Genomic DNA, 285980 nt, shown 5'->3' with positions numbered 1-285980 from the left:
TTTATATATATTAGTTAGAAATAGAGAGTGAGAAGGCATGAAAAAGTAGAAAGGTAGAAAGAGAGATGTACAAATAATGAGAGACACATGAACAAAGCAAAAGGGAGAGGGAGAGGGAGAGAGAGAGAGAGAGAGAGAGAGAGAGAAAGAGAGAGAGAAAATTGAAAGGGTAGAGTTGCAGAGAGGTAGATAATCAAAATACAGAAAAAGAACCAGAAAAAAGATATATCGAGGAAAGTGGTTTATTGAGAAAAAAAGCAAAACAAGGGGGAAAGACAGAACGAGAGACGAGGGAAAGACAGAACGAGAGACGAGGGAAAGATAGATAGAAGATAGTAGATAAATAGAGAGGTAGATAAATAGAGAGAAAGAGAGATAGAGAGAAAGGTGTTTGTTAACAAGTTAACGACTAAAATCACTAAGTTAGTTATCTGTATTTATTATACATTCAATGTTAGAAATTCAACACCATGTTCTACTTACAGAACTTTAAAATATAACTCAACCATGAAAGCGGTACGGTGCTTTGTGGTTTAGTGAACTGAGGCGAACTCAACTTGTGTGTACGTTATTTAACATTTATGTATAATGGATTTATAGGAGAGTCCATTAACATTAATTTTCCGTTAAAATTTTATGTTCAATTTTAAGAGATATTTTTTCGAAGGATTTAGTACATCCACCACAACCTTAATCCACGAGGCTGTTGTGCAATAAAGTCTGGTCAATCGCATAGAAGATACTAATATATTACTTACATGTTTACTGTCATATTTGATGCCTTGTCTAACCCGCGTTGTGTAGGATAGTTGAGTGATTAACAATGTCTAATTTTATAGTCGAACAGCACGCCGCCCACGTTCTACAAATATATTTTTGAAGTTTGTTTAACGGAAGCGAAACACGGGTTTCTGTTTAAAGGGGAGCACCTGTCGGACACTGCACCTGGGCCCCCATGCCCGGATGGATTCTCGGTTAAAAAATCCGGATTGCAATACAAGTAGAAAAGCCTTGTTGCGCACCTTTCAATCCTGGATTAATGCCGGAAGCGATTATCTATAGACGGAAATCCAAGCCGGCTCGGATATCCATTTGGAGGAGATCCCAAGAGGGTCGGGGAATCCGATTTCGGAAGATCCAACCCGTTCCAAAGAACCTTTCGGAATCCTTCCGCAAATAGAAATCCAGAGTAACATATATATANTATATATTTATTTATTTATTTATCTGGGCTGAAAATTTATAAACCAGCCGTGCAATAAATTCTATAAAATTTATCTTTGCAAAAGCATAAAATATTAAATTTAGATAATTTCCCTCACAAATTTAGATAATTTCCCTCACAATAATGTTCCGGACTATGTAACAATCATGGGTCAGTTGTTTTGTAATTAAAAAAATAACATGAAGAAGGGACACAAAAGGAAAAATAAAATAACTTTAGGACGAAAAAGTTGCTTGTCCGATTCATAAAGCCCTTTGTACAAGAGATATGCTAATACTGAAAAAAAATTCTACGAAAAAGTCAATCAAGCCCAAGGGAGTTTGAGAAACGACTTTGAAAATTCTCCCCCCTCCCTTTATAAATTAATTAGAACAAAGTTGGTTTCTTCACGGGGCTTAATTAAAATGGCATCAACTCGCGGCTTTGTTTCGTCACAATTTATCAGACAAAAAATACAATTAACAAAGATTCTTGCGCAATGGTGAAATGACAAAAAAGCTTCTTTTTAATCAATTATTTTAAAAAATTACTCGACATTTAAATGAAGCTTGCTATCCAGGAAATATCGCCGATGAATTACGTGTACTTTATTTAATTGACCAGAAACAGTAATGGCCCATTTGGATCTAGAAAATATATATTTTTACATAACTTTTGTTAATTCTTAACGTTCAAAGCTTTTGAAATTTTAACTGAAGAATTTTATTTTCTTAGTTAAATGATAAAAACTACATTGAGAATTTTAATTGACAAATTTTACACTATGTTTAATCGAGGAATAATTACGAACCGTGGGCGACGAGGGGAGTTGCTTTTGCGGGATTTCACATGGCACCTCATAATGGGTAGATTTTCTGTTCCTGTCAACCTTTTCGAACCAGTTTAATTACGGAGAGTTCGATTTTTGAAGCCGGATAATTTGAATTCCGAGTTGATATTGACTTTAGCCCCCTGCTGAGGCGATTTCCTTTGGCCTGTGATCAAAGACCGATATGCAAATTTCCGTCAATACCGACATTACCTATACATTTTTAATTAATGAAATTTACATTGAAAAATAATACTGCGTCTACAATTATCGTGCAGTTCGAGAAAAAAAAAGAAAGATTGAACAAGACATGTAAATAAAGAGTGAGAGAGAATTTGTGTGTGTGTGTGTGTGTGTGTGTGTGTGTGTGTGTGTGTGTGTGTGTGTGTGTGAGAGAGAGAGAGAGAGAGAGAGAGAGAGAGAGAGAGAGAGAGAGAGAGAGGATAAGACAACGGAAGCAGGCATCACCAATAGAGAAGTAGAGAAGAGATATAATAAAGAGAAGAGAAAAAGTGAGAGAGGAGAGAGAGACAAATGGAGATAGACGATGAGAGATAAATACCAAGTAACTAGAGATAGAAATTTGGATAGATAGACAGAGGGAGAAAGAAAGAAAGAGAGAATGATAGAGAGAGAGACAGAAATACCTAGGGAACGTGAAGAGAAAGACATATGAATATACTGATAGTTACATAAATAGATAGATAGATACGTGGGTAGGAACGTTAGAAGAATGGAAAACGAAAATGTGATAGAGACGGGGCGAAAGAAAGAAATTAATAAAAATGAATGGTAGTTGAGCATATCAAGTGAAGACCCAAAGTAAGCATTGAGTTAGAAAGAGAAGTGAATGAAATCAGAAAAAGTAAAGGAAATGAGACGGGGCGAAAGAAAGAAATTAATAAAAATGAATGGTAGTTGAGCATATCAAGTGAAGACCCAAAGTAAGCATTGAGTTAGAAAGAGAAGTGAATGAAATCAGAAAAAGTAAAGGAAATTGAGACGGGGCGAAAGAAAGAAATTAATAAAAATGAATGGTAGTTGAGCATATCAAGTGAAGACCCAAAGTAAACATTGAGTTAGAAAGGGAAGTGACTGAAATCAAAAAAAAGCGATAGAGAAAAGATGAAGGAAATTAATATAGCGATAAAAAGAGAGAGAGAGAGAGAGAGAGAGAGATAGAGGGTGAGAGATAAATACAAAGTGACGTAACGAGAGATAGAGACATAAATATAGATAGATAGACAGAAGGAAAAAGAAAGAAAGAAAGAGAGAGAGAGAGAGAAATAACAAGTAGATGTAAACAGAAATGGTTGTAGGAATATATTGATACACACACACACACACACATATATATAGAGAGAGAGAGAGAGAGAGAGTGATAAATAGATAAATAGAGAGCTGGATAAGAACGTTAGAAAATCGGGAAATGTGTTAGAGGAGGGGCGAAAGAAAGAAATTAATAAAAATGAATGGTATGGAAGTGGAGACCCAATGTAAACTTAGAGTTAGAAAGAGAAAGGAACGGAATCAGAAAAACCGATAGAGAAAGGACGAAGAAAAATTAAAATAGTGATAAAAAGAGAAAGAGAGAGAAGAGAAGTGAATCATTGTCCTATTTCCTCCTTTAAAAAAGGATCGAGTCAGTCGAACTGAACTAGGGAAATAGGAAAACAAGTCCACAAGGCGGATCTGCTTGGGGAATACCTAATACTCGCTTCTTAGTATCTTTCACATCATTATCACCAACTCAACATTCAAAGTTGTAGCAAACTTCCTTGATTTTCTGTACCCATTAGTTCCAGGAAAATAGACCACTGCTTAGTTTGTTTGTATTTTGACAATAATAAATAATAAAAGCATATAATAACTGAAAAAGACAAAACTGAGTTTATTTTTAATAGATTTATTATTTTTTATTAGAAGTGAGTTTAGTATCGACAGAAATAAAGGCTGTATATTACGAATTGTTAATAGGTTTTACGATGTATGGCATTAAACAATTTATTTTCTCAAAAACCCGTTGGACTAGTACAAATCCATCAATAATTTCAAAAATTTAAAGATAGGTCTGGGAGTTCGATAATTTTCTTCTCAATGCCTAGCGCTTGCTAGCCAGTCACCGTCCAACTAGAATGCTTCAGAACGAGTACAAACAGTGAAATTCAACGGGCCCAGGATCGACTTAAAAAAAATCAATTTGAGTTTTGGTTGTGCTTTTGTTATAACGGTAAACGGAATAATCTGGTCGTTTAGCTAACTACTAATGGTGCAGGATCCAAAGGGTCTAGAGCTAGAACTAATTCCAAGGAGGTCTTTCGTTACAGTTTTTATAAAAGGTCGGCCTAGTTTTTTTTTTCTATTTCTCTCTCTTACGCCTCGGCCAAGGGCGTTTGTTTGCCCAATTTTGGTATAGAAACGTCGACAATGCGTCGTTATCCCGTGTTTCTGACAAGGGCGATTGCATAAAAGGTTCACCTGTTCTGGAAAAAAAGCGATTTCCAGATTATAAGGCGATCCTCGACTATTGCCTTCCGGCTCAGGAAGCCGCAGATGTTCAGAAGTCTCATCCGGCTGAAAGAAGATTAGACCGAAAGCTGGCATGGCAACAAACAATTATAAGTGAACTTTCCTGTTTTCCGTTTTTATCCGATGTTCAAAACGGTACACGTACAATGTCAGACGCTAACGGAGAAATAAAACGGACCGTCATCAAGAAAGTTGGACAGGGTTGAAATCATCGTTAGTGAAATGAAGTTTACATAATTAAACTAGGGAAAATTTTATGATTTTTTTTTACGAAGCGTTAGGTTTTATAACCGGGATTGTTTTGAATAAGTCTGATGCACTGACACTTAAGGAACTTAAGGATAGTAGTGTTATGTATATTGATGGAACCGCACTGTTACATGTTGAAATGTTAATATGGGCCTAGCATGGGAATACGTCGATATCACGGCCGCACCGACTTTCGGTTTAAATGGACTGGAAACTTTCCAATATCACAAATGTCCGCCTGGCATCGCTTGTTAACGAAGTTCCTCTTTATAAGGTTTCTTTTAATAAACAAAGTTGCGCACGGTTTCAAGTTGTTCATTGAATACATCAATGTTAATTGCTTTCTTAGGTTGTACATGAATCGTCCAGATGTGGTTACTTTTGCAAACGGAAAAGGAAAATAGCAAGCGATAACACAATGGCTCATATTTCTTTGGTGACATGGAAAAATCGCTGTACTTCTTCTGGGCTACTTCACTCGCAATATCCGGGCATTGTGCAGCACTTCTACTATAGTATCAAAGAAGCAAAATATAAAAGTAACAACGGAAATCGACCAAAAAGCCGACAGAACATACTCGAAATATGGCATGGTTAAATTGACTGATCTCAACAGTTTATTCATTTAAACGGATTATATGCTTATATTCCGTGTATTTTTGGTCTTTCTTATTCACTCAAAAATCGATAATGTTTGTCACAATGAAATATAATTATTCAACTCGCAAAAGAAAGTTCAGGACACAACGTATATTCTTCAGATTGAAAAAAAATTATTGAAAACTTAAAACTGGGTCGATTCAAGAAGGAACTTAGACTTTTTTAGTATCGATCTCACTACTTCAAATTACCACTTAATCCACACCCATGCTTATTTTTTGTCGGCCTGAGCTTTCAAGTCCGAAAGGTAAAAGCTGGTTGTTCCAAACAGACGACTTTGGCATAGGATTTGAACTTCTTGGACAAACATGCTTTCTGATTTTTTCGAATAATTGATAGAATTATTTTATATTTATTGCCATTAATTTGAGTTAGCAATTTTATGTAGAATATAAAATATCTATACAATAATTGTCTATAAAATAACTATACCTCGCTACTTCCTTTCACCACTTAATCTCAATGGTTAAGTTTAAAACTTTATCAATTTGGCAAATGGTTTGAACTTCTGGAACAAACATACTTTCTGCTTTTTTCAAAGAATTGATTCATTTATTTTATGTCTCTTTTATTAAAAAAGAAATAGTAAAGTGAAACTGATGTTATCTTATATACATACTTTTAGAAAAACAATTAGACTGAAAGAAATTTTTATCACTTTATTTTTTGTAAATTAAATAAATAAAGGCACTCAACCACTTTGATTATTTTCTTGATTTTAATTCCAACGGTACAGACTGAATGATAAACCGGAGACAGACGGAAACCACGGAACCGCGGGAACCACCGCTCGTCCTCCAGAGGACTGAATTGTTTTTCTGTTTTCTTCTCTTTTTCATTAATTACTTTTATGGCCTTCCGAGTGATGTGCAAACGTTTTGCTGCTCTATCGGTCAAAGAACATTGTAATAATTAATATTTTGAAACCGCAGTGCTTCGTTGTTTAAGACTAAATTCAATTTTGAGATTTTTTGAACTGCTATAATTGTAGTAGGAGAAACAGCGAAATTTTTTGTCCAAAAATTTCAGTCCCTTGACAATTCCAAACAATAATTTCGATCTGAACAAAAATCGATATAAAAACAATATGGATATTTACGATTACCAAATATGCCGGAAGAGGGCACGAAAGTCATTCCTCCCTAATAATCCCCCATCTACGCAATCACCTCCGTGTCGGTGTCCTAATCGCCCGATTATTCCATTGTATTAAGAAGAAATCGAGGTGAGAATAATCTTATCTCCGACGTGACTGTACATGGAGATAAGAGAGCCGATTACATCCATCTGTCATATCCACAACCATTAAATCCGTGATGAAGCCTCCAGGTCTGAAATACTATCAAACCGCTTATATTTTCCTTGTAATAATTTTAAAAAATGAGCTTTTATGGAGGTAATCAAACCTGATAAAGAAGGGGGTACTAATGAGTTTTACTTAGATAATCTCCATAAAACATTTCCCCTGTTTTGACCTAACGAGAAAAAGGCTACAAACATTTCTTAATTTGACATTCTGATTTAATTAAAGAAAAGGATTTGGCGTTATATTCTCTGCGATTTGTTTTTAAAAAAATTTAAACGAAGGCAACATTGCACGGTGTTTTAACCTTGGAACGAGGGAATTAATCATATTCAATCTGCTAATTGCTTCATCACCTATTCTCAGATGCGACACGGCCGTAAAACTAATTTTCGACTTTGCTAATTGGGTTTGTATTAATTAATTAAATATCAGAAACAGTCATCTAGAAAGCAGTCGTGTTTTACAACGAAAAACATAAACAGATCGACCCAGATGAAGGGGGATTTTATGGCTAATCCTATCATAAAACAGTTCATTGCAGGCTATCTTTTAAAAATAAATTCTGTTGAAACTGTATTTGATTTGTGTTCCCTTTCTTAGAACAGCTGTGGAGTTTTAACAGAACAAAAACTTTATAAAGCGTTGAAATAAAAGTTAGTTCTTCGACTATAAACCAGCGTTGAAAAAAAATGTATTTTGATTGAATTAGGAAATATAAATTTATAAGAGATCGGCTCGTTTTTTCCATTGATCGAGTTACAAAAAATGGCTAAGAAATTGAGTTATTTCATCAAAAGAATCACAACTTTTTTAAACCAATGAACGATGTTGAAACATTGAAATTCCAATCGGCGAAATCGGAAATTCTAAGACAATATGATCGATGTCAAAGCCGGGAACAATATCGCATCGAGGATTTATTCAATTCCGTGACTCGGATTTCGTGACTCGAGACTCGAGGGCTTGGGAAACAAATTGTGTGACTGATAACTCAAATTAACCAGGAAGCTTTCTTCCTTTCATAACACTTTTTTCCCCACAAAAGGGGGATTTTTAGTTTTATTCGTTCCTTTTTAACCGAAGCCAACACGTTGCCGATTAAGTTGTAAAATATTTTTCTCAAAACTTAAATAAAGGAACTATTTAAAATTTTATTCACTAAGTTAAAATCTCTTTATTATGCAAATTATATAAACGATGACGCTTTGATTATCTTTTCTTTATAAAAACCACTATCTCAGCTGACAGACAGATATTACTTAAATAATCAACCAGTAATAAAAATTAAAAAATCGATAAGAAATGGTTCTATAGTAATTAATATTTTTTTACTACCAACGTGATATTGCTGACACTTCATCGTTACCTAGATTTGTGACCCACCTTTGTCATAAATGACAGTCATTCCGCGTGGACAGATCTGAATGAAACCAACGGAGATACAACTCGCCTCAGATAAAAGCTGCATCAGTTTTCTGATTTATATCAGGATTTGGGTTAAATTTATTAAAAGTCGTCATTTCTACAAGGGGGGACACGTTAAATTGACAGTAGGTTATATCAATTTGATCTAAATCTAGATCACTAAGTGCACAATAAATTAATTAAAGATCTAATTCCTTATGCTTGAAAAAAATTTAATGTGATAAATATTTAAAAAAATATTGTCGAACTTTTGTTTCACTGATCAATTTGGTCCGCCCAATTTTATTTTGTGACCCACTTTTGTCATAAATGACGGTCATTTATGACAAAAGTGATCCGTGATGATATACGGATCACTAAGTGCACGATAAATTAACTAGAGATCTAATTCTTTATGCTTGTAAAAATATTTAATATTGTAAATGTTAAAAAAAATATTGTGTCGAACTTTTGTGTCTCTCTTCAATTTGGTCCGCCCAGTTTTATTTTGAGACCCATTTTTGTCATAAATGACAGTCAATTATGACAAAACTGATCCGTGATGATATACGGATCACTAAGTGTACAATAAATTAACTAGAGATCTAATTCTTATGCTTGTAAAAATATTTAATATTGTAAATGTTAAAAAAATATTGTGTCGAACTTTTGTGTCTCTCATCAATTTGGTCCGCCCAATTTTATTTTGAGACCCATTTTTGTCATAAATGACAGTCATTTATGGCAAAACTGATCCGTGATGATATACGGATCACTAAGTGTACAATAAATTAACTAGAGATCTAATTCTTATGCTTGTAAAAATATTTAATGTTATAAATATTTGGTGATTAGTGACCGTTAATCGATAATTATTCAGAAATCATGAGATGCGGTCTGGCGTGATGTAGGTTTCAGAAAAACATTTTCTCTATCGTGCCAACGTTTCGATCTTTATTGAGATCATCTTCAGGGCTCAAAGTCTTTGTCTTCTGTGTAATTGTGCCAGTCTTGCAAGTCGTGGGCACACTCAATACGACATGCAAGAATGGCACAATTACACAGAAGACAAACACTTTGAGCCTGAAGATGATCTCAATAAAGCTCGAAACGTTGGCTCGATAGAGCAAATGTTTTTCTGAGACCTACATCATACCAGACCGCATCTCACGATTTCTGAATAGTTATAAATATTTACAAAAAATATTGTGTCGAACTTTTGTGTCTCTGATCAATTTGGTCCGCCCAATTTTTCGTGTCTTTTATCAGACGCGTTTCATATCGTCATATTCAGAAACGTACTACACGTCAAATAAAAAAAAAACTAGTATAATTTAAAAAATTAATAATGTATGAGAGATTATCCACGCGTTCACCTTCATATTATGCAACCGAGGAACGTACCTGGAAAAGAAAAGGTACAAAATAGAAAGGATCACCAATTTATTTATTAGCGGAAATACAAGGCATGATTGATGGATGTACTGATGAAACATCACTTTTTTCATTTCTTAACTGATAGAAAGGGGGAATGGAAATTGAAATTAATCGCTCAATCACGGGCGTCGTCGGGTTTTTCATTGGGAGGGCAAAACATGTTTTTATTTTATTAATTTTTATTTTCTGATGGAATGTTACGGCCGTAATTAAGTCATAGCGAGGGGGCAAATTCGAGATCATGAGAAAGGATTATAAAACATTCCGACAAAGGGTATCAATTTTCGCCTGAGCCCAGGGAAAATTGAGCCCCCCCCCCCAGGGTTATATGGAGATTTCTCATTACGGAATAATATGATTTAATAATAAGAAAAAAAAACAATCTTTGAACTGCTATAGAATTGAACAATAAACAATAACAAAAAAAAGACAATATACAACTTCCAGATTGTATAAACTAAATTTTTACCCGCGGAATAAACCAATAAAAATATCCATTGCTATGCGGATATATATTATATTTGACATGTCACAAAATGTGATTTGTTCGTTTCCTCAGACGAATTGAAATGTCGAAAGGGAAGCAATTTCCCCCGGTTACAAACCGCATTCCGTCAAGGAAGATGCCATAAGGCTTAAGAGCGTGAAATCGAAAAACCAACGATGCAAGGCGATCTTGTGAGATCGATATTTATTGAAGACGGTACAAATTTTAAACCAAATTATCGTCTTTAACGTCTGATGTCGGTTCGTTGTTTCACTTGCAGAAGAAACTGGAGAAAACTGAGGGAAAACACGTTTAAATAACATACGTTGGGAAAACCTAAAACTTACAAACTAAACTAATTTATTCGGGTAATCTACGCTAAAATGTGTTTTTAATAGATTCTGCAGTCTTTATATTACAATAATAATGTTAAAATAATAATAATTGGCTACAATATGCAGAAAAAAGTCAGCTTTTTCATTGAGATCACCTATAATAAATAATCGCAAAGTTTTACAAAAAAATTATGTTTGGAAAGGATAGAAAAAACATTCCATAATGAAATAAAACAAATTTTTTAAAATATCAAATATTACATTTAACATATTCCAGAAAAAGTACAAAAAACGTATTCTCAGGCCTCTGTAAAAATATTCAAAAATCATGGGTTTGTTGGAAACATAAACGTTCAATTTTTAATCAGATTGAAATACAACATTGAAAACATTATAATTAAAAAATAAAAAACATTATTATTTATTTTGGAAATTTCCGAGTTGGTTTCTGTTTGTCAGGTGAGTTTCGCTCCGTCTTCATTTATCGGCCTCTCCCTGCTTATAACCCTGACCGACCTTTGAAAATAGCCAAAGACTGAAACGCATCCGACAGAACATAACGGTGAATATATTCCTGATGATCGTAAACGATCACAGTATAAGGGCGATTTTAAACAACTTAAATTATCATCCAAGGGCCAATGATTTTTAAATGAGTTTAAATGCCAGTTGAGAGCAAAACATGCGGACCTGGGATGTTTGAATGTCAATAAAATGTAGACATTTTATTTAAATGAACATGTGTTAAACATTTCTGTTCTCTAAGTACTGTAAATGCTTTAAGCTGTAAATAATATATAGTTTGAAAATTTTCCATTATTTGTTCATTTTAAGTATTACCTGTATCGGTATATCAGGCGCGATTTAGCATCTTCAGTTGTGGGCTTGTGCCTCTCCCTTCTTATATCCCTGACCGACTAGTAACGATAGCTAAAGACAGGAACGCGTCTGACAAATCATAACAGCGGCCTATCAGGATGATCGAAATCGACGAAAATACAAGTGCAAATTCTGTCAATTTGAACTTTCATGTATTTTTTGACACATATATTTTGACGCTAAACAGAATTTAAATGCGACCTACCAGCGCGAGACTACGCGGACCTGAGAAGTCTGAATTCCTATTATCTCTACAATTTTACTTACATGAACTTTGGATTAAAATTTAAGTTCTTTGAGTCTTGTACAACATTTAAGCAACAAATAAAATGTAATTTTACTGTTGCACATCATTTCTATGCAATACAATTTTTTTTAATATAATAATTTTTATTACGATTACCTTTAGTTAATTTCTACGTTTCTGGTTAGGTTGGTCTATCCGGCGCGTTTTAGCATCTTCGGTTGTGGGCTTGTGCTTTTCCCTGCTTTTAACCCTGAGCCCTCAGCGCGTCTGACAAACCATATGACGAAAGTATAGGTACATAACTACACAGAACCAAAGAGGAAATCTCACAAATTTTATTATTATTGTATGTTTTGCTATCAATGGGACAAAAAAATCCAGAGCGAACCATAAGTTTTAAATTCAATACTGGCACACTATCCTGTCAAATTTTATGAACTCAATTGTTCGGTATAAAGTTTCGATATATTTTTAATTGATCAAACAACCTGACTGTAATAAAAATTGACGACCCGTGACAGAGTTGACAAATAATGAACAAATTCGACGGTAACAGGAACGACACAAGGCAAAGATAAATTGGTTCGTAACGAGTTGACGAGTCCATTTTTAAAGGGGTTTTCTACGTTATTGTTATTTTATCTGGTTAAAAAATCGTCAGATTTGATAAATATATAGCTTATATAAAAAATATATATCTGATTTAAGAACAATGCAGAAATTTAATACAAATTCAATATTTTTTTCTTAGACGATTGATGATAATTAAAAATTTGTTTATGATGGCAAGGTAAAACGAAATGGTCAATTTTTATATTTGTAAGTTGACATAATGTTTTGTTAAAATAAATTTAGTTTTATTTCACATAATCTCATGATAAAATTTATATAAATGTTGCTGTGTTTTTTGGATGAGTTGTATATTAGCAAATGCTTCTATGTCGAACTGTAAATTTTGATATATAGAACGTGAAAATTTATATTAACTCTTTTCTTCCCATGCAGAAAAAAAAGTTCTGTTTACAAAACCTGTGTGCCTTTGTTTACATTCGTATTTACAAAACCCTAATAGTTTGTAAATACCCAGAAAACGGGGTAGCGGCCGACCCGTGTTAATGGAAACATAAAAGGCTTACAATTTATGGATAATTAAACCGATCGATTTTTCGTTAGGTCATGCAGAGTTCGCAAAGGTCGACTTACTTTTCTGAGATGCGGCCCGGCCGACAGGAGCGACAGGACTGAGTCTGAGTCTTCTACCCGCAGAGTTGACCCAGTTCGAGCGTTAGAATGGTGGGGATGATCAGCTGACTAGGACGCAAAGGATTTCACTAGGTAACAATCAATACCCAGGGGGATCGTACGAAGGATCTTTTCCAGTGCTGAAGAGTCGGAAGTTTTGAGGAAAATCTCGCCTAAATGCTGGAAGTCGCGACCCCCGCGGGAAAAAAGGCGGTCTTCCATTGATCCGGCGATGCCGATCAACGATACAAATCGACTTTTAACAATGCGTGGCCCCGTTCTGAATTTTTCACGCCCTATTTGTTTATTTTACGAGCTTGGGCTGAAATTGTTATTATCTTCTTTTAACAAAGCTATAACTGCCTTCACAATCCTTCGGTTTATTTCCTCAATAAAAACGGGCCGTCGGTAAAAATTGATTCAGAAATGTTGTGAAATACCATCTCCGGGTCAAAGAACTGATGCATACGCTCTGTGAACTGCAGAAATTTTATAGAAAAAACAACAAGAACTTACATATAACTTAGCAGACCTATCAGAAAATGTAAAATAAGGGAAATTTCTTATTAAACCAAACATCCAATCATTTACTATGTCCCTTCCGAGGGGTATCAGTTTCATAATATTAGGGTCATACAGGCAACAATCAAAAATATATATATATATATATATATATATATATATATACATACCATATATACATATGGCATCCCGACAGCTAGGTTGTTATTTCAGCCCCGAGCGGAAGTAAAATACTGCAATACACACTCAATACACAGTCACACTAATAAATACATTTACACATGTATACATTGATCGCACTCATTCTATTTGGTAGATAGAGTACTCGATATTCCTCCACCTATTCACTATAATAAACTATTCTAAATTGGGGTCGATGGGATACTTGTACAAAATTTCCGCCATCATACCAAGACATACACACAACCTGAGGGGCGGTGGAGAACCTACTTCGTCATCAGCCCCTCTCCATTCACACCAGTAAATACATTCACTCATGCAAGACCCGAAAATTCAAAACACATAATTTAACTTCTATACGCAATAAAAAAATTCTCATTTCCCTTAAAAGGTGGAACAGGGGACCCTGAAACTCGCTGTTGTGTCCGAGAGCCCCTTTTAAATCTGGCGGCTTGCCTACTCGTGTCCTGTAGGGAGCCAAGGCATACACGCTTCGATTATGTGGGACACATCGAGCAACCTTTCCCTGCATGAGGGACACAGAATCCAGAAGTACAAGATGAGAGCGATACGGCTTAAAATTGTAAGTCCGGAGCAAATCTCAAATTTTATTTTCTGCAAAACCTAAAACCCTTCCAATATTTCGGAGAAAGGAATTCAGATTTTCGCGAATAAACAAAACAAAACGAACAACAAAGTAAAATATTCAACTCCTCATCGAAATTACGCTGCCAGTTTCTTTTTGCCATAAGTTTGTCATTTTTTGACCAATTTAAAATCCGATTATAACATGTCTTCAACGTAAAAGAACCTTTAAAATGATGTGTCATGATATTTAGGATTGTATTTAAAATGTTGAAGTTGAACTGGACCTGAGGTACCCTGTATAATTTTTCTCCAAAAAGTCAAAATTTGAAAATAAACTAAAAAATATCAAACACATTTTTTTTTATAGGTCATTGGTTCAATAAAAATTCAGGGTCATCTAAAAAAGACACCCTGTATATATCCAGCAGATTGGATTTCAATTTAGGATTGTGACATTACGTTATAGAGAAAACTACCCATTGGTAGCCGCTCTGGATTAATAAAATTATATTAATCATTTAAGAGGTCTCTTTTGTCAGTCGCTTCCGTGGAAATTGTAATTGTAATTGGTAATTAATGGATAAATAATGTTATTTAGTCAAATACATGAGAAGTAATGGTCTTATATGAAAAATGCAATAAAGGTTTCATTTTATCATTTTCCAAATGAAAAGCTTTCCATTGCCTTTTCCGCTGTCTTCTCATTATCAAATCATCCTGAGACCATATAGTTTAAACCGAGACGGCGTAACGTAAGCAAACATACTTGAGCCTGTGTGTACTTTTATTATATGTTTTTTGTTTTAACCTTTGGGAACATTATGTAATAATCAGGAGATAAACGAGTTTCTACAAATTGGTGTGCTTGGCTTCAGGGAAACTGATCGGAGCTGAGACGTTTGTACGTCGTGGTTGAAATGAAGAAGTTTGTGTCACGAGCGGGATTCGAACCTACGACCTTCGGCTAAATACGCCGCTGCGTAATCATTTCCCCCAATAAAGATTAATTTGTGTAGAACGAAGTTATTTAGTCAATCGGACCACGAAATATAATGGATTTATTATGTTTTTTGTTTTGTTTTTAATTTTAAAAGCGGGATTGACTTAAAACATTATGAGGTAAATTTTACAGAAATTGAACCAGGTTTGACCGTGTGCCACACAGCGAAACGCGGTTGACTTGAGATACTTGAGATTCAAAAGATTTTTCTTATTTTGTGTACATATACATAATTATGATTTAGCTGATGCATTTAAATAACTTTTCTTATGTAATTATTTATTTACATGTTTGGGAACAGGATTGACACAAATCATCCTGATGTAAGGAAGTGCACTGGGTTTGTGTGCCAACAAGCGAAACTGGGCGGACCTCATATGAATGCCAATAGATATTGCGTACATATACATATGTTAGAGCTTGTCAATTCTTTATTATGTACTTTTTATTTAGATTTTTAGACACAGGATTGACACGAATCATTCTGATGTAAGACTGAAATTGCACTGGGTTTGATTGTCTGCCAACACAGCAAAACTGGGCGGACCTCATCAGATACGTGATCGCCAATCACACATATTGATTTAGAGTTTGTAATATGCATAATTTAAATAGTTTTATCTTCATATTCACATCCTCATAATATTTCTCATGTCAAATATAGCGAGTATTGACGGACCAGAAATAACGATTTTAAAACTAAAATACTTACGCCTGACCATGAAAAATTACCATGTAAAAAACTTATATTTATTTCAATTTATAGTACTCCGAAGGTGTTTATATCTGAGTATTATATGATTACATTTTGAGTTTTTTAACGATTTGAACATAAATATATTTGGTCAACAAATCATATATTTAAAAAAATCAAGATTTATTGTTTTTATTGTTTTGTAGAATTTTATTACCATTTTATCGTTCAAGGAATTATGAGACTTTTACTGTAACCATATATTTTTCTTATTTACTACCTCTCACCAATAATGGGATAATTAAATTACATCAACATTTTTATATATAGTACAATAAATATAAAAACTGTTTCACACATCTATGAGAAAAAGTAATTAACTTTTAGTTGTAATTTGTGGTATTTAGTGGTATGGTCTTGAGGGCATTCGTTGGTGAACTTGCAGGTATTACAGAGCTCTTCGAATGCTAGACGCTTATGTTGTAGAGCTATTTTTAGTTTAAAAAACAATTAAAAGTTTATGCACAGCTATACTCACAAAAATAAATACACAGTGCCAAGTCATTTGCAGTTTCTTGAAAATCATAAAAATAAATTACAGCCGGAGACAGAGTGAAAATAAAACTACAGTGTTTTGAGTAATAAAAGGAAGAAAGCCTCTCTAATCGGACTTAACAGGCAGTCTTTTATTTAAAAAAGTTGAATTTTAAACATTCACTGACGTATTTAGACCTTCAGGAATTTCGACGACCTTTAAAAGGTATTCTCACGAATCTCAAGTAGATTCTCACATCGAGTGGCATTCATATTCTCTCTTTATATGTGCAACGGGGTATTTAATATTCCGTCATCGGTTCTCTCACACAACACACTCACTCTTATAAACACACTCTCAATATACTCTTGGCATTAGTAATCGCCACTGTTCAATTAAGTGGAACACATCGAGCAACCTTTCTCTACATACTGGACACATACACATAATGCTCGTTGTCGACCTAGTATGGCCTATTCTTAGTTGGGTGAGTATGATACATCTTCTTCGATGTCTCCGAAGGCCACCTATTGACAAAGTTGTTGATACGCAACAGCTTCTCTTTTAATCTGCTTTCGTTTTAATCATGTCGTTTACTATCATTCTGCCAACTCTCGCCGACCTTAGAACCAACCGTGAAGTTAAGGCCATAAAGAAGAAAATAACAACTTTAAATCAATGTAATGTCCATTGTACATCACCAACAAAAAGATACCATCCATTCAAGTCAAATACTTAGGACTGTACCTAGACAGCAGACTGAAGAGGAATCTCCTCTCCACACAAGGCTTAAGAAACAACAACTTAACAGAAGAGTTGTACTACGAAGAAAGCTACTAATTGTAAGACCGAAACCTGCCTATTCAAAACTAAACTAACCTTTATAAAATTTTACTGCAACCGCTTTGGACATACAGAGTGAAAATATGGGTTTCTACCAAACCATCCAGCATCCAACGCATTCAATCCTCTTATTCAAAAGTCCTCAGACAAACTGTCAAGGCTCCTTACTGCTTCATTAAACTCACTATCCATAACGTCCTCAACATTCCTTTTGATCCATTCCCGATTACAAAAGTTTCACACCAACGAATCGATCCATCCTAACCCTACTGCTCCAGCCCATACATCGACGATGGCCTCTTTCCTCCTTGTTCCTTAATAATCCCTCAGAGTGGCAGCATTGGATGGTATTTGTCCTCCGGTTGCAGCACTGGCCTTAGTGTTAGTGATGTGCCGTGTGATAAACATATTGTGTAATATATGCTGTAAGTATAACCTACAAATAAAATAAAAAATATATCTTTCAATCCTCCTAATCGAAAGTCCTCAGACAAATTTTCAATGCTATTACTGCGCCACTAAACTCACTATCCATAACGACCTCAACATTCCTTTTGCCATCGAATTGGCCCATTGCCGATTCCAAATGTTTCACATCAACGTCTCGATCCATCCCTACTGCTCCAGCCTATACATCGACGATGGCCTCGATCCTCCTTGTTCCTTAATAATCCCTCAGAATGACAGCATTGGCTGGTGCTGTGACGCGTGAAAAACATATTATGTAATATGTGCTAATATGTATAGCCTACAAATAAAATAAAAAATATATCTTTCAATGGTCAAAAATGGTTGGTTTATATGGTCTTGATCAAGGCAATAAACGAATTACAATTAATTAAGGTTTTTAGTCGAGATGAAAAAAAGTTAATGGCACGAGCGGGATTCGAACCCACGACCTTCGGCTAGATACGCCGCTGCTCTACCACTTGAGCTATCCTGACCTCGATCCACTCGGACATCAACTTCCTATCTCAACCTCACCTTATGAGTTTCCCTCCTTTTTGCCATTTTTCAACTTTTTTTCATCTCGACTAAAAACCTTAATTAATTGTAATGATTTAATTGGTCAAGCGGACCTCGAAATTAGTGAATTTAAAGAATTAATATGAAATACACTTCACTAAAGCTCTCCGTGCCATTTCAATTGTCGTCGAGAATCCAAACCGATTACACGACATTTGAAAAATGGCAAAAGGAGGGAAAACTCATAAGGTGGGGTTGAGATGGGGAGTTGATGTCCGAGTGGATCGAGGTCACGATAGCTCAAGTGGTAGAGCAGCGGCGTATCTAGCCGAAGGTCGTGGGTTCGAATCCCGCTCCTGCCATTAACTTTTTTTCATCTCGACTAAAAACCTTAATTAATTGTAATGATTTAATTGGTCAAGCGGACCACGAAATTAGTGAATTTAAAGCAATAAACAAAATTCAAATAAATAAAAATTCAAAGCGATAAGCAAAAATTAAAAATCTTCAGGGCATTTTTTAACTCCTCGAAAATTAAACACCAATTAGCTCTATGTTTAGATCATTTTATATTTACAATATATAAATATACATAAAATATTCAGTTCTGTTTGTTGGTTCACAAGTTAAGGGTTCGTAATTATACACAAAATAATGTTAACAATAAGTGATAAAGGTATAGGTGCGTGTTAGTGCCTCGTTTGTTATTATTTATGACCAGTTCGTTATTATTTATGACTACCTTACCTGTCACGAAATGGACGGTATCTAATCAGTGGTGTCAAATTTAAAAAAATAAATAAAATATCACCCTTGAGTTGATTCGAATCGTCTATTTAACGCTTCGTTGGCACAAACGACCCAATCAGCATTTCTTGCAATAAACCAGTTTGTGCGAACTGAATTATGTCATAATCTTGTTTTTTAATTTGAGCTGGGAATTTACTATGTAAACAGGCAGTACGAGATGAAATTTTATTTGGAATTAAATCCGATACTTTAATAAAACTGCAATCGGTCGGGAGCGAAATCGGAATTTTGGCCTGTCCATGCCTCCTGGCGAATCGATAGAATAGGAAATTTGCACTTTAACACAGTTGATTGCTTGAGCGTAAAATTATTCACGTCCCGCGTTTTTCCCGATTTTCCGTTTTTCCGCTTTTACCGCCTCCTCTAGGCAAACGAGCCCTACATAAAACTAATTCGGGTAGGAACGTTCGACATAAAAAAAAAATCTCGCGTTTCCTTCTTTTACAGCCACCTGTTGTGCGATATAACAATCCCTTGGATAATAATATCTTAAGGAATGAGCTCACGTTTAATAACACAACTGGATTAAGTTAAATTACCTATCGCCTATCACTTGAGGAAGAAGGGTAAAATTTATCGAGAAGGAAATTAAGGGAAAAAACAAAGAAAGTAGGCTAATCTAATAATAGCTAAAGCCCTTTGGGTATTACGATGGCGTAAATCCGTAAATAAAGTACAACATGAATGAAAATCGAAGTTCTGGGCTACGACGAGTATTGATTGGCCTACACCTCGCTCGGCTAAGGACGTTCAACTCTTGCTAATAAACAAGGCCTCTCTTTATTTCCCACATTATTGCAGTTTTATTACTTTCATTAATTAGTTTTAATTGCTTACGCATAAAATTGTGGAATTTTAACCTTCTTGATTTTCACTCCTGAGTGAGAATACATTTATTTCAATTTCTGATAACCTTACTATATTTTTAAGTATATTTTAACTGCTTAAAAAAAATAAACATCAGAAGTCTACTTTTTGCATAAAAAAACTTTCTTAATATAAAATCACACATATTAGATAATTATTAGATAATAATAATTTTCTCACAATAGTTCATAGTTTGGGAAGATTGGGTAATCTGTATTATAATTTCTATACTAAATAGGCAGAAGTAATTTAGCGTTACATTAGTCACTAACGCGAGTCATTAACGCATAACTTAAGTCACGTAATTACACAGATAAATCAGACTTAAGTGATAGGAAGTAAATAATTCGAGCGTTAACAAAGGTTATCCAGTTTGATTTAATAGTGGTTAAATTATCGCGGAAAGGTCTCATGCCGTGTCACAACGTGATCTAAAAAGGGACGTGGTAATAAAGAAGAATGAATTTATTGCCTACTCCCTTTCTATCTTATTAGAAGGACCGAGTTACTCAGAAAGCCCCCTGGTTCCTTCTAGGGCAAAACCACACTCACATTGCTGAGAGAGGAGGAATTTTTGTGTTTTTTTTTTCAAGGGTTGGAGGCTGTGCTACGTGGCCGGAATGGGATTCACCCCTTAAGGTCCACCGCATCTGGGGTGTCCCATCTCCCAAGTAATAATCCAATGATCGGGAAACCAAAGGCCATCTATGATAACAGGAAAAGTACAACGTTCAAATTCAATGAAGATTGAATTTTTTTATTAAGTGAATTTTTATTTCGTAGATAAGCTGAAATGTTTGTTATATCCTAAATATAGATATGACACAAACAGCTCAAAAATTAACAGGGATATTGTCCATTTTGTAGTATTTACTTATCGTACATACTTACCCGTGCATATTTTTTTCATTTTTATTATAAATTGCTTTAAATTTATCAGAAATTTATGTTTTTTACTGAAGGAAAATATAATTAAGGAATTTTGAAAAGTAACAAAAAAAAAGGTTTTAATTTTTAAATTTTGTTTATTAAACACAATCTTTTTTTTTAACAATTAAGACGGTTAGCTAAAACCTCTGTGCACCTCTTAGGCATATTGTTAATACGGTTGTCACTAATTTCATAAAAAATTTCACTGCACAGTTGTTGCAGGCAACTGGCTGCGGATGGTGATCAAAAGGCATCCTCTGCAACGCATCTCACAAGCGCTCAAAGAGATTGAGATCTGGAGACAATGTGGGGAGGGGGCACATGGGAAATTCCCAGGTTTTCTAAACATTGATGAACTATGAGGTCTGGCATGATCATCCAGAAATCGAAAATCCCTCCCAATGAGATGCCCGGTTTGAGGGTTGTATTCCTCGATACATGGACATAACGGTGAGGACACGGTCTGCGGTGATGTTGCTTTCAACGATATGGAGTCCACTTCGTCGTCCAGTGTAAGACCCAGCCCACACCACCGTCTCCTCCAAATTGCACTGAAGGGAGTACGACTTGGGTGATGGTACGCATCCCCGTTCTTGGCAGACACTTCGGTGCCTGCTATCACTACACACACAGAAACGTGACGCATCAATAAACAAAACAGCATTCCAATTGGTGTTCTCTTAGGCGCTCGCTTCACCACATTCTCGCCTTGCCAAAACACTTTCACTTCATTTAGGATCTGGCAAGCACTATGGAAAGGGTTCCGTCTTGCAGCAATGACAATATTTCTGTCCTTCCTTAGCGTCGCAATGCGCTGAGATCCACTACTAGGTCTCCTAATGGCACTTCCAGTCTCTCGGAATCGGGCTAAAGCCTGGGAGACCATGCTCTGATATACGCCAACTGCCTCTGCGACGTCCACTTGCCGGGGACCTCGATGACTCATTCTCAGAATAATATTGCGAACTGCTGGTTCCAGATAATGTCTTTCCATGGTTAAAGAGAATACAACTGGATTAAAATGAGAAAAGAATAGAAAAGGTGTTTGTTTACAAAATAAGTAATCTTCATATTTACTATTCTTAAATTATTTTAATCTAATTGGATCGAATTCTAAGTAAATCCGTTAATAAAAATGAGGATTAAAATTTGTTTGTTATCTCTCACTCACTCTCTCTCTCTCTTCTCTCTTCTTTCTTTCTCTCTCTCTCCCTCTCTCTCTCTTCTCTCTTCTTTCTCTCTCTCTCACTCTCTCTCTCTCTCTCTCTCTCTCTCTCTCTCTCTCTCTCTCTCTCTCTCTCTCTTCCTTATTTGCTATCTCTACTATAAGAAATACTTTCTTTTCATACGATCAAAATATACTGACAAATGAAGACATTTTTTACATGTTATTTCCATTTATTTATGGGGGGTGTTCTTTCGCACAGTTCTACTTCCACTTTGCTCCTTTTATATTTTTTTTTCTTTCTTTATTTTACACTCTGTCGCCTGATATTTTTTCCTCGTTTTCTCTTTCTGTCGATCTCCTTCTCTCACTCTCATTCTCTCACTCACTCCCTCTGTTTTTCTGGATTACTATTTTTCTCTTTCTTTTGTTTCTTTATCACTCCATCTATTTTTTCTTTCTCTCCCCTTCACTCAGACACTCCCACACTTTTTTTTGGTTTACTATTTTTCTCTTTCTTTGTTTCTTTATCTCTCAACCTTCTCTCCATCTCTTTCTCTGTCTCTCTCTATCTAACTCTCCTCTCTCTTTTTTCAGTATTTTGTCTTTTCTCTATATATCGTCTGCTATCTGTTCAAGTTCGTACCTTTGTGCATCTTTTATTCAAAGGGGGGCCGAGTTGTTTGTGTACGTCGATGTATTGTTATCATATAAGCGCTGACGAGGTAAATTTTTTACAGGGTGGCTTTATTTTCTCCTGGTTTCTCTAGTCTCTACCTTCTTTGTAAAAGTTCAATTTTTGTGGGCACTTAGGTACCTTTCAAATGCTTCTTTTTAATTATCGACTCAATTTGTTTGAATTTCTGCTTTATTCGGTTAATTTTTGAATTATTCTATTAATTGATAGGCGGTTAGGATTTTAAAGTTTTATGATTAGTCTTTAATGCAACCGGAACGAATGCATTTGCATCAGAAAATCATCTTCGAAGCAAGACTATCAGAATCAACAATTCTCGCCCAAGTGCCTTCTAGTTATTAAATAGAACAAACATTAACAGTAAACTACAATGTTTCAAATCTCGTTCTAAAAGGCGAAATTTGAAACAGATTTTCATCCCTGATCTTCCCATGGTCAATGGAAAGACCATGGACGGAAATCCAACGGTATTCACGCATCTAATCGATTCCAGCCCATGAAGGAAATCGAATGCCAAGATCCATCCGAAGGATTCGTGTCTATGTTACCCGACGTGTAGGAAAGTAAGCCTGAAACCTTACTGAGGCCATTACGTTTTAATGGAAGTCCAACCCTTAACGTCTTAACCCTAATGTTCACCGAATTAGCATAATGTTGCTAGACTCAGCATCAGGGCGGTCATATTTATACCCTCCCTAAAATACCTTACACTGAATATCTTCGTGCTACTAAACTGTTATTCATAAATAAAGATAAAATTATATAAACTTTATGGATTGTTTAAATACAAATCAAAAAGTTAACCTCCGAACATCCTAGTCACAGTTGTTTAGTCAATTCTTCAAAGGTTGGACCATGTTTACTAATATTTCATGAAAGATGCCTCAAATACAAGAATACATCAAGGGTACAATATTGATAAAATAATACAGTCCATCCAGTAAAGTCGACGAAAGGCAGAAATGTTGTTTCGTATAAACAAGCGAACCTGAACGGTCGGTAATTAATTATGGCAAAACGTGCATTACATTTGGCTAAATCCTTGAGAATATTTAAGAAATTTGTATCAGCCGTATGATTTATTTATTTTTATGTATTATTTTGTCATTAAACACAAGCCAGGACGTATTATTAAAGCTACTGAAAATTGTTATCACAGTATGGTAAATTTGGTAACTATGCAGTGACAACAGTGAATTATCATATCCTATATCCAAGATGGACACTTTCAATATCATTATAATTTTTTTCTTTTCACTAAAAATAATTCACATACAAAAATTTCTGAAAATGTCAATTCACACTCTCCATCTGTTTTTCTCTCATTCACTCTCTCTTTCTCTCCCTCTCCCTCTCTAAATTTTCTCTCAATCTCAATCTCCCTCCCATCATCTCGCTTTCTTCCTCATCATCTCCTTCTTCCCTTGCTCTTATTTTATACTTTTCTTTCAATATCCTATACTCTTTCGTCTGCTACCTTTTTTACCTTGTTTAATTTATCTTTTCTTTGTGGATTTATGTTTTATGTATCTACCTATTTTTCTATCTAATTAAATATCTCCATCCTTTACTCTGTCTCTCTCACTCTTTCTCTCTCTCTCTCTCTCTCTCTCTCTCTCTCTCTCTCTCTCTCTCTCTCAATCTCAATCTCCCTTTCAATATCTCGCTTTCTCTCTCTCACTTGCTCTTATTCTATTTTTTCCAACATCCTACACTCTTTCGTCGACTACCTTTTTTACCTTCTTTCATTTATATTTTCCTTTGTGGATTTATGTTCTATGTATCTATCTATTTTCTTATTTTATGTAACTAAATCCCTCCCTTATTCTCCGTCTCTCTCTCTCTCTCTCTCTCTCTCTCTCTCTCTTTCTCTCCCTCCCTCTCTCAATCTATCTCTTATTATCTCGCTTTATCCCTCTTGCTTGCTCTTATTCTATATTTTTTTTCTTCCAACATCCTACACTCTTTCTTCTGCTAACTTTTTTACCTTCTTTCATTTATCTTTTCCTCTGTGGATTTATGTTTTATGTGTCTATCTATTTTTCTATCTATCTACCTAAATATAACCATCATTATTCTCTCTCCCACTCACTCTCTCTCTCTCTTTTTCTCTTTCTTTCTCTTTCTTTGACTTTCTCTCTCATTTTTGAGCTGTCTCTATCTATATCGCTTGTAATATTTCTTTCATTCGCACTTACTCTCTCACTCTCTCTCTCTCTCTCTCTCTCTCTCTCTCTCTCTCTCTTTAGATGTAAGAGTGGTCCTCGAGACCAAATCTTGAAAGATTATGTAAATAAAGCGATATCAATCAATCACTCAATCTTCTTTATTTGCTATCTCTGCTATAAGAAATACTTTCTTTTCATAAGATAAAAATATTCCGACAAATTAAGACATTTGTTGTCATTATGTTGTTTCCATTTATTTAACGGAGGGGCGCAACGGTTTTGCGGCTCGTTGCCCTCTACAATGGTTGATCTATATATTTTTGAGGCGATGTGTCATTTTTGTGAAAGATAAGCTCGAAGAAATCGTAGTGTACTGTTTGCCGTTTTTTCCTTTCTTTCAGTTGAAACACATCTAAAAACAAACAAGGCATTCTGTCCACGATTAGGGGTCGTGCAAACATCCTCAACAATCAACTCAACAAAATATCTTAAAAGTTTTATGTTTGTTGTTAATATATGATTTGATAAGATATCCTTGGTTATTCACTACATTTCTTATAAATACATTTAGTTTTTATTACACAATGTTATGGACGTATGCTGTAGCTTATCATATCAATTGTTACACCCGGACATAGAAATGGACTTTTGTCAGTCCACTACATAAAACGCCAGCGGTAGATCTATTGTTTCCAATTACAACTAATATCTATTCAATCCATGTTCTCCAAGATATTTGATTCCATTATTTGTAATAAACATAAAAACGACATTAAATCTTTTATTATATCTCGTCAACATGGTTTCTGCTCCAATAGATAAACTGTTACTAATCTGCTCACATTTCAAAATTATATCTTAGAATTAATTAAGGTTTTTAGTTGAGATTAAAAAAAGTTAATGGCACGAGAGGGATTCGAACCCACGACCTTCGGCTAGATACGCCGCTGCTCTACCACCTGAGCTATCGTGACCTCGATCCGCTCGGACATCAACTCCCCATCACAACCCCACCTTATGAGATTTCCCTCCTTTTGCCATTTTTCAAACGTCGTGTAATCGGTTTGGATTCTCGACGACAATTGAAATGGCGACGGAGAGCTTTAGTGAAGTGTACTTCATTTTAATTCATTATATTCACTAATTTCGAGGCCCGCTTGACCAATTAAATCATTACAATTATTGATTACAAGAATTGATGTCCGAGCGGATCGAGGTCACGATAGCTCAGGTGGTAGAGCAGCGGCGTATCTAGCCGAAGGTCGTGGGTTCGAATCCCGCTCGTGCCATTGACTTTTTATCTCAACTAAAAACCTTAATTAATTGTAATGATTTAATTGGTCATGCGGGCCACGAAATTAGTGAATATAATGAATTAAAATGAAGTACACTTCACTAAAGCTCGGCTCTCAGAAAAGGAGGTAAAGACTCAGTGTACACTGATTTCTGTAAAGCTTTTGATAAAGTAAATCACACAGTACTGTTAAGGAAACTAATGGATTATGGTTTCACCGGAACTATCTTGAATTGGTTATCCAGCTTACAGAAAACAAAGAGTCAAAGAAAAATCATTTAAATCGTGTCCCTTTGCGGCTTCCTTGGGAGTCCCGCAAGGGTCTCATCTTGGACCAGTTTTGTTTCTCTTATTTATTAATGATATCCATCTTGCTCTCCCTTCTGCTCAATTTTTATTATTTGCTGACGATCTGAAAATCTATTCCAAAATTACTTTTCCTTCTGATTGCTTTCAATTACAAAATTCTATCAATAATGTGCTAACCTGGTGCTCTATTAACAAACTTGCTCTCAATGTCTCCAAATGCATTCTCTCATAAGATACAACCTTTTCTTTATCACTATACTTTCCATGATTCTTTTTTTACGCGAGTTGAGGTCGTAAAGGATCTTGGTGTACTTTTTGATGAAAAGCTCAAGTTTAAAGAACATTTTTCTTCAATAAAAAATAGATCTATGTAGATGCTAGGTTTCATCATCCGGAACACCTATTTACAAATCCTCTATGTTTTGTTCATCTTTATAAAGCTTTTGTACAACCCAACTAGAATACGCAACACCTGTTTGGAACCCATTCTATCTAAATTATCAAAAAATTCTTCAATCTGTACAAAACATATTTGTAAAAAACCTTTCTTACAAAATCTTCCTCCGAACTCTGCCTACCCTGGAATCCGCTCTGAATTTAAACTTTTCGAACTGGCACTAAGAAGAACTTTGATTTTGTTTTTGTATTTCAATTATTAAACAATCTCACTGATAGTCCTTGTCTCCTCTTTTATCTCTCTAGCAACAGCTACACGTCCCTTCGCACTCTCTTAAAACCCACATACTATTTTATGTGTGATTAGTGACCGTTAATCGATATTTATTTAGAAATCGTGAGATGCGGTCTGGTGTGATGTAGGCTTCAGAAAAACATTTTCTTTATCGTGCCAACGTTTCGATCGAGTTGTAAATCCTAGGCCCTGAAGATGATCTCAATAAAGATCGAAACGTTGGCACGATAAAGAAAATGTTTTTCTAAAACATCACACCAGACCGCATCTCACGATTTCTAAATAAATACTATTTTATGTTGAATTCCAAAGCTCTAGCTACATGCTCTCTTCTCCTCTACACAGAATGATAATCAAGAGTAACGACATCTGCAATAGCATTGACTTCTTCAATAGTTCTGTGCAATCTGTGAAAAACCATATCCTACAACCCCTAATTTTCTTACCAATTTATGTTTTCTTAAATGCTTTTATATTTTCATACTGTTAAAAATTTATTACGATTTATTTCATTTACTGGTTCACCTAAATCTTACTCTCTTGTCTTATTATATATAAACAATGAGCATTATTTTCATTAAATATGTGCCTAAATATTGTAGTTTCAATTCCTTTGGCTTAATTTGGTTAGTAATTATGTCTTTCACTTTTGTTGTTGTTCAGTTTTTACTCTTTAATTGTATTTTTATATTTATCATTTATATTTACCATTTATAATGTTACATTGTATTTATGTCCTTATTCTTTTTACATGTATTATTTGTATTTTTGCATATATTATTTTGTATATTATATTTATTTTTTGTTATTGTAAAATGTCTTTTCATAGTGGATTTCGATCCGTAAAACAACAAATAAATAAATAGATCATGGAATTTGTTTGAACACGATTCACTTGTTAGTTCCTAACCAAACACAATTCAACCGGAATGAATTACTTCGTTTACGGTGCCTCCTCGAGTTTCGTCGCAGTCCGGAGGTCAGTCGTCCACAATGGAAACCTTCGTCGAAATTCAGTCTCGACGTTTACGCCCTTGTAAAGATTAACCGGCTGGATTGTATCCGATAAAAAAAAAAAAGTTAAGCAGACTTCTTAATACAATTTTACCCTTCGGAGGGAGCAGAAACGAACTCGTTGCCTCACTCTCCGAGGAGTGTAACTCAATTAAAATATCTTTGGTAAGAGCTGAGAGGAAAACTGTTTAAAAGGCAGTCATTGCAAGGAGTTTAACTTTTGCTGAAGAAGAAGAAATTCTTTTTTTCTCCCCTTCGGAGACTGTCTGCTATTAACGAAACTTCGCCCAAGTTGTTTCAAAACTGGAATAAATTAAATCCACCAGTGTATACTATCTCCCCGTTTGATCCATCAACTCCATCGCTGGGGAAATTCGTCAAAATAAGATGGAAAACGGACGCATCCGAACGAATATGATCTCGTCATATTGAAACGGGAGGATTTTAGAAGCAGCAACTGTTTTATCAGCATGAATCCCCAGGGAATCGTCGTTATAGCAACAGTCCCTTGGAAACGCGTTGAATTCAGATAACTGGCCATTTAAATTTATGAGTAATTAATTCGACCACCGCTTTAACCCTACGTCAAATCATTAATCGTCGCAACAAAAATCATTTTTATTGATAATTATACAAATCCTCTTACCTAAAAACATTTACTTACTGAAATATTAATCCCCATGTTAAATTTTTTATTACTATTAACATCAATTAACTCTTCTAGAGTTCATGATCATTGGATTTTCCATTAACAGATTTATATTCAATAGTTGAGCAGGATATTTATTTATTTATTTACAAAATATATATAGTATTTACAAAGAAATTAAAAGACTGGTCAAGTGGACCACGAAATCTAATAAAATTTAATAAGCAGAATTAAGTATACTTCACTAAAGCTCTCCGAGGCCATTTTTTGTCAACGAGAATCAAATAGATTACACATTTGAAAAATGGCAAAAAGGGGGAAAAATTCAAAACCTGGGGTTGAGATGGGAAATTAGTGTCCGAGTGGATCGAAGTCACGATAGCTCAAGTGGTAGAGCAGCGGCGTATTTAGCCGAAGGTCGTGGGTTCGAATCCCGCTCGTGACACTGACTTTTTATCTCAACCAAAACACTAATTAATTGAAAAGAATTTATTTGGTCAAGCGGACCACGAAACCTAATAAAATTAAAAGACTGGCTTCAGGCTTCCTTCCTATATATCTGACATATCATAATATATAAAAAATGCCTATATAAAACATATCTATATAACATATACAGAGGAAAAAAACCTTTACGTTATATAGTTAATTTACAGCAAAATATGCTTCAACTATTTTGTATTTATATTTTTTTTTAAGTTACTGCGAGGAGGTAGCGTCGTAATTAACAATATTTCTAATATTAGTGTGTTCACTAAGTTCACAAGCTTTACAAAATCTTGTTGTTATATTGTGGACTTGTGTAGAGACACTAGCCACCTCCAATACTGAATGCATGTCTATCGGCGTCCAGCTGTAAAAGAAACCAATCAACCTCAAGTGTTCTGCAACTTGCAACTTCCTGTAGTTGGTGATACATGCATCAGACCAGACAGGAGCCGTATACAACAGCATGGGACGAATATACGAATAAATAAGTATACTCAGATCAGAGTATCTATTTAACAACGGGAATAAATTGTAGATCAGAGCCGTTCCTATGCCGCATACTGTGTTGTGCTTGGTGAACGTGAGCTTTGAGTCCAGCATCAAACCGAGATAATTCACTTCTTTTTCCATGGAATACACCTTCCATTTATTATCACAGAGCAATCAACCTTTAGGCCTTCTGCGAGTAAACAAAATCACCTCTGTTTTTGACTCATTAGGTCTGATCCGCCACCTGTGAAAGTAATTAAATGTTTTCACAAAGGTTTCTGAGATATGCCTAACGATTGTATCTACCCTGAAAGACGAGATCATAAAAGCGGTGTCATCAGCATATAGGGAACATTTTGGCTTAACTTCTAGTTGAGTTATACCATTAATAAATAAACTGAACAATGTGGGACCAAGGATGAGCAGGATAGATAAAAGTTTGAAAGAAAGAAAACGAACTGGTACTATCTCAACCTATAATCCTGGCCTTGCTCCTTCAGCCTACATTCTCTTTCGAACCAGAACGTACCTGCTTAAAACAACAACGTTAGGAGGCATTTCCAACTTTGGTTAACAGAAAAGCGTTTTGTATCAGCACAAACTAGATCAAAACGTGCTGGTATATCCATTGTCCTTACCTATTTGCTTCTGCCTAAAGCTTCTTCCGAATTACGGAATACATGTTACAAGGTAATACGTCGGAAAAAATTAACCAACATAAGTTAGAAGAAGTATGATCCGGTTCTGTAAAACAATATTCAAGCACGAACTAGATCGAAACGAGATGGTCTCACCCTGTATTCCGAACCTCACTCCTACGGTTTCGGTCCTAATACGGTTTCAAGCAACAACGTCAGGAGAGAATCTACGAATTTGGCTAAAAGAAACATATTTAGGTTAAATAAGGTTTTTATATAAACTGCGCTAGAACAATTCACAAACTATGTTATGAATGTGAATTTATCGACGCCCGACGTCATTGGTCCGTTGTAAGAATCAAGTCTTTGAAAAATGTGTTTTACGTTGTTCATATTCGTTTTCATCACCTCGTAAAAATAGAAGTCGAATCAAGGCCTTGATGAACTTTGACGGAGCCCAATTCATCACGTTACATCACCAGACTAACGACACTATATTCCGTTTCATTTTTTCAAATCCACACCTTGTATGTTTTTCCTGCGCTTTTCTTCACCAGTTCAAAGTTCAATGAACCGAATGGCGATATTTAAAGTTGAATAAACTCCGTGTATATACAGAAAAAATATTACTTTTAATGTTCTACCGGGCCGCAGACCGTGACGCATCAACGATTAGAAATTAGCATTTTTCAATATTAATTGAAGGCGGCATTTTGCAAAGTGGCGAAGAAGGAATTCGGTGTTCTCCCGTGGCTTGGAAATATGAAAAACGACTTCTTGTTCCGGGTAGGACGTGACCTCGTTTACCCCTTTTATTTACTTTCCCCGTTGTACTCTGGTAAAAGATTTCCATATAAATTGCCCGGGTCTTTCATACCGTGTATTCGTAGCCGGCTAGGGCATTTATTAATTCTTCTTTAGAACAAATGCTAGTAGGAAAACTCAACACAAAATTTGTTTTTGAAATAAAAGCTGCCTGGGGCAGATTGTTATTCTTAATTTGGCTAGATTACCATTAATCTGTGTTGTATCAACAAATGGTTTTGAATTCGACTGGTGACCTGGCGTTTATCTGCAAAGTCCCCATTCCCTCAGGACTTGCCGCAGCAAACAAGTAGGACTAGACGACAGTAGAAACTTTAACGATTTACGATTCCGACCTCTAGGGAAATTACGACAATGTTGCGGCGACAATGACTTTTGGAATCCCGCGGTCAAATTCCCTAAGCTTTTCGTTTAAATAATCTCGGCCCTCTAATGTAAAAAACAATGGAAAAAACCTAAAAGATGTTACTGACAAATATTTTCCATTAAAAAATGGCTCGAATTTTGTTTGGGGAAAATGCGTATAAAACTTCCTGAGATTTTTTTAGCTTAATGTAAATACTGATAAAGGCTGGCGTGAAAAAAAATGTACGCATCAGCAAGCCGCATGTTAAGTCCAAAAGTGGGCGGGGTGCCATAATTTTAACGTAAAAGGGGTTGCAACCCCTCCCCTGGCTGTAATTAACAGCAATCTCTCCTTGTCTCATGATGAGGTGTGGTTATGGAACGCTCGACGAAACTGGGTCGGATTAGAAGGAGGCATTGTGTTATTTCAGCAGGGGTCGTTAAACTTTTTATGCCCGTTTTATTCTCGGTGGTGTTTTCACTTACGACTTAACGGCTTTAAATTCCTCGATAAAAGACAGGTCGTAGTCTTTGATAATCAAAAATGATTGCATTTGAAATTAAAATTTGTTTTAAACGCATCATACTTCTTGAAATAGCTTAGAACATACACTTTTCCACGGGATGAAAATTTCACCCAAAACAATCAGTTTACTACAACTGGCTGTACGGATACCGATAAACCGTGCATACATGCTTGGAATCTAGATGTAGATGTAGATGTAATATTCGGGGTGTAATATACAGCGCCCTTTAAGAGCTATTGTATCGGTGAGTTCTATTTCGTCAAGAAACTTGATTAATAGGCCCGGTTTCAGTGGTTGAAGCACTTCTATGGTCACATTATACATCCCAAAACATTTCCTCCTGCGGGCTAATGTAGCTCCGCAGTTTGTTAATAAACGTGTTGATGTCTCTTCTGCCTCCTTGCTGAATATGCATGTGCCATCTTGGATTATTCCAATTTTCTCTAAGTGTACATTTAATCTGCAGTGTCCTGTTAGGATTCGCAGTCTGTTCCTGCTTCTGTGATTTCTTTCCTACCAAAATTGGTTAGAAGATTCTTGGATTGTCTATGTCCACTGAGTGAATTCCATTGTTCCTTCAATTTCTTTTTGTCCTTCTGTCTGAGATATTCGTTAATAGTGTGGATTCCTATGCCACAGAAGGGTTCGGGTCCTATCAGCGGTGTGGCAGCCCCTTTCCTTGCAAGGGTGTCCGCTTTCTCGTTGCCTTCTACTCCCATGTTTCCTGGGACCCAGCAGAGGCTAAAAATTAACTAACCCACTGGACTAGTTGGCTCAGGAACGGATGAAACGAAACTTATTTACTTTATTGTTTTTATATTTTAAATAAACTATTTATTAAAGAAAATAAGCAAATAAATACAAGTGTCCGGTTTAGTCGTCTTTGTGTAACTAAAATTGTCCATTTTTTTAGGCTGTAATACCCTGTGTTAGTATTTAATCTACACTACAGTTTCTAGAACTGCAATAATAACAATTAAGCCAATTATTAGGGTCTGTAATCCCCTTCCCGAATCCGGTAATGGCTCCCATTATTTCGATTGAAATTCAGTTTTAGACATTGTCATTATTGTACGGTGTACTTTAGTGCACTAATTGGTTCGAAACTTACAAAACTGACACAACAATTGAAATTCAATTGACAATATTATGAACATAGTTTTATACAGGGTGTATCAACTTCTAGAGTCCACCCATTTAATTCGAATACGATTAACTTAAGCAAAAATTGGCCTTATACAAACCCCAAGTTCATTTTGGCTAGGAATCGCCTGGTGGTAACAGATTTAATCTACCTTTCACATGTAGCTAGAAAATGACACTTACTTTGCTATTTTTTATTGCATAATTGCCACTTGTACTGAGAGAAAATTTTTGACTTATGCCAGACGGAAGACGCGTGAGGGGGTATGATTTTTTAACATCAAGATGGTCCACCCCTTTATTTCCAAAACGATTAATTTTATCTTAAAATTGTCTTATACAAACCCCAAGTTTATTTTGGTTAGGAATCGCCAGGTGTTAACAGATTTAACATAACTACCTCATCTAGCTGGGAAATGACACTAGCTTTGTTATTTTAAATAAGAATCCCATATTTTTATTGTACAATTCGATTCTAGAGCTTATTTTATGCTACTTTTACTGAAAGGAAAATTTTGGCAGGATCGACTATTTCTGATTTATGCCAGAAGGAAGATGCGTGAGGGGGTATGCTTTATGTAACAGCAAGATGCCCCCCCCCCTTTATTTCCAAAACGATTAACTTTATTATAAAATTGTCTTATACAAATCCCAAGTTCATTTTGGTTAGGAATCGCCAGGTGGTAACAGATTTAACATAACTTTCTCATCTAGCTGGGAAATGACACTAGCTTTGTTACTTTAAATAAGAATCCCATATTTTTATTGTACAATTCGATTCTAGAGCTTATTTTATGCCACTTTCACTGAAAGGAAAATTTTGAGTGGATCGACTATTCCTGAGTTATGTTCGACGGAAGACGTGTGAGGTAGTATGCTTTTTATAACAACAAGATGGCCACCTCCTTTATTTCCAAAACGATTAACTTTAGGAAAAAATGGTCTTATACAAACCCCAGGTTAATTTTAGTTAGAAATTGCGTGGTGATTTCTATGCTTATGGGTATGCTTTTTCTAACAAGATGGCTCTGCCCGTTTTAGACTTAAAATGCAGGGGTAGCTTTTTCACAGGGAGCGTTTTTGAGCATTTATTATAAGCACAAATTTTAATAAATAGTCTAATCTGCGACAATACATAATAACAGATGAGAGTCATTTAAAACTAATGTGGGCTGGATGATAAAAAAAATCCTTTCTTTGTAAAAAAAAGTTCATTTGTTTTAAATTAATGTAAACTAAGTGTAAAAGCAACTCCATGATCCCTACCTTATTCTGAGACGATTCCTACCCTGAATTAACTGGCTAATGCTAATCATTTTCGAACTAAACGGGAAATGGTCGATCCTATCAAAATTTCCCTTTCGGTACAACAGGCATAAAATACGCTGTAGAATCGAATTTTACAATAAAAATATGAGATTTTTATTTAAAATAACAAAGTTAGTGTCATTTACCAGGTAGATGAGACAGTTATGTTTAATCTGTTACCACCTCGCGATTCCTAGCCAAAATTAACTTGAGGTTTGGGTAAGACCATATTTTGATCAACTTAATCGTTTTGGAAATAAAAGGGTGTGGGCCATCTTATTGCAAAAAACCTACCCCCTCACGCGTCTTCCGTCTGGCATAAGTCAGAAATGGTCGATCTTGTCAAAAAAAATTTCTCAGTACAAGCGGCAATTATGCAATAAAATTAGGATAGTAAGTGTCATTTTCAAGCTAAATGTGAAACTTATGTTAAATCTGATACGGCCACGCGATTCCTAGCCAAAATGAACTTGGGGGATAAGACCATTTTTTGCTTAAGTTAATCGTTTGAAAAATAAAGGGGGGGGCATCTTGTTACAAAAAGCATACCAACCTCACGGGTCTTCCCTGGGCATAACTCAAAAATGGTCGATCCTTCCAAAATTTTCCTTTCAGTAAAAGTGGCATAAAATAAGCTCTAGAACCGAATTATACAATGAAAATATGGGATTCTTATTTAAAATAACAAAGTTAGTGTCATTTACCAGGTAGATGAGAAAGTTATGTTAAATCTGTTACCACCACGCGATTCCTAGCCAAAATTAACTTGGAGCTTGTATAAAACCATTTTTTGCCAAAGTTAATCGTTTGGAAATAAAGGGACGTGGGCCACCTTGTTGTTACAAAAAGCATACCAACCTCACGGGTCTTCCGCGGACATAACTCAGAAATGGTCGAACTTGTCAAAATTTTCCTTTCAGTAAAAGTGGCATGGAATAAGCTCTAGAATCCAATTGTACAATAAAAATAGTAAAGTAAGTGTCATTTTTTTTTTTTTTTTACACTCCCCAGGATAAAATGGTCCACAATTTGTGAATAGGTCCAATAGGTTTATGCAGGACTCGTGAGCCGACCAGGTCCCGGACCTTTTAGGGATGGGGTACGGGCCTACTCAGGCTTTTAACCCCTCGGGTCCTGGTCGCCCGCCCTGTGTAATATATACAGGGTGAATTGCTACTCGTGCTACAAACTTCTCCAGTAGATTCTTCACCCTAAAATGAACAAAAAAGTTCATATTGACCATGGTCCGATTCTCAACCATTTCAGAGTAATTTCGCTTTTTATCGATTTTGAAAGATATCACGTCCTGGCGTCGGAAAATCGTGATATCTTTTAATCTAAACATTTCTCTTAAAATCTATAAGCACCGTTGAAATCCCCGTTAATTTTTAGAGAGAATCAAAATCATAATTCCATTGAAATTTTTTAATTTAATTTAATGCCCATTTAGTATGTAATGCTTAAGAAGTTTACAAACAGCTAGAAGGTCAAGGAAGAAAGACCCAAACGTTTTGCCACCTTCATCTTCTTATTGAAAAATTAACGGGGATTTCAACGGTGCTTATAGATTTTAAGAGAAATGTTTAGATTAAAAGATATCACGATTTTCCGACGCCAGGACGTGATATCTTTCAAAATCGATAAAAAGCGAAATTACTCTGAAATGGTTGAGAATCGGACCATGGTCAATATGAACTTTTTTGTTCATTTTAGGGTCAAGAATCTACTGGTGAAGTTTGTAGCACGAGTAGCAAGTCACTCTCAAACATTAGCAATCCTTGAACCACCATTTTTTCTCTTTTTGTCATCAACATCTTGGTCTCACAACCACTAAATAAGAAAATGACGAGTGCGTTGGAAGCGTTATTAAATCAGGTAGTTTTCCTCAAATTTGCTGCCTTCTGAGACTAAAATTAGAAACTCTGGATTACTTTATACACTTTCCGATTTACACAATTTTCCACTCTTTTTGTAGTTCTGGCTGAAATAAAACACAAAAAATTAGCCCAAACATTTTGCCACCGTCATCTTCTTATTGAAAAATTAACGGGAATTTCAACGGTGCTATTAGATTTTCAGAGAAATGTTTAGATTAAAAGATATCACGATTTTCCGACGCCAGGACGTGATATCTTTCAAAATCGATAAAAAGCGAAATTACTCTGAAATGGTTGAGAATCGGACCATGGACAATATGAACTTTTTTGTTCATTTTAGGGTGAAGAATCTACTGGAGAAGTTTGTAGCACGAGTAGCAATTCACCCTGTATAAGTGTCATTTTTCGTCTAGATGAGAAAGAAGAAAATCTATTACCACCACGCGATTTCTAGCCAAAATTAACTTAGGGTTTGTATAAGACCATTTTTTGCTAAATTTAATCGTTTCCGAATTAAATTATTAAATTGGTAGATTATAAAAGTTGAAACCTATGTTATGAAAAGATTATTGATTTTTTTTTTTATTGTTATAATCAAATTAAATCGTTTTTTGTAGCGAGGTTAAGCAAAACATCAATTTATCACCTGCAATATAAGCTCAGAGAAGAAAGTGATCTTGTTCTGTTTGCAAACGATTGAACGCTCACTCTGCAGATTGGGTAGGATTTTATCATTCAGTTAGCGTTCTGTGTGTTTACTTTTTCCCCGGACGCCCCATCTTCAAATTGTATCCAACGACAACCATACTTCGGCTCGTAGTAACCATCATAACAGAAGGTCAATAAAGTAAATCCTAGTGGAAAACAAATAAAGAGAAATGTGTTTGTTTTGTACTCAACACTCGTAATAACGGCGTGTAATTTCTTCTTTTCAAGGGTCCGTTTGGCATTTAAAACACCAAGCCGAATGATTTTAAAGTTGATGATATTTACAAATGGACGGGTAAAAGCGGCCGACACCACTTAATTTCGGCGTATCTCATGTAGATCAGGGACGAGGGTCGCTCGGTAAGCACTTGGCCTTTAAGGGTCTCATTTAGATCGAGGGTGGGACGGATAAAGATTTATAAAAAGAGTGCTTTAATGTTGTTAAACAATTAGTTAAATTTATTGTTTAACTCGCAATATGCCAAATTGAGTGATCATCAAAATACGCAAAAAAGCCTATGTCGAAAGTATGCCTGTATCTTTAGGCAAACAAGTAAATTTAATAGTGTAAAATTTAAAATTTGACAATAAACAATGAAATCTTGCTGATTGAATTGATTCTAATTTAAATAAAACATCGATTTAACATGTTGTTGTATCTCATTGGTATGTTTTTAGAGTGCTTTCTATTGTAATGTATAATTCTAGAATTGCACGAGATAATTTTACAATTCTGGTATTCATATTTTATTTAGATCCCCGAGGGAGAGTTTTGAATTATTTAGAAGGCTCAGGAACAAGGAAGCAAATACAGTTTTCAAAACTTATGTGGTATAAGATATTGAAAAAAACAATTTCAATAATATGGCGGCTGGAAATCAAACATATAGTAAATAACAATTAAATAATTAATAAACGGTAATAAGAGAAAAGTTTAAAATAAGTAAATTTAAAAACTTACACGAACCCACTTGAAAAATTGAATTATTTTTTACTTTTTTAGCTCTAGTCTTTCTATCTTGCTTTACATCCTCCAGTTCTTCATTTCCTAGCCCTCCCTTGATCTTTCTCTACTTCTTTCTATCTTTTCAATTTGTTAATATCTCTTTTTCAAAGTCTCCTTTTATTTACCACTTTATGTCTCTGTTTCCTTTACTCTATCTGTCTTGTTCTACTTCGTTCTTTTGTCTATCTGTTTTGATATTTCTGTTTTCTAACTCCCTCTGTCTCTGTTTCTTTTTTCTATTACTTTTCACAAACCCTCTAACTTTCTCGATCTCTTCCCTCAGGTCGTCTTTTTTTAGGTTTATTTCTGCACTTCTCTCTCTCTCTCTCTTTCTCTCTCTCTCATTTTATAACATTCTTTCTTCATTTACTTTCTTTCTCTTTCTCTCACTCACTTTCCCACACTCTTTCATTATTTCTTTTCTTTTTCTTTCATTTTCTCTCTCTCTCTCTCTCTCACTTTCTCCCACGCTTTCTTTCTTTCCTCACTTTCTCCTACTCTTTCACTCTTTCTCTCTTTCTTTATCCCTTTCTCTATCTATCGATCTTATATCGATCTATGTTTATCTACCTCTTTCTATATTTTCAATTTTCCAATATTTCTTTTTATTTCTATTTTTTTATCTACCGCTCTTGGTCTCTCTTTCTCTTACTCTTTATTTTCTCTCACTCTTTATCTTTTTCTATCCCGTATCCTCATTCAAACGTTTGTCTATCTCACTCTTTATATTTCTATTATTTTTTAAAACTCTCTTTCTATACATCTTTCTTTCCTTCAGGCGTCTTTTCTTCAAGATACAAAGATGATTTTTTCTACAGTTTATTATCACCAAATTCTTCAATACACCTGATTATCCTGGACACCAGGATGTGAAATTCTTTATTTTCGAACATGATGTAACAATTCTGTATCAGTTCTGCGGTTAAACAATAGAGTTTTGGCATCTAGACCTGTATTGAGAAGTTTTTCACTCTCGTGAATGGACATAAAATTTAAGTTCATTTCTGGTTCTATATTTCAAAGATTTTTATTTTTTTTATTCAAAGTTTTATTATCTTAAGTAAACTAAATACATGTTTTGTCATTACATTCGCTAAGAATAGTACAAATTAATTCATTTTTATCCCACTATTAATACATGAAAAAACTCCTCAAAGTCATAAAAGGTTAAAAAAGTGAGGAATGTTGTTATTTTAAGTTTAATTTTTTCCAGATAACAGTTTGACATCAACTGAAAGATTATTAAAAAAATCTATAGCCCAATATTTAAAAGAGTTTCTTTTAAGGTTCAGCCGCCCAGCATCTTTTATTACAGTTTCTCGTATAGTGTTTATGAACGGAATTAAATTTTTTTTAAAGTCTCACTTTGTTTCTAACAATACATTACATATTGTAAGATCTATAAGCTGGGCAAAGTCATAATGTTTAATTTATTAAATGTTTCTCTGCACCATTCCCTAAACTTTAAATTCCCTAAAATTCTTATAGCTTTACGTTGTTTTTGAAGATTAGTTCGGCTTGACTAGAGTGACCACAGGCCAATAAAGCATAATCAATATACGATTGGAAACAAGAAAAATAAACATTAATTAAAACTTTGAGATACATTACATTTGAGTCTTCTCAGTAAAAATAATTGTTTGCTATGTTTAGATGCAACAAATTGACAATGTGCATCCGAAGAGAGATGTGAATCTATAACTAGCATTTTTTTTTTTTTGGTTGATTGTCTAGACTATTTCCTGAATTAGAAGTTTTCAGAATCATAAACCTTCTTTTTGTTTAGCAATAGACAATTCTCAATGAACCACTTGCCCCCATTAAGTATTTGTTAATTACACAGTTTGAAATAAAATTATTATTCGGAGATCGTGAGATGCGGTTTGGTGTGACGTTGGTTTTAGAAAAACATTTTCTTTATCGCGCCAACGTTTCGATCTTTATTGAGATCATCTTCAGGGCTCAAAGTGTTTATTTTCCAAGTAGATGGGTCATTCTTGTCTATCGTGTTGAGAGTGCCCATGGGCAAAAATCTGCGTAAAGTACGAATTCACTTAAAAAAGGTGGACGAGAGTTGAAACACATGTCAATGTTAGTAGCCCTCATCTGAAATATTGAAGATATTTGCAAGAAGTGAACTGATCCAACATCGTTCTCCTAGCTCCCCATGAAGGCATGGACTGTAAATAAATTTTGCCCAGGAAAGGATATATTTATGGGACACCAATAATTGGAAAATTCATATTTGCCACCCTAGCGGTTTTGGATTTGAATCACTGCACAGCCCATGGCTATTTAATTGAGAATGAAATGAAAAAAGTATTCTAAAGTGGTTGAATCCCTTGTCCTTAACATACAACATGTGCCCTCCTGTAAGAAAGGAATTACTTTAATTGAAAGAAAATAATTGTGAAATATCATGGCAAGGACTGTGAGGTTTCTTTCGCTCTCTCTCTCTCNTCGCTTTCTCCCTCTTGCTTGCTCTTATTCTATATTTTTTTTCTTCCAACATCCTACACTCTTTCTTCTGCTAACTTTTTTACCTTCTTTCATTTATCTTTTCCTCTGTGGATTTATGTTTTATGTGTCTATCTATTTTTCTATCTATCTAACTAAATATAACCATCATTATTCTCTCTCCCACTCACTCTCTCTCTCTCTTTTTCTCTTTCTTTCTCTTTCTTTGACTTTCTCTCTCATTTTTGAGCTGTCTCTATCTATATCGCTTGTAATATTTCTTTCATTCGCACTTACTCTCTCACTCTCTCTCTCTCTCTCTCTCACTCTCTCTCTCTCTCTCTCTCAAGAGATGAGACAAATGTCCAAAAACGAAAACAAACACTTTAAGCCCTGAAGATGATCTCAACAAAGATCGAAACGTTGGACGATAAAGAAAAGTTTTTCTAAAACCTACGTCACACCAGACCTCATCTCACGATCTCCGGATAATCATTGACTAACGGTCACTAAACACCACACAAAATAAAATTATTCTTATTTCTGTGTACATACAAAATACAGTAATAAATATATATCCACAGTGAGCCTACTTAAATTGATAATATATCTACAATTTTCCCGGTATTTGAGTTTATAATAATAATAATAATAATAATAAGTTTATTGCACACAAGAAGAAAATAAAAAAAATTACATATAATTCACGCAAGAAAATAAACTTAATACGGCAAGGTAACAGTCTGCCGGAGCTTGGATTAATTATTGTCTAATCCTGTAAAATAAACGTACATTAAACTAAATCTATGCTAAGTGTAATATCTATAACAAAAAACTAAATCAAAAGGATACAAAACTGAGAAGTAAAAATCAATGAGCGGAGCTGAGACTGGAGAAACAGAAACACCAAATATAAGGGAAAGAGCGGGGGCAAAGAGATGGGCAGTAAAATGGGAAAAGAAAAGAGAATTACTAATTAAATTCGTTTACTATTAGCCTTCGATAGGCCCAGGCCGCTTTAGCATAATTTACCAAGTTTGTCCAATCTGGTCCGTTGAGCATCTGATGCATCTGTCCATTGATACGGTTCTTTCGCCGAACGCAGACAAACGATAAGGGGACAGAATGGGGCATTCCGCGACAAAATGGTATATGTCTTCCTTTACCCGGTAATTGCATAACTCAAACTCCTCTTGGGTGAGATCATACGGCTTATGCCGTAGGTTCACCAATTCTCCCCTCAGTTTCAGGTTCCAACGTAAGTCTGTAATTTTCTTATTTGGCTTTTGGTCCCCAACCAAACTGGCACATCTGACTCCGTGATCCAGCATCCTATATGTACGGTATCGACGGGAAGCCTGCACTCTCTCTATGTTGCTCACCATAAAACTATCTTTCAGTCGACTAATAATTGACTGGAGTTGAAGAGAGAGAGCCTTACTCTCGGGTTGCAAAAAGGACAAACCCACTCCCACCCTGTCCGCCAGTCTACCCCAGTCAGCAGCCCAAGATATCCCCAGCCTGATGATCTCTTCAGCTACCATACGGGGGAATCTGGAGTGGTCCATTCGGAGCACCTTAACCAAATAACGACCATTCAAAGTCAACGTGAATAGAAAGACTGGGTGAAGGCCGGTTTCAATGTGCAGTATGTAAACTGGAGTGTAGTTTGGGAGACTGAACAGTTTTCGTATGAAGAACCACAGCACCCTCTCCGCCTCCACGATTTCCTCTGATCCCCATACTTGTGCAGCATAACACAGAATTGAGCATGAGACCGCGTTAAAGATATGCAGCTTAGCCTTTAGCGGGATCTGGGGCTGCAACATTGCTCCTCTCCAAACAGAATTAAGGGCAAACTTGGCCGAACACGATTTCTCCGAGAAGTGGGGTTTCCAAGAAAGTTGAGAAGTCAGTTGTACTCCTAGGTATGTATAACGATTTACCACTTCTATATCCTGACCTTTGTATTTCCAACGCTCTTTCGAGCCAAGCCCCCTGCGGAAAACAACCGTCTTCGACTTTTCTAGATTCACCCTAAGATTCCACGTATCACAGTATTCTTCTAGTTTGGTAATATTCTTTTGTAAGCCACGTGGATTGTCAGCAAGAATTACGATGTCGTCAGCGTACATAAGTGCTTTTATGTCCTTACCTCCCACTGGCACTCACGTCACCAATATATCCTCAAAATCGTTCAAGAACAACGCGAATAGGAGGAGGCTTAATAGTCAGCCTTGTCTTACACTACTGCCAAATTTAAAGGCTTCTGTTCTTCCAGACGGTGTCCACACTGACGAGATTGATTCAGAATACAAATTTCGTATGATCGCTATGAAACGAGAAGATATACCTATATTAAACAGTTTTAGGAACAACGCATCCCTATCTACCGTATCAAAAGCAGCTTTTAAGTCAACAAAAAGCGCGTAAAGTTTTCTTACTTTTCTGTAAAATCGCATTTTGATGATATTAACCAAAACAAATATCGTCGTAACAAACCGTCGAATATCCCTTTCTAAAGCCGGCTTGGCACTCTTTGAGGATTTTATTCGATTCGACGAACGACTCCAATCTGTTTAAAAGAAGTCCACAGAACAGTTTGCCTATACAGTTCAAAAAGGATAATCCACGGTAGTTTCTGGCCTCATATGTCGATCCCTTTTTAAATAGGGGGAAAATTATTGATTCCTTGAAACTAGTAGGAACATTTCCTGAAAAATATATTTCATTGTGGTATTTGAGTTTGTCAATTGCTTTTCCCCTCATAAATAATTTCTTCGTCCAATATACATAATTTTTCGATAGGGATTATTTTATTTTACTACTGATAAACAATATATTTAGTCCTTTTCTATTTTTTGTTATTTTTGAAGGCTGATTATTAACAGTGGGTAGTGAAATTGGAAAGTAAATTGAAATAAATTTGATAGCCGTTATCAGTTTAACGAGTTAATCTGTGGAAATATTCGTCGACCGTAACAACTTCACTATCGATTCGGCAATTTTGAACGGAGGGGTAAATTTCGCCCCTTTAATTTGAATCCTCACAAAGCCCATCCTCTCATTACACAAGGAGTTCACCTGTAATTCATAGATCCAATCTGTAATCCGCCTAATGGAATTCCTGATTCGACTCAATTACGAAACTTGCGTAATTCAATCCTCAATTTAATCTTATTCGATCTCTTAGAGCCCCACCTCATATATCTCCGTCTCGGAGTGAAGGTAGTATTGATCCTTCCAAGTGCCAGATTGGTATAACGCCGTCCTGTAAAAGAAAACATTTAAAGGCCAACTTTATGAAGAGGACAAGTATGACAACATAAAACTGATTTGATTTATGCTAAAGCGGACTTGTGTAAGAATGATGCATGGTGGGATGTTGTAATAACATTTAATATCATCTCCAAAATGTATTAATTTTCATTGAAATAAAAATGATACATGCTGTGATGACAATTAAAATTATCTGATTTAAACGGTAAAAAGCTTAAAAGCCAATAGAGATTTAAGACATAAATAAATATAAATGTGCTCTATTTTGACAATTTAGTATATCTTACAGTTGGTAAAATTGAATAAAAGTTTATCTTTTTCTGCTGAGTGCTGTGTTATCAGAAAAGGAAAATTGCTGTCCAAGCGCTATGAAAAGTTTTGTTCTGTATGTGTTGAATCGGGTTTGCCAAATTTAGACTACGATTTTCTCTGGAAAACAAAGAGTCGCTTAGTAAAGCTTTAATCAAAAATAACCCACTGTGTTTGCAGATGCACCCGGATTAAGTTTGCCGATGCCTTACTGGCCAGTCGTTTTTAAAGAAATATTTTTTTATTAAACCGGTGGCATTTCTGATTTAGATTTGCTTTTAAAGTGTTAACGGTTGGTTTCTTAAAGATTAATGATGCTGGATTGAATGCGGATTCCAATCCTAGCTGGGATGCCAAGCGAAACCCCATTAGCCATTTCTAATGGTTGACTTCACCCCTAATCCAGCCTTTAGCAATTTGTGGAAGGGGAATCGTGGTTCAATCAAAACTACTGCTCTATTTCTCCGGCCACGTCAAATGCACATAGATCAATTAAATTCACAGAAAGGGGTTGAAATTAACATGGTCGATCATGCAATTTCTTGTAACATTTTATTTGTAAACTTTTTGACAGGTAAAATTTTAATGTTCGGACTTCCAAATGTTTGTATAAGTTCGGTATGGGTACGTTCTGGGTCCACCCTTTTGATTACACCTTCCCTCGCCACGAGGAAGAAAGGGATGTAAGCCATAATATTTCTGCTTTTAAGACAATCTGATTTAACCAGGAGGTGCGCTGCCTGAACCCGAATAACGTGCGTATTCTTCCGGGCCCGCTTTATCTATGATCCTAACTTCATGACGAATTTTCGTATGATTTTCGTGAATTAATTTTCCGAATGACATAGCGTGCAATTTGGCTAATCCTCCCGTAAGACCATCGGCTTGAATACTAAGTACACGTGAAAAGGACCTTCATTATGAACCGAAAAAGATTTTCTTGAGCTAATACACTATTTATTTATTTATTATAACTCCAGCAGAAAGAATCTACAAGAGGAGTAGTCAAAAAAAGGCACATAATAACAAAAAGAACAAATGAACAATTAAGCAATAATAATAAAAACACAAGGCTTAATGATTCAAGGCAAGTAAACATTTTAATTTAATACAATTAATTAAGGTTTTTAGTTGAGATAAAAAGTCAATGGCACGAGCGGGATTCGAACCCACGATCGTCGGCTTGATACGCAGCTGCTCTGCCACTTGAGCTATCGTGACCTCGATCCACTCGGACACCAACTTCCTATCTCAACCGCACCTTTTGAATTTTCCCTCCTTTTTGCCATTTTTCAAATGTCGTGGATTGGATTCTCGACGACAAATGAAGGCGTATCAAGCCGAAGATCGTGGGTTCGAATCCCGGTCGTGCCATTGACTTTTTTATCTCAACTAAAAACCTTAATTAATTGTAATATATTAATTGGTCAAGCGGACCACGAAATTAGTGAATTTTAATTTAACTTTAACTGAATTCAAGGAATCGCGAAATACATCTATTTCATTAGAATAATAATTCAGCAATCTCATTATCCTCGGTAGGGGTGAATTTAGTCCATATTCTGTTTTGTTGAGGAACAAAGAACAAATTGCCGTTCCTAACTGGTCGCTGAGGCACACATAGCGATAAATGTAAGTTTAGGATATCAATGGCCCCATTCCACAATTTTCAAACCCCAAATGATATCGGCAAAAATACGGCGGGAGCTAAGCGACTCAAGACCAAGTTCAGTCTTTCCAAGTAATTCAGGTGTGCAAGACCAAATCTGAAAACCATTATCCTGGTTGCTTTCTTTTGTACTTTTTCCAAGTCGCTAATCTCACCAACGTAGTAAGGGGTCCACACGACACTTGCATATTCCAGATGGCTACGAACGATTGATATAATATTTTAACTGCTAAGATGTTTTTAAAATCTCTAGAAAACCCAACCTACCTTGGTAATAAAACCAAGATTGCGTAGAGCCTTACCTCGAATCTGTTTGATATGGTCACTGAAATCACCCTTTCTGCTGAAAACGACACCAAGGTCGGAGATAGTGTCAACCTCTTCCAATCTCTGCCCATCTACGAAATAATCAAAACAATCAAAGTCATGAGATCGGATATTTTTTAGAAAATTTAATTACCTTGCATTTGTTAATATTCAAAGGAAGAAGATTCTGCTCACACCAATTATTGAAGCAGTCCAGTTCCCTCTGTAAACCAACACAGTCACACACTACTACTACTAGGGTTGAGATAAAGACTAAGACTTTATTGGCATTTTTTTCAATTAATTAATCTTTAAGTAAGGTATTGGCTGAGATAAAAAAGTCAGTGCAAAGAACGGGTTTCGAACCCAAGACCTTCGGCTAAATACTCCGCTGCTCTACCACTTGAGCTATCGTGACCTTACTTAAAGATTAATTAATTAAAAAAATTTATTTGGTCAATCGGACCACGAAATAGTTGATTTATGGTCATTAAATAATTCTAATTTAGAATTTTCATCAACTGGAGTAAGATTTGCGGTCGTGTTTATTGTACATCCTCCCTGAAAGAATCGGATAGGACCCACCATTTGAGAGGACTTCCTTCGAGCGACCAAAGGAGAAGAATTGAAAGGTGAAATTTAAAAAAACTTTACCTTTCTGAAAATAAAAATATTGTATTTTCTAATTCGTTGAAGGTCAAGAATGAGGTAGTTTAGGAAAACGCCTTTTCATTTGTTTTGCCGACGTTTCGACCTTTATTCGGGTCATCTTCAGCGACTGGGTAAATTATAAAACATACGTTGGTTGGAAAAAATACAATTTAAGGTGTAAATATAAATTTTGAACCAAGTATTTCATACTCACATAAAATGTGGTGCTATTCTTGTGGTGTCATATTGGTTTTGTGAGAAAGTGTTGTGAAACGTGAATTCGTATTCTGCTGTTTTTATACGATTGTGATAGGATCGGGGACGCAGTAAATCTGGGAAAATTTCTTTGATCTTAGGCGGTTTTATTTAACTCAAAGGAAATCGAGAATGGGGATATTCTGGATTGGATTTGTGCTTCGGCATTCAATATTGAAAAGGAGGTGAATTATTAAGGACGATAAACGAAGGAAAGGGAAAAATAAAATTAAGTTTTAATAGTTTATGATGTTGGCGTAGCTACGGCTAAGTTCTGAAATTGATGCTGTGTGTGTCTCTGTTAATGTAAACCATTTCTAGAAAGTTGCGTTTTTATTTTTTTATTTTTTCGTGTTTAGTATTTGTATTTTGTCGAAATCAAAGTTGTGTGTGACCAATGCTGTGGGATTGGTTTTTGGTGTTTTGCAGCCATAGTTGCATTGTTTTTGTCAGTTTTTCTAGATATTGCGATATAATTCTAATGTATGTTGCTGGACAATTCATACAATTAATTTTATAAAACAATTAATTAAGGTTTTTAGTTGAGTTAAAAAAGTCAATGGCACGAGCGGGATTCGAACCCACGATCTTCGGCTAGATACGCCGCTGCTCTACCACTTGAGCTATCGTGACCTCGATCCACTCGGACACCAACTTCCTATCTCAACCCCACCTTTTGAGTTTTTCCTCCTTTTTGCCATTTTTCAATAGGCGTATCTAGCCGAAGATCGTGGGTTCGAATCCCGCTCGTGCCATTGACTTTTTTTCATCTCAACTAAAAACCTCGATTAATTGTAATATATTAATTGGTCAAGCGGACCACGAAATTAGTGAATTTAATGAATTAAAATGAAGTTTACTTCACTAAAGCTCTCCGTGGCCATTTCAATTGTCGTCGAGAATCCAATCCGATTACACGACATTTTAAAAATGGAAAAAAGGAGGGAAAACTCAAAACCTGGGGTTGAGATAGGAAGTTGGTATCCGAGTGGATCGAGGTGGTAGAGCAGCGGCGTATCTACCCGAAGATCGTGGGTTCGAATCCCGCTCGTGCCATTGACTTTTTTTATCTCAACTAAAAACCTTAACCTAGGCATTCTCGACACGACACGCAAGAATGGCACAATTACACAGAAGACAAACACTTTGAGCCCTGAAGATGATCTCAATAAAGATCGAAACGTTGGCACGATAAAGAAAATGTTTTTCTGAAACCTACATCACACCAGACCGCATCTCACAATTTCTAAATAAATAAAAACCTTAATTATTTGTAATATATTAATTGAATTTTATAAATTACATCCATTAGATTTCGTAGTCCGGGCAAGTATAGTGCTTTGTCTTTGTACGATTGTGTTGATGATGTGTTGTATACTGTGGAGAAAGTTGCATTATGCAGTGCTGTGTTATAATTGCTTATGATTCTGTTCATTATGTTTTTAGGGTAGTTATTGTTATGTAAGATTTGTCTGTATGTTTGAATATTTTTTAGGTGAAAGGATCCATGACTTAGAGATATGATTTTGTGTAATAATCCTTTAACCGTATTTTTTTTACGAGGGTTTGCAACAGCAGAGGTCATATCAACCCTCAGAGTGCCGGTGTTTAAAAAAAAAACATTTGTAAGTATGCAGGGCCGCTGGATTCGAACCCGGGACCTTAACCTTACAGAGATGAGCGCCGGGTCAACGCCTAAACCATTGCGGCCACCGACGCCCCTAAATTTGTTTAATATTGTGTGTAGGGGTTGGAGTGATGTATAATTGAGGTGGCGATCAGTGTTCATCGGTTTTTCGTACCAATCTGTTTTTCTAAACTACCTCATTCAACAAATTATGAAACAACAGGTCACTAAGAAACACGCATTGTATTTTAGAACAGAAAATTGGAAATTGTACTTGTATGTTTGTGCGGCGAAGGATTAACGTGTGTATTCTGTAGAAGCCAATATTTAAACCTCCCTTAATTCCGGAATTATTAAGCGGAAGGAGGGCGGCGATGAATTTCCAAAGCCGAACAAGAGCCGTTTGTTTTCCCTTTTATTGTTTCTGTTCTATCGAGCCTGCTAAAGCAGATTCAAGCCCTAATGGAATGTCTGGAAAGCACAAACAGCTCGTTTACTGTCGTTTAAATATTCGCCTTTAAGAAGAAAAGAAAAACTTATAACGACTTCATAACAACTTGACAATTTTGTCGTCAAGCCATTAAATAACAGGTGGAACTATCGATTTGAAAAAGTTGATTAAGTACCAACTTCTTAGGAGTAAAGTTTCTTTCCTTTCGCGTATGTGCATCAAGTGAAAAAAAATTTTTAATTGAGATTGTTGAATCGAGATTTGAAAACCTTGAAGACCGTCGATAAGGTAAGATAAAGAAAAGGCACGCGCAACCGTTGACTATCAACACCATCAGGGCCAATCCTAATCAACAGTGACGAAATAATGATGAACAAGCCAGTACTTTCTCAGATAATCACAACCTCGGATTGAAAACACTGAAATATCACAAAAACAGATCTCATTTCTTATCTCATCGCTCAGGAAAAAGCTTGTAAACCGGTTAATAAAATACGGACGTCCATGATCCGAAGGGAAGAACTGTTTAAAAAATCATCTACCTCGAAGTAGGAAAACCTCAGGGGGAAACTGAAAAAGAAGATCAACTGTTCAACACAGTTGGATAAATCATGTGTTGTCTTTTGAAATAATGCTCCTTGATTCGTCACCTAAAACCCTCTGGGAAATCTTCAACAGGATAACAAGACCATTTTTTACCCTTTTACACTCCACCATGGGAGAAAAGCAGCCTCTTACAGAAATTACTTTATAAGTTTGTCCGTATTTGATTAAATTATAATTGAATAAGTATCTAATTAATCTTAATTAATTAAAACTTTTTTTTAGATTTTGTCCTTACACTTCTGCTGATAAGTATAATCCGCTTAATAATCCTCCACCGTCTCCATTTATAAAAATCTTTACAGAAAACCCCAGAATAGATGTCCATTTACATTTTTTTCCAGCTACAGCGCAATAAATACGCTGCGACGTACTGGCAGATGTTTGTTATTGCACCGAGGAAGCGGAAACCCCTCATTTCCAAGATAGTAACAGCCAGAAGTTAAATATTAGCATAGTGTAGGCTGAAAATAAAAAGATCTTTTCACGGATGAAACCTTAAGCCAAAGATCAAAGGGGGTAGTTAAAGCTTTGTGTTACATGCTTTGAATTCTGCATTATTTATTTTGTTTCATTGTTGTTCCCTGCTTGAACGATCCCAAACTAATAATCAATCTTTTCAATATACAAATAAGGCAAACTTCATTCTCCATCTGACTCTTCATGTTTAAATCAAATTTAATAACAATTTCAATTAATCTTTATGTGAGGTATTGGTTGAGATAAAAAAGTCAGTGTCACGAGCGGGATTCGAACCCACGACCTTCGGTTAAATACGTCATTTGAAAAATGGTAAAAAGGAGGGAAAATTCAAAAGGTTGGATTGAGATGGGAAGTTGGTGTCCGAGTGGATCGAAGTCACCATAGCTCAAGTGGTAGAGCAGGGGCGAAAATCGTGGGTTCGAATCGCGCTCGTGACACTGACTTTTTTTATCTCAATCAATATCTTACATAAAGATTAATTAATTGAAAGATGTTATTTGGTCAATCGGACATAACAATTTTTCCAATATACAAATAAGACACTCTCAACACGACACAGAAGAATGACACATCTACACGGAAATCAAACATTTTGAGCCCTGAAGATGATCTCAATAAAGATGGAAACGTTGGCATGATAAAGAAAATGTTTTCTAAAACATAAGTCACACCTGACCGCACCTCATGATCTCCAAATTATTGGCTAACGGTCACTAAACACCACATATTTATACAAATAAGGCAAACTTCATTCTCCATCTGACTCTTCAGTTATGTTTAAATTAAATTTAATAACAATATTTCCAGCTCAGAAATGATCATACATGGTTGGCACACGGGCAACTTACTTTTCGGCCAAAGCCCACGTATGTGGCAGGCATGGAGAGAAAGGTCGCTCAATGTGTCACACATAATTGAAAGGTGTCATTCTTTGGCTACACATAGAGAGCGAGTAGGCCGCCCAATATAAGGATTGTGCTCGAGCACAGCAGCGAATCTTTTCGGGTCCAAGGTGAAGTTGAAGTTACCGACCTGCAGCAATTAATGTTGCGAGTTGGATCTTCGGGAGGTCAAATGACGGATGAAATAAAAAGAAAAAAGCAGCTTCCGGGTTCAACCTAGTTTTCGGCGACTTATATCGTCATCCAGCGTAAGTAGTTGGACCGGTCGTTTCTTTTTGGATTTTTTGCTGGATGCCTCAACATGTGCAATCATAATCTATTTGGTGTATGCAAATTCATCTTTCTTGGGGATGTAGGTAATGAATAATTTATCTTATTTTTTGTTCCTTGTTAATTGTAATTTTGGATATTTATTTTAACGATGTTTTCTTATACTCGACCTCAACAGTTAATCTTATGATTTTTCCTTCTTGAAGGTGGGATAATAGGTCATCTCAAAAAAACCACAACCAGTTTTTATCCACCAACGTTTCGGATTTATTTTAATCCTTCCTCAGGTGAGTTAACGCCTGTACACAGAACAAATATTTTTTACATTTTTAGATCAACATGGTTATCATTGTTTCTTCACTACTTACAATGGTTAAAAAAGTGGTCGTCAGTCATTAATATTTTATAACAGTTTATTTTAAAAAAGGGCCAGTGTGGTACTTAGTGGATAAAAACTGGTTGTGGTTTTTTTTTTAATTACCTATTATCCCACCTTCAAGAAGGAAAAATCATAAGAAAAATATTTATTTCACACAATTGTATTATCTTGTCAAAAAAACGTATATGTATTATTTTAATAATACTAGGCCCTGAGGATGGCGATATAAAAGCTCGGTTGAACCCGGAAGCGTTCTTTTTCTTTTTATTTCATCCGTCATTTGACTTCCCGAAGATCCAACTCGTAACACTTCTTGGATCCCTTATTCCGATTTCTGGAAGGAAATGAGGTAATTTTGTATAATAATCTTTTGTTTATTGTAAAATCCTATTGTTGTATATATACTAAATTTAGTGATGGATGTTTTTCTTGTTTCGAAAGAATGTATTTATATGCGTGAATGTGCACAGTATAAGAGTACCAATGGCGGATTATCAAGTACCTCATCTATCCTCAATCATACTAGGTCTTGTGAGTATAGCTGTCTATATGCGTGATAAAAGGTGATTAGGAATATCTAGTACTTGAGTGAAAGGTTTGTTTTTAAGAATGAGTGATAGATTACGGGTTCGAATCCCGCTCGTGACACTGAATTTTTTATCTCAACCAATACCTTTCATAAAGATTAATTAATTGTATTGTCAATTAATTGTTCAGGGGACCGCGGTAACCGAGTGGTTGGCGTGAGAGACTCTCGGCTCATAGACGCCGGCGGATGTGGGTTCGATTCCCACCGTCGCCTCTGGCACTTTTTTCACGAACCCCCCCCCCACCAAATATGAACACACATACAAGAATTCGTCACCATGGTTAATATGCATAGATCATAAGGCAAAAAAAATTAATTGTAATGCAGAAAGTTCATGTAGAGAAACACGAACGTACTGAACATACATAATCTTCAGACAGACATATCATACCTACCTCCTTTTTAATTTATTATTTATTAGTTACATTGTTTATATTGGCTATGTAAAATGCGGATTTCGTTTCGATTTACAGATTCGTCGTGGATATTTCGGATATCCTGTTGACTTCCGGTTAATCTCAGACCGTCATGTACAGGAGAACAGATCGACCTAGTCGCGTCGAATTTATTTTTCCCTTGTAGCTTTTCCGTGTCCTGAATATTTATGTAAAACGGAAAGGATCGGGCCTGACCTAGAAGGGCGGAAAGGTCGTTCAACCTAAAGGCGCTCACAGCCCTTCAAACGTTTCTATTTTAACCTAACCTAAAGGCGTTAGGCCTTGAGAGAACGGGGGCGGAGAGACGAGGAAAGAGAAAAAGATCTGTGAAGAGGAAGACACCTTCAAGCCCCCTTCACACCCTTAATTTTACCCCTCAAGTGACAAACTAATGACAACACTAAAGGACCTAAAAGCTTGTCGCCTCGTTCGTTCCTTTATTGAAATCAAAAATTACATAATATATTGTGCGCGCGCTAATTAAAAAAAGTGTGTGTCATATCATTATATATATTATAATAAGGCAAAAAAGTACGTCGAAGTAATCGAAGCTACCCATAACACGTCTAATATAAATGTAATAAAATCAATCCGCCATAATACAAAGACATAAGGACTTACGAAGTTCAGTAGTATAAAATATTGTATTGATGAAGTTTATTAGGATGAAAAATAATTACTAAAGGATTATTATTGTGGAAAGAAACCATTAATTTTAGGCATATCTTATGATAACAGTTGACAAACCGAAGTTGACAAATTGTATCACTCCGTAAACAATGATGAATTCGTGAACGGCCTAAAAACGGTAACGAGGAGCTAGAACGTTTTGTTTACAGTCGTCCCTTTTCGGGGAAAAAGACCGTCCGGGTCGATAAGCTGCGCTGGGGGACTGCTCAAAAGCTGCACTGCCCTCGGCTGCTGGCTTCGTGGCCAAGTCCCCGAAGCCCCCAAACAAAGTCGCTCCCCTTTGTTAATTGGGTCACCGTCAGATTTTATCGACCTACTTCCGCGTCGAATGTGGCACTGCGATATTGTACGCACAATAAATCTTTTGATCAATATGTTCCTTTAAAGATAGACGAGAATTAAAAGTAATAATTTAGCCCGTTCAATAATCTGAAATGTACCCAAATCCGGTTATTTTTGCTTTGTACAATTATTAATTTTCACATTCGCAAACAAAATCCAAATGGCATGTATTTATCTGCACTCTCCGACAAAATTATAAGCCCCTAATTTTTTTTAACATAAATTAATTCTAGTGAACACAATTTTGCAAAATATAGTTTGTTATTGCATATTTTAACCTTCCATTTTTTTTAAAACTTCGTTTAGGTAGATAAAAAGTATTTCTTTATGCACTTTTGTCTAATATTGCCTTACTTTTTTTAAGATGCAATTTTTGAGTGCATCTATAGGATTGAACTGCTTCCTTTGTGTTTGAATTGCTCAAGAACCTCTTCCCAACAGTTACAATACCCATTTATGTATTTAGTAGTCATTACTGACCATATTAATTATTTTAATTAATTATACTTTTCGTCTGTGCATTTCATATGTCCATGAGTGGAATAGCACTAGTTTTAGCAATAGCTCCCGTGACTTAGTATAGTCGATAAAAAGTATAGTTACATTAATTTTGAGATCAGGTGACCCATTTGGTCAGGGTAAAACTGAAGAAATTTTGCAAGTTTTCTTGTTTTAAGATGACCTCGCTTTTTTCAACTCTTAAAAATCTCTGTTCGTTTTGGCTGAACAAATTTTCAGTAGTACCCTATTGCATCACCACTTCCACATATTTGAATTTTTGCTTTAAAATATTTTTTCTTTGCATAAGTCATTCAAAAATTAAAAATCATCACACCCAAGTGAGGTTCCCTGAGGAAGCCATATTCATGTTGTAGAATAAGTAATTTTATGAAAATCATTTATGCTTCCGGTAAATGAGAAAAAATCAATAAGATTTGCTTAATATATGTGTCAAATTGTGTTTACATAAAAAAATAACTGTCATGTTTTTAAGATAAATATCAGTCTTGCATTCTCTGTTTGAACATTCAACATAATAGATGAGGTTTTCAATGTGTTGCAATGTCAACAGACACAAACTTATAAATTATGCCATTACTAGAGCTGAAATTTGTCGAAGACCGTACATATAAATATTTGATTGGCCCAAGTATGAACCCCCTGAGCTACTCCGTGTGACATTGCTACACATGCTGTGTGACATTGTACAGGTGCTATCATTGATTCTTACTTAAATCAACAAGATATGCTCAATGTTGTGTCATATGTAAAAATTACATTTAATATGAAAACAATTTTTGATAAAGCTTTATCAAAAGCTGGGTGAAGATCAATGAATATATTCATGTACCATAACCTCAAAAGCTTTAACTGTATGCAATGTGATCAGATCAAAATCCACATTAAAGATTTATTCTTATTTTCTCTTTCCATTTATATTTCTGATGAAGCAAACAGTACCCTGGTTGGGGAAAAACCTGGTCAGTTCATTTTTGTCATTTTCGCTCAAAATGATGAGCAAACGCATCATTGGCTCTTCTTTTATCGGTAGTGAATATAGATGCCAATTTATAATGTGGTCATTACCAATCATTTTTGTCTGCCTGTGCTCACTAAGCTGATCTTTCAGATGCGTTTCGACATATTTCCTCACCAGAAGAACCAACCCAGCAACAACAGGCAGATCAAAATGATCAACAACAGCTAAATTACTAGTTCATCACTGTGCAGACAACATGGAGGAAATGATCACAGTCACATTCACAATCACAATCAATTGATAGATATAACTATAGTTATAATGATACTGCAATTTGTATCAGATAATAATATTGGGAACAAAGAAACAATGATTCTATTCTTTCATAGTAGTAACCCAATATTCAAAACCATCATTTATTTGTTTTTTAATAATAAATGAACATAACGCATAACAAAAAAATTATTTTTCCTTCACCACTGTGTGATCATTAATAACCATCAGATTGATGCAAGGGAGAGAATAGCTTACTCATGGAATGAACCAAATGCTGACAACACAATCAATTCTGAGTTTGTCCAGATGTTGCTTACAAGAATATCCAAATACCTATTTTTCCAGGACATTATCCCTTGGATTTTTAATAATTGAAGAATATATTCTTTTGTAATGTACTTCCATTTCAGGTTAAAAAGATATGTTTTTGACTTGACTAGAACTTTTATTGTTTATAGATGTTGGATAAAATGTATGTTTACAAAAAAACTTAATCGTTCATTGAACAGCTGCAAGTGACATCTAAGTTCTTAAACTTACTTGATCTGTATCATGTCACTTTCTGCAAACATTAACAATTCTAAAGTCCCTAAAACAAACTTTTTTTGAATCTCTTCATAATTTGCTTTACCACAAATATTTCTATTTGTTATATCTTTGTTCCTATTTCATATTATTTAGGCTGTATAGATATTATTAGGCTCCTCTTTATCATTTTTGTTACTTTACGCAGTTTTAAAACTCCTATTTCCCTGATGTTATTTCTTTATTAGGTACATTTTTACATATTTGACATACATATTTTCGTTGGATAACACAAATCACTTTAGTAACAGGTTAACAAATTGTAATTGTAAAATATTTTTCCCAATGATTCAAGCTATAAAAAGTTATAAATGTAAGATTATTAACATTCATTAACCTCAAAGAAATTAAAAGGTTAAAAAAATTAGTGAAATGTTCTGGCATTAAATTTCTGCAGAGTTCATGGCTTTTTAATTTATTATAGTATGAAAAATGTATTGCAAATGTAGTTGGACTTTAAGCATTCCTATATGACTCCCTTAAGTTAGGTACATTTGTGTATAGTTTCAACTTTTTCGCACTGACTAACCACCTAAGAGAGGTGAAGCTGAAAATCATTGAGATTAAGATCAGGATAAACAGAGATAATCACCTATCAATAAACCTCAAAACAGTTGGTAAATTTATGTCATGCGCTTGAAGGTATTTTTCCATAAGTGTTTGGTCTGAGATCAGCATGATTGAAGTTGATCAAACTCTTTGAACTCATTGTCTTCAAAACAGTACCCCAACACTCTTTACCACTGAACCACCAATGTTTTACCATTGTGTAATAATCCTTTAGCTTGAACATCTGTTGGTCCTCCTTTTTTCTAATTTAATTCTTAATATGGAGGCGAATGCGACACAGAACGATCGAATAGGCTATTAAAATCTGTCTGATGTTCAAACATTATTTGAGCTGCAGTGATTCTTCTCAATCATCCTGACCTGATTCTCAGATATTCTGTGTCACACAAGCTTCAGCATTTCATGTGGTCTATCTGTATGAAGATGGAGAAATGCCTGAACCATATGACAAACAAAGCCAATGATAATTGGTGCTAAGCCCATTTGACATAGGTTATTTAATAAGTAAATATTATTAATATATTTAATTGAAAAAGGGTTAAAACATTGTGAAGTCTGCAATTGTTTGAACTTTTAGCTTAAACATTTCTCTATCTCGACTTTCCCTTTCAGATGCATCTTCAGTGATGTCTGTCAAATGTTTTAAGCATTTACCAACTTCAAACGGCTACAATCAATAAATGATCAATAAGAGATATTAACTGGTCATCCAATCAAGCTATTGGATCACCACTCTGCAAATCTCATGAAGGTCGAACTGTCAGATATAGCTCACTATCTTCAGCGATTAGTTGAATAATTGAACATAGAGAAATATATCTGACAAACCAAATCAGCAAGAATAAGCAGACAAAGCTGACTGGATACAGCTCATTCATCACTTTGCAGACCTCAAAACAATCAAACCTACACCTGGTAGACCTGTAACCAAGCTACAAATTATACGGTGAGTCATAAAAAATTACCATTCTTCTTGCTAATTTAAAAATAATTTTATTTTCGCACAATTTTTTTTTTTTTTTCATTCAAAGTATATACTGCTGTGTTCTATGGTTTGTTGCCATCTCAAAGCCAGCATTGGATTCCTTCACAATACCATTCTTTGGGTTTTGAATAAAAGAATTCTGCAACAATATTTTGAACCTCATCCAGAGAATTGTTTTCTCTTGGAGATAATGAGCCATAGACTGGAACAGGTGGTAGTCAGAAGGTGCTAAGTTTGGGCTGTAAGCAGGGTGAGAAGCACAATTCCATTCAATTCTGAAATTTTTTGTTTCGTGTAATATGAAGTGTGTTATTTTGTTGAAACAAAACCCGATTTCTATTTACTGATCCTGTGTAATGTTGGGTCATAGCATTACACATTTTTGTAACTTCCCATAATAAAGTTCTGAATCAATGGTTCGACCTTGTGGAATGAACTCATGTCTTCGTAATTCCAAAATAGGACGATGTACTTAAGGTCATTTGGGGTTTTCAAAGGATGTTACAGATTTCTGTTGTCGGAGTTCTGCTCAATGGTCAACTCATATCGAACCACTCTGAATTAGTGATTCAATTTCCACAAGTTATGCAGCAACGATTTACGTTGGAATGGAAAACTCCAACTCTTGTTAATTCCTGAGTACTTTTCATTGGGTCTCCCTCAACATAGTCCTGCAGAGCTTCGTCATAGATTTTCCAGTCTGGAACCCTCTTTCTTCTCAGGGCTGATGCCACCGGGTTTAAAATTTTTGGAACCATCTGCTGATTTCTGAGGGAGCATCCTCTTCCTAAAATTGCAACGGGTAACTTACATTTCTAATGGCATAATATTTCAAAATAATTAAATATAAAAGTGGTATCAAACCTAACTGGATTTGAAAAAGAAATAATGCCTATGGGGGATTACAATTTCCAAGAAATTAAAATCAAGTCATGTTTTGTGGCTTATCTGATTAATCTCCCGATGCATTGATATGTAGCGTGTATTAAAAGAAGAATGTTATTAATTTTTTTATTAATAAAAATAAAAGTACAAGGTAATTTACAAAACTGTACCAGTAATAAAGAAATGTTTATACTGACATAATCTTGGTTTTGTCTAATTGCCAAACTTGGTTTTACATAATTGTCACACGAGAAATATATATAAAAAAAAAAATAGTCAATTCAATAGATCAATTGGATCAAACGTCGTATTTCCCTTTGAGACCTAGGTGGTGGTGGATCTTGCCTTCCATTCCTTTTTTTGTCGTCCTTCTGTGTGACTTCTGGGGTCCGTTGACGAAGCACCAGTCAACGCTGACTACCTGGCCTAGGATCTCCATACCATCGAGAGCTTCCTTCGCGGCCAAAGCTTCACCGTACTTGCTGTACTCGACAAGGGCATAGCCTTTGAGGAAACCCGTCCTTCTGTCCAGGTTCAGGTGGATGTTCTTGATCTCGCCGTACTCAGAGAGCTTCTCGTGCATGTCCTCTTCCTGGATCTCCTCGTGAAGGGATGTTATGAAGAGGATCCAGCCTTCGACCGACCTCTGGGGCCCGGGTTGGTCGTCGTCCCGTTCCAAGGATTCGAACACGCCGACGTCCTCGAGGTTCCTCGAGTCTTCGGTGAAACCCCGGCCTTTCCGTTTGTTCGCCTTTTCCTTCAGCATCGCAATGTTGAGCGCTCCTTCGTCAACCGTCTCCTCTTCCATTTCAACTTCAACACCGAACTCCTCCGGAGTGTCGATGTCGAGCACGTCTGCCATCTCTTTTGAACTGCTTTTTTCACTTTACAAGGAACAAGAAACAAGAGAAACGAGTTTTCCTTACCGAATGCGCAGAAGGCGGCGATAACACAACTCACAAACCTAACCTTGTCTCAATGATCGATAGTCAACGATCAAAAGTATCAACTACAACTACAGCAACATCAAAAGCATCGATTCATACAACATCTTTCTTTGTGTTCACAAATGTAACTTTTAAACAATAAAATATCACGAAAATAATTAATAAAACTATAAAATATTGAAAATCTATTAGATTAAATTATACCATCGTATAATATGCTAAAAGATGTTTAAATTAATTAACTAAATCGATTAACTAAATGAATCGAATAAGGGATAAAGGAAAAACAAAAACAGGGAATAAAACACCGAAACCAAAACAGTATAATTTGTTAATTAATAATCAGAGATGAGGCCAATACTCAATAATACAAATTATATAGATATGAATGTAAATACTTTGACAAATAATTATTGGTTTAAAACAAAACTCTGATTTGAAAAAAAAAAATGGTTGGGAGTATGATTTCGTTTAATTATTTATTTTAAAGGTAACAAATAGGGTTTTATACCCCATTACATGTACTTATGTAAGAAATAAATTAAGTTTTATAAACATAATAAAATATGATCAGCAATAATAAAAATAAAACATATAATAGAATATACTTTCCTACAAACTCAATCTTCCTCCGAATTCTGCCTACCCTGGAATCCGCTCTGAATTTAAACTTTTCGATCTGGCTCTAAGAAGGGATTACTTTGATATTGTTTTTGTATTTAAATTATTAAACAATCTCATTGATAGTCCTTATCTCCTCTCTCAACAACAGCTACATGTCCCTTCGCACTCTCTTAAAACCTATAAATTATTTTATTTTGAATTCCAAAGCTCTAACTACATGCTCTCTTCTCCTCTACACAGAATGATGATCAAGAGTAACAACATCTGCAATAGCATTGACTTCTTCAATAGTTCTGTGCAATCTGTGAAAAACCTTATCCTACAACCTTAGTTGAATGCTTTTATATTTCATACTGTACAAAATTATTACAATTTATTTCATTTACTGGTTCAACTAATTCTCGCACTCTAGTCTTATTATATATTTACAAAGAGCATTATTTTCATTAAATATGTACCTAATTATTGTAGTTTCAATTGTCTTTCAGCTTTATTTTGTTTCCTCTGCCTTATTTGGTTAGTAATTATGTCTTTCATTTTTGTTGTTCAGTTTTTACTCTTTAATTGTATTTTTATATTTATCATTTATATTTACCATTTATATTATTACCATGTATATACATCCTTATTCTTTTTATATATATTATTTGTATTTTTACATATATTATTTATATTTTTTGTTATTGTAAAATGTCTTTTTTTATAGTGTATTTCGATCCGTAAATAAATACATACATAATATATACAATAATTTCAGTAATATATTCTTTAAATTTTTAATTATTTATAATCGAATGATGAAACCACATTATGGAAAAAAGTAGAAAAAGAAAAAAAGGAAACGGGAAAAAGAAAAGGAGATGATTCATATCGTTTTTAAAAACAAACATGCCATGTAATTAATTATTAAATCATATTATATATAACAGTAAAAATATATAATTATTAAATTGCGATTTTGGGCATTGTACTTTATTACCCCGCAATTTATATTTTTGTCCATTTTATTTTTACGCTCCAGCAGCCTCAAACATTGCTGAAAAAAGAAAGAAATCTTGCACGCACAACTCTCATTCAAAAACACAAACAGACAAACATTCAATGGTAAAATAATCTGGGAAAAGGCCTAAATCTCATTATAAAATCCAATAAATTTGAGAATATATATAATATAATATTATNCCTATTTATTTATTTATTTTACGGTTTCCCAATTACAAATTTGTACAATAAAAGTATAAAGGTTATACTTATAACTGTAAATAAATTTAGAAATGTTTATAATTTAACACAAATTTTTGAGATTAATTGAAACATTTTGAAATATGAATTAAAACTATGTAATTATCAATTATTACTTCTAACCAAAATCAATATTAATTAAATATATTAATTATACAACATTTAATCTTTGAATGTTTGACTGCTAGTGTTTAAATGAGAGTTGTGCGTGCACGATTTCATTCTTTTTTCAGGAATTTTTGAGGCTGCCAGAGCAGGAAAATGAAATAAAAGAAAATACAAATTGCGGGGTATAAACTACAATGTCAAAAAGCGCCATTTAAATAAGGAAAGATAGCTTCCTCCAAAAAAAAGCATTATTATGTTTTTGGTTTATGCTGAGACTGTTGCTAGTCTGACTCCATTATTATTATTAGTATTATTATTATTACTGCCCATGCAAGCCTATGGGTAATGTTTAAATTATGGAACAAAAATTCGAAATTCTAATTAAATTTTATAATTTAAAATGGGTTTTTGGCTTTACAAATTAAGTATTTTAAAACGATAAATTAAAGCTTTCGATGGCAATAGGATAGATTAGTTTATGGGTGAATTTTTGGATTCGGAGCTTTATAGCACTCAGAAGGGATGTAGGTAACCTAAGAGGTTGAGGCATGAGACAACCAAAACAACCAAATGGGGAAACAAGGAAATCATTCCACAAAAAAACAACTTAAAAGATCTAACAGGTATATTTAAGAGACATGATCCAGTAAAATACTGCTTTGAAAATGAGACTATTAGGATGACCAATGTCTAAAAAAGACAGAGCATCCTATGCAACTGTCCTACGGCTAGGAAAAGGCTATAGTACCTAGGATAGAGCTGTGCAATATAGATCTAGATACCATACCCCTGAGAAGAATTGTATGCTTCTTTAAAGAAATGAAAATCTTCCAGGAAAACCATTAGCAGAGATTGGCACATAGACAAAAGTATAAGTGCTAAAGGGTGAAATTCCTACAACTCCAAATGGGAGGAAAAATTGTGATATTTCCTCTTTGGGCCTGCAGAGTACATGTAGTTTGGTTGTTTCAAATCATTTTTAGTCTTCCTATCCTGGCTGTCAGATGCGTTTTGCCTTTTTGCAATCTTTAGAGGTGGGTTTTCTACATGAAAGATTCAATTCGTAGTTATTAAAGGCTGGTTCCAGCACTGAAGATGGCAGGAAGAATATTTATGATAACACACAAAAAAAAGTAACAAAATAAATAAAATTAATTTTTGCTTATGTTAGATAATTTTTTAAGCAAAACAATAAGCCTATATGTAATATTTTGAAGGCACTGTTAAAAGGCAAAAAGCTAGAAATAATATAATTTGAAAAGAAATGCTAAAACAAAATGGTTTAACAAGTTTCATATATTTGCTGATCATACCAAAAGATAATTATCCGTTAATTATCTCAGATTCGCTGTAATCTTTATCTGAAGTCATTCGAATTATTTAATTGTGCCATTTTGTTCGACGATCTTGGAATTGTCGGTCTTTTAATAATTTGATCAGTCCTGATTATTGTCATCGATTCTCACTGTCATATTGTTCTAAAGGGTTGAAACATCTTCAGTTAAAAACAAAGAAGAATAAGGATGTAGTCTTGCATACAAATACACAATCAAGTCATTCTTGTTTAAAAAAATTGAGTAAATAGTAGTAAAAGAAAATATGTGAAAATATGAAAAATTGACCATCTTCAGCACACAAAATCACAGTGGCATACATGTAATGTTAGCTCATAGGAACATTAGAAAATTTTTTATCCACATGATATTTTACAATCACAAGCCATTTTTTCCACTTTTCCAAAATAACATAGTAATTGAAATGCATAAATATTTAAACAATGATTGTATGACTATGGCACAAAAGTTGCAAATAGAAAGATGTTCCTTCCCGTTGTATTAAATTAAAAATAACTTACAACATAACTGTCAAAAAGGGAAGGAAAAGAAAATGAAAAAGAATATTTACAAAAAAATCTACGTAGTAAAGGTCGTAGATATCAGAACCCTTGTACTGTATATATTTGTTATCTTCCATTCACCGTTAATGGCAGCTTATCTCATCCTTCACATTTATACTCTTGCCTTTAATATTCATATTTAATTTATTGTGCCTGCACTGTTTCAACGTATGAGCCTGAGAATTTATATTTCTGGTAAGTTAAGAAAGAATTTATTTTAAACTGTAAATATAACCCACAATTTCATGGCCATACTTATTTTATATTTATCTAATATATTATATCTACAATGATTATTATATTACATACAAGTATTGATGAATTTGCTAATTATACTTTGTATAAATGAATTACGAAACTTTTTTTTTAATTTTTCTTATAAATGTTATAGTTGAGCACTTATATTTACAATTTTTTTTAAAATACCTGATGCCATTATGTAATTATTGCAAAATCTTTTAACAATAATTACTAATTATTGCTTGCCATATGGTCATAATTATACCCTAAGAAATGAATGAAATATTTCCAATATTTTGGTGGCCTATCCTTGCTGTTTTAAACTGTCAGACATGCCTAAGCTTTTAATAGAAGATAATTATATGCTTTGCAGAGAAAACCCACCAATTAAGATGGCAAAAAGCCAAAACAATGAATATGGGAAGACCAAAAATGATTGGAAACGGGCAAACTACATTTTCATTACCTTGCGAGCCCAAAGAGGAAATATCACATTTTTTCCTCTCATTTGGAGTCATAGGAATTTTTCATTTAGCACTTGAAATTTTGTCTATTGTGTTAGATCTCTGCTAATAGTTTTACCGTAAGATTTTCGCTTTCATATTAAAGTACAGAATTCTCTTGGTATGGAATCTAGGTCTATATTGCATATGGTTTTCCTAGGTACCTTAATTTTTTCCTGTTAACACAGGGCAGTTGCTAACATGTTGCATGTCTCTGTTTCTACTAAACATTCCTAGACTGAATTAGTCATCTGTTGATATTCCCAGTTTTTTAAATTCGTATTTTACTGGAGCATGTCTTGTAAATATACCATTTATAGTTTTTAATTCGTTTCTGCAGAAAATGATTTCCTCTTTCTCTTTTTTGGCTGTTTTTTGCAGGTTATCTTTTCGCCTACTTCGTACGACCTGGCATACGTTCCCACTTCCCAGTTTGTTGTGTTCTTTAGTTGCCAAATATTCCAGTTCTTTCTTAAAACGGCTATAATTGTATGCCACAAAATAATTTAGCCTGCTTGGCTTGTTCATTGCTGTCTCATTGTCATTCCCTCACGACTTGAAAACAAACGATGTTATTTGTAGATCCCAGTTTTTTTAAGGGTATTTAGGCCATTTCACACAAGAGTTAGGTTAATCTGTTAGAATTGAAGAGCCTTTAGAGCTGTATGGCTATCTTATAGTATTATTATTAGTGCACTCATATGATATATGATATTTATTTCAGTGCACATGTTTATATGCTCAGCAATTCGGCCTGAACGATTGGTTGTGGTGGGGCCAATAATGATGTGATTTTTTTCCGGATGTCTTGGTCTTCCTTGAAGATTTGCATTTCTTTAATGATGTACACTATACAGATTCTCATCAGGACTAGGTCTACACTACATAAGTGTGGTTTTACTAGGGGGCCACAGTAGCCGAGTGGTTAAGGCATCAGACTCTCAGCTAGAAGAGCCTGCGGTCGTGGGTTCGATCCCCACCGTCGCTTCTAGACTTTTCTGGCGCCTAAGGGGACCGGTGGCTGCAGTTGAAAGAAATTGACACGGCACTCATCAATGGAAGGAGCGGGATCAGATCTTAGTGATCCTGAATTTGGTCCTAACCCCCTTCAAAAATGAGTTTCTTCGATGGAAGAACACCGACATACCGGGGCTCAAATTCACACTTGTGTTGAAAGCCCCCAAAAATATGGAGCCAGGGATAAAGTACAATAAGCTGTTCAGCTGCAGTGCTCAGGAGGGAACTCCTCCAGTTCTTGGTATCCATTGTTTTACTAGTTACCATAACCTTTCTTTTCCTGGCTATTGCAAGGTAGTTGCATAAGATTAAGACATAGACCTATTAATTATTACCCTCTTGTAGATCCCAGTAGTTTTAGGGTATTTAGGTAGACATAGACTAGTTTTCAGTTGATCTTGTACGTTCCGAGAGCTTTTAGAGCAGCTTGGCTATATGATAGTAAATTTCACAATTATAATATATTAGTAAATACTATAAAAATAGTATAAACTATAAAAAATGTTTTCCAAAATAATTAATTCAATTTATAAAGAGACTTTTTTATAAAGCGAGTCATAACAAACCAATATTAGTGTTAAATAATAATATAAAAAATGACAATATTGTTAATTTTATATTAAAAATCAGGGATGAGGCCAATTTGAAAGAAAATATTAATTTATTTTCACTGAGCCTTCGAAGAATATATCCTCTCCATCAGGTCTTTAAAATTTATTATTAGTAATTAATTATCAACGTCAACAAATGAGGTCACAAAGTATAAATATTAATTATTGACGTGCCAAGCAGGTGGCGCCCCAAAGCAAAAGTTGTTTGTATTTTAAATTTTAATTTAAATCGTTGAAAATCCTGTCAGAGGTCCAAAATTTTTCAATATATATCTGGAAGACTTATAAGATATCCGAGATAAACCAATTTTGCAGTCGAAAATTGTTTTATGTCATTCAATGAGACAATCTTGGAGGATGACATTTACAACCTGATGCAAGGATCATACCTTGAGCTAGGTAGTCGCTTCCAGGTTACCACGTGCTTTGGCGTCGCCTTGCCTGTCAATCAAACCAAAGTTGTTGTTTTTTGTTGTTGTTGACTGTCAACAAGTTTAGGATTTTAAGGGAAAATATTTCAGCACTATGACGTCTGAAGAGGTGAGTTCTGACACTTGATTCGAGAATTATGTACTAATTATTGTTTAAAATATTAAAATGGTACAGTGTTATCTCTCTAGGGTTTATTGTTAGATATTATATTTATATGATTGCTATGTATTGACAAATTGTTACATGTTTACTGTAATATCTAATAAAAAAGGCAATATTTAGCTTTTGAGTTAGGTTTTACGTGTGTTCCTTAGGAAAAAAAAAGTTTTGATTTATGAAAGGAGTATAATTAGTGTAATTTATACCAGAGTAATTTTTTATTTTAATGGTTTTCTTGAAGATTCTCCTTTCTTTAATGAAGCTCAGAATTCTTTTTTATCATTCATCGTTTCCCTAATTTATACAGTAATAATTTTTTATTTTAGTGGTTTTCTGGAAAATTTTAGTTTCATTATTGAAATACAGAATTCTTTTTTTATCATTCTTCTTTTTCCTAATTTATACAGAAGTAATGTTTTATTTTAATGGATTTCCTGGATGATTTTCATTTCATTTAGTTCAAAAAGTACAGAATTCTTTTTTTTTTATCATTCATCTTTTCCTTAATTTATACAGTAGTAATGTTTTATTTTAATGGATTTCCTGGATGATTTTCATTTCATTAAGTTCAAAAAGTACAGAATTATTTTTTTTTATCATTCATCTTTTTCCCTAATTTATACAGTAGTATTTTTTTATTTTAATGGATTTCCTGGATGTTTTTCATTTCATTAAGTTCAAAAAGTACAGAATTTTTTTCTATCATTCATCTTTTCCCTAATTTATACAGTAATAATTTTTTATTTTAATGGTTTTCCTGGAAGATTTTTGTTTCATTATCAAAGTACAGAATTCTTTTTAGTCATTTTTGTTTTCCCTAATTTATACAGTAGTAATTTTTGTTTATGTATTTTTTCAAGAAAAAACTCAAGGAAATAGATTTTACATTCATTAAATATTAATAATTGATTGAGTTAAGAAGGAAGCAAATTTGCCTTTTGCTTTTTCTCAAAATAAACATACTCAAACAGTCTACAATATTAGTGATATATTATGATTATTACATTATGTGCATGCTCGAATAAATGAACATAAACTTTTCTTTGTTTACATTGAGTTTTTTTTATAAGGTGTTTTTTAGAACATGGAGATTTTTGAGACTAATTTGATTTTTTTTTGTTAAAAAGCAATTTCATGTTTTGTTTTTTTTTATTTAAAAAAAAGTTTCATTATTTATTGAAACATTTATTTGATGTTTTGGGTATTTACACACAACATCAGAATCTATATTTTTTAAAAGATGTAAGTATAACAAGGGAAATTGTTATAAAATTGTACCCTATATTTTTTTTTCATTATATGTAGCCTATTAATATTTTGATATTTAAATATATAGATAATATATATTGTATTGATATTCTGATATATTTTTTTTGTAAATGCAATTGTATATTCGGTAATAACTTTTGAATGATTCCAAGACAAAACTAAAAGAGAAAACATATTTGATCGGTTCTGCATGAAGGTTTGTTGGATTTAATAAAAATCAGGTTTTATCTACATTAAATATTAAATTCTGTTAAAATAAAAAATACAGTTCTCTTCATGCCCTGATGATGTTAATACATTAGACATGTTTTTTACTTTCGAGTCACTTCCTCCAAATTTACACTCCAATTCCTGCTCATCTAGATCACCGAAAATTGTCCTTTAGTTTTTCAAATATTATCCATGAAAAAGTTTTAGAAGCTATCCTATTAAGCCGTCCTACAACAGAAATTATTTTATATAAGTAGCTATTAGATTGTACCTATTATTTTATTTATAAATCTTAGTTTTGTTGTAATGATTTTCAGCATATTTTATTTGTTTATGACAATTGTTTTGTTGCCTATAAATAAAACATCACTTTTAGTCCTCTGCTGTCTAAGCCAAGGTCTTGCATTTGTAATATATGTCAAATTCCAGCTTTACAGTTTAATTTATGTTCGGGTATTCTTGTAATATTATTATTGTTTTTTTCAGGGTGGTACAATGAACGCTTTTAAAGAAGGCTGGTTCACTGAGATTGACAAGCTGTGGCCAAGTATAGCTCTATCACTGGAAGTCGATTCTGTGTTGTATAAAGGGAAGTCAAAATTCCAGAGCATCCAAGTCCTTCAAACGTAAGCATGTTGTCTCCGGCGTTGAACCGTGGATTGACATTTCTTGTTTTATAGGAAATCTCTCGGGAAGGCATTGATCCTCGATGGCATCATTCAATGCACGGAATTTGACGAATTTTCCTATCAGGAAATGATCTCATACCTGCCGCTTCATAGCCACCCAAATCCACAAAAGGTAATTTTGCGATTTGATTTGTGAGCTAAAATCTAAACCTTGTAGTAATTATTAATCGTGTAATTGACAACCTTATATTTGCCATTACTGTTTTATTTAAAAATATTTTTGTTTAATAAACGATGCAAAAATTTGCATTTGAAAATTATTGTTACATGCTTTCAGATTGCTTTGAAAAATTCTCAAATTTAGCCATGTTTTGACATTGTTGTAAAATCTTTAGTTTATTAATAACTTGCTCATCATTATGAGAAGTACAGTCTGGAAATAAGTTTCAGATTCCATGTTTAATTTTTTTTCTTTTATTAAAATGTTCTTATTTGAAAAATTCAGCTAAGTTAAAACTTGTCAGGTGAAAAATTACGCACAAGCAGGGACCCGATAGCGACAGGCTCCAATGATCCATTGACTCTCACAAGCTATTGTCAATAGTATCCAGAATAAATGTGTGACGATATAACTATATAAATGAACGTGGGGTGATGCAGTTGGCAATAGATATTGCGACGTCAAGGGGCGAAGAAGTCGGTTTTTCTTTCTCGCCAAAGAGCGAAACATCAATCTTCTCCACTTTTGTAACTTAGGAGGGCTCACTAACCCCCAATTCTGTCTGGGTGGAGCGCCGATTGACACAAGGACTCATTCTTTTGGAGCAAACACCACACAGGTTCCCGCTTGAAGAGAAAGGTCACTCGGTCGAGGAGTGCCACGGTTTGTCCCCTTACAGGGAGCGAGTAGGCATGGCACCTCATAAAACATCCTTGGGCAGTAGGGCTTGAGAAGCACTGTTTAAGGGAAACAGGATATTTCCTCATATTTAATCTATACATATTGAATGTATAAATTATTTATTGTATATATTTTTGTGGTACTATTTGTATGAATGTATGAATGAGTGAGAATATTACATATTCCACCATCGGCCCTCATGGTGCAGTGGAGGCTGATATGACTCCATTATCAGTGCCCTCCATTAAAAAAATAATAATAATAAAAATTAATGGAAATGTAAGAAAATACAAATTGCGGGGTAATAAACTGCAATGGTCAAAATTGCAATTTAAATAAGAAAGATAGCTCCCTCAAAAAAAAAAAAAAAAAAAAAAAAAAAAAAAAAAAAAAAAAAAAAGTGTTTCTTATTATTGTTATGTAGAATTAATTTATTTATCATATTTCAGTGGAAGAATAAAATGATAAGGATGAGCCTATACTCATACTGAGACTGTTGCTAGTCCATTATTATTATTATTATTATTAGCCATACAAGCCTATGGGAAATGTTTAAATTTTGGAACAAAAATTCAGAATTCTAATTTAAAAAAAAAAATAAATAAATAAATAAATAAAAAAATAAATTTTATATGTAATTTAAAATGTGTGGTGATTAGTGGCCGTTAATCGATAATTATTCAGAAATCGTGAGATGCGGTCTGGTGTGATGTAGGTTTCAGAAAAACATTTTCTTTATCGTGCCAACGTTTCGATCTTTATTGAGATCATCTTCTGGGCCTGGGATTTACAGACATTGTTTACATTTAACAAATACATTTAGGATGTGGAAAAGTGAATTTATACAATGCAAAATATATTTTTTATTAATTCACTACTTTCGTGGTCCGCTTGACCAATTAATACATGACAATTAATTAAGGCTTTTAGTTGAGATAAAAAAAGTTAATGGCACGAGCGGGATTCGAACCCACGATCTCCGGCTTGATACGCCGCTGCTCTACCACTTGAGCTATCGTGACCTCGATCCACTCGGACATCAACTCCCCATCTCAACCCCACCTTATGAGTTTTCCCTCCTTTTGCCATTTTTCAAATGTCATGTAATCGGTTTTGATTCTCGACGGCAATTGAAATGGCGACGGCGAGCTTTAGTGAAGTATACTTCGATTTTAATCATTAAATTCACTAATTTTGTGGTCTGCTTGACCAATTAATATATTACAATTAATTAAGGTTTTTAGTTGAGATAAAAAAAGATAAATCCAATCCGATTACACGACATTTGAAAAATGGCAAAAAGGAGGGAAAACTCAAAAGGTGGGGTTGAGATGGGAAGTTGGTGTCCGAGTGGATCGAGGTCACGATAGCTCGAGTGGTAGAGCAGCGGAGTATCAAGCCGAAGATCGTGGGTTCGAATCCCGCTCGTGCCATTGACTTTTTTATCTCAACTAAAAACCTTAATTAATTGTAATAAAAATATATTTTGCATTGTATAAATTCACTTTTCCACATCCTAAATGTATTTGTTAAATGTAAACAATGTTTGTAAATCCCAGGCCCTGAAGATGATCTCAATAAAGATTGAAACGTTGGCACGATAAAGAAAATGTTTTTCTAAAATCTACATCACACCAGACCGCTTCTCACGATTTCTGAACAATTAGTAATTTAAAATGTGATTTTTGCATACATTTGGCCTTCCAAATTAAGAATTTTAAGAGGATAAATTAAAGCTTGGATGGCAATAGGATAAATTAGTCTATGAGTGAATGTTTGGAGTCAGAGCTTTATAGCACTCAGAAGGGTATAGCTAAACTAAGATAGAAGGTTTGGGATGTTAGGGCGTGAAATGACCTTAGCCGTTAAAACATCCTTAAAAATTAATTGATTAATACTGAGCCAGGAAATACTGTGCTCATACTGCAATTTTTTAGATGCTCTAAAAACGCAGTTATATGCTTTCATGTTGACTTCTGATTGTAGTGTGCACGTACACGTTTCCAAATTGTACAACTTGTGATTGTACAAATATAATGACCAATTCTCAAGTGTGACATTGTTGCAAAGAAGGAAGTCTTCTTTCTCGAAATGGGTTTTTCTGAATCTTTCTGAATGATAAGAAGGCCCACTGCAATCACATCGTATAAATTTTGTTACCTTGTCTTTCCTTTTCAAATCGTTTATGAAATCGCCCCGTTTTCCCAATTTCTCCTGGGACTCCTCTAATTTTTGCCTACTTGGCTAATTCATCAACTCTTTCATTGTATATACCGCGTGACCTTTGACCCATCTTGTTCACTTAATTAAAATTTAATTTAAAAGTCTATTATTTAAAAGATTCTCTGTACTTCAATGTTAGTGGCTTGTGGTGCAAGTAAGTTCTATTCTATCATAATTAAATTGCTTTTTTAAATGTTGAACGCTATCTGTATGCCATTTTTGGTTTTATTCTGTTTAACTCTTTTTTTATGTTCAGTACTTATACTTAATTCACTTTTTTTTCATTACTATCATCATAAAGAAATTGATCTTTTTAAAGGTTTTAATCGTTGGAGGAGGCGATGGTGGTGTTGCAAGGGAAGTGGCGAAACATCCTTCCGTAAAAGCAATAGATCAAGTTGAAATCGACGACCTCGTCATGGAAGTCTCCAGAAAGTATTTACCGAGCTTGTCGCAAGGTTTAGACCATCCTAAACTGACTTTACACGTCGAGGATGGTTTCGTCTTCCTCAAAAATAGAAAGAACGAATACGACGTGATCATTACAGACTCCTCAGATCCCGTTGGTAAATCGTTTTGACCGCTTTGACTAATTATACTCTATAAATGGCGTCCTTTTAGGTCCAGCTGTGCCTCTGTTTCAACAGCCGTATTTCGAACTGATGAAATCGGCTTTAAAGCCGAACGGTATCGTCTGTTCCCAAGCCGGAACACCTTGGACAAATTTAGATATTGTAGTCAATACGTTTAAAAACTGTAAGCAAGCCTTTCCGGTAGTCTCTTACGGCTACACGTCCGTTCCGACATACCCGAACGGACAGATCGGATTCGTTTTAGGCAGTTTGAACCTGGTAAGTGATATCATGAATTGATTTTGTTTCTATATTTCATGTTCTATTATGTTTTAGGAGACGAATTTTAAAGAACCTCTTAAGACAATGACTGACGAAGATTTAGAACAAATGAAATTTCGCTATTATACTTCTGAAGTCCACCGAGCGGCTTTTGCATTGCCGAAATTTTTAAGAGACGCCCTTCAAAAAGTTTGATTTCTTAAACTTTTAAAAATTCAGCAGAAGGATATTAAAACATTCCAGAAGATGTATGTTTGTTATTAACTTTTCATTTTGAGTTATTTTATATAATACATGTTATTAGATAATGGCATAATGTTTTTTTTTCTCCTTAAGTTATTTGAATTACAATATTCGGTTAAAAACTAGACAGATCTAAGTACATGGAAGACGATTTTTTAACCCTCATGAAAAGGAATGTTTGTGAGATATAAAACTCTCAATTAAGATTTTGTTTTATTACCGTTTTTTTTAATATATGATAGGCAAAGCATGTAGCACTATCTCACAGTGCTAAAAACATGGAGACATTTATAAACTAAAAAATGAATAACTATAATGAAGTGACTCATTTATTTTGTGTTTTAGGTATTTTTTTAGCCAATACTTAACAGTTATAAGTAAATATACATTAACTATTTCCTGTGTAACTTAATATAAATATTAATTATAGATACCTATTGAATATGATTTTATTTTCTTACAAATCTCTTTATTTTTTTTTCCGCTAAACATTATATGTTATCATAGGTTGGTACTTATTAACACAAATGTGAAATATAAAATAACTAAAACGAGATTCCGCATATCAATACTGAAAAAAAGCTGTGCCTCAAAATGAAGAAAAAACATAAATAAGTGGTAACATTTTCTAAACCATGGTTAACATCAGCTACGGAATCCATTCTGAACCTGGCCTTTCTTTCCCTAATTAAAAAATACTGTTCGTAATACTGGCTTCCAAACTTTCGTTAATTTTATTCACCTGTATCACAGTACGTCCCCATGAATAAGAATGTTTTATTAAGTAGTATTTTTATTTTTTCATGTAGGGATATACGATATCTCTGAGTGGGACGAAAGTTTCTTTAATCGATTGCGGTGTCGTCCAACGAAGGATGTAATGCGGCCCACCTGCTTTGTCGTTTGTTCCTGAAATATACCAGTAGATAATTTTTCTCAGGTATGGGAAAAATAAATTTAAACCGTTAAGAAATCATTACCTGACATTCTTCCACCTCCGAAAGGTTGTTGTGCGACAACAGATCCAGTGGATTTGTCATTAATATAATAATTACCGGATACCATCCTGAGTTTTTCCAAAGCATACGATTGAAATTTCCTAAGCACATAATACAACATTTAAATATAGGTTTGCTTAATAATAAAAAAAAAAAAATAAAAATAAATTACAAGTCTTGGGCAAAGACAGCACCCGTCAGGGCATATGGTGTCGAGTCAGCAACAAGGTCAAGTGTCTGTTCGATATCACTATCATCGTAAACAAAGATGGTAAGAACAGGTCCGAAAATTTCTTCTGTCATTATCTTATTCAAAGGATCTTTGGACTCAACAATCGTAGGCTCGACGAAGTAACCACACCTGAAAGAAACATTTTAACATTTTTAATTGATTTAGCTGAGACTCAAATTTATGTAAAATCTTGGGCTTACTTATCGACACAGTTTCCACCTCCCAGGACTTCTAAACAGTCCGATTTTTTCGCCATTTCAATGTATCCTTTTATCCTTTTGTAAGCCTTATCGTCAATAACAGCGGACATAAATGTATCGAAATCTCTGACGTCTCCTACTTTCAGCTTCTTCCTTGTTTCCAAAAGTCCTTCTTTAATCTAAAACAAACGTTAAACAATTCGTAAAACATTTTAAAGAAATTATTGGTTTCTGAAGAACAAATTTTACGATGCTAACAAGTTAAAAAAATTTCATGGTTGTGTTATAAATAAGTTTTGAATTTTCTTTAAAAAAAACAACAATACCTTTGGCCAGAGAGATTCAGGGACATACATCCTTGAGCAAGCTGAACACTTCTGACCGCAGAATTCAAACGCAGACCTAATCGTGCCGGAAATAACAGATTCAACATCGGCACTCGGGTGTACAAAGTGATAGTTTTTGCCTCCACACTCGCCGATTAGCCTTGGGTAGTTCTTATACTTGTCAACGTTTTTACCTACTTGAGTCCATAGCCTGTTGAACGTCCTGAAACAAATACACAAGTATAATAAAATTTAGTGTCGAAACAGTTTCACCCTTTTTTTTTGTTCACTAGTGTTTATTTTTGTGTGCGTATCTGTAAGGAAATTGATTAATTTGTTTTTTCTTCATATTCTGTTGTTTCATTGGGCTTTCAATTTATCAGCAATCTTTTTTTTTTTTTTCTAAGTAACCTAACCGTCCATTTATTCTTTTATTACATCCCCCCCCCCCAAGTAATGAAGGTTTTTTTTTCAGTAGTTCGAAAAGTTCAATAAAAATAATTTCATCGATTAAAGCCCATTTTGCACACACATTAATTTTGTGTCTTCATTTATATCTTCTGAATTTCTTCTGTGATGTCTTCTTTTCCATCAAATTAGAGTATGGATAATCATCAGCTGAGGGTCTCGGGTGTGGTCTGATCTGAGATCTCAATCTGAAAAAGCAATATTTTTTCCAACGGTAAGACGAGGCCTTTTTCTTTCGATTTTTTTTTTATTTGTTTAAATTAAATAATTCATATGAAAAGAAATACAGAGGGGGGAAGTGTGCAGTAAACATACGTCTTGAATTATTTGTGTTAAAATAATAATTACCGTAGTTTAAGACAAGCTGGTAGAAAGATAAGGGGTTTGGAAAGACCTAGAAATGATGGGTTATGAATTCCTCTACTCTACAAACGTCGTTTCAGTGTCCTTTGTATAAATCTTCTGCTCCTGCGATCCTCTTCTTCTTTTGCCTTCTCTCTTCCATTTCATTTTCATTTAACATTTCTAAATCTTTCCAAAAACAAAAATAAGGAGATTCGGAGAAACAAAAAAAAAGATTCGTGCAAAGAAAATAAGGTCATCAATTTTTTTTTTAAGGATTAAAAAACAAAAACAAAAAACATATCGACTTACGGCACTGAACCCGTGAAGTTGATTCCGGCAAGGGTGGGTGAAGATGTGATTGCATCACCGAAAACCGGGCCGTCTGCGGGAACGAAGTTGACAACGCCTGGTGGAACGCCTGCTTCTGTCATTACCTGGTAGATCAGGTAGTTAGAGAGTAATGCTGTATCCGATGGTTTCCATAGCGTTGAACAACCCTAGAAGCGAAGAAAACTGTGATTTCATCTTTAAAAATTGGCAAATTTTTCTTTTTAAATTCATTAAAACCTTTCTGATGTTTGAACATAAGTTTGAAAGATCTATATTAAATTTGGACCATTACTGTTCATCGTTGATCAACCTGATCTGTTCATTCTCACGTTATTGTCACTATTTTTAGTCTTTATTCTGTGCATTTTTCTTGTGTCCTTATTGTCGGGTTTTATTGAAGGCAAATTAGGAGTCAGTTCTCTTGGTTGACTGTCAAAGTAATACAGTATGATCAGAGATGATCATGGTGTTACATTTTTGACTGGATTTAATCCTAGATCACCTTTAGCTATAAAAATATATATTTTTATGCAAAGAGGCTGAGATAAAAAATTATTGTCACAAGCCGGACTCGAAGTCAAGACATCAGGATTGACCCCCCCCCCACGGTGCTTTATTAATTGAGCTATTGTGACATTCAGTCACCTGAGAACTCCTCATCTCACTTGCAACTATTTCAATTTCCCTCTAATTCTGTCAATGATTGAAAATCACATTTAAAAAAAAAATTTAAAAAAATAAAATTATATATACCTAGTCCTGCCATAAGTTCTGTTACAAACATTCACCTTGAAAATAATCCCAAACGCCTGGCAAACCCTGCTCTCTTGCCTATTGTTTACCTCTGATATAATGCTAAATTCTTTTACTCAGTTGTTATTGAGAATTAATAATGTCAAGATGGAACGCACCCTTGAACAAAATCGTCATGCCATCATCGCACTGCACAAGGCGGGTAAATCAAAATCAGAGATTTTCAAGACGCTGAAATCGTTAGGAATAAATCGAATGTTTGTGTGGCGCACCATAAATCGCTTCAAAGATACTCTATCTATTAAAGACAAACCAAGGTCCGGCCGTCCTCGCTCTGTGAGGGTGAAAAATGCCATCAAAGCGGTTGAAAACCGAATTCGAAGAAATCCACTACGAAAACAAAAAATATTGTCCAGAGAAATGGGGATTTCTTCCTGATCAATGTCGCGCGTCATAAAAGACGATCTTTCAATAAGTGCTTACTGTAGAATGACAGGACAAAGGCTTACAGTATCTTTAAAAAAAATTAGAGTCGAAAGAGCCAAGGCATTGTTGATGCCGATGGAGTTCATCGAAACATCTTGTTTACCGATGAAAAAAATTTTACTATCGAGGAAAAATTTAATCATCAAAATGACAAGGTTTATGCTAGAAGTTCTCTAAAAGCTCAGGAAAAAATCGGAAGGGTAGAAAGAGGCCATCATCCTGCTTCCGTAATGGTGTGGTGGGGGAGTTTGCTACGATGGCACCACAAAACTCCATTTTTGTGAGCAAGGAGTCAAAACAAGGGCGAAAAATTACCAAGAAGACATCCTTGAGAAATTAGTAAAGCCCTTAAGTACTACTCTTTTTTCTGGAACACATTGGGTCTTCCAACAGGACTCAGCTCCTGCGCACAAGGCCCGAACAACTCAGCAGTGGCTGGAGGAGAATGTTCCGGAATTCATTAAGGCTTCAGATTAACAAACTTTTCGATTGCCTGTGTCTGGGGGATAAATTCCACGCCCTAAGGAATTGTTTCATGCCCCAGTTATTAATACTCTTGCCTGGTTATGGTACAGCCACTCCAGTAGGATATTTTTCACATCAAAAGAGATGCCCAAAGAGGCACCGAGTAAAGTGAAAATTTTTAGTCTTAAAGGAAAAAGTGCATATACCAAGGTAGGGTTGTAATTTAGGGGGTTTCACAATAGATTTATAAGGTCACATCAGAGGAAAGGATTTTTAAAAACTGTATAAAAATTAATATAAATTGATAACTGATAATGAATAACTCAAAATGTTATTAAAAATATAAAAAGATTTGTATAGACAAAACATTTTAAAATATTTTATTAGGTTAATACCCCCCGTATGATTTCTTTATTTGATATTCTTTAAAATGGAAGATAACATTTTGAATCTGATCTTGCAGGAATTTTGTCAAAGGGCCAAACTTTCTCAGTTGGCTCTACACTACGAATAATCTATATTAAGAACTGTCATTTCTTACCAGTTTGTTTAAAGAGAAAAATCTGGATACAATTAAGTCAAAATAAGTAAGGACAATGAGGTTGCAAATTTACCATAAGAGCCGGCGTGTAAGCCAAGTTTCCACCAATGGCCGTGAAGTTAAACGGTGAGACGGAGGCGACGAACCCTTCCAAGCCTCTGTATCTCATCGAGTTCAATGTCACCTTCGGGTCTGGACTTACAGGCGCATACTTGACAATTTGAGACGCGTAATATGCATTGAATCTGCAAACAATTCATGTTACGACTGGTATGGTTTATTCTGGTGGTAAATAAATCGAGAAAAAATACCTGATGAAGTCGATCAATTCGGCTGCTGAGTCAATCTCAGCCTGTACAACGGTTTTGGCCTGGCCGAGCATCGTTGCAGCGTTCAACTCCATCCTATACTTGGTGGCCATCAAGTCGGCCGCTTTCCTCCAAATGGCTATCCTCTCCTTGAGAGGCACTAAATCCCAGCTCTTCTGAGCTTCATTTGCCTTTTTTATTGCTTTTAAAACTATGTCCTGGAGAATAAATAGAAACATTTCAATAAAATTAACTAATTATAGTTTAAACGAAAACTTATTATTAAAAGAGATCTATTTATGCTAGATGTTTAATTATCAGATATCAAATCAAATTTACATTAACAATAAGTAAATAGAACAACAATAAATTATTTTTGAATAAATAAATTAAAAAAACAAAAAATGTATATTTGGATTATTACAGATCAACTCTCAAAAGAAATACTTGGGTTGAGGGTCATTAAATAAACATTCTGATTGTACACAAATTTGTTTTTAAATAAATATGAAAATAAATATTTATTTTTAATTATTATTTTTAAATAAATAATATGATATAAATTCGATGGTAAACTTTTTTTTTTTAATGCAAAGAAATGATTTATTCAAGATTGCGTTACATAATTGTAGAATTTCCAAGGTTTGCGAAACACAAATAGATAAATAGCCCATTTAACCTACTTTTTTTTTCTTTTTTTTTTTTTTAACAACAGTAAAAAAAACCTTGGAATCTGATATTACAAAGTATAAAAAATCTCACATTAAACCCTTTTTAAAAATGTTTCTAAAATTAAAACCGGCCGTTCATCAGCTTCCAACCAGATTCCAAGTTACAAATTAAAAAGTTTTATGTGTTAAAAAAATTGAATCATACTTACTGTTGAAGCATAGTAAAACTTGGCAAGCTTTTTTTGATGGTTGTGAGGCTGAAAAATGAATAATAAATTAGTCGATTGTAAATAGAAAATTAACTAGTTTTTCCTATAATTAACAATTTAACTAAGACGAATATTCATGTTTTATACATTTTTTAAAAATTAGGATTTTATTGTTATATATATAGGTTTGTGCTTGTGTTCCAAATTAGAAAAAAAATCAATTTAAATGCAAAAAAAAAGTGAATTTTTGAAAAGAAATTCAGTAATGAACATCATAATTGACATTAGGAATGTTCGGAAGGGTTGAAAAACGATTCCAATTAAAAAAAAAATCAATGTAAAATAAATTTCCTTATTTCAAGAGCACCCCACTCGATCAATAATTAGTTTTTAAAGATTTCACATTGTATTTCTTATCGAACTAGTTTTTTTATTTTCTTACAAGATCTGTGTAAATAAAACATGAGCACACTCAATGAACCTCTTGAATTAATTATTTGAATTATTTTTGAAACATCAAGATCCAGTTGAAGATAATGGGACACGGTTGTGACCTTGCTTCTAAATGAGATACAGCACCCATTAAATTACAACACAATGACTTTTTGACTTTAATTCAAAAATTTATACAATTTAAAATTGTTATTACCATCGCAAATTGTATTTATTATAAAGCTATTTTTATTTGAGTTAACTTTATTCCATTTAAGTGAAAATCTATATTAAGACTGTACTTATTTTTTATTCAACATATTGATCAGTTTTTAAAGCAAACATTTTTTTCTGAACACTTGTGGTTGAAAAAGATTGATTATCAGACCATCAGATATGTTTTGCCAATCTCTTATATTGTCAATTTCTTTAAACTCTTTTAATAAATTCAATCGAATTAAATTTAAGACTCATTCTTCTAATATTAGTTAACAATTAAATAAAATTAATTACTGGTGGGAGTTTATTTATTTTTAATAAAGGAGAGGTATACCATTTTTTTTTTTTTTAAATTGACTTTTCAATGTTGAATCAACTTTATAATCGTATGCACTTCCTTGTTTTAAAATTAATCAATTTGTAGATTAAATAAAAAAATGACATTTCTAAATACTTCCAGGGTTGTTGAAATTTTATATTATCTGCAGGAATTTTTTTATTTTTGTGTAGTTTGATCTGATCATCCTGGTCTGCCTAATTTCACCGGTTTTGCCCCTAGATGCATTTCATGATTTCCCCATCTTCTTTGAAAAGCCTAAGCGTTATTTTGAAGTCTCTTTTTCCTTTGTAAAATGTGAAATAGGCACAAGAAATCACACAGATGGACTAATGAAAATAAAGGAATGGTGAAACGTTGTCTGATAGACAAAGTCAGAGAGAATATGGCAGACCAGGATGATTGATGGCCATTCAACTAAAGATTCATCACATCGCCGACATCACTTTACGACAATAATAAAGCACAATTGGTCACAATGAGATGGTGGATAATTGCATTAAAGATTTGTGTGTGACTATGTTGAATCATGAACAAGTTTTATTGTTGATAAACTTAATTTTGTGTATTATCTTCAGGAATTTCATTTTATAGCAGAAATGGCTCATTTATTCGATTTGGCACTTTTTAAATTTATCACCCTCAAAAATTATATAGAAAACTGGTAGTATTATAATTAATAAAATGGAATCTGAAGTATAAGTTCAAAAATAATGTGAAATAAATAATTTCATTATAGATTTTTGTTTTACATCGGTTAATGTATCATTAAAAACTTCATGTCGGATACATTATCATACAATAAAATTCCTGATGATAACGCGCTCTTATAAATTTTATTTTGTATTGACTTTGCAATCAATGGTGAATTCAACACAAACTTTATCGTAACTTAATCATAGGTATTTTATCCACAGGAATTTCACTTTGTGATGGCATTAAAGTACAATTGTTTGAAATAACAATACCATCTTTAATAAAAAGACAATTTGAAACAGGGTCGGTTTTCTTTTTATCTTTTCTTGTATCTATCTTCCTAAAATAATAAAAACAGAATACTGTTTGTTATTAATTATATTTCATTATAATTATACTGATCTTGAAAACGAGATAAAAAAGAGAGACGAAATAGTGGAGATGAAATGAAATTGTTTGACTCATCTAGCTACAACATTAAAATAGTGTTGTTTTCAAAACAAATTTTAAAATTTCTCCCCTAAATGTATTCAACAATAATGAAGACAGTAATTTGAAAAAAAATAAAGACTTTGTAAACTGATATTACAGACTTCACAATGTTGGTTATTTAAAACTTAACGCACTTAAGTTAAAGTGAACGCTTCATATTCTTGGCTTGTAGACCCTAGTCATTGATTCGATTCCAACCATCGCCCTGGTAATTTCACACCCTGTCCCCTCCTCCAAAAATATTCTGATTATAGTTCGCACTCCAGTCCAGATAACATGTAAAAACATACAGCCATTTATTTGAATTTCATTTTATGACAATAACTTGGCAGAGTTGGCAATCAACTTGAAAATTTACAACATTCTCTGTACTCTTTTCATTTTTGTTCTTTTCCCCCCTTTATAGATAGTTTAATTCTTTATTATTTATATAGGACTTCTTGAAGGCGGACGGGATGGATTTAGGAACTGCATGGGCTGAAAAGACCTAGCTGTTGACAGCTCCTGGAGCCCAAGCTCAGTGGCAGGTCGGATAGCCCGAGATCTGACCCCATATTTCCAACACCTGGAGTGGGTGATTTTCATCAAGGCTTGAATTTCGATTTTTGTAAATTACAAAAGCTGGAATCGCTGATGGATTGCGAAAGCTGGCTCAATTCTGTATATGTGTGTTTATATGTACATACATGGTCAGATTTGAGCTTATATAAATCTATCAATTAAATCCTTTTTTTTTATTAAATTCAGGAATATTATTTTATCATAATAATATTTCATAGCTAGCATAAAATATTGAAAATACTGTCTTTTTCTTTTTCTCTGAAATACTATCTATTTCATTATGACTGTGATTATCCTCAGCTAGAAAATATTTCAATTTAATAACAACGAAGAGGATATTTAAAAAAATTAACTTCATAAATTTGATTTTGCAACAATAAGTTAGTTAAGAATATCAATAATTTTTAAAATAATTTTCTGTATTACTTTGCAAAAGACTAGAGAATATTTTGTTTTATAGTGGTAATAATGGAGTTGTAGGAGAGAAATCTTTGGTGTAATCAATTTTTTTCCCTTGTTGGCAACACAAATATTGTTTTCTATTTAATAATAATGAAGATAAAATTCTATTAAAATAAAAATCATGGACTATTTGCTAGAGTTCACAATGTTGATACTTCAAAAAATACTTCTGGGGATTTTAAACTTGTTTAATGGCAAATATATTCATAAATTCATTTTTATTATCATAATAATGTCACATAGCTGGTGAAAAAAACTGTCTTTTAAAAACAAATTTTTCCACATTATCTATTTTATTTTGACTAATTTATTATCCTTAGTCATGAAAATATTTAAATTTAACAACAGCGAAGATGCTATTTAAATAAAAGGTAACTTCATTACTTTAATTTTGTAACAATAATAAAGCAGAATTGGTTGAGAATGTACATAGTTGTTTTAAATACAATTGTAGGGAATATTATAATATACAATTGTACAATTTAAATATAATTGTAGGGAATATTGTATTTTAAAGTGATAATAATGTTGTAAAAGAAAAATAGATAGACGAGAAATGTGTTGTGTAATGGAAAAATTTTCTCGTTGGCAACATAAACTATCTGTTTAATATTAATGAAGATAACATTTTATTAAAATAAAGACTTCATGGACTATTTGCTATACACTTCACAATGTTGATACGTAAAAAAAAAATACTTCCAGGATTTTAAAGTTTCATAATGGGAAATATCTTCAAAAAATTTAATTTTTTCTCTCTTAAAAAAAAAATTAACATCATTTATGCTGTATTATCTTTAGGAATATTATTGTATTATAATGTCACATAGCTGGCAAAAATATAGAAAAAACTGTCTTTTAAAAACAAATCTTTCCTCAATACCTATTTATTTTTATGCGTTTTTTATCAGCCTTCTAATATCAGGTATGTACAAGTATCAAAGAGAAGGCCAAAAAAGAAAACTGAAAAAATTGTACTCAAGCTTTCAGCCCATTTAATGTCTTCATCAAAACTACAATATATAACTTAAATAAAAACAGACTTAAATAAAAAAAAGGTGGGGTTGAGATGGAAAGTTAGTGTCCGAGTGGATCCAAGTCACGATAGCTCAAGTGGTAGAGCAGTGGTGTATTTACCCGAAGGCCGTGGGTTCGAATCCCGCTCGTGACACTGACTTTTTTATCTCAACTAAAAACCTTAATTAATTGAAAGATATTAATTGGTCAAGTGGACCACGAAAACTAGTGAATTTAAATAAAAACAAATAAATAGCATCAAAAAAATTGAAGGCATGAAATAGGCCAAAAGCTTGACTATGATTTTTTGGGTTTTCTTTGGCCTCCTCCCCACTGGTACAACGTATTACCTATTTCATTTTGACATTCCCCTAATTTATTATCCTTCCTAGGCCTTGAAAATTCTTAAACTGAATAATATGAAGGTGACATTTAGACAAAAAAAAAGTATCTTTATGAATGCGAATTTGTTACAATATTGGTTGCACAATTGCACAACTGGTTGAGAATATATATATATTTTTTTTTAAACAAATCTAGGAAATAATGTGTTTTAAAGTGACAGCAATTGTTATAAAAGAAGAAAAGATATACAAAAAATCTTAATGGATTGTTTTCTCTCACGATGGCAACACAAATGCCATCTATTTAATAATAATATAGATAATATTTTATTAAAACTTAAGACCATGGACTAATGCTAGACTTCACAATGCTCTTACTTGAAAATTATTTTGATGATTTTAAACTTATTTCAGAGGAAATAAGTTCAAAAATTTAATTTGTATTCTCTTTAAAAACTTAATATTCTTTATTTTTTATTATCTTCAGGAATTTTATTTTATCACAATAATGTCACATGGTTGCAAAAAATATTGAAAATAGTGTCTTTTTAAAAACAAATCTTTCCACATTATCTATTTCATTTTGACTTGCCCCCCCCCAAACTTGAGAAAATATGTGTTTTAAAATGATAATAATGATGTCAAAGAAGAAAAGATAGGCAAGAAATCTGTTGTGTAATGGAAATTTTTTTCCTTCGCGTTGACAACACAAATGTTGAATCATTGTAGACAAAAGCATGAAGATGAACATATGTTTTGTAAAATAACAAAAAACAAATCGATCTACATAATTAAAACGTCATGAATGAAGGTTTATTTTAAAACAATTCAGCTAATGCGTTATCGGATGATTAGAATTTATTAATAGACACTGCCCGCCTCTTTTCTATTTATATTTTTTAAGACTTCTATAATTCATTCTATTTTTTGTCTGCAATTTTTCTTTTTAATATTTGAATTGAGAAGTGAGTCTTACCATGACTTGAAAGCGGCATTCTTTCGTAGTTAGCTTTTCACCGCCGATGATGATCGGCACCTCCCAAGTCTGACCTGCCATCTTATCCAGGGCGCATTCGAGCTCCTTCCTCTCTTTGCTGCCGGGCAGATATTCTATGCAGGAAAATTTTTATAAAATTAAGACACTTCTTTGCACGTCATCGACGCGATACTCACCGAGTACGGGTTCATTCTTAACGGTGAACTCTTCGACCTTCGCATCCGGAACGACAGAGGAGACAGCTCGTGTTGTCAGCCTTGAAATGAAAGTTACCTTTCACTCATTTTTTTCTTAATTTATGTCAAATCAATGTGGTGGGAACATTATGAATTTAAAAACTTTTTTTTTTTTAATGACAGATTTTGTGGAATATGATTGTCTTTTTTAAGATATATTAATCTTGTTACTATAAAAAAGAGAAAAACATTTTTTTTGTGAGTGTGAAGGGGTCAATTGCACAAAAAAACTATCTATAGATAAATTTATTGTGATTAATCAAATAGGGCAGAACAAAAAATTGGGAGTGTTTATTTGTATTACCTCTGTAGATTTGTGATAAGGCCGAGTCGAGATAAAGTCAACATCTTGATAGATTCCCTTTTCTATTTGTCTTCTCGTGTCGATATAAACAAATCCGCGAATTTTGATACTTCGTCTTGCTTTATTTTATTTTTTTGTTTTGTTTTTGGAAATGTTTATTTGTGTTGGTTTACTATCATTTCAGCCAGCAACGGACTGAATACGGATTGCTAAACTACAAATGGTCGCTTCCTTTGGTTTAGCACTGACGTCACTTGGACTATCGATGAAAACACCTGACTTCTCCCACTACAATTGTGTCCAAATCGTTATTCCATTGAATTACTGTTTCAATAAAAAATAAAAAAATAAAATAAAAACGAAATAACAAATTCCTAAAATTCAAAAAAGAAAAGAACTTAAAAGATCCAACAATAAAAATAAAAAATCCCCCCTACCTACAGACAAAATCCGTCCCCACAAACCTACATTCAGCCAAGGCCAAGTCTTAAAAATAAACCGACTATTTTTAAAACTTCAAAATAAATTTTTCATTTAAAGAAAAAAAACAAGCCAAAACTGAACTGACAAAACGGAAAATTGTAGTTGAAAAATCAATAAAGGGCGTGTTGGACCGGGTAAGGCCCTCTTTCCCCCTTTCCTTAATATATTGATTCAACCCAAGTCAAATAGGGCGGAGAAAGTTGTGACTCTCCTGCAATCGAAATTGCGCAACGGATTGCATTTCTGGACAAAACAACAACAATAACAAATTGGGGTGGAATAAGTTTTGGAAAATTAACGGCGCCCAGATGGAACGCACTTTACAATTTATGCTATAAATAATACTTGGCTGGGCGACAAACAAAAATTTCCCAGTCAATTCGTCCAAGCAAAATTGACTTTTGGATGTATGTCCTATGTCCAACTATGTGGATATACATAGTAATATGAATCATATGGAAGCATTGAGATCTACTGACAGGGAGACACAAAAAAAGTCAAAATTTTCATTCAAATTGAAAAATTGACTTTTAGATGTATAAAATGCCAATGTCCAATTCACCTATTTATTTGTTCGAATTGGTACGAATAACAGCTATGTGGTTACACATACTAATATGAATCATATTTGGAAGCATTGAGATAGACTGCCAGGGAGACACAAAAAAGTCAAAAAATTCATTCAAATTGAAAAATTGACTTTTAGAAGTTTAATATGTCAATGTCCAACCTGATATAGTTATTTGTTCAAATAACAGCTATGCACATAGTATTACCATATGAATAAAATTTGGAAGCGTTGAGAAAGATTGATAGACACACAAAAAAGTCAAAATTTTCATTCAAATTGAAAAATTTACTTTTAGATGTATAAAATGTCAATGTCCAATTCACCTACTTATTTGTTCGTATTGGTACAAATAACAGTTATGTGGTTACACATAATAAATATGAATCAAATTTGGAATCATTGAGAAAGGCAGACAGACACAAAAAGTCAAAATTTTCATTCAAATTCAAAAATTTACTTTTAGAAGTTTAAAATGTCAATGTCCAACCTGATATATTTATTTTGTTCAAATTGGTTCAAATAACAGCTATGTGTATACACATAGTATTACCATACGAATAAAATTTGGAAACATTGAGAAAGGCTAACAGGCAGACACAAAAAAGTCAAAATTTTCATTCAAATTGAAAAATTTACTTTTTGATGTATAAAATGTCAATGTCCAACTCCACCTATTTATTTGTTCATATTGGTACAAATAACAGTTATGTGGTTACACATAATAAATATTAATCAAATTTGGAATCATTGAGAAAGACAGACAAACACAAAAAAGTCAAAATTTTCATTCAAATTCAAAAATTTACTTTTTGGTGTATAAAATGTCAATGTCCACCTACTTATTTGTTCGTATTGGTACGAATAACAGCTATATGGTTACATATATTAGCATGAATCATATTTGGAAGTGTTGAGAAAGACTGACAGACATACACAAAAAAAACCAAAATTTTCATTCAAATTCAAAAGTCTTTTAGATGTTTAAAAATGTCAGTTTGTTTCTTTCCCAACTTAAACCTAATTATTTGTTCGAATTGGTTACAATAACAGCTAATTGGATATACATAGTAATTTGAATCATATTTGGAATCATTGAGAAAGACTGACAGAGACACCAAAAGTCAACATTTTCATTCAAATTCAAAAATTGACGTTTAGATGTTTCAAATGTCACTGTCCAACTCTACCTGCTTATTTGTTTGAATTGGTACAAATAACAGCTATGTGGATATACATAGTAATATGAATCATATTTGCAAGTGTTGAGATAGACTGATACTCAGACAGTCAAAATTTTCGTTCAAATTCAAATGTACAAAAATTGACTTGTAGATGTATAAAATGTCAATTTGTTTCTTTACTAACTTAAATTATTTGGGGTTATTTGGGCGTTGGTGGCTGCAATGGTTTAGGTGTTGACACGGTGCTCACCACTCTAAGATAAAGATCCCAGGTTCGAATCCAGCGGCCCTGAATTTGAACCGAACATACAATTTTTTTTTTTCCAGAGAACATTAAAAACATTGGCACCCCAGGGGTTCATGTAACCTCGTAGTCTCATAGTTGAAATACCGTCTTTAAAAAAACTAGTTATTTGTTTGAATTGGTATAAATAACAGCATAATCATATTTGGGGGAAAAAAAGACTTTTAGATGTTTACAATGTCAATTTGTTTCTTTACCAATATAAACCTATTTATTTGTTTAAAATGGCACAAATAACAGCTATGTGGATATATATAGTATGTCGAAAATAAAGTATGTATAAATCATATTTGGAAATTTTGAGAAAGAGTAACAGACAGTTAAAAAAAAAAGAAAAAAAAAGATAACATTTGAATTCGTTATTTTATCCAGAGCATTCGGGATAGGGGATAGAGATAAAAGAGGTGGTCACAAGGCCTTTTGCACCTTGACCTGAGTAGGCCTTGTGCTGCCCTAGTTTTATAACACACTGGCTAGCTTGAGTTAATCAACCTCCACAGTCTTGCCAGCGTCTCCTTAGTGGAGGAACTTGTTGCGGCTTTTCCTCTACTAGTAGCAAGAGTCTACAGCTACATAAACCCTCACAAAAGCATTAGACTTGTTCTGCAGTCTCCTCTTCTTCTAAGCAGTATCTGCATAGTGTTTCTTCTGTTTGTGCTCCTGTTGTGTTTCTTAGGCGGCAGTGCCCCTAGTCATAAGCCAGGAGTCCAATACTTCCAACGACCTTCCAGCAATTTCTTAAAGTCTTGCAGATGACCCTTCTCTTTGCATATCTCATGCTGGGGTTTTGGACTCATTAAGTATCCATTTTTGGATGTATTCTTTTTTGTGGCAAGGTGCTAGGCCACAATGGGGTTTGGAGCCTAGAGAAACAATATTGGCTCCTTTTTTGGCCAATATGTCCATTTTCTCATTGCCTCTATGTCCTGGGAACCCATGCCAGGGTCAGGTCATTGTGCCACTGACTTCTGCCAGGGATTCCATGCAAATCCATACACTTCTTGCCTTTACCGCACATGTGGTTACGGCCTTAAATTCCGTCTGACTATCAGAGAAAATGGCTATCCAGACTATACTGGCATCCAGAGTATTAATCAATAATGAACAATTTTAATGAATGCAACAAAACCAATAAACCACCAGTAACTAAATCAACAAAGGGTGTTAATTTTCAACTTCCATCCAATTTTTTGTTTTGTCATTTTCATATTTATGAGTTGTACTACTAGTTTAATAAAAAATTTTTTTTTGCTATTTTACTTGATACTTACTGTTGCCTGTATACCCTTCTGTGAACCATTTTTTTTATCTCACTCACTCTCTCTCCCTTTACATATCTTTTATACATATTTATGTATAATGTTAATAAGCTGCATTGGGCGTTGTGACCTGTGCTGTTGCGAACCCTCGTAAAAAAAAAGAAGGGGGAAAAAAGATATATATAAGCTGCATTACATTGCTGTTTTGTAATGTTTTGTAAGAATTACAGAATATTGTCTAGGATTTCTATTAAAATATTTTTGTTCAGTTTTAAAATGTTTTGTTGTCTTTGTGGTTTTATTTATAATTGTAAAAAATAAATAAGGGAAATTGTGCAATGAACACTTGTAGAAAGTTGGTTATTAATAAACAAAAGAATTTTAAAATATAAAATTATATTTGACAAACGATCAAATAGGTGGTTATAAAATGTAATTAGCTTTTTTAAATAATAAATATATTACACATCAGTTTCATATCTAGCTATACAACAAAACTTAAAAGTAAATTTGGCATCGAAACCGTAAGATATATTTACATTGTACTAATAATCACGTAGAAAATTATGAACTCCAAGAATTAGAGCCTAACAACCCTAAACAAGTACAAATAAATTCGATGTGCAAGTGATTGTGAACGTGAGACAGTCTTTAATAAATATAAATAAGTGACTATGTGTTTTTAATACTGTTCAAAGGAGCCGGCATATTGTTCCCCTATATATTAATAAATGAATTATTATAAAAATGTCTTTGAGACACACAACCATGTTTAAAAGGCCACCGATCCTTATTCGTCTTTTTCAGCCATATCTGCCAAATCTTCGGTTTTATCGGAACCGTTCGTTTTGTGAAGGTTGGGCAGGCTTTTTGTAAAAGATTTGTCTAGTTTATTATAAGCTGAACAACCTTCTTTGTAAGCGAGGCAACGGAATTTATGATCAGATGGTGCAGTATTTCGTCTTTCTGCTGAAGGTGTATCTAATGTCTTCTTACATGATGAACACAGTGTGGTAGAAGATGCCGAGCATCGCCTGTCGGTGTTGTCACTCCAGACGTCACCGCAACTGTCGTCTAAAACTGGTTTCCATCTGACTCCTTTCCACTGGCCTGAACTGCCGCTAGGCCTCCTCAAGCTTTTTGTATCTTTTTTGTCATCTCCTTCGGTCGGTGTCTCAAAAGATGACTCCATCGCACCTGTCATTGAACAAAAACTGTCTATTGTTGAGTTTGATGACCACTGTCTCATTTCAGAAGTGTTGAAAAACTTGTCTTGCTTAGGCATCATCGCCATTTTCTTGAAGAAGTATGGTTTTACTTTAGATTCTTGGCCATCGGGAAAGGAAGGGACACCCTCTTCAATATTTGAAAAACGATCTCCCGTAATACTGCTAACACTCTGCCTGTAAAATAATTAAAATACATTTTTACATAGGTTTGAAATGATAATAAAAAATCCATGATTACTTCATATGAAAAAAAATATAACAGAAAGAATATACAGTGGAGTCCTGATAATCCAAAAGTTCACCTTATCTAAACACTTTTCTATCAGCGAATTGGAAAACTTTTAGACTCCAAAGTATAAGTTTTGCATTTTTCAGTTAAATTTTGATAGTATTACTAGTAAATTATTAAAACCTAGCACAATCCAAACTCTTTTATTTGCAGTAATCTGTAGTTTATGGACCCTGATAATTTTGGTCTGCCAATGTCAGATGCATTTTAGCTTCTTGCAATCTTCAGTTGTGGGTTTTAACAAAATTGGTTTAGACTAGTGGGACTACACTGTATTTAAAATTATTTTAAAAAAATCATAACTTAGTGTTAGCAGATTATTTATCAAATATAAATATTTATAAGAACTGATAATTTATTTTTGTGCATTTTTGATTTATCAAATTGTTTCATATAAAAGAATTACTGCCAAAGAAGTGAAGAATTGAAACAAAATCATCTAGAACAGTGGTTCCCAAACTTTTTTGGCCCATGGACCCCTTTTTGTAGTCAAAAATTGCCCATGGACCCCAAAGTGAAAAAGCCACATAAATGCATAATATAAAAATTACAAATTAAAAAAAAAGTTTTGTTGAAGAAGTATTTTTAAATTCACTATTTTCGTGGTCCGCTTGACCAATTAATTGTAAAGTATTTTTAAAATTATAAATTATACATATATATAATATTAATTACTTTTGTTTAAAATAAAATATAAAAAAATTAATGATTTGGATGAACGTGATGAGATGTTATGACTGTATAATTTCTAATCGGTTTTTGTTTTTTGTGATGAGGTTCATAACGACGCTGAATCCACGTTCTACAAAATAGGAAGACGGAAAAGCAGTCAACCACTTCTGTACAATAACCCATAATGCAGGATATAAAATTGGGATCTGTTTTTGTAACCAGAATTTGTGGTGTCCTTGTTCAAACATTGGTTTAAGTTCCTCATTTGTGAATATTTCAGCTTCTCCTGTATTAGTATGGATTCATCTGTGTTTGGGATCTGAGTTTGTCCACGCGCAAAAGTCGGGAATATCCAAGTGAAGAATGTCTTCAAATCTTTTATTCAGGTCTGTATGAAGAGCCGTTAAGTGTTGACAGCAAGCAAGCAAATCTTCATCTCTAATTTGCAATTTCGAAAGATTTTGAAACTGAGAGCATTCTCCTCTTCCCAAGTTTTGTGAACTAAACTAGTAAAGAAAAAGTTTTGCAACAACCACAGATATTACACTTTTAGTTTTGATTAAATTTAATTGGTCACCTTGTAGTTTCAAATTAGTTTTGTCAAATTTGGCAAATAAATCAGACATATAGGCTATGTCATTTTTTGAGTTAATTAAATTGTGTCGCAAATCATTGCCTTTGGTTTCCAGGAATTCCAACACTGAATCAAAGAGCGCATAAAATCGATTTAAACATGCACTTTTAGATAATCAAAGTACTTCTGGTTTATATTATATTATTATTTATATTATTTTATATCAAACCTTGCGCGGACCCCCTGACGTTGTTCAGAGATCCCCAAATCAATTTTAATTTTCCACGGACCCCCTGAATGATACCGGGGACACCTGGGGGTTCGTAGGGACCACATTGGGAACCATTGATCTAGAAACACTGAAAGTATGATGACGGCTGTATGAAAATTCTGTAGATTTGCATCAAATTTTTCGAACAATCATTGAATAACGGTAACTAATCAAAATTGTGATGTCCGGGTTGAAGGTATTAGTAAAACAATAGTATTATCTAGCGTAAATGGATGACACAATAACATTCAACGTTTTTCAAAATAAATTTAAATTTTATTGAAATATCAAATTTCATCTTTCATAAAGAATAAATTTATTCTGTTTAGAGGCGGACGTTTCGCTATAAAGCCCATTTTTAGCATTCCAAGTGTAGAATTTCAAGATATCACAACCAACAATCAATACAGTTCATGTTAAAGTTATGTTCACTAATTTCGTGGTCCGCTTGACCAATTAATATATTATATTAANACGGGATTCGAAGTGGTAGAGCAGTGGCGTATCAAGCCGAAGATCGTGGGTTCGAATCCCACTCGTGCCATTGACTTTTTTATCTCGACTAAAAACCTTAATTAATTATAATATATTAATTGGTCAAGCGGACCACGAAATTAGTGAATTTAATGATTAAAAATGAAGTATACTTCACTAAAGCTCTCTGTGGCCATTTCATTTGTCATCGAGAATCCAATCCGATTACACGACATTTGAAAAATGGCAAAAAGGAGGGAAAATTCAAAAGGTGCAGTTGAGATGGGAAGTTGGTGTCCAAGTGGATCGAGGTCACGATAGCTCAAGTGGTAGAGCAGCGGCGTATCAAGCCGAAGATCGTGGGTTCGAATCCTGCTCGTGCCATTGACTTTTTTATCTCGACTAAAAACCTTAATTAGTTAAAGTTATGCTTAAAACTATGGGCTGATGCAACAACAGTGTGGGCAACGGAAAATCCCATATCCACGGAAAATGTCAGCCTTATTAAAATTGAGTTGGGCTCCGAGAAGAAAGGAAATGCCAAAAAAAAAGTGGATTGATTAATTTTATTGTTATCTCGATTGAATTTTTATCATTTAGATTTTTTTTTTTTTTCAATGTCGTATTTATCTTCGATTGAAAAATAGTAAAGATATTGCATTGAATGTTTGATTGTTAGTTTTGTACTGAAACATTACTTCTATATTTTGTTAGTTTGACATCATCCCTCATAAGTATATCTGTATGGGTCATATTGTCATCTACTTCTTGGGTGTTGCACGTCGATTTCATGCCTCTCCATGTTAACGTTATTATTTATTGAATGAAATAAAAAGATAACAAAAATAAAAAGATATGTTGGAAAGGACATGGGATTTGGGGGGTAGGACACACGTCTTACCGCCAAATACCTGCTGGTGCATTGGCTGATGGCATATTTAAATTTAGGTAAGAATTCTTTGGAGTTTGCCTCAAAGGAGTCGGTTCATTTTCGTCTTCTTCTGCTATCTCGGGTAAGAACATTGACTGCTGGTCTTCAGGTACCCTAAAATGGCAAATGACAAAATTATGAGACTTCAATTAATAAATAACAATTGAATAAATTATTGTAAATAATAAATAAATGTGCTATGTACACACATTTTGAACGACAGGCTAAAGTGTATTATATACTAGCAATAATTCTAGCACAATTTTTCTGCAAGTACTTCTATTAAGGTTTATACTGTTTGCAATTTGTCTAAGCTCAAGTCGCTTTTGCAAGTAAACACAAATTGACTTTATGACGCAAATTTTTTGCTGATCCATTTCCACGAATATTATATTAGCTGCAATGTTCACTAGTTCAAGATGCTGAGTTATTGCAAATATGTGCAGCTTCTGCTATAGTGTTATTTATTTAGAAATCATGAGATGTGGTCTGATGTGATGTAGGTTTCAGAAAAACATTTTCTTTATCGTGCCAACGTTTCGTTCTTTATTGAGATCATCTTCAGGGCCTGGGAATTACAAACATTGTTTACATATTACAATTATATTTTGGATGTGGAGAAAAATTCACTTTTCCACATGTATGTAGTTGTAATAAAAAAAAAGAAAAGCAGAAAAAAGAAAAACAAAAAAATATGGGTATGCGACTGGATTTTAAAGCGTGATAACCTTGGCCTTCTTAATTGGTTTTTAACTGATTTCAGAACCGAGGGCCCAATTCAACTAAAAAAATTTAAATTGTATTTAATTAATTTTTTTTTGAATTTAGAAATATTATCATTTGTTCACGTATAACTCTTCTTTGCTCTGTCCGCTTTTATGTTTTCATTGTTTTTTAAGTTCTTGTCCATATTGTGTTTTTAAATTATTTAATTTTCTGGCCACTTCTAATTCTATTGTGTGGAATTCAGTTGCTAGAATCTGCAAAGTAGTGTTTTTCTTATTTCTTCTTTATTTTTTAAATCCTTTGATTTTGCATCCATTAATTCAAATAAGCGTCATTATTTTTTCACAACACCACATTTTTTTCTCATTCGTATCGAAAACAGCGAAAGCTTGCAATAAAAACTTCCATCTTTATTGTTATCACACAACATATAAGGTATATATAAACAATAAGGTCAAAATAACTTTGCACATGTGCGACTTGCAGCAACACGAGTGTTTACACGCCAAAAGTTCCTTGCGGAAGTCAACTGTGCAAGATTTATTGCTAGTGGACACCTTGCTTAAGGAAGTAAAAGGCAGAATGTAATATCAAATTATAACATATCTTTGACATCAGTACATAATAAATAGGTGATAATATTCCAAATGTCTATTTTTTTAATTATTTTTTTTTTTAATTTTAGCTTGAAAGGGAAAAAACTTGAGATTGAGAAGTATTGTGAGGATATGAAAACTAGAAAAAGCACTATACACTTTGCATCTACCTATGCAAAAACAAAAATGGAGCACACAGAAATTAAAACATCAGGCATACAAATGTTAATCAAACAATCTTTTGCATTCCTCCTTATTCCAGAAACTGTCTTTTCATTTTTTATCATTTCCGTATTAACTGTTTTTATTTTTTTTTAAATCTCAATAATTTAACCCAATAATGTTTGGTTGTGTAATCTTTGTGATATTGAAACAGTGAACAATTAATGCAATTTGAATGGTGCATGAACATAAATTCAAATCACCAGACCAAAATTGATGCTATAATCACCATTGTCAAAATTTTTGTTCCATCAATTGATTTACTATATGGCTATGGCTCATGAACCTAAATAGAAACATAAGTAGTTTATATTGTTTAAACAATTATAACCCCAATATTTAATGTAACTTACTGCATGTTATGAACAGATCCTCTGTATGTTTTCTTCTTGTAGGCGAAAGCAGCTCCTGTGTAAGGCAGGGTGAGGTTTACTTCGTCGAAGTACTTGTCTTTGACCAAAGGAGGCGATTTCGCCATTAATGTATCAACGCCGAGGTAAGAGACTTTTGTGTGGCGGTCGATGAGCCAGTTGAGCTCGAAATCCTCGTCGTCGTCTCCAAAAGGATTTATAAGTTGTTCTGCAACCTTTTAATATAAATTTTATAAGTTAACATTCTGTTTTTCTTTTTAAATTTCGATAAGGAATCACCTTCAAAAGACCCATGAAAAAGAAGAACTGCAAAATCGTGAAGACTGGAAGATATATATCTATTTCCATTTGAAGCTGTTTCTTTGCTTCCTCCACATACTGCCTTCCGACGAGTGCAGCGAGAAAAAATGAATAAGTTGCAATTGTGACTACCTATACCATATAAAATAATTACGTTAATAATTTATTATAAAAATAAACATTTATGAATTGAACATTTTTGGCTCAAAAAAAGTAAATCTGTAATTTTTTTTTGTTAGTTATAGGGCAGCCCTCTCTTTTTGTGGCTTTTCTTTTCCTGTCATTCACCCATTTCAATTCTATTTATTTAATTTTATTAATTACTTAATACTAATTTCATTAAAAATAATGTGAGACAAACAAAGAAAAAGTTAATCTGCTATTTTATTAGTTTCAAAATGTCCTCCATTGTTTCTAATACAAAATTTTGCTTTTTTTCTCATTGCCTCAATGGTAAATATTTAACTATCTAACTTTTTTTTAAAATGTTTATCTCACTTTCTTTTTTTATCAAAAATAAGAAATTTGTTCTTTTAAAATGTGTTAATTTTTATTCTGAAGAACAGTTTGTTTCTTTACTAATAAATTTTTTGAGAATGCAATTACTAATTATAAATTTACATGCCAACTCTTGGGCAATACATTTATATTCCAGGATATGTCCTGGACCACTTTTTTTTTTTCCAAGGTCCAACTAAAATTGCCCATCAAAATAATCAATGTTTCGAATAGACCGTCGGAAAGCTCATAAAATGTTGAAATTTTTAGTTGGTTTGACGTTTAAAAAAATGTAATGTAAGAGAGTTATGGTTTAAAGAGGTTGATCAAAAATTACCATTTCACAAATTGTATTTTTGTGCAGTTATTTTGTAAGTAGAGTGGTAATTTTTAGAACAAAAATGCACTAATCTAAAATGAAATTTGGTGCTAAAGCTAAAAATGGGGTCAAAAGTTAGTAACAGTTACGTTAGAATGGAGAAAATTCAGGTTTTATGTAGAGAAATATATTTTTCTTAAATAAACACTAAAAAATTGTAACTTTTGAATGGATTGAGTTACTTTTTTTTTTTCTTCGAATATTTATGAACCTGAGATATTCGATAGTGATCTGTACCTACTCTCATGCCCCAAGGTTGTGCAACATATTATGTTGTTTAAAACATTTTTATGAGCATAATTGCTTTTAAACGATTGTAGAATGGAAACGGTATAACCGTCTTAAATCTTAGGGGATTTGATTGGGCTCGTATCAGTTATAAAAATTCAAAAATCACACGAGACTGTTATAAATCATAGAAACATATGAGTAGATAAAAACTCTAATTAATTATTGTATTTTAATCATAGAAATAGTCCAATTTTCTAACTGTGATATAAATAATGCAATTTTCTCCTGTGGTTTAGAGATTGATGAATCTGTAATATGATGATTACTAATCATATTGCCTACCCTCGCTGGTTTGGTCTGTCAGAAGCGTATCAGCATTTTGCTAAATTCAGTGTGTCTTATATGATACTATTACGATATAAATATTGACAGATTTTTCTGTTTGACTTTATAAACTGTGTAATAATTTTTGGTCTTAAATTAATTACTAGCCGACAGTTAATATTTAGACATGCATAAAAAAAGAAACATTTTATCAACTAATTGCAAGGGGGAATACATACCAACCTGTGTATAAACCAGTGGAATTGAAATCCAGTCATAACTCCAGAGCAGGCCACATTTGGATCGAAATTCATTAAATTCCTACGAACAAAATTGACAAAAATAAATTAAACAAAAGGGAAATTTTTTAACATGTTAATTTACAAAACCTATAGATGTTTTGATAATAATAGAGTAGACTAAATATAGCAATATGGGATAGGGCTAAAAATGAACACGGCAAAGAATCAGAAAAGTCACTTTCAAAACTAGATGATCAGTGCTATTTTTACAAAACTAGATTGTAAAAAAAATATATATATTTAAAAAATCACCTCCATTATTAATTTCAGGCCCTGCATATCATTAATCCGGCTGGTCTTCTTTGCATCTTTGAGGAGGCAGATAAACCACGTACAGGGTATCCAATAAGTGTTAAATTCTACATTTGGAACGGCCGAGAAGATCTCCAGCTCGAGGGGCGTCATGAACCCTGGGCAGAAAATTCGTAAGGTAGCTGTCTGTAGAAAATTCATAATATAAATCAGAAAATCCAAAACCTAAAGCCCAATGATATATTTAAAAAATGGAGTTGACTTCAAATTGTCTGTTCCTTCTTTATTATTAGAAAAGAAGAATGATCCAAGTGTAATAGGGCTTTAATAAAATTTACAATAAAAAGTATTTAAATACTCAGAGGAATAATAATAAAAATTGATCGAAAAAAACAACAACTGACAAGTGAAAAATTTTAATAATGAAAAGGAAAACATTACTGAAGAGGTTTAGCAGAAGAAGCTCCCGAAATATCAATAAAAGCTTATCCAAAGACTAATAAATTTCTGATAACATATAAAAACACCAAAATTATAATAAAATATATACCATAATTTAATTTATCGAGAGTAAAAATAAATCCTTACTGGGAAATTTTTAAAAGGGAAGAAAATTTTTAAAAATAGAAATAGAGAGGGAGCTGTCATCATTAATACTTGTCATCTCATGTGAGTTAGATGATGCAAATACTTCAACTTCTGAATAAACCTTTGAAAGACGGTCCAAAATTATTTGATGCTTGAAATATTTACGGATAGATCTGAGGAGAGTCGAATGGCCTTCAAATTGTCAGGAACAGTGTTTATACGTCTACGAATGGCTTTTTAAGTGGTCATTTGCAACGAATTTACTGTTTTAAGATTGCTTTGTGGGATGTTAATGATCTACCAAACCAGAAAATCCCCTTGTTCCCGGGTAAATTCATTCAAGCTGAGAGCTAAATAAAAAAAAAAAAAAAAAATGATGACCCACTTGGCATGTTTTTAATACAACAAAAAGAAAACTAGAACATGTGTTTTTAACCTTTCCAGTTCAATTTCTCTCTTTCTATAAAATTTGAAAAGTCAACCATGCAAATTAAACAAATAAACCGTTATTATATTAAAGAGCAATCAAACAAAAAGTTATCAGATTACGCTTACCAGCTTCAACGAGGTGGTCCATTGTTGGGAATCTCCTTTTGACAGCGGAACTAATCGAGCGAAGTACTAGTACTAGGGAAAGGTTTAAATATCTCATCAGGGTACGCCTTAGGATTCGGCCCTGTTCATCATTACCACCAACATATAATGCCAAGGAATGCATAACTCTAAACAGAAATAAACATTAATTAAATGTTAATTAATCGATTTATTTTGGCAGAAATGTTTGGTTTGAATTATGAAAATAATTACGTGACAAATCTTGAGAAAAAATTCTGTTCAAATGTTTATAAATTTGCAATTTTCATGTCATGTTTCTCTCAGTAGAAACTGCAGTTCAAACATGACATTAAATTTATGAGGAATTATCTTTGACAGGAAATTTACCTTGAAATTTGAGCATATCTATGCATTGCAAAAGCTATGACAATACCTCATCAGTTGCCTTAGTAACACAATTAAACCTACCTCCATTGGAAAAATACACAAAGTTAGGAAAAGCTTGTGCAGACTCCTGAAGCAATTTAATGGGACTTAACATTTTAGGCATACAAGAAACAAATTCTGACTGACTATATGTTCCTGGAAGCAGCATCCTATAAAGTTGTAACAGACTACAAAGAGGAAGAAGAAATCAGAAGAAAATCAAATATTGATATACATACAGATGTCTCCAAAATGAGTGAAGGAACTGGGTCAGTTATACTCAGAATGCAAGCTCAAATTATAAGCAATAAATCTCAGGGAGACCTCATCTCTTAAGCTGAAATACATGAAGTTATATGTGCCATAGAAAATCTTGAAAGTATCATTCACAGCCAACAGCCCTAAAAGCATTAGCACGTAAAAAATGTCATATCCAAAATAGTTGGTGATGTATCCAAATCCTCCAACACATGGTAAAACATTTATTTAGAAATCATGAGATGCAGTCTGGTGTGATGTAGGTTTCAGAAAAACATTTTCTTTATTGTGCCAACGTTTCGATCTTTATTGATCCTTTATTTATCACTTATCACCACACATGGTAAAACCTAACAAACTGTTGGTGTCAATGCATAAAGGAATTTTGGGTATTGGACAAGCTGACAACTGGTCGAGAAGGCTTTGCAAAACCACTTATAGGCCAAGAGAACTTGCGATAACAAAACAAAAGATTTATTCAATTATTAACCTACAACTGCATTAGTTTATGGAATAAGCAGATAGGTTACAAGGAAACAACATAAGTGGTATGCTAAGTGTGAATGTGAGCCACCCATCATTACGCTCTTTTATTTAATGACAAGAACCCGATGGACGTCTTTATATGCAAAGTTGGTTGCAATGCCTCAACCTCCTAGGGAGATTTGTAGGAAGAGAGTGAAAAAGTCGTAGCCGAGGGGGTTGGAATGAAGAGAGAATTTAGTGAGACATTTGAGGTATCGGGATTTGGTAAGGTCAGTAGCATAAGGAATTTGGAGGTCCGAGTGGAGAGTATGGTTACGAAGAAAGGAGTAATAGGAGGTAGAAGATGTAAATTTTATTTAATTTTTATTAATAGTAAGTCTTTAATACATAACTAGCAGTCTTTTGTATGTCTTGTATCTGGAGCTGAAAATGAAACATAAAAAGTAGACAGGGTATAAATCAGAGGAATGACAGGGTTATATATTGATCACTGGCATCTGACAAAACACCTAAACAAAAGAATGACCTCATTTGTAGGTTATGCTATTAGGAGGAAGACACTGCAACGCATATTATCTTTGAATGTGAATCAACTACTCAATGAAGGCATAAGGTGGTACCAAGATGACACAGGAAAACTAATTGCAGGTATGACAATCGATGACTTTCTACTTCACCAAAGAAGGTACGGGTCAATTGAACTGAACTAAGGATCTAGTAAAAGTATAATAGTCCAGAAGATTTGGGGTTTATCAAATCTCGTATTCGTAGAATATGAGTATTCTCGTTATCATCATTAGAAACAGAAACAATTTAAAAGAAACGGAAATACCTGGGAATTTTTGACTTGTTAGGATATAAAAGATCTGCTTGCACCGAATAAACGCCGTATAAATTTACAAGATACAATTCCGCATGACTTAACGGCTTTGATGGTTTAATAGAAAAGTAAAAGAAATTGGAAAATAACTGTAGGTATTTTTTAAAAATAAACTTTGGAGAATATTTATTTAGAAATCGTGAGATACTGTCTGGTGTGATGTAGGTTTCAGAAAAACATTTTATTTATCGTGCCAACGTTTCGATCTTTATTGAGATCATCTTCAGGGCCTGGGATTTACAAACATTGTTTACATATAACCATTACATTTTGGATGTGGAAAATTAACCATTACCAACACATTTTTTTCCATTCGTCGGCTCTTTTCACCTCAAAGAAGTCGATGCCTTATACAAAAATGTCTTTTCTATACCGACATCCTTCCCCACCCCTTCAAAATCCAACGTATATAAACACAAAATAGCAAAATCTCACTGGCACTCTCGACACGACACGCAAGAATGGCACAATTACACAGAAGACAAACACTTTGCGTGAGTAGAAATACTTTGATTGTATATATAAAATATATTTTGCATTGTATAAATTCACTTTTTTCCACATCCTACATGTATTTGTTAAATGTAAACAATGTTTGTAAATCCCAGGCTCTGAAGATGATCGCAATAAAGATCGAAACGTTGGCACGATAAAGAAAATGTTTTTCTGAAACCTACATCACACCAGACCGCATCTCACGATTTCTAAATAAATATCGATTAACGGTCACTAATCACCACACATTTGGAGAATATTATGATCTTTTTTAAAAGCCAATTTTGGCCGATAAATTCGTCAAATAATTTTTGTCTAAGAGTATGTTTTATGATGCTTGTCTTGTATAAAAATATTGCATATATCGTCAATCTGTTAATACATTTTTTTATAGGAAGAACATTTAAAATTTTTCTATCTGTTCTAGTTTATTTTTTAATTAGGTTAATTAATTTTGTTTTCATTAGAAACAAACAAATCTGTTTAGTCAATAAATTATTATTGATTGTCGAAACATCGCCCGATTTCTTAGTAGTGTAAAAATAGTTGAAAACAGCAACTACAGTTAAAACGTGTTATTTAATAAATAGTGTAGCTGCTAATTGGCATTGTTCCGATAAAAACAAAGTTTTGACCATGTATTCAAGGCTTGAATCGCCTCGTGGCTTCATGGAAAACGGAAGATTCACCGATTCCGCCGATGAAAACCTGACTGATTAGTAGGCCATTTGGTCCATTTCCCCCCCGTTCCACAAATGTATCTATTTTAGAACTTTTCAAAGGTTGCTGAACTACTCCGGTAAAAAGAAAACAAAAATGCAAGAAAAAAAGATAATAGATTGAAGTGTAGAAGTTCATTCGGCGATAATGGACTGCTTCTGGTTTTTTGGGGGGGAAGTGAAAGATTTAAATTTGGACTGGTCTTCTTGTAAATAGCCGAGATGAAAGTTTTAGCGATTGTTATAATTAACTATCCTTCTTTCTAAATATAAGCGGGCTGTTCACCTTGGTCAAGGTAAGGAAGATGCACTACTTCTTAAACATTGACAAAAAAATCTCATCCTCATCACAAATAAACTTCGTCAAAATTTAATAAGGACATGATTATTTCACCTCATACTTAGATAATAGTTTCATAACAACTAAGTTTGTCTGAATACAATCTAAATGAAGATTTTCATATACATCTGGATTACAAAAACTTTGTAAGCCTTTCCAACTTTTTATTTTTTTTTATGTAGATGCATTTTGAGGCTCTTTCCGCCTCCTCCTCAGTACAGTTTTATTTCGTCAACGGACGACAAAATAAAAATGTACTGAGGAGGAGGAGGAAAGAATTTCAAAATGAATCTAATTTGTAAAAAAATAAAAAATAAAAAGTTGGAAAAGCTTACGAAGTTTTTATACTCCAGATCAAACAGAACAAAAAACAAGACATTTTCATATATATCTTTAGCTATAAAAATAATTAAGTATTCTCCGAGACCTTAACAGGAAGGTAAAACACATCAAAGTTTTTTTGATCAAAAATAAATAATAAGATTATTTGACACTATATTATAATAGTTAATTCATAAACAACTTTTGTCGTTTGTACACGCCAAACGATTTTTTATGAAGCTACAATTGCACAAATCTCAGTATCTAGTAACAAATTAAACATATGTTTAATAAAATATATAAACCCATAGCTTACTTGTCTGGCCAGGGGATAGCCATAAATTGCTGCCACCATCTTCCCGCTACGTAGGCAACATAAAAACCCAAAACGAACGAAAGAGGAATAAGATTTATAAATGTATCACAGTAAATCACTACCTTCTCGAACAATCTGAAACATAAAAATTTCATTTTTTGATTAACAGACATCGCAATGATAATATCATTGACAAATTATATTTAAAAACTCCATGCTTCACATATTCTAACATTGTAACACGTTAATTCCAAATGAATTTATTGAAACGTATTAACGTTCTATGCAAGATAAGTATTGTTTATATTGTAAACCGGTATTGATCAGGAATAAGAAAAAAAGTTTCTTATTTCTGAGCAATAAAAAAGAGACTTTTGTAACTTTGGACCAGTTTATTATCACTTTTTGTTGTTTGATTCGTGTTGAACCGAGTTGAGTTTACTTATTTTCGCAACGGTTATTCTTCATGCGAGTTACCCATCGGGCGAGGCTAAGTTGGCTGTTTACTTGTTGGGACTTTCAAACTTCAGTTACCATAAATCTAGGGAAGGGGTGGTTTAAGCCGTCCGAGTCGTATTTGCAACGCCAGAGGTTCTGTGTTCGAGAGTTTTATTTAAGAATAATTTGGAAAAAATAAAGTGGTAAAATCCATTGGGTAGTTTGACGTTAAGCTCCCTTCCCATCACGTTAAGCATGTCGCACTGCGTCCACTAAAAAGGGAATGCTTGGATTTCTCCAAGTATGGGTATAGCCTTGCTAGTGGCTCAGTGGCTCTTCAGTTATATTTGCTTAAAAATCTTGTCATTGTCATGCATTCTCAGTAGCATGTAATATGAACCAAAGTTTCTTCTTTTTTTGGCAAACCATACACAGGCTGTTTTCTGCCACTAGCATTATTAAGAGGATAAGTTACTTGAGTTTACTAATTTAGGTTGAGTTCAACAATTGGCATTACTCCTTGGGCGTGGCTAATTTGGTTAACATTACTCATTGGGTGTGGTTAAGTTGGTAGAGTTTATTACTTGGGTTGAGTTCACCAAATGGGCAAGGCTGGTGCGGCTTAATTATCATTCTCATATCGCATGGCTAAGTTGGTTGGCATTACTCGCTGGGCGTGGCTAAGTTGGATGATTTTATTAATTGTATGAGATTACGAGTTGATTGTGGCTAAGTTGGTTGAGTTCAGTACTTGGGGTTGAGTTTACCGACTGAGAACAATTATGTTCATTATCATTCTCGCAGGGCGTTGCTTAGTAAGTTGAATTTAACAGCTGGTTAAGTTGGCAAGGTGGTTAATATTATTCGCTGGGCGTGGCTTAGTTAGTTGAGTATATAGATTGCGGTTGAGTTCACAATTTGGGCATAGCTCAATTACTCAATATAACCCATTGGGTGCTGATAAGTTGGTTGAGTTCACAAATTGGGCATGGCTAAGTTGCTTAACGTTATTTAGTGAGCGTGGATAAGTTGGTTGAGATTTACTAAAATAGTTGGGCGTGGCTAAGAAGGTTCATATTATTCCTTGGGCGTGGCTTAGAGTTGGTTGTGTTTAGTAAATAGTTGAGTTTGCTAAGGTGTTTAAGAGTACTCGCTGCGCGTGACTAAGTTGGTTAAGATCACAAATTGGACATGGTTAATTGTTTAACATTACTTTCAGTGAGAGTGGATAAGTTGGCTCGGTTTTTTCTAAATAGTTGGGCGTGGCTAAGCAGGTTAACATTATTCCTTGGGCGTGGCTTAGAGTTGGTTGTGTTTAGTAACTAGTTGGGTTTGCTAAGGTGTTTAAGAGTACTCGCTGCGCGTGACTAAGTTGGTTAAGTTCACAAATTGGACATGGTTAAGTTGTTTAACATTACTTTTAGTGAGATTGGATAAGTTGGCTCGGTTTTTTCTAAATAGTTGGGCGTGGCTAAATAGGTTAACATTATTCCTTGGGCGTGGCTTAGTCGGTTGTGTTTATTAACTAGTTCACGAATAAGCTATGGTCTCTAGATGCTGTCCTTATGTAAAAAGCCAATTATACTCGTTTTTGTCAGACTAGTTCCTGCTTAAAATTGCCTTCAGTTGGTAATTTGTACAACTTGGTCCTTTATGTAAATTAAATAAAAAATTAAACGTTTTGCTTTTTATTTTAGAACCTTTATTTTTCTCTGGTAAAATTATACTCTACTATGATTTTCTTTAGGTTTGTGTATTTTTAACGTCGTCGAAAAATGATTATAAAGTAAATTTAGCGTTGTATTTTACAATTAATTAGGGTCTACTGATCCAGCTTATCTTTCGTGTCTGTGTGCGTTTCGAAATAATTTTTCCTCGTTTTCTTACAAATCCAACAGTAGGATAAGTTGGAGCTTTTTCAATTCTTTTTTACTTTAATAACTGAATACAGAGCAATTTAATCAATTCTCGGTAGAATTAAAGAGAAGACGACTCTATAAAGTTAATAATTCACGCTCGTGAAAATTTTAGTTTATCTTGTTATTAACTTTTTTTGGCTAAGTACTCTTTGATGTTTTGGGTCGTTATCACTTGAAAAACGGACCACGTCCCAATTGGGTCCAGCCCAGATCGTATAGCAAACAGGGTGTGAAGGGTGCCAAGATAGTTTTTACATTATCCCCTTTTTCTATACGCATTCGTGCAAGGTCTCCAATTCAATGTCCTGAAAAATATCTTACATAATTTATTGTCTTCTTAAAGTTCGATCGGGAATACATGATTTTTCTGACGTGTTTTTTTCCCTTGAACGTGGTAATCTTGAATATATATTTTGTTATGACAATTCATACGTGATTTCGGATTAATTACACCTCAGCAATGTTCTCAGCTAGACGTCTTGACGCATATTAGAAAGACAATCATTTTCCAGCCTTGCATTTAATTTCCAATACATTGGAAGAAGGTTTGATATTCATTTTCCACAATTTGGAAAAAGGATGAAAAAACTAGAATGAGGTAGATACTTGTGATGATGATACTTTAAATATTTCAATTAATTTATGTTATGATCTTTATCACATAGTAAAAATTCTTCGTTTTTGTTGTAAATTGCATCTTTTGTGCCTTGCAGTTATTGTGTCAAATCAATGATTTGAAGTCTTTCTTGTTTTGTGAGCTTTGTTTACAAGTTATCGAGTAAGTCCATTTGTCAACTTACAACCATAAACATACGGGTTGTTGTCGAACAACTGGCCACACAACGATGAAAGTGAACACAAATTTTTAGATGTGAATGCCAAACGTTTGGTTAGGTTTACTCGATTTAAACATAAATATCATGTTTACGTTTAGATCACGAAAAATGCAGGGAAAGTGAGAGTGGGGTGTTTGAGAGACTTTTTCAAAATTTATTAATTATTCTAAGGTCTAAAAATTATTCGATAGGACTCTGTTGTATTTTGTTTGATCGATTGGCACCCTCACTAGATTGTACGCAGTAATGCCAAAAAATACATTACGTCAGTGATGACTTCATACCTGGTGGATAACCCAAACAAAGTTTAAAATTTCTGTCAAATTCCCAGATAATATTTGTATTTGTGTCTATTTGTAACAGGTGTCGTTAACGAGGTCAAACTGATGTGGGTGAATGTCTACCGAAAATAGTCCTGTTCTTATTCCCCTCCGCCGTTTGTCCCGCGTGCTTAGATTAAATACCAATTGTAAATGGAATAAAAGTGCAGTATCCCGGAGGATATTCTCAGAATATCAACTGTGCACATAAAGGGAGCTAGAGTGGTCCGTAAGGGACTTACTCTGCCAACATCGGATGACTCACCTGGTCGAACAGAACGAGGACCACTGCCAACTATGTTCGCACGTCCAAGCGTTTGCCGATTCTTTACACATTTACAATAATATGGCCTATTTATTATCGTTTGTACTATGTGAAGGTGAGACAAACTATATGATCTAATACATAATTATGTATTTATTCTTAGCTGCTGCATTCTTTTCAAGTATTAATAAACTCAGAAACACATCTGGCTAAACCTCAACATAGCTCGTCTCAAAATTAATATCAGAAATCCGTTCATAAATTAAAAACTTACAATACTAATGTTAAAAGGCTTTTTCACAAAGTTCTGTCAGCCAGTATTAATTTGTTTATATTATAGAGAAAATCAAAGGGGAGAAAATAAATTTTATTTACAAATAATTAACATTTTTAAGTAAGGCTTTGGTTGAAATGAAAAAGTTAATGTCACGAGTAGGATTCGAACCCACGACCTTCGGCTCAATACGCCGCTGCTCTAACCACTTGAGCTATCGTGACTCCACTATGACACCAACTCCCCAACCTAGAACCTTTCGAATTTTCCCTCCTTTTTGCCATTTTTCAAATGCCGTGAAATCAGGATTCGATCCTCGGCGACATGAAGTGGCCACGGGGAGCTGTTAGTGAAGGTACTTCGTTTTACTTGTTAAATCCATTATATTAAGTTACGATAGAGGTTAGAGCAGCGGCGTGAGCCGAAAGCCGTGGGTTCGAATCACGCTCGTAACACTAACTTTTTCATTTCAACCAAAACCTTACATAAAAATCTTAATTAATTGAAAGAAGTAATTTGGCCAATAGACCACTAAATATAATGGACTTATTTAGAAACATAAATGAACAGATGTTGAAAGGAAGACAGATCGATGGACAAACAGGCAAGAAAATAATAAAGACACAAACTGGCAGACAGAAAAATGGAAAGTATAATAATTGGGACTATTAAGAAAAAACTAAAAGTATCACTAATCTTAAACTGTTGAACTTACGTTTATAAATTAAAATTAAAAAAAAGCAATAATTTGTTCGGTTGAATCGATGATTTAACGGATAAACTTGGGAAAACTTTTACAAATGTATTTATGATTTTGAATCTTTCATTAATGGTAAGTTTCATTTTGTTGATTGCCATATTGAAATTAATAAACGAACTCCCAGGCGGGTTAGAATAGCGGGCCTCGGCCAAACCAGGTGCTTCTGAACAGCAACAAAGCCAAAAATAAAAACGAGACAGTACCGGACAAATTTTGGCTTTTAAAACGCTTTATTATCTTCTCCAGGGAAAATTTATGTTACACTTTTTTGATTTAGAAACGAATAAGAATCTTTGTAAGAGAGCCGTTAAGTTTAACTTTTTTACGTAATAATTTAATAAATATCGTTGACTTATGTTCAACCAAACATATATCCATGTTAATTTTAAGCTCAGACAACTTTACAATAGTAATTTAAAAAACATGTTAAGGGAGGATGCTAAAAGACTTCAGACCCAACGTTCACCGGATAATTCAGATTGAAGCTTATCGGCAGATTTTCTGAAATTTTCAGTTTATACTAATTTTCTTAAAACAATGTATTTGTTTATAATTACATATTATTATACATACGTATATATGAAACACGTCGAGTGTACTTTTAGAACTTTGGGGTAAATAATAGTTCAATCTACACACATTTTGCTGTATAAAATTCTTAAATCATATCACTCTTCGTCTGTCTGTTTTTCTATTTGTTTGACTTTTAAAAAAAATTTGCGAGATTTTTTAAATAAAAAAAATAATTCTTTCTTTCACTATATCGCTATGGCACTTTTAGTTTATTAATAACAATAAGTATTTGTTTTTATCTATGCCTTTTTATTTGTATCTTACCATTACCTATACTTTATTTTACCTTCCTATGTATATTTCTATCTTTCTCTAATTGTGTATTTCTACTGCTCTTCATAAATGCCTTTCTCCTTCTTTTTTCCTCTCTAACTAACAGTCACTCTTTCTCTCTCAGTATCGATTTTTACTTCTTAAATTTTCTCTCTCTCTAAACGTATTTCCTTCTATGCGTAATTATACCTTTCCCCATAGTCCCTCATATTTTTTTCACGTCTTTCCCATTCTCTCCTCTTTTCTTTGAAGGAAGAAAGATGTTTTCTTTTTGAACACTTGACTTTTAAATCTCCTCACACTTTGAAAAAGGTGATTTCGTTCTCTTTCACTCTCTCCCCCTCTATTTCTCTATCTCTTTCTCTCTCTCCCTCTATTTACCTATATCTCTCTCCCCCCTCTCTCCCCTCTCTCCTTCCCTCAATTTCCCTATCTCTCTCTCTCCCCTTCCCTCTATTTCCCTCTCCCTCTCTCCCTTTCTCTCTTCCACCCTCTATTTTCCCCCCCTCTCTCGCTCTCTCTCTCTCTTCCACCTTCTATTTCTCTATCTCTATCCCTCTCCCTCCCTCTATTTCTCTCTCTTTCTCTCTCTCTCTCACTTTCTCTTTTCCACCTTCTATTTCTCTATCTCTTTCTCCCTCTATTTTCCTATCTCTCTCTCCTCTCTCTCTTCTTCCACCTTCTATTTTTCTCTCTCTCTCGCTTCACCTCCCTCCCTATAATTCCTTATGTTTCCCTCTCTCTCCCTCTCTCTCTTTTCTCTTCTCTCTATCTATTTATCTGTCCTTCTGTCTATCTATTTCTAACCTTCTGCTTTATATATCTCATTCCCTTCTCTCACTCTCTCTTTATTTATCACTCTTACTCCTACGTTCTAATTATCTTTATCTGTGCAAATTTATCCTCGTTCTCCTTTACTTTCTTCTCTTCTCTCTCCGCTATCTCTAAAGGACGAATGTTTTCCATTTTATCTCCCACTAAAGAATCGGAAACGATATAAAAGTGTGTCACAATAGCCAAAGTTTTATAGAAAACATCTTTATTCCTAGACCATTGCACCTGACCTGTAGGGAGAATAGACGGACTGGTAAAGAAACAGAAAGTTGGTTACTGTTTTTGAACTGAACATGTTATTTATTTTTATGCTGTATGTTTTAATTTCTAACGCATTTCGGTCCTAATCCCTGGTCCCTCTTCAGAGTTTACTATTTGACTAAATGGTTTAGATGGTTAGTTAACATGTATAAACCTTTTACATTTTGACTATGACTATATATATATGACTATATATATATGACTATATATATACAATACAAGAATCTGTGAAATGTATATATGAGTGTAAAATTACTTCAGATTGTTCTCTGTAGACTTGAAGAACACGAAATATATTATGCAGATGACATAGCTGTCTATTGTTCATCCTGGAGGCCTAAGACAATTGTGAAAAGATTAAATGACAGGAACACCAGGATTTGCAGGTTTTGTCACCGCTGGAAACTCAGGATTAATGTCCTCAAAACTGAGGCCATATTTTTCACAAAACGACGACCAATATTCAGGGAAACCATTTCCATTCGCGGACACAAAATCGAGTGGTGTGAGGGGGTAAAGTATTTCGGTTTAACTCTGGACCGAAAACATAACTTCTCTAGGCATATAAATGATATAGTTACGAAGAGCAAAATAGCTATAAAAGCCTTATTTCCGCTGATGGCCCGTGAGAGTGGAATGAGCTTTGAAAATAAACTAATTATTTATAAAGTATCTATTAAACGTATGCTGCTGATTGCTTGCCCAGCGTGGAGTTACACGTGCGAATCGAACATCCAAAAACTGCAAGTGGTCCAAAATAAATTTCTAAGGTTTATAACCTCACTACCTCGATACACCAGAATTGGCCTCCTCCATGAGAGAGCGGGAGTGGAGTATATTAATTCCGAATTAAAGCGTCTGTCCAGGATTTTTTTATGTGTCTCTCTCTCCTCCAGCAAGAACACTATTTGTGGGGATGTAGGCGTGTATGATATAAAGTTTCCATGGAAACATAGAAGGATTAGGCACAATAAATCTAGGATCTGTGATATATTTATTGTTTCCTCTAGAGCTGTGATACTATAAGACAATTTGTGATAATTCAATTACTCGTGTTGCATTGTTCTTGTTATTCTCATTTATTTACTTACAATTTTGTTAACACATTTTTGTTAATTAATTTGTTAGTTGTTATCCCATTGGATACCTAGTGGGTTTTTTAAGAAAATTTTTCCCACTATTTTCTTGTTTGATTAATTAAAAATAATAACAAAGTAGGTCTAGGTGCGTTGATAGGAAAAAGTTTTGAAATAGGACGTAAAAGTGCCACGCCACTTCCCCTGCTTAATGAATTTTATGTAACATAATGTATAAGTATTTTTTGAAAATAAATGTTTATTCATTCATTCCCGAAATTTATAGTCGAAAGTTCGCTAGGCATTGGTTCCCTAACCATCCCCCATTGTTTTTCTGACCACAACTCTTAATTCGCCAGACTCTATTCCAAGTAAAGGCTGGTCGATCGCATAGAAAATATTATTAAAAGTGTGTAGAGAAACATTAAAAATAGGTTACAATTAATTAAGGTTTTTAGTTGAGATAAAAAAGTCCATGGCACGAGCGGGATTCGAACCCACGATCTTCGGCTTGATACGCCGCTGCTCTACCACTTGAGCTATCGTGACCTCGATCCACTCGGACACTAACTTCCCATCTGAACCGCACCTTTTGAATTTTCCCTCCTTTTTGCCATTTTTCAAATCCACGAAATTAGGGAATTGAAAATTTGGTTCACGCTTTATTTTTTAAGACTATCAAGACTATGTGAGTTTTGCGTGTCATCGACATTTTCTCAAAATTGTCAAATGCAATTTCAACAGATACTTTTTGAAGTTTAAAAATTTTCAGTGTTTATTTTCTTTATAAAACGTACATTCAGTTGTCCTCTGGGCACCAAGTGGGAAAGTGATAAATTCTGAAAATAGGCTGAAGGTGAGGTGAAACGTCATAAGAATGATGGGCGTAGGTGACATTCTCACTCGACTGACGCCGCCGATCATCTGCTCGCCTTTTCATGTGTAAACACGCCAAAAACGCGTACGCCTCGGACGGAAACGGCAGACGGCTGGATCTCTACTCAAAATAGCACCAGTTAAAAAAGTAAATTATATTTAAATCTGCATTTTTACCGGCTCTTCTGGCAAACGGTCGCCAAACGTTTTTCTTGTAAATCTACGAATTTCACTTGAACTTTATTAATACTAATAGAAAATTAGACATTTTTATTAAATGGTGTTTTTTTCCGGAACGCTAGGCGACACTTTAAAGAAGCGCGATTACTATCCGAAAATAGTTGGTCTTGTTTTGGACTTGAAAACACGATGGGATTATAATCAAAATTAGCCCCGATCGGGTCATGGATAATGCAGAAATTATGTGATAATGCAAGAGAAAATTCACTTACTACCACTCGTTGATTATCGAATATTCAAGTCTTACGTACTAAACTATCACCTTAAGTCGCCATTTTAGTAAGAACGGTAGTTTGAAAATCTTTATGATTGGTCAGAACTCAAAGGAAAACAGTGCACAGGTTTTTGTACAAATTTTATACAAAAAAGCGACGAAAGGAGAAAGTAGTACATAACTAATAACAATTAATTATTCTTTTTATGTAAAGTCTTAGTTGAGTTGAAAAAGTCAGTGTCACGAACGGGATTCGAACCCACGACCTTCGGCTAAGCCTACAAAGCCGATGGTCGTTGGTTCGAATCCCGCTCGTGGCACTAACGTTTTCATCTCAACCAAGACCTTCAATTAGACCAGGAAACATAAATGGATTTATGTTACATAGCGACTTAACATTTTAATACATGGTTTCAAAAGCGAAATATCAAGCTTGGATCAATAGAAATTAAGAAATGCCGCAGTAAGACTGACTGCATTTGGCAGATAATTCGCAGAAATGGAGACTTACCCTACTTATATACCAAATATTATGCTACTAACTATAATATTTTCTTTATCTGATCCATTATTTGATGAGACTTTAATTATTTATAACCTGAAAATTGCTGACAGAAAAAGGAAAGATCATCCTCTTTCAGACTGGTTATCCATTAGAAAATCTTGCGTTTTAAAAACACTCGTTTAAAGCAAAAAAAGCATTGAACAAATAAGTATGTATAATAGCTTAAAACTGTTCGTTCACTGGTTCGTCTATTCTCGCTTTAGGTCAGGAGCGATGGTCTAGGAGTAACGACATTTTTTTATGGAACTTTGCTATCGCGAAATATTTTATATCGTTTCACAATCTTTAGTCAATGGGTTGCTAGCAGTTAATTACAATTTTCTATACAGATCGAATAACAGTAACATACAAACAACAAACAAAAATCCACTCACTAAGGAAATATATGAAAAGAGAAGAGAGAGAACGAAGTAAATAGATAGCAAATAAATACTGAGGCACATGTAGATATAGACAGATATGTAGATATATAAATAGAAAGAGAATGGAGAGAAGAAGAAGAAGAAGAGAGAGAGAGAGAGAGAGAGAGAGGGAGAGGGAGAGAGGGAGAGAGAGATAGATAGATAGATAGATAGATAGATAGATAGACAGATATATAGATATATAAATAGAGAGAGTAAGGAGAGAAGAAGAAGAAGAAGAAGGAGAGAGAGAGAGAGAGAGAGAGAGAGAGAGAGAGAGAGGGAGAGGGAGAGAGGGAAAGAGAGAGAGAGAGAGAGAGAGAGAAAGGGAGAGGGAGAGAGGGAGATAGAGAGAGGGAGAGGGAGAGAGGGAGAGAGAGAGAGAGATAGATAGATAGATAGATAGACAGATATATAGATATATAAATAGAAAGAGAATGGAGAGAAGAAGAAGAAGAAGAAGAGAGAGAGAGAGAGAGGGTGAGGGAGAGAGAGAGATAGATAGATAGATAGATAGATAGACAGATATATAGATATATAAATAGAGAGAGTAAGGAGAGAAGAAGAAGAAGAAGAAGGAGAGAGAGACAGTGAGTTGTGCTGTGATTTTGTTTTATTTGTTTATTTTTATATGTTTATTTGGGTATGTGTGTGTGTGTGTGTGAGAGAGAGAGAGAGAGAGAGAGAGAGAGAGAGAAAGAGAGGCGAGAGAGAGGAAGAAAGAGAGGGTGAGAGAGAAAGAGAGAGAGTTCGTTGTGCTGAGATTTTGTTTTATTTGTTGTCACCCTGTAAATTTAATTTTTGTGTAGTGATATCATTATAATCACATATTGTAAAGCTTAGAGGAAAGAACTATAACTTTTATAATTAATATCATAAACATTAACTAAAACTAACTTAAAGCATGGAAAATATTGTTTCTCTTTTTTTTTAATCCTGTATATTTGTGTTTAGTAAAATATTAGCAATCCATCCAAGAAAAAAATCTACATTTTACACGATACGATAATCTTTGGTTGTTGTGCGAGCGTGCGTGCGTTCGTGTGTGTTTGTGCGTGTGTGTATGAGAGAGAGAGAGAGAGAATCGTTTTCGATTACGTAATTTTCTTATCTCAAAGACATCGTCCGTCCGAGAAGGCACACCCGTGTGACCGCCGTTGTTGAAACAACGTGCCGGGTAAATCTTCGTGACGGAGCCGTGACAATTTCGCAGGTCTTCCACCGTTAAAAATAGTACGTTATTAGTCGGCCGGGTCCCTACGTATAGAAATAGAACTATACGGCTCTCCTAGGTATAACGTCCCTCAATAAAACAATCGGCCGGCTGACGATTGAAACCGACCGTACTTAACAAACGGTAAATTTGTTTAAATTTGTAAGGAACCCGAGAGGACCGTAAAAGTGCATACATGAAAACGGCTAATTAATTATTACAGTCTAATTTCAAATCTTAAATTACATCTAATCTTTAGATCTTTCATTTTTGTGCAGAATCCTAGATTAAAATATTTCATATAAAATTTTTCCAATTAATATGAAATTTAAGATTAGTTTGGGAGTGAATATTGTTACTGGAACGGCGTAGGATAACGCCTCACCCGCAAGACTGTTAAATGTTTAGTATTAGTCTTAACCGAGCCGGTTCATTTTTGTATTTCCTCATTCTTCAGTAAACATGGTGTATCGACTTCTGCAGTTTACCCATTTAAGTCGGAAACGATTTACTTTAGCAAAATATAGTATTTTGCAAACACCAAATTAATTTTGGCTAGGAATCGCGTGGTAGTATCATATTTAACATGACTATTTCATCTAGCCGGAAAATGTCAATAATTTTGTTATTTTAAATTGACAATCACATATTTATTGTCCAGTGCGATTTTAAAGCTTATTTTATGCCAAGAGGAGATGAGTGCTTTTTGTAACAAGAAGATGGCCCACCCCCATTATTTCCAAAACGATGGAGGTAACAGATTTAACATAACGTTCTCGTTTAACTGGAAAATGACACTAACTTTGTTATTTTAAATGGAAATCCGATTCTAGACCTCATTATTTGCCACTTTTACTGAAAGGAAAATTTTGATAGGGTCGACTATTTTTGAGTTATGTGGGTATGCTTTTTGTATTATACTATCAAAATTTTTCTTTCGGTAAAATTAGTGTGAAGTAAGCTCTAGAATCGAAATGTACAATAAAAATACGGGATTCCTATTTAAAATAACAACGTTAGTGTCATTTTCCAGCTAGATAAGAAAGCTATGTTATATCTGTTACCACCACGTGATTCCTAGCCAAAATTAACGGGGTTTGTAAAAGATTATTTTTTGCTCAAGTAAATCGTTTATGAATTAAATGGGAGGACTATAGAAGTTAATACACCCTGTATATGTGTTTCTATTTTCTATCTTCCTCCCTCTTTCTCTCTCTCTCTCTCTCTCTCTCTCTCTCTTTCTTTTTCTCTCCTTCTCTCCCTCTCTCTCTTTCTTTCTCTTTCTCTTTCCATTCCTCTCTCTCCCTCCCTCCCTCCCTCTCTCTCACTCTCTCTTTCTCTATTCTCTACTAAAAATCGATTTATGTTTACAAAATGTTATATGTTTTGTATTCACAATTTCAGCATTGTTTCAGATTAGGAAGGAAAAAAGAAAGAAATAATCTCAAAAATAGAAAGATTTGCTTGTCAACTGTCCAATTAAAACCGTTATAATATCTGACAATAGTTTTTTTTTAAACCACCATTGTCATATTTTAGACAACAGGTGACTTTATAAATAATTTTTCTCAGATTCTATATTTTTATTATTTGCTTTTCAGGGGGCAAATTATTGTACGAGGATCATATGAAATAGGATGTATTTAAAAATTCGCGTATTAAAATATTTTATGTAATACAGTATAACGCTAAGCCGTTTTCATACTTTATTTAAACTTAATATTTTCCCGTAAAGGACGATGTTTGTCCCAACGGAAGGATGCAATTTAATCGGTTTTAATCGGGCGGTTTTGTTGATTATTTACTTAATCTGAAGATTTAAGGTAGTTTTTTGAAACAACTGTAGGACCGCGAAGAAAACGTAGAAAGCAAGACGGAGAGTAGATGAAAGAAGATTAAAGAAAGCAAGAAAGAGAGAGAGAGAGTCAGACAGACAGACAGACATAGACAGAGCGACATACATGGAGAAAATTTACATTTTTTAACTTCTTTCTTTCATTCCAACTTCGTTTGAACTACCAAATGTTATCTCCTTTTTATTCATGCTGTATTTGGGGGACTTTCTCGAGGGAACGTTTTAGGTTCATCCTTATTCGAATATTCAAATATGCACACACCATTTTCACTCACGACAAAGAGTAACTTTAATCGACGATTCCGCTAGAAAATATAAACCAACAATAAAAAAATCTCGATAAATAAAGAAAACGTTTCAGTTGTACACGATTTACTCTAATTAAACCTACAACCTTGTTTATCTAAGATTTTAAACTTAAAGACAGTAGTTTCTAAACAGAAAATTCCTCCAAAGCGAGGGTTCCTTGAGCAAACAATTGTATTTCTTTTACAGATTGTATTTTTATGCGGAACATACACACCCGATTGTCCAACGTGTCCATCCAACAACGTTTGTAAAATCTCTGCAAATTCTCCTTGCAAAAACGGCTGATGTTCAATATCATTTTTTTAAGACTTTTATTTTGTTCATCTTATCTCAAAAAAATCTTTTCGTAACCTCCGGGTATTCAACTACCGCTTTTGAACGCCAATTAGAATGATGTAACTTGGAACTCTGAAGATTATTTTCGTACCCTCCCACAATCCCACCTAAAGTCATTTCGGGAAAAGGAACATCAAAATGTTTACTATTCAGATGAGTTACTGGACTTCAAAAAATTTTGCCCACGTTGCCGAACCCTGAGTTCACCAGGCACGCCGAAAATCGGGGAAAAACCTAGAAAATAGAAATTTTACAATATAAAGAGATTTTCATCCGAGCCGTTTAGTTTGGACGAGTTAATCAACTTTACAAGGGAAATTTCAATTATAATTTGTTTTTAAATAAGATCAAACAACGTATTTTTAGACTTTGGCATTAAAACGTCAACACTGGAATATTGTTTTAAATCATCAAGAAAAATATATTTAAAAAATGGGTATGCATAGTAAATTTTCTCACCCTTATTTTGCAAAGAATTTTTTTTTTACGTGCGTTAAAAATGACATCACCGTTAAGTTATATTATCATTTTCTCACTATAGTTTGGCTATCTGACGGTTCTTGTGATAAAAGACTTGTTATCCGGCAATAAAACCGTTGATTGCGGAACGTTTCGTTTATTTTTACCTCTGAAAACCCCTGCAGGTATTTCCGAGTAAAAGTGAGTAACCGATTACTTATTGACCGTTTGGCCAAAAACGACGATCATTCGCTCTTGGAATTAATTTACTGGCGGAGCGAGATGATTAATTCATCTTGAAATGTTAAGGTAATTAGGAATCCTATCGGGTCGACCGTTTTTAGTCGCCAACTAGCTTCTGCTATTCCCTCTCCGGCGGTGCTGGCAGCCGGCCCGGAACATAACAAGTTGAATGGTCTTATAGGTCCAATTTATATATAGAAATTTAAGGGGGTGACGATTTAAAATAATACCATCATAAAAACGGTCTGGGTTATGTAAGGTCGTAAATACGTCAGACCTCATAACGCGCCGTAATCCTGTCTTCTCGATCCATGGAATGAGGAGCGAGATATCTGTCTCTTCCTCTTGGCAAACTCTTTCCGCTTTCGAGACACGGCCGTCTGTTGTTAATACATGTACACACAAACATTGTTATCTTTGCCAAGATCGCATATTTGTGATGTCGTCAAGTCGGATAAGGCAGCCGTAACGAAATATATCGCAGTTGGAGACGTCTACAACAACTGACCGAAATTGTCCGAGTTCGATGTTCTGCTATATAGTTTGTTGTTTTGTGTACATTTGGTCTGTACAAAACGCGCCTGTCCCTTGATAAAAATTATCCTAATTTTGTGTTTAGGTCTTGTAGTTGTTGAGTGTGGTAGACCAAAACAACAATGACTGGCTGACCAAACTGGAAACAACCAAAAAACCCATCGTTATTATATCATAGTCAGGTCTTCTCTTCATCTATTAAAAACAGGACATCTTGTGTTTAGGTCTGTTTTTTGTTAAACCTTCCACCACTTCACACTTTAATCCAAGAAGAAGCCATAGCAGCAGCCCACAGGCTCATAAATGGACAACCATCTGCTAGGATAGGCCATGTAAATAAACAGTGGAAACTGAGGGAAGAGATATAGGTAGATGCCATTCTAGGTATGCCAATTGATGTCACTACTCCAAAGTACTGATACCAGAACGGGAAGTATGAGCCAAAGGATCACCACTAAAGTAAAGTCCTACTGGTATATTGACGGCTCCAAAACCGACAAGGGTACGGGCGCTAGGGTCTTCGGGATGAACCCCAAGACCGAACTGTCGGTAAACCTAGGCAAGTTTGCTACGGTTTTCCAGTCTGAAATCATAGCGATCGAACAATGTGCCAGAGAAATAAAAAGGCTAGGAATACATTCCCGGAAGATAGCCATTTTCTCTGACAACCAGGCAGCACTCAGCGCCTTAACCTCATGCGAGGCGAAGGCAAAGAGTGTTTGAAACTGCACGGAAGCCATGACGAAAGTCAGCGACACTAATGACCTGACCCTGGCTATTCGGGGCATAGAGACAACGAAAAGGTTGACATGCTGGCTAAAAAGGGAGCCAAGATGGGCTCTCTCGGCCCAGAACCCTACTGTCGCCTAGCAGCCTGCTACAAAAGAGGATACATCGTAAAATGAGTCCTTAATGAGTCCAAAACCTGGTGGAACAATACCACAGGTATGAGGCACGCGAAGAGATTCATAGAAGAACCATCCGCAAAACTTACAAAAGAATTACTGGAAGACATCCGCAACCGAACCAGGATTCTGGTTGGACTCATGACAGGGCACTGCCACTTAAGAAAGCACATGCACCGGATAGGAGTACAGACAGAAGAAACACTGTGCAGATACTGCCAGGAAGAGGAGGGGACCGCAGAACACTGTTTCTGTGAAGGACGATATAGGTGAAGGTTCTTGCAACTAGGACAAGAAAAATCACAAGCAAGATCCACCAAGGAGCCACAGGCAAAGCTGTGGAGGCTAGTTAATACAGCTTGAAGTTGGCCAGTGAGTTATAAATAACAGGAACAGCACAATAGATCTATTCAGGTCGAGGTACAGTAGGCCTCGTGGCCTCTTCTTTTAACCCTCCCTTAGGTCTGTTAGTGGATGAGGTAGACTAAAACAACAAAGACCAAAATGGAAGGAAATGACATAACTAATCTCATTTTAATATTACAGACTAGTCTTCTCTTTATCTATCAAAAATGGAACATATTGTGGTTAGTTCTGTTATTTGATGGAACCTGCCAGATCCAAACCGCAACGTCTGGCAGAACAAAATAGAATGAAACGACCAAACTACACAATGGTTTAATATTGCAGACTGGTTTTCTCTTTATCTATTAAAAAAGAGACATTTTATGGTTAGATCTGTTAGTTGATGATCTGGCAAACCAAGCAAAACGACAAGGACTTGCTGACTCAAATGGTAGGAAACGATCAAACTCACATCATTACAATAGTAAAGATACGTTTCTTCTTTATTTATCATCAATATCAGTGAAGTGTTGCACTGAAGTCTGCGAGTTGACGAGTGAGCATTCTTATCTTCGACGGTTGACCTGTGCGTTTTTCACGTGCACGTGTCCTTTTAATGCAACTTCGTAACAGACATGTTAGATGGAACCAGGTCTAACATTAAAACTAAGTATTCTTTTAATGTAAGGTCTTGGTTGAAATAAAAAAATCAGTGTCACGAGCGGGATTCGAACCCACGACCTTCGTCTAAATACACCGCTACTCTACCACTTGAGCTATCGTGTCTTTGATCCTCTCGGACACCAAATCTCAACCTACAACCGTTCTAATTTTCCCTCTTCTTACCATTTTCAAATGTCAAATGAATTTTACCAGCTTCAAATCAGGATTGGATTCTCAGCGAATTATGAAGTGGCCACGGGGAGCTGTTTAGTGAAGTGATATTTCTTTTACTTATTAAATATTAATCCGTTTGTTTTAGTGGTTAATTGACCAAGTTACTTCTTTCGATTAATTATTCTTTCTATGTAAGGTCTTGGTTGAGATAAAAATGGATATGGAGAGTTGGTGTCCGAGAGCTCAAGTGGTAGAGTAGCGGCGTATTTAGCCGAAGGTCGTGGGTTCGAATCCCGCTCGTGACACTGAGTTTTTTGTATCAACGAAGACCTTACATAGAAAGAATAATTAATCGAAAGAAGTAACTTTGTCAATTGACCACTAAAACGTAAATGTATTAAAACTAAGGGTAACGAAAAGCTGACACACATCTGACAGGCAAAACCATTGAAAATTGGAAGTTCAGAATGAAAGGAGATGAACATGTACATGATATATTTTATTTTACCACGCAAACCTTTTTACCACTTTACGTTGAAGATTTTCTACTTAAAGTGCGGATGATCAAGTTTCGTTTAATGAATTTGCTGTTGCTTGATCGCGTTCAATGTTTACGTCTACAAGACGTTAGACTGTTTTGTAAAAGACAGGTCCCTGGCGAAGATAAGGAAATTAGGACGTAAGTACAAGAAAAACGCACGTACCAACCAGAAAGGCAGCAAAATTCTAAAACGCGTTGGACAGACAGAAACCAGCAAGACAAGACGGACCAGGCGACAACCTTCTTCACCAATATAATAGAATTCTATAGTTTTATAGCTAAATTGACAGAAAATAATCATATATCATGATCTGAGAATGAGTTTTATTTTAAAGTGTTCAAACTGCGCAAACCTTTAATTTTATTTTTCAAAAGTTAATGCATAATGAATCATAACGTTGATTCTTTGACAGATCTTAACTTGGCAATGCTCTCAACCGAAACACACAAACATACTAGGGATTATTTATGTCAAGTTTAGATCAAAACATAAAACTCGTCATCATCATTTTTATTCATATTGAACTCTCACCTCGAAGGATTGTAACTCCCCGATATGCCGACCTGTACCTCAGCGGAGTTAAAAGGGCCGGGTCGCTAGTATCTCTCCTTGATCTAGATACATAGAAAATCGTCGCTACCCAACCGGGGTTAGGGGGGGTAAATATAATCTAGCCTAAAACATCTGTCCTACAATCGCGCAAATAAATACATTCACACCTAAGTATATTGCACCCATTTTGGTTAGTCGGTAGAGTCCTCGATATTTCTACATCTACCTACACACAAGTTTGAGCTTTGAACATGCCAAACCGTCTTTGCCCCCTCAAGTGAAAATACAAAATTAAACAAAAAATATCGATTAACGGTCACTAATCACCACACATTAAACAAAAAATCAACTTTTATCAGAAATTTACGTATAAAATTTGTATAAAAGCTTTACAGTAAAAAATGGACTACATCAAAATATAATCTAGCCTAAAACTGACATCTACACTACAATCGCGCAAATAAATACATTCGCACCTAAGTATATTGCGCCTATTTTGGTTAGTCGGTAGAGTACTCGATATTTTTACATCTACCTACACACAAGTTTGAGCTTTGAACATGTCAAACCGTCTTTGCCTACTCAACTGAAAATACAAAATTAAACAAAAAATCAACTTTTATCAAAAATTTACGTATAAAATTAGTATAAAATCTTTACCGTAAAAAATGGACTACTGCAAAATATAATCTAGCCTAAAACTAACATCTACACTACAATCGCGCAAATAAATACATTCGCACCTATGTGTATTGCACTCATTCTGGTTAGTCGGTGGAGTACTCGATATTGATGTTCATCACGAGTATTTCAAATATAGAAAAAAGTTGTTTATAATTACAATCACAATCTTATTAAAAACATAAGGTCAGTTCGAAATAATTTGGACTCAATACAAAAATAGGGTAGAAGAAATAGTTATCTTGGTCAATATATTTTATTGTAATAACTGGAATAAAAACAAATTTTTATGATTTACAAAAAAAGAGATAGACTACAAGACAATAGTTGATATTCCTTTCGTGTATTAAATTATTTAATTAATAATCTTACTTGATAGAATTGAAGTTGAACTGGTTGGTCAAAAGTTATTATTTGGTCTTATAGGAATAGATAAAACAATCTATTTTGATACAAAGTTGAAAGGTTGAGCCTGAATCTACAACTTAAAATAAATACAGGCCGCATTTTAGAGTCTCGTAACAAGTAGACAATTAAAAGGTAGAAAAATAAACAACAGGAGATTAAAGAGGTTCCATTAATAGATATCGATCAGGTGAATTGCATTTGGGCACTAATGTAATTTATTGTTTGTAAACTGCCGTTATACTTCTTTGATGTTTGAGTTTGTTTATTTTTACGCGATTTGGGTGAGAGAAAACGAAATGAAAACGGGGACTTTGTTTTGTCTAAATACATTACTACTAGGGTGATTTGATGCTGGTGATTTATGACCCTAACTCTCTTTCCCTTTCTTCCGTAAATATATTTTGAAATGAGTTTTCGTTCTGTCGAGTACGACGACATTTATCTAGTTGACAACCACCTCAGAAATTGAACATGTGGATTTTCCATTCTTTTGTTAAATAGACTAGAAACAGACTAACTGATCCAGGCACGTGCATTTTTGACATCTCCAAATACCATAATTTAAAAATTAATGACAACTATTTCATAAGAAATCCAAGGGTTTTCTAATAAATTATTATCAGCAGTCATAAATTCAATCAGTATAAGTCAAAATTAAAAGCAATGTTGACCACAGCTGATGAATCACCTCTTGCAGTTATGTCAATTTTTGATCATCATCTTTCTGTTTTAATAAATCTATACAATTAAATTATTTAATAAAAAGTAATATTTTTGTTGGTTTTTACATATGTACGAACAGCAATTAAAAGGCTTTAGTCGTATATAATTAAATTATTATTAAAGCTAAATATAGGACAACATGTGAGATGTGTTAATTATTATTTTACTTAGTTTTTAATATAAAATTAATGAATAGCTCATTAGTGAAACTATTTAATTCAATTAGCCAGCTTGGGATTGTATTTTATTAAATGATCCCAACACAATCTAGGTTAAAATTTATGTTGTACGTCGTTGCACGCTAGGTTTTAATTTAATAAGCAGTAATTTAATATGTTAACATTAATGGAATTGATCGAAATTTAATGGTTCTCGCTGGTGAATAAATTTCAAGAAAGATTTTGGTATTTCAAAAGGTATATTTGGAAATCAAGTTTTGTATTTTAGAAGAAATGGAATCGTAGGTGGGTTGGATCGGCATAGAAGCTGTCACGTATCAAGAGCTTGGTCGGTAGGCCGACCTCGGAAGAAATGAATCGTAGAAGAGGAACTCATCCGAATAAGAATAGGCCAGAAGGATGCGTCCAGCATATAGAGAAATATAGCTCGATTTGTCAGTCCTCGTTCTTATTGCCCCGTCGCAAAAGTCGGTCTAAAGCTGTCAACTACTAAGTCATTTGTTTGTTTATGTTTTTAAAACTTGATACACTCACACTCTTAAATACATTCTTTCCTATTTACATATTATTCACTAAAGTGTATTGCTAACAAAGATTGGTAGATAGGTGGCATCAGGGTTGTGGTAATGTAAGATGATTCAAGGTGAGTTCCTCCGGCTGCAAAGAACAGCAACACGTTACTACCTAACCCCCATGATAGCCTAATAAAATAATTAACCTTGTTAGTTGCATAATTGTTGATGACTGCAATCTTGATACCACCTGGGATACTCTTAGTCCAAGATGTGTTTACACAGCAGCAGAGAACAGCAATGCGGTTCTACCTAGCTCTGATGAAGGCCAACGAAAAGATTGAAAGATTGAATATAGTCATTTATTACAATTAATTAAGGTTTTTAGTTGAGATGAAAAAAAGTTAATGGCACGAGCGGGATTCGAACCCACGGTCTTCGGATACGCCGCTGCTCTACCACTTGAGCTATCGTGACCTCGATCCATTCGGACATCAACTTCCTATCTCAACCCCATCTTATGAGTTTCCCTCCTTTTTGCCATTTTTCGAATCCCGCAAGGGCCATTAACTTTTTTTCATCTCAACTAAAAACCTTAATTAATTGTAATGTATTAATTGGTCAAGCGGACCAGGAAATTAGTGAATTGAATAGTCATTTATTGATAACTTGTACCTTGATACTACCTAACAATTCACCTACATTGGTCGATACCTCCTTGACAACAACTTGATGACTACAACCTGATACCACCTAATAAATCGCAATCGCTATCGCCCTATAACTAATACAACTGAGGCTCGATAGGTACCATCAACCCTTATTACACACTCGCGCTAATAAATACTTTCAATATGCACAAAAGGAAAACAAGAATCTATCAGCGACTGTATACAACTAATGACCTGTCATGGCAAAAGCCTCATTCTACATTCGGAATCATGGAACGATATGATTTATGAACTTTAGAAAACGGATTACGAATAACATGTCGATAGCTAGCAAACTGTAGCAATATTGTTAGTCGTTTTCGCTTGCCGTAATGAGTCTTTGAAGTCCCATCCTGGCTCACCACAGTGGTACCTACACAATTAGTGGGTACCCAATGAGATCACAATGAGGGCTTAAAACAAAAATTAACTTTGGATCGCTTTGACGATAGTGCACAACGATGTATCGTTGGCGGTTCTCCTTCTGAATAATAGAAAACTCCAGCTTTTTTCTGCATCAACGCACTTCCATCCATTTTAGTAAAAACTTTCGGCTTGGATTGTTTCAGCTGCAGTCTTATATGCTTCAACAAAAACTTATTTTATGCCAAAATGCCACCAAAGGCTGTCAAAAGAGGGCACTCTAGGTTTTAACTTTCTGGACTTCCTGAACGCACATCCACAGCTTTGGAGTAGTATATAAAATATAACTGACCGTACGACGGAACTTTACCTTCGTGTGGCAAGAAATCCGATATGAAACGGTGAATCTGTCCTCAAAGTATGTGTGATAATCAAGTATTAGGCCACAGAAACATTGAAACTCCCAACTTCGTGCCAAGCTTTCGTTTAATTTGTAAACATCTTCAGGGCTGAGTTAATTTGCAATATCTTTATCAGGCACATATATAGATGTTTTTAAATCCTTGATAATAAATAAAAACATATAAAAACACCAACTAAACATCAAAAATACTAAAAACAATAATAGATAAATTATTTTTCAACAAAGTAGTTAATTTAGTAAATAAAGTAAATTAGCAGACCAATATCTATAGTTCGAGTAAGACTTTGCTATTTTAGTGTTATTATTTTTTTCTCGTGAATTTGACGACAGAACTTTGTTTAAGCCTTAAGAACGAAAATTTGTGGAGCAGTTTAAGAGTTCAGATACAGCAGCTTCCTTTCCACTAAAAATCGGAACAGGGGACCCAAAGATTCCCTAAATTCAAACTTTTTGCTACATGATTTGGTTTTTTACAACATTTTTATAATTATACACTGACAGGCAAAAAATTCCACCCAATTGATTTTTTTTCATTTTCTCGATAAAAGAAAATTCTGCCCTTAATTTGTCTAATTGTTTTTACCAATAAATATTTGTTTATGCTATGTTTTAAATTAGAATATCAATTAGAGGTAAACACTCTTAATCCTTAATCCAAAACAAGGGTAAATCATTTTTCAATGTTCACTTTTTACGGAATTTAAAACGTTTATTCAGTCTCATTTGAATTCTGAAGAAATAAACTGTGTAGTTTTCATCTTTGTTTTCTTAATTTCAATTTTTAAACTTAAGCCACTTAGTGCTGAGAATTTTGCGCGTGGTGTGGCACTTATCATGATGGACGTTCATCAGGTATGCGGCTATTGCCATCGGAGTTCCCTTCGAAACACTAAGAGACGCCGTTAGACGTTTTCGAGAAACTGGGTCCTACCATAGATGGTTCTGGACTTCCTAGGGTAACAAAACCACAGGATGACCGTTTTTCTACTTGAGAATTTTGCGAAACCGGCCGCTTACGGTTGTTCGAGCGATTCATCAGCTCCAGTTAGTTCAAGGTGTCAAGGAACGCACTGCTCAAAGAAGATTAAATCAGTATGGACTGATGACTTGGCCCAGTTGCACGGCATCCATTTCTCGAGGACACAGCCATTGGTCTTTGAACGATTGGTCCGCTGTACTTTTTACATATGAATAGATTTGCTCTAAGATCTCCAGATGGACGTGAAAGAGTGTGGAGAAGGCGAAATGAAAGGTACGAAGCTTCTAATTTTTCCCAGCGACAACCTTTTCAACGTTGTTCTCTGATGGTGTGGGCGGGAATTTCAATGGGGAGTCGCACAAAGTCGGTTGTTGTTCGTGGAGTGTCTTTGACGGTCACTACGTGGATGAAATTTTGGAACATCATGCATTGCCTATCCTCGGTGGAATCATGACAATCCTATTTTAATGCACGATAATGCCCGTCCACATGTCGCTCGCATAGTACAAACGTATCTTGAACAGCATAACGTCAGGGTCTTAGACCAGTCTTGGCCAGCCCGTTCTCCAGACTTGAACCCTCTCGAACATTTATGGGACAACCACAAAAGACGAATAAGAGCACGTCCATCACTTCCTGATTCACTCCACGATCTTGAAAGGACTCTTCTTCAAAAATGGACTAACCTCCAGCAAAGAGACATTTCCAGACTGATAAAAAGTATGCCGAGGCGTCTTCGAGATGTAATTAAGTCAGGAGGAGGTAACAAGCGATATTGAAATATTAATGAAAAATCTAAAACAAAATTAAAACGAATTTTATCTGTCCGTTTTTTTGTAATTTTTTAAAAATTTTACTTAGCAATTTACATTTTTTTAAAACTTTTTTAGACAAAGACTCAATTATTAAACGTTAAAAAACGTGAAAATTTGATTAATATATAAAAATATATACAAATCAAGTGATATTACAAGGCAAAAATATATCTAGTAGAAGATATCTAACCGTATTTTATACAATCTGGCATATTACTTTTTATTGTAAGTTAAATTCGAATTTACTTTTATATAAAAACCTTGAAATACATGAACAACGAAGGCAGAAAATTATAATTTAAAAAATTTACATAAATCAACATAAAAAAATTTGTTAGTTAGAAAATGCCCATTGGCAACAACGCTAGGACGAGAGTCTAATTCCTTTCGACCTAATACATAAAACATAATCGTATTTAATTTACTATTAATAAAACCCATTTAAGATTATTGATTATTAATGACAAGATTCTTTGACATACAAATTTTCATAAAAAAACCCAATAATCTTTGCAAATTTCACATTCACAGTTTTCTAATTTATACAGCATGCAACAATTAAATGTATATAGAAAAAAAGAGGAAAAACATTACGTTTCTTCTTTACTCTAGGCTAGTTTATAAATTTACATAAATGCATTTAGATCTTTCATGATGATCAAATTAGAAAATAAATAGTTTTTATTATAGGAAAACAATAATCTTTCATATTAATGCTGAAATATTGTGTTAGGCTAAAAAAACAAAGTTGATTGAATGATTAATGACCAATGATCATTTTACGTCAGGCTTGAACGGTTTTTCGCTTTTAAGTTATTTTATTCGCTTATAGTTACCTTCTATTTCAGTGCTTTAATTGTAATAAAATGTATGTAAGAGCGCGTTTTTAAGCTTTAATTCTGATTTGACAACCGATAAACATTATACACATTATGAAAAAGTTGAATGAACTGCTTTGAAAGCTTAGCTTCAAATTTTACTCTATTTTGTTTGTTTCAGTATATTTTAATACGGGTAGATTTTTTAAAAAAGCACTCACCTTTTTTGTTCGAGGGTAAAAGCGTTTCTGTACAGGGCGCTGAGGAGGCCGAACGCGACTAGGAAGAGAAGAAGCTCCCGGTAAATGAGCTTGTACAGGCTTCCTCTCCACATGAAGAGAAGCCTGGTGAATCCTCCGCTGGTCGAGGAAGCGACCTCATACTGATAACTCACAGTCATCCTCTGGCAGACATGTTCTTCGCCGACTGGCCGGTGCCTCACTGACAGATTTCTTTCTCCCTCCTAACCCGACCCCCGGAATCTCTTGCTCTAGGCCTCCTTCGGGGTGCCGCCGTCCCCACTATACTTACAGCGGAAATAACATCCAGTTTTTAATCTTTAACAGTTAGTTATCGCTTTTAAAAGCCGTTCAATTAAACAGCGGGAGGATCGAGAAAACCAACCGCCTATCTATCGTTATTTCTAGTCGGCCCTAAATTTAGAAATTTTCTGTGCAGAGCGTAAAGAATTTATTTAGGATGTTTAAAGAAGGCAAAATGGATGCTTGTTTTATCCCGATACGACGAAAAAGTTGTAAATTTATTTAAAAATAAAATGCGATCAACTTTTAATTAGTATAATAATTCGGATAGATGTGTACACACTGCCTACTTACTGACGTCCACCCCACCATCTCAAGAGTCACCCCCTTCTAGTTAGGGGTGGGTAGTCAAACTGATGTCAGCCATTTACAAAAACCACCATTAAATTTATACTTATTATTAATTAATCCATTTATGCTTAGTGGTCTAATTGATCATATTAATGATTTCAATTAATTATAATTTTTATCTAAGGTCTTGGTTGAGATGAAAAAGTCAGTGTCATGAGTGAGATTCGAACCCACAACCTTTGGTTCAATACACCGCTGCTCTAACCACTTGAGCTTTCATGACTTTAATCTGTATATAAAAAAAAGTTTGCAGGTTGAGATGGAGAGTTGGTGTCTGAGTAGATCGAAGTCACAATACCTCATGTGGTTAGAGCAGCAGCGCATTGAGCCGAAGGTCATGGGTTCGAATCCCGCTCGTGACACTGACTTTTTCAACTCAACCAAGACCTTACATAAAAAGAATAATTAATTGAAACTAATTATTAATATTATCAATTTTCTTTATTTATATTTATAATACAGTACATACTAGGCAATTTAGGTGATTGCCGAGTGGTTGGGGCGTCTGACTTTTATTTGCCATGTTAGCGGTATTTAAATCCCAGCATAGCTCATTGAATTTTAATTGAGAATAATAAGAGAAAAGTATTGCAATGTTTGACCCCGTGTCTGTATGACAGGAATGACTCATACTAGATAATTTATTTCTCCACTTAACAATATGGTGATTTGATGGGATGACTTCACTAGGAATCACTTCAGCTTGCCTCAAATGCCAACATATCAAGATGATGGTCAATAGCTCTCAGAGGTTCTGAATGTAAAAGAGTGATTATCATCAACCAGTTAAGAATAGGTCATACGAGGTTAAACATAGACACTTATTTTAGAGCCAAAGTCAGCGTATATGTCCGGTCTGTAGAGAAAGGTTGTTTGATCTGTCCCATGGGGTGCCACTCCTTGGCTCTATATGGAGGAATGCCACCTGATGTGAGAATAGTACTTGTTAGTGTTAGTGTGATGTTAATGAGTGTTTGGGTCCCTTTCTGATTTTTTGAAGGAAACATGTTTATTCTATTGTATATTTCATAGATATCTCATTTTTTATTTCTTCTCTATTGGTATTGAGATTGAATGGGTAGTATGAAAGAGCCGAGAGTCATTGACCCTCAATTAAATTAGTTATATAGTATGTGTAAAAGGTGTTGGAGGAATATCACGTACTCTACTACATAATAATTTACTCTAATTATGCAAGTGCCATGTTTTCAATCTTTTATTAGTCCTTCATCAGGACTAAGAAGAAATTGCTTTTTTATGCTGCGTAACTAAGAGAATCCCAGTTTACCAACTATATGAGGATATCCAGCAATTTAGGTTAATTGTTGGGTGGTATCAAGTTTCTAGTCATCATTAATTGTCTGTATTATGCAACTGCCAAGCTCTTAACCTTTTATTATGCTTTCATCAGGGATAGATAGAAGTTACATATTGCTGTTCTGGCTGCTGTAGAAACTCATCTTGATTTTATTTTAAACAAGGGTTCACAACAGCAGAGGCCATCATAATATCTTGGGGTGTCAGTGTTTAAAAAAAAAGCCCATTTGTAAATATGCCAGCTCGAATACATTGATGCTGGATTTGAACCTGGGACCTTTACCTTACAGTGATGAGCGTCATGTCAATGCATAAACTGTTGCGGCCACCGAAGCCCCAATTATCTTATTATCACAACCCTGATAATATCTTACAATTAATCTTTGTTGGCAAATACCTCTTTATATATTTGAGTTAATAATATGTAATAGTAAACAATGACCTAACCTCTGTGGCAGGACAATAAGAACAAGATCTGACAAAAAGAGCAACTTTTCTCTACAAATTGGACACATCCAATGGCCTATTCTTATTTGGGTGAGATACCTCTTCCACTAGGAAGTTCTAAATAAAAAAATATTTATTTAAGACTGTGTAAGTATGTATTTAAGGTTAAAATCCTACATGCATTCGGGGCTGAAATATCCTAATTGTTGACAGTCTTTGGAACTGAACTTAAGCTTCAGAGTGGATAAGACGAGGTCTGACGTGGACTGCCATAACACCAAAGTAGGTGTGGCAAAGCACAGTAAGTCATAAGTTCAATTCTGGTGATATGCATATGTGTGCAGAGTTGAGCTTATAAATCAATTAATAAATGAAAAAGGGTAAAATTAAAACAATTATTGAAATAAAACTGTATTTATTCAGATTTAATTAATCCATATCAATTTTTGTATTAAAACAATTTTTGAATTTATTTGATTTTTTAAAATAGTTTCATATACAAACTTGACATGTCCAATTACAATAATGGTACAACAATGGAATAAATACCTATTTTGGGGGTTAACACCTGTTAATAAATTCTTTTTCACACTGACTACAAAGCGGGTGAATCAGTTAGCCCTGTAAATATTCTAACTTGAATTATTAACAATGCACAATATGGAAGCTTTTATTTCCACTGTCTAAACTTGTGGTTTAATTTTATTTTTATTTTCCAAATGTAATCTTCTACAACTATAGATTTTGAGCAGGAATAAATTCATCAGAATACACTAACAACAGATATGTGAATTGTTATTTTTGGCACATTGAAAGTGAGATTCCTGCATGCCCTTGAGCAATTTCATTTGATTGTGCACATTAAAATAGTCTGCTTGTACTCATACCACAATTGTCTTATACATTGAACATCTCAACATTTAACAGCAAGAATACTACTGGAGGAAAAAAACACTATTAATAATTTTTTTTTGTGAGGTAGAAGATTTAAATCTAAAATGTAAAAAAAAAAAGAATAAACGTAAATTGTAATTACATCTACTTTATTATATACACTATGTTATTTCTTGCCTTCCTTTTTATTTTATTCATTTTTTTCCAAACTTTTATAGTAAGCTCAGTATAAAGATTCAATGGATTACATTCAAAACATTTAAGTATGCATATTTTTTCTTAAATTCTTCTCACTTTTGAGTTCTCTAAGCAACATTTCTAATGAGAAAAGTCGATTAAAAACTTAATCGTGAGAAATTGTATATATCATAAAGACGAAACTATCCTTCTGTTAAATACAATCTATCAGAAATTCATGTGTCACTTTTGAACGGTAAAAGCTCAACTCCGTATTAAAGTGGGCAGCAGATGTTCGTATTGTCTGGTGTATTGAACCGTCGGCTGTGTCTATTGGATGAGAGGTGATGACTGTGAGTCGCTAAAGTCCAGAGCATAGTACATGTCAGATGAATCGAGTGCGGGGAACGGTCTCGATTTGGCCAATGGCTCTTTATCCCTTTCAATGCTGAAAACGACAGGAATCAAGGAAAAGTTCTAAAAATTAATAATGCAATGAAGCAATTTTATACCCATTCTTTTTCAGCACAGTGTCAAGTCGTGTTATATGACATGGAATCAGAGGCGAAGTCTTAAAGCAACAGTGTTTGTAAGTCTCGTGCATTCGGCAATGGCAGATAATCACCTGTAACAATGTGAACTTAATAAGTTTGAAGCCTTCTTGTATATTTGTAAAGTTCTTTCTGAAATAATAGGCTTTATCAATAATATTTTTCAAACTGCACTATAAACTAAAAATAATTAAACAATTTATTTTACAAATAGGCTGGAATCACTGATAATATTCAGGATGCCAAAATTTTACTTTATTAATTAGACATTACTTTCCATATAATGTAAATCTTTATGCTGATCTAGAAATCTTTGGGTTGATCATTTCTGGTCTGCGCTTTTTTCATAAACAGTCATATTAGATGGAGTCAGAACTAGGAAAAAACTGAAGTTTAGGAAAAAAGAAAAACATGTATGACAGAGAAAACCAGTGAAAATAGGCAGACCAGGATGATTATGAAGAAACCAAATTATTGATATTAACCTCTTTAAGATTAACTTACAGTAACAATCACGATGAGTATAGCACAAGCTAGCGTTCCAGCTGCAACATATACGTTATGAAGATGATCCAGGTGCAATGGTACTCTTGACATATCCAATGGTGTTTCTAGATCCATGACAGGATCACTTCCATCTATCTCTATCGTATCAGAAGCTGATGGTATCGCTTCCATTATAACCTCCTCTGGAAAAAAAAAATGCTATTTTTAAAACAAAAGAGTTTGTGTCATTTTGTGTATTACCGTTGCAAATTTTTCCAGTGAATCCAGGGCGGCAGGCACAGTAGAATGAGTCGACACTGCTCCAGCAAGTTCCTCCGTTTCTGCATGGGTTAGCACTGCATGCCTAGATGTGCCGAATAAAAATCATACAATTGACTGAACAAACGACTTAAATCTTAAATAATATCTATCACCTAGGGACAAGTTGTACATACCGCTCTTGTAGGAATAAGGCAGTTAGCACCAGTATAACCTTTTGGACATTCGCATGAATACGTGTTGTTAGGTTTGTTGATGCAGTAATGATGGTGAGAACATGGGTTTGGCTCGCATAAGTTCTACAGAAACAATTACAGTCAGACAGAACGATATTCTCATTTGGAAAAAAAACAAAACTGATTGAATATTATTTACCTTAACTACCCTGTACTGACATCTGTTACCAGTGTACCCTGGTGGACAGGTGCAAGAGAAAGCATTTACACGATCTATACATGTGCCACCGTTCTTGCAAGGCGAGGACTCGCACTCGTTATACTCCTCTTCACATTGATTTCCGGTGAATCCTATCAAAAAATTAATGTTTGATACATTTGACATGCTGTAATGAATTGATTTCAATTTTTTTTAAAGCTTTAATAAAAGACACTGTACTTTCTCATATTTAGTTGTCATAATTTTCCTACTGTAAATTTTTTGACTCACCTGGTCTACAAAAACACCTGAAGCCATCATGTTCGTTAACACAGATCCCATTATGACAAGGATAAGAACCGCAAATATCCAGGGGGGTTTGACAGAGTGTTCCGGTGAAACCAGGACTGCAAGTGCATTTATACTGATGAGCTGTCTCATTGCTCTGCCTGCATGACCCACCATGCTGGCAAGGGCTGGACTGACAAGGATCTGTTGTATCTTGACAGAATTTGCCGGTAAAACCTGAAAACAAAATTTCCATATATTTATTGCGAATAAAGTAGTCTTCATTTTATGTTTCTGAGTATTTGTAATCTTGTCTGTAAATTGTGAGATTTCTCTAATAACAAGAATTGCCTAAGTCAGGCATTGAAGATGGCATAATGCCGAAATGCCAACCCAGCGAGTGTATGCAGACCAAAATGGTTAATAATGACCATACTACACTGTCTATAGATTTTAATAATTTTTTAATTGAATTATTTGAATATTTCCTGCATTCCAGGACACTTTTCATTTTGCTAAAATAAATTATTGTGCCACGATCGATGTAATGCAAGGCACATGTAGGTTTTCAGAGAAACAACAGTTTTTCAGAATTTAGATATAATTTTAGTATTTTTTTATTTAGAAATTGTTAATTACATAACAAAAATATTTTTATATTTTAATAAAAGTAAAATAAAGTAATTTCTGCCATACAGGAGGGCTTAACGTCCCAATTTGGGTGTCATGGACAAGGAATCAAATCCGGTACATTACTTTCTCCATATTATTCACAATTAAAAATTCTTCAAAATTAAAAATCTGAATGAAATTATTATATTCAAATATTTTTATTGTATTTTTTTTATATGTAGGTACATCTGTTTAAACCGGTAAAAGGTACAAATTAAACATTGAGATAATATAGCACTGTATTAAACGCACATTGCATTCTTTCTGGTGCTATATGATCTCAATATTAATATCTTTGCACTTGAAACCATATTATGTTTTAATATCTTCCCACAGACCTGTTTAATAAAATGCTACTGGGCACTTACTGAAGAAGAGCTGATAAAATCAGTAAACTTCAGGATGATACGTTTGATTACAACAAATTAAATTGCATGTACTGATAATTTTTAATCCTACAAGATCTCAATTCCTTTGTAAAAATTCAATTTTGAAGCTAAAATACAAGCTTTGCCTATACCGATATGCTCTCATTGATTGTTTGGCCAAGGAAATTTTTGAACGCACGGACAGTAGGGTCAAATGGAGCAACTACTGACAATAATACTAAGAATGGCATACTAACAAAAATAGCAGTGCGATAAAAAAAATTTAATAATTTATACAACAATAATAGTTAACATAAAATGATGATATCAATAATAATAACTTTAATAAAAAATTAAAAATGCTAATATAATTTATAAGTATTTAAAACAATAGCTTAGCTTAGTTTGTTGCAACATAAACAAAAATAAAATCTATACAGTGTTAAAACTAAATAATAAAAGTGCACATAATTAGAGAATATTCCCAGATTAATTATAACATTCTTTTTTATTTATTATTTATTTAAAAGTTAATATGCAGAAAAAAAGCAAAATTATTATACAACACTTAGATGATACAGGGATGTTTATATATCTAACAACCACCCAAATCTCACTCTAAATTCATGTTGGGCATACTTAATTAAACGATGAACATCAATCCGTTCAGTTAAAAATGGGAGAATTTCTTCCCTCAGCAGATTTTTCCTTGCCAAAATAAATTGCTCTTATCACCCTGAATTGGGGACATATACCCAAGAAGTGATAAAAATCTTCTCATGTGTTTAAATTAAAAAGCGAACACATTTCGACATTAGCCATAAAATAAATAAAATGGCAAAAAAGAGAGAAAATTCAAAAGGTGCGGTTGAGATGGGAAGTTGGTGTCCGAGTGGATCAAGGTCATGATAGCTCAAGTGGTAGAGCAGCGGCGTATCAAGTTGAAGATCGTGGGTTTGAATCCCGCTCGTGCCATTAACTTTTTTTCATCTCAACTGAAAACCTTAATTAATTGTAATATATTAATTGGTCAAGCGGACCATGAAATTAGTGAATTAGCCATGATTTATAATTTAGAGTAAAGTTACTCGCCCTCGAGTTTAAGAAACAATATTAACTCAACCAGATTCAGGCTCACTTGTATAACTGGCTTGCGATGAACTTTATATTCTGTTATAATTGTCTTTATGTAATGAGAATCAGAAGGCATTGCACACTGCACACACTCCTTATGATGATACCTTAAATCGAACAGGAATGTTTTCAAGACAGTGATGTCCACTCTTTGAAATGGTTTCCTTTTTTATTACTCAAAGACCAGCTATTTTTGGGAAACAGGGAAATCTGTAGGTGATAAATATTTTAAGCAGTATTTTATAGTGAGAGAGTAATTTAGAATAAAGGATATAAGGCAGTTTTAATAGATAACATGAAGTTTGAAGAGAGCGATGGCTAGGCAAGAAACTTTCTATGTAAAAAAAAAATCACAGAAATTGTTCAAGTTTCTCATACAATTGAAAGCACCATGTTTTAACAGCATAACAAACCAAAAGCAAAAGACTGATTTAATAGATGAATTTTGACATTAAGGCATTATTAGAGACATTATTATTATCTTTGTTAATAATAAACTTTGGCCAAGGTCCATTTAAACCCAAATTTATCGTGGCTATTCTTTCTGAAAGATGAGGTACAAAGGAGAGGCTTTAGGGGTTAATATAACTTACATATTAAATTTTTGTGGTAGTTTTTTGATAATGGCACATTACATCTGTATATGCTATTAGGTACTTAACCCAAAAAGAGGGTTGAGAAAATGTAATGGTTGTAAAATTATTTATTATGTGTGGTTTTTAGTGACCGCTAGCCAATAATTATTTGGAGACCGTGAAGTGCAGTCTGGTGTGACGTAGGTTTTAAAGACCATTTTCTTTATCATGCCAACGTTTTGATCTTTATGGAGATCATCTTCAGGGCCTGGGATTAATAAACATTGTTTAAATTTTACAAATACATGTAGGATGTGGTAAAAAAAATGAATTTATACAGTGCTAAAAATTTTTAGATAAAAAAAGAATTTATACAATGCTAGAAAATTTTTAGATTTAATAAAAAAAATGAATTTATACAACACTAGAAAATTTTAAATGAAAAAAATGAATTTATACAATACTAGAAAATTTTAGATAAAAAAAAAACATTATACAATGCTAGAAAATGTTAGATTCAGCACAAATCTTTTGATTGAATCTAAAAATTTTCTAGCATTGTATAAATTCATATTTTTATCTAAAATTTTCTAAAGTTGTATAAATTCATTCTTTTATTAAATCTAAAATTTTCTAGCATTGTATAAATTCATTTTTTATCTAAAATTTTCTAGAGTTGAATAAATTCATTCTTTTATTAAATCTAAAAATTTTCTAGCATTGTATAAATTCATTTTTTTATCTAAAATTTTCTAGAGTTGAATAAATTCATTCTTTTATTAAATCTAAAATTTTCTAGCATTGTATAAATTCATTTTTTTATCTAAAATTTTCTAGAGTTGAATAAATTCATTCTTTTATTAAATCTAAAAATTTTCTAGCATTGTATAAATTCATTTGTTTGTTTGTTTTTTTAATCGAAAATCTTCTAGCATTGTATAAGTTCATTTGATTTTTTAAAATCTAAAATTTTCTAGAGTTGAATAAATTCATTCTTTTATTAAATCTAAAAATTTTCTAGCATTGTATAAATTCATTTGTTTGTTTGTTTTTTTAATCGAAAATCTTCTAGCATTGTATAAGTTCATTTGATTTTTTAAAATCGAAAATTTTCTAGCGTTGTATAAATTCATTTTTTTAATCGAAAATTTTCTAGCATTGTATAAATTCATTTGATTTTTTAATCAAAAATTTTCTAGCATTGTATAAATTCATTTGATTTTTTTAATCAAAAATGTTCTAGCATTGTATAAATTCATTTTTTTTATAGAAAATTTTCTAGCATTGTATAAATTCATTCTTTTCCCACATGCTACGTGTATTTCTAAAATTTAACAATGTTTATTAATCCCAGGCCCTGAAGATGATCTCAGTAAATATCGAAACATTGGAATGATAAAGAAAATGTTTTTCTAAAACCTACGACACACCAGACGATCTCCAGATAATCATTAATATTACATTTATTTTTTTTTAATGAAGTAGACTAAATGCTCCAATTTTCACCAAATTATGCAATAATCTGCAAAATTTGATTCGGCATATTTTTTAAAGTTGAAGCATTATTATTTGAATGGATTGATTTCAAATAGATTTTGATGTTTCACGGACAGGATCAAAAGTTAAATCTGTTGAAAGGAAACTTGGGGCCGTATATCCCAATAAAGGAGCCGGAGGAAGCTCGTGAAAAACATCCCAAATGAAATTATAAATCCCACAATTCCTTTCTAAGAAATTACTCTGCCGCCTCTTTCCATTCTAACTAGGCTCAAAAGCAAAGAGATCAAAATGCCCTTCTTTCTTTGCACCACGGCAAAGGATTAAATCCGTTCTGAGAAAGTACGGTATACTTTCATTAACGTTGTTGGGATATTTTACGCCGGTAGCCAATTAAATTTCTCTCAGGGAAAACTCATTACCAAACGGCTTTAAAAAAAAGAACCTTGGATTATGCTTTTACTCAGCTTAGAGAGTGAGTCTCATCCATGCTCCTTTAATTTATAATTTTTGTCGGAGTAAAAATGTTACAAAAGAATTTTATAGGATCTTTAATATATTATAAAACGCTTGTAAAAGTCAACTAATTCTTTAAAACGTAAAAGTTGAAAAAAAAGAGGGCAAACGTGCTTTTCCGAAACTGGGCTTTTTTCTATCTTAATTTTCCGGTATAGTGTGGCCTTGGATGAATTATCTAGATATAAAAAGCACCTTTCCGGCGAACGGGATGACAATATAAAATTACCCGTTCATTATTTTTGAAGAAGGGGGAAAAAAGGGACAGGCAGAATTTTTTTTCGGGATCTCCTCACGGGCTGCGGTCTGACACGGATAGGACGGGCAGGGAAGTTATGGAAGTGGTAAGGGTGGAATTGGAAGGGAAAAGCGGAAACTCAGGTTCTAACAAGGTAAAATACTAAACTCTCGCAGTTTCGATGATATTCGATCTCGGGAGGGCTAAAACCGCACTTGTATTTCTTTCCTTCTGAGCTATCACTCCTGGCAACCTCTAACGTAGAGCCAATAAAGTCTTTCATGGGGAGTGAGTCAATAATTCGTATTTCGGCTAATACAACGAATAAATCTAAAATAATAAAAACATTAACACGGGTTAATACGAGTTAAAATTAACAAATCTATCTTTTGAAAGCTTTTGACAGAAAATCTGTTACTTCCGATTGGTTTTTCCTACAAATGCTGATCACTTCGAAACTAAACATTTCTAAAATATACAATACATATAATCTAGCTTAAAAAAACTTTTACATAAAGAAAACAACTTTAAACTTGATCATATTTCACTAAATAAAATAGACAAATTTATTTTTTTAGATAGTTCATGGTGGCCGATAACACAGCAAATAAAATTTGAATAAAACAGACAACTTTAAATGTTTTTCTTTCTTTGCTAAGAAAAATCTAAAGGAAAACCTTTAGGAAATTATAATTAAACATAGTTACATGGTAAATATTGATCAAACAATAAACTTTCCTAAGAGTTTTACATGAGTCAATATAATCTCTATTGGTTTTTTTTTTTTTTTTTTTTTTTTTGGCTGGGGCTTTCGACATCTAGGTCATTTCAGCCCCCAACTAAGTCTATATTCTATACCTCTTCAAACACTACATTCATACAAATAAATACATTCATACACTTAAATACATCCATACAGTACACTCATTCGTTTGGTCGGTGGAGTACTTGATATTCCTCCACCGAAATATACTTAAACTAAACTAGATTGGGGTCGATGGGGTACTTTTATAAATATTCCGCCATCGACCCCGAACACACACTCTTACGCTCTCATCGTTCGAGGGGTGATGATGACGTTATATTTCACCCTCACCCCTCGCCATTCACGCTAATAAATACATGCACTCAGACAAAACATATAGACACACAACACATAAGACATACTATATACAATAAAAAAACCCAATTTCCTCTAAAAAGCGGAACAGGGGACTGAAACTCGCTACCGTGTTCGAGAACTCTTCTTAAGTCCGGCGGCATGCCTACACGCTCTCTGTATGGAGCCAAGGCATGACATGCCTCTATTATGTGGGACACATCGAGCAACCTTTCTCTGCATAAGGCTCTATTGTTCTATCAATCCAAAGTGGCTGTTAAAATGTAAAATTTCTTTGGAAAAGTATTTTGGTCATTTACATACTAATTTGTTATAAAAACTCATAAAAAAATCATAAATTCTTATTTTTTCTTCAATAAGTTGATAATTTAAAATTGATTTTTATCTTATTATTTATAATATTCAATTTTCATTTATTGTTAATATGCTGGTTTATTAATTAATAATATTTGTTGGTGACAGCTGAAGATGGAGTACGGGCAGAACCTCGAAATCGATCTATGTATAATACTTTAAAAAAATTAATCATTACTTTAGTTCAATAGAACCAACTAAAAAACATGGATAAAATAATTTTTTTTTAAAATTGTGTTTCTGCTTATCTCCGTCTATGTAATATTATAAATAATAAGACAAAAATTAATTTGTCATATTCAAATAAGAAGTTTTTTTAAAGTCAGGCATGACTCAAAAACGTTTGAACCTTTTAATATTTTTTGTTTGTGAGAGTTGATTCTATTTGTATAGTCATTTTTTCTAACAAAACAACTTAATTAGTTTATTTTTAAAACTGTTAATCCATCCATTGTTTGTTTTTATTATTAACTTCTTGTCATTTGGCTATCCTCCCGAAGCTTATTGGCGTAGCGTCAAAAAAAAATCTATTGACTCAAAATAGGCAATCCTCGAGCGATCGATGCCAAACAATATTGAGAATATTGTTTTCACATCTTTTAAATTACAAACTGCTTAATTAATTTTTACATTGTAAAACTACACTTGATAGTTATATGCAATATAGCATGTACTAATTTCGATTTGATTCATGTCTTCTTTAATCATTGGTTTGTCTGAAAGTTATATTTAAAAAAAAATTATTTACTTTTTTAATCAAATTATTTAAAATAATCATTTTCACCCTACACGATTTTTAGAAGAAATTTAGCCTAAACTGCTGATTATACCCGTAAAAATAGATCTATTGGTGTCATTTTGATTGCAAATTAGTAATCAAAATATGAGGTGACCGTTGATGAAACGAGTGTATTTACAATACTCCAGCGATATGCCACTTAAAAAATGGAAAAAACAATAGATGACCAGTATCGATTGTGCCTAGTGGAGGCAGAAACAACAGAACATATCCTTTCTAAATGCACGGCAATAGCAGGGAAAAGGCTATTGTACATAGGGTAGCCATTCATGAACAATGAAGACCTCGATACCATACCCCTGAGAGGAATTCTATACCTTATAAGGACAGAGAGATACAGAGATAATGTGTGCCTGTGTAGGAAGAAAAAAAATAAAGAATGAATGAACGAATGAATACTGTTTTATTGAATAAATACTCGCAAATTTAGGTCGCCCACCTCTCTTATAATCACTGAGAATAGATAAATAAATAGATAGATAGATCAGATAAATAGATAGATAGACAGATTGATAGATAGACAGATCTATAGAGAGATATATAGATAAATAGATAGACAGATAGATAGATAGACAGATAAATAGATACATAGATAAATAGATAGACAGATAGATAGATAGATAGATAGATAGATAGATAGATAGAGAGAGAGAGTGAGAGAGAGAGAGAGAGAAAGAGAGAGAAAGAGAGAGAAGGAGAGAAAGAGTGAGGGGGAGAAAGAAAACAATAATTGAAACTGAGGGATAGAGAGAAAGGGATAATGAGAGAGTGTATATAAGCGGGAGAAGGGGAAGGAGAGAAAGTGAGTGAGAGAGAGAGAGAGAGAGTGAGAGAGAGAGTGTGTGAGGGGGAAAAAGAAAACAATAATTGAAACTGAGGGGTAGAGAGAAAGCGATAATGAGAGAGTGTATATAAGCGGGAGAAGGGGAAGTAGAGAAAGTGGGAGTGAGGGGGGAGAAAGAAAACAATAATTGAAACTGAGGGATAGAGAGAAAGCGATAATGAGAGAGTGTATATAAGCGGGAAAAGGGGAAGGAGAGAAAGTGAGAGAGAGAAAGTGAGAGAGAGAGAGAGAGAAAGAGAGAGAGAGAGAGTGAGGGGAAAAAGAAAACAATAATTGAAACTGAGGGGTAGAGAGAAAGCGATAATGAGAGAGTGTATATAAGCGGGAGAAGGGAAGGGGAGAAAATGAGAGAGAGAGAGAGAGAGAGAGAGAGAGAGAGAGAGAGAGAGAGAGAGGAAGAAAGAAAACAATGATTGAAACTGAGGAATAGAGAGAAAGCGATAATGAGAAAGTGTATTTAAGCGGGAGAAGGAGAAGGAGAGAAAGGGAGGGACTGAGAGAGGAAGAGAGAGGCCTATTATTTAAAACAATACCATAATGATTATTAATAATTATAAATCATTGAGCAATTTGTATTACTTTCTTTCGTTGAGACACTTATTTTATCTAGTCATTGACTCTTAATTGCTTTGAATGGAAATTATACAAGAAATAGACGTTAATTCGTGTCATTTTCTAATTAATAGTTTGTCTAGTTCTAACCACAGTTATATTGTTTTATGCGTACCAATTAGAACAAAAATATATTTAACAGAGCGAAAAGAGGATAGAGAGAGTGATAAAGAGAGAATGTGAGAGAGGGAAGGGGCAAGAAAGAGAGAGAATGGGCGAGAAAGAGACTAAATGAGAATAAATTATTATCCAGGTCGTACGGCGCGGAATGTATCACTTTTGCGTGACCCTAGAGTTCAGCTGCTTTGGGTTATTCTCTTTCCTTTAAAAAGATTGCAAAAGAGTTCGTTGGCACACGATAATTAATGGATACATGTATTTTAGCAGGATGAAAAGAATGAGAGATAAATTAACCAAGTCAAGAAGGGAAAAAAGGGAGTGATAAAACGATTGAGATAGGTAGAGAAAGAAAAAATAAAGAGGAATGGTGTTAACCCATTCGAGAGGATCATTTTTCCACTTTAAATATTAATTTAACATTATTTTCTTTTTGTACAACCTAAAAAGAAGAGCATTTGTCGATGCTCTGACAAGGAATTCTGGGAAGAAAAAAAGGGATAAAAAAAGAAATTTAATGTGCCTAGGGATTACCTGATTACGTCTTTAGTCTATACGGGAAGTTTTGTTTCGTTTTTATTGCTTCATAATGGTTTCAATAGGCCTGATAAAAATATTTAGCAAATGTCCAAATTTATAAATATAAAATTTTTATTGTTTTAAATTGACTAGTTGACATAAAAACAATTATTAAAAATGCTATAATGTTAATTATTGTACATGGTTCAATTAATATTTATAATGTCTGCCTTTACGGCGCCAAAGGCCAACCATTTCTCAACGCACAGAAGTCGTGCGGGTTTAGCCTAGGGTACAAATTTTACAGGGGCTATTATTTAAAAAAATACATAATGTCTATCAATAATTATAAATAATGGAACAATTCGTAGTACTTTCTTTCATTGAGACACTTATTTTATCTAGTCATTGAGGCTTAATATATTTAATCATTTTCATGGAAATTGTCCAAGAAGCACACTATATTTGGTTCATCTTCTACTTACTATTTTGTCTAACCTAGCTTAGCTAGATTTGATATAGCCAGAGGGAAGAAAGAAAGAGAGAGAGAGAGAGAGAGAGAGTGAGAGAGAGAGAGAGAGAGAGAGAGCGATATAGAAAAAATGTGTGCCTGAGCGAAAGAAATAAGAGATATCTAGAAAAATTAGTAGTTATACTCGGGCATAATCAAAGCTTAAGTACTTAAATGCTAAACAAACCATTTCGATGACACGTAATTAGTTGGTGGTTGGATGAAAATTGATTTATAATTGTTGCAAGACAACAAATAAACATAATTAATAAAAGTAAGTTGTTGAACACAGTGAAATAGTAAGAATTCAAAAGTAGATTTGTTTTGAAGCCCGGTTGTTTTTATCTTTTCAATAGAAGGAAACAATAATTACTCATCTGGTTTTCTGTAAAGTTTTTCTCTTAAATGGCCTGTTCATCCATTTTCCCGTGGTTAAATGCGGCCGAAGGAACGCCGAGGATACATTGTTTCCCCCTTAACGAGTGGTCGTTGCTGAACCACCTCCGGAGCATAAATGCCACGTGTTTCGCCCTCGAAACCCCTCGAACGGCAAAAACGGCCGATTTGCCTTCCTTCTTCCATGAATTATGGAAAGCGACTCTGTTTTTGTTTTGTTTTTATAACACCTTACCATTCGTCTGGTTGGCGGATTAATAATAAATATGTAACCTAGCTTTTTTTTCAACATCCGATACTGTATCAAAATCACACATAACAAAAATTAATAAAATATTACAGACTACTATTTTTGTGAAAAAAAGTTCATACTCACTATGTTATGAAATATGTTATACTATAAAAATTAAGTCAGAATTTATGTTTTGGATTAGTTTTTCTTACCGAATGGGCAGAGGCATTGAAAAGTATTTCCTTCGTGCCCCTGAGAGATATCGACGCAGATTCCGTTGTTTTTGCATGGATTTCGGAAGCAAGAGTCCCATTCTTCGCAGTGTGGCCCAATGTAACCGTGGCAGCATTGACACTCGTAATCCTCCTAAAAATATAAGTTTAATATTTTAATATTATTTATAGAGAATTGACTTCTCGCTGATTTATACACAGACCCGTCACTAAAAATATCGCATGTATGTCAGAACAAAATATTGAAAATAGGCCGACCAAAATGTTCGGAAACGTCATAACTACAAACTTTAAACAGCACCACTATGAAAAATAGGAAGGGAAAAATGAACCTTCCGAAAAATTTAAAGAACACACAAATCAAACATGTGTGGTGATTAGTGACCGTTAGTGAATCGATAATAATTCAGAAATCGTGAGATGCGGTCTGGTCCAGACCGCACCTCACGATTTCTGAATAACAAATCAGACACTTTATTTACTCAGTTGAAAACGTAACGTAACAAAATAGTGAAATTAAAATTATTATAACACATCAAAACGCTCCAGACTTGGTCTATCAGACAACACAGAAAAATGGCAACATTGATCATCCAACCGCTTTTTTCCCACAGATTTCCTAAAGGAACGCGGCTAACAAAAGCTACACAAAAACTAGATATGCCGACAAATGCGAGACAAGACGAGCGAGGAGAGGCGGACCATGTCGATCGGATGCAAAGTAATCGTCTAGCAAATCTCCAGACAAAGTACGTTTAGTAAACCTAGTAAAATAACTGGAGAAACTATACAAAACTATCGTCAAAGTACGCAAACATTAGACAATATCTAACGCAAAGTCATGTAAAAATAAGAACACTACCTAAATAAATATATATTTAGTAGATAATACATTTTTAACATAACATAGTACAATGTGACTATATTAATTTTTATACTAAAACATGCACTCGTAATTATTAGGTACTATTAGGTTTTGTGCGTGTTAAAATGACCAATCACAAGAAGAGCATCCTTGATAAGTTTGTTTTTTGTAAGTCAATTTTGACCTAAGGATTTTTTTTGGTTCAACCGTCATAAAAAACAATAGTTGTAATTTTTGACATGCGCGTATTGTCATCTTTGTTGATAGTAATAAGAATTAATTTTTTATGTAAGGTATTGGTTGAGATAAAAAAAGTCGTGTCACGAGCAGGATTCGAACTCTAGGCCTTCGGCTCAATTAGCCGCTGATCTAAACACTTGAGCCATCGTGACTTCAAGTCTAACTTTCCAACTCAACTCATTCTCTCGAATTTTCCCTTCTTTTTGCCCTTTTTCAATTTTTTTTAATCTCAATTAATACCTTACATAATTGAAATTAATTAATTGAAAGATGTTATTTGGTCAATAGGTCTACGAAATCCAATGAATTTTAGTAATAGCAATGTTTGTTTGATGAAATAGGTTACCAAATCAGAATAGTATCTTTTTTGTGTAAAATCCATTCAAAAATACAAATCTTAAATTTTAAAAAAAGAAAAAAGAAGCAGTAAATTGGAAAGATTTTATTTTTTGTTTAAAAAGTAGCTTAAAACTTAAAACAAACAAACATACAAATAATATTAGATATAAATGTTTTTTCATTTGTTACGATTGAATGAACACACACTTCCTAAATACCACACTCCCTCACAATATTACTCGTTCCTTTAATTTATTACTCACTCACACCCTCAGTCATTTGCTCAATCATTCATTCTTTCGCTCTTTTACCACTACACTCTCTCAGTCACTCATTCACTTTCTCATTCACTTTCTCTTTCGCTCCTTCATTCACTCGCATCTCGGCCACTCACTCACCGACCCACTCTCTCATTCCATCACTCACTCCCTAACTCTTTACTCATTCACCCACTCTCTCCCTCACCCGATAAAAAGAAGGCGTCGAGCAGTGATGATACTGTTTATACTGTATTATCTAGATATTACTCAGTCACACACCGTTGCAAAAATAAGCGCTAATTCACGTAAAAATTTAAGAAATGGTATTTATACTGCAGTAAATATGTTGGATATAGTGTTTAAAAAGTAAAAAGCTGAAGTAGAAGAGTTAAAACAGAAAAACACCGAGCTGGGAGAACAAGCACCAACATGGATCATTCATTAATGTAGAATTAGAATCATTTATTCATTAACTCATTTGCTTCCTCACTCACGCAATCTCTCATTCACATACTCACTCACTCTTTATTTTACCCCCTCACTCTCTCTTTCACTCACGCATTCACCCTTTCATTCACTTTTTCACTTCTTTAATCATCTACTCACCGATCATTGACACATTCACTTCTTCACTCAGCACACCTCTTTCACTCGTTCCATTACTCTCTCTCTCTCTCTCTCCTCACTTCTTCATTCACCCGCTCACCAATTCATTCACTTCATCGCTCCTTTACTCACTCACACATTCTTTCGATTTTTTACTCCCTCACTCACTATCTAACTCACTCACTTTCTCGCTTTTTACTCCCTCACCATTCTTTCACTAACTGATCCACTTTTAACACTTTTATATATATACATAATACATATATNTATATATATATAATCGGTTAGACTGGCCCGGTTAAATTTATTATAAACGTATAAATATTTTCCGAAATATTGCCATATTTTATTTAAATGAGGCTTTAAAAAAATCGACCGTTAAACGCTGATATAGAAAAAGTCTTCCCATTAATCAAAACACTCACAGTATTAATTTCTGACAATTTTATCTTCGATTAAAAAAAAATCCCCCTGGGCCGCTGAATAGACTGTCAAACTTTAATAATATATCTTTACAAAGCTTAGACCATTAATCAACAGCCAGTTCCTTTATCTTGCGGTTTATGCTTATTTTTAAAACAAAAAGTGTTTTCTGATTTACAATTTTAAAATGATTTTTTCTCGGAAAAATAGTCAAGCAATAATTAATTATATATAAATATAATACTGAGAGACAGTAGATATTTAATAAAAGAATCCAGATAATACTTTATGTCATATATAAGAAAAGTAATTGGGGCTTTTTCATAATGCGAGTCGAATGCGCTCTGGCTATTCATAAATTGTTGATTAAATTTGCCGAATTCGACCACTGATATGATTGGGGCCAGGTAAAATTGAACCTTCTCAAAAGGATGGTGGGACATAATCCTTCCCAAGGCAGATAATCGAAGTTCGGAAATATACTATTCAGAAAGCCTGGGTGGGCAATGAGTTTATTCCGTATAATCGGGCTAGAGAATATAATAGCTTATTTATTTGAATTCCGTGAAGAGTTCCAAAGCTTTATGTATGAACAATAGGCACGAAAGCTTGTAAAATCCTCGGCCTATTAATTTTAGAACTTTTCCATTGTAATAACGAATCTCATTTATATAAACGTATATATCTGTCGAGTCGGGTTATCCCTGCTATAGGACTTCATAATTTTTTTTTGGGGAGGGGGTGTGATAAAACACAGCTAGAAATGAAGACAATTTTTATCACCCTTCCTCATAAAATTAATCGTACATCAAGCTACATATTTGAGAAGTTCACTAGTTTTCGTGGTCCGCTTGACCAATTAATAACTTTATATTAATTAAGGTTTTTAGTTGAGATAAAAAAGTCAATGTCACGAACGGGATTCGAACACACGATCTTCGGGTAAATACGTCCACTCGGACACTAACTTCCCATCTCAAACCCACCTTTTGAGTTTTCCCTCCTTTTTGCCATTTTTCAGATGTGTAATCTATTTGATTCTCGGCGACAAATGAAATGGCCACAGAGCGCTTTAGTGAAGATACTTATACTTCATTTTATCTTATTAAATTCACTAGTATTCGTGGTCCGCCTGACCAATTAATATCTTTCAATTAATTAAGGTTTTTTTTGGCTTCTTCCAAAGGAAAATTAAAATTAAATTTACAGAGTGACAACACACAAATAAACAAACAAAAAGTAAAGAAATAAAACAAAATCACAACACAACGCACTGTCTCTCTCTCTCTCTCTCTCTCTCTCTCTTTCTCTCACTCTGTCTCTGTCTCTCTCTTAATCCTACTAATTTTTTTCTGTTTCTCCAGCTGAGTTACAACATTTTATTATTCAACGGTAACCAACTCTCTCCTTTTTTTGTTCTACTTCTAGCATCCCAGTACGCGTGGAGAAAATAAGACAAATAATAAAAAAAATACATAGAAATAAGATAAAAACATGATAGTCAGGTTAGTATTCTCACGAACCAAGTTTACTCGATATCCTCGAGGCAAATATGCGCTTCCATTCACGCTAATAAATTACATTTACGCACCAGAGTGCATTCACCCTACCCCAGAGTACTTGATAGTCCTCAGGACAATTGAGACCCTTCATTCACACTAATGAATTACGTTTGTACATTTATTCTGACCACCTCAGAGTACTCTCTCTCTCACACACACACACACACACACACACACACACACTCCCACTCTCCTTCTCGCTTGTCAAATCCTTCTAGCTGATACGCTTAAAAAATATAACTGTGGGTAGTCAAGACAAAATATTGACTAGAAATGCAATAATTTCGTGGTCCGCTTGACCAATTAATTAACCACATTACAATTAATTAAGGTTTTTTAGTTGAAATAAAAAAGTCACTGTCACGAGCGGTATTCGAACCAACGACCTTCGGCTAGATACGCCGCTACTCTACCAGTTGAGCTATCATGACTTCGATCCACTCGGACACTGACTTTTTTTAAATCTCAACTAAAAACCTTAATTAATTGAAAGATATCTGAGAAGTTTAAACATTTTCTCACAAGCCATCCTCCTGTAGACAAAACCTTAGAACATTTCATAATATTTGTATATATAGTTTAGTTACATTCGAACCTTCTAGTTATCTCAAATCGAGATTTTCAAAAGATATCGGTTTGCTAACAAGTTTGTCTATTCAGCGGTTTGATTGGGCTAGCCTTTAATGTGCATACGATAAAATCTTACAACCGTTCTATTGTATTTTAAGTAGTTCCAGTATTATCAGCCAAATTTGAGCAATACAACTCTAACTCGATTAATTAAATAATTTATTGGAAATTATATTTTTTATATTTATTAAGTTTGTAAAGTCCATTATGGTAGATAATTACAATGGCGCATATTATATATCCAGGCATCGCCCTGTCTTTATAGACCAAGTATCTGTTAACACTTGCAAATTCAATGGGATGAAAAAATCAAATACTTAGGCGTTATTTTGGACAACAGGCTCAATTTCTCTAGTCACGTAAATGAAATCATAGAAAAGGGAAGGTGGCTACCTCTTTCCGCTTTTGTCCAACAACTCTGGACTCAATTTCAATAATAAACTCCTCCTTTACAAAATTGTCGTAAAGCCTGACCTCCTGTACGCCTACCCCGCGTGGAATTATACCTTCAGATCAAATTGGAAGAAGCTACAGTGCGCACAAACCAATCTTCTGAGGCTGGTAACCTCTTCGAGCCGCCGAGCTAAAATTAGTCTCTTACATGAGGGCACAAACATGAGATTGATATACGACGAAGCTACACGGCTGACTGAAAACTTTTTCAATAAACTGATTGAGCACAGAAATCTTACATGCCAAGACATTGGAACGTACCCTGCAAATACGATGTGGAAGCACAGGAGAATAAAAAAATATATTAAACTAGTAATCAGGCTAATATATGGGTAAAGATGCGTATGTATGTGCGTGTAGGCACTCTGCAATCTTGTAAATTATGTATTCGAACGTGTATATATATGTACATACGTTGCATATTTGTTTAATTATTAATCTTTTAATTTATTAATGTATTTATCTTATTTGTTTTTTATTAATTAATTTATTCATTTATTTGCTTATTTTTTTAATTTGATTAAACTTAAATTGATTATCCTACTTTTTATGCCAAGTTACTGTTATATTTTATTATTTTTATGTTGTTATTGTATTTACACATATCATTTACTCCTGTGACATCTCTAAAGCTACTCAATGCAATATATACCTGATTTCATTTTGCTTATATCCTATATTTGTGTTTTTGTTTGTAATTTTTCACGAGCACAATATTGTTAAAACTCAACATTTAGAGTAGGGATCAAATAGATCAATTAATGTAACGGGATCTAATATTGCCCCGCATTTCCCCTGAAACTTAAAGGAATGTGTAATATGTAAATTTATTTTTTTAGATCTCTCTCTCCTTTTTTTTAGATCTAATCTAATCTGATATCATATATGTGTGTATGCATAAATGTATATGATTTTTTCTTGTGATATATTATATAGTANCCCAGCATATATATGAGAACATTAAATTCACTTCTGAAATACATAATATAAATACGAAATATAAAGATAGGCATATATATGTACAAAAACATATAACAAAAACATTTAGTAATTCTTTTATAGTGAAAGGTGCCAAAACGTTCTCTAAACTCCCAAACTGCATGTAGAAATGTAATAAAATAGAAAGTTTTAAAAAACAATTAAAAACTCGGCTACTTTCAAAGTATGTGCGAGATTAGTGAGAAAAATTAAAGAACAAAATGTTCTTTTATTTTTATTATGTTAATTACTATTGTTAATTTAATAACTAAGTTTATGTATATTTAATCACTGTTATAATATATGTAAAAATTAAGGTTAATTCAATTTAAAACTATGCTTAATTTAAATCATAATACTGTCGGACATTTTAATATCCCTCTGTTAATAAGTACTTATAAATACCCTGTAAAAGAAAGTTCACGTATTTTACTTTGTCCTGAAGAAATTTTATTTTTTATTTTGAAAAGCAAAATTTAATTTTTTTAGTTATTGTTATGTTATTTGTCGTTCGCCTTCTTGTTAATATGTAAACAGATTATGTAATATTATACAATCAATTGGTCAAAGTGTAAAACCAAGGAATATATTTTTGTTTTATGTACTTCTAAAAGATTGAGTAGAGTAAGTGTAAAAATAAATGTACTTCTCTTTAGATGTAAGAGTGGTCCTCGAGACCAAATCTTGAGAGATTATGTAAATAAAGCGATATCAATCAATCTCTCTCTCTCTCTCTCTCTCTCTTTCACACACACACCGATTATCGTATCGTGTAAAATATAGATTTTTTTTCTTATTGTGGATCGCTAATATTTTACAAAACACAAATATACAAGATAAAATAAAAAAGGCAACAACATTTTCCATACTTTAAGTTTTAGTTAATGTTTATGATGTCAATTAGTAAAACAGTAGTTTTTTCTTCTAAGCTTTACTATATGTGATTATAATGATATCACTACACCAAAATTAAATTTACAGAGTGACAACACACAAATAAACAAACAAAAAGTAAAGAAATAAAACAAAATCACAACACAACGCACTGTCTCTCTCTCTCTCTCTCTCTCTCTCTCTTTCTCTCACTCTGTCTCTGTCTCTCTCTTAATCCTACTAATTTTTTTCTGTTTCTCCAGCTGAGTTACAACATTTTATTATTCAACGGTAACCAACTCTCTCCTTTTTTTGTTCTACTTCTAGCATCCCAGTACGCGTGGAGAAAATAAGACAAATAATAAAAAAAATACATAGAAATAAGATAAAAACATGATAGTCAGGTTAGTATTCTCACGAACCAAGTTTACTCGATATCCTCGAGGCAAATATGCGCTTCCATTCACGCTAATAAATTACATTTACGCACCAGAGTGCATTCACCCTACCCCAGAGTACTTGATAGTCCTCAGGACAATTGAGACCCTTCATTCACACTAATGAATTACGTTTGTACATTTATTCTGACCACCTCAGAGTACTCTCTCTCTCACACACACACACACACACACACACACACACACTCCCACTCTCCTTCTCGCTTGTCAAATCCTTCTAGCTGATACGCTTAAAAATATAACTGTGGGTATACAAGACAAAATATTGACTAGAAAATGACACCAAATATACATTTATTTGTTGGGACAAGTNCTCACACACACACACACACACACCTTCTCGCTTGGCAAATCATTCTAGCTGATACGCTTAAAAATATAACTGTGGGTATACAAGACAAAATATTGACTAGAAAATGACACCAAATATACATTTATTTGTTGGGACAAGTATTATTGTATTTCCATTAAAACCTTCTAGACTTATTATGGCTCAATGACTACATAAAATAAGTGTCTCAATGAAACAAAGGACTACGAATTCCTCAATTATATATAATTATTGCTAGACTTTATGTATTGTTGTAAATAATAGCCATTGTACAAATTTGTACGCTAGGCTAAACCCGCACGACTTCTGGGCGTTGTGAAATTGTTGGCCTTTGGCGCCGTGAAGGCAGACAATAAATCTCCCTCCCTCTCTCCCTCCCTCTCTCCCACACTTTCTCTCTCTCTTTCTCTTTCTCTCTCTCTCTCTCTCTCTCTCTCTCTCTCTCTCTCTCTCTCTTTCTCTCTTCATTTTTGTTTTTAATAACAGAAACGTTTTTGTGTTAGCTGCTTACAATAAGAGAAAAAGTTTGATTAAATATGTAACGTACAAATTGTACGTAAAATATAGTAAATTGATGAACAAATTCGAAGACACACAACTCGATCCCTACACGCACATGGCTCTTTCTGTAAACAGTTGAAGAAAAATGTAGAAAAACCTTTTTCTCAATTTTTTATTTTATTTCAGTATTATTTTCACTGGAATGTTGTGGTTCTGTTTATTTTTTTCCCGTTGTTGTGTTTTAAATCTTAAATCCATGTTAACATCTCCTGAGAATATTTCTTTCTCTTTCAATTAAATTTTAGCCCTTTGTAGACTCAAACAACAGAAGAAATAACAGTTAATTGCTTGCAATAGTAATTTCTACCAGTTCGGTAAATTTTTTAATTTGAAATAAGGCCAAATAAAAGTTAAAAGATTACCATAGAGGAATTTGTGTAGCAGGCTCCCTTCTTCGAACAGTTTTCGCTGTCTCCACAATTATTAGACTTAACTGTTACTTTTATCTTTGCGCAGCGACCGCCCCAACTTCCTGAAACAACTGTAACAAAAAGTTAGTTTTAGTATGAAAAAATGACCTAATGGGCTAGAAATGATTAAGATAAGGTGGGCTTTTATGAAGAATTCGCTTGGCTACTTCGTAATCCTTTTATTTCAAATAGGATAATAATTTTTTTTAGTAATGAAAAACAGCACAGTTAAAAACAGATTTAAAAGGCTCGGAATGCATTCACCATGCTGCCCCCAGGGTTGCTCCATTAATTAAAAATCACGGAGTTTTGGAAAATCAGTAAAAAGTACAATAAATTAATATTCTCAGTGGATTTTTTGCGCGCTAGAAAGGGCTGAAAGCTTTGTACATCGACAGTCAGTTAATTAAGCATTGAGGTATAATGTTCCCCGTCAAAATTACGTTTCTCTGGAGGGCTTTATCGATCTGGCAAACCAACGTGCAGAGGTAAAACATAAAATAAAGGCTTTATGAGCAAACCGCACAATGCATTTTGTGCTTCCATGCCCTTTTCTATGTTGGCTCGTGTGTTTGATCTAAAGTTGGGTCCGCACCTATAAAAATTTACGCCGAATACAACGCACATCGTAAATTTTTGTTCATGCCCGGGAATTTCAGTGAGTGTGGACGTGACAACCCCAAGAATTTATCCCACATTCAACGCACTCGCTCCGGGATAAAGTCGGATTTTTGACGACCATCAAAGGATTTTTGCCGCATACAGGCTCTCTATGAGGACGCCTCTGCAGTACGAATGATTGTCCGCCAGTCTTCCTACTTTCAGTCTTCATTAAGAGCTATGTAGTTAATTAACAAATCTGTATTTTTTGGGTCCTTCGAAATGACTGATTTATAAACAAAGTATACAGCTTTCATATTTCTTGATTTTGTTAAAATACCAGTTACTTTTGGTGTTTAGTGACCGTTAGTCAATGATTATTTGGAGATCGTGAGATGAGGTCTGGTGTGACGTAGGTTTCAGGAAAACATTTTCTTTATCGTGCCAACGTTTCGATCTTTATTGAAATCATCTTCAGGGCCTGGGATTTATAAACATTGTTTGAATTTCACAAATACATGTAGGATGTGGAAAAAAATTATGAATTTATACAATGCTAGAACATTTTAGATTAAAAAAATTTCCACATTGCTAAAACAATCTAAAATTTTTTAACATTGTATAAATTTAATTTTTTTAAATCTAAAATTTTCTAGCATTGTATAAACTCATAAGTTTTTTTAATCTAAAAAAATCTACAATTTATTAGCATTGTATAAATTTCATTTTTTTAATCTTAAATTTTGTAGCATTGTACAATTACATAATTTTTCCACATCCTACATGGAATTAGAGAATTACACATTCCTTGTTTAATTCCATCACTTTTTTTTAGTCTACATGCGAAGTTTTGTTTCCTTTTTCTGGCTTCATAATGGTTTCAATATTAGCCTGATAGAAATAATTAGTAAATGTCCAAATTTATAAATATAAAATTTTTATTGTTTAAAATTGACTAGTTGACATGAAAACAAATATTAAAAATGCTATTATGTTAATTGTTGTACATTTTTTTAAATTAACATTTATATTGTCTGCCTTTACGGCGCCAAAGGCCAACCTTTCTCTCAACGCACAGAAGTCGTGCGGGTTTAGCCTATGGCACTAATTTGTACAGCAAGGGCTGTTTTTACTTTTTTTTCAAGGATTCGCAACAGCAAAGGTTAAATAAACTCTCAGGGTGCCGGTGTTTTAGAAAAAAAGCACATTGTAAGTATGTCGGGTTCGAATCCAGCGGCCCTGCATTCGAACCCGGGACCTTTACCTTTCATCACCACGCCAAAACCGTTGCGGCCACCGACGCCCCGATTTACATCACTAAACACAGACACAAACAATCTGTTCAGGAGCTTTGATAACGAAAACAACCATAATTCGTTACAAAAACCTTCTGTTGAAATAGTCACCCTCTCCCGAAAGGTAAAAATATTGATTATTTTGCAGCCTACCACGATAAAAAATAATATGAGAAAATGCGTGATAAAATATATTTGGTAAATGATAAGAAAAACAAGCATTCCGATTACAAAACGGACTTTAAAAGCCTGTTAGAAGTAACTTGATGTTCACCAGGGGATAAAGCTAATAAGGGCCGGAAAGATGCGGCGGACAAAAGAATCTATCCGAGTTTTCCTGATGTTTTTTTTTTCTCTTCTTTTATTTCACTAAAGTTTATAACGAGAAAAATACGTCTCATAACAAATTCGACCACGGTGCGTCAATATCAAAGCTTTAAACTGAGAAAAGTTTCGGCGTACTGAATTTATGAGGCATCTATCACAGACCCGAGAAGGTTGATATCCGCCGGCCTCGAGCCGGTTTTTTTCCCTTTTCCTTAAGAAAATATGAAGAAAATTAGGCAACTCCCTAAAGTTTCTTTTAGCTGGGCGCCAATTTTTTGAACGTTCGATGAACGATGAATTTTTTAATGAATTTAAAGAGTGTTGAAGTATCGAGTATTCATCTGTAATTAAATAGTACTTTTTTAATTACAAAATAATATTAAAAGGTACAAAATTTGATAAGTTAACGATCTTAAAAGTAATGTAAAATTTCTAATATTGTTTTGAACTATTTCATTTTCTGTATCGGTTTAAAAATTCCACCCTCTTCCCTTCACCAATCATGTCGAATTCCTTTTAAGGTTATCGGAATTTCGAGGAATGCCTTTGTTATTGGAAGCTCACGATTTCTGTACACTTATAGCCTTGTCGGCAGCGACTACGGTTAGGAGGGATGCCCAATAATGAAGGCTTCCGGAGAATTCTCCATTTTGCCTAGCCCTTGTCTGGCCGAGAAGGGATTCTCGTCTAACATTTTAACATAGACGATCGGGGAAAATCGTAGTGACTAAGCAATTTTGCCCAGGAATGGCCTCGAAATGTAATGAAAGCCTTGCGTTTTGTCAAAGGATGATTTTAATTGCAGCCCTTATATGCAAATCCTGCACCGTGCTGTACCTGAACTTAATTAACTCAATTTGGGGTCCTGACAAGTTTTCGAATTAAAAACTTCTTTCTCAGCATGAATTTTCTTTCTTCTTCGAAAAAACGGTTTATCCAAACATACAATATTTTCCATGGAATAAATATTTATATATCGGACTTTATATATCCTAATTTAGACAGTTATCGATCTTGAGGTTAAGTAAATTGAGATGTTTAATTCAATTTATTCCCTTGTCATCAAATATTGGTTGCCAAGCCGATTCTTTCTCAGAAAACTTATTCCAATTTCTTTTCACAAACAAGAAAGACGATGTATTAAAAATGAGATGTTTACGGAGCATCTGATATTGTAATTCGGGACGAGTTATTTGAAAGGGAAATTTTCAATAGATGAGTCTTTTCTTAGCTGGCTCTGCAAAATTGAATTGCGAGGGGGGTCTTACAAGAGGGGAGAGAACGCTGATTGAGGATTCAGACGATTTTTATTTGTCCCATAAATCATCGATTTGCTTGTTGTTAATCTTTATTTTTTAATATGAGAGATAAATGTAAAATAACTTTGTTAGATAAAACAAATAAGAGGTGTTCTTTTAAACATGATTGGATACTCATATATCATTTCATTTCACGTCACAGCCACCTTATTACTTTGCTTACTTATTACTTCATTTTGACGTAGACATTTTACACAGAGAAATGTGTGTTCTATTTTTTATATTTTAGTTAGGTGTTTCCACATTAAGACTCAAAGCTTTTAATTTCCGGCCAATTCATAAAATCCCTAGGTAGTAAATAATTGCTATATTTAATAACAAGCAAATTATTTAGATTTGTATTTAAAAATAGGTATGCGAAAAACGACATATGCGCATCGGCGACTTGAAACCATTGAGAATTTATCAAAAGGAAAAAAAAGCACATCGAACGTTAACCGTTGATGTTTACATAACATTGGGTAGTTTGAAGTTAATAATCAGATATGATCATCAACAGTAAAAAATGAGAGGTAGATGGAATGGAGCAGCCGGTTATCGGCGTTCAAAAAACATTCATCAACCACAAAAGATCTATGTCTCGATACGATCCTACAGCCTAACATCGATTGTCTCATTTAAAACGAGAGTATCTCGATACTGTCAGGAGCACCACGTCAATGATCAAAGATTGAATATTAAACGAAAATCATCTATGTCTCGATGATATCAGGAGTTTGCCGCAGGTGATTAAACACTGCTAATCAAAAGTGAAATACCAATGTTTCGGTGATATGAGCAGCTTGCCGCGGATGATTAAAGACTGCTAATCAAAAGTGAAATACCAATGTTTCGATGCTATCAGGAGCATCACATCATTGGTGAAACTTTGAATATGAAAAGTAAAACAAAGTAGTTTCGATATTGTCAGAAGCTTTCCTCAGATTTTTAAACTCTGAAAATCACAAGTAAAACTCTATGTTAACACCTATCTATGTTAACACCTATCTATGTTAACACCTATCTTTCGATGATATCAGGAACATCAAAAATCGAACATTAAAAGTAAATCATAAGTGTCTCAATACTATGTGGGGTTGAACGTCAAACATCAAAAGGGAAACACTAATGGTTTGAAGTTATCAGAAAAATCAGATCAAGGTCAAACATTAAACAATAAAAGTAAAACATCGATGTTTCGATACTATCAAGAGCTTGACATAAATGAACAAACAATGAATATTAAACGTAAAACATCTATGTCTCGATGATATCATGAGTTTGTCGCAGATGATTAAACACTGCTAATCAAAAGTGAAATACCAATGTTTCAATACTGCCAGGAGCACCATGTCAATGGTCATACTTTGAATATGAAAAGTAAAGTAAAGTAGTTTCGATATTGTCAGAAGCTTTCCACAAATTTTTAAACTTTGGAAATCACAAGTAAAACTTTAATGGTTCTTTCGCTGTTGTCAAGAGCAAAAAAATCGAACATTAAAAGTAAATCATAAGTGTCTCAATACTATGTGGGGTTGAACATCGTACATCAAAAGGGAAACACTAATTGTTTAATGTTATCAGGAAAATCAGATCAAGGTCAAACATTAAACATTAAAAGTAAAACATCGATGTTTCGATACTATCAAGAGCTTGACATAAAGTAACAAACATCAAAAGTAAACCATAAATGTGTCGATACAATCAACTATTTGCGACCGATGAATAAACAGCAAACATTGAAAGGAAAACACCAATGGTTCGCTGTTAACAGGAAGATCAGATTAATTGTCAAACATACTAAAAGGAAGTTGATAATATCGGGGGCCTGCCACAAATGGTCAAACATCAACATTACAAAGAAAACATTTAGTTCGATGTTATCAGGAAGAGAGGCTCATGGTCAAACAGTAAACATTAAAAGTAAGATATCAATGTTTCAATGCAATGTGGGGTTTCACATCATTGGGTAAACTTCGTACATCTATGCCTCGATAATAAATATTTGACATCTTCAATATTATGGTCAAACTAGCACAAGTAGTGATTAGCAAAACATTGATGTCTAAATAATATCTGCTAGGTTCACATTATCGACAAACATCATTCAGCAATATTGTATAAATATGTCTCGACGTTACCGTTTTACACATTGTCAAACAAACATCGACCTAAAAATATCAATATCACGATATTATCTCCAGCTGGAGATTATTGGCCGAACAATGAACCACAACAAGAAACAATAATAATATAACGCAGATTATCATCGATAGTCAAATATCAAAAGTAAGACGTGTCTTTATGATCATGGAGTTTAGGATGGTTGATCATTGTCGTCAATTTGCCGCATAATTTTCAAACACAAAGGTTTTTTGTTAATGGTCGATAATTGATCGTAACAGTTTTCTCCAACCTAAACCTTTCATAAAATAATCAATATTACGTTTTATAACTTCGAAGGATAAATCATAATGAATAGCCGGTGAATCCTGGACCTTCTGGTTCAGTACAGTAAAAACAGAATTGACTAACTAGAGTTACAATATTATGATCCAGACTATCGTATCAATCATATAATTACAGTTCATTTATATAAGCATTTTATATTTTGTTTAAGTTGTAAATATCAACTCGGAGTATTCAAAAAACAAAAAATTTAGATTTATTGTAATTACTTAGAAGCATGTTGATTCCCTCGGTGAGGTCTTTTTCGTAGAAGGTGAGCAGGTTGCTGCCGTCGATGGCCATGTACACGACGTCGAGTGGTACGCCATCCGAGGTGTCGCATGTAGTCGGACCAGGCCTGGAGACGGAGAAGACTCGAACGGGTGCGACAGTCGGAGCTGGTGACACCGTCGTGGCTGATGGGGTCGTCGCCGGGGGTACGCTGCTAGTCCCGTTCTCTTTATCATCAGTGATATTCAGATAGACCTGGAGGATATCACCGCTCTGTATGTCGATGCTGCTTTCGACGATCGTGTCCTGGCCGCAGGTTCCGACATCCGTGCAGTTTCCTGAATTGTCCTGAAAAAATCGAAAATAGAATTATTAAACGCCGATGAAAAAAATGGTTGGTTTCTTGATTGAATTTTTTAAGAAATCAAAATAAAAAAAGGGATAATATCAATTCTAAGGATGAATAATTCGAAGAATAAGGAAATTCAATAGAAAAGTAAAATATTTAATTTTAAACTTAGATACTATTTTATTTATAAAAAATCAATATCAAAAGAATTTTCATGTTTTGTATAATATATCTATTTTTATGTGTTTTTACAGTTAAAACTCAAAGGTTCCTCAATAATCGGGCCGAGTTAAGCGGATCAGCTTACAATAGAACAAAGCAAGTCCTGTTGACCCTCGACGTTATCAAACGGCTTTGATGTTATGTCAGCCTGTTGTCCTCAAAACGCAAATATTCGATTATCTTGGATTCTTCGTCTCCCTCTCCACAGTTATGTCGTTTCTTCCCATCGGATTTTGCACGTTTGCAAAAGTGTTCGATCTGGCCGATATACACGTAGACGACGTTTTACATATTTCGGAGGGGTGATCCACAAAACCTAACAAACGATGAACTCTTGAGAAACGTTCCCTGTCTCACAACAAATTTTCGCTTTATAAATCGACTGTATGATTCCCTACATACTTAGAAACAGTGATTTTATAACGCTAATCAATTTAATAATATCAATAAAATTAATATGTCTTTAATACATAGAAATATTCAACCAAAAGTTAAATTTGAATAAATATATTTTAACTCTCTTAATTCATCAAACATGATTTAGACAATAAGAAATCATGATTATTTAGTACTTACAATTAATTAAGGTTTTTAGTTGAAATAAAAAAGTCAATGGCACGAGCGGGATTCGAACCCACGACCTTCGGCTAGATACGCCGCTGTTCTACCACTTGAGCTATCGTGACCTCGATCCACTCGAGCACCAACTTCCCATCTCAACCGCACCTTTTGAATTTTCCCTCCTTTTTGCCATTTTTCAAATGTCGTGTAATCGGATTAGATTCTCGACGACAAATGAAATGGCCACGGAGAGCTTTAGTGAAGTATACTTCATTTTCAATCATGGCATCAAAAATTGACTTTTTTATTTCAACTAAAAACCTTAATTAATTGTAATATATTAATTGGTCAAGCGGACCACGAAATTAGTGAATTTAATTATTTAGTACTGTATTCTAGTGGCAGACCAACAACAACAATTTGTAAAATTTTTTCAATGGTTTTGTTAAACAGACTGGTCATTAAGCTCGTTAAGAAAACCAACCCGTGGGCCATGGGGAAATTGGACAGAAAGGAAAGAAGATTAACGATTCGATTGCGAATAGGCTACACCAGGGTGACATCTCCTCGCTTAAAAAAGGCTACGGAGACGTCCTCTGAGCGGTGCACAAGTAATTGTTAAACTTTCTATTGCTATATCAGTTTTAAAATTTAGAATTGATTATTTAATTAGAATTGAAATTTAATTATATGCCTGAAATGAATAAATGCATATGGTTGCATTTGAAGTCTGTTTCACGCGTGGTTATACCTTTTTGAGTAAATATATTTATTAGCTTGAGTGCTTCGATTATAGGAGGGTGGTTTGTTGTGATATAAAATACTATAATAACTAATTATAATATATACTATATTATATTATACTATAGTACTAGTAGTGGTAATAAAGTTACAGTTTAGTTAGCTGGCTACTGGACAATATTTTTGACCGCATAGACTGTGTGAAAGAAGTTTTGTATGAATGTATTTATTAGCGTAAATAAAGTAGTTATCTCAACAAAATATTGAGCACTCTGAGAGCACTGAATTACATTAGGTATACAGGGTGTCCTTTTCAGGTATCCGGTATGTTTAATATTTTTTAGCCTTCTTTTTAAAGAAAAATTATACGCGGTACTTCAGGCCCAGTTGACCGTCAAAATTTCAAATATTTTTAGACCCTATACATCCTGACACATAATTTTAAAGGATTTTTTATAGTGAAAACAATGGTGCAATCGGATTTTAAATTGGTCAAAAAATGACAAAGTTATTGCAAATAGAAACGGGCAGAGTAATTTCGACGAGGAGATGAATATTTTAGTGTATGTTCGCGAAAATCCGAATTTTGGTTTTTCAAAAAATAAAACGAGACTTGTAATTTTAAGCCGTATCGCTCGCATCTTGTCCAGGGACTTCGGGATTCTGATTACAATAGGCGTTTAACGTCCCTTGCACAAATGTCGATTTGGGAGGATGAAGAAGTTCTTCCATCCTATGGACTGATGATCAAGTTCCTACCTCTACACACCGTTGAAATTTTCGAACAAGGGGAGAGGAAAATCCGAGAATTTTGTATTCTTCATATCATTAGATGGTTCACAGTATCAACGTTTCGTGTGGATTTCTCGGAAATAAATTAATTGGGCCTTAATTCTACGAACATAATTTAACCCTGTACATCCTGCACATCATTTTAAAGGAGTTTTTACGCTGAAAACAATGGTGCATATTGCGTTTTTCATTGGTCGAAAAATGACAAAGTGATGGCCAAAAGTTAGAAAACAGCGAATTTCTTTTTAATTCCGATAATTTGCTTCTTCACTAAAGTAAGCATTAATTGCTTTTATTGTTTCCATTCTGTCATTATTTGTCAACTCGCATTATGTGAGCAAATCTTAATTCATGGAAGTAAATAAATTTTACAAAAGAACTATTCGTTACATTCAGTATTCCATTCCAGCGTCATTGGCTCAAGAGAAATTCACCCATGCCTTCTAAAAAGGACACCCTGGGTATGCGTGTATTTTAAATGTATTGTTTAAGCTTAGACCCATTTAATTTCAAGACATTGTGTCCTTATACACCAAGTGTTGCTTGTTTTTATACATAAACTGGGAGATTTGCCGATATGCATATTCTCAAACGGCCAAGTAACACTGAAGGATTTAAAATTTTTAATATCAACCCAAAGCTGTTCTAGGAATGCTTATCTCAAACTCCTGGATAAACGCAACCAGGTAACTGTAATGGTAAAAAAATAATTATAAAATTCAACTAATTTAAAATTCTCATTAAAGCATTACCTAAAAAACTAAACTAAGTTTTTCAAATTAAATCAGGGGCATGGAAAAAAATAGCTCCATATTAGACGAGGTCGAAGAAGTAACGCTTTTAGAGCTATGACCCGCTATATACACAGTAAATAACAAAAACAACTGCATTTTTGTTGTTGTGAGTGTGGAAAAATAATTTTCAGAGTAAAGGTCGATTTTATTATATACGAGTTTTGTTTCATGTGGGTTATTTTTTTGTACGAAGACCTCTCAAGAGGACGGCCTTTAAATGATTGCACCCGAAAGGGGTCGGAAGGGCCCGGGAGGGCTAGATGGACGGGAGGTCGTGTTTGCACATATTCCGGCCAGGGGGCTGGCTATACCAGAGGGCGATACTAGTCGTGAGGGATGCTAGAAGGGGACTCCGCCCTTCACAATTCAGATCGATACGACGAAGTGAAGAGGCTACACGCTCTAAGTCTTACCGCTTCGGAGAAGAGAGGGTTACTCTCGGATGAGACTGTTTCCCAGGGAAAAAATATACATAGATCGTACCTACTGCGATTTGAAATAAGCGGATTTCAAAATTTAACACAATAGATTACTAAAAATGCAAAGGATTTGTTTTTTCACGAAAACTATAAAAAATATAAAGAAATTGTTTATAAAACAAAGAAGATTATTTATGATGAACACAAAAGAATTAAAATTTAAAAAATCTGTTTAAAATCAAACGTGTTTGTCATTTTATTGATGCAGTACAAGAAATGTAAAGACAAAAATAAGCACCCTTGCGTAAGCTGCGTTTTTTGAACCCCCAGTTGCTTTTAAACTTTTTACTTACAACTTCAAAAACTACTTTTTTCCTAAAAAGGTTAACCCACCTTTAATATTAAAAATGTCTATCTTTATTTTTTAATCATAAATCATGTCCATCATTACTCTATTAGTGAGGTTTTCCATTTGCGTATTCTGATGTTTATGCTTGTTTTAGTTTCATTTTAAACTTGACAGAGGACAGAAGGAATTTTTTTACACGTTCCGGCTCGTTAATTTGTTTACAAAACCTGAACAGAATATTTATCAGCATTTTGTTGAAAGGGGTTTTACTGAAAGAGATATCGGTCGACTGTTGGAAAAATATTTTTTATAAAGTTAACGATCATGTTTGTTTTCCTATTCTTGCTTTGGTGGCTTTGGTTGGTTTGATCTTTTTGGCGCGATTTGTCAGTATTGGGTCTGGGTTACGTTTTTGATCGAGTGTTTTTTATAAAGTCATGAGAGTCGCCGATAAAACAATACAGAAAAAAATAATCTGTTACGTCCAAATTACACGTTCATCCGCTGTGGACCAAATGGAGAAATCTCCCAATTATTTTTCAGGAGATACGAACGATAGTAAACAACGTAGCGACCTTCAACTTCAAATGTGACGAACTGCTTAAACGAAGAGAATTCCCATCCTTGAAAGCACTTGCGTCCAACCTTGGCAACTTGTAGACCGACAGTTTTCAGACACCTAAAATTAATCTGAAAAGTTAAAAAGTCGTTAAGAAGGTCTCTCGTGAACTAAATAACCTTCAAAAGCTGTAATTTTAAGACACCTTGTTCTTAGCGCTTTTAACGCGGTGTAAAACGGATCATGTACGTATCAGTGGTTAGATATCGTCCAAACACTTAGTCACATTCTAAATCCGATTTATTCTTTGTATAAAGGATATATTATTTTTTCCGTTTTCGGAAGTCAGAGATTTCATGTATTTCAACCCTACATTATACATACAGGTTGAGGTGAACAGGAAAGCATCGATAGCCATCTCTTTTCCAACGCAGAAAATAAACATGTTATAACGAACATGATACTTATACCAAACATATCAATATAAAATGAAAATACTATTTTTTTTCGTTTAGGGAGAAGGAAAATCCAAGGTGTATACACTAATAATTAAATAACTATACTTTTACAAAATAAATTAATCTATGCACTATATGATCATATTTTTCTTGTTATGGACAATCTTTTAGCTCAGGAGCAATGTATTAATATTAATTGGACAAAAGCTATTATCGAGTGATTATATTTCTCAGTCCACTAGTTTATAAACAAAATAGAATCGTATGAATATTTCCTAAACTGTTTAAATGTTAGAATAATACAATAGCTGATATATTAAGTCTTAAAAATACTGGACCCCCGGAGAAAAATTGTATAAAAATGAACAAATTTAATTTTTGAAGTAATTCTATTGATGGGCTCAAATTTCATCAAAATTAATGAATCTGCCCTATTAAATAGGTTTATCATTTGTGCAATTATATTATGTAAAATGTTTGTACTTATCACATTTTCAAATTTTTTATAATTCTTAGTTTGTGACATCAATTAATTGCTCTCGCATCGGTTTGTATTGTACTACAATTTATGCAGTTATTTACATATACCTTCGTGTTGTTATGCGGGTAAAATTAGATGAGTCAAGTTGTGGTAAAAACCACTAAATTGCACAGAACAGATAACTTCAATAATTCATGTTTTACTAACAAAACAAATGCTGATATAAGAAAAACCGCTTTGTCGCACATATAAAAATATTTATTGGGGAATATGTAAATCACTTTTTTTCTATTACAGTACGTGAGCTATTCGAGTTTACAAATAGACAAGTAAAACTAACGAAATTTTAACGATACAATTCTTAATATCCATAAAGACATGGTCCCTTAAAAAATGGTTTTGTTTTCAACTTAATCATTTATGCATTGTCTACCAGGGCTGTTCATATTTCCATCATCATACTAATTCCATTAGATTTTGTGGTCCAATGGACCAAATAACTACTTTCCAATAATGACTCTTTATGTAAGGTATTGGTTGAGATCAAATATTAATATTAATAATACACAAATGACTTATCTACTTTTGTCCCGAGGTTGCATTTTTGGAGCTTAACCATCTTGAAATGCATCAATAGAGATACAATATTTTTTAGAAAATATTTTTCAAAATCTATTAGATAAATTAACTCCGCAAAATAAGTTAATCAACGATAGGGACAAGAGAGAAAAATACAAAATTAATTTGTTAAAATTATTGATGGAGTTTATTGTTTTGTTTTAGGAAAACAGTAGTTAACGTAATGGTATAGACTAAACCCGCACGACTTCCAAGCGTTGCGCAAGTGTTGGTCTTAAAGCCGTCAATGCAGGCAAAGTTATAAACATTAATAAAAACATATATTTGACATAGTAGTAGTTTAAATAATTATTTTAATGTGAACTAATCATCGTTAAATTTAATCAAATTTTTTGAAGCTTCTGGATATATTAGAAGAAAAATTATTTATTTTTATTTATTATAATTGCTATTATAATTACAGCCAACTAAGTCATACAGAGTAAGTTGGTTTAATACAACATAATATGTAAATAAAGCAAACGTCAAATAAGGCATACAAATAAGAGTAACATTACATTGAAGTTTTATTAAATAAGAAAGTAATAAGCAGCAAAAGAAAAAATATAATAATACATCAAATAACATTTAACTTGTGAGGAGAGTCTTTTTTCCGAAACTTTCTATAGAACATCATCATATTCATATTAATAATACACAAATGACTTATCTACTTTTGTCCCGAGGTTGCAGTTTTGGAACTTACCTTTCTCGAAATGCATCAATAGAGGTACTGTATTTTTTAGATACTTTTCTTAAGAATCTATTAGAAAAAACCCCGCCCTGAGGAATATCGAGTACTCTGGGGGAGTGAATGTGACCAGACNAAAAGGAATTTCAAGTAGTAGAAAAATATGAAATTAATTTTTGTTAAAATTATTGATCGAGTTTGTTTTTTTAAAGACAAACATTAGTTCATCTAGTAGAATAGCCTAAACCAGCACGACTTTTAAACGTGGCGTTACTGTTGGTCTGTAGCGCCGTTATTGCAGACAATGTTTTAAACTGCAATAAAATCATATAATTGACATAAGAGTACTTTAAATAACGGTTTTAATGTGAACTATATCAATGATAAATTTAAACAAAATTCTTTAGCGTTGTCTGGATTATTGTTTTGAAAAAGGGAAATGTATATAAAAAATCGCTAAAAGAAAAGAATGATTGATTATAATTTTATAATTAAACTATTTGCGATACCTTTTAATCTGTGCTAAAGTAAAAGATTAAGATTTAATTTCAACTATGTAATTGTACCTTAAATTAAAGATGTCAATTTTTATTATTACGTTACAACAGCGTTAGATCAATTCAAGCAACAATGCTAACTTTATTGAATTTTATTTACAAGTGTGAAGATATAATCCATTATTTCAGTCGGATCACAAGTCACAAGACCAAGCTTTGTCGGGAATTGATCGGGATGAGAGATGTTTGGCTAAGGGGCTCGGATGAGGACCCAGGGTTTTATGGAGTTCTCTATATCGCCTTTTATTTTTTCTTTCGAGGATAAATAGGAAATGAGGGCCTGTGTGGATAGTAAGCTTGGATTCGAATCACGCAATTTGGGCAATGGTTCGAAGGATTTGGGTCCGGATGATTGGAAGTTGGTTGACCCCACAGGTCAATTCCGTATGGTAATATCATAGATAAATATTCTTGAAACTAAAGAAATGATTTCATGGATATATTTACATAAACATTGTATATATTTGGCGGCTAGAATGTTTTTGTGAGATATGGATGACACTGGCAGAAACAACTTCAAAAACGATAATATGTTACTTAATGACATTGTTATTGCGCAGGTTAAACATTAATATGTATATTTTAGACAATACACCTCTATTTTAGGAAATATTCCAAACGTGAAATATTATCTTAGGAATCCGATATAATTTAGAAGTGACGTTAATTGACGGCAGATTATAATCGTCGGACTTGTGAAAGAAATAATTGTGTAAAAAGTCGGAAAGAGGGTGAGAATTGTGTAAAAAACTCTCATTCATAGCATTTTTTTACCGAAAAAACGTGCCCTGGATTGAAAAAGATCAATTATCTTCTAATCTAAAATTTTTAAATAACAAAAAATTCGTTAATAAGAAACAGAAAGTTACATTTTTTCTATCATGAAGGATTGATTAAAAAAATTGTTTTAATTTTGTCGTTTGTCTCGTGAACATATGTCAATATGTCAAGGGTTATCCTGTATGTAAAATTGGTCAGAAAAGTCCCTACAATCTAAAGTCTAATTATCAATTGTATGAGATATTTCACTTTTCATGTTACTTAACCTTTAACAATATTTTTTTTCTATTGAGTTCACAATCTCACAAAAATTTGTTAATCCTATAGTAATTTGTCACCAAGAAAGATCATAAGAAAAACATTTTTTTTTGTTATTTTACTGTAACCTTAAACTAACAAAATACAAAATCACTTAGAAGATAAGTTTTTAGGAGTTTCCAAAGTTCTAGCCTAAAATTTAAATAAAATGTTAGGTTTGTATTCTTGAAGAAGGTGGACATTTTGAACATTTAATTTAATTTTTAAAAGCTTGCTGTTTATTCGTATGTATAGTTTGGTACCACATAATTTTTTAGTTTTCTTTGAATTTGTAATTTGATATATATTTGATAAACAAAAAGTCAGGGATAAGGCAAATTTGAAAGAAAGAAAATACACAAATCCTTCACAACCTTTCGACGTATATAACTTTTTCATTAGCAGTTTGAAACGATTTCTAATGATTTAAAGGTCTAAAAGTAAAAAAATCTAATTACAATACTCGAAATTTGGTTTCAACTAAAAAAAATTATGTGTTTTGCTATTAATAGTGGTACGTTCAACCGTCCATAATACATTACTCCCTCTGTTATTCATGAGAAATAGTTTTTGAAAGTTCTGATGAAGGGAGTATATTCGCCGAAAGGTTGACGAATAAATTAAGATTACAATTAATTAAGGTTTTTAGTTGAGATAAAAAAGTCAATGGCACGAGCTGGATTCGAACCCACGATCTTCAGCTTGATACGCCGCTGCTCTACCACCTAAGCTATCGTGTCCTCGATCCACTCGGACACCAACTTTGCATCTCAACCGCACCTTTTGAATTTTCTCTCCTTTTTGCCATTTTTCAGCAGAGCAACTAGTTGTCGTGTAATCGGATTGGATTGAGATGGGAAGTTGGTGCCCGAGTGGATCGAGGTCACGATAGCTCAAGTGGTAAAGCAGCGGCGTATCAAGCCGAAGATCGTGGGTTCGAATCCCGCTCGTGCCATTGACTTTTTTATCTCAACTAAAAACCTTAATTAATTGTAATACATTAATTGGTCAAGCGGACCACGAAATTAGTGAATAAATAAAGAGTTTTCTTTCTTTAAAACTTTAGTTCAACTTCAAAATTTCGAATATGACCCTATACTACATGACACAAAATTATAAATAGTTAGACATGGTGTAATCAGATTTTAAATTGGCCAATAAGCGATAAAGTTTTGGCAAAAAAAACCGGCAGAGTAATTTCGAGGAGGAGCTAAATATTTTACTGTAAATTCAGGAAAATCCGAATTCCCTTTCCGAAATATTAGAAAGGTTTCAGGTATTTCAAAAAATAAAATTAGGGATGTACTCCGGATTTACAATTTTAAGCCGAATCAATCTCATCTTATCCGGGGGATTTTGAGACTCTGATTATGACAGGCGTCTAACATTCCTTGTACAAATGTTGATTCGGGAGGCTGAAAAAAAGTTCTGCCATACATCCTATGGACTGATGAATCCAGATACTTACCTCTAATGGCATATTAAACTGGAATTATCGAACGTGAGCAGAGGAAAATCAAAGAATTTCGTACTCTTGTCATCATCAGTGGTTCACAGTATCAACGTATGTTGGGGACTTCTTAGTAATAAATTAGTTGGGCCTTATTTTTACGAAAATCATTTGAATTCTCAGTTCCTCTATTGGTTTAGGGAGTTTTGCCAACACTACTAGATGATGTTCCTCTGCAGTAAAAACAAAGAATGATTCCCCAGCTTGATAGATGCCCCGCACACAATTCTTTGCAGGTGAGACGTTATTAGAATTGACGCTTCCGGGATAGGTGGATAAGACCTCATGGCCCAGTCTGTTCTGTTTCCAGTTCACTTGACTATTTTCTGTGGGGCCATTAAAAAAAATAATGTCTACGCGAATCTTAACCCAGCAACCTCAGTTGACGAAATGCGGCAAAGGATAGAAAATGCTTGTCAATCCATCTCCCCTGTCTCTATCGCTCTCAGCACCACTGAAGAGTGGTTATAAAGAGCAAATCTTTGCATTTTTAGGCAAACCTGGCAGTTGGAACATGAAATGTGATTAATACCTACATAATAAATAATAAACCAAATGACCAATTAATGTTCTGTGAAGAAGCAAATTAATGGAATTAACAACGAAACAAACGAAATGCGTTTTGTTTCTAACTTTTTGCCATAACTTTGTGATTTTTTGACCAATTGAAAATCTGATTCCACCATCGTTTTCATCTTAAAACACATTTAAAATTATGTGCTGTGATGTATAGGGTCGTTTTTGAAATTTTACAGTTGAACTGAGCCTGAAGTTCTCTATTTAATTATTCTTCAAAAAAGATAAAAATTTTTGATAGCGTCATTGGTTCAAGAAACATTAAGCATCTTGAAAGGACACCGTGTATATTAGTAATAAATGAAAACATCTATAATCCTTTTTAAAAAGTCCCTACACACAATAAGTTGTTTTCCAACGATCCGGATTTCGAGCCTTTTAGCTCATCATCAGGTTGAAGGACTTCTACAACCACGTCTCTCGACATGAATTGCCAAAGTGAACCCGCTGATACCTCCGCCAACGCGACGTTCCAATTAGCAGCTGATGTTTTTAATGGCGCTCAATTTAAACGTGCGAAACGCGGAAATTGTAACACAAATAAATATTATACTAGTAAATACTTAATATTATTAAATTACTATAAAAATAATAACAATTAAAATAATTAGTTTAATTATTTGGATGTTTGATATTATTTATGTACATAAAAAGATAAAATAAATAAAAATAAAATAATAAAATAATTAGAATAATACCTTAATATTACTAAATTATTATAAAAAATATTTGGACGTTTGATATTATTTATATACATATTTAAAATGGGAGGTAGATCAAAATCTGTTATATTATTAATGCATTTATCACCATTTTCAATTTTATATTTTTTAATTTCAAATTTCTCAAACCATTCTAGTTCTTTCCCTTTGTTGAAACTACGTAACAATCTGGTTTTTAATTTGAATTGAAATTATTAATTTTGTTTCTTTTAGATGGTCCTTAAATTCCGAAAATTTGCTCGATTTTGGCAAGTTCTTTCACTCTCGTTTTTATTACTCTACCGCTTTGTCCTATATATTTAATATCACAATCATTACAATTGAGTTGGTAAACCCCGCTTTTTGCCAAGTTGTCTACCTTGTCTTTAGGTTTTGAGAGGAAGTTTTTAAGTGAACACGTACGTCTAAAAGCTATTCTAAAACCTTCTTGTTTCAAAATTTTACTCACTTTTTCCGATAATTCACCAATGTATGGTAAACAGCGGAACCCTAATGATTCATTTGTGGTGGGGTGGCTGAGTCCTATTGTTGATTCGTTTAAAGATAATTTTTATTCTATTAACTAGCAACCTATCACTAAATATTTCTTGATACCCATTGTTTTTTGCTAAGGTTTTAATAGTTTCTAATTCTTTTTTATAGATAGCAGGTGTTATTGGATGTTTTAACATACGGTCAATGAGCTAAATGAAACCAGCAGCCTTTTGGGACTATGGGTGGAAAGAATCCGCTGGTATCATAGTGTCTGTAGTTTGGGTTTTCTATATCACATCTATAATGTGTTTATGTTTGGTTTATGAAGAATGTGAACTAAGAGGTGGTTTTACTGCCAAAATAGTTATGCAATGGAAAAGCAGAGTGGATGGAACATTACAGGCCATATTGAACATGGCCAAAAGTGGAATATCAAATAGTTTCGACGGATAAGGACGGCATCTTGACATTTCCAATAGAACAAAGATTGACGTCCGAATATACCTGGGATTGACAGGGCTTGAACAAGTACGGCAGTCGTGTTAGTGGCACAGAGGGGCCAAAGTATGATTGGAATCACTTGTCTAATGTAACAAAATATCCTCCAAAGCATTTTAAACAACTAACGGCACAGGAAAATGAACTGCAGAGTTTATGAATGGGAAATAGAACAAAACCAAAAAGCCGTAAAGATAAAAAGGGGCCGCTTGACGAAAATGAAACCGGCAAAGCTTCCTAGGGGGGAACGAGTGAGGATAGGGGCCGGGGCGATAAAAGGTTCGGAAAGAGGAAGGAAGGAAACCATTAGGGAGATTAAACGGGGAAAAACACCCGGTTTATATTACGGTGCTAATCAACTGGCAACTGCAACAATCAGAACAATAATAGGTGTAACTGGAAATGGATATTCACGATAAGAAATATCTTTAATTTTACCTAAAACTATTTAAATTTTCATAAAAACGATACAATTACATTTATTAAGCTGAATTTGAGGATTTTAAATTACTATTTATAAGAAATGTTTAGGAAACCTTTTAACATATCAACTCATTTTATTCTTATTGTAGAATTCAATTTAAAAGCCCAGTTTATTTTAATGGAACGAGAAAAACCTCTATACAACTTAAATGTGACTTAATTAAACACATTAAATTATTATTCATTTATTAAATTAATTAAACGGAACTTTAATCTTTGGAAAAGTTCTTTTATCTAATAAAGGTCAGCAAGGGAGAAAAAGTATACTTTTTTTATCTTTATAATTAGACGTGCAAATGGAATTGCGGCCTCTTATCCGCAATTCCTCAATAGAAACAATTCATTTTAACAAACAAAATAATTTTTTCAAGAGGTCGCGCTTCGTCCAAATCAATAATTGAAATAATTCAATCCGTGGTTATGATGTTTGCCAAATATAAATACTTCGTCTCTCTTCAATATTTTATTTACAAATGTCAAATCAAACTGGAACCCAAACGAATTATTTCGTGTACTTGAGTTGTAATCCGTTTATAGAAAGTGCAATTCAAACGGCCAAACAAAAAGGGAGAAGAAGGGACAAATGTTTAGCTTCGTTGGAGTAATTCTTTTGTATAAATAAATTTCACTTCAACAAATGTGACCCCAAAAAATCATTAATATTAAGTGTTAATTTGCTGAATCTTTAATACCTATATTTACTACTTAAACAACAAATTAATAATTTAAAGTATTTTATTGCACAGTTGTAGTAATGGGTCAAAAACATAGCCATAATTAACTTAAAATTTACTTGAACCGCTAAATTCAGAGGAAAGAACCATAAGACTTTTAATAATTATAAATAATTGAGCAAACCGTAGTAATTTCTTTCGTTGAGACACATTTTATCTAGTCATTGAATCTTAATATGTCTAATAACTTTGAATGGAAATTATCCAACAACACGTTATTTCGTGTGATTTTCTAATTACTATTTTCTCTACTCTGGCCACAGTTATAGTTTTAAATGTGTATCAGTTAGCATGACAATAGATTTGACAGAGAGATAGGAGGGTAGAGGGAGTGAAAGAGAGAGGGAGTGAAAGAGAGAGGGAGAGCGCAAGAAAGAGTAAGAATGGGCGAGAAAAAGACTACATGAGAATAAAACACTGTCCAGGTCGTATGGCGCGGAATGTATCACTCTTGCGTGACCCTAGAGTTCAGCTGTTTTGGGTGATGCTGTTTTCTTTAAAAAGATTGTAAAATAGTGTCGTTGGCACAAGGTAATTAATGGATACATACATTTTAGCAGGATGAAAAGAATGAGATATAAATTAACAAAGTCAAGAAGGGAAAACTAAGTGATTCATAAAACGATAGTGATAGACAGATAGAGAAAGAAAAAAAGAATAAAGAGGAATGATGTTAATCTATTCGGGAAGATCATTTTTCCACTTTAAATTTTAATTTTACATTATTTGCTTTTTGCACAACCTGAATAGAAGAGCATTTGACGAGGGGCCGACAAGGAATTCTGGGAAGAAAAAGGGATAAAAAAAGTAATTTAATGTTCCTAGGGATTATCTGATTGCGTCTTTAGTCTACATGCGATGTTTTGTTTCCTTTTCATTGCTTCATAATGGTTTCAATATTATCCTGATAGAAATAATTAGTGAATGTCCAAATTTATAAATATAAAATTTTGATTGTTGATTCAGTTGATTGAGTTGACTAGTTAATTGACTAAAATTGACAAAGAGAAAGAGAGAGGGAGATAGATAGATAGATAGATAGATAGATAGATAGATAGAGAGAGATAGAGAGAGAGAGAGAGAGAGAGAGAGAGAGAGATTAAGAGGAAGAGAGAAAGAACGGCTTGAATATTGCCTGATAGAAAAAATTAGTAAATGTTCAAATTGATAAATAAAAACGTGTAATTGTTTAAAATTGACAAGTTGACATAAAAACAATTATTAAAAATGCTATTATGTTAATTATTTTACATTTTTTAAATTATTATTGTTATTAATGTTCTCTCCCTTTACGGCGCCAAAGGCCTACCTTTTCTCAACGCACAGAAGTCGTGCGGGTTTAGCCTAAAGTATTAATTTGTACAACGCGGCCTATTGCTTAAAACAAACCATATTCTCTATCCATAATTATAAATAATTGAGCTATTCGATAGGTTCTAGAGACAGTTATTTTTTCTACTCATTGAGTACTATGTCTAATTAAATTAATTAAGGTTTTAAGTTGAGATAAAAAAGTCAGTGTCACGAGCGGGATTGGAACCCACGACCTTCGGCTTGGTAAGCCAGTATTCTACCACTTGAGCTTCGATCCACCCGGGCACTAACTTCCCATCTCAACCCCACCCTCGAATTTTCCCTCCTTTTTGCCATTTTTCAAATGTCTTGTAATCGATTGATTCTCGGCGACAAATGAAATGGCCACGGAGAGCTTTAGTGAAGTATACATAATTTTAAATCATTAAATTCACTATTTTTCGTGGTCCGCTTGACCAAGTAATACAATCCAATTAATTAAGGTTTTAAGTTGACATAAAAATGTCTAATATTTTTTACTCGCAATTGTCTAAGAAATACAAATACATTTGGTATTGTCTAAATATGTTTGAAGTCAATTTCCAGTCACTATTTTGACTAGTGTAGCCGCAGTGATATTTTTTAAGCGTATCAGTGAATGACAAGAGATTTGGCAGAGAGAGAGAGAGTGTGTCAGGGGGAAAGAGAGAGGGAGAGAAATTGTGAGAGCGAAAGAAAGAGTCTAGATGAGATTTAATTAACGTTCAGTTCGTATGGTGCGGAAAACATCACTTTTGCGCGACCCTTGAATTTTTATGTTTTAGGTTATACTCTTTTTCTTTAAAAAGATTTCAAAATAGTTTTGTTAGAAATGATAAAGGTTAGGATTATTGTCATTATTATTATTATTTTTAACGGGTTTCGCATCAGCAGAGGTCAAATGACACCTCAGGTTGTCTTTATTTGTAATGTCAATATTTTGAAGTAATATTCTTTTAGTGACATAATGTTAAAAATTTATAAAAATAAAGTTTTAATAATTTAAAAGTGATTAGTTGACGTAAAAACAATTTCTGGTCACTATATTGTCTAGTCTAATCACAGCGATATTTTTTAAGCGTATCAGTTAAAATGACAATAAATTAGATAGAGCGGGAGGATGAGAGAGGGAGAGGGAGAGGGAGAGAGAGAGAGAGTGCGTTGTGCTGTGTTTTTGTTTTATGTACTGATGATCATAAACATCAACTAAAACTTAACTTAAAGTGTGGAAAATATTGTTTCAGAGAGAGAGAGAGAGAGAGAGAGAGAGAGAGAGAGAGAGTGAGAGAGAGAGAGAGAGAGGGAGAGAGGGGGAGAGAGAGAGGAGAGAGATAGAGCAAGGGAGAGTGAGAGAGGGAAAATGAGGGAGAACTCTACTAAATGAGAGACTCTACTAAAATTAGTGTCCAGATCTTACAGTACAAAATGCATTACTTTAACTTCATAACGCAGTTTATCAAACTTGCTATTGTTATACTACTGCGACAACAACTTTGCCATATTAACTTAAAATGTATTTAAAAAAATAACAATGTAAATTATATTTCATACCTATTAAATAAAAAGCTCAATATGATTAAAACAAAAACCACTAAATTATCCTCCATTTCATTTATGTTAATTAAATTAAACCTGTTGAATTATACTGTCAACTTGTAAGGTTACTATACTACTACCTGTGGTACTTTTCTCATTTTCTCTCTTTCAGGAAGTTTGGTGCTTAAATCTTAGTAGATAACAATTTTTCCACAGCTTTAAGGAAGCTGATAGCTGCGACTTCCTATACTACCTTAGAAAAGCGGATGAGACTTTTTAAAAGACAATATTCCGTTTTTTATGATAGAGTTGGAGAAGACACGGAAGTGCGTAAAGAAAACACAAAAGATAATCAAGTTTCAAGTTTTATAGAAGACATGGAATGATTTACAAAAATAAAACTCCAAGAGAAGATTGATTTACAAAAATGAACTATTCTGTGAAGTTGATTGAATGAAACCGTTTGAATTATATTGCCAAATTTATTTTCAAATGTACCATTATTACTGATTATGCTGCTTCTTTCATTTTCAGTCATTTTAGAAGATAGGGGCTTAAAAGGCATATGAGACTTTTACAAAAGGATTAGACGATACTCTGGACGTTATAATGGAAAGGGGCTTTTTCAAAGATCACACTGTAATAAAAAACATTCGGAGACGACAAACAAGAGTGTAAAGAAAAAAAAAGTTAGACAGTTTTTCTATTCAAAAGGAAAAGAACAATCATTTTACAAAAATAATTACCAGTAGAAGATTGATTTACAAAAATTGTCTCTCCGTGGAAGTTCATTAAATAAAAACAGCTCAATTATAGTGAAACATTATTTTTAAAGGTATTGTTACCCATTACACTACTCCTCTCATTTTCAGTAACATACCGAGGATGTTATAATGCATAAATGCTTTCCCAAAGATCGAATACATGAAAATTTTAAAATAAACCGAAAAATATAAGGGCAGCTCCAATTATAAAGAGTTTACAACCGAATGACTTTGAGGAAAAGGAAACATCGGGGGAAGATGGATTTATAAAAATTATCTTGATGAAAGTTTTTTAAAGTCTTCCACTTAGCATAAATTAACTGTATAATGACTGTTTGAGAAAAAGTATGTTTTGCTATAAAATTGAAAATTTCAAAGATATTACTACTCACCAAACCAGAAAAAGAAAACGTTGATGCTTTTAAATACAGCCCCTTAAGCGATAGTACAATTACAATAATTAAATACCCCATAAGATTTACAATACAAAAATAGAACCCCTGACGAATTTTCTTCCATGGGTACTGGAAAGAGGAAAACATAACTTCTCAGAGAAAAAAAGAAAACGAAGTCTACAGTTAAAATAAGAAGGAAAACCAATGTATGTTTCATTCTATCACAGCAAAATTTCATTACCAACCCAATGCCTGAGAAAATAAAGAGGTTTCCCTTTAGTATAGATGGATGCACAAACAAGAAAAACATCCTGTCTCTGTAATACAAGTGAATCACGTACTGGAATGTAATTACACGGACAGTGGGATAAGTTCAACATAAACATAAACAGTAGCAAAAGTTGCAGTTAAATGTTGAACTATTATTATTAAATACAGTGTTGTATGTGATGTAAAAATGAAAAAATAAACCAACCTAATTAAATCAATTAAAATTTATAGACCATTAATCCTCAAATGGAAGAGGAATTGTACTTAGATCCTACAAGAAACTGTTCCATTAGAATCAACTCTAATCCGAATGATATATTGTTCTGATTGATATGCACTACGCGAATTTCCAACATTCAACAAGACACATTTGCAAAATAATTATACAATAATATTGATTAATATATTACGTTAAGGAAATAAATTTTATATTTATAAGGAATACTATGACAGTTTAATATTTTTTACAGTAAAATGAAAACGATGTACAAGTAGCTTGCTACCAGATAAGATGAAGACAAATATAAGTTTTTTTGTACCCACACCATGCGTTAATGTTTGTAAGTGTCTCCCTGCTATTATTGGCTCTGACCCTATTTGTTTTGTGTAAAAGCTTTCCAGTAAAGTTGGACGGATCACAAATAAAGAAAGATATCTCTTTTATGTCAATACGCTTTTTACCGATGGCCACTTTCGCCCTGATGTTTGGGCAAAGTAGAAAAAACGTAATAGAAAAATTACCGACAATTTACAAACCACGCTCAATTAGTCGTGTTTGAAAGCGTTAGGAATGCGAGGTTTCTCATAAAACAGACAATCATTTATCAACTGTATTAACATAGTTTACATGATTTGTGTGAGAGCAGAGGGATGATAAACCTGCAGATGGATTGTTTTCAATCAATTGTTTTGCCTATTAACTTTGTTTAGTCATACGTGGATTTGTTGTTAGCTTTATTATTTCCCCCTCGGGAACGGAATGTTAGCTTTATTATTTGAATTGTGTGTTTATTTTATTTACTACAGTAGTATAGTATAGAAATAGTATATCTTACAACAATTTGTAAAAGAGAAAGAGACAGTTACATAGAGGCAAGAAAGAGTGTGTCTATGTATGTGTTTGTGTGTGTGTGTGTGTGTGTGTGTGTGTGTGTGTGTGTGTGTGTGTGTGAGAGAGAGAGAGAGAGAGAGATGGAGAGGGAGAGGGCAAGAAAGAGAGAGAATAACAGAGAAAGAGATTTATGAGAGTAAATTACTGTCCAGGTGGTACGGCTCGGAATGTAACACTTTTCCGCGATCATAGAATATTGCTGTCTTTGGTTGTACTTTTATCTTTAAAAAATGGCAAAGGAATTTTGTTTGGCACTAGATAATTAATGCATATATATATTTTAACTAGAAAAAAAGAACGAGATAGCTATGTGATATAGCGTGTCTCTTCTTCTTTTTTGTTGGGCCCAACCCTGAATTCGGAAAACCGAAAACAAGGTCCCAGAGCTTTTTTACGATAGGACCTGACTACAATTATTTCATTTATCGATCAGGCACCTTTTATATTTCATTTAAACCAAAGTAAATACTACACCAAATGTTTGTTAAATTTGAATCTTTAATTACAATTTATTTTCACATAAAATGACAATATATTTTATTAATTATTATTTTTAATTTAAAGAATTCTTTTGTCCTATAACAAACCTATCTCAAATCTACAAACCTTAATTTTAAATCATTAATTCACTATTTTCGTGGTCCGCTTGACCAATTAGTACAAGACAATTAATTAAGGTTTTTAGTTGAGATGAAAAAAAGCTAATGGCACGAGAGGGATTCGAACCCACGACCTTCGGCTAGATACGCCGCTGCTCTACCACCTGAGCTATCGTGACCTCGATCAACTCGGACATCAACTCATCCCTCTCGTGGCATTAGCTTTTTTTCATCTCAACTAAAAACCTTAATTAATTGTCTTGTACTAATTGGTCAAGCGGACCACGAAAATAGTGAATTAATGATTTAAAAATGAAGTACACTTCACTAAAGCTCTCCGTCGCCATTTCAATTGTCGTCGAGAATCCAAACCGATTACACGACATTTCAAAAATGGCAAAAGGAGGGAAAACTCATAAGGTGGGGTTGAGATGGGGAGTTGATGTCCGAGTTGATCGAGGTCACGATAGCTCAGGTGGTAGAGCAGCGGCGTATCTAGCCGGAGGTCGTGGGTTCGAATCCCTCTCGTGCCATTAGCTTTTTTTCATCTCAACTAAAAACCTTAATTAATTGTCTTAATTTTAAAATAGAATTTGTTTCTCGTTTTGTAGTTCCATAAAGAAAGGTAAAGAAATTATTATTATTATTATTATTAAAATTTTGACCACCAAATTAGAAAATACAATTAAAATATTAACACAACTTTTAAAATGAAATATTATTTCTTTATAAAAATATAGACCCTTTTAAAACTAAATTACAATTATTATTTTTTTTATTTTGACGTCAAACTAATAAAAATTAACTCACTTGAATAGTGTGCACACCAAATTTTTCTTTTTACCAAAAATAGCTGTTTACCCACACAAGCCAGAAAGGGATCTGTTCTAGGACTTGAAAAAAAAACCAGCCCTTTCTTGGCCCCTTCTCCTTTCACTGTTCAATTGCCCAAAAGAAAAAGAATAAAAATAAAAAAATTCAGTTCTGGTGGGTAAGTGACAGTTGTAGACTCTGCATTGTTCCTCGGAGAGATAATCGTAGGAATCCATCTGCTTTCAATTTCAGCTGTGACATTCATAGTTTGCCCATCCAATTTTTTTTAACGTTGATGAATCTTTATTTCCCTTTTTAGATGTGCCATTGCAATCTCTTCCTGATTCTTTCGAATTCTTCTCTCAGGGAGTTCTTCTTTGTCCAGTCTCTTCTTGCTGGATGAAAGCTCTTCCCCTTGACGATAACATTGCTATTGAGAGATTACATTACCTCAGTGTAGGATATTTCGTAAGGTCTTCGACGGATGTTGGAGGTGGAGCTTTACTGCTTAATGAATGTGGCGATGAGTTGGGATTGAATTTTGAGTAAAATTTACAGAAGTTCAGGTGTTGTGGGCTGTCTTGTTCTCTACAAGAGTTGTGGAACTCGTACTGAACTCCTGGGATCTACTCAGCCGTAGTCATCAATGTTGAATTGATTGTCAGTAGATCGGTGTTCTGATTCTGATGATCTATCCAGTTGATAAAGATCTTTCTCCACACATATTAAATATTTATATTTTATATTATTACATTTGTTGATAATAACAACTATTTCATGCTTTATAATACATTAAATTAGTAAAAGATTCTTCAAATTCATAAAGTTAGGTTATAATAAGTTATATTTAATTTAGTTAAATTTTGTAAATTAGGTTATATTTTTCTTGAGAATTATTAATCACATATTTACCTAATTACATTTTACATTATTAGTTTTTATTAAAATGATAATGACTATTTCATGCTATTACATGTTTGTTAAAATGGTAGTGACTATTTCATGATTTTACATATTTGTTACAATGGTAATAACTATTTCATGCTTTACAATATATTAAATTACTAAAAGAAAAGATTCTTTAAATTGATAAATTTAGGTTATAATAAGTAAACTTTTAAATTTTGTATTTAATTTGGTTTGACAGTTAAATTAACGAAGTCAAGAGGAAAGAAAGAGAGAGTGATAAAACGATTGACTTAGACAGATAGAGAAAAAAGAGGAATGATGTTAGCCCATTCGTGGGGATCATATAACAATTTCACATTTTACTTTTGCATTATTTTCTTTTTATAGAACCTCAATAGAAGAGTATTGAGCAGCCGCGTTTTACCGACGAGAATCAACAACAATTACAAATTAATTATAATTCATATGAACATACTTTCAATAAACTTTAGAGATTTTGGTTTTAACGCGGTCAAAAAGGACCAGAGTTCACACGCCGAGACCGAACGAGTTGTATGATCAATAAGTTCATAACGTTGAATAGCAAGGGTCGGCCGGGTGCCTTGTTGAATCGTGAACTATTGTACGTGAGTTTCCTCCTCGGTCCGGTAAGACTTTCTGAACGGAGAAAAAGGATAAAAACAGGAATTTAATATTCCTACCGATTATCTCTTTGCATTTTTAGTCTACACGGATGTTTTCTTTCCTGTTTACTGATTTAGAATGGTTTGAATATTGCCTGGTAGAAATAATTAGTAAATGTTCAAATTCATAAATATAAATTTTTAATTGTTTAAAATTGACTGATTGGCCTAAAAACAATTATTAAAAATGCTACTTTGTTAATTATTGTACATTTTTAAATAATTATTTATATTGTCTGACTTAACGGCGCCAAATATCAAATATCTCACAACGCACAGCCATCGTGCCGGTTTAGCCTATGATACAAATAATTAAGGTTTTCAGTTGAGATGAAAAAAAGTTAATGGCACGAGCGGGATTCGAACCCACGATCTTCGGCTAGATACGCCGCTGCTCTACCACCTGAGCTATCGTGACCTCGATCCACTCGGACATCAACTTCCTATCTCAACCCCACCTTATGAGTTTTCCCTCCTTTTTGCAAAAGTTGATGTCCGAGTGGATCGAGGTCACGATAGCTCAAGTGGTAGAGCAGCGGCGTATCTTGCTGAAGATCGTGGGTTCGAATCCCGCTCGTGCCATTAACTTTTTTTATCTCAACTGAAAAACTTAATTAATTGTAATGATTTAATTGGTCAAGTTCATCTATGGTACAAATTTCGACAAAAAGGGCTATTATATAAAACAATACATAATGTCTATCAATAATTATAAATAATTGAGCAATTCGTGGTACTATCTTTCATTAGGCAGTTATTTTATCTAGTCATAGAGTCTTAATATGTCTAATAGCTTTGAATGGAAATTATCCAAGAAATACACATTATTTCGGTCATTTTCTAATTACAATTTTGTCTAATGTAGCCACAGTTATATTTTTGTTATACGTATCAGCTACATTGACAATAGATTTGACAGAGCGAAAGGAGGATAGAAGGATGGATTAAGAAAGAGAGAGAGTGATAAAGAGAGAATGTGAGAGAGGGAAGGGGCAAGAAAGAGAGAGAATGGGCGAGAAAGAGCCTAAATGAGAATAAAATACTGTCCAGGTCGTACGGTGCGGAATGTACCACTTTTGTGTGACCCTACAGTTTAGCTGTTTTGGGTGATGCTGTTTTCTTTAAAAAGATTGCGAAAAGTGTCGTTGGCACAAGGTAATTAATGGATACATGTATTGTAACTCGATGAAAACAATGAGAGATAAATTAACAAAGTCAAAAGAGAAAAATGAGTAAGTGATCAAATGATTGAGATAGACAGATAGAAGTAAAAAAAAGTAAAGAGGAATGATATTAACCTATCGGTGGGGATCATATAATAATTCAACTTTAAATATTCATTTTAGATTTGTTTTTTGTACAACCTGAATAGAAGAGCATTTGAAGAGGGGCCGAAAAGGAATTCTAGAAGGAAAAAACGGTTAGAAACAGGAATTTAATGTTCCTAAGGATTATCTGTTTCCGTCGTTAGTCTACAAGCAAGATTTTGTTTCCGTTTTACTGATTTACAATGGTTTCAATATCAGACTGATAGAAATAAATAGTAAATGTCCAAATTTATAAAAATAATTTTTTTTTGTTTAAAATTATAAAATTGTTTAACAATTATAAAATTGCTATTATGTTAATTATTATACATTTTTTTAAATTAATATTTAAGTCTGCCTTGACGGCGCTAAAGGCCAACCTTTTCTCAACGCAGAGAAGTCGTGCGGGTTTAGCCTAGGGTACAAATTTTACAAGGGCTATTATTGAAAATAATACATAATGTCTATCAATAATTATAAATAATGGCGCAATTCGTAGTACTTTCTTTCGTTGAGACACTTAGTTTATCTAGTCAATGAGGCTTAATATGTTTAATAACTTTTTATGGAGATTGCCCAAGAAATACACGTTCATTTGGTGTCATCTTCTACTCACTATTTTGTCTAGTCTAGCCATAGTTAGATTTGAGTGAGCGAGAGTAGGGAGAGAGAGAGAGTGAGAGAGAGAGAGAAAGAAAGAGGAGGGGAGAGAAGATGAAAAAGAGCGAAGGAAAGAGAAACAGAGAGAGAGAGAGAAAGAGAAAATCTTTTATACATACGTTCCTAAATATTTTTTTGCGTAACTTTATGTTGTCTTTCTTTCATTTAGTTTCTCTCTCTTTCTTCACGCTTTTATGTTTTATCTGCTATCTTCTACCTGTAGTTCTTCTCTCATCATTATTCCTCTTACTCAAACTTACAAAATCTGAATATTTAATTTTCTAATTTTAATCGTTTCATGTGGTCTTCATCATAAGTGATTATATCCTAATTTTTACTGTTTTCTATGTTTAAAAAATGATCAATGCAAGATAATGCATTATAGCATACTTAATAATGGTATCTTTATTGTCTTCAAGTAGTTTTTAATGTTTGCAAAAGTAAGTAATGTATATAGTGTTTATTAATTAACAAAAGAAGGTATTAACATTTCTGTAATAAGAAGAAAGAGGGTTGGCTTACAAAAAAATTATCTTTAACTCGCCCTGCCGTCTGTGACGACGGTGAAACCACCGTGGAAGGGAAACGTCTCTAAAACTCCTTTCATTTGTATTAAGCCACTGAATTAGCATAATGAATTCTACTTAGAGACGTTGCCTATCTACGAAGAAGACTCGGATAATTCAAATGCATTCTTTGAAGTCACCACTTCAGGACAGTGTGGCTGATAATTAAGCCACTTTGTACAACGCTAAATGTTTGAAATAAAAAACAGTTTATATTATTGATAAACAAAAACGTACTTGATTATTCAAATAGAAAACTATTGTTGATAATAGAATCGTTTGAAGTCCACGATGCGATAAAAGCATTTATTTTTGTTATATCCTACGGTATTTCGGATCAGCCATGCATTAGTTCAGACGAAATAGGCGATTAAATTTATCTTTCGATAAGTCAATTTTCTATAAATATATTTTTACACATATTGGAAAAATATGTTTAATTTCATTTTTAACTATCCTAAAAAAGTACGATAAAGAACTATGACATAAATGATTAAAAGATGTATGTGGGGAAAACGTTATATGAAGTCTGGAAGGTCAATCGTATTAAAACTAACGTCTAGCAATAAAACAAAATTTTAAAAATTATTTAATTTCTTCTACTTCCTGATTTATAACCTACATGTATTTCAGATCTAATACAACATTATTGGTCTGTTCCGAAGTGGCAAGAATCTTGAAAAAAGGGTACCTGCATTAAACCCTAAATAAAGCAAAAAGTAAAGAAAACGAGATTTTTTCAGTTCATACAAATTGCCAACACGGGATAAAATTTATATAACGACACAAAAAAAAAACGAGAAAGATGGAGAGATAAAGTGAGAGAAAGAACTACATAGATAGATACAGATAGAGAGTTAGATAGAAATAATCTAATAAATATACCTCTATATAAATATATTATGTACACATATATATATAGAGAATNGAGAGAGAGAGAGAGAGAGAGAGAGAGAGAGAGGAGAGAGAGGGAGAGAGAGGGAATAGTAGGGAATAGTATTAAGGATAAAAAAGGATAAAATACTTTAATAATGAAAAAGTGAAAGAGCAGGTGAAAGTGAATTTGAGAAAGAGGACACATTAGAAAGTAAACGAAGGTGACAGCGTTAAAGAAAATTGAGAGGATAAGAATTAGATTGAAACTGGTAAAATGGATGAAAGAAACCAAATATTGAAAAATTAAAAAGGATGATAAGGAGTGTCAGACTGGGATGAATAGAAGGTAACAAGTAATAAAGAACAAGAAAGAGAAACTAATCTTGAGGAGAGATAGGGAGAAAGAGAGTGATAACGAATTTTATTATAATATAAAAATTAAGATTACCGAACATATTGTTCTAATCATCCTGGGCGTTCTTAATTAATCTTTCACTCAAAAAACTAGCACAATGTTTTTTAATGCTGAAAAATTTCATTTTATTATCTTGTTAGTGTTTGCGTTTGTATTTTTACTATTTATTTCAAATTTTGTGTATATAAATTAAGGCACTTAAGGTAACAACAAAACACGGTGTTGATAACTGTAAGGTGAAGGTCTCGTGTTCGAATGCAGTGCCGCTGGACATTTACAAGGAGCTTTTGTCAAAAATACTGGCTCCCCGAGGGTGCATATAACCTCGTAGTTGAAATTCTCTCGTTAAAAAGGGACGACGTGGCAAAGTAGGTTAACAATTTTATTTATCAAAAAATAAAGTTTTGAGAAAGTAATAGTATGTTAAAATTATCACACAAGTTTATGAGTGCGATTTTCTTTTCTGCTTTGTTTGTGCACAACTTACGCTTATAATTTTTGTTGTGTCCATTATTGATAAACCACTACATCAATCAACTTTTCACAATTTTCTAAATTTAACTATAAAAAGGCCTTTATTTATATAAAACCATTCTAGAAGAGCAGGTCTGACAGGATCATTAATGTGCTGACAATGTGGGAATGCAGCTTTTTCTCCCTGTCAATAAAGAACGTTTGCACGTCCCCAGATGACGGAGTGCGAGTGAGAAACTGACGTGTGTTTTATCCTTCCGCCTGCCGGATTTATGTTAGCATCGACGCAGGCAAAAAAAAAGACAGGAGCATCTCTCGATCAAGATGCAAATTCTGTCGCACATTTCCAGAAAAAATATTAAAGTAGGCTGTCTGTACGGCGTCGGCTGGCAGGAAATTAGGAGTTCGTAAAAACTTCCCCTTGTCCTCTTTTATTATTTGGATTTGGATCTGTCAAAATATTAGCGGTGTTTATGGGTTCGATTTGTACGGCATTTTCTATCTCCTTGTCAAAATTAGCTATGCACGGTCGATGGTAGTAGTTAGTAGAGTTGTGTTTTGCCTACTTACTTGTTTACTTTATAAATTTTGCGTATTGTTTTAACGGTTATTGTTACGTTATTATTCTACATGAAATTCTACCAGAAACATTTTAAGTTTTATTTGTCCCAAAGCTTTGCATTAATAAAGGATCTACTTTTAAAGTAAATAATAAAAAAGAAAACTAATTAAAAATAACGAACTTCACCAATATTCTATCTAACTTTTTCAAATGATATTCTTTGTGTTATTATCTTTTTTATAAACGCCTGTATCTGAGATAATATTTGAAGGATGGACAGACACATTCAATTTTACACGTTTGATTACAGATGTATTCTGGTGGCAATGGAGTTTTCAATAATTTGGAGAGATAGCCAGTCTTTTGGAAAACTTTTTATATAACTTCACTAATTTTGAGGTCCGCTTGACCAATTCATATATTACAATTAATTAAGGTTTTTGGTTGAGATAAAATTGGTCAAGCGGACCACGAAATTAGTGAATTTAATGAATTAAAATGAAGTATACTTCACTAAAGCTCTCCGTGGCCATTTCATTTGTCGTCGAGAATCCAATCCGATTACATGACATTTGAAAAATGACAAAAAGGAGGGAAAATTCTTTCCCAAAGGTGCGGTTGGGAGGTTGTTGCCCGAGTGGATCGAGGGCACGATACCTCAAGTGGTAGAGGAGCGGCGTATCTAGCCGAAGATCGTGGGTTCGAATCCCGCTCGTGCGATTGATTTTTTATCTTAACTAAAAACCTTTTAATTGATTTTATATAACATTTCAATTAATACAATGCCAATTAAAAGTTTTGTTTGAAATTTGTGGTGATTGAGTTCACTTCCTTGGACCGTGATCATGATTTTCAATGCAGAAATAATGGTCTACCTTGACCTTACTTTGACCTAAAAAACTTTTCAGAAAAGAAGAAATATAGCTGTAAGCATGTACAGGAATTGTCATCATAAAACCAGAAAAATCGAAAAATAACATACAATAATATTATTGATAATAACTTTTGTTATTTTACCTACACGATTTGCACGTCCCAAATTAGAAAAAAAAAACTATTATTATCGAACAAGAAAACTTAGAAAAATAATTCCTGTTTTTCTTCTTTCTTTTTCACCAGTTTTTCCCAGAAAGTTTCCCGATCAATTCTCCGTTTTTTGACCTTCATATTAAGTACGAGTTACAAGACTGTTTACATGACATTTGAAAAATGGCAAAAAAGAGCCTGTAGGTTGGGATGGTGAGCGTGTGGATCGATGTCACGATAGCTCCAGTGGTTAGAGCAGCGGCGTATTGAGCCGAAGGCCGTGGGTTCGAATCCCGCTCGTGTCACTAACTTTTTCATCTCAACCAAGACCTTACATAAAAAGAATAATTAATTGAAAGAAGTAATTTTGTGAATTAGGCTACTAAATATAAACGGGCTAAATACGAGTGTTGATCAAAAAGAAAAAACTAACCTAAGCGGAGGGGCGTTGTTCAGAACGCTTTCTAAAAAAATAACAACTGGTGATAGAGTTCAAGAAAAAATTATATAGAGAAAATATATTAACAAAATTAGGGAGCGTTTTACCACTTATTACAATTTTTGAACAAAAGTCATCTTTTTCGTTAATTATCAAACTGTTATCGGAAATCCGTGTAGCTCAATTTTGAAATAATTAATCAGACTACATTATAATGTTATATCAAAAGATCAGGAATGAGGCTAATTGTAAAACCGGTCAATTCCTTTTTCGATCGTATTAGGAAATACATCCTCCAGTATCAGTACTGGAAACCATAATTACTGCTTAATAAGCTAATAACTAAATCCTATCGAAGCATATTAAATCATAACCAGTACAGTCTAAAACTTTTCCATGTGAATTAATTTCCTGGTCATGTTTGATTTTGTTCGATAAAAATTTTAATTTTTCAATTCGTTGATTTTAAAACCATAAGTTTCAAAATGGTAAATGGATGGGCATACTTGTTCAACTTTTGGACTACTTAGAGTATCATACTCCTGATATAATTGTCGAAAGTATTTGAACAAAAATTTTGAGGTTTTTTATTTTCGTCGTATCTGATTGGTTTTTAATTATAAATTTATCTTACTGAAGTGTTAATATTTACAACGAGATAAAATATTCATCGAAGCGTATCCAACTTTGTACGATCGTGATTTTTTTCTATCAGCAAGGGGTTAGAAAAATACAAAACATGTCTTGTCAAGAACAAAGTTTCCTGTTTTGGAAACGCCAGAAACTGTATTACAAAAACTAAAATCAAATATTTTGTTGTGTTAGTAAACCAATATTCAGTTTGTAATTATTTGCCATGTCATTTCATGTTTTATTCTTTTAATGAGATTCAAATGTTCTTTCGGCAGAAATCATCCTTTATTACCTTTTTTTAATTTCAATCTTCTCTTTTGTAAGAGGTTGTAATAAAAATTTCTCTTACACTCTCCAAAGGTAAAGATAAGGTGATTATTTTGTCAGATGTCGTAGGCTGGCACATTCCTCGCTCCGAGTACATCTCATTCAATAACCTTTACCGATCCGTTACCACGGCTAATATTTAATGAAAAAAAAGAAAGAAGAGGGAAGGAGATAATAAAAAATATCACCCCTACAACGCCTATCACGTTACCTGAATCCTAAAACGGGTCCGTGACCCGTTCATGGGGAATGTTATGAGGTTTTAAACTTGTGAACTGGCCTTTTGAAAACCCCAATTACAATTTTCTCTTCAACACCTCGCTAAATAATTTCATTTTTAACTTTTGGACCTCTGAAAATTCGTAAAAGAGAAAAACAAATGTGAATTACAAAAGCCGTCAAGTCTTAGAATTCAATTAATTTACGTCTCTTTTTTGACCTGAAATGGTCTTTTTTATATTAAAGTTAGTATACAATTAAACTAGCAATTGAATATATAAATATATAAAAATCTGTTATAAGAGACAATTATTGTAATATTAAAAACGTTAGTAAATGAAAGAAGCAAGTATATTATAAGTCCTACTAATTAAGTTCTGCATGTAATCTGTAAGTTTGTTCTGCTTTTTGTACAAATAGACCAGCACAACAAGTAAGTTCGTACAAAAGAGCACAATTTAGCATAAAAAAGTTTAAAGTAACGTTTAAAAAAAATGGTTATAAGTTTTTTTGGATGTGTGAGAATTGGGTTTGGAAGTTTGACAATATCGAAAACACCCTTATCAAAAGGCATGGTAAATTTTCTACCCGACCTACCGAAAATTACTGAGTACCGCGGTACAAAGAACCCTTTTCTTATAGTTGTTAGGGTTGTGAGGAAGTAGCTCTGATTGTCACATGCACGGTAGACAAGCTTCCACGAAGTTTCCTGCCTGCTTTCCTTCCTGTTTCTCGTTCTTTTCAGAGAACAAAAGAAGACAATTTCTTCAAACTTCACTGCCGCAAAAATTGCATACTTCAGACTCAAGATGATCGATATTTATAAATGTTAACATTACAATGCTCTCATTGAAGATTAAAGATTTATATTGGGAAGTACTTTTGTACCGGGAAAATTTGCACCAGTAGAAAAAAATCTTCCATTTTGAAACAATCGGTAATATTACATTACAATTAATTAAGGTTTTTTAGTTGAGATTAAAAAGTCAATGGCACGAGCGGGATTCGAACCCACGATCTTCGGCTAGATACGCCGCTGCTCTGCTGAAAAATGGCAAAAAGAGGGAAAATTCAAAAGGTGGAGTTGAGATGAGAAGTTAGTGTCCGAGTGGATCGAAATCACGATAGCTCAAGTGGTAGAGCAGCGGCGTATCTAGCCGAAAATCGTGGGTTCGAATCACGCTCGTGCCACTGACTTTTTTATCTCAACTAAAAAACCTTAATTAATTGTAATATATTAATTGGTCAAGCGGACCACGAAATTAGAGAAAGTAATATTACATTTGAACAATTTTTAATAATTTAATTAGCATCATTTGTTATTTTTTAACTTTATAAACATATTCTATGTTTATTGCATAGAACAAATTTACAATTAGTAGTAAATATATCATTTCTGAATAGGAAAAACAAACCAGACTGTAGAGGTACTCAAATGATTCAAAAAATTGATTCAACTCTGTTTACTACCTTGTGTAATATATATTAATTCACATTAACACATCACAATTCTTTATTACATTAATTACAGTAAATCTATATCTTTTTTAATCAACTTCACTATCACCATCATAAAAGTTAACGACGACCGTCAGTGATATCACTTAATATCATAATCAATTAGGGATGATCAAGAAAGTGATTTTCATTACAGTTTATAATAAATCCTTTGTTAAGAAACTTACTATCTCATTATTGATGACCGTTTATCTTTATACATGTGTCTTCACCATTCAAGTTCTTTATTTTTCTCATAATCCTCATATGATCATAATTATAACTATAGTGATCAGTGACCCGTTTGTAAGTATGATATTTATTAATATCCTCATCGCCTAATAATTCATTTTAATTAAGTTTCTAAATTGACTATAATAACAATAATAAATTTTACACGTTAATAAATGATCTAAGCATACCCGGAATGTTTAAGCTTGCCTAGATGACACGTCATCAATCATAATCATAACTATAGACATCATAATAATCGTATTCATATTCTGATTAATTGTAGTTGATTTTGGTCTAATTCGCCTGTTATGTATATTATAGTAAAATCATTGCTGTTAGAATCAACTCCACCATCATAATTACCCAATTGTCGTTGCCACCATCATCTTCATATTTCTCAAAACTGCTAACACTCGTATATTGTAGCATACGTATTACGTTTTAACCTCGGTTGTGCATTAAACGGTCGTAAAAGAAAATTATTTTGTCTCATCATCTTCAGTCTAATCATCATAATGAATATAATAATGTTTGAAAATGATACACCAAATGATTACATATATATCTTTATTGTGTATTTACAGAATAGGAAACTCCCCTTGATTGTCATCATCATTGCTATCATTAACATCCTAATTGTTCATTTGTTTTTATTTGTTGTCCTTATTATTGTTTTCTTAATAAAAATAGAAATAACGTTAGAGAGAATAAATAAATAAAAGAATTTAGTGTTACAAACGGGATTCTAACCCACGACCTTCGGCTCAAGTCTGAAGTCACGATAGCTCAAGTGGTTAGAGCAGTGACGTATTGAGCCGAAGGTCGTGGGTTCGAATCCCGCTCGTGACACTAACTTTTCATTTCAACTATGACCTTACATAAAAAGAAGAATTAATTGAAAGAAGTCATATGTTCAATAGACCACTAAATATAATGGATTAAATAAAAGAAGTTATTTATGTCTGCACAGAATGTTCTAAGTTATCTCAATATCATCATGATCATTATATCCACAACCATCATCATCCTCGTTATATTTATTATAGTTTATAGCTCATTTTTTGTTAAGAAATGTAGTATATTAACACTTACAATAAAAACATACGATAAATTAAGGAAATACATGAAATACATTACGTACATGAAATATTAAGGGTCTTCGTATGTCTCTTCTTTATTTTACAACCATTATCAGCATCGTTATTGAAATTTATTATTGTTTGTCCTTTATTGTTAATAAAATTTCAAATAAAGGCAATTATAGAAAAATTAACAAATAACGCGTTTAAATAAATTATTTTATCCTGCACCTAGGTTGTCATATCATCACATAACCACCTTCATTATCGTTATTCTTGTTACAGTTTATACGATTTCGTTATTGTAATAAGAGTATACTAAAACATTCAATAAATTACGCATATAAACAAAATATTTAGGCCTTCACTCAGATTGTCTCATCATCATCGTTATTATTATTCCATTATATTTAGTGGTCTATTGACCAAATTACTTCTTTCTACTAATTACTCTTTTTAGATAAGGTCTTGGTTGAGATGAAAAAGCTAATGTCACGAACGGGATTCGAACCCACGACCTTCTGCTCAATACGCCGCTGCTCTAACCGCTTGAGCTATCGTGACATTCTTATTATTCTTATCGTAGTTCAAGATGTGTCTTTATTTATAAGATTATGGATAGAAAAATCGATGAATTACGCACACAAATGCATTATTCAACCCTGCATGAAATTTTCTATGTGGTCAGACCACCTTTATCATCAGTATCATCACCACTTCAACTTCAACACCGAGATTAGGTAGAGCTAATTCATTTTAAAATTGTGTTATGCAATAATAGTGTTAATAATTGCCGTCCTCATAGATTATTATCGTCAAGAACGCCATCATTATTATGCTTACCGTAATCGTCGTCGCCATCATCATTATCACTACAATTTCCATAGTCATTACCATCAAATGGTTATTAGAGTACAAACAAGTTCGAAATTGTAATGTACAGTGCAAGTAAGATATTAACTTTCAAAATTACTTCCTGATATGGTGAAATATAATATAATCATTATACTTTTTTGTCAGAAATTAGGTTTGAAAACCGTTTTAGGATGTAAGATTGAATGAAGCGAAGTTTTTATTCCTAAACGCTCAAATGGTGGGATTTTAATGACGATGGTGTTGATTAATCAGACTTGAGAGAGTATTGAACCAAGTTTGATGATTCCACTTGCCATCTGATAAATTGTTCGTGTTTCTTGCGTGTATTTTTACCATTCCATTGCGTAAAAAGATTGCCTAAGTATTTATCACCGTTTTGTCTTTTCCATTAGGAAAATGGAGACACTACGACACGGTGTTGCCGAATTTATGGTTTCGCCCGTCCCCAAAGAGACGCTTCTTACGGAAATTATGTGATTGGTTTTTAGCAATAGTGCTAGGCCCACAATAAATTGTAGTCGCTTTTTACTGTAGCTGAGCTCTACGCCGAGCCAATACTCCCACGGAACAATTTAAAAATAAAGTACAGCAAGCCTCCTTTTTACCAGGCTCTCCTCACGCATTTGATTCTAATTAGCACTCGCCGACTCTTCCATTCCGTTTTGAAATTACCTTAACTCAGTTTTAGCAATTATTTTGATTAAATAATTTTTTTATAATTATAGCTTTTGTTTTGAAATGAAAAACGGCAATAGAAAGATCTTTAAAAAAAATTAACACCAGCTTTAATATTAAAGGTTTCGCGGTTAAGTCCTAGCCGTTTTATCATTCATGAATAAAAGCGTTATCAGTGTTTTTCAATGTGTTGTGAGATGACAACCCGTGGAACATTCGCGCACATATGCGCAGAATGCGCCTATCACAAATGTTTGATTATAATAGATACAGCGACATCCTCATTGGTAATTTGAGAATCGTTACTAATCCACGTAGGCCTACAGCCCTGTAAGATATTGGCCATATTCTTGAATTATACGTTTTGTGAAACTGTGAAAGTTTGTTCTTCATCAACCACCCGCTTTAATGATTTTTAGACAAAATACAGCTTTACATAAACGATTAAAATTTACTTCAGCTAAAGCTATTAAATATTACAATTTCAGAGAAAAATGAATCATAATTAAAAAGATCATGTTGTTTCTTGATAATTATTTCCCCTTTGGTTAGAAACCGTTGGTAAAATTTATTAACGTAAAATTAAAACTTCCACGAAGAACTGATAGATTAACCTGATATTTTTTATTGTGTTTAACACTCACTTAACGTCAGGCTTAGCGTGAAAGAAAGCAAAAGGAAACTCAACCAATGTTATTACCCAAGATTCTCCTGTTTTGAGGAGTTATTATCACACCCTAGCGATTTTTTTTTTTTTGTAAAAAGTTTAGGAAATAATTAATGCAAGTTTTCGGTTTTATTTTTATCGTTTTTAACGATAAACCGCTCAAAGAGAAAAATAAATAGATGAACCTTAAACTTAAAATTAAACTGATTAAACTGCCTAAATTTTTACTGCAATTATTCTGAATATTTAGTTTGAAATAATGAATACATTATTACATATGCTGATGTTTTTTGCGAATCATCAGACAAAGGGACAAAATAGCTAAATTTGGAGATATTTTTGAAGATGATTATGAGGAAGAGGAAAAATATAGTGAGGTTTGGTATTCTTCAAACACTGTACCCCACTGCCTTATTGTGCACTTGTTTTCGTAATTGTGCCATTCTTGTATGCCGTGTTGAGAGTGGCAGTGAAGATAACAAATACTTTGAGTGAGTACAAATACTTTGATTGAATATAAAAAGTATTTTTTTGCACTGTATAAATTCATTTTTCCACATCCTACGTGTATTTGTTAAATTTAATCGATGTTTGTAAATCCCAGGCCCTGAAGATGATCTCAATAAAGATCGAAACGTTGGCACGATAAAGAAAATGTTTTTCTAAAACCTACGTCACACCAGACNATACAATGCTGCTTTTTTCCACATTCTACATGTATTTGTAATATTTAAACAATGTTTATAAATTCCAGGCCCTGAAGATGATCTCAATAAAGATCGAAACGTTGGCACGATAAAGAAAATGTTTTTCTAAAACCTACGTCACACCAGACAGCATCTCACGATTTCCGAATAATCATGTCCAATAAAGTATGTTTCAAACGGTAATGCACAATTGAGCGTACAAAATGTTCACAATGGAATAAAATATCAAATCAGAAAAATTATAAAAAAACTAATGGCTGTTTCAAATAAAAGACCTCTCTTTCAGCAGATAGGTATTAGGATCAAGTAAGTTTTTCTTTCAAAGCCTCGATTTAAGTTGGAACTTTACCTAGAATTCGATCTGATTTTTCGTTGTATAAATAAAATTTTAAACTTGCTCAAAAAGGCGGCGGCCGATAAATAACGCGGGTCTAAGCCTGCCTTTGACACTCGAAAAGGAAAAACTTAATGGAAAGAGGGGACCGCGGGATATTATGCAGGGGTAAGGTCGGCTGGGGCGTCGAGATTGTTTATCGAGGAGGATAGTCGGGTCGGCGAAGTGTACCGTGAGATAAGGGCCAGGGGCAGGTGTAATCCAGAGTTCATGGGAGTCCTGCTCTGTCCTAATCTTCAATTCGAGACGATATTGTCTGAAAAATTTTAAGTGAAAAGGTTAAAACCGTAGAGATGTTGTTTCTTAAACGGAAATGATCCTCTTTTCGGGGGATTTCGAATGATCAGGGCACTGTCCGGATAAAAGAATGAGCTGATTCTTTTCATGTTTTTTTTTCCGCCAACATTGCTTTCTTTTTATTATTCATTTCAACTCATATTTAAAGATCTTACTTGTAAAATTTTACTTAAATAAATTAAATTTCGTGGAGAGATTAATTGTGTTTTTCTCTCTTTTTATTGATTTTTACATCTATAAAACAATTACAACCGTAAAAATGTTTTTTTGGGGGGTTTACGCTGGCATATTACCCATGAAGTTTTCTGTTTTCATTTTACTGTCGAGCGGGATCGGCCGACCAGTCCAGGTCCCCGCCGCGCGCCCGCACCCACTCATTCAGCTCCATCATCTTCTCACCTTCTAAATTTTCATGGTTGAAGATAATCAAAAAGAAACGTTTATCGACTTTAGAAATCCATAGATTATGGTGAAAGCTGATGGATTGTTGCTTATTAGAACAGATTCTAAGTTTATTGGTTTGGAAATGTTTGGGACTTTGCTAAGATTTTTTAGCAGTTTGTCTCTTTCATTTTCATATTCGGGACATTCAAAAATTATGTGGGAAGGATTTGAAGGGCAATTGCAAGTGCGTAAAAATGTTATAATAATAAAATTGACATGAAAAAATATATAAGCAGAAATCATCCAGTGGTGAGCCTCCGTTAGAAAACATAAATATGACTCACTGTTTCTTCGTCGCTTAGATCGTCACGTGGTCATCGGCGTCTCAGTCGACGGGCAGGATTATCTGGGAGGGTAGTGGAATTGAGCCGAATGACCAAGACAATGAGATGGGTGGAAAGGGTTTGATGGAATTTTTTGCAATTGCTTTTCGCTACTTCTGGAACAATGGGAATATTAAGGTTTCGGTGTAGGGTGAGGTTTGATACATAATAAGGAAGGTTAACAATTTTTCTTAGGACTTTTGATTGGAATCTTTGGATGCGTTGGTAATTGGAATGCTTGGTTGACCTCCAGAGTTCGGTATTATAAGTCCACATAGGTTTGAGAAGCATGGTATATGTACAATAATCTTTTGTAATTCAGTGGAAGTTTTGATCGTCTGTCGAGCAATCTGGTGATAACATCGTCTGTTTAGTTCGTTTCATGTTAGTCTTGATTGCGGATGCCATGTTGTCCACGTAGGGTCCAGAATAACGTACGTGTTCGATTGGGAGGGGGGAGCGAAATCCCGTAAAAGTAAGTAGATCGTAGTGTTATACGTCTGAGTGAGAACATATTGTATTGGCTCTTCGTTGGATTTGTTTTAATTTTCCACATTTTGAATCGAATAACGAGACCACTGCAAATGATTTTGAAGGTTTCTATATGCGGTGACTGAATCTTTATGCTGGGAAAAGATTGCTGTGTCGGCAAAATTGGAGAGAATTGTTTCTGAAAACTAAGAATATTAGCAGTATATATCATGTAAAGGAGAAGTCCAAGAATGCTCTCTTGCGGGAAGCCAGCTTGACCAGGATAGATAGAGGATATCCTGTGTCCTGACTAACTCTGAAGTAACGGCCAGACAGGTATTATTTTAGGATAAAGTAAGTAGGTCCTGAGTTGGATGCACATCAGCTTCTAAAGCCCGAGTAACAAACCCTGACAAAGGCTTGAGCAATGTCAAGGAATACACCCGGACAACACTGCTTCTGCTCAAGGAAGAATGAAATGACGTCTACAAGGCAATGACATTGATGGGTTGTAGAGTGTAGGGACCAAATACAGACTGATGACTCGGAATAATTTAGTGACATTCAATGATAGGTATAAGCGTTTTAATAAGAGTTTCTCGAGAATTTTACTTATTACATGAAGAAGACTGATAGGGGAGTAGGTTGAAGGAAGATAGACAGTTTTTTGGATTTTGGAAAAGGGTTATATTGAAAAATTTCCAAATAGCATGAAAGTATGTTGTTCGCAGGACGGAATTAAAGATGTAAATAAGGAAAACGAGGGCTTTTCTTGGTAGATACCGAAGGATTTGCCAAGTAATCAAATCAAATCCAGGACTCTTTTGAGGAGGAGATGATTGATTACGTGTGTGGTGAGACTAATTGTAAGTAAAAAACTTTAGCTCCATTCTATTCTCAGTTGGTATATCTGTCAGAATGTTCTTTTTTCTTCTCGTATTTATTTTGTTCTTGTTATTGAAAATCAATGCTCACATGGTATAAAGGTAGTATAAGTAATGAGAGAGAGAGAAAGAGAGATGAGAAAGAGATAGATAGATAGATAGGTCGATAGATTGATAGATATAAAGATAAATAGATAGATAGATAGAGAGAGAGAGAGAGTGAGGGAGAGGGAGAGAAAGAGGGGGAGAGAAATATGGAGAGAGAGGGTTTAGAGAGAGAGAGAGAGAGTGAGAGAGAGAGCGTCTGATTGACAAGAAAAGTATTGTGAAAAAGTGTGTGGAAGATAGTGTATGTAAACGAGAGAGAGAAAGGGAGAGGATAGAGATGGAGAGAGAGAGAGAGAGAGAGAGAGAGAGAAATAAATAGAGAAAGAGAGAGAGATAGAGAGAGAGAGCAAGAGAGAGAGAGAGAGAGAGAGAAGTGAGAGAATGAAGAGTGAAGTATTCTGAACTACAGCGTGAAATTTCGTGAGAGAAACTGAAATAGAGAGAGAGAGAGAGAGAGGGAAGTTAAGAGAGATGCATCCGAAAAAGAGATGGTGAAACAGTGAGTAAGCCAGAGAAAGAGTTAGAAAGAGGGAGAGAGAGGAAATATTGGATATGCGATGCTTGGTAGAAATTTTGTTGAAAATATTAATTATTTTTAAATCTGAACAATAAAAACAAAAACAAAAAAAAGCACAATTTTGACAAATTGTAAGTATAAAGGCATGAATATACATCATCGTAAAAAGTAAGTTTTGGCCAAATTTTAAATATACATCAATACAAAAACCTGCAATTTAAAAGGGGAAAATGTCGGTTTTTAAACTTACCTTGCCCAATAATGCCAAATAATTGGACTAGAGTGACTAAATAAGTTTAAAATTGAAACGGGCCGGATGTTATTCCAAATGTGGGTCTGTCGAATATAACGCCAGTAGAATAAACAAAGAACACGAACTGCCACGAAGTTAAATTAACAGTGTGGAATTAAATTGAGTTAGCGTCAGATGTGTAGGACATGACCTCCCGTGGATATGGCCCCATCTGGTTGAATTGTAATCAAGCGGAGGCTACGTCTCAATCTTATTTAGTAGTATCTCATTTCCATTACAAACATTATGCTCAGGACGCGTTCTGGGATCGTACATGTCTGTTATTCCAGGAATATTAACCCTGTCACTTATTTAAAAAACAGGTGAAGTAATACAAAAATTAATCGGGTGAAAACCAAAAAATCGTAGATAACACGTTCAAAACTTTAACTTTGACATAAAATCTCAGTTGATGGTTTATAATCATACTATTTTTCCTGATTAAGTCGATTTTAAATAAATAAATGTGGGGACTGACCGTTGGTAGCCAGACCACAGCGTGTTAGACCTTAGGCATATAGATGAGCGGTCGTGGGTTCAATTCCCACCGTCGCCAATGAGATTTTCTATCAAACTCACCTCCCCCAAAATAAATCAACCTGTATAGTACTCTTCTCAGGCTAATATGGAAAAACATAAAGCCATTAATACCAAATATTTCATGTTTTTTTTATACCATAAACATTTTGGTTTAGATGTTTCAGAGCATTTTGGTCTGTTAAATTCGTATATTGATGAAGGGATGTTTGATAAAAGTTTTTGGCTCATACGAGAAAAATAAACCAACCACTGAAGATGGCGAGAATTCTTATTATTTTAAGAAACTAAATTATTATTTTATCACCCATAAGAGAAAATCTGAAAGCAAACTTTTTAGATGAATATTTGCCGAAAGGTAACTCGAATATATTTCTCTGCAGGAAATTACAGTTGTCAAATCAATGTTGGAAACTTATTACATTTACTAAATTTTCATCAATTTTCAAAACCTGCACTTCGTTACAAAATTTCATTGACAACCCCATCACGGACAACAATTTTTTTCTTATAAACAGAATCCTTTCGCCGAAATGTCTATCAGGGGTAGCTGTAAATCTCATCGGTGAGCTGTTAACTGCGAAGAAAATATCGTCCTATGGTTTGATCATTTAGAAGTCGTCGCCGACCGTTTACCGGCCAACGATGCTATCGACTTTGCGGCACATTCAATACGAAAACTTTTTTAACACTCTACTTCAGTGGATTTCTATAGTGAATCGACAAAGATTTTAAAAACATAATGTAAAAGTGTGTGGTGATTAGTGACCGTTAATCGATATTTATTTAGAAATCGTGAGATGCGGTCTGGTGTGATGTAGGTTTCAGAAAAATATTTTCTTTATCGTGCCAACGTTTCGATCTTTGTTGAGAACATCTTCAGGGCCTGGGATTTACAAACATTGTTTACGTTTAACAAATACATTTAGGATGAGGAAAAGTGAATTTATACAATGCAAAATATATTTTTTATATTTAATCAAAGTATTTCTACTCACTCAAAGTGTTTGTCTTCTGTGTAATTGTGCCATTCTTGCGTGCCGTGTTGAGAGTGCCAGTGAGATTTTGCTGCTTTATGATTATATAGGTTGGATTTTGAAGAGTGGGGAAGGAAGTCGGTATAGAAAACACGTTTTTGTATAAGGCGTCGGCTTCTTTGAGGTGAAAAGAGCCGACGAAGGGAAACAATGTGTTGGTAATGGTTCGGCCAGATTATCCTTTCAGGATTATATAGAAAGGGATAAATAAGAAAAGGAAAGCGAAATTGTTGGACAATTAAATGTAGAATGTAATGATATATGTATGTTATCTAAATTGAATTTGATTTTTGATATTGGCGTAGCTGCGACTGAGTTTACATGTATCTGTTCTGTAATTGACGCTGTGTTTATCTCTGTTGATATAAACCATTTTCTAAGAAATTACGTTTATGTTTGTTTTTTTCTGTATGTAATATTTTTGGATTTTTGAAGTCGAAATTGTGTTGGTGTTCAATTAATTTTGACTGAAACTGAAACTACCGTTATATTCACAGTAAAGAATAGGTAATACATTGATACTTTATTAAATATTTTTTAATTTTTATGCAAATCTTTATCAAATAGTTCATTTAAAAATAAATTTAATAATTTGTTTCCTAAAAGAAAAATAAACTATTGATCTAGTAATTTTTTAAAGAACGATAAAATATTTATAATTAAAGTTAATTACACTTTTTTCTTTTGCTTACTTTTCAATCTTTATAATAATTTATTTCTTTAACGCAACAGTACTGTTGGAGGATTATTATTTAAATGTTTTAACGGTAGAAGATTGTGAGGTCTGCAATCTGATGTGTATTAGTAGTCTAATTCCAAATCACTTCTTTCAATTAATTACTCTTTTATGTAAGGTCTCGGTTGAGATAAATTTTTTTTAGCCTAATCGTGTATCTCTTGGTATTGCCTTTCCGATGCATTTTCAGTGATAAGTATATCAAATGTATTTAACCATACAGTGGTAGTAGAAATCGTAGTTGAAATACCCTCTTAAAAAAATAAACAAACCAAAAATTATACTTATCATCTTGATAACAATTTTACTTTACATTTTTGGTCATGTGTGTGTGTGTGTGTGTGTGTCTTCCTCACTCTCTCTCTCTCGTAAAATCGTAAGATTGTGAACGTCCATAATCACCGCTACTGTAAAAAAGCAGTAATCCATTGATTAATTTCTTTTTCTTGTCCTTTATTACTTGTTCACTTTTATTTATCCCTCCCTAAATCTCTCTATTCTAACTTTTTATTAATTCATTATTTTGTTTACTTCGACTCCTTTGCCTATTTTAAAAAATTTCTCATCCTCTCGATTTTTCTCTAACTCACTCACCCCCTATTACTCTCTCACCTATCCTGCTCTCAACTATTACATTCATAAGTCTCTCTCTCTCTCTCTTTCTTTGTCACTATTCTCTCTTTTGTCCTGTCTTTTTTAGAATGCTTTTCCTTTCTTCTCTATATTTCACTCTCTCGTTCCTTCAGCTCTCACATTTTCAAACATTTACTCATTGTCTAAAATTGTGTACACTTTTTCATTCTCAACCTATTATATTCTTTCTCGCTCCTCTCTCACTCTCTCTCTCCTTAAAAAAAAATATATATATATATAGAAAAAATTTAGTATAAAACATTAGCATAGAAGAAAAAAATGGTGCGAATAAATATTATAAGCTTTCATAATCATGTACAATAATAGTTAATTTTTGAAGAGTGAGCATTATACTTTATTTTCTACATTTTACCTTGTTTCTTAATCACTTTATAAAATTTAACAAAAACGCTTGTTTACAGCGGAGTTTTCCTTTCGCCAATGCCCTCCAGGTATTTGTTATGATAATTTTTTGAATAATTTTAACACGCAAGAAAAAAAGTGTCGGGAATCAAGCTCCATGGAATAAATTACTGTGCAGGTGAAGTCCTAAATTATGTTTTCAACAGTAAAATTTGATATTCAAGCCGTAATTTATCTATGTTCTAGTTAATGTTTATTTTCACCGTTAAACTTCAGTAAAATGTAAATTTCAAAGTAGGATTTCGTTTAGTTAATATTCAAAATATACAACAAAAAATTTGCTGTTTTTGCCATTTCGTATTTTTAGAATATTAACTAGTCTGTTTAAAAAGCTGGTATTGACCGAATCCTTCTTGTATTATCCCAATTAGTTTTTCCTTTCATTTCTAGTATTATCCCGAAAATGGTGGTGCTCTCTTTCTTTCCGGATTATTCTTTTTTGGATATTGGATAAAGAAGAATTGTTTTTGCCCTTTGTTCTGATAACGTGGCGTGCTGAAATTGGTAGAAAAGCAAAATAACTGTGTCAAAATCACTGTACAAAACTTCGTCCAAATTAAATCCCAAATGAAAATCCAAAGGCTAAGCCGAGTTGAAGGGTTGGAACCTTCGCTAGCTTGACAATGCGAGTCAGAAGCCCTAATTGACCAGCCACCGCCGAAGAAAGACAATTCTCTGTGTAATGGGTTCTTTCGTTATTTATGTCAAGGTTATAAGAAATTTATTAATTTTTCAACAAACAAGGGACATCTTTACGATTAGTATTACGGTTACTAAAATGATCCAGATTTATCATCTCTTAATTATGAATTACTCCAAACTTTTCGTACTGTAAACGGATTCATTATCCGTAATATCATAGTATTACCGCTAATTGGTTTAGAAAATATTTAAATAAAAATAAAGCTACGTATAAAAAATAAAATTACGTTTTGACTATTTGTTAGAATTACATGCACTAGCGATGTTTTGTAACGCAAAAAAAAGATTTGCATAATCAAGGGCACATTCAATTTCACAATCGCTTTTTTCGATTTTTGCATTCCACTGCACGACTATCTATCAATATGACTATCGTGTAGAAATGTGTGGTGATTAGTGACCGTTAATCGATATTTATTTAGAAATCGTGAGATGCGGTCTGGTGTGATGTAGGTTTCAGAAAAACATTTTCTTTATCGTGCCAACGTTTCGATCTTTATTGAGATCATCTTCAGGGCTCAATAAAGATCGAAACGTTGGCACGACAAAGAAAATGCTTTTCTGAAACCTACATCACACCAGACCGCATTTCACGATTTCAAAACATATATGACTATCTATACCTATATGTCTCTCCCTTTCTCTCCCAATCTCTACTATCTTTTTGGGTCACTTACACTCGCTTTTACCCTCTTCTTTTTGTAATTCTCTCTCTCTCTCTCTCTCTCTCTATATATATATATGTATATTTAATAAAATGAATGTGCGCATGTGTTGTAATCGCTATTCAAAGTATAGTATACAATTCGGTATTGAATTCGGCGTTGTTTGAATATAAATAAATTTTTTAATATTCTGTTATTGTTAGTCAGGGGAGCAGAATATGTCTTGTATATATATGCCTGGAAAGTTTTATGTTTAATGTGTGACTTTTTTTAATTGAATAGAGAATATGGTTTAAATAATTTGGTGTGTAAAATGACACAATGGAAATAATGAAACCGATTGGAAAAGGAAATTCGACATAAAGGCCTTAATAGGTTGTATATTTTCATACAGCTATAATTTTATAGCAACCATGAAAATGAAGCTGATCGAGCCGACTGTTGTTGTTCCCTCCAAAGTATTATTGCTCAACCGGAAAGAGCTAACTTGTGGTTATGAGCCGGTTGTAAAGGGCAGTTTGGAATTCAAGTCGTCTCATTCCTCCCCAAATGACTTCCAACACCCACTAACCACTCGATTATAGCTGTTCGACACCACCCTCTACATCCCTAGATGTCTATTGCTTTTACTCCTTTGCTAATTTGCTTCAATGACCCACCTGCCATTTCTCGTTAGATTTCCCAGAGGGAAAGTCCTCGAGGCTATCTTCATCGGAAAACCGTTAATGCTCGTTCAATATCCTTCCAACGCTTCATTTATATAATGATTACAGGCATTTGCATTGTATGAATTTTTTAATGAATTCAACTGGAAACTTAAAACATGCACATATTTCAATATTTTCTCTTCATCTTCCTATCTTGTTTATATTCAATAATATTTAACATGTCACGTGTGCATACCATAAAGTTATTAAATATATCGAAGTACAAATCAGCCTTTTCTGAATATTATTGCTTATATTACAGCAAACGGATGAGTATCGATATTTGATATATCGTATAAAAAACAAATATCAACTTTCTTTCTTGACAAAAATTATTTTAACTCATTTCGCTACTTCTCTCAATTATTTTTGGTAACTAGCCATGGTATGAATAGAATTCTAGTTAATTTCTTTTTACAAAATTTGTTACATAGTGCACACATAATTTGTTATATAGTGGACAAGCAAATAAATTCCAAAATTTTTTTTAAGAAAAGCGTAAGTTGATGTTCCATATTTGCACTCCGAGAAATCCCCTGAATGCAAATTTTTGGGAAATCAAGCTTATTATTTTTCTAAAACATTTTTCCTACAATGGCTCTAATTTTTTTTAAATATCACAAAAACGACAATTGGAACTTATAGAGGTTGAAATTAGTATAAACTGCTACGTTTACAAATTGATCTATACATGTAGAATAATAGGCTTGAGCATTTTTCATTCTTCTTCGGGGTCCCTAGTAAACAAATCTCCCATTCTTTCACTGCGATCTAAAATCAACTGTGAAACTATTCTTTATTTCCAAATTATTCAGAAATCATGAGATGCGGTCTGGTATGATGTAAGTTTCAGAAAAACATTTTCTTTATCGTGCAAACGTTTCGATCTTTATTGAGATCATCTTCAGGGCTCAAAGTGTTACACAGAAGACAACACTTTGAGCCCTGAAGATGATCTCAATAAAGATCGAAACGTTGGCACGATAAAGAAAATGCTTTTCTGAAACCTACATCACACCAGACCGCATCTCACGATTTCTGAATAATTATTGATTAACGGTCACTAACCACCACACATTTATTTCCAAATCTCAAAAGTGCACCACCCTCCAGGTAGTTTCATAGTTTTCGGGGTTCCTCTTCGCTTACATCTTTAGGAGCCAGTATCGCCTTTCCGAAAAGTCCGCCATTATTATATTTTCTTTTTTTTTAATTCTTATTTAAACAGAAATTGCATGTCAAATGGACGGAGAAAAAAATGATCTTACTCTGGATGAATTCACCAGGTGCAAAATAATCAAAGAAGTCCCTTAACATCTCTACCAGGTAAACAAAAATCTACGTCATTCATAGCAGCCATGAATCGAGGAAAATAATAGGTTTTTGACCACCTCAAAAAATGAGAAACTGGGTATGGTATGGTAAAAAGAATACTAGGAGGCGGGGTTTGTGCTCCCCAGGCACTGCAGCCTTCTGGCTTATTGTACCTTCCTAGTTCCTTAAATCAGTGCAATTGACTCAATCATTCTTCTTAGAAGTATCAGGTCATTGACTGTCGCTGCTGCAATTTGATTCCCTAAGCTTTTTCCATATGTTAGGGTAAATCTCCATTGAGCTGTTGCTTCGCATTCCAAGATGACATGGGTGGCTGATTCTTCCTCCTCATTACATAATCTGCAAATGGGTTCATCATTGTATATACCCATGTTGTGTAGATATTTTCTCAGATGCCAGTGACCGGTTAGTAGTCCTACATTTCCAATTGCACCAATGCTTTTACCAGTCTTGGTGAGGGCTGTTTCATCATCAATTCTAGCGCCGTTAAAGTTTATCCAATTCTCATTTTGTTTTGTTTGGATCCATTCTGCGATAGAGGATTCTATATTTGTTTTTGTTGTCTCAAGTATAGGTTCGGGCCTATGTATGGTCTTGCAGATCCTCCTCTGGCCAGACTGTCTGCTTTCTCGTTAGCCCAAATTCCTCTGTGCTCTAGCAACTAAGATATCATCAAGTTATTGTGTTTTCCCAGGTTTTGCAGATTTTGGATGCATTCACTGACTAATTTTGATGTGATTATTTTACATGCTAATGCTTTAATGACTGTTTGGCTATCTGATCTTATGAGGATTTTTTTGTCAGTGTAACCTATTTTAAGATTTTCCAGGGCACAAACATTGATGGCATGTATTTCCGCTTGAAAGACCAAAGTATACTTCCCTAATGAGTTTGATTGCTCATATTTTGGGCTTGTACAGAAAACGCCTGATCCGGTTCCTTCCTTTGTTTTGGAGCCATCTGTGTACCATATCATTTTATCTGATGCTCTCCTGTGTTGTTCCATTCCTCTATAGTCCCCCCTATAGTTGTAGGAAGTTGTGAAGAATGTTTCCGGGATCATATAATCAGTCCCCATGTCTAATAATGGGTGTCTGATTTTGTTGATTATGGTTGTATGCCCGAATTTTTTACGTCCTTTCCAAATTAATTGTTTCTGGAGCCTAAGTGAGCTTTTCCGAGCCTCTCCTTGTATAAATATTTCCAACGGAGGAATAGCAGAGTTTCTAATGCATTTGTAGGGGTTGTTCTCATTGCCCCTGTGATACCTAGGCTTGTTAGTCTTTGTAGGCTGCCTAATGTTTGGGTAGCTACTTTTTGTTGAACTTTGTTCCACCAGATTAGTGATCCATGTTACTGCCGTGGATAACAAATAGGCCATTTTCGGTTTTAACTCCCAAGATTTGCCTAGGGTCCTTCTTGTGGTCATTAGCGATACTTTTGCTGGGAAACTGGGACAGACAGCCTACTTATTTTGTCATGAATTGCCAGAAATATAGGAACATATCCGACGTTATTACAGCATTAGACCGGAATCTATCCATTTGGCTGTCTTATCTTTTTTGGATCGTAGACAGATTTGTTCCGTTTTTGATTTGTCTAAAGCTTGTGTTGTAAAAGGACTTAAGGAACTTGTTATAACTTATTTGAAGACTCGTGTCAACTGCAGCCTCCTTTCCTACGTCATACACAAACTTATTTTCAACAGTTCCTACATTCTAACCATACTTTCGGTTCATATTCGATCAAAAATTGCATATTTTTCAAGTAGTATCTAGTAAAAATATACGTTTTTTTAACCCTTCCTAGTTCTTTTAATCTAATCTGTTTACTTCAACATTTTCTCTACAATGATTTGTACGAGTGTGAAACAGTTACTGCCGAGTTTATATGTGATCTACATGCAACTTTTATCTATATTACAATCAATTAGATGTATCAATTAAAAATTAAAAAAATATTTAGTCAACAAAGTGTTTAACCAAACAATTACTTTAACTTTTATCGGTAGATTTGGATAGATAATCTAATTATTTGATTGCATCTTCTAAGATTATTTCTACAACGATTTAACAACTATTTTGTCCTTTTTGAGACAGAAAATTTTAGCGAAAATAAAAATTATGTTACTTTTATTATGGTTGGTCTTGAAGTCAAAGAGCTCGATAATTTCTTTAACTTTCTGTTATTTTTGCATTTCGGGAGAGTGTGGCGAGTAAGAACAGTTGTTCGCTTTTTAATCAAACTGTTACAAGGGGGTTCCTTTTCATAAAACACTTTTAGGGATTTAATGAAATTTCTTATTGTTGCCGGCGAGCACGACGGTAGGGCGAGGAAAAATTGCCCTCCTGTGAAAAATTATGTGAATTTTCTCCTTCACTTCACTCACTTCCCTTCAAGAAGAAAATCTTTTGATAAAATTTCCGAGTTTTGATTTTTCCCTTCTTTGTACTTATTTTTGTAGGTTGGATGGTTGTTCCTAGGGCTTCGTTTATAAGCCGACGGTAAAATGTTAAAATTACAAAAGGAAAAAAAGAAAAAAACAAACCTGAGAAGAAAAGAAGAACTGTTTCCAACAGCAAGTAAAAACAAATTCCCAATATGCATAGACTCCCTAAACGAGGAACAAGAACTCAGGAAAAGAACCTCCGCACACCCACAAATCAGAAAAATGATCAACTGAGAGGGATCGATGTTAGTGAGAACATTGTCATCATAGTGCTAAAAGGTATAACCAGGAACTTCAGGCGGATATAAACAGAACTCTTGTTAATGAAATAAATAATAAATGCTTATACAAAGAAATACTTCAAAATTATTTAACAAACTTAGAAACGATATCAGTTTATTGCTAGCGTAGGCTGGGTCTAGAAGGGAAAAGATTTTACTTACTAAGTCATAGTAGACACCAGAATCATACATGAGTTCCGAGTGGGAAACCACACTTAAGAGTAATTTATTACTTCGTACAGACTTCATTTCTTGGTTTTTGCTCTCTCAAGAATATGATCTCACTCTGGTCATAAGAAAGGATGATAGTTCCGCTGGTTTTTCTTTACTCTGGAAATATCTACTCAGATTTTTTATGCCGCAGCTGATAAGCCGTCAGTTAGCCTACTGTTAGTTTTAGTAACAAACGCGTCTTGGGTTTTTGTCCCTTTCTGCCGTTAGTTTCTGCGATGGTTCTTTAATGAACTTTTTGCATGCCTCTGACTGGGATACACCAGTAAATTACGGATTTATTTTTAACCCATTGCCTGATGGATCTACGTTTTTGGGAATTCGAATGGCATAAAGTTATACATGTACGAGAAATGTCCTCATTCAACTGTTATTTGCCAATTTTTTGGCCTCCTTATCGTCTCAACATGATTAATATTTTTTTGCACTCAATGTGTGCCCGGGCTTTGAAACAATGTGAAAAGGATCTGGACTTTACTACCGATGAAGTAATTGCCTTTAGTTCCACCTGGCTGTTCGAATACACGGTTATTTTTGCTGGTAATGCATTTTTCATCTCTCTGAGAATTCTGGGCATATGAATTCTAGTTATTGGTTTATTTCCATAGACACCAGACTCATACTCGGTCTTTGAGTCATGTGTATACCAGATATAGTGACTGGGATACCTAGGTCTCCGTCTGCTTTTTTGGATATTTTAATTTTGACATTTTTTTATATCGCATTTTTCTATCATGGCTACCAAGAATCCTTAGAAACACGTGGAAAAGTGGGTATTGGAGCGGTGAATATATAGGTTATTGCATTTTTAGAGAGTTGACATAGAGTTGCTGTTGTGATTAAAAAGAATAAAAGTTACCGTATAACAAATTGACACGAAATGAATCGAAATATATAAACTATCGATAGTTTTGATATAACAAATATCGATAGTCATGCCATTTGATATTTTTAAAAATAAAACATTGCTGTAATTATTTATCAAAAAACATTATCAGGCTAGAAATTTGCATTAAACACTACAAGTCTATGAAGTTTATATTAGCAAATAAAGTGTGTTAAAAAGAAGCGATACCTTTGTTAAATTTCTCGTGCAACCTTTGTTCAAATCGTACGAAGTAATTTTTTTGTTTTCTATACCTCACCATCAACCAACTCACTCGGGAGAAAATACGCAATTTTCCCACGCCGTTAATTTTTACGATCGTCAACTTCATTACTCACTCGTCGTCAGAGAAATAAAAGCAGTTTAGCCGAGCGAGTACATCGTATATTTTTACGTTTTCAGGAAAACAGGCATTCTCTGTTTTACTCATACATATCATTTGAAAAATTTCTAGCCTCTTTGTATTTTTTGGCGCCCTGAAGGTTCTATCTTACATAAATGTATTGGCTTTCGTAAGTGGTTACTTTCATATACAGGACACGTTTAGAAACATTGCTAGCCATGAAATACACAAATATCGACCCGTACCTATCGGTGTGCGCTAATGCCTAACATATTTAGCAAGCTTTCATTTATTTTTGAATATTTGTAAATTAATTATCTTTCTCATCGATGTTTCAGCGACGATTAACGTTGACCTTTTTTATCTCATGCACCTGTGTACTAATCAACATACATAAAGGAGTAGTAATGTTTTATAATAAATGAAATAAACATACAGTTTCTATCTTATAAACTTTTATGTATCGTTCACTATTTTATCGTTATTTGATTCGTTTTGCTGTCCCAGCAGACACATTAGCCTCTAAAAAAGCTGACAATGGCTTTAATTTTAAATGACTCCTCCGTAATCAAATTTTCCGCACTTGTAAACCGAAGTTGCTCCCATAAACGGAGTCACCTTGGGCGAAAGTTGTGGAACGTCAAGAAGTCGCAACCTCCTGCGCTGGTAAATATTTGATAGAGACGCGTGTTTATCCACTCAACTTCTCACAAAAGTCGCCTCTCACCCTCTCTCTACCGTCGGAACAATGTGAAAAGTTTATTAAACACCGGTTGTTGTTTGCAAATGTATGACCGCTGGACAAATGAAACTGCCTCCACCCTTGTAATACTAATGTATGACAAGCCGGCTTAAAAATGAAGCCGAATTTTTTTCCCTACAAATCTTCTCTTACAGTTGTTAGCCTGAGCTGTTCATTAAAATTATATAAAAAAATGTACAGTGATTGTTTAGATTTTGTGGAAAACATGAACTGACATGCGTTTTTGCTATAAGAACAATTTTAAAAAGTATTATTTTAATTATTTCTCAGCTTTATTTAGTACAATATATGTATTGTTTAGAAAAAGCTCAAGCTTTCTTCGTAACAATTATCTAAGCAATTTTCTTAAATTATACACTTATAAATTGATATTAAACCTTCTAGTTCTTGAATGTCAAAATGAAAACTTGTACTTTGCACTCGGACTTTCTCACTTCTATTGAATAGTCGATATGTAACCTAACACGTCCATAACCGTAACTCTACCTAACTTAACCTAACCTGTCCCCAACCCTAACTTTACTTAACTTAATCTAACTTATCTCTAACCGTAATCCTACCTGATTTAACCTAAGGCGTCGCTAACTTAACCCGGCCAAAAACCTAACTTAACACCGCCTAACCATTCCTAAGAATTAGAATTAAGTAGACTTATCGAAATTGTCGTAACGTAACGCCTTCCCATCTTACTCATTTATAACAGTTTGTCAAGTCGAAAGAATTACTGGAAAATGTACTTACATGGCCAAAATTCGACTTATCCTGTTTTGCCCTGTGGGTGTAATTTTGAACCTTAAGCTTGTTGAAATGCATCAATAGAGGTACAATATAACAAAAAATATATATATATACACATGTATATACATAACATAGTACATATAACTATAAACAAACTAAATTTTTGAAGTAACTTTTTTTAATTCGTTCAGGTATCATCAAATTTAATGAATTTTCCCTATTAAATAGGTTTATCATTTATGTAATTATATGTCGATTTTTCGTACTTATCACATTTTTACATATTTTATAATTATTAGTTTATAACATCGATTGATGGCACTTGCATGGCTTGTATTGCTCAACTACAATGCAGTTATTCACATATACCTTAGTGTAGCTATGCGGGTGAGATTAGTCACGTATAGTAAAAACCACTAAATTGTACAGAACAGATAACTTCAATAATTCACGTTTTACCAACAAAACAAATGCTGGTACAAGAAAAGACGTATTGTCACACATAGAAGAATATTTATTAGGAAATAATAAATAACTTTTTTCTATTAAAGTATGCGAGTTATTCGCTTTTACAAATAGACAAGTGAAACCAACGAAAATGTTGACGATACAATTCTTAATATCGAAAGGCCCGGTCCCTTAAAAAATGGTTTAGTTTTCAACTTAATCTTTTATGCATGATCTGCCAGGGCTGTTCATATTCTCATAATCCCATTAATATTAATAATACACAAATGACTTGTCTACTTTTGTCCCGAGGTTGCAATTTTGGACTTTAACCTTCTTGAGGTACAATATTTTTTAAAAAATATTTTTCAAAATCTATCAGATAAATTAACTCCCCAAAATAAGTTAATCAACGCGAGGGGGCAACTGGGAGAAATACAAAAATAATTTGTTAAAATTATTTATGGAGTTTATTGTTTCGTTTTAGAAAAACAGTAGTTAACGTAATGGCATAGACTAAACCCGCACGACTTCTAAGTGTTGCGCAAGTGTTGGTCTTAAAGCCGTTAATGCAGGCAAAGTTATAAACATTAATAAAAACATATTTGACATAGTAGTAGTTTAAATAATTATTTTAATGTGGACTAATCATCGTTAAATTTAAGCTTGAAGCTTCTGGATTTTTTAGAAGAAAATTTATTTATTTTTATTTATTTATAATTACTGTTATAATTACAGCCAACAAAGTCGTACAGAGTGAGTTGGTTGAATACAACATAATATGTAAATAAAGAAAATGTAAAATAAGGCATACAAATAAGAGTAACATTACATTGAAGTTCATTAAATAAGAAAGTATTAAGTAGCAAAAGAAAAAATATAATAAGAGATCAAATACCATTAACTTGTGAGGAGACTGTTTTCTCTGAAACTTTCCATAGTACTTAAAAATGTCATTTATTTTGTTTTTCAAGCCAGCAGAATTTAAGTGTAGTATAATTTTACTATTTTGTAAGTCTGAATGCAAGAAATATTTTTATGTAAAAGAAGTCGTCAGGGCAGTTTATTAAATAGTATATTACGTCATTAAGAGCCTGAGAGGTGCATAAAGAAAACATTTTATTCCAATTGTAATACAATTTCCTTCTAAAATAAATACTGCAAATCTTTTTGTTAGCTAAAAGTAACTGTGAAATGAGCTCTGTAATGCATTTGTTAATGTTAACGTGAATATTGAAAGACAGACAAGACAGACTCTAAATATAGATTGATAAAATTATTTTTAAATATGTCAATCAAATTTTCATGGTTTCTCTCAACTAATTTTTACTCTTGGGTCCGAAATATATGTTCATGCCCAAAAGTAAAAGATAATTTCCGAGTTCTCTCTCTCAGTCGGAACAGATTTTATTGTTATGTATTTTATTTTTATTTTTGTGATTATTCTTTCTTTAAGAGGATGTCTTCATCAATAAAAGTAGGTCAATAGTGTTAACAATTTTTATCTCAACTAAAAACCTTAATTAATTGAAAGATATTAATTGGTCAAGCGGACCACGAAAACTAGTGAATTTAATAATGTTAACCATCTTCACCACGTTTCAAGGAAGTGAACTCAAACATAACAAATTTCCACCAAAAGTTGTTAAACATTTGATATTGTATTAATTGAAAATCTTATATAAACAAGTTTGTCCAAAGAAAGATTACCTCTCAAAATTATAAAAAACTCCATTACCGCACGGAACTAGATTTTTAATTAAACGGGATGCATCCCTCGAGGATCTAATTATACGGAACTGGAGGATATTTGTCTAAACGTAAAGTTGCCTGCGTTGTTTGTCAAACCCTCAATTACGTTCTGAGGTACAGTGGTACATCCATAAAAAAGATAATAATACGCAGCATTTCATTTGAAAATGTTTCATCAAAATATTGATGACGTATGATATAAAACTAGTTTTAAATAGTTTTGTATTTTATTATGCACTTGAAAGCAGGTCCTGTACTAAATAAACAGCTTTGTGCGAAATAAATTTAAAGATACATCTGGCAGAATTTCATGTTGAATAGGGAAATAGCACTAAGCATTAATACAGTACGAAAAATCTAAAAAGCAAACAAGAATGTAAGTTGCTTTAGCCAAAATACAACTCTAATAAATACTTCAATCGACCATGCATCGCTAATTTTGACACGCGGTTGAAAAAGTGCCGTACAAATCGAACCCATAAATCTGACCACCGCCACTATTTTGACGGATCGTTCAAAATCCGAATGATAAAAGAGGACAAGAGAAAGTTTTTTACGAACTTCCAATTTCCTGCCAGCCGACACCGTACAGACGACAGCGTACTTTAATATTCTTTCTGGAATGGGCGACAGAATTTACCTCTTGATCGAGAAATTCTCCAGTTCTTTTTTGCCTGTGACATGTCCAAAAATAAATCCGGACGGGATAAAAAGCACGTCAGTTTCTCACTCGCACTCCGTCATCTGGGGACGTAGAAATGGCCTTTATTGACAGGGCGAAAAAGCTGCATTCACACATTGTCAGTTCATTAATGATCCTGTCATACTTGCTTTTCGTGTCTAGAATGGTTATATATAAATAAAAGCACCACGTTGAGATTTTTTCGCAATTGTGAGATTTTTATTTAATATAAAAATTTATCAATAACGGACACTTGAAAATTTACTCGTAAGTTGTGCAAAAACGAAATAAAAAATCTAATCACACTTAACTTTTGTATTATAACACACTATTACTTTCACAAATCTTTTTTTTTTTTTTTTGCTAAATAAATTTTTAACCTACTTTGCTTTGTCGCTCGGCAAATAATTATGATTTCAACGTCTACTATAACGTTATTATGCAATTTGTGACCATACGATGTAACAAAATGGGTTAGCATATGTTTTAGAAGGAAAAAAGCTGACATTTGTTTGTCACAATGCAGTAAAACTCTTGAATATATGTTTTTGGGGAAATAAGAAGTAAGTATTTTTCTGAAAACGTTTGCTTTTCAAGCTCCTTCGACGATTTTGATTATTTAATTTCGAAATCACAAACTTTATTATCACTTTAAAATAGCTCCACCCTCCACAGGAAACTGCGCAGACGTTTAAAACGAATAAACTACACGTAATGGCTCAAACCGGCCGTAGTTAACTGAAACCGGATATATAAAATAAACTGTTCGAGAAGTGTTTCTTCATATCATTCTTATTTTTCTTATTTCCACTGGCGGAAAATTTAAACATTTTTGTAAAAGAAAACATTACGAACCAGACATAGGCAAAAAAAATTACCCAACCCAAAATGTTTGTTTTTTGTTTGCTTTGATTTTTCCTTTAGAAAAATGTGTTAAAATTTCGTATTATTTTAGGTTTTTTTTTTTACAAAAATGGCCTACTTGACTAGAAGCAGCGTTTGGCTTTCAAAACGAATTATATCTTATAAATATCTAATCTTATTTAATACAATCAATCCTACGTTTTTTTTTCTATGTACAAAACCAAAACGATTGATACATAACAAACTAGAAATTCATTCACAGCAAGAAAAAATTTCGCTCCTACTCAAACACATCTCTAATATTTTTTTAACTAGTATCACCCAAAACGTGATTAAAATCGGTCCATCGCCCTTCCTTTTGTTTTCTTAATTGTTTTCTATAAAATTGTATTTTTCTCGATTAGAGCGTTCGCCGTTTCTTAGGTTGTCCAATTATGCTTGAATGGTGAGGCTAGATTGGTTGATTCAATTAATGAGTTTCGTTGTTTCTATTAAAAGACCTTTCCTAGCCGGTTTTTATTGTTTTCTGAGTTTTTGAGCCCATTTTTTTGTCTTGGTCAATTAGCCGTTCTCGAAAGAAATGAATTGTCGATTAGAAGATTTGAAATGTTGTTGTTCGATTAAACAATCATGCTTGAGTAGTCATGTTTAATTTGGTTGATTTGCCGAATTCTATTAGAAACCACTTTCAATTCTTTCGTTTATCCTTATCTAGACTGTCTTCATTTATTTACTAATTGTCTCAGTCAATTAGTTGCTTAGCGGCCCCTGGACAGTCAATATTATTGTACAATATAGATTGCTCAATAATTTGACTGTTGCCCCTTAACGTTCAATAATATTGTACAAAATTTTGTTTGTGCAATGAACTGAATAGTTTGAAGGCGATATTGAAGTTTGTGCAATATTTTGTTACTACTTGTACTTCACAAACTGGCTGATATTGCGCAATAATGCCAACAGACGATGCAATATTTTCCAGATTGTGCAATATATTTTCAACTTTTCGTCAATCATGCAATGTATTGAACAAACTTTCAATATCGCCTACATACGATCAATTAAATTGCACAACCCAAAATATTGTGCAATAATATTGATCGTCTATGGGCCGCTTTAAGAAGAATAGTAATTGTGAGATGTCAATCAGAGCATCGGTCGAAAAATCAAATCGTGGCTAATTATATGGAGCGCAGCATCGTCTATTCTCAGGACTTGCGTAAAATTCATATGAATAAGTTTGGAAGAGGCCACTGAAAAAGGCCTGGGTCATTTGGATGAAATAGTTTTCTTTATTCACTTCTTGGCCCTGGACAATTATGTTGTTTTTTCTTAGTTCCATATCCAACTCGTCCAAATGCCGACTATTCTTTTTGTTTCCTTTCTTCAATGATAGAATTTTTTCGCGGAGAGCATTGTTTTCTTCTTTTAGACATAGAAAATTTGATATAAATCAGTGTGGGCAGCAAGCAAATAGAAACAAGCTATAGTACAATTAAATTATATTCATATATAATTATACTTGTCTTTTACATTCATATTACTTGTCTTTTGAATTTGTAGTATATATATATATACTACAAATTCAAAAGGCAAGTAATCCTATCAGGTAGGTTGTTATAACTTGTAATAATGCTTTTCTCTTATCTCGACTGACATTGATCCAGGTAAGCGCTTACTTCGACAAATTGTCCTAATGGCCGACGTCTCCCTTTTCTCTTGAACGGCCTTCTATTTCAAAAGCTTCTTCGAAGGCGAAAATACATTTATAAAGGCTTACCAATTACATTGATCCCTTTCTATGGGGTTTTGAGGGGGTGAAAACGTTGTATAAAAACATTTCAAAAAACGTCTTTTCATCTTCTATAACCATTATATTAAGTAGTCATAGCTGTAATATAATAGTAATATTGTTTGGGTGTAGCATAAAATGTAATCTCTCTGGCTGATTTATACTACTCTGAGATTTACACTTCTGAGACTAGCCAAAACACTACTTTTACTAATTCTAAGCTGTGAAATATATCCTCATTCATCAAGGGTTGAAAAGTTAAATTATGTTTTATGTTAAAGTTCGTGCATTTAAAACTTACTGTTTAGTATTGTTGGCAAATGGTGGCACTTTAATGCAGACTGACACAATATGGCTTCAATTTTCAACATGACAAATTTATGTTTAAAATTAAAATTATAGAACGTAAATTGTTTGGTAACACTGAGTATACACCAGAAAAGCAATGATATGAAAAAAGATAAATCACTGGTGGTATGTGAAATATTAAAGTGATGTCTACCGAGCTGGTTTCGGTTATTTAGTTTCTTTCCATGCGTCCTTCGTATATAATCTAAGACTTATTCATCAAAACCACCCATTAAACAAATATAAATTCGGTCTGATGTATTTCAGGCAATATACTTTTTTCTCATATTAATCACGCTGAAAACCGATTGCAATGCAGTATTTACTTATGGTGATGGAAGTTTACTCCAATCCTTACAAAAACCTAAATGATCCTTGAAATGATTAATGGTCCCGCACTGAACTGAGCCGATTTTTTCTGCATTCGTTACTTATTTACAAAAAATTTCTTTTATTTTAGGGGTGTTAAAGCAATTCCCGTTAGTCGCCAGGTGAGCGTACTCCTGCATTACATGGCATTGAATAAGCAGCCTGTTGAAAATTGGCCAACTTTTTTTTAGTCTGAAGACAATCTAACCGTTGTCGAGCAGGGAGATTGGGTCGCACAGTTGGGCCAAAACGCAATTTTTGAGATATGTTTCCCAAATTTTTAATGCTTAGGTTTTTTCGCGCTGAATCCAATGAAACTTTTTTTGAATCGATGGGACAGGAAACTGTCCGAAATTGTGGTCCAAAATCCAAAAATGAAACACGTCACCAATAATCATCATGAGTATTGTTTTCTCTTTTTTTCCATACACTGAATTATGAAATTGTTCGCGAATCGATTAGATTACAGCAAACCTTCCAAAATTGTGGACGGCGGACGAATAACTGCTAAAAATTGCAAAAAATAATCGCGCGTATTGACTCTGATGGGCTCCCAATTATTCACAGTCTGTTGAAACACGAAGTGTAAAAAAGATAAGAAAAAATTATGAAAATCTCTATCCTTATAGGAAATGTAACGCTGGCCACGAATATAACCAAGAAAAAGGCATTAAGTTGCTTTTTTGCAAGTAAACCATCAAAAATCCCGTTTTAAGAGAACCAACCAATGAAGCTTGCTCACATTTTTCTCATTGAATTTCTGACTAAAACTTGTAGAATTGTGTTTAAAATAAATGTTAACTCAAGAGCTTCCCAGTGGTCAACTTTTTGTATCGGGTTGTCCGGAAAATAATGCAGGATTTTAAGTTTTCATTAAAAAAAATCTATATAAAATATTCTGTTTACGTTTACAGGATTACTCATTTGTNAATTATTTTGATTAAAGAACATTGCTTTAAAGTAACTAGTTTCTTTTTTTTTGTTTAATACCAAAATCCTGCATTATTTTCCGGACAACCCAATATTTACTATTTCTGTTAGAGTAACTAACTGGCTTTTTAAATGAAATTATTAAAATTTGAGTTTTCATTAAAATTGCATACTCATAATTTCAAAACTATCAGTGAGATGCTTTCTGAATGATGAGTGTGCTTTCTGAGAGTGGACTTCTCTGTCTGTATGAATGAAAGCAATTTGAATCGGTATATTGATAGATTAGAGTGATTTGTTAATCCAAGAATCTTGTATTATCAATAAAAATATAAACTGACAAAATAACTATAAGCTAACAACTAATCGCTATAATTGTAAATATTCATCTAATACACAAGTTAACAACTTTTTGCATTTCGTCGCAATGAAACGAAAGTTTGTGATCCTTTTTTTTTTTTAAATACTATATTTCTGATATCTGATTCGGATTCGACATAAAACAAAGCAGAAACCGTTGACAGAATTCTTCAACTAAACAGAAAGTGGCCCAATTTATTGGATTTTCGCAATTTTACGCTAAACTGCACTATTTAAAACAGTGCTGCAATCAAATCGGCAGGAATAGACAGCTGAAAGCCCACAGAGAGAGTACTATGATGTGTATATGACAGAAAAAAAGGGTGCCAAAGCAAAGAACAAAAAAGCTTTTTTTAAACGTCTAAAAAACCCAATATTCTTTGAAAATTGCTGGTTTCCCCTCAACCAACCCACCTGATCCCATCCCAATATTGAATTTTTGACTTTATCTCATATTTTGGTGTTTACAGAAAAGGAAATTAGGGTGATCGAGTTTTTACAACGAACCGCTGGTTAGGAGGGGGGGTTAATGTTTAGAAAATAGGTGTATATATTGCTAAATTTATAATTTTCAGGTTTCAACAGTGATCCCTGGTTTTGAGCTTTTTAACTTAAAGCCATTATTACAGTCTTATTCTCTGGCTGAAATACTGTGTGAATAGTAAATTGGGTTATCAAAATTTCAGTTTTTAGGAATGGATGTTTTACCCCACTGTGGATCGTTAGCCCATCATTCAGTTTTGGTTTTAGCGCAAATTTATTTTCCGGATGGTACTTTTTGTCCTATTGTTTTATTATTAGCCTATTTATTTGCATTATGCATCCCCGCTACATGCAATTCCAACAAAAAATTAGTCAAAAATTGCAGAGTTTATTTTTTTAATGTTTTGTAAGCGAATTTGGGTGAAATCAATAATGTTAGTGATAATAAATACTTTTAAAGAAAGGAAAAATGTTGAGTGGAAGAAAAATGAGAGTACAAGTAAATTGCGTCATTCGTCTCTACTTGTACATGTCATTCGGTTTTAGATTTACTCAAAAAAATTTTTTTAGGTTCTTACATTTTTTCAAAAAACTGTTATAATGCAAATCCCATTTTTTGTGTTTTACGACCCCGTTAAACAATGGAATTCTAAAATAATTTGGAATTACAGATTTTATCATTTTTTGTTAGAAAATTTTATAAAATTAGCGTGAATTCTTAGATGTTAGGGATAATAAATCCGTTTGCTGAACGAAAATTTTTGAAATGCGACAGAAATGAAAATTACGTTATTCTTCTCTTTTTGTGCTCTAAAATATGATTGTATAAATCATATTTTTGCTTTTTACAACCTTGCTATAATATCCAGTTCTAAAAAAATTTAGTTTGAAGTTACAGATTTTTTTTTTTTTGCTAATTGTTTCTATAAACCAATTAGCGTTAATACTGTTAGGAGCATTAAATTCAGAACGGAAAAGTTCAGGAATATTACAGAACAGAGAGGTCAAATAAATTGCGTAAATTATAGCATTTTTTATCTGAAAAAATTTATTATGCAAATTACGGGATTCTGCAAAAAATTTATTAATTAATTTAAAATCACTGATTTTATTTTTTGCTCGTTCCTTGTTAAAAAATATATAATCCAATTACCGTCCTGTAATGTTAAAAATAATGTTCGCCTCTAAGGCGTTCGGTTTTAGATTAACCACAAATTTCTCATTAACATCGTATTTTTTAACCGAAAAGGTTTTCATTATGTAAATCCTATTTTTTTGTCGTATACGACCACTAAAGAACACAGAATTCTAACAAAAATTCAGCTTGAAATTATTGACTTTTAGTGATGGTGGAATATTAAACTCATTCACAGAATGGACAAGTTAGAAATGTTACAGAAATGAGAGGTTAAGTTTAATTGCATCTTTCTTCTCTTCTTATACACTCGGTTTTAGATTTATCATAAATTTCTTATTAGCGTGGTATTTTTTATCGCAAAATATTTTTGATTATGCAAATCCCATTTTTTTGCGTAATTCGATCCGCTACAATTTTATTGTTCTAACAAAAATTTAGTTGGATGTACAAATTTTTTGGTTCAAAAAGTTTATAAACCAATTGGCGTTCTGTTACTTTAAGAGTAATAAATCGTTAACGAATGGGTAAAATTTGGAATCGACCTGAAATGAAATGTCAAGTAAATTTGACATTTAGTCTGCTAATTTTGCAATTAATTCATAATATTTTGCGTACGTTTACATGTAGCTTAGAAAATTTCCAATTAAAAGGTTTTTATGGTGTACATCCTTATTTTGTAAAAATACAAAATAAGATGTTGGTAGGAAATAAATTGTCCTTTTCACAAAAGGAAGACCTATTGTGGAAAATACAATTTATTTCTTACCCATCATCTTAAAACGTTCATGTAGTGAAACATCAAAACTTATATTATACAATAGTATTTGTTTTTTTAGTCGAATATCGCTTTATATTTTTATAAAGTATTTTTTAAATGGTGATAAGTAGTTGAAGCGAAAAGATCTCGGCGAACCCCGTGCATTATTACGCTCTTCATCCGATATCCATTTACACCTCGGAAACCGTTTTGAAAACCTTTTGCTAATTACACCATGTTAAATGAAGTGTGCCGGTTGAGGTTTCGAAATGAAATCGCGGCATCCAATATGTTTCCCATTGTTCAATGACCTAGAAACTGAACCGGAGCTCAAGTTATAACCAGTTCGAATAGAATTGGATGGAGCAATAAAACCGGCAAACAATGTTGATTCAATATACCACGCTCGGATTTCTTGGTTGATGTTGTAACACTTTCTTTTACCTAAAAATAAGGAGAAAATAAAATCGGCCCAAAAATTATCCCGCGTAAAATGTATTAAGTCGAAAGGAACCGATTTGTAAACACTTTCTAAATTTAGATGTTTTTCCTCAAGGAAAACTTTGCATTTATAAGTGATAATTTTAATATAATTTAAAATAACATTTATTGCAACTATACAAGCTTCTGGTGAATCACTTATATCTATCAGCCTACAATCGTAACAGTATTCTCTTAAAAATAAAGTCTAGATCTCACTGCATACATAAATGTATCTATTTTGAAAGTGAAATGTGCTTGAATAATGGATTACAGCACGAATGTAGACATGAATTTGAAAATTTCTGCGAGTTTGCTATTGTTTTTTAACTGATAATGAAGTTTATACTGTTAGAACATTTCAAATAAATAATAAACCAAAACTGACTTTTTTCCTCACTGTTTTCCTTTTTACTTTGAAGTTCATTTTTCGATAATAACAACATATTAAATTTATTACAAGAATAGATCACGCCATCACAGAAGTTTCTTCGTCATTTTTAGCCATTAAACTTTTTTAGATAATATCGTCTAAATTCGTTTAGTTACAAATCGTCTTTATAGGCTTCACCAGGCCTATAAACATACTGGTATACATGTTGAACAACAGCGATGAAAATCGCACTACATCTCCCGCCGTTATTCGTGTAAAAATGGTGACTTTTGAGTGCCTGAGATACAAAGAAATAAAACCAGATCTGTGGAAAATCCAATTCTAAAGAGAATGAGGCTGTAACGGTGCTAAATTAGAAAAAAACTTTCACAGACGCTTTTAAGTGGTCATTGATAACATACACTTTTGATAGAGAAGTTTAAATGTTAAAAAGGGCCCATATTTGGTACGATGATGGATCTGAGATGAAGCAAGGAGTAGGTATACGGGTAGAAAGGTGGGATAACAAAACCCCTTAGTCTGGTCCCAACTATCTTCCAAGCTAAGATCCATGCAATCCAACTTCGTGCACAGAAATTTGTAAAGAAGAAGGTTTGCATGCTTTCGGACAGTCAGGCTGCTATAAAGGTAGTAAATCTTTTAGCTACAAAAAAGTAAATAAGAAAATAAGCAGGCTGACCATTTAGCCAAAGAAGGGACAGATCGCTTACCGATGAGATTGGACTACAAGCTGCGGAGAGTGGGCTAAAGTTGGAACAACTCGAGAAAGAAAACCACAAGCACTAGACAAAAGTATTAGATTCGAGGCACGTTGAAATGTTTATAATTCTCTCAAAAAACATGTTACTCATTTTCAGCAGGAAAAATTTGAGAAAAATTATAGACTTTTATATTGGTCACGGCCATCTTAACTACCACATAAAGAAGATGGGCAAAGCCTAGTCAGAAACATGCCAGAGACATCGGCACAAACCTTTTTGTGAATGTAAACCACTTTGGTACAACAATTTCTATTCCAATGGAGCGAAAATAAGCACTGAAGAAAGTGCTTAGGTTTGTGCGAAAAAGTAGTTGGTTACAGGGAAAAAAGGTTGAAATCCTTACATGTAACCTTTATATTGCTAGTTTATCTAAGTACGGTTTTCAGTGATCATCTCAAAAATTTTAGTAGAGAGAGTACAAGAATTCATAATATTTCATAAAGATCCCATTAAAGAATCACTGTGGATCATGATGTTAAAGAAGTTGTTAACTTTGCAATTAAAAAGAATTATGAGTATCAGAATATTGCAGATTTTAAGTATTCAATGAAAAAAGAGATCATGAATCTTAGTTTCTTTAGATTGCCAGTTGTATTTAAGTACTATTTTGGATAATTACCATATTAAAAATTGTCTGAAGTGAATCAATTGAGACTGATTTTGTGGAGATCCTATTGTAGTATCAAAGTGGACCATGATATTACAGATTGGAAGTATTCATTTAAATAGGGGGATCATGAAATATTATCGTTTCTTTATATTGTCAGTTGTATTTACTTAGTGTTTTGGATAATTATCAACTTAAAAATCGTCGAAAGTGATGCAATTGACATTATTGACTTAAAGGTCCTATTAGGGGCGTTTTATGCGTTGACGCGGCGCTCATCACTGTAAGTAAAGGTCCGTGGTTCGAATCCTGTGGCCCTGCATGAGAACCTGACATATATACAAATAGGCTTTTTCCAAAACACCGATACCCTGAGGTTCATATAACCTCGTAATTCAAACACCCTCGTTAAGAAAAAATAAATAAATAAAGTTCCTATTATTAAATTCACTAATTTCGTGGTCCGCTTGACCAATTAATACATTACAGTTAATTAAGGTTTTTAGTTGAGATGAAAAAAAGTTAATGGCACGAGCGGTATTCGAACCCACGATCTTCGGCTATATACGCCGATGCTCTACCTCTTGAGCTATCGTGACCTCGATCCACTCGGACATCAACTTCCTATCCCAACCCCACCTTATGAGTTTTCCCTCCTTTTTGTCATTTTTCAATGTGATGTCCGAGTGGATCGAAGTCACGATAGCTCAAGTGGTAGAGCAGCGGCATATCTAGCCGAAGATCGTGGGTTCGAATCCCGCTTGTGCCATTAACTTTTTTTCATCTCAACTAAAAACCTTAATTAACTGTTCCTATTATTAGTGCTCACATCGAACTATAAGATTAGAGATAATTTTAAGTATTGCAAAGGATTATAAAATCTTATAGTTTCTTTACATTGTCAGTTGTATTTAAGTACTATTTTAGATAATGATCAGCTTAAAGGTTGTGTCCATGTAAAACAATTTGCAATGATGTCATAGTGGACCATGATATCACAGAAATGTTGTCACTGAGTACATATAAACTTAATAATATATAGTGCCAGTGAAAATATTTAGCGCCTGTCTGTTCAACTTGATAGAAACCGCACAATTACACAATTTCTACATTTAATCCATTTTCAAAATTTTCATTACTTGAATTATAATAATTATAGTGTTATGTATATTTTATACCTTTTTAAGGTTTTAAAAGATGATTAATAATTAATTATACAATCAGTACTCAACTCAATGGAGTTTGCTGAAAAAAATCTTCTATTAGCATTTTTTTACAGGAAACGTTTCTTGACATAAACTCGTGAATATTCTTTGCTTTTTTTTCTTTGTATGTTGTGCATGAAGCACGTTCTTGAATAATATAGAGCTTCTCTTCTGTTGAACGTTTAAAATTAATATTCTCCCCAGGTGGAAGCAGACTCGACAGTAAGCATTATGGGCCTGTTGTGGGTAGAAGTTCCCGAGGCGAACAGGTGGCGGGGCGTGACAAGCCCTAGGTTGAAAATCTACAAAGTTAGGGCTGGGATCTGGGATTATTAACTTAAGTCGCTCGCCTGGTGCCCCCGGGCGTTAATATGATCCAGCCGTGACAGTTCTGTTCCACTTTGGGCGAGGAAAAATTTAACTTCGACCTTAAACCGGGATTCGTGAATCGAAGCTGAAAAGGATTGTCTGTAATAATTACAGTTATACTAGAATGAAGAAGGTTTCAGGCAACAAATGAAAAATATTCTTGGTCGTTCCAATCAACTTCAAAATTTTATGTGCACATGTCCATAACCAATTAAAAAGGCGGTTTGTCTTCGAACGCCACATATGGCAAATGGAAAAAACCTACTGTCTTAAGGATGACTAAGATGGTGTCGTTATATTTTATTTTTTATTTTTTATTTTGCCAATTAACAAAATTTACAATTTTACAGACATAGTATTTATACAAAATTATATTATGAACAATAGATTTGCATTATATAGCAATGGCATTCACCCAAAAGACTAAAGGCTTGTGCTGGGTGAGATGATCAATCTTTCTTTCAAAATAACAACGCAGTGAACTTCACATTATTATTTAAATTCACTAACTTCGTGGTCCGCTTGACCAATTAATACTTTACAATTAAGGTTTTTAGTTGAGATGAAAAAAAGTTAATGGCACGAGAGGGATTCAAACCCACGACCTTCGGCTAGATACGCCGCTGCTCTACCACTTGAGCTATCGTGACCTCGATCCACTCGGACATCAACTCCCCATCTCAACCCCACCTTATGAGTTTTCCGCTTGACCAATTAATACTTTACAATTAATTAAGGTTTTTAGTTGAGATGAAAAAACGTCAAGCGGACCACGAAATTAGTGAATTTAATGAATTAAAATGAAGTACACTTCACGAAAGCTCTCCGAGGCCATTTCAATTGTCGTCAAGAATCCAAACCGATTACACGACATTTGAAAAATGGCAAAAGGAGGGAAAACTCATAAGGTGGGGTTGAGATGGGGAGTTGATGTCCGAGTGGATCGAGGTCACGATAGCTCAAGTGGTAGAGCAGCGGCGTATCTAGCCGAAGGTCGTGGGTTCGAATCTCTCTCGTGCCATTAACTTTTTTTCATCTCAACTAAAAACCTTAATTAATTGTAATTTATTATTTAAAGTTCAAATTGTTACATAAATATTATTTATAATATGTTTTTTGAATGATTTTAGGTCATCAAAACTATTTATATTAATTTTGTTGGTATAACAGAATTCAATAGCAATATTAAATGGGTTTTTCTTACGAAAGGTGGTTCTATATCTTTGTAAGCTGATGGAGGAATCAATCTTGGTTCTAGTGGAGAAGTTGTGAGCGATTGATAATTTATTATTCCAATCTTTATAAAATTTAATAAGTAAATTTAATAAATATCTCTGATTGAAATCATGAACTTTAAAATCTTTGTACAAAAGAATGGTGGAGTACAATTAAGTTTTTTAAATTATTTTAATTATTGTAATAATTGTTGTAAGCAATCGTCTTTTAGTAGATAAATTTGCATTACCCCTTGCTACCACACCATAAGACAAAATCGACTGCACAAGTGCTATTTAATAGTAGCAGATCGTTAGGTATTCGATAGCATTGCCTGCTTAATAGGTGAAACGTGAAATGTCACCATCAAAACATAGACGTTCAATGGCATTTGAAAGTTTGCCAAAAACAATATGCAATATGAACAGTTTGGCGACTATTCAATGTCTGATAGTTCAACGCAGTACCGCAAGTCAAACGCTAATAACAAAACATTAATTTTTCGATTATAATATTTGATTCTGCCAAACAGTCCGGCAGGTAAAACATAGTTGGCAAAAACTACATCATCTAATAATTTATATTAAAGAGATTCAGGCAATATATTAAGTTAAACATCATCCCCTTTGCGATGGGATCTGATGCTATACCAGAGATGTTTGTTAAAACCTGTTCTTCATCGATTGCTCTCACTCTTACAATTATTTTTCAAAGATGTATTAGGGAAAGCATCTTTGCCGTTAAATGGAAATATTCGTACGTAGTTCCTATTTATAAGAAAGGTAATTCCCACTTGATTGTTAATTACAGACCCGTTTGCAAATCTTCTGTTTTCGCCAAGATGTTAGCTTCCATTCTTGCTGAGGCCCTTAGCATGGCTTTTCGATCATATGTTAACATCAATCAGCATGGTTTCTTAAGGGGTAGATCCACCAGTACAAATTTCCCTTGAGAATGGAAATAGTGTTCAGATATACAGATTTATCTAAGGCCTTCGATAGAGTTGACATTGACATTCTTCTGTGTAAGTTGAAAATCCTTGGAGTTGGTGATCCTTTGTTATCCTTCATCGAATCATTTCTATCTGTTCGCTCTTTTTCTGTTCTTATTAATAACTCTGTATCGGATAGGATTTTTACATTTTCTGGCGTACCTCAGGGTTCTCACTCCGGGCCCATATTATTTCTTGTTTATTTCAATGATTTCCGTAGTATATTCAAGGATTGTAAGTTTTTTTTATTGGCGGATGATGTGAAGATTTTTAATTCAGTGTCTTCTACTCACGACTGTGTTGGTTTACAGAGGGAACTGGACTGCTTCAATAATTGGTGTGAGCAGAACCGTTTTCCTCTGAATATTAACAAATGCAAGGTAATTAAATTTTCTAAAAAATATCCGACCTCGTGACTTTGATTGTTTTGACTATTTCGTTGATGGGCAGAGATTGGAAGAGGTTGACACTATCTCCGACCTTGGTGTCGTTTTCAGCAGAAAGGGTGATTTCAGTGACCATATCAAACAGATTCGAGGTAAGGCTCTACGCGATCTTGGCTTTATTACTAGGTTTTCTAGAGATTTTAAAAACATCTTGGCAGTTATAGGCAAATATTATATCAATCCCTCGTTCGTAGCCATCTGGAATATGTAAGTGTCGTGTGGTCCCCTTACTACGTTGGTGAGATTAGCAACTTGGAAAAAGTACAAAAGAAAGCAACCAGGATAATGGCCTTCAGATTTGGTCTTGCACACCTGAATTACTTGGAAAGACTGAACTGACTTGGTCTTGAGTCGCTTAGCTCCCGCCGTATTTTTGCCGATCTCATTTGGGTTTGTAAATTGTGGAATGGGGCCATTGATATCCTGAACTTACATTTATCGCTATGTGTGCCTCAGCGGCCACTTAGGAACCATAATTTGTTCTTTGTTCCTCAAAACAGAATATGGACTAAATTCACCCCTATTGAGGATAATGAGATTGCTGAATTATTATTCTAATGAAATAGATGTATTTCGCGATTCCTTGAATTCAGTTAAAGTTAAATTAAAATGTTTACTTGCCTTGAATCATTAAGCCTTGTGTTTTTGTTATTATTGCTTAATTGTTCATTTGTTCTTTTTGTTATTATGTGCCTTTTTTGACTACTCCTCTTGTAGATTCTTTCTGGTGGAGTTATAATAAATAAATAAATTAGAAAAGAGACAATGTTTCCTTAATATTCCATGTTCGTCAGTACGCGCAGCTTGTTTAGTAGAAACTGGAATATATCCAGAAGAACATCAATGTTTGGCGCAATGGGTTGTTTTCCAAATAAAACATGTTTTATTGAAAGTATAGCAATGTGACAGGAAAAATGTCAAGATCAGAAAAAATTTTAAAGCATTTATTCTTACAATAAATCATTAAATCATCAATGTTTTGAAAATAACTAAAGTTTCATCATATAGTGTTTGGAAGTAAAATAACGACTATAATCCAGAAAACATTAACTTTTCGGTAAAAATATGTATTAGATAAAATTGGGACACTGAGAAAATCAAACTTGAAATAATAACAGCTAACGAATCAATGTTTGTTAATAAAAAAACATTGAGTATGATCTCTGATTCCAATCATTCTTTGAAATTTGTGTTTATTATGCGAGGGGGTGCAACTGCTGATTGATAACTGCTGACCTATTCATTCTAGCCTCATCAGCATTTTTAGTGGTTTGTTAGATGTAGGATTGCATTATTTAGTTCAACATGTGGTGAGATTAACTGGACTAGCATTGTTGTCGCTTTGTCGACCTATTTAATGGAATAAGTTTGCATTATGACATACTCACAATCATAAATAATTGGAATAAAGAGGGCGAATAAGTGAAACACGTATGGCTGATAAAACCGACAAAAATTATCAGAAACGAGGACGTTTCAGATTTTGATATCAACCTCCAACTTGGATCAAAATCAACCTTGGTATAAAAAAATATTTTTTATACGAATATTATAAAATAATTTTTAAAAATAAATATTGTCAAAATAGGTTCGTTTTATTTAGAAGAATTTATTTAAAGTAAAAACAACTGAGGCAATAGAGAAAATTAATCAGATTTGCATTGAAAGGTAAATTGATGCTGAAGAGTGTGTAAATTGGTTGTTTCCTCTCTTTGTTTATTGATTCTTGATTCTAAATACAATTAATTCAAAGCACAGCCTAAAGCAAACTATTTTCAAACTTACCGGAATATAAGATCCAATAAAAAAATCGTTTTAAATATACATTGATTTGTAAAATGTAAATGATTAATCACGATAGGTTTTTTAATAAAAAGCCGTTTAAGCATTTAAGGCTTAAATTAAAATTGATGGCAAAATTAACCCCTATTGACATAATCGGGCGTGAAATCAGAGCTCAATGACAAAAGGGTGCAGAAAGTGATGAATCATGATGAAAAGGTGGGGAAACGTGATTACCATCTGATCCAGTGGTTATGAAAATTTGATTTATCCTTCGGAATTTGTATCAGCTTGCAAAAATTGATCGGCGTTGATCGAGCGAATCCTATTCCTTACGGATTCAATTGCAAAAATGGCTTATTGGTATAAGATTGATTTTGGTAAAAATTCACTTTTGGCCATTAACGCCAGGAAAAATATTGTTCTGCTGAATATTAAATAAAAATAAATTTTATGGAATAATAGCGGCTAAAAATGTAAAAATAATATTACAAGTGAATCTTTTCGACTTGGTTTAAATTCAGTTCAATACTGAACCGACTTCAACTCAAAATTGATTCCACTTTTGATGTTTTTGTTAAAACGTTTCAACACCAATTTATTAACGTTTCATTTGAAAACCATTGTTCCTTTTTATACATAGTTCCAATTGTTTCATTTTTGTCCAATATGTATTTCTTTTGCAAACTGAACTTATCGCTCGTATGTATTTATGCTCATCAAGTCGCATCATCATTAGGACGAGAGGTTCATAAAATTATACATTTTGTGTCAAACGTTAATTTTACAATAGTGAATCGTATAATTTCCATAATTTATTTGACAATAGAACAAAAACTGTTTCATTCTAATCTGTATTTCTTTTAAATAAGTCGTTCATTCCTAAGGAATAAATGCTTGTAAATAAAGTTCTGTAAGATTCAGCAAAATATTTCATTACAGTTATCATAAATGTCAGCAATTTTTACGCCAAAGACGCTACATAGTATTGCTGTTAGTTCGAGGCAAATGGCAAACGTATCGATTTTGCAATAAGAAATCCGGCAAATAAAAAGGCAATAATACATTAAAAATGTAATAATTTTAACATCAAACGTCAAGTCCACTTGAGGCTCATTTCGTTTTTTAACTATTTTACAAACAAAACATCAACTAAAAACTAAATCTGAACAACGTATGTTAAATCGTACGGATGTGCCTTAACAGTAATGAATCCGTTTGTTAATAAAAGTAACTTCATTTGGATAGTAGATTGATACGTAGGTATCAAGGTTCACCCGAATGGGTGAATTTTTAAAAATAAATGTAGACGAACAACAGAGGACTGAGATTTTCTTGAATTGGTTCGGCTACGAGTGTTACAAACTATGTCAGTAGATTCTACATTCAAAATGGAGCCAAAAAGTATTAATTAACTATGGTCCGAATCTCAACAGTTTCGATGTTATTTCACTTTTTCTGATTTTTTATGATTTCACGACCTTGCTTCAAATAAACAATGATAACTCCAAAACTAAAAGGTTTTGGACAAATCCGTTGAGACCATCCAAGAGTACATTAAATTTCCAATAAGATCAATACTAAACTAGTAAACATTAGTGAAATCAGCGTTTTAGTAGCGAGAACTTTGAAAAATATTTTTTTTTATCAAAGTTGAAAAATTTACTATGGTGATTCTAAATTAATATTTCAAAGCCCAGAAACCAGCAAATTTCAGAAAACGTACTCCATTTAATATCCATTTTTGTGTTGCAATTGCTTTTTAATTACTTTTTTCAAAGATGAAGAAATTGATGTAGGAAAAGAAAAAACCGTGATTGAAGGATTGATAAGGGGGAAAGATTAATAACAATAAAAAATAAGAAATTTCAGAAAATTTTTAATAAATTTATTAAACATTTTTTTAATGTTGATTCTAAATGCTCTCCACCCTCCGCAATGTATTTTCGACGCGCTGCCGTTGCACTAAACCCGCCAAACCTGTACATAACATGTAAATCAGCGTATTCTTCATTAAAAAAAAGTAGCCATAATGTTAACAAGATATCACATTTTGAAAAACGTTTTGAAATTATTTTATTCCGGAGAATAATAATATAATAATCCTTTAATCAAAGGTGCAGTCATGTTAGTAAATAAGTAAACACGCACTATTTCGGTTTCGAACCCAAATTTAAAAACAGTTAATAATTTCATTCAAAATTTCCTTAAGTATTTTGATTTTAATTTTCCACCTTACCAATACTTCAACCACGGTTTTCCATTCATCCTCCTTCAATTTCTTCATCTTTGAAAAAAGTAATTAAAAAACAATTGCACCAATAAAAAGGATATTAGATCGAGAACGTTTTCTGAAAATAGCTGGTCTCTAGGCTTGGAAATAGTATTTTTAAATCACCATTGTAAATTTTCCCACTTTAAAAAAAAATTATTTTGCAAAGTTTTCGCTACTAAATCGCTTATTTCACGAACGTTACAAGTTTAGTATTGATCACATCTTATTGTAAATTTAACGTACTATTCGATGATGTTAACGGATTTGTCCAAAACTTTTTAGTTTTGGAGTTATCATTGATTATTTGAAGCAAGGTCGTGATTCTTTGTTGTGTACATTTATGTTCACTTTATTATAATATTGCTTACAAATTTAATAAACTATTATTATTAAGGTCGTGAAATCTTAAAAAATCAGAAAAAAGTGGAATAACTCCGAAACTGTTGAGATTCGAACCATAGTTAATTAGAACTTTTTGGTTTCATTTTGTTTGCAGAATCTACTAGCAAAATTTGTAACACGAGTAGCCGAACACCCTGTACAGTTAGCAATGGAACGGTTTTTAGAACCGGTTTAATTGGGAGGTAATTGGCGTGTGGTAAAACAAATCAAGTGCTACAACAAACCACTTGTAATTTATTCCAAAATGTTTAATAAGTTAAGATTTTAAATTTATAAATGATTAATGTATTTAAAATTTTAACTTCTAATAGATCGTTTATTAATGTCATAATGTTATCGCTGTTATAATTTTACGAGGAAAAAACCAATACGTCAAAAGTTTTTGTCGGTGATGATTTCGTAGCTCATTCTTGTAGGTTTGTTTAAAAAAATATCAAATTTAAATAGTATTTATTAAACTTGTACGTAAAATTATTTGAATTGATGGTGAAGCTAGCAGTTCTTCGTTCAAATCGTAGAACAGCGCACCTAATTTTAATTGGTAATACTATGTTAAAGGTGTAGTAAATTGGCGAAGATGAGTCTATCAGCCTTTGAAGGTGCTTGATGATATTTAGGGTTGAGGCCTCAACCCCCTATAAACATCAATAAGTATTGTAAAGTGGTTTGACGCCATTATCTGCGACACCCAATGGGTAGTAAAGTCATCCCATATGCCAAGAATTACTTTTACTTTTGAATGAAATTGGTGATGATGTATAAATCCTTTGAAATGTTACAACAACAATTTGAAAAAACGAATCTAGATGTTCAAGAAAGTACGGAAAATAGTCATAATTATTTATTCATGGGTTTTTACATTCTTCGAAATAAAAAGTAGATAGAAAGTGAAAAAATTTTATAGGATATAAACTATACTACTTTTATTTTAATTTTTCCGTCCTTTTCATATGGGTTGTGAAAAAAAGCTAACCGTAAAAAGTCAATCAAGTATAAATGATTTATATTTGTATAATTTAGAAGCCTCGTTCTGACCCTAATACAGAAAAAAGGTAGGAAAAAACGACTATCGTAAAGGAAACTGTAAAAAATGTTGGAAATTGGCGACGCTTCTCCCGCATCTTCCCATAAAAGCAAGGAATATCTCCGTCTCGTGAAAATCCAATATGGTAGGCTCTATATTCTAAGAACATTTTCTTAAATTACAAGAAAATGCCACAGTAATTGACATAAATAACTCCAAATGGTTTTTCTTCTCGGTTTGAATTACTTTGAGAAGGCGTAGTTCAAAGCTTCCCACTGTGTAAGTAGCTAATATCTCTATTTAACAAACAAAATCCAGTTTAACCTTGAATTTATATTTAAGGTAAAAGAGAACGTAAATTGGTTTGTTTTTAGTTTTTCTTTTAGAAAAAGTCCCTTATCTAAATGTAAACCAACTTTGCCAACACAGTAAAATCTTGATTAACTAGAATATTCCCCTGTTAGAAAAAATTTAAACCGATGAAAACTACTTTTTTTAAACTTACATTGAATATTATAAAAATTAATTACTTACGTTTAATAATGTTATGAACCTACAGGTTGATACTCATTTGCCTAGTTAACTGTTTTTCTTTTAAAAAAACTTGTTTTTGCATTTTGACATGTTCTATGGTTTGTCTCAGTGTTTTTCTTTTTGCATTTACCTTCACTTATTCCATCAAAGAAGCTAAACAAACAAGGTGAAAAATGATACAGTTTACAGTTTAAAAACATATAAAACTGAACTCCCAGACAAACGAACAACTGCCAGACAAATGTGGATGACATTCCACTGAATGTATTGAAAATTAGAACCATGTGAGTGAATGTTTTTGGAAGAAAAAGTTTTGACAGTGATTTCAAGGACCACGCGTATGATTTAGTAGTGATAAGTGTAGACGAGAAGAGTGACGTCAGGGTTATAAGCAGGCAACCAGAATCCTTCGCTTCAAAAAAATTAGGCATATGCTCAACCCGAAAAAAAAATAAAAACCATCCTTATTTATCAACCTATAAAACTGAATAACGCTTGCAATACAATTTAAAATATTACAATTAATTAAGGTTTTTAGTTGAGATAAAAAAGTCAATGTCACGAGCGGGATTCGAACCCACGATCATCGGCTTGATACGCCGCTGCTCTACCACTTGAGCTATCGTGACCTCGGTCCACTCGGACACCAACTTCCCATCTCAACCCCACCTTCTGAATTTTCCCTCCTTTTTTCCATTTTTCCGGCGTATCAAGCCGAAGATCGTGTGTTCGAATCCCGCTCGTGCCATTGACTTTTTTATCTCAACTAAAAACCTTAATTAATTGTCATATATTAATTGGTCAAGCGGACCACGAAATTAGTGAATTTAACAAATTAAAATAATTAATTAAGGGTTTTAGTTGAGATAAAAAAGTCAATGGCACGAGCGGTATAATTATAATATATTAATTGGTCAAGCGGACCACGAAATTAGAGAATACAAATTAAAATTTTGTTGTTTAAGAAAGTAATTATTTTGATTTTTCTCGGTTAGCAATTTGATAAATTTTATGAATTGTAATTTTTCTTTGTTTTTAAAATAAGAAGATAATGCAAAAAGTTGTTTTTATATTAATTGTTAAAAAGTTACTTCCCAGATAAGACCATAATTAGCGAGCAACACGTTATGAGATAAGCAAAAAGAGGCTAAATCGTTCCATTTATACATATTTGTCCTGTGTCAATCATAAAACGAGAAACAGCCATAAAAACTCCCCTTATGTTCTCCACCCATAAAACACCATTCTAATAAAAGGAAAAGAGCAAATGTTAATGTGTAAAAACTCATCTGATTTTCCTAACCCACGAAAACTCGGAATAACTTGACCAATTTATTTTTACAAACGTGTTCCTATATTCCACTTTCTGAGGAGACATTACCGGGAAAAAGCTAGTAGCTAAGTATCACGACATTAGGGTTATAAGCAGGGAATGGCAAGAAAAGTAGTCTTCTTTTTTTTACCATTTTCCCATAGTTATATAATTACTCAATTAATTATACACAATTTTTTTGTGCAGCTGCGTATTTAGCCGAAAGTCAAGGGTTCGAATCCCGCCTGTGACACAGATTTTTCAATTCGAAAAAAATTGCGTATAATTAATTGAGTAATTAAATATTAATAATCAACAATTGCTCAATACACTAAAAATCTGAATAAGAATTTTGGAAAAGATTAAATAGCTCGACGAAAGAATCATAAATAGGGAGAGGCAACACTATGAATCCTATTTCAGCAAATTTGGCCCAAAACATAGTATAAATATAAAGACCCGTCTTATTTTTTCAACCCATGAAAAATGACAATAACTATCTCCCAACCTACGGCCTGCGATAAGAAACAGTGGCCGGAAAAATACTACAGTTAGACAATGCAACATCAGGGTTATAAGCAGGGAGAGGCAAGCACTTGAAATCTTCGACTGCAATTAAGGCTTTAATTTCTCAACACAAAAAATTTTCAAATAACGTGACAAATAAACAGTTGCATAATATTGTTTAAAATGTTGGCATTTTGCTATTCTTATCATTGAAACAATTATAGGGAACCTTGAAATATTATTTAATATATTATAATTTTTCTAGGAATATTTTCTTCGCTAAAACCGTATATAAAATGCTATTTGATGCAAATTAACAGATGAATAACTATTGAAAGCTCAAAAAATAACCTTTTTATAAAATATTTTCAAACCTTTTTAATAGCATCCGTTGAATTCCTCCAAAATGAATAACGAGAATATAAATAATTTATCAGCCTTTCATTTTAACTTTTTTTCAAATAAATAATTCCGTGATTTTTGTTAATTTTTGAGTAGAACAATCGTATTCTGGTATCGTCCCGAGGGAATTTGTGTTGAAACGAGGAACAAAAAACCGCCTTTAACACTCAAACTCGCCCCACCTCCAAACAGTACTTGTGTTTGAATTAGTGAACGGATTGTATGTGGGAGCTTTTCAAATAATCCCAACTCCCAGGGTACGGCTTGGGTTTGTTCGAAAATGACGGACATTGGTTTTTTACTCTGGCAGTTCAATATAAAACGGCTAATTACAATTCCATCTCAAAGTAAATTGCAAAATTGGTAGGTTTTCAAGCGGAAAGTTTAACACCTTGATTAAAATTAATTATCATTGTTTCTTTTGAAAGTCATTTAAAACACTTCAGATTAAACAGATCAAGTTTGTTGGCCCTCATTGTACATAAATCCAATTTTTTATATAAAAAATGTATCAAAAATATGAATTCTTACAATGAATATACAAGAAATTGTTCCGTTCTTCTAACCATCTTTCAACATCGCATAACATTAATAATGCCAAAATTCATTTTATTTTCACACAAAGGACTTTTCTTTTTATACTTATATCCAGTTTAAGATGAGATGGTGAGAGGTCAGGGTTAAAAATAAGGCGACATTCTAACTATTTTTGTCAAGCAATTTAAATTGCACACGTTAACTACCATATTGGTAAAATTGACATTTTCTCTTTCTTATTTTAAATAAGACGACAATGCAAAAATGATTCACATTCAAGGTGAGCGTCAGGGATATAAACAGGGAGAGGCAAGCCATGAACCTTCCTGTTTTTACAAACACGATACAATATTTAAAACCCCAGGTTTAAGTTTCTCATTTCATGTAAAATTGCAATTATGTACTCGAGCAAACAAATTTCGCTAGTTTATTTAAAACTATGATTTTTTTCTCATTAGTGTTACATTTCGCCTCTAATTTGTAAAAAACAAAGTTCATAAACGGCAATATCAAAATTTTACTTATTTAAAAGGCATTAATGGCAAACGTAATCGGATGGTCTGAGATCCGGGTTATAAACAGGGAGTGGCAAGGCCCAGAATGCTTTCATATCAAACGCCAACGCCGTGCTTAATACCTGTTTATACAAGCGATATATTTATCTGCATGCCGTATGTGATATAGAGCTTAGACTTTATCATTCGACTTAGCTTAGACAACATCAAAGTTCAAAACACCTTTCAGGCTATTATTAGATGAAATCTTAAGCTTTCATCGTTACATATCACTAAAACGTTCCGACTCCTCAAAAATGGTTATTCCTTGTTTATTATTTCTTCTTTTTCTCCGTTCTTCTTTTGGATAAAATTTAATATGATGTTGACTTCTGACAAATTAAATAGACGATCAGTTTGTAATAATACACTAGTGCCGAATAGGAAAAAGCTATCTTCTAAATAAAGAATATTATTTGAAGAAGCAATAATGTTTACAGAAACAAGAAATTTTTTAAAACCACGCTTGAACAAAATAAATAATAAAACGAATTCAATACAGTTCTCCAAACTACATATTTCAATTATAACAGTTGTGAGTAAAACATAAAAAAAACCTTTGTGGTGGACATAAGGCACAAGTACCTCATATGAACCGAGCACGATGTTCTAAATCGGCTCTATTCAATTGAAAATCTTTTCTCTCTCTTTCCCCCTCAGTAATCGCTTTAATGGATTAAAAATTTTATTTCTAAAGATAAATTGGCCCGTTAAACCCACAAACCCCCCACGCCGGTTAGAAATTATCTGAAAAAAGGCCTTATCGGGCTGGAAAGCGGTACCCAATCCGGTGATTTGATCCATGAAATTGCCACACGGATCACCTGACATCATTTCGCCATAATTGCAATGCAAAAAAAGATCCATTTCCGATTGAAATATTTCCGATCCCACATGCTCAGCTCTTTCGTACGATATCTCATAACAATTTTGATCAGATCAGAAATATTAAAAGCCAAAAATAAGACTAATAAAAGAATGAAAAATGCTGCGTTGATTAAAATAAATTGAAATTATGTATACATTAAAAATGATCAAATTATCATGGAAACAATTTTTCCTGAAACATTTTTCTCTTCCAGACAAAATATTTTAATTGATCAAAAAGTTATTTCTATGTAAAAATGACTGATTTTTACAGTCGACAAAATCAATCATATCGACATTTTGAACGGTTTATTTAAGGAGAGATGTCTTTTATTTTTCGAGTGCAAGAACACAAAGGAATTTTCCTTTTTGTGGGGTAAAGGCTGATGGCCGTTATAGTCAAAAGACATAAGTTAAAAAAGCCATTGTACGCCATTAAAGGAAGCCTCGCGATACTTAACAATGGTTCAATTTAAAAATTATTCCTCTTTAACTGTATATTTATAATGTCTTAAGTTGGTGAATTAACCACACAGACTCCTTTTGGGTTAATTTGCGTTGAAAAATTTCCGTCGAAATTATTCAGGATGATAGTTATGAATGTTAAATTGTAAGATTTTTTTATGCTGACTGCGGGTTGAAACGACGTGCCAAATAGGACAAGAAACAAAAATGAACGGATTCCAAAACGTAACAATTTTATCTATAAAACAAACTCACATAATCAATAAAATATACTCACAAATTAGCAAAGTTTTTGTATATCATTTATTTCATGGAAAACATTACTTCATGGTTATTCAGAAATCGTGAGATGTGGTCTGGTGTGATGTAGGTTTCAGAAAAACATTTTCTTTATCGTGCCAACGTTTCGATCTTTATTGAGATCATCTTCCGGGCTCAAACTGTTTGTCTGTGTAATTGTACCATTCTTGCGTGTCGTGTTGAGAGTGCCCTCACAGAAGACAAACAGTTTGAGCCCTGAAGATGATCTCAATAAAGATCGAAACGTTGGCACGACAAAGAAAATGTTTCTCTGAAACCTGCCTCACATCAGACCGCATCTCACGATTTCTGAATAATTATCGATTAACGGTTACTAATCACCACACATTACTTCATGGGTAGATACACTTGTACCGTGTATTTCATTAATATGATTTTATTGTTAATTCTCTTGATAATGGAAATACTGTTCTCGCTGTATATACCGATTTGTATAAAGCATTCGATAGAGTTGACATTAATATTCTTCTGTTTAAGTTGAACATACTTGCAGTAGGTGATCCTTTGTTATTCTTCATCGAATCATTTCTATATGGTTGCTCTTTCTCTGTTCTCGTTAATAACTCAGTATCGGATAAGATTTCAACATTTTCTGGTGTACCGCGGGGTTCTCACTCCAGGCCAATATTATTTCTTGTTTCTTTCAATAATGTCTGTAGAATTTTCACGAATTTTAAGTTTTTTTTATTGGCGGATGATTTGAAAATTTTTAACTCCGTGACTTCAGCTCACGATTATGTTAGTTGACTAGCTTAGTGCTTCAGTAATTGGTGTCAGCAGAAACCTCTTCTTTGAATAATGCAAGGTAATTAAATTTACGAAAAAAAATACCTCGTGACTTTCATTGTTTTAATTATTTCATTGTTGGGCAGAGATTGGAAGAGCACTACCTTGGTGTTGTCTTCAACAGAAAGGGCGATTTCAGTGACCATATCAAACAAATTCGAGGTAAGGCTCTAGGTTGGTTTTATTACTGTTTTGTGGAGATTTTAAAAATGTCTTGGCAGTTAAAATATTATATCAATCCCTCGTGCGTAGCCATCTGGAATATGTAAGTGTCTTGTGGTCCCCTTTCAATGTCCATGAGGTTAGCACTGGTCTAGAATCACTTAGCACTCATATTTCTGTCGATCTCATTTCGGTTTGGCAATTGTGAAATGGGGCCATTGATATCAAAACTTATTATCATCACGATGTGTGAACCCAAAAGGAACCATAAATTGTTCTTTGTACCACATTGCAGAATATAATATGGACTAAACTCCCCTTCACTGAGGATAATGAGATTGCTGAATAATTATTTCAATGAAATAGACGTATTTCACGATTCCTTGCACTCAGTTGAAGTTAAATTAATTACGTATACATGCCAGGAATCCTTAAGTCTTTCCGTTATTATTGTTTAATTACTCAATTGTTTTCTCTTTGTTATTATGCGCTTTTTTGACTTCTCCTCTTATACATGTACTTGTTGGAGTTATAAATAAATAAACACTATACCATTTTACAAGTAAAGGAAGAACAAGATTACCCCAACATGTTCCAACCCTCACGACTAAAGTCAAACTAGACTCAAGTTCCCTCGACTAAAGGCAAAATATATGGTGAAATGACAAAACGCGTCTGACATACCTCCCCAGCGAGGATAGGCAGACCAAAATGTTTGGTAACGGCCACATTTGAAATTCACGCAAACTCTGGATGTATTGTATGTATAATGTAATGTATAATACATGTATGTATGTATAACGGTATGTCTTTATAAAAACGCAAAGACAATTGATATGGCCAAGCAAACATTTTTTATAATAAGGTCATCATCGGGCAAAGCAATCTTAATCAAATTTTTTTGAAGACCGATTCAGTCCTGACATTGCCAAGGACTGTAACAGGGAATGACCACACCGTGATCCTTATTATTTGTGAGTAGAAATGTTAGATACATCTAACGTTTAAAATTTGAAATTATGATAGTGTCTGTCTATTTCTCTCTCACACTCTCTCTCTCTCTCTCTCTCTCTCTCTCTCTCTCTCTCTCTCTCTCTCTCTCCTTCTTTCCTTCACTCTCTACCTTATATTCCTTGATTGTAAACCGATGGTGAAATCATTTTGTTTGTAACGGTTTAAACGATTAGTCGAAGTGCATTTTTTTTCTTGTTTAAATCGATGACCGAATCGTTATTGCCTTGATCTCGGAAATACATCTGACATCGAAATCTCGGTTTTACATTACAGACTACAATGTAAACAGGGTATACAAGCTAATGCGCCTACTTCATTTTTTTTTCTTTGCGATTATAGATAGGAAAAAGTATGAATTGAAACTCCCTTAATTTTTCATGAAGTTTGTTCATGTCAGGACGATTTTTTTTTCGACCTCGATTCGAAATAAGGCGAATTCAAATTCTTAATTCTTAATAAGAACCCCCATTTTTTACATTTTTTTAAACTAGATTTTTTGGCGAAAAAAAAGATACAAAATACGAAATTTATGGGATTTGGCAGGAAATTTAGTAAGCTTTCAGACTTTTCTCTCAAAATATTTGCAGTAAAAGGCAAAATAAAGCGGTTTCGACCTAACGCACTAGAACAGCATCCCGGCTATTTTCAAAAAATCATATATCCTGTTCTATTGGACCGATTTTAATCAGTGCTTATTTTTCTCGCCAAAAAATATAGTTTCAAAGAAAAATGTGAAAAACGTGGGTTCTTTAAAATTAAGGATCTGAATTCAACTTATGTCGAATCGAGGTCGAAAAAATAAATCGACCTTACACGAACAAACTATATGAAAAATTAAAAGGAGTCTCAATTCATACTTTTTCCTATGTAGAACCGCAAAGAAAAAAATGGGGTGGGCACATTAGCTTGAACACCCTGTAGGACTTCCTTCAAAATTATTCTAAAATTAATTTACAAAAAATTATTTCTATTGCTACTTCGAACAACATCTTCCGGACACTGACACTCATATACGATTATTCCATTCCCCACAATTACCACGTAAGCGACTGAAAAGAATATGGATAAGAGACCTGTTAAATGACTAATATCATTTTATTAAACCAGAGCGGCGCCAATGGGTAGCTTTCTCTATAACGCCCGTAATGCTTCAATCATAAATTGAAATCCAATCTGCTGGTTGTACAGTTGTAGATAGGGATATGGATAAAAGAGGCGGCCACCAGGCATTCTGCACCTCAATCTGAATTGTGCTCCCCTGTTTGTTATAACACACTGGCGAGCTTAAGGTAATCAGCCTCCATAGCTTTGCCAGCGGCTCCTTAGGGTAGGATCTTGCTTGCGGTTTTTCCTGTCCTAGTTGCAAGAACCTGCACCTACATAGACCTTCACAGAAACATAAAATATGTTCTGAGGTCTCCTCCTCTTCCTGGCAGTATCTGCACAACGTTTCTTCTGTCTGTACTCCTATCCGGTTCTTTCTTAAGTGGCAATGTCCTGTCAGGAGTCCAACCTGTCAGTAAATCTTTTGTAAATTTTTCGGATGGTCCTGTCATGAGCCTCTTCGCGTGCCTCATACCTTTGGTATTGTTCCACCAGGTTTTCGACTAATTTAAGGATCCATTTTAAGATGAATCTTCTTTAGTGGCAAAGTTGTAGGTAAAAATAAATGAAGTTAAAAAATCGATGATTTTAGTGAAAATTTTGTTTTTAGTTTTTTACTTGCATGTGTTTGTGTGCCTGTGTACGTCACTCTTAAATTTTCTCAGTTAATTTGTTTGCATTTAACAATTCAAATAAATAATTCTTGACCTCTGTTCGTGTGTGTACGCAACCAATTGCCCACTAATTAATGCAAATAGTGGGTTAATAATAATAATCACAAAAATTTTGTTTTGGTATGCTTTATTTCTGAATGAAATTCTGTTCTGAAGTATATTTACTGACTTTCAACTCATTTATGAAAAATGATAATAAACAGTAAACTCTTAAAATAAGTTAGAAACAGACAACGAATTCTGTCTTGCTCTTTTGAAAGGAAAATAAGCTTAAACAATTCATTTGAGAAAGTGGGAAGTTTTGTCCCCTTATTAAAACTCAATAACAGTTAAACAGAAGAAAACTCGACTTTTCTAAAGGCATAGAAACGCGTTTTTTTCTTTATTTTTTAAACCGAGTATGATTAATTAGTTTCCGTCTGTTAGAAAAATTGCTCAGGGACTCTAATTTTGTATCACGCTGTATAGTATGGTTTGAAAGATAAATGTGAAATTCTAATTTATTATTGATATCTCGGCAACGAGGATTGATTGAAGTGGAAGTTGAAGTGGGGCATAGGCCTGTTTAGGGCCTGTTATATTCATGGGACACCCAAACGTTGGTTATTTTCTTGTATCACCCTTTCTCCCGTCCCTTGGCTTCTTGCCAATCTGGTTCGACCAATTTGGACATGGAGCGCTTAGTAATAAATAACAAATCAACCGACTCGGGCTGCCTGATTTCGCACCTTCCTAGGTAAATATCTCGGATGCAAAGAATTCTTCCTGCCAACAGATTTCATGCCAAAATGGCCATTTTAAGACCTCATTAACTGGGTTTCTAGAGAAATCACTATAATTTCCTACAGTATTTAGCACTAAATATAACTGGCTTAATACATTTTTGATTAAATAATGGTCTATGTTCATAAGACAGACTAGAATTTCATATCAATTGATAAATACAATCTCCATCTGTTTACTTTAAAGCAAAAAAAGCAGAGCGGTCCATCTTTTTTTCTCCCTAAGTCAAATACAATTTCTCCGCCATAACTGGAGCAATAATCGATACCCAAAGGGAAATTTTTTTTCTTCATTCCTGTTTATCTACTGTACATGTATATTGGATTGAACCATTAACCATGGATTAATTAATTATATGATTCGTTATACGATTCATGATGATATCCATTAATTGATCCATCATATTATGATGATTATATTATGCAATTAAGAGGTCTCTTGTCCTATTCTTTTCAGTCGGTTACGTGGTAATTGTGGGAATTGGAGTAATGGTATTTTTGTTGGTTTGATTTTGTAATTTATTTTGAAAACGGCTGTAATATGTTTTGATGGATGGAAAAACTGTGAAGAACTCTGTGAATTGTGTCATTGTTTACGTAAAAAGGGGCAGAATCAATTAGTCTTAAAATTTTGGGCAAAACATTTATCTTTGAATATTGGAATATTTGGCCGATCCATAAACTTGTCACCCGACCTTCCAAAGGTTTGAGTAGGCACGTGGTCGAAACATTTTGATTTTCATCCATTAGATTTCGTTGTCCGATCGACCAAATAACAACTTTCTAGTGTCACGAGCGGGATTCGAACCCAAAACGCGTAACACTGACTTTTTAATATCAACCAATACCTTGCATAAAAAGGAGATTTTAATGATAATTTTGATTGTCGGTTGAGTAGGTAATTTTAAAAGCATTTTAAATCGTTTTTTCTGTGTCTGTTTTTTAATTGTATGGATTCCATATTAATTTTCTATCAAATGTAAGTCCGAAAAGTAAACTTTCTCGGATTGGGGAACAGGTTCATTGGATAAGTATATACTAGGACAAGTTTTACGGCGGAGATAAAAGTGGTGTTTTTTGACTTTGAGGGTTTAAACTTTATTTTCCAAAGATTGCTCCATTTTTCAATTGTTGATATGGTTTTGGAACATAAGCGAAGCATGTGTAGAAGAGGGATGACTTGTAAATTTGGCGGTGTCATCTGCGTATATGGCGGTAAGTGCATTCTCATTTGTGGGCATATCAGAAGTAAAACTTGTGTACAACAGTGGAGCGAGTATTGACCCTTGTGGCGCACCTACTTCCATCCCAGAAGTCTCCGTACCCTGGATTACTGCGGCAAATTTCTCCTTAGGTATGATAGTATAATCAGCAAATTGGCCTGGGGTAAAAATCATTTAAATTTGTATAATAATCCCTCAATTAAAAATTAAAATCAATTAAAAATCAAAATTAAAATTAAAAAGCGTTTAATAATATACGAATAATTTAAGTTTGATAATGCAATTACTAAAGCGTTAAAATTGTGTTCTTTGTGTGAAAACGGATTAATAAAAGTTTAATAGAAAATTAATCATTTTATGTTGACTGGCCGGTGGATTAATAATTTCAGTTAAAATTTCACACCTGTTCGTTAAAAAATGAGGTGATATTACGATGTTGATCAAACCCATCAAGATATTTGTTGCATACAATTGAACATGTTTTTTCGGGTGCTATTTGATTTCAGTATTTTATTTCATTACACTTATCCCAACGGGTTTTATATTGTTAATAAATGTTCATATTTGTTGACATTCATTAAACACATCAAATGGCAAAGTTTCAAAGCCCAGACGCTGATGACGTATCCTCGAAAGCTCGACGAAATAGTTGAGTGTTTTCTTTCTTATTCACCTCATCATTTGAAAACAAATAAATAATTATATCAAAGATAATTTGAACCAATAATATATATAATTTGCGTACGATTAGCTAGTGTAAGACGGAAAAATTCAGCAGCAGGTAAGGGTAACGTACCGACAAAATTTCCACACCAAAAACCGATATAATCGGAATAAATTTCCGGTACTAATATTAATTAATTTAAGCTCAATTATAAAAAATAGCGTATTTTATATTAGTTAAATTCGTAAAATTTATAACTTAACATTAATCTTCTTAGCCACGCCCAGTTTAACAACTCGGGGCAAAGTGACCAAACTATATTAAAAAATTTACTTACATAGTGAAGGGACATTTTGCACATAAATATAACATTTAATCCTTATGTTTCAACAAAGTATGGCCACGCCCATTCAATACTTAAAAACCTACTTATCCACACGTGTTCAACAACATGTGGCAAACTGGCCAAACTATCTAATAAAAAATTTATTTACGTAGCGAAACAAAAATCTTAAAACCTTACTTAGTCACCAAACTCCGTCAAAATATAACAAATTTACCGAACAATTTAAAAACTTTACCAACATTTGAGGAACCAATAAAACATTTTTCATTGACGAAATATTTGAGGATTGAGTTTTAACAAATTTTGACCACCTATTCAAAACCAACTTAGCCCCACATGCTGTGACATCATTGGCCCAATTACATAAAAACTTTATTATCATGGTGAACCAAATAATAGTTTAGTAATACTTTTATTGGGTTGTCCGGAAAATAATGCAGGATTTTGGTATTAAACAAAAAAAAAGAAACTAGTTACTTTAAAGCAATGTTCTTTAATCAAAATAATTTCCCATACTCTCAATACATTTCTCCCAACGTGTTGGTAACTTATTAATTCCGTCTGAGTAGAATTCAGAATTTTTAGAATTGATAAAGTCAATAAATGCATTTTCCAGTTCCGTTTGATTTTTGAATATTATGTGTTGTAAGTAGTGGTCCAGGTGTCTAAAAAAATGGTAGTCAGTAGGCGAGAGGTCCGGAGAGTAGGGTGGGTGAGGCAAAGTTTCATAGCCAAGCTCCAATAATTTTTGTGACGTTACATGTGGTCGAGCGTTGTCATGCAACAAAATGGGCCCTTTCCGATTGACCAAAGAGGGCTTCATTACTGCCAATTTCTGATGCATGGTATTAATTTGGTTACAGTATGATTCAGCATTGATGGTTTCGCCAGGATTTAAGAAGCTGTAGTGTATTAAACCAAATGAAGCCCACCATACCGTAACCATTACCTTTTTTTGATGAGTTGGGGGCTTTGGAAAATGTATTGGAGCTTCTCCTTTGTCGAGCCACTGTCCAGAACGTCTAGTGTTATCGTAGAGAATCCACTTTTCGTCACATGTAACAATTCTGGCCAGAAATGGGTCGTTTTTGTTTCGACAAAGAAGTGATGCACAAACATCAAAGCGCTGATTTTTTTGGCGATCGTTTAATGAGTGTGGAACCCAATTTTCGAGTTTTTTCACTTTTCCAATCGCCTTGAGGTGGTCAGCGACGGTCGTTTTACTGACTTTGAGTTGCTCTGCAAGTTCTCGAACAGTTGTTTTGGGGTTTTCTTCCACCACTGATCGCAGAACATCATCATTAAGAGAGGAAGGCCTTCCACGACCTTCTTCATCTTCAAGGCTGAAATCTCCCTCCCGAAATTTTTTAAACCACCTTTGCACAGTGCACTCATTAACACAACCCTCGCCCCAGACTTGGTTAATGTTTCTAGCCGTTTGGGCTCCGCTTCGGCCGAGTTTAAACTCGTAAAAGAAAATCGTACGAAATTCTCGCTTTGACATTATAAGGATGACTGAATTATTTCCAAGTAGCGGAATGCTACAGAGGTAAACAAACAATATCATTTGGAAGAGGATTAATAAGTGTTGACATTCATACAAATGAGTAATCCTGTAAACGTAAACAGAATATTTTATATAGATTTTTTTTAATGAAAACTTAAAATCCTGCATTATTTTCCGGACAACCCGATACTAGTTGTTTCAATAAACTTTGGCCACGCTCATTCAATACGTACAAAGCAACTTAGCTACGCCCACTTCGACACTATTGGACAGATTGGCCAGACTAGATAAAACCATTACTAACGTTATAAAACAAAAAACTTGTTCCAATTTAACGTGGAACGTCCTAAAAATCGCACAAAAATATATGTATGAGTACCAGAACAGAACGTTTTTCCATAACGAATATAGTCTTGCCTTAATAACACCCTACTAATTTATTATTACAAATATTAGTGTCAGAGACGAAAGTATGGTGTCATTTTTTTAGCTTACGTAGTCAGCTCGCTGATACGATTTTCAGTTCGCATCGTGCGTTTGAGGGCGAACAGCGCTGAGTCCGAATAACTCGCGACTCAAATGCGTAAAACTTATAAAAGTTCATTTTCGACTAACAAACTTATTTTATGTAAAGAAATCAAGCCATTGACCTGCAGTTCTCGATGGTCTCCGCTCATCGTGGTCTGCTTATTCCCGCTGGATTTTCTGTCAGATCAGTTTTCCGTGTATTTCCTTTCCATATCGAAAATGTTCTGACAGATAATCCAGCTAGAATAAGCTGTCCAGAATAGACGATCTATTTATTCGTCCGGAAAAGGGATATTTTCAGACCCTCTAACAAAAATCAAAACGATCTCCCATCCCATTTGCAATAAAAATGGAATTTCAATTTAGTACCATATAATCAAGAAAATGGGTCGACATAATAATTACACTAGAGGAAGTTGAAGGTCAAAAGAGCAGGTACGAAGTACGGTTACTGATTGTTAACTCGGTTAGGAATGCGTGATCCGAATCGGAATTGTTGAAATACTGGGTGTATTTTCTGTCGCATCGCGGATGAAAAAGAGCAGGTGATTATGAGAAGGGGATAAAATCAATTATATCTCACTTCTAAAACCATAATATTGAACCGTTCCTAATATGTATCGCTTAATTTTCATTATCATGATATTCTTTTTATATTGTTTAAAACCGTTTAAAGAAATGACAATTAGAAAAAACCACACAGTTCCTTCGATGAACTTTTAAAAAAAAGACCAATATTAAATATAGAAATATAATTATTAAATTAGATTAAATATAGAAATATATTTACAATATTGTAACTTTTAAGCATAATCAGATTAAGGATTGATTTTACAGTGAGATCAAACACCACTTTATTCTATATCAGAAATGTTTGCAAAAGAAATTCTGCCATATTTAAGGTATAATATTGTTCTACTAAGTGTGCAATATATACATCAATTTTCATCATATTCGGTTGATAAATCAGCGAGATATTAACGCAAATTCTGTGCGAAAAGAGGCTTATCCTGCGCTAACGCCCTCCCCAACAATGTACAATTAGAGAGTTAAAGAAAATCTGTTCTGGGAAAGTTTTCAACGTTTCACAGAGGGCTAATACACTTCGTCAATTTCATATATCTTATAAGTTTATTAAAATATGATAAGCATTCGAGGCTGTGCTTAATTAATTCTATTGTTTCAATAATTGAATCAATCAAAACATGAGGCATTGGGAGTCGTTTGGAAAAATCCAAATATTAAAAAAATAGAGACAAAACTCTGGATTTTACTGACACTCACTCTCCTCACTCTGTCTCTTTCACTCTCTCTCTCTTCTCTCTCTCTCTTACTTTCTTTTCTCTGTTTTCTCTTCTTTCTCTCTCCCTTTCTCTCTATTTCTCTTTCTATCTCTCTTTATCCCTCCTTTTCCCTTCTATCATACTCTTTCTTTCAAAATCTCTCTCTCGGTCTATCTCTCGCGCTCTCTGTCACTCACTTTCTCTATCTATCTATCTCTATTTCTCTCTTTAACTCTCTCTCTGTTCTCTCTTCTTTCTCTCTCTCTCTTCTCTCTCTCTCTTACTTTCTTTTCTCTCTCCCTTTCTCTCTCTTTCTTTATTTCTCTTTCTTTTCTCTCTCCCTTTCTCTCTCTTTCTCTATTTCTCTTTCTATCTCTCTTTATCCCTCTTTTTCCCTTCTATCACACTCTTTCTTTCAAAATCTCTCTCTCGGTCTATCTCTCGCTCTCTCTGTCACTCACTTTCTCTGTCTATCTCTATTTCTCTCTTTAACTCTCTCTCTCTCTCTCTCTCTCTCTCTCTCTTTCTCTCTCTCTCACTCTTTTCTGTCTGTTCTCTCTTCTTTCTCTCTTTCTCTATCCTCTCTCTCATTTCTCTTTCTTTCTTATTTATAAGTTTGATATAAGACGGATCCTTAAGACCAAACTTTGCGTAATTAATAAATAACTTAATAATTTGATAGTTTCGCCATCTTCACTTGGTCTGTATGACAACCAAAATGTGTTCATTACCTCGAAGGCCACATAAATCTTAGTTTCTTTTTTCAAGATTATTATCGTTTATCATTATTGTCATTTATGGCTCCCGAGTGAATTTATTATCTGCACGGTCTATCTAATAAAGCCTGACGAGCACGAGTATTGTCGTCGGGTGAAATATGATATTAGTAGTCCAAAATCCCTCACTAGGTCTGGAGGGAACCGAAAGGAAAATCACCGAGAGGAAAATAATCGTCTCGCTTTTTTCAAATTTCACCCTCGATCTTGTACGTCTAAATTACGTTCATGGATAAATCCATTTTCTATCGCCGTTTATCGGGATAACCGCATTGTCGGTAAAGAAGGGGCCTGATGAGGATCCCATTGCGCCCGAAGGTAATGATCCAACCCTGGGGAAAGACAAGTGGAATTTAAACCCATGCATTTAAATTGGAGTCATTAGCTTCTTCTTTTCTACCCCTCTCGAATATTCTTCGTTGTAAAAAATCCTTTGTTAAACTTAAAAAAATCCATAGGTTGGCATGGATTGATTAATCTTTTCTTTTCATCCTAAATGAGAATAATTGCAAAAGAATATGTATATAAAGCTACAAAAAATTAAATTTGATGGCTTTACTTTCTATTCATTCTATTGCGTATTTTTTTCAGTTCTACAGTTTTGGTTCAGATCAATTTGTTTTCCTTTGTCTCGATTTGTTATTCAACGTAATCATCCACGGTGTATAATCCTTCAAAACCGAATACCAGTCGGTTTATTCGTTATTATTATTTTTCCTTTGTGACTTGTTTTGAAAAAAGCTTAGAAATTTTGTCAGGTCGGTGCTTCATCTCTGTCAGACCATTGTCTAGTGTGCTCTCCGACTGTGATTGAGAATTCCCTTCTCATCAATCATTTCTATTTTTTTTAAATGCAGCGCGCACTATGCCGCGGAGATGGTTTCAATTAATATTCAAATCATATATTAGATCATTTTTTTACTATCCTTTAATAAATGTTCTTTGTTTGAAAAAATTAAAGAAACTAGAGTAGCTGTAGTAGCTATGTAGCTCCATCGTTTTTAGTCATGTTGTAATGCATGATATGGATTGTTTTTCACCGCCATAAGTTTAAACTCATCAGACTTAGCAGGGTACAAAAATATCTTAATTTACAAGACAAAATACTAGCCAATGCCATGATAAAACAGTGAAAACAGGCGGATCATATATGACGACACTAAAGTTTCATACTTTTCAAACAACAAATCACTAAATATCAATAAGTTATCATCCTGGTTCGAATATCCTTGCTTGGATGGTCAGTGAGCCTTTATTCAGTGTTGGCTCTCAATGATTTCCCTTTAGTTCCATTAATCTTTGAAACTCTTACAAACAAATAAATTACTTACCTATAATTTAAAATCAAAGAATTTTAGGAAGAAGGTGAAAAGGAGAGAGAATTAGACGGCGTGAGGAGATATGGAAGTACAACGAAATAGAAAAAGAGAAGTGAGCTATCTTGAGAGTAAGCCAGAAAGATAGACAAGCAGAGAGAGAAGTGAAAGAAAGACAGAGAGGTACAATGGAAAAATCGAAAGAAAACATTAGAAATAATAAAATTGGAGAGAGCGGGCTTGAGAATCCAACAAAGGGAGAAGGGAGTAAGAGGTAGATACGTAGATAGATAGATAGATAGGGAGAGAGAGAGAGAGAGAGAGAGAGAGAGAGAGAGAGAGAGAGTGAGAGAGAAACATACAGACACAATCATAATTTCAAATTTGATCTGCCTATCCTCGCTGGGTTGGTCTGTCCATGCTTTTCGGCATTAGCCATCTTCATAACTGGATCTGTGTAATTTCTGTGAAATCAAGTCCAGGGGTAATCAACAAAATAACAGTTCACAAATTGGTCAATCTCACAATTCAAAACATCTAGTCATTTACATTTTTATAAAATCAATTCAACAATGTACATTTTCTTGAAATCAGATAGAACCAATAAAAAATTAGCATTTTTATTTCCTAATTTTGAAATGTCATTATGAAAAATTGAAAGTCACTGAAAAACCCTTAAAATAATCCAAAAATAGCTAATTAAAAAATTAATTGCAAGCACCATATAAATATTGCGTTTAACAGGAAATGTTTGCGATTAATCATGTTTGATCCAATTAAAATTAAATTATGTTTTAGTCAATCACGTTGCATGAATAGGTAAATAATTTTGCATCTAATGATCTATTTTCAATAGAAAAAATAATAAAAAATTTCGATTATTTTTTTATTAAAAAAAAGGATAAAATTCAGTTTTACACCTCAAGGTAAAAAACATTTAAAAAAATTGTAAGGTATAGCCAAAAATAAACTTTCTTCTTAAATAATCAAAAATCTGCAATGGAAAAAACATCGTTTAATTATTTAATTAACAAAAAACGTTATATTCAATCTAGCAAATATAACTTTTGTAAAAGTTATTTTAAACGAAACTGTGAACCGACTTATCAGCAGCCACATCCTAACCGTTGAACATGACCTGACAAACCACTGCTCCCCGGAAATAGTTCACACAATGAGCAAGACATTTGCAAAAACTGAATAATCGTAAAAACAAAAATAATGGTCTAATAAAAGTAGTAGCCCCTGTGATTTCATTTTCGTCATTTTGTTTATAATAATGAATAACGGGGGAAATTGTTTTTTTTTTATTGTTTTGTCTGAGTGCATGTATTTATTAGCGTGAATGGCGAGGGGAGAGGGTGAAATATAACATCATCATCGCCCCTCGAACGTTGTGAGCGTATGAGTGTGTGTTCGGGGTCGATGGCGGAATATTTATAAAAGTACTCCATCGACCCCAATTTAGTTTAGTTTGAGTATAGGTCGGTGGAGGAATATCAAGTACTCCATCGACCAAAAGGAATGAGTGTATTTTATGGATGTATTTATGTGGATGAATATTTTAATCTGTATGAATGAAGTGATTGTAAATAGAAGTGTAAATAGAATATTGACTTAGCTTGGGGCTGAAATGACCTAGATGTCGGAAGCCCTAGTAAAAAAAAAAGTAAAAAAATAATAATGAATAACGGTAAAAATCTTCTAAACCTTTTACCTCGAATTTTTCATTTGAATTTTCAATCATTTTGATTTTAATAAAATTTTGATCTGCATGGCAAAAAGCTGAAAAGAGATGGAAAGGAAAAAATTGTCGATTTCATGTTTGGTTGTTTTTATTGTAAAGAAGAGAAGCAGATCTGAATACGCGGTTTATATGGTGACAACCATTCTGTGAACGGGCAAACACAACCATCCGTACGTCCGGGATTAAGGCGGAAACAATAATAACACTGAGAAATTAATTGAATAATCCAGCCGAGGTTTCCGCTATGAATGTCGAGATTTCGAGATTGTTAACAAACGGTCGAACTGACAATATATTACGTGAAAGAGAGTAAAATCCAGGCACATGAATAACCATCAAAATTCAATAAAACCTTGTTTTCTTTGATCTCTTTACTCTCAATATTATTTCCGAGTGAATCTCAGTGTTGAAAAGCAATCTTGCTTCAGGGTGAAATGTAATCAGCGTTGACCAAATTCTTGCCTTTACGCATGCAGCGTCAAAAAACAATCAACGCAATTTCTTCCAACAATGACAAATTTACCTAAACGTTTCTAGTTTTTGTTTTCTTTGAACAGTGTTACATGCACACTATTTTTTCGAACGTTATCTCGGATCGGAATATATCCGATAAAGAATGTGGTTCCACCGCCTATTTGGAGTGGAACTCCACTCAACACCAATATACGTCGAATCTATCGACCAGTGTCCTAGAGATTACAGTCTCAACGGCCCGGGGACATTCTTTCTTCAACCAAGCGGGAATTTATCCTTTTTTCTATAAAACGGTCCGTTAAAAAATTAGATTCTGGGTGAACGCTTAACCGAATCCAATGAGAAGTTTTTTCTTGATGTAAAGGAAAAGCTATAGTCAAGAAAGTTTGTCGACAAGTGTATATAAAAAATAAGTTTATTGTGCTTAAAATATCTTGATTAAATTTTAGAGAGATAGTTGTTGTTAGTTATTGAACATTATGTGTAGAAATTGTATCAATTTAAAAAAACATGACCTCTGAGAAACATAATCATTCTTCAGCGTAAATACTTTATGATTTTATTACAATTTTATTCGCAACAGCCGTATTTTTGAATTGGCATATTTTCCGTTTCAAAGAAAAACCTTGAATCATGGATAATTAACCTAACGCTAAGCCTACCTAATCGATTTTAATCCATTTTAACCTTAAGTAAACTTAATCTAAAATAACTCGTCCCTACATTACCACAAGCCTACCTAACCCGCTCATAACCCTACTTCCTGATCTCACCCAAATTTATGTCTAACCCTACCTAACCGTAACTAATCCAAGTCCCTGACCAAACCCGTACCTAAATTTAACCTAACCCGTTTTGAACCCCAACTCAAAGGGTTCCTGGCTAACCCGTTTTATATCTTAACCCTACCACTTTAACCCGGATATATATCTATAACCTAACAATGTACAAAAAATATGTACCATAAAAATTTGGAGAGATGGAAATTGTTATTTATTAAATTCACTAATTTCGTGGTCCGCTTGACCAATTAATATATTACAATTAATTAAGGTTTTTTAGTTGAGATAAAAAAGTCAATGGCACGAGCGGGATTCGAACCCACGATTCGTGCCATTGAAAAATGGCAAAAAGGAGGGAAAATTCAAAAGGTGGGGTTGAGATGAGAGGTTAGTGTCCGAGTGTATCGAGATCACGATAGCTCAAGTGGTAGAGCAGCGGCGTATCTAGACGAAAATCGTGGGTTCGAATCCCGCTCGTGCCATTGACTTTTTTATCCCAACTAAAAAACCTTAATTAATTGTTATTTATTAAACAAAAATTATGAGAAATGTACCAATTAATTTTGTCTGATATCGTTCTAATGAGAAACATGATCATTTGTCAACAACAGTAACATATGAATAATTGTTCATACATTTATATACAATTTTTTGGGTGTACTCAATTTATCCATTTCAAAGTTATGGTACGTCTGGTGGCCCATCAAAGATATTTAAAAGCGTAAACTGAATACACCATGGTTCTTCAGCATTATAGGAGTCAAGAGTAAAATATAGAATACATGATAATCCGAAGGTGTGAGGTCAAGATATGAAAAAAGGCTGCTTTGCTATCCTGCAGATTCATTTTTACCAAACCTGACCTCAGTAGACTATACACACAAAAATGTACAAAATTATCAAAAGAAAAATACAGATGGCCGGGCTGAATTTCTCTTGAACCAATGAGGGTATAAAAAATACGTTATTACTATTTTTTAGTCTAGTTTCAGATTTTTCCTTTTTTTTAGAAAAAATGTTACAGGGTATCTCAGGCCCAGTTCAACTTCAAAATTTTAAATGCGACTCTATTCATCCTGCCACCTCATTTTAGAAGATAGTTTTACACTAAAAATAATTTTAAATTGGCCAAAAACTGATAAAACTGATGGCAAAAAACCGGCAGAGTAAATTCTACGTGGAGCAGAATAATTTTACTGTTCGCGAAAATCCTAATTCCACTTTCCAAAATGTTGGAAAGGTTTTTGGTTTATACTTTGTAAATGCCACTCTGATAATAGCTCGAACAAAACATCTAATATTTAATAGTAATGATTTAATTTGATGAACGTTACATTAAATAACTTACATTGATTGATTTTATTGTAGTTTTTTAAATATTATTACTGTTGAATTATTTCCAGAGACAATTGCTTCAAAGAATATTTTGCTTATCAGATAAAATGAATCCAATTGTCAGGACTAAAGGATCCGGTTGGATATTCGTATCTGGAGGAATTTCATTTAAGGTGATATAGAATGTTCATTCACAGGATATTTTTTCAATTTCCTTCTTTTTTCCTTTGGAGGAAGTTTCTTTTTTCACTGTCGAAGCGTTTAAAGAAAGAAATATTGTCTACTTAGTGAGACTTTAAAAGAAAATCTTAATATTGCGTCAAGGTGAGTTTTATTTCTTTGTTTTTATATCAATTTAAAGTACTTTTAATAAATAAAATTCTCTATTTTGAAAATAATCTTATATTTGATCAAATTGAGTAAAATTGATGGTCTTTTCGTTATAAATTTCCATTGCAGCTTATCGCTGGCCAAAAGATTTTAGGATAACAGGCTTACCAGGGTAACAGTCTAGTTAAATGGCAGCAGCGGAAGGGATTAAGGAGAATGGATAGAATGGTCAGACAATTAGATGGGATCAATTCCAGATGGACGGTTAAGTACTATCGATCAGAGTGGGAAATAGGCCAGTTGAAAATTTATATCTACAGGATTAATTATGTCGAATTAATGTACTCTAAAGTAAAAAAATAAAATTTACTCACTCCAATAGTCATGTGAAGGTCGTGAGTCTGGTTGCTACGCCATAGGACGACATTCTGAAGTCCGAGGTAGGAAGTGCAAGGCCGAACATGTCCTGTTAAAGCATCGTTTCCGGCTGCGCACGAAAATACCGTCAAAGCGACCAGAAGCAGCATGCTAATCCCTGTAATAAAAAGGAAAAAATAAATAGAATATTTTTTTTTAACTGTGACATGAAGATTATTGAACGGGTTGGCTATATTTGGTTCAACAGTTCAATTTTACGGAAAAGTGTTGACTAATACTCATTGAATTTCTTTAATTATTAATTGAGTTACTAATACTCATTTACTATTTCTTTTAGTTTTTTCTTCAAGCTAGCTAAGAGTAAATTTATTATCTTCTACCTATCTATTTGTTTATTTCTCTCTCTCTTCCTCTCTCTCTCTCTCTCTCTCTCTCTCTCTCTCTCTCTCTCTCTCTCTCTCTCTCTCTTTCTCTTTCTCTTTCTCTCTCTCTCACATTATCACTTTATGTATTTACTGTTGTGTCTTTCTCTCTCTAAGTGCATACCCGTTTCCCAGAATAACAGGTCCCTAATATTAATATATAATGCTAATATGATACTGTAATATTATTGTTGTAATTTTAAAAATTATAATAATATTATAAAACTAATTAAGGAAGTAGTTTATGGGATGAATTGTTTGTGTGTGTGTGTGTGTGTGAATTTTTATATTTGTATATTATGTTAAGAGACATTAAATTATATTTTGAATAATATTAATGCTCTCTTCCAGAATTTCCCTCATTTGCGATTAAAATGCGTTATTCAAATTTCCAAGATCATATTTTAATTCCACATGTACTAACACAACATGGGTGCAATTAGCCTATCACACTACATTTACACCTGAAGATTACCCAGACCAATTACAAATGGAACAAAGATTTTCCGGTTAAAAGCAAAATAGAATGGCAATAAGAGTGTAACGCGAGAGTGAAAGAGGAAAAAACCGGATCGTATTGATTTGACAGGGTGGTAATCCCTACGGGCAATCAGCATTAAATGTCACTGTCGTTAAAAGTAATTACACGGAGGTCGACGAAAGCATAAAACCCGTCGCCCACAGTCAACTGGGTCAAATGCAAAACTCTGCTTGTTCCAATCCAATTTGAATTATTTTTTTAAAATAAATACGTAAATTTTAACAAAAATTATTATAATAAAACTATCTAACTATAAATGATAAAATAGATATTCAAGTTTCAAATATAAAACCAGTAGATCAGAGAAATGTATAAGAAGAGAGCATTATAAAAATCAGCTTAACTTTCTGAAAAACTTTTTTCTTTTTTTTTTAAGAATTGTTATTATATAATTTATGAAGTTTTCGTGAATTAAAAAGGGACATTTTATTAGTTCTAAAGGTTTAGAGTCGGGAAAAGCCGGCAGATAAGCGAGAGCTTTAATTTAAAAGTCAAAACAACGATGCGAGCCATTAAAGAAAAACGTTAAGGGATCATTTGAACAGGAGCTTATTTATATGAAATGCAAACAGTAATAAATTAGGAGTATAAATCAAACGCAGCCGTTTTAAACGGTTTCGAACGTTCCAATCTCCCTCAGAGACGAGAAACTTATAAATGAGAGACAAACAGATTGTCTCGAACAATTCTGAGAAAACAGAGGCCATTATAAAGTCAATTAGGACTAGGGAAGGATTTAATCCCTGTCTACTTTGTTTAGAGTTCGAGCTTTAACCCGGTTAGTAGACACCAAAGAAGTCCATTGTGTACACCGGCAGTTTAGAAAATTTAGCGCCTAAAACGGAATTAATGCTTCAACTTAATTATACACCTTGGTAAGTTGTGTGTAAACAAAAAATCTCTTTCTATTCTAAATGCTCAAAACATTTAATAACTTGAAAACTATTATTTATGGCGTACAAGTTTGATACACTCGTGATGAAGGAGTTATATCCATCGAAAACTCAACGAAGTAACTTAGTGTTATCCATCCAATTGGATAATCCATGATTTTTAATAGAAAATTAACTAGGGAAGATGATATAAGGTAAAGAAATGCCTTTGGTGTGTGCGTTTATTTCAAGATTAATATAATCAACTGTTTTGTTTTTTACTTAAGAAATATAAAAATATGCAGGGTTATATTAAATGTACGTATATGTATACGTACATGTATGTATAAAGTTACAAAAACCAAAAGGCACTCCCTAAAAAGAGTCCAATTCTTTCTTTTCGAAAGAAAAAACATTCAGATTCTACACATTCTTTTAAGCCTAAGTTTAAAGATACTCCATTTTTTACAATTTCTTCTATAAAATCTATTAAACGAATTAAGTGCATAGCATATGCAAAATAAGTGAGTCAACCAGACCAAGAAAAATATAAAATGGATTTGTTAAAATTACCGGTACAGTTTATGATTTTGTTTTAGGAAAACGGAAAGAAATTAGGCTAAACCCGCACGACTTGTATGCCAAGCGTAAGTGTTGTTTTTAGCGCCGTGCTGTTAAATGCATTTTTTTTATTTCGCCAAAATTTGATTCAACCTGTTTTTCCCAAAGGGTGCAGATTTAGATAATTAAAATTTGACATTGATGCAATTAAAGAATAATATAATAATTGCAATATTTTATATCTGAAATCTTTTGTTTTAAATGTTCTAAAAGCGAACAATCATTTTTAGGAATCTTTTATTTTCGCTCTCGTATTTTATCTCACGTTAAAGCGAAAATGCCATTTGGTGATTCAATACAAAGCTTGTTTGGCTTTGGGGAGACCAAATTTTTTTCACACCTTATTGTGACAACACTTCACAATCGATTCGGACCGGTTCATAAAGCCTGCGTGACAACAAATTGCTGTTAGCTCCGTTTAAAATTCCTTTTGTCCGCTTTGAAGCCAAAGTTTATTTGAAAAAGTTGGGCAGGATATACGCTAAGAAACAAAATCGATAATCAGTGCACAAAATCCATTTTCAACACAATGGCTGAGTCCCATTTGAACGACGGAGACGTATAAATTCAAGATCAATCTGTCCGGTACAATTCGAGTAATGAATAGAGGTGTGAATTATATTTCCCATATTGTTAACGTTGTCGACTGAGAGGGAAAGGGGCTGGAAGCAATAGATAACAGATCTTGTTTCCCCATTTGATGGTACCTCTCCTATCCCACAGATAGGTTGAGCAAAGGAGATGGTTTATACGAGAATTGTATTGTTAACTTGTACGGTGATATATTCCAGTTTCTGGCCGGGTGGTTTACCAATTGGATGAACTCTAGGTCTCCGGTCGTTTGATCATGAGCGGTCTACTATACGAGAATTGTAAAATTTTAATTATATAAAATGACGGCAACCCTCTCTGAAAATTTGGTAAAATACTGTTTATCAAAATCATTTCGGAACGTACGTTTTGAATATAATGCCACAAAACTTTTGATAAAAATTATAGTTAGTTTAAAGTTTGATATGGGTTAGGTTAAGCGTAGGAATAGGTTTTTAATGTTATGTTTATTAAAATTAGGGTGATTTCAATGCTTGGTGGATCAAAATCTTTTTGAGAAGATTTTTTTGTCAAAAACCATAAAAAATAGTGATAAATTCAAACGGATTCCATCAATAGGCAAAAAACGTTGAAGCTCCTGTCGGCCTCCAAAAATGTTTGATGGTCAATAGACATAAAAATGAGAGAGAGGCGGAAAGAGAGAAAGAGAGAGACAGACAGACAAACAGACGCACAAACGGCCAGATAGAGGGAAGAAAAAAGAAAAAATATTTTTTCTGTTAGGATTGGATTAGGAACGGGTTGGGGTATAAAATTCCTACTAAGAGGCGTTTCGCTTAAAACGAAATTCAAAATCTTTTCTTTTTTCTGGAAAACAAATATTTTGGCCTATTTTACTCGACAAATTTTTGGTACTTGTAACTTTATATATCTTGCATATTTTACGCTTATAGAAAACATGCACAACAAACGCGGAGAACAATTTTTAAAACTGGTATTTAATTTATTTAAAAAATTATTTCTATTAGTTATCAATTTAAGAGTTATTAAAAATAAATCATCTGTAATTGCATTATAAATGAATAATATAAAATGTCCATTTTGTTTTTAGTGGATTTTTTATGATTCAGTATTGATTACATTGATTAATTAATTACATACGTTACGAATTACTTATTATACGTGAATGGATCTGGTACTCCAAATGAGGGTGAAAATCTTACATTGTTTCGCCTCTCGATCGACCAATCACAATTATTTTCAAGACAGAAGAGAGAAATGGCAATACTTCCAAAACAATTTACTCTCCGGTAACAAGGAAAGGTTGTAAAATCTGATCATTGGATATCTAGTTTCCTTATTGTCCCGGCTTGGCATAACAGTTGAAAACACCCTTCCTTAAGCAGAAATATAGCTTTTGATTAAAACGGGTGTTTTGAATTTGCTTTAAACAATTCGACGCTTAATTAAACCTAAGATGGCTACCGTAAAATTAATCACCTAATTAAAGGAAGTTTCTCTAAGTTGTTCCATTTCCTTCATTATTGGTGTCCATTTTTAAACAATAATCATTATTTTTGTTTAAAAATCATGTTTTCTCTCAATGAAATAAACGTTAAGTTTTGAGAAATATTTCATCTTACGAACAATACAAATTTCCAAATGGCGTTAATAACGAGGATAATCGTCTTCTCTCTGAAAGGATTTTGTAATTGTACAAACTCAAATATGACGATGGCAAATATGTGGCTAATCATTGAATAAATCGACAACTTCATCAGCCACTTAACCAAGTTTAATATGGTTCTTCATTTCCAAATATTGTATATGTATCTATTTGGCGAAATTTTCAATATTTTTTTAAAAAGTTAACTTAATTATTACTTTTTACTTTTACTTATTAATCACCCTTTACGTGGACCTTTCTAATTAATTTTGTTAATCACGGAATCCTTCATTCTTTGTTTCACTTTCTTGCTAGATAAAAACTTTATTCTTATTGCTAAAAAATATGAAAAAGTTATTTAGGATCTTCTACAATTAGTAAACTAAATAACTAAGATAAAATAGTTATAGGAGGTAAAAAATTATCTTTCAAATAAAATACTTTTGAAAAAATACATTTTAAAATTTGATTTAAAACTTATTTAAAATGTTTAGCAAACGTCATGCACATGCTTTTACCCAATTAAAATATATATGCTGTTTAGTAGGTGTCGCACTTAGACTCCTAATCCGTTTAAATAAAACAGAATGTTGAGAAACAAGTATTAACTTTATTATAGTTTATTATTTAGCCTTTGCTGTAGAAGGAGAGAGAAAGAGAGAGAGAGAGAGAGAGAGAGAGACGCTTTCTCACGTTTCTGTCTCTCGCGCAGTATTTATCTATCTTTCCTTCTAACTCCATCTCGTTATTTTTTCTTGTCTTCTCCCTTTTTCTCGATTTTTATTATTCTAAAAATCATAATAGAATGATGACTGCATCGCTTTCGGCTCGAAACCCGGCACAGCCTATGGAATTTTAATACATAATAATGTGTCAAACGGATTGAAAAATGGTTCGACCTTTGTCCGCGTCATATAAAGGGTTTCAAAAAGTAATTAATTTGTAACACCCCTTATAATATAAACTAAACATACATTACAGTTTTATCTATAAATAAGAAGACGAAGCATATAATATGCGAGTCTAAACAGAGCGTTATTAGGTTTTTATATTACAACTTTAAATCTCTGGTCGTCCAACTCAGCGAATCATACCCATAAATAATAGAAGATTTCTTGATAAACTATTGTAAATAAAATGCTTGTGAAACATGCTTGACGACATGATTTGAAATTTTATAAATGGATAAAACTGGTTCGAAGTTCCTATTTATGACAATTAATTAAGGTTTTTAGTTGAGATGAAAAAAAGTTAATGGCACGAGAGGGATTCGAACCCACGACCTTCGGCTAGATACGCCGCTGCTCTACCACTTGAGCTATCGTGACCTCGATCCACTCGGACATCAACTCCCCATCTCAACCCCACCTTATGAAAAATGGCAAAAGGAGGGAAATCACATAAGGTTGGGTTGAGATGGGGAGTTGATGTCCGAGTGGATCGAGGTCACGATAGCTCAAGTGGTAGAGCAGCGGCGTATCTAGCCGAAGGTCGTGGGTTCGAATCCCTCTCGTGCCATTAACTTTTTTTCATCTCAACTAAAAACCTTAATTAATTGTCATGTATTAATTGGTCAAGCGGACCACGAAAGTAGTGAATTAAGTTCCTATTTATTTTCCAAAGTAGTCTTGAATTTGCGTTTAATTTTGACGTAGGTTTGTTAAAATTTTGAATAACAGACTTTAATTGTGTAAAACTTTAAAAACTGTACTCATTAAGCATTTTATAGTGCTTATCATCTATTTAAGGTGCTGATCTTTTTTTACCTGGAAATGTACTATGTATCAATTTGTATTTAAATCCATGCAAGTCGATAGTATAGAAAGGTTGTTGCAACGTCAGCGGACACTCGACTCTAGCCAGTATGAATGTGTTGTGGGCCAAAAATAGATGAGATAATTTCAAGTGTGCTCTTTTGACTGATATATGGCAAAAAAATCTTATCTGATTTTATATATAATTACATGACTGAGCATAAAATCGTCTTGTTAAAAACAATAAGCTGATTGGTTCTGGTAGAATTTGAAGTAGGTATAGGTAGTATTTTACAATATTAGTACAATAATATAAGTATACCATCAGAACACATTATTTATTCAAACATTTCTGAATCTTTTACAAAAATTTTATAATACGGGCTGTAAGAATACTTTACTAAGTCCTTTCCAAATTAAAAAAATGATTCGACAAGTTATATAAAGTGTTCAAATTTATATAAATGTTATTTTCTGTACTATGCAGGTTGTCATGTAACTAGTTGCACTACTGGGTTATTCAAAAACTAGGAACATAGAAAGTACAATTATTTTTATGAAAACTGTCGTAAACCATTTGAGATGTAGTTTACACGTATAACTTTTTAAAGGGATTTCTATATCGTCTATTTGCTCATGATTGATGATCTTTTTTTTAATGTTGAGCGCCTGAATCATGAATACAGCGATCAAGTTATTGGAGAAAGATATTTAATAATCTGACAGACGTTCGCACCTCCCACCAATGCTAGAGCACAAAATTGGTAGAAGATAATGTTTTGTCATGTTACTCTGTCAGCAATGATTGAAACTGACAACACCCGAACACATTTTGTTGCGTTTAAAATTTCACAATATATTACTTAATCAATTTAACGAAAAAGGAAAATGGAATCTTTACTATTTATCCCAGGGAGGAGTGGTTACATTTAAAAAAGTAAAGCCTTAGAGGTATGGATCAATATAAGCAAAAAAATAACTTTTTTCTTATAAGTTAAATACTTAATCAGTGGAATTTTTTTTCTTAGCATAAGAGTCATCTTACTCTAGTGTCAGTTCTTTGCAAGAAAATCAATCATTAATTATATAAATGTTGAATTAACACCTCAAACTGTCGAGAAGTACATTTATCAATTAACCACCATCCTTTGTTTAAAATTTCTTTTATTTTCTCAACAAGGAAAAAGATAGGGCCAACGTTTTTTCAACGTCTCAACTTCATTTATCGCAAAAATACCACACCGCTCTTTAAAAAAAAAACAAAGCAACCCCTGAAAAGTTAATTAAAAACCAACAGTCCGATGTCCACGTATAAATATTGATCTTTATGTGAGCTTTTTCATTCAAGCACCTGTATTTCCAAAAATTTATTCAATGGAAATGTGTCATTTGATAGACATCGCATATCATAAAATTTTTAAACCAGGCTGTAAAATCTTTTATAAGACATTAATCATTGACATGTTTATTAATTACTTATTAACGTATAAATTAATAATAAAACAGCATTCGATGATAAGGGTGTGTATTGTCACCATCAGACCCTTAGTGGATTTTCGGGCTTTTTTACCCAGAGGGTTTCACCGGGGCCTTTCGTTTTTACAACATTAACGATCTTTCCTTAATATTTGAAAAAAGACATTCTTGTTATCTCGAAGTTGGAATGTTTCTTTATTAAAGAGAAAAAAGAAAGCAGGATTGTAGAGAGTTATGAATCAAAAAGATGGCCAACTGGTCGTAAACTTCTCGAGAATATGGGTGGCTAATCTGAAAGTAGGGACTCGTCAAAACAAGCCCATTGTCATTATACAGCCTAAAAAAATGTAATGATGAAGTTATAAAACAAAACGGCATTAGTTTACTACTTGACAGTTGATAGCCAACGTAATAATAACAACCAAGTTTTTTTTTAATATGTAATAAATATGGATAAGAGAACTCTTAAATGATTAATATCATTTCATTAATCCAGAGCGGCTGCCAATGGGTAGCTTTCTCTATAACGCCCACAATGCTAAACACAAAATCTGAAATCCAATCTGCTGGTTGTATATAATACATGTACAGTTGTAAATACAAATAAATGAAGTCAAAAAAAAATCTTTATTAACGTTCCTACAGAAATAGTTTCGTTTTTCTTATTTATTTCGTGCTTTGCTTTCGCTATATTTTCCACTGTGCGACAGAGGGATTAAAACAAACAAATTGACAAATTTAGTTAATTACAAATCACGCCGAAATACGACGTTTGACTCCGCAAGCGCAAAGATATCAAATTCATTTCTGAGTATACTCGATATACACAAGATGTAGTTCTTAAGATAGCCATCAACAAAAAATCTTATTCATACAACTTCAACCTGAAAATGCATTCAAGCTACACAATGTATTTCAATATTGTGCATGGTATTAATTTTGTCCTAGTTCTTTGGTTTTACAACTATCATTAATAATGTCCAATTTATGTATCATGTATATGAAATATATCTGTAAACTAGATATTTATATTTAGAAAATCATTTTCTGAAAATCTATCAGCTTCAGAAAAATATTGGAATATATAAAAAAATTTAAAAAAAGTACCAATGTATAAAAAACGATAAAGCACTACTTATAACAGTAAAATGTAACTACTAAGTGCGATTTGGCAGAATAAATAAATATATTTACATAAATAAGAATATGTAAAAGGACGGCATTGAAAGGAATTTATTGAAAAATTCCACTTTGGGTGGTTTGAAAACCGAAGTATATTTCTCTTTGCATAGTCGCTCACTCACAAACTAACTATAAAAATTTATACGTTATATAACTGCCCATACTTCTTGTGTATATTTATAGTTTCATGTTTTATGTATATCAAATAGTCAGATAGTTATACGCACATATCAGATTTTAAAAAAGCAGTATTTGTTAACGGACCTTTGAAAAATGAGAACACAGAACATCAACTGACATTTACTAGAAACCATTTGCCAACTGTTTAATGATCGTTGATCATTCTTGTTTGTTTGTGCGGTTTTTCTTTCTTTTTTTTACTTCGGACGTGTTTCTGCGCCTCTCAAATCGTTATGACGACGGTCGTTAGATGTAACACAGACAAGAGTCGTATTTCTACACTTGTCATTTTTTCTATAAAGAAATTGAAACAATTTTAATATTTTCAACACTTCATTCAACATTTATAAAAATTAAAATTTCTTTAGATTTATAAGGTCTAAAGGTTAAATTTGTGTGCAAACAATATCAAGATGAAATATATGTTTCGTATATTATTATTGATATTTTTATAGTCTGTTAGTACGAAAATATTTGAATAACAAATTAATATTCTTAATAATTCATCTTTTGTAAGGAATAATTAGAACTTCTCACTCACCCAGTTTTTGTTAAACAATGAAAGCCATGCATTTAAGAAAGCTTCGGAAAAAAGTTGTACCCGAGCTCTTGTTAATTTTCCATTGTCGATGCTGGTTTCAACTTTCTTCGGCTGTTTGAAATTCATGCCTCTTTGAGTAGCGCGAGAGCCCATCGTAAATAAAAAGCCCTCGACCGCAGAGTAGTGGCCCTCTGGCCAATGAAATATTCATGTTTTGCATTTCCCAACCTTGAATGTCGAATAAAGAGAGAAAGAGAGAAACTTGATGGCCATAATGAAGGATTAGAATTTGTTTAGACTTTGAATATAAAATTGAATCTTAAGTTCAATTGTGTCGTACGGGTGCGTTTAAATTCAAACTATTTTTAAGGAGTAAAAGGACATAGTCTACTTTTACTTTTATATTATTTCACATAATAAACTGGTTTTACTATTAAAAACAAGATCGATGCAAATAGTTAATCTAGTAGTTTTGTTGGTCGGACAGCAAAAGGATAAACACTTGTAATCGACACTGGTCACTTTAGTAGGTTCCCCTATTCTCGCTGTTTTCCTTGTAATTTTCGATATTTAGTGGAATTGTTTTTAGTGTGTAAGTCGTGCATCTCAATAAAGCTCTTTTGTTTTTTGTGGGTGGTTTGATTGTGCCATTTCTGGATATTTGTTGCGGTTGGTCCAGGTTGTTAAGTACTTTTTCGATATTGTCTAGTATGGCAAATAAGAAATTTCTTAAGAAAAGACATTTTTCAAGAACAGCCCCATGAAAAGTAAACAAGGTAGAACAGACGGACCCAATTAAGTGATTAACACATCAAGTTCAAAATATGGAATTATATATATANTATATACATATATCTTATCTAACAACAATTTTAACTTTTTATTCACTTTTAATAATGCTTTGTATCAAGATTCATTACCTTCGGGTAGGTCATTAGACTTCCATCTTTCTGTAATTGCTTTTTCCGTGGGAAAACGTGTTTCGACTTTCAGCTGAAGTCCGTGCCTTGTATACTTGAGGCTCGGGTTTTATTTGAACAACTATCCCGTAGATGGTTCATGCTTCCTGTATACGCACGTATAACGTAATGTTTTAATTGGCTGTTGAGAGTTTTATGTTAGTACTATTGCAAATTTTAACTGTGGGATATTCAGGAGATGAATAGAAAAACATATCTAAAATATCTAAATGTAATTACTCATTTAAGTTTTCTTTAATCTGATAATACATGAGCATATGTTGTATATTTTTTGGACAACATATAACCGCCATTTATTTATGAGACTAAGTTTAAAATAAAATTAATTGTGAACCTATACTATAGGAAAAATGTAATGTAAAAAAAATAAACTAAAAATAATACAATGGCTGGCAAAACATTCCACCCAATTGATTTTTTAAATTTTCTCGTTAAAAAAAAATCTGCCCGTAATTTGTCTCATTGTTGTTACCAATAAATATTTGTTTAGCCATGTATCAAATTGGGAATATCAATTTGAGGTAAACACACTTAATCCATAATCCAGAACAAGGATAAAGGATTTTTTATTGGATATTTTTTACCGAATTTAAAATGTTTATTCAGTCTCATTTGAATTCTGAAGCAAAAACTGTTTGTTTTTATTAGGTTTCGTGGTCCGCTTGAACAAATAAATTCTTTTCAATTAATTAAGGTTTTGGTTGAGATAAAAAAGTCACTATCACAAGCGGGATTCGAACCCCGGATTGAAAATGGCAAAAAGAAGGAAAAATTCAAAAGGTGGGGTTGAGATGGTGGTGTCCGAGTGGATCAAAGTCACGATAGCTCAAGTGGTAGAGTAGCGGCATATTTAGCCGAAGGTCGTGGGTTCGAATCCCGCTAGTGACACTGACTTTTTACTGAATCAAAACCTTAATTAAATTCACTAATTTCGTGGTCCGCTTGACCAATTAATATATTACAATTAATTAAGGTTTTTAGTTGAGATAAAAAAGTCAATGGCACGAGCGGGATTCGAACCCACGATCTTCGGCTAGATACGACGTCCATAATCCAATCCGATTATACGACATTTGAAAAATGGCAAAAAGGAGGGAAAATTCAAAAGGTGGGGTTGAGATGGGAAGTTAGTGCCTGAGTGGATCGATGTCACGATAGCTGAAGTGGTAGAGCAGCGGTGTGGTTCGAATCCCGCTCGTGCCATTGACTTTTTTATCTCAACTAAAAACCTTAATTAATTGTAATATATTAATTGGTCAAGCGGACCACGAAATTAGTGAACTTAATTAAACTGTTTAGTTTTCATCTTTGTTTTTCAATTTCAGTTTTTAAACTTAAAAACGCCACTTAGTGCTGAGGATGTTGCGCGTGGTGTGACTCTTATTGATCATCAGGTATCCGGCTTTTGCCATCGAAGTTCCTTACGAAACACTGCGAGACGCCCTTTAGAATGTGGGTCCTACCATAGTAGGCCCGGTTCTCGACGCCCTAGGGGGTAAAAGGACCACAGGATGACCTTTCTTGACTTTGAGAATTTTGCGAAACCGGTACCTTACTGTTGTCCAAGCGATTCATCACCTCCAGGAAGTTCGTGGTGTTCGAATTTCTTGGAGGTGATGAATCGCTTGGAAAATAGTACACATTGATGTACTGATTGCTTTTCGCCACGTAAGAGGACCAGGATTGACCAGAGCACACACGAGTTGCACGGCTCGCATTTGATCGAGAACTCAACCGTTGGTTTTTGAACATGGTCTGCTGTTCATTTTACAGATGTAATTTGCCCTACAATCTCCAGATGGGCGTGAAAGAGTGTGGAGAAGGCGAAATGAAAGGTACGAAGCTTCTAATTTTTCCCAGCGTCAACCTTTTCAACGTAGTTCAGTGATTGAGTGGGCGGGAATTTAAATGGAGAGTCGCACAGAGTTGGTTGTTGTCCGTGGAGGGTCTTGGACGGCCACTCGCTATGTGGATAAAAATTCTGGAACATCACGCGTTGCCTCTCCTCCATGAAATGCCCCTCCACATGTCGCTCGCATAGTACAAACGTACCGCCTACAGCAAACCATCACGGTTTTAGACTGGCCAGCCCGTGCTCCAGACTTGAACACCAACGAACATTTATGGGACAACCTCAAAAGACGAATAAGAGCACGTCTATCACTTCCTGATACACTCCGCGAGCTTGAAAGTACTCTTCGTAAAGAATGGGCTAACCTCTAGCAAAGAGACATTTCCAGACTGGTAGAAGAATTCCGAGGCGTCTCCGAGATGTAATTAAGTCAAGAGGAGGAAACACGAGATATTGAAATGTTAATTAAAAACCTAAAACAAAATTAAAACAAATTTTATCTGTCCGTCTTTCTTTTTTTTTTCATTTTCCTAAGCAATTTACTTTTTGTTTTACTTTTTTAGACAAAGACTCAATAATTAAACGTACAAAAATATGATACATTGATTAATATATAAAAATACATACAAATCAAGTTATATTACAAGTGGTTGGGATTTTTTGCCTGTCATTGTATTATAAACAAACATATATTAAGGAGTATTTTTAATATTGATTAAAACATTCTGTCTTATTAAATACAAAGTAACATTAAAAATCTATAATGTTAACTAGCCTAGAGGCCTGGAAATTTAAGTTTTATCAAATGTCTAGGAGTTGAAATATTAGGATTTATGGTCAACCGACACCTATTTTCACACGTTCCACTTTTAAAAAGAAGAAAAAAATCGCCTAGGACAATAAAATAACGTCGAGTTCTAATCCATTATTATTCTTCTCCGTTTTGTGGTAAAGTTTGGACTTTGGAGCCTACTTCCCACGCAATTTCCTGTCTGACGGTGAGCATTCTCCCACAGTCTAATTGTGCACCGCCTCTCAGCAAATATTATCTCACTCACGGTCTAATTTCCAGGAGAAACTGCCGGCACGGAATCGTGGGCGGGGGTGGTAGAGCGGCTGGCCTCACCCTTATCCACTCGACGCCCTTTTTACGCCCTTGTTCGGATATTAAGCCAGGAGATGAATCCCCTACCCTTTTTCTCCGAGTTGAAAACGCTTTAGATGCTAAATTGTCATTAGTAGGGAAGTTTTGATTTATCGTCGTCCTTATTGAACTTCAAAGTTAATTTACTGGATCAAGAAAAGAGAATTTCATATCGTGAAAAAAATATCCTCTAATTTAAACTTGTATCTCTTTATTTACTCTAAAGATTTTACATTATACTGCGCAAAACGTTATACGTAGACGAGTTTTAAAACAAATTTACTCACTTCTTATTTACAAGTGTACATTAACTAAATAATAAATTACTAAAAGTAATGATTTCTTTTATCATTCAAAATATTTTTCAAAATGTGAATTATTTCACATTGTCCTGATACAAATTAAAATATTTAACATATTGTGTAAAAGACTAGGGCTGTAAATGTCTTACTCACTTTTTCTAAAAACAACTGTATAAAACATCTTAGACAACACGGATATTTATATGATAACAAACTTGATTTTTTAAATGCAATGAATAACATTTTTTACTATCTTAAACTAGCATTTATTTAGTAAACATGGCGTTTTATTTGGATGAAAATATGATCATGAATCTGTGGAGAAAGAAAGAATTAGAAAAAAGAAAGAAAGAGAGAGATAAAGGGAGGAAAAGAAACAGAGAAAGACAGACAGAAAGAAAGATGAGCAAAAAGGAGAGAGATAGAGGAAAAAGAAAGTGTGAGAGGGACAGAAAGGAATAACGAGAGTGAGTGGAAAAGATAGATAGAAACAGAAAGAGACAAATATAGACAAAAGAGAGAGAAATTTAACTGTCCAGATCATTCAGGGTTAAATATACACTTCTGAAAGATTGTGACAGAGAGAAAAGATGGCAGGAAAAGTGAAACAGAAAGAGGCAGAGGCAAAGAAAGACAGAATGACAAAGAAAAAGCGATAAAGACAAAGTGCAAAAGTAAAAATAGTAGAGAAAATGAGATAAAACAGAGAGAGAAAGAGAGAGAAACAGAAAAAACATTTATTATTGTTTGCTTGATTGTTTTATAAATTTGTAGTTTGGTTTTGGCACTATTTTGTGATTGATTTTTAAGGTTTTACCTATGAATGTTCTTAGCTAAAAGTCTAATCCAACAAGCACACTGAGGAAATTCTTACGCTCTCCTATCTTTTTTTAAAATGTTATGAACGTACCACGAAGACACGACAAACGAAACAACTCACAGACTAATCACCGAAACTCATCTGATAGACCAAATAATTTTTTTTTTTTTTTTTGCAGAATCTAAAAACTAGAATTTCTTTAGTGGCTATGAGAGTTTGTTCTGGTGAAATTTATAAATGAATGGGTCAAAAAATGGTAAATATATTCTAGTTCGAAGATTCTGAAAAACAGAACATGGTTTTGTTTTTCAGAATCTCAACAGTGTTTTATTATTTTTAATAATGCCTATGTTGTTTTAGTTCGTAAATTGTTTCATGCTGAATTTGAATTGTCCTTTTTTTTAAATGCTCAGGAGTACGTGGAGTGGTTCGGGCCTGATGCCAATGATTTTTTTTTTTTTTTTTTTGCTTTGGGGCTTTTCGAGTTTATGTTAATTCGTAAATGTATGAAATAAAGAAAAAATCGGTCGGAGATAGAGACAGAAATTAAAAAGACAGAATGACAGAAAAGGGTAAAAAAGAGAAAAAAATTATAATTATAAGATAATATTGAGTATTGTAAAATGTTTTGTTTTCGTTAACGACAAAAACGTTTTTACACACTTTCTGATTCTAGGCAAAAGTTTTTCACATGTATATTATACAAATTTGTTTTCCTAATTAACATTAAATTTATATTACCGCTGTGAGTAAACATTACTTCAACAACCTTTGATAAATATACACACAGTTAAACTATAAAGTTTATAGATAAACCCGATAGTTATTATTAACTTTGATGGTCGGATTTCAAAAGATTGCTCATCAAAGCTGAATTCAAAAACAAATGAAAATTTTCTTCTCATAATCAACTAATTAGCACTAACTTTGGCTTACAGAATCCCATCTAGCACCACTAATACGTTTGGGATTAAACGTCTGTTCCCGTTCATCTTGCAATTAACAACCGACGCTGACATCATTTAACCGTCTTCCTATTTTACAAGTGGACTTAATTCCCTGAACCGAATATTATAATAATTAATCCAACTTCCAGTTTATTAAGGGATAAACGGTTATATATTCAATACAGTTACAACTGGCAAAAGTGGCTTTATGTCTTTTAACAATTATTCTTGATTTGTATAATTTCAAAATGTTTAATTAAACCTTTAAATGCACATATTTATATACGACGTGAGGAGATTATTTTTTAAGAAGAAAAACATTTCATGAAAAAATTCTTTTAAAAGAATTTCTAATCAGAAAAAATGGATTTAACCTAGTTTTATTGTAATCTTAATTTTGTTTTCCATTCAAAACTTTCGGCAAATCCACACTGGCTTCAATAATGTTTGGCTAATAAAAAGCGACGTTCTATATAGCTAATGAGAGATGTAAATAATTAGTAATTAATTGTGTAATAAAATATAAGTAATGATTATTCGGAGATTGGGAGATGCGGTCTGGTGGGACGTAGGTTTTAGAAAAACATTTTCTTTATCATGCCAACGTTTCGATCTTTATTGAGATCATCTTCAGAAAATTTTAGATTAAATAAATTGAATTTATACAATGCTCGAAAATTTTAGAATAAAAAAAAGGAATTTATACAATGCTAGAAAATTTCATGATTGTACAAATTCACTTTTTTTATCTAAAATTTTTTAGCATTGTATAAAATCATAGTTTTTCCCACATCCTACATGTATTTGTAAAATTCAAACAATGTTTATAAATCCCAGGCCCGGAAGATGATCTCAATAAAGATCGAAACGTTGGAATGATAAAAATAAATAGATAGAGCATGATAATAATTTATCTCAACTAAAAACCTTAATTAATTGTAATATATTAATTGGTCAAGCGGACCACGAAATTAGTGAATTTAATTATAAAAATAAATGTTTTTTCTAGAACCTACATCACATCTCACAATCTCCAAATAATCATTGACTAACGGTCACTAATCACCACACAATATAAGTAATAATTAATTGTAACATTAGTGTATTAAATGTACCGTACGATTATAATGAGGATGTATAAAAGTCGAAGCAACACATTTCTTGTCTTCCGTAGAGGCTCGAGAAAGCACAAGAATGCAAAATGATAAAGCCAGAGGGTAGTAGCGTAGTTAGTAGCTGCCATCGGAAAGAAAGTCCAATTTTAGAGGGGAAGTGTGCAGGTGGATGCTATCAAAAGCGAAGTCACTGGGGAGTGAGTTAAAAGTTGGGTTTTGAATTTGATTGTTGTTGGTTGGAAAAATGGAGACGAGTGAGGGGGAGACATTCGGAATTTATATTTTTATGGAGTGAGCGAACTTTAGAGAGGAATATCTGGTTTCGGTTTAGATACATCGTTTGTGGATTTTAACCGATTAATAAGCATTGTTTTGCAATGTGAAGATCTGGATTACTTTATTACCGCTATAAGGAAATCCAAACCGACCATAAATATTGAAAATATCATCCTACTCAATATTAAATATTTAAGTGACAAATAAACATATTGCACGAAGGTTATTTTGTACGTTAATGGAAACAAATTTCATTTTTTTTAAATCATTTTACGTTGTAATAAACCTGAGTGCGACGAGTATGACAGGTGAGAAAGAACGTTCCAGCTGGATTGCAACAATTTTACCCAGCCCAACGAAATATGAGCCCCTCCGTTGTCATGGAAGTAAATGACTTTTCTCCAATGCAGTACATTTTCCGAGATAGCTGTACGTAATAAGACATGGTAACAATACTTGATTATATATATATATATATGCTTGCTTTTGAATCAACTTCACTGACTCTTAAATGTTATATCGTAAATTATATTGATACAAAAGTTTTAGGTAGGTCGTTGTTGATTATTCTGGTTTATATTTCTCTTTCTTCAGGCTAGTAAAAAAATGAAGTTAAAGGAAACGGAGGGGGAGAGAAAATGAAAATTTGGAAGAAAGTAAGATAGATAGATTGATATGTAGATACAGCGGAAAAGATAGAGAAAGTGAAACTGAGAGAAGATGCAAAATAAGATTAAAGGAAGAGAAAGAAAGAGAGAGAAGATTGATTATAGTGAGCGAGAAACACACCAACAATCAGAGGGAAAAACAGGGAAAGAATAAAAATGGAAGTCACACAGAGAGATAGATGTAGAGAAAGAGCGAGACGTAGAGTGTGTAAGATAGAGGGTGAAAGAGAGAGAGAAGCATAGATAGAAAGATAAATACAGATTATGAGAATTTAATCATTTCACAGAATTTAATTTAGAGTTAAATGTGCAGATCGTACGGCGCGATACGCGAGTGCACTCCTGCATGACCGAAAAGATTTGCTTGTTTAGCGTTGATCCCATACATGAGAACGTTCTCAGATTATTGTCGAAAAGTTTTGTTTGGGAGCATTAAAATTAATCGGATATATTGCTACATAAATTTTGTAACCTAAAAAGAAGGGGGAGATTTTTTAGGCCGTACGATGCTGTTTACAACTCTGCTTTACCCAAAGATAATTTTTGTAATAGTTACAATTAATTAAGGTTTTCAGTTGAGATAAAAAAGTCAATGGCACGAGCGGGATTCGAACCCACGATCTTCGGCTAGATAGGCCGCTGCTCTACCACTTGAGCTATCGTGACCTCGATCCACTCGGACATCAACTTCCCATCTCAACAATACCTTTTGAATTTTCCCTCCTTTTTGCCATTTTTCAATTGATTACACGGCATTTGAAAAATGGCAAAAAAGAGGGAAAATTCAAAAGGTGTGGTTTAGATGGGAAGTTGATGTCCGAGTGGATCGAGGTCACGATAGCTCAAGTGGTAGAGCAGTGGCTTATCAAGCCGAAGATCGTGGGTTCGAATCCCGCTCGTACCATTGACTTTTTTATCTCAACTGAAAACCTTAATTAATTGTAATATATTAATTGGTCATGCGGACCACGTAACTAGTGAATTTTATAATAGTGTTACCTATTGGGACGATTTTTAAGTGAATAAATAAATAACTTTATAGGTAAATAATAAATTATAATTATAGACATAGATTAAAATTTATTACAGAATATTTGAAAATGAGCATACTTGTCTTTAAATAACCATGTATGTTACTGACTTATTGTAAATCCATAAAACAGAAGAGTTATTAGAAGATGCTTACATATTTTGATTCTTCGCCTCTTAAAAACTAGAATTTAAAAAATATATATACGATTTCTTGCTTGTCTTTTTGTTAAACATGAATGAGAATCTGGTTTATAAAAACTTTGCCAAATTTTTATTTTTTACGTAGATATATTTCAAGGCTCTTTATACGTCCTCCTCAGTACATTTTTCTAAATTTTATATAAAACAAAAATAACAAAATATATTAATAAAATTTTACAAACCAACTCGATCCTTACATTTTGAGTGTCAAGAGACGACTGGCTTTTTTTTCTCTATAGTAGGTGTATTTCTCCCATATGGAGGCTATATTTATGTCATATTTTTCTGCTCTTTTTTTTAATTATTGTCTTTAAATATGCTAATTAAATTCTGATATTGGTTGCATATCTTTTCTCTATCTTTTGGCAGATTTGAATTGTTGTCAAATATATTGATATATTCACTAATTTCGTGGTCCGCTTGACCAATTAAATCATTACAATTAATTAAGGTTTTTAGTCGAGATGAAAAAAAGTTAATGGGACGAGCGGGATTCGAACCCACGATCATCGGCTTGATACGCCGCTGCTCTACCACTTGAGCTATCGTGACCTCGATACACTCGGACATCAACTTCCTATCTCAACCTCACCTTATGAGTTTCCCTCCTTTTTGCCATTTTTCAAATATGTTGATATATGTTGTTTCCAACTATTCTAAGTTTTTAGTATTATTTTCTTGATCAAAATGTTTATATTATTAAAACCCGTTACATTATTTGTCACTATTAAATGTTTTGATAGACCTGTTGTTTCCGATTTATTTTTTACTACTTTTCATGTTGTTTACGTTTATTTTTTTAAAGGGTATCGTTTTGCCTATATATAATTTTTATACCTACATGTTATTTTGTAAATTACATTACATTTCAAAAGTTTGTTAATATATGTAGTCTTTTTAATATTTGGAAGGACAGACTTTACTTTATTTTTTAAGTACATATGTTGTTTACTTTATTTGTTAAGTACATGATGTTTTCTAATAGTTTTTTTCATTTATTTAATATATTACGTATAATACGTACTATCTAGATTATCGGTTTTTTATACTTTTGGTATTTCACCATTACGTATATATATTACGTTCTTTATGAATAATATTGATGGTTAAGTTTGTAGGATAATTGGTTTTTACTAATAGAGTTTTTAAATTATTTTTATGGAATATACCATTACTAATATTTAACATTTTTCTGACTAGGTTCGTTACTATGTTATATTTTTGTTGAAATGGTTGAAATGACAATTAGTTTAGTATTCTAAGTAGTATTCTATTGCTAGTGGTGGGTTTTTTTTATACATGTCAATGGTGAAAATATGATTCCCTGCTCTATATACAGGGTGACTTGCTACTCGTGCTACAAACTTTACCAGTAGATTCTTGACCCTAAAATGAACAAAAAAGTTCATATTGACCATGGTCCGATTCTCAACCATTTCAGAGTAATTTCGCTTTTTATCGATTTTGAAAGATATCACGTCCTGGCGTCGGAAAATCGTGATATCTTTTAATCTAAACATTTCTCTTAAAATCTATAAGCACCGTTGAAATCCCCGTTAATTTTTAGAGAGAATCAAAATCATAATTCCATTGAAATTTTTTAATTTAATTTAATGCCCATTTAGTATGTAATGCTTAAGAAGTTTACAAACAGCTAGAAGGTCAAGGAAGAAAGACCCAAACGTTTTGCCACCTTCATCTTCTTATTGAAAAATTAACGGGGATTTCAACGGTGCTTATAGATTTTAAGAGAAATGTTTAGATTAAAAGATATCACGATTTTCCGACGCCAGGACGTGATATCTTTCAAAATCGATAAAAAGCGAAATTACTCTGAAATGGTTGAGAATCGGACCATGGTCAATATGAACTTTTTTGTTCATTTTAGGGTCAAGAATCTACTGGTGAAGTTTGTAGCACGAGTAGCAAGTCACTCTCAAACATTAGCAATCCTTGAACCACCATTTTTTCTCTTTTTGTCATCAACATCTTGGTCTCACAACCACTAAATAAGAAAATGACGAGTGCGTTGGAAGCGTTATTAAATCAGGTAGTTTTCCTCAAATTTGCTGCCTTCTGAGACTAAAATTAGAAACTCTGGATTACTTTATACACTTTCCGATTTACACAATTTTCCACTCTTTTTGTAGTTCTGGCTGAAATAAAACACAAAAAATTAGCCCAAACATTTTGCCACCGTCATCTTCTTATTGAAAAATTAACGGGAATTTCAACGGTGCTATTAGATTTTCAGAGAAATGTTTAGATTAAAAGATATCACGATTTTCCGACGCCAGGACGTGATATCTTTCAAAATCGATAAAAAGCGAAATTACTCTGAAATGGTTGAGAATCGGACCATGGACAATATGAACTTTTTTGTTCATTTTAGGGTGAAGAATCTACTGGAGAAGTTTGTAGCACGAGTAGCAATTCACCCTGTATATGTAGGTCTAGATATGTCTTTTTCTCCGATTTATTCTCCAAGGTGAATTTAATTTCTTCATGTGCCTTGTTGAGATCTGGTGACAATAACTGTATATCTTTCTTGCCAACATAGATAATGTTGTCATCAACATACGTTTTTAAGAACTGTATTCTAGTTTTTGTTTTTTATAAAATATTATAAATTAAATCATACATAAATATGTCTGCTACTGCTGGGGAGAAACTGCCTAAATCAAACATTTAATAGCAACAAATCATGTGATATAATAATATGATATTATATGATAATATACAAATTTTAGATCAAGAAAATAATAATAAAAACTTACAATGGTTGAGAAGCATATATTTTTATATTTAATAACAATGGAAATCTATAAAAAGACAAAGAAAAGATATGCAACAAATATCAGAATTTAATGAGCAGAGCGGACAAAATGACGTAAATATGGCCTCGGTATAAGAGAAAAATCTACCATAGAGAAAAAAAGCCAGTCATCCGGTGACACTCAAAATGTAAGAATCGAGTTGGTTTGTAAAATATTATTGTCTAAACATATATTTTATTATTGTTGATTTATACAAATTTTAGACAAATGTAATGAAGAAGAGGTGGAAAGAGGCTCGAAATGCATCTACGTAAAAAATAAAAAGTTGGAAAAGCTTACGAAGTTTTTATAATCTATAAATACGATATTTTTCAGAATATATTGCAATGGAGAGGATTAAACGGTAAATTAATATCTTATAAAATCCCTTGTTAATTAAGGCTTTATTAAAAATGGCTCGCCGACCGGTTTGCGAGCAGAGAAACAATTTATGCAAAGGGAGGCTAAAATCTCTCATCTGCAATCTCTAGTCTGCTGGTGCAAAGGCAAATCAATAAAAGGGATTTCCTTTCGATCCCTTTGTGGATAATATATAGTTTATTACTAAGTCGGTCCGGGGTGTATTAAAACTTAAAATCCCCTTATAATCGTTACGCATATATTGTTTGACCTAATAATGATGGAAATTAAGTAGAGCCGCTCCATAGGACAATTGCCCCTATTAAATCCTGGTACCATTCAGAGGATGAAATGTTATTATCAAGGGGACGGTCCGCACAAAGACAATTATTACAGTAAAACCCCTCTACAACGGGCAGCTAAGGGAACCGAAGAATTGTTATGTCTACAGCGCGCGAACCGATAATTTATTATTATTTTGACAATTAGTTATTTCAACTTTGGTTTTTAAGTCTAAAAATTTCCGTTTCAGAGCCATGCTAGACGGAGAGAAAGAATAAGACTGAATATAAAATTCAAAAATAACGTTAGAAGGAATATTGTTTGACCTGGAAACAATTTCTTCAAGAGAATAGAACTAGTATGGGAAAAATTGAACATCTTTTATACTGATTCTGGGAAAGCAGGATGCAAGAACATCGTTTTATGTATGTAATTAAAAAAATGTAAGAAATAGTCACAGAAAAAGCAAAAAAAACTGTCCGTTATTTTATTAAAAACGGCGTGTCCGTTGTGCAGGGGTGTCCGTTAGGACGGATTTCACTGTAATGGGTAAGGCCATTTTGCAAATGCAAGCCATCGGGAAAAAAATTATATAGAAGTTTACTAGTTTTCGTGGTCCGATTGACCAAATATTATCTTTCAATTAATTAATCTGTAAATAAGGTATTGGTTGAGATAAAAAGTCAGTGTCACGAGCGAGATTCGAACCCACGACCCTCGGCTAAATACGCCACTGCTATACCACTTGAGCTATCGTGACTTCGATCGATATCAACTTAGGACAAGAACTTCCCATCTCAACCCCACCTTTCGAATTTTCCCTGCTTTTTGCCATTTTTCAAATGTCGTGTAATCTATTTGATTTGAAAAATGGCAAAAAGGTGGGAAAATTCGAAAGGTGGGGTTGAGATAACAAGTTGATGTCCTAATGGATCGAAGTCACAATAGCTCAAGTGGTAGAGCAGCGGCGAATTTAGCCGAGGGTCGTGGGTTCGAATCCCGTTCATGACACTGACTTTTTTTATCTCAACCAATACCTTATATAAAGATTAATTTATTGACTTATATAGAAGCTTGAACTATATTGAAACTATTTTTTTGTTAATTACAGGAAAATATTTTTGTTTTGAGATAAATAGGGTCGGACACAAATTTCGCCTTTTGTTCCAAGCTTTTAGCTTTTTTAGCTTGACGGTGACACAGATTTGCCCATCAATCAGTACAAATCCTTTTTGTTCCCATCAGGCCGTCCATTTTTAACGTTTCATTTCCGTCCAAAGAGAAAAGTTAAGCATCTAAAGACATTTTTTATCATATATACAATAAACTTTTTTCATCACTTTTTATAAGCCACTATTTATTGGGTTTTTTTTATTTTTTTGTTGGTTGCATTCAAGACAACCGTTTTCCTCGTATTTTAATATTATTAAAAGGGGGTTATTATTATTAAAATGGTCTCCAAATACCCACAAGGAAAAAATAAATGAAATCATTTATAATATGGTTTTCTGGTTTTCTCTAAAAATATAAAATTCATCAATTCATAATCAAGCATAAATTTGAACTTTTAATTTGAAAATTATTGTGGCTCAATTACAAACTTAGTCGGAAATGAGACTACCAAAAGCGAAAGTGTTTTCAGTTCGTTCCCAAGAGACTGGTTTTTACAGAAGTGCTACGAGAGAGAGAGAGAGAGAGAGAGAGAGAGAGAGAGAGAGAGAGAGAGAGAGAGAGAGAGTTTAAGAAAGAGGGGAGAGAGAAAGAGAAAGATAGTGTAAGAGATTGATTTTCGTTTATTTTATGTGACAAAGTTAGGTTTCTTTGATGTTTCTACGACTCAACCTGAATATTAATTTTACCTTTCTAATGTAGACTGCGTGAGTCTTTAGAATTAATTTATCACAAAATGTATACTATGTAAAACATACCAAATTTAGTATTAACATTCAATTTAGGATGAAGAAATCATATGTGATAATATTTATCTACATAAATACTTTGACAAATACCACTTTGATGTGTAATAATGTGCAACGAAATTACGATAGGGGGAGAGATATAAAAACAGAGATAAGACAAATTTGCAGGAAATAAGAGCATTCAGTTCCTTTGTCAAACTTTCGATTAATATATCCCTTTCATCCGGATTCTGAAACTGTTTCTAATGATTTGCACAGCCGAAAAGCGAAAAGGCGTCTCGCAGAAAATTACCAAACTAAAGCTGACTGGAATAGATATGTTTGAAACTTCGTCATGGAAAAAAAATTGATTAATGTTAAGAAACAGTTATCACGGAAGGGGAATACCTGATGATACAGTTGAAAAACAAGTCCCTTCCTGACAATTGCTGAATAACCACGGATTAATTTGCAGAGGATTAGTATAAATGGTTTGTATATGAGTTTCAACGTGGGCTTTTTGACCTTCTGATAGCTTTATTACATTGTTAACAGTAGGAGCAAAAAGCTTCATAAATGCGGTTCAAGGAACCATGAATATGGCTTGTTAGAAGGTGACCCGCGATGCAGCGTGTTTTTGCCGACAAAGCAAGGATATCCTGGGAAACGGTTTTGCTCTAGGATTCTCATAAGAAAATGTGATTTATACCAAGGATGAACGTTTCTCCTCCAGCCCGTGAAGAAACCCCACGTACGGTTTTTACTTGGGTGCGCAAAATTTTTATTGCCGCGAAAGGGAATGAAAAATCGATCCTATCACTTTCAAACAACAAGGGAAATCCAAAAAGCCAGAAAAAATCATTTTTATATTCACTTAATATTTGGTTAAATATTTATTAAATCATTGAAAATCGAGATGAGCTGAGCTAATATCTAGAAGAACATTTAGTTATTTGCATCAACCATAAAAAAATTCCTTTTTTACCTGTATGTCTATTTATGTAAAGTGATTTTTGACATACAGGAGGGTTTTGTTTTGTTCGACATTTTTGTAATGAATTAAAATGTATAGTTGTCCTAAATATAAAGTAAGTTATATTTTGATAATTGATCCATTTCTACTGATAGATTTGGAAATAAATAGATGAAAAAATTTTGAATATTTAATTAATGTCTAGCTTTTTTATGACAGGTACAAACTAACGAAAAATTTTCTTTCTTTTAGTCTAATTACTAAAATTTTGTATCAGTAGTAACTGGTGCTTATAATGTTAATCGTCAAATTTGTCTTATATCAGGTATTCAAAATTGGTCTCAGATAAACCGCAAATGATAACCCGTTTATCCTTCGTGCCAAACAGGTGTAGATGCCAAGAGCTTTTATCATTCCGCGGCACATCTATTAACCCTAAGTTCGTATTGTCGATGAAAATTAATTAGTGATTATTCCAGGAATATTCGCCCTGGGGGGTGGAGGATGAACGGACGGCCACCACAGCTCCGCCATTGACCTGAAAGATAAATCCTGAGAATTATGAGGACTCATCACCCGGACCTTAATCCAAATGGAGGGTACAATGTATGGAAATTGGGATATTTCAATTACAGATCAAACAACGGTTGTTTTAAAACCACAACGGTTCTATTGTTATGTATATTCTCGTCGTGGTGTCGGTTTTTTCCTTTATATTGATATATAAAAATTTTAAAAATTTCAAATAAAGTATTTCCTAGATACAATTCTCTCTCTCTCTCTCTCTCTCTCTCTCTCTCTCTCTCTCTCTCTCTTTTTATCTCCCTTTAAACCTTCTTTTCCCTTCTCTCGGACTCTTTCTTTAAAAATCTCTCACTCTTTCAAAATCCCTCTCTCGGTCTCTCTCTCTCTATCTCTCTCTCTCTCTATCTATCTATCTATCTATCTATCTATCTATCTATCTATCTATCTAAGTATCTATCTATCAATCTATCTATCTATCTATCTATCTATCTCTCTATCCATCTATCTCTATCTATCTATCACTATCTATTTATCTATCTATCTATCTATCTACCTATCTACCTATCTATCTTTATCTATCTATCTCTATCTATCTATCTCTCTATCTCTATCTCTATCTATCTCTATCTATCTTTATCTATCTACCTATCACTATCTATCTATCTATCTCTCTATCTCTATATATCTATCTATCTCTATCTATCTATCTATCACTATCTATCTATCTCTCTATCTCTATCTATCTCTATATATCTATCTATCTCTATCTATCTATCTATCACTATCTATCTATCTCCCTATCTCTATCTATCTCTATATATCTATCTACCTATCTATATATCTATCTATCTATCTCTCTATCTCTCTATCCATCTATCTCTATCTGTCTATCTATTTATCTATCTCTCTTCCTCTTTTTTTCATTCTCTCTCTCATTCTCTCTCTCTCTCTCTCTCTCTCTCTCTCTCTCTCTCTCTCTCTCTCTCTCTCTCCTCCCCCCTCGTTTTTACTATCTATCTACCTTTCCTATTAAATTAAATTAATACTCATTATTTACGCTAAGTAAAAGAAGAATCTATTCATCTATCTATATTTCTATCTTTCATTCACTCTCCATCTCTTTCTCCCTATCTATTTCTCTATCCATCTATCTCTGTCTCTATCTGCCTATTTATCTATCTCTATCTATCTATATATCCATTTATTCTATCTCTCTTTCTCTCCCTCTCTCATTCTCTCTCTTTCTCTCTCTCCCTCTCTCTCTCTCTCTCTCCTCTTTTTACTATCTATCTTTCCTGTTAAGTTAAATTAAGTCTCATTACTTACGCTAAGTAAAAGAGAGATCCAAGAGGCTTTCCATGAAAAATAAAGCCATCAATAAATCTCTCTCTCTCATTATCAGTTACTCACAATATCATATATCTGTCGATGTATGTATTCATCTATCTGTATTCCACTCTTTCACTCACTGCCCCTCTCTTTCTCTCTATCTATCAATCTATCTATTTATCTATCTAATTATTTACATCTATTTCTGGATATATTTCAATTTATCCCTCTCAGAAATAATTCTGTTAATATAGCTAAAATATACTATTTTGTTAACTAACTAAACTTACATTGGATTAAATGAAATGCGTGTAATTTTTGTCTATTGACCATCTAAAAATTGCAGAGAGTATTTTTTATTCTCTTTCAAATTCGTATTGTAGACTTCTCAGCGATCATTATCATTTAATTGTGAGTATTAAAACATAAAATCCGTTAATTTTAAATTATATTCAAAACAACTGGTTTAAGATTAAAATATAATTGTATAAAAAAGACACTATTGAAATGATATCTAGACGGATGTCAACTTTTTTCTTACAAACGACTTAGATAAGAATTTCCTGTCAGAAGGTCCTTTTAATCGCATGTCACTAAGTGGAGAAATACATTAGAAACTAAGTGGAATCCGTTCTAGCTTTTTCCCGTTGTGCTTTGGAATGTGCTTAAAAGTTTCGGCTTGTTTATTGCAAGCGCAAATATTTGCATTTCCCAAGGGTCGGAGAATACATCAGAATTACGAAAGGAGTGTTGAATTTCCATACAATCTCATTCCGTGAAACAGCTTGTTTGACGTTGTTATGTTTGAAACAAAACCTTGTAAGAAATGTATTTACAACGAGGTTAAGAGGAAGACTGGTTTTAAGACAACAAAAAATTTAAATTTATAGCAATTTTTTAAATCGCAGCGATTAATTTATTATAGATTTGCAGGTTATTTGTTTGCGTATAAATTAAAATTTTAAAAACAAGAGGGTCCAGGATTATTAATACTTTCTGCAAGTTAAAGAGGAATAAGGTTCTTCAGTGTTTGAGCTGGGGGTAGTAATGCCCAAGTTCTTTATTTATACGTCTAGCTTCTCTCGATCTGCTTTACCAACCGCCTAACCTTTTCAAAATCACAGTCGTATTTTTTACCCAGGATCTCTTTCCTACAGATTTTCCCTTGGTCCGGTTAAGGACTGAATAAAGGGTAAAAAAATAAGACACTTATTCCGCTAAAATCATGAGCTCAGACGTTAAAAGCCTTTCTGAGCCTTTTGGAATTTTTAAATTGAAATAGCGCTTATTTGAAAAACAAAAGCATCTGGACTAAGAAACTAATTAAAAATATATATATTAGGACTCTATGGTTCTCTCTCTCTCTCTCTCTCTCTCTCTCTCTCTCTCTCTCTCTCTCTCTCNGAGTACTTGATATTCCTCGCGGCGGGGTTATAAGCAACCCCTTCCTTTCTCGCTAATAAATTACATTCATTACAATAAATCAACACAAACACAACACTTGATAGAAACATAGATGTCTGGTCACATTCACTCCCCCAGAGTACTCGATATTCCTGGGGGCGGGGTTAAATCACCCCTTCTTTCATGCTAATACATTAAATTCATTCCAATAAATTAATATAAAGTCAAACACAGACACGACACAAACACATAAAACTATATACATTTAAAAATCCTTATAGGCCTGAGGTACCGGAACAGCGATCTGTGTCCCCTGTCGTGCCTCAAGACTACGCACAGGTCCGATGATATCCAAAATATTGTCTATATACATCAAGCCTTCTGCAATTGAAGAGGTGCTCGACCGTTATTCTATCCTTACATAATACCTACGCGGTCGCTTTCTGGCCAGAAGGTGCCCGTGCGTTATTCTTGTATGACCTATGCCTAGTATTGTCAGTATGACCATTTCCCTTTTCGAACTGTTCTCCGTGGACCAGGGACCGACTTCTTTCTTAACCTGCCACAGTTTGGCAGGGTTACTTCTATTTCTTCGAGCCCAGCGGTTTTCCCATTCTCTTTTTACAGTTTGAAATTAGTAGTTTTAGGTCTGCTGGGCGTATAGGTTGGGAAGCGTCGTGGGGCCTACCAGCGGCTACTTTGGCCTCCCTGTCTGCTTCTTCGTTCCCGGCTATCCCTATGTGGCCGGGATCCCATGCCAACACGACCTTCTTCCCAACTGCATCGATCCCTTTTAACAATTCTTTTATCTTTTTTATTAAGGGGTCGATGGAGGCTCTTCTCCTGAGCTGCTGGACCACACTGAGCGATTCGGTACATAGCAAAAAAGAATTGTTGTTTTTATTTTTTATCATGCTCAGCGCGAGGGATATGTCAAAATAAAATTTGTTAATGCTAAAAAAGTATACATTTTCAATTACCTCAATGACTCGATACTCGTATCGAAAGAAATATACTAATCAAGTATCAACAGAAATTATTCGATACTAACGAGTACTTACTTATATCAGTACTTTGTCGTTTATTCATAAATGATCAACTTACTATCGACTTGTGGATAAAATACGCTCATGCGTTAATATAAACAAAAATTTGCAGTTTTTTTCATATTTTTAAGTATATTTTCATACAGTGGATACATAGGTAAGAACAAAGAAACGCTGTCAACACATTTCAACAAAATTGATATTTCACTTTAATCGTAATCGAGTTTTGAGAAAATTGATCAACAGGTGTTTTGTTTTCAAATGTTTGAAAAGATTAGACGTAATAGACGCACAGTTTACAAGATGATTAAAAACTTAATTTGAGTAGTAACAGTTACCAAATAATAAAATGTTCTAATCCAAGAATAGTACTTCATTTACCCTTTTCGAAAATCTTGAACACTTGGGGTTCCGAAAATTCTCCTATTTCAACCTTAAATAGTTATAAGGGTAAAAAGTATTTAGACTCGTAACATCGCGGAATGCACGGGTTTTTCTAAATTTATCTTCGTGCTCAGCAATCTCATGCGTGATGCGATGTTATGTGGCTGTGATATGATTGATGCTTCATCCCCCAGACCAGCCTAAATATCTCATATTCAACCGTTCATCCCGTCTGACCTTTTTCAAATACCAATTCATGTAGAACATCACCTTTTTAACAGAGCTTTCTTCCCTTTGCT

The 285980-nt window shown here is 33.6% G+C and overlaps 5 protein-coding genes and 1 long non-coding RNA gene across 11 annotated transcripts in view; 1 reads left to right on the top strand and 5 right to left on the bottom strand.

Moving 5' to 3' along the window:
- Nucleotides 1-12868, bottom strand: part of LOC112126483 — a 78075-nt gene extending 65207 nt beyond the window's left edge. Inside the window, exon 1 of the long non-coding RNA XR_002909995.1 lies at nt 12770-12868. This is a non-coding gene — a long non-coding RNA (uncharacterized LOC112126483). The remainder of the gene's footprint in view (nt 1-12769) is intronic.
- Nucleotides 12869-58738: 45870 nt separating this feature from the next.
- LOC106668660 (RNA-binding protein 8A) lies at nt 58739-59551 on the bottom strand. The gene has a single exon (XM_014397616.2). The coding sequence runs from the start codon at nt 59425-59427 to the stop codon at nt 58864-58866; it is 564 nt and encodes a 187-aa protein (XP_014253102.1). The 5' UTR covers nt 59428-59551; the 3' UTR covers nt 58739-58863.
- A 3903-nt stretch (nt 59552-63454) lies between these two features.
- Nucleotides 63455-72744, top strand: LOC106668624 (spermidine synthase). Of its 2 annotated transcripts, none has more exons than XM_014397550.2 (6): nt 63455-63578; nt 68311-68450; nt 68505-68625; nt 71897-72143; nt 72199-72428; nt 72486-72744. In XM_014397550.2, exons 2-6 carry the CDS (start codon nt 68320-68322, stop codon nt 72624-72626), a joined length of 870 nt encoding a protein of 289 aa, XP_014253036.1. In that variant the 5' UTR covers nt 63455-63578; nt 68311-68319; the 3' UTR covers nt 72627-72744. The 2 variants fall into 2 exon arrangements, with proteins under 2 accessions (XP_014253036.1, XP_014253035.1); XM_014397549.2 differs by lacking the exon at nt 63455-63578 and adding an exon at nt 66010-66294.
- Nucleotides 72745-72904: 160 nt separating this feature from the next.
- On the bottom strand, nt 72905-85402 carry LOC106668623 (delta-1-pyrroline-5-carboxylate dehydrogenase, mitochondrial). Of its 2 annotated transcripts, XR_001340778.1 has the most exons (13): nt 85104-85402; nt 84740-84819; nt 84543-84676; nt 79007-79054; nt 78130-78344; nt 77892-78063; nt 75553-75740; nt 74431-74653; nt 74105-74283; nt 73845-74033; nt 73655-73773; nt 73417-73583; nt 72905-73358 (listed from the first exon to the last, which is right to left on the bottom strand). XR_001340778.1 is itself a non-coding variant. In XM_014397548.2 (12 exons), the coding sequence occupies exons 1-12, from the start codon at nt 85145-85147 to the stop codon at nt 73468-73470; spliced, it is 1707 nt and encodes a 568-aa protein (XP_014253034.1). In that variant the 5' UTR covers nt 85148-85402; the 3' UTR covers nt 72990-73467. The 2 variants fall into 2 exon arrangements, 1 of the variants encoding a protein (XP_014253034.1); XM_014397548.2 differs by having other exon boundaries at nt 72990-73583.
- Nucleotides 85403-89327: 3925 nt separating this feature from the next.
- Nucleotides 89328-128273, bottom strand: LOC106668675 (bestrophin-2-like). 4 transcript variants are annotated; one of them, XM_014397644.2, is made up of 9 exons: nt 128015-128272; nt 102927-103061; nt 98686-98852; nt 97543-97700; nt 97232-97309; nt 95536-95688; nt 95239-95471; nt 93381-93455; nt 89328-90304 (listed from the first exon to the last, which is right to left on the bottom strand). In XM_014397644.2, the coding sequence occupies exons 1-9, from the start codon at nt 128191-128193 to the stop codon at nt 89692-89694; spliced, it is 1791 nt and encodes a 596-aa protein (XP_014253130.1). In that variant the 5' UTR covers nt 128194-128272; the 3' UTR covers nt 89328-89691. The 4 variants fall into 4 exon arrangements, with proteins under 4 accessions (XP_014253130.1, XP_014253129.1, XP_014253131.1 ...); XM_014397643.2 differs by having other exon boundaries at nt 93312-93455; nt 128015-128271; XM_014397646.2 differs by having other exon boundaries at nt 90125-90304; nt 93322-93455; nt 128015-128273.
- A 2622-nt stretch (nt 128274-130895) lies between these two features.
- LOC106668579 (delta and Notch-like epidermal growth factor-related receptor) lies at nt 130896-262035 on the bottom strand. The gene is made up of 12 exons (XM_024225637.1): nt 261961-262035; nt 255517-255677; nt 159425-159773; nt 153179-153297; nt 144217-144370; nt 133504-133737; nt 133213-133364; nt 133014-133136; nt 132820-132922; nt 132577-132761; nt 132034-132146; nt 130896-131969 (listed from the first exon to the last, which is right to left on the bottom strand). Exons 2-12 carry the CDS (start codon nt 255667-255669, stop codon nt 131852-131854), a joined length of 1803 nt encoding a protein of 600 aa, XP_024081405.1. The 5' UTR covers nt 255670-255677; nt 261961-262035; the 3' UTR covers nt 130896-131851.
- Nucleotides 262036-285980: the final 23945 nt, after the last annotated feature.

This window comes from Cimex lectularius, unplaced genomic scaffold (genome assembly GCF_000648675.2).
Source record: "Cimex lectularius strain Harlan isolate CLEC.00 unplaced genomic scaffold, Clec_2.1 scaffold111, whole genome shotgun sequence".
Lineage (NCBI taxonomy): Eukaryota > Metazoa > Arthropoda > Insecta > Hemiptera > Cimicidae > Cimex > Cimex lectularius.
This window is presented reverse-complemented; position numbering and strand designations above follow the sequence as displayed.

Excerpts from the sequence above, each read along its gene's own strand:
- LOC106668660 (XM_014397616.2), bottom strand. The coding sequence starts at position 59,427 with ATGGCAGACGTGCTCGACATCGACACTCCGGAGGAGTTCGGTGTTGAA.
- LOC106668624 (XM_014397549.2), top strand. Across the intron at positions 68,451-68,504 it reads AGCATCCAAGTCCTTCAAAC|GAAATCTCTCGGGAAGGCAT; the intron begins GTAAGCATGTTG and ends CTTGTTTTATAG. Across the intron at positions 68,626-71,896 it reads GCCACCCAAATCCACAAAAG|GTTTTAATCGTTGGAGGAGG; the intron begins GTAATTTTGCGA and ends ATCTTTTTAAAG.
- LOC106668623 (XM_014397548.2), bottom strand. The coding sequence starts at position 85,147 with ATGTTGACTTTATCTCGACTCGGCCTTATCACAAATCTACAGAG. Across the intron at positions 84,677-84,739 it reads TAAGAATGAACCCGTACTCG|AATATCTGCCCGGCAGCAAA; the intron begins GTGAGTATCGCG and ends TTTCCTGCATAG. Across the intron at positions 78,064-78,129 it reads GAATTGATCGACTTCATCAG|ATTCAATGCATATTACGCGT; the intron begins GTATTTTTTCTC and ends AATTGTTTGCAG.
- LOC106668675 (XM_014397643.2), bottom strand. The coding sequence starts at position 128,193 with ATGACTGTGAGTTATCAGTATGAGGTCGCTTCCTCGACCAGCGGAGGA. Across the intron at positions 95,472-95,535 it reads TTTTCATGGGTCTTTTGAAG|GTTGCAGAACAACTTATAAA; the intron begins GTGATTCCTTAT and ends TTATATTAAAAG. Across the intron at positions 90,305-93,311 it reads GCACCAGCAGGTATTTGGCG|GCAGAGTGTTAGCAGTATTA; the intron begins GTAAGACGTGTG and ends ATTATTTTACAG.
- LOC106668579 (XM_024225637.1), bottom strand. The coding sequence starts at position 255,669 with ATGCTGCTTCTGGTCGCTTTGACGGTATTTTCGTGCGCAGCCGGAAAC. Across the intron at positions 133,137-133,212 it reads GTCAGTACAGGGTAGTTAAG|AACTTATGCGAGCCAAACCC; the intron begins GTAAATAATATT and ends TTGTTTCTGTAG. Across the intron at positions 131,970-132,033 it reads ACTGTGCTGAAAAAGAATGG|CATTGAAAGGGATAAAGAGC; the intron begins GTATAAAATTGC and ends TGTCGTTTTCAG.